This window comes from Saccopteryx leptura, chromosome 4 (genome assembly GCF_036850995.1).
Source record: "Saccopteryx leptura isolate mSacLep1 chromosome 4, mSacLep1_pri_phased_curated, whole genome shotgun sequence".
Classification (NCBI taxonomy): Eukaryota; Metazoa; Chordata; class Mammalia; order Chiroptera; family Emballonuridae; genus Saccopteryx; species Saccopteryx leptura.
Genome location: NC_089506.1, coordinates 129284882 through 129490289, shown reverse-complemented (window position 1 = coordinate 129490289; position 205408 = coordinate 129284882). Strand labels below are relative to the sequence as shown.

Here is a 205408-nt window from a genome sequence, read left to right as displayed (position 1 = left end):
ATGGCATAAGAGCTGGGATTCTAGTTGCAAAACATAGAAACCTCCTTGAGCAAGATGTATAGTAGCAGGATGGTGTGAATTCTGACTGAGAACTAGTCCTGCCCCTCATATTAGCAGAATACTGCAGGGATCACAGCAAGGCTAGTGCTATATTGAGGAACGTTATTAAATTCTCAGAGTTGAAATAAAGAGGGACCAGTTACTAACTGGAGATACCCGTATTTCCAGGGGCTGGCGAGACTAAATTAGTTCGCCAAGTTCTAACATGAAAACATCTAAGAGGACGATTTCTTTTTTTTGTAGGGGAAAAACAAGGTTTGGTAAGAAACTCTGGGCTCTGGACTGGCCTCCTTGCCAGAGCTGAGAGAGGGGAACTCCACAGAATCACTTCCAGTTGGTGAGTATCTGGGAGAAAGAAGCCTCACATCTCAGTCCCTGCTGCATGACGGCTGAGCACTGCTCCTGTCAATCTAGCTCAAGCAGCAGGGGATAGTCATTAAGGCCAAGGGTGTGTGATCAGAAGAGAGAGGCCAATGAGCACCCCCTGAAATCCCCAGTTCCTTAGAGGTAAAGAGCAACAGCCTGTTCAGCTCCTCCTAGACCCCAGAGTTAAAACCACAGAAGGCGTGTAAGTGTGGAGGCTGCAGGCCTGTCAGGACCATTGTGGCAGGAAGCGAAGAGGAATGTGGTGACTCCGGGTGCAGGCCTGGCATCACCAGATCCCTCAAAGGCCTTCTCTTGTGTTGTTTGGGCTCCAATCCCTTAACAGCTTCCACCCATGTCTTTCAGAGACAATGAGCCCCATTAGGAGTGCAGACTACAACTTCACCTCAGGAGACATCTTTTCTCTTTTCCTCCTCCCTTTACCCATGCAAGAGGGGTACAGTGTGGAGAAGGTGGGCTATTATGAGAGAAAAGCTCATCCTCCTCCATCATTTACATGCACAAAATCACACACAGTCACTGGGGCCATGAGCCTTGTATGTGGACATGAGTTGGGGAAGCTCTGGGTCAAAATGAACCAGGATGTGTGGAGAAAGAATCTGAGGAGCAGCTTGGATTAGATGTTCTCTGCAAGCCAATTGGCCATGGCTGGGGGTTAGTCACCTAATAAAATAATGGCTGCCAGGCCACCACCCTGTGAATGAGGCAGTCAGATTTAACAGACAGGCAGAGATATAGCGAATGTGGCAGAAACCCCAAAGGCTGTCCTCCATTACTAGAAACTGTGAGACATGAAAATGCAGGGCTTCTGGGCAACCAGGGGATGCTTCAGGTAGGGAAGAAAGAATGGAGAGAAAGCAACAGAGAAAGAGAAGCTAAAAGACACTATACCTATTTAAATATAGCCAGCCCTACAGCCAACTTATTCCTTCTTGGCTCAAGTTTTGTTCCTGCAACTTTCACATTTTTTCACTGAAGGTTTCACGGTTCATTGTTTACTTTATCTTTATGGCCCCATAAAAAAATCATCTTTGACTACTATATCACAAGGACAACATAGTATTGTATTAAATGCTAGGAGAGAAAAAACCATGAGGACAGTAAAATATCTAGAGGAACACTGAGAAGGTTAGAAAAACTAAAAATGATCGCGAAAACACATAAAAAGCAACAAAAAAATGTAAAAATATCTTCAGGATATAAGACAAGAAACCAGAATCTTATTTGTCACAACTTATGCCTGGAAAACAAGGGTGATACATAGCACCATTATAAAACATATGTATTATTACAGAGAAGTGTCTCCAGGTGAGGGCCTGGAGGTATTCACCTGTTGAAAACATATGACTGTCAAGATGAATCAGAGCTGTGTAAATTAACCAGTGGGTGCATTGTAGGCAGAAATATGTTTTAGAGAGGAAGACTGCAGCCTTGGATTTGTGGACAGGAGTAGGCATGCAGAGAATGAAAAACAGAGCTAGGGAAGAGAACAGAACAAATTCCTAATTATATTGTTCAACTGCTTATACAATTCAGCAGCTGGGCTGAAGTTTCCAAACAGGAATAGAGATGGCATGTACCAGTATCACCTAAAGTACTAACATACAATTTTTCTTTGTATGTGAGTGGCAGTATAAGTAGAAATAATGACATCTATAAACTTTATAAACTTTAACATTTATTTCCTCAACCTGGTGGTGGCAGAGTGAATAGAGTGCTGACCTGAGACCCTGAGGTCCCTGGCTTGAATACAGGCTCAAAAAAATAAAATAAAATAAATTATTTCCTCAAGCACACACAAGACTAGATTAATGGAACTAGGTTCAGTAATTAATTAAGAAGCCTGTCTCCAGTTTCTAGGCTTTATTTACATTTCTAAATTTTAATAACCCAATACCCTATTGAATGATTAAAAGCAGGGAGTAGGGTCCAGGTCAATGTAAAGCAATACATGTACATAGAATATGGGACTCTTACTCCCAACACTCCACCAACACACTGTCAGTGTTGTCCCTGGAGGGAGTGGTCAGAGTGAAGCAGAGGCATGGAAAGCACAGCCAGCAGGAAGGGATCCCAGGGAAAGCCCTGGAGGCCCGGAATATGAACGATTCACCTCAGAAAAGGAAAGAACTGCCCACTCAGTACCACCACACCAGCCCCCAAACTGGTACAGTGCACTTCTGAGCCTCTTAAAGACTCAGATATATACTGAGAAATGTGTTGTTAGGTGATTTTGTCACTGCAAACATCACTTACACAAACCTAGACAGTCCACTGCACACCGAGACTATCTGAGACAGCCTACTGCTCCTAGGATACAAGCCTGAACAGTGTGTCACTACACAAAACACCACGAGATAAAATCAAGCACAACAGAAAATAATGCAATCAATAGACAAATAAAAAAATGTTCAACATCACTAATCACTAGAGAAATGCAAATTAAAACCACAATGAGATATCACCTCACACCAGTCAGAATGGCGCTCATCAACAAAACAACACAGAATAAGTGCTGGTGAGGATGTGGAGAAAAGGGAACCCTCCTGCACTGCTGGTGAGAACTCAGACTGGTGCAGCCATTGTGAAAAACAGTATGGAGATTCCTCAAAAAATTAGAAATGGAACTGCCCTTTGACCCAGCTATCCCACTTTTAGGAATATATCCCAAGAACACCATATCACCGACTGAAAAAAAGAAATGCACCCCCATGTTTGTGGCAGCATTGTTCACAATAGCAAAGATCTGGAAACAGCCCAAGTGTCCGTCAGTGGACGAGTGAATTAAAAAGCTGTGGTACAGCCTGGCGTGTGGGGGACCCGGGTTCGATTCCCGGCCAGGGCACATAGGAGAAGCGCCCATCTGCTTCTCCACCTCCCCCCTCCTCCTCTCTGTCTCTCTCTTCCCCTCCCGCAGCCAAGGCTCCATTGGAGCAAAGATGGCCTGGGCGCTGGGGATGGCTCCTTGGCCTCTACCCCAGGCGCTAGAGTGGCTCTGGTCGCAGCAGAGCGACGCCCCGGAGGGGCAGAGCATTGCCCCCTGGTGGGCAGAGCGTGGCCCCTGGTGGGCGTGCCAGGTGGATCCCAGTCGGGTGCATGTGGGAGTCTGCCTGACTGTCTCTCCCTGTTTCCAGCTTCAGAAAAATACAAAAAAAAAAAAAAAAAAAAAAGCTGTGGTACATATACACTATGGAATACTATAGGGCCATGAAAAAAAAAGAAAATATTACCTTTTGCAACAATATGGAGGGACCTGGAAACTATTATGTTGAGTGAAATAAGCCAGGCAGAGAAAGAAAAATATCATATGACCTCACTCATTTGAGGAATCCAAAGAATAATGAGAATTGAGGAACAGAATTGAGACAGAGGAGGGATCAAAGGGACCTGACGAAGGGAGGACAGAGGAAAAGGGGATGACAGGATGGGATAAACCTGAAGGGAAGGGGGCAGGGCACTGTAGGGAGGGGGCAAAGGAGATGTTGAGGGGAATATGGGGGATGCATTTGGGGTTACCCTAGAATCTATGTAAACACAATTAATTAAATAAAAAAATAGAGAAGAAAAAAAAAGAGAATCAACAGATGTTTGAGGCAGTCGCCAGCATAACACATGTTGTTTTACAGCCAACTTTTTTAAAAAGAGAAAAAGTACACTCTAAAATAATGATAAAGCCTGACCAGGCAGTGGCGCAGTGGATAGAATGTAGGACTGGGATGCAGAGGACCCGGGTTCGAGACCCCGAGGTCGCCAGCTTGAGCGCGGGCTCATCTGGTTTGAGGGGAGGCTCACCAGCTTGAACCCAGGTTCCCTGGCTCCAGCAAAGGGTTACCCGGTCTGCTGAAGGCCCGCGGTCAAGGCCCATGTGAGAAAGCAATCAATGAACAACTAAAGTGTTGCAACGTGCAATGAAAAACTGATGATTGATGCTTCTCATCTCTCTCCGTTCCTGTCTGTCTGTCTCTGTCTATCCCTCTCTCTGACTCACTCTCTGTCTCTGTAAAAAATAAATAAACAAAATTTAAAAAAATTTAAAATAATGATAAAAAGTATGGTATAGTAAATACCTAAACCAGTTACATAGTCATTTATTACCATTATCAAGTAGTATGTACTGTACACAACTGTATGTGCAGTAAGCTTGTTTACACCAGCATCACCACAAATACAAGTAACATGTTCCATTATAACCTTACAACAGCTAAGGCATCACGAGGGGACAGGAATATTTCAGATCCGTTATAATCTTATGGGACCACTGACATACACGCAGTCCACCACTGACTGAAAGAAATGTCATCATGGCGCACTGTATCCTCTGTTGTCCTCTAAACTCTCATCTCAACGAGATACTATGCGTTGTGTCCCATCTCCACCAGGGAAGTCTCAAAGATGTGGAATAGTTTTCCCACTGGATTCATATCATTTCTAGGAAATATTTTTATTTCCTGGAGCTATTTTGTATAATTTAAAAAGAGCCAACAATAGCTTTCACCCCACAGACTCTGCTAAAAATAAAAAAGGGGTAACGTTTGAATACATAGAAAGCTTTTTGAAAGTTGAGATCACTTCATTGAATAGTAAAAGGGAGAAACATTTTTAAAGACAGTTATCATTAGAATGGGCTAAAGATTGTAAATAAAACTGTACTTTTGAGAATAACTTGCCCACAATGTAATTCTTTCATATACAGATGGAATGGTGTATTAAAACATTTGTAGCCTGACCAGGCGGTGGCACAGTGGATGGAGCGTCGGACTGGGATGCGGAGGACCCAGGTTTGAGACCCTGAGGTCACTGGCTTGAGCGCGGGCTCATCTGGCTTGAGAAAAAAAAGCTCACCAGCTTGGACCCAGGGTCACTGGCTCGAGCAAGGGGTCACTTGATCTGCTGAGGGCCCATGGTCAAAGCACATATGAGAGGGCAGTCAATGAACAACTAAGGTGTCGCAACAAAAAACTGATAATTGATGCTTCTCATCTCTCTCCGTTCCTGTCTGTCTGTCCCTATCTGTCCCTCTCTCTGACTCTCTGTCCCTGTAAAAAACAAAACAACAACAACAACAACAACAAAAAACATTTGTTATTTGTTGACTCAGTTGCATTTATTGAGAGTCTACCTCTCCATGCAAACACCAGGCGCTGGGGTGGAGAAAGGAATAGTAAAAATAATCACTACCATTTCCTGAGTGTTTGCTATATAACCATCTTTTTGAGCCCCACAATAACATTTGGAACTCCACATTATTATTTACATTTTCCAGAAGAGGAAATTGAGGCTTACCTAAACTAGAAGGATGGAGCAGTTAAACTGGAGGCGGATCCGCATCAGCTGCTGTTACCATGTGCATGCCTTCCTGCAGTTAAGCTCAGGTTAGAATTAATTTCAGAATCTCTAGTAGTCAGCATCTTCTTGGCACATGGTAGACTCTTAATAAATATTTGCTAAATGAATTGAAAATGAATCACCAAATTTGCATTTTATTTATTTATTTTTTTTAAATTTTTATTAATGTTAATGGGATGACATTAATAATTCAGGGTACATATATTCAAAGAAAACATGTCTAGGTTATCTTGTCATTAAATTATGTTGCATACCCCTCACCCAGAGTCAGATTGTCCTCCGTCACCCTCTATCTAGTTTTCTCTGTGCTCCTCCCCCTCCCCCTAACTCTCTCCCTCCCTCCCTCCTGCGTCCTCCCTCCCCCCACCCCTGGTAACCACCGCTCTCTTGTCCATGTCTCTTAGTCTCGTTTTTATGTTCCACCAATGTATGGAATCATGTAGTTCTTTTTTCTGATTTACTTATTTCACTCCGTATAATGTTATCAAGATCCCACCATTTTGCTGTAAATGATCTGATGTCATCATTTCTTATGGCTGAGTAGTATTCCATAGTGTATATGTGCCACATCTTCTTTATCCAGTCTTCTATTGAAGGGCTTTTTGGTTGTTTCCATGTCTTGGCCACTGTGAACAGTGCTGCAATGAACATGGAGCTACATGTGTCTTTACGTATCAATGATTCTGAGGTTTTGGGGTATATACCCAGTAGAGGGATTGCTGGGTCATAAGGTAGTTCTATTTGCAGTTTTTTGAGGAACCACCATACTTTCCTCCATAATGGTTGTACTATACATTCCCACCAACAGTGTATGAGGGTTCCTTTTTCTCCACAGCCTCTCCAACATTTGCTATTACCCGTCTTGTTGATAATAGCTAATCTAATAGGGGTGAGGTGGTATCTCATTGTAGTTTTGATTTGCATTTCTCTAATAACTAATGAAGCTGAGCATCTTTTCATATATCTGTTGGCCATTTGTATTTCTTCCTGGGAGAAGTGTCTGTTCATGTCCTCTTCCCATTTTTTTATTGGATTGTTTGTTTGTTTGTTGTTGAGTTTTATGAGTTCTTTGTAAATTTTGGATATTAGGCCCTTATCTGAGCTGTTGTTTGAAAATATCAGTTCCCATTTAGTTGGCTGTCTGTTTATTTTGATATCAGTTTCTCTTGCTGAGCAAAAACTTTTTATTCTGATGTAGTCCCATTCATTTATCTTTGCCTTCACTTCTCTTGCCATTGGAGTCAAGTTCATAAAATGTTCTTTAAAACCCAGGTCCATGAGTTTAGTACCTATGTCTTCTTCTATGTACTTTATTGTTTCAGATCTTATATTTAAGTCTTTGATCCATTTTGAATAAATTTTAGTACACGGGGACAGGCTGTAGTCGAGTTTCATTCTTTTGCATGTGGCTTTCCAGTTTTCCCAACACCATTTGTTGAAGAGGCTTTCTTTTCTCCATTTTGTGTTGTTGGCCTCTTTATCAAAGATTATTTGATCATATATATGTGGTTTTATTTCTGGACTTTCTACTCTGTTCCATTGGTCTGAGTGTCTATTTTTCTGCCAATACCATGCAGTTTTGATTATTGTGGCCCTATAATATAGTTTAAAGTCAGGTATTGTAATGCCCCCAGCTTCATTCTTTTTCCTCAGGATTGTTTTGGCTATTCGGGGTTTTTTATAGTTCCATATAAATCTTATGATTTTTTGTTCCATTTCTTTAAAAAATGGCATAGGAATTTTGATGGGAATTGCATTAAATTTATATATTACTTTGGGTAATATGGCCATTTTAATTATATTTATTCTTCCTATCCAAGAATAAGGAATATTTTTCCATCTCATTGTGTCTTTTTCTATTTCTCTTAGCAATGCCTTGTAGTTTTCTTTATATAGGTCCTTTACATTCTTTGTTACGTTTATTCCTAGGTATTTTATTTTTTTTGTTGCAATCGTGAAGGGGATTATTTTTTTGAGTTCGTTTTCTAATATTTCATTGTTGGCATATAGAAAGGCTATGGACTTTTGTATGTTAATTTTGTATCCTGCAACCTTACTGTATTGGTTTATTGTTTCTAGTAATCTTTTTGTGGAGTCCTTTGGGTTTTCGATGTATAGGATCATATCATCAGCAAAAAGTGATACCTTTACTTCTTCTTTTCCAATATGGATGCCTTTTATTTCTTTGTCTTGTCTGATTGCTCTGGCCAGAACTTCTAGCACCACGTTAAATAAGAGTGGAGAGAGTGGACAACCCTGTCGTGTTCCTGATTTAAGGTGGAAAGTCCTCAGTTTTACGCCATTTAATATGATGTTGGCTGATGGTTTATCATATATGGCCTTTATCATGTTGAGATATTTTCCTTCTATACCCATTTTATTGAGAGTCTTAAACATAAAATTGTGTTGTATTTTATCAAAAGCCTTTTCTGCTTCTATTGATAAGATCATGTGGTTTTTGTTCTTTGTTTTGTTGATATGGTGTATTACGTTAACCGTTTTACGTATGTTGAACCATCCTTGAGATTCTGGGATGAATCCCACTTGATCATGATGTATTATTTTTTTAATATGTTGTTGTATTCGATTTGCCAGTATTTTGTTTAGTATTTTAGCATCTGTATTCATTAGAGATATTGGTCTGTAGTTTTCTTTCTTTGTGCCATCCTTGCCAGGTTTTGGTATGAGGGTTATGTTGGCCTCATAAAATGTGTTTGGAAGTATTGCTTCTTCTTCAATTTTTTGGAAGACTTTGAGTAGAATAGGAACCAAGTCTTCTTTGAATGTTTGATAGAATTCACTAGTATAACCGTCTGGGCCTGGACTTTTATTTTTGGGGAGGTTTTTAATAGTTTTTTCTATTTCCTCCCTGCTGATTGGTCTGTTTAGGCTTTCTGCTTCTTCATGACTCAGTTTAGGAAGGTTATATTGTTCTAGGAATTTATCCATTTCTTCTAGATTGTTGTATTTGGTGGCATATAGTTTTTCATAGTATTCTACAATAATTCTTTGTATATCTATGATGTCTGTGGTGATCTCTCCTCTTTCATTTTGGATTTATTTGAGTCCTGTGTCTTTTTTCCTTGGTGAGTCTTGCCAAGGGTTTGTCGATTTTGTTGATCTTTTCAAAGAACCAGCTCCTTGTTTTATTGATTTTTTCTATAGTTTTTCTGTTCTCTATTTCGTTTATTTCTGCTCTGATTTTTATTATCTCCTTTCTTCGGCTGGTTTTGGGTTGTCTTTGTTCTTCTTTTTCTAGTTCCTTAAGGTGTGAAGTTAAGTGGTTTACTTCGGCTCTCTCTTGTTTGTTCATATAGGCCTGAAGTGATATGAACTTTCCTCTTATTACTGCTTTTGCTGCATCCCAGAGATTCTGATATGTTGTATTTTCATTTTCATTTGTCTGTATATATCTTTTGATCTCTGCGCTTATTTCTTCTTTGACCCATTCATTTTTTAGAAGTATGTTGTTTAGTTTCCACAATTTTGTGGGTTTTCCCCCCTCTTTTTTACAGTTGAATTCTAGTTTCAAGGCTTTATGATCAGAGAATATGCTTGGTACAATTTCAATTTTTCTAAATTTGCTGATATTGTCTTTGTGGCCCAACATATGGTCAATTCTTGAGAATGTTCCATGTACATTACTGCTTTCTTGGTGGAGCTGTTACTTGTGGTTTTGTTTTCTTTTGTTCTTTGGATCTGGTTGGAAAACCCCCTTTAGTATTTCCTGGAGTGGGGGCTTTCTGATGATAAATTCTCTCATCTTTTCTGTATTTGTGAATGTTTTTATATCTCCTTCGTACTTGAAGGATAGCTTTGATGGGTATAGTATTCTTGGCTGAAAGTTCCTCTCTTTCATGAAATGTATACTCTGTCGCTTTGGGATGAAGTGTCCTGTAGATGTCTATCATATCCAGTTGTTCTAGTATTTCGTTTAAGGCCACTATATCTTTATTGATTCTCTGTTTGGATGACCGATCTAGAGTTGTCAGTGGTGTACTGAGGTCTCCAAGTATGATTGTATTTTTGTCAGTTTTTGTTTTAAGGTCAATAAGTAGCTGTCTTATATATTTTGGTGCTCCTTGGTTTGGTGCATATATATTAAGGATTGTTATGTCTTCTTGATTCAGTGTCCCCTTAATCATTATGAAATGACCATTTTTGTCTCTGAGTACTTTTGTTGTCTTGTAGTCAGCATTATCAGATATGAGTATTGCTACACCTGCTTTTTTTTGGGCGTTGTTTGCTTGGAGTATTGTTTTCCAGCCTTTCACTTTGAATTTGTTTTTATCCTTGTTGCTTAGATGAGTTTCTTGTAGGCAGCATACAGTTGGATTTTCTTTTTTAATCCATTCTGCTACTCTGTGTCTTTTTATTGGTAAGTTTAATCCATTTACATTTAGTGTAATTATTGACACTTGTGGGTTCCCTATTGCCATTTTATAAATTGCTTTCTGTTCGTTTTGTATCTTGTTTGATTCTTCTCTTTTGTTTTTCTATCATTTGTTTTTGTTTGTTTGTATTCCATACTTCTTTCCTCTGTTGCTCCCTTTTTTAAGTCAAGTGTTTTTGTGGTGGATTTTTCAAGGGTGGTTACCCTTAAGTAATGAAAAGGGTACCTACCATTTTCATTGTAGTACCCTTTCTTATGAGTATTTCTGCACTTCATCGTCCTTTGCTACTGTTAATCTTCATATTTTCTCCCCCTTTTTTTTTCTTTTGTTGTCACAGTTTAAGTTTGGTTTTACTGCTTTCTTGGTGGAGCTGTTACTTGTGGTTTTGTTTTCTTTTGTTCTTTGGATCTGGTTGGAAAACCCCCTTTAGTATTTCCTGGAGTGGGGGCTTTCTGATGATAAATTCTCTCATCTTTTCTGTATTTGTGAATGTTTTTATATCTCCTTCATACTTGAAGGATAGCTTTGATGGGTATAGTATTCTTGGCTGAAAGTTCCTCTCTTTCAGGGCTTTAAATATTGGGGTCCACTCCCTTCTAGCTTGTAGAGTTTCTGCTGAGAAATCTGATAATCTAATAGGCCTTCCTTTATATGTTGTATTCTTCTTTTCCCTGGCTGCCTTGAGAATTTTTTCTTTGTCATTGGTTTGTATCATCTTCATTATAATGTGCCTTGGAATGGGTTTGTTGTGGTTAAGAAAACTCGGTGTTCTGTTTGCTTCTTGAATTTGAGGCTTTAGTTCTTTCCACAGGCTTGGGAAGTTCTCATCTATTATTTGTTTGAGTATATTCTCCATTCCATTTTCTTTCTCTTCTCCCTCTGATATACCTATTATTCTTATGTTATTCTTTCTGAAGGAGTCAGACAATTCCTGAAGGGCTTTCTCGTTTTTTATTATTTTTGAGTCTCTTTCTTCTTCTCTCTGTTGTGCCTCAAGTTGCTTGTCTTCTATTTCACTAATCCTATCTTCTATCTGGGCTGTTCTATTAGCTAAGCTTGTTACCTCGTTTTTCAGCTCGTGAATTGAGTTTTTCATTTCTGTTTGATTTGTTTTTATAGTTTCAATTTCCTTGGTAATATATTCTTTGTGATCGTTGAGTTGTTTTCTGATCTCCCTAAATTGCCTTTTTGTGTTTTCTTGTATATCTCTGAGTATTTTTAAGATTTCTATTTTAAATTCTCTGTCATTTGGCTCCAAGGCTTCCAATATGTTAAATCTTTTCTCCATAGATTTTTCCACTTCTATTTGTTACCTCTCTATCTTTTGTATCCATAATATTCTATTTCCTTTTTCTTATTGGCATCTGAAGGTGGTCTTGTTGATAGTGTTAATTAGAATTAATAAAGAATAAAAAGAAAAAAAAAAAAAGGAAAACACTCCACACACACAAAAAGTAATAATTTATTATTTCCCCCTTTTTTCTTTCTTCTCTTCCCCTCCTCTCACCTCCTTAGGGAAATATCGTAATGACCTGTGAATTATATATGCTAAATGGAACAAAAACTGCCTATACCGGAGGGCCTGATTTGGGGTGAAGAGTTCAAGGGGCAAAAAAGGGAGAAGGAACCTACTAAATGAAAAAAAAAAAATTTAAAGAAGAAAATAAAAATAAAAATAATAAGTAAAAATCTTTTGTAATAAGTGGAGCGAAGACTAAATACAATGGAGACTTTGGGTTTGGAGGAATGCTAGTGAGTTAAAAAGCAATGTAAAAAGTACCCAAAATGCCACAAAAACAAACAAATAAAGGAAAACCAAGAACAAAAGCAGAAAAAAAAAGAACAAAAAAAAACTTGAGTCCCAAATTAAATAATTTGTTCGTGATTGAGGATTGAATGGGAGGAAAAGTAAAAGGAGAAAAGAAGAAACGAATAGAAAGGAAAAAATAAGAAAAAGAGAGAAATGAAGGAAGAAAAAAAGGAAAGGAAAAAAACAAAAACAAACAAACAAACAAAACAAACAAACAAAAAAAACAAAAGGGGAGAGAGTGAGAGTTAAGGGTTTTGGAGTGTAACCCTAAAGGAGAGTAAAGATGAAGAAAAGAAATAAAATGTAACACTCATGGATAGTGTAGTTCAAGAAAAGGGTAGCATAAGATGGGCAGAGAATAAAAGGACTGAGGTGGAGGAAATACAAATAATAATAAAGGCAATAAGAAAGAAGAAAGAAACAACAACAACAAAGAATTAGTGGAACAAGTTATAAAGTCTGTGGATTTTTCTTGATTTTGAGAGGTTAACTTCTTCCTTTTTCTTTTCTCTCCCTCTTCCTGGTCGTTGACTCTGTAACCCAGGTTCTGCCCCTGTGTCACGCTTAGGTAGGGATTTGCAGTTGATGGGATTCTATGGCAATGTCATATAATTGGCTTTAGTCTTGCTGCTAGTCAAGGCTTGTTGGCGTTTGCAGAGTCCAACAATGAGAGAGTTTGCTTTCCTGGAGTCTCTCTCCTAGTCTCCCCTTCCTGAATTAGCAGCCTGGTGATCCAGCTATGAGGCTGCCACTGCTTCTGTCTGGGGAGTAAGAGGCTCAAAGAGCTGGGAAATCCCCACTCTATCCTCACTCAGCGCAAGGCTCTGGGTAAGGCTCTGGCAGTCAGAGCCTCCAGCGTAATCAGGTGGGGCTGGGAGTCAATTGTTGTCAAGGTGACTGTTCAGCGCTGCTCACGGCGCCATTTCCGTGACGTCACCCAGGGTTGGACAAGAAAGCTTCAGTGTGCAGACCTACGGCGGTCCCTCAATCCCAGACGAGCCCCAAAATGTTAATCCTAATTCGGAGGGACCCGAAACATTGAAGACACGAACAAAGTCCGTCGATTACACATCAAACCTTTATTGTCTAGTTTGGGCAAGCAGCAGCAACTCCAACAGTGGTCTGAGAGAGAGCACCCAAATTTGCATTTTAATGTTTATTTTTAGACAAATGTTCTGTTTGGTGGACGTGATTGTAAATAATCATAATCTTACCAATTGCTTGAGAATATTGTATTGGTCACCCTTGATACTCCTATTATCGTTGTCAAGAGTAAGGCTTCTAAATAAATAGATCTTTAGAATAAATTGTTGCTTTTAAAAGTTTCCATGGTGTAATTCCAGAAATTAACACTTCTTTTCCTCTACAAATAATTCAATTTTTGTCTGGACTGAAGTTGCTAGAGTTTTAGAAGCTAATTTAAATTGAGGATTATTTTTTAAAAGAAAAACACTACTTCCTGTAAGAGAAGAAAAAGGAAAGGTATGTGGTACAGGGTCACCTGGGTGCCATCCAGGTCTGCGAGGGACCAGTGGTATTAGTTATTAGAGAAATGCAAATCAAAACTGCAATGAGATACCACTTCACACCTGTTAGATTAGCTATTACCAACAAGACAGGTAATAGCAAATGTTGGAGAGGCTGTGGAGAAAACGGAACCCTCATACACTGTTGGTGGGAATGTAAAGTAGTGCAACCATTATGGAAGAAAGTATGGTGGTTCCTCAAAAAACTGAAAATAGAACTACCTTATGACCCAGCAATCCCTCTACTGGGTATATACCCCCAAAACTCAGAAACAATGATACGTAAAGACACATGCATTTCATTGCACATCCATGTTCATTGCAGCATTGTTCACAGTGGCCAGGACATGGAAACAACCAAAAAGCCCATCAATAGATGACTGGATAAAGAAGATGTGGCACATATACACTATGGAATACTACTCAGCCATAAAAAATGATGACATCAGATCATTTACAGCAAAATGGTGGGATCTTGATAACATTATACAAAGTCAAATAAGTAAATCAGAAAAAACCAGGAACTGCATTATTCCATACGTAGGTGGGACATAAAAGTGAAACTAAGAGACATTGATAAGAGTGTGGTGGTTACGGGGGGAGGGGGGAGAGGGAGAGGGAAAGGGGGAGGGGGCACAAAGAAAACTAGGTAGAAGGTGACAGAGGACAATCTGACTTTGGGTGATGGGTATGCAACATAAGTGAATGACAAGATAACCTGGACTTGTTATCTTTGAATATATGTATCCTGATTTATTGATGTCACCCCATTAAAAATAAAATTATTAAAAATTAAAAAAAGAAAAGAAAAGTACACCTCTGAACCTGATTCTGAAATAGTTTCAGGATGAATGGCCTTCCAACTGCAATGTGACTGCAAGACTTTCCTCTTTGGTACTCAGCCAGAGGTCCTTTAACGGAAATCAGTTTGATATCCTCAACTTGCATTTAAAAGGACTATTTCCTAGAATTAATCTGCCTGAAAACACATCTATGGTCCAGGTGTGACCATAGAAAACAGGTTCACTTTCTTACCTTTCCTTAATAATCACCACCCCCACCACCATCATTTTTTTAAAAATGTGCACCTTTCAGGTATCCTAAATATTTCTACACTGCATGATAAAACCTGAGATGTAAAAACTTCTGAGGCACCAAACACCAGAGAGATTCCTAAATACTGATGTTGAGAAAAGTGAATGACTTCAATGACTGCTTAATCTTGTTGCAAGTCAGGGTGTTCCTAATTTTTTGCTATCAATACAGTTAAAGTAGGACATGTTAGCTGATGGTGTATTAATAATTCCTGATGATATACCATTATATAATTTCTGATGCAAAACTTGGAAGGAGTTCAGAGAATTCAGTGATAGTGCTATCTATAATAAAATATTCTTCTATTCCATCTGCTTATTTATGTGAATAAGTTTTATCAGAATTTATATCTATAAAACAAGAGGCATGGATACGCTGTTTTATTCTAGCAATAAATAATATTCAAACACTGATACATAAACTAATTTAAAAAATAGTTCTACCATCTAATTAATAAATGTATTTCTAATAAAATTTGACTATTCATAATTATATATCAGAATTTGTCATAATTTAGGAATGCCCTTGTTGATCAAGCTACCCAAAAGAAAATTATTTGGAGCAACCATGACAGATCGAGCAATTCAGTCTCATACTATTCATCACCAGAACGCTGCAGCCCTGTGTAAACAGTTTCAACTTTCTCGGGAAGCAGCACGGCAGATTGGGAAATCCTGTCCAAGGGGTCCTATACTACAATCTGCCCCTTCATTTAGAGTTAACCCTCAAGGGCCCCTACCAGGACAACTTTGGCAAATGGATGTTACTTCATTTGGCAAACAATCCTATGTCCACATTACAGTGGATACATATTCTGGATTTATAGTAACCTCTGTCAGAACAGGAGAGGCTGCTAAGCATGTTATAGCTCATTGTCTGTATGCATTGTTCTATTATTGGATTTCCTAAACTGGTTAAACTGAAAATGCTCCTGCATATGGAGCAAAAGCATTTACTGTATTTTGTCATTCTTACAATCTTTAAAGTTAAGGTATTATTAAAGTGTACCCAGCAAATATTTTTAGGTCAATTTAAAAAAATTTAAAAGGGGGCAGTCATATCCTGAAACTCCTACGGGTCTACCATATCATGCTTTTTACTTAAAAAAAAAAAAATTTAAATTTCTTTTGAATGCTGATGAACAGGAGACGCCAAATCTTTTTTGCCTGCAAACTACTACCTTCTTTATTTGATCCAGCTAATAACACTGTTTTGTCTTTTTCCAAATAGCTCCAGATATATGGAAAAGATTTATATAGGCGGATGGGGATCCTCAAACCCCTCAGTGAGATCTTCTGAGCATGGCTTTTAAGATACCTAGAGGCAGAAAAAGCCCAATAGAGATCAGGGAACTACCAGCTTTTAGGACACGCCCTTAAAGGCTCCAATGCCCCAAAGGGGTCTCATAGGATGCCATCTGGGTCCTGCTTCAATAGTGGAAAGGAAGATCATTGAGCTAAAGTCTGCCAGACTTACATGCCTCTGCTGTGAGGAAACAGGGACACTGGAAGGTAGGCTTCTCCCTCGCTCCTCTAAGGGAGAGTTCAGTCTCTTCCAGCCCTGCTCCAGCCACCTATGACCTAACCTTGCCCAGAATGCTGGGGTTTGCCACTGAAGGCTAAAGGTGCCCAGGGCCGGCAGCCCCATCTACGAAACTGTGGACGAGCCTAGGGTATTTCTTCCAAGAAGCAGGTAAACTGATCTCATTTGCACAAGGGCCAATTAACTATGTCTTGCCTGAATAGTCAGGTCTTTTATTCTTCCCTCAAAGATCTCTGTTGTGGGTGTTGATAGTCCTATTTTCTGCTGCTTTGCCTAATATATAGTGTTTCCTTTATTCCTCCTACCTCAATGCCCCACTCATATTTCAGGCTGGGACCTACTCCAAATTTAGAGCTCTCTTTCCCCCTTTTGCCAACTTCTATTATGAATCTACCTTTATCACCCAGCTTAGTGTATCCCAAGGTTCTCTTTACCAAGCCACAGTCACAGAGCTCCAGGGAAAAGCAACCTGGTCTCATCTCTCCAGACAGAGGAGAACAGAAGCTCCATATCCACACATTCTGCAGATGGCTTTTCCAGTCTACCTGAATCATTACCAGCTAGAAGCAGCGGTCATTGGGACTTGGACATGAGCTGCAAAGTATAGAATTGTGACAACAATTCCAGTGCCATGCAGACTTTTCCTGGATGTGGACTTTTCCTGGACTCCTGCTCCTTGTGACAGCTCCTAACATTCTGAACTGGGGTTGGGTTGCATTTTCCAGGGATTTGGCATGGTGTTGGGGCCAACTTGGACTTGGTGAACATGTTAAGGACACTACTCTTTTATAGATTCTTGCTGCATTGGCCAAGAGTTTGCTTAAAGGCTTTAATCACTGTAAAAAAAAATAGAAGACTAGATAAAGAAGATGTAGCACATATACACCATGGTATACTATTCAGCCATAAGAAATGATGACATCGGATCACTTACAACAAAATGGTGGGATCTTGATAATATTATACGGAGTGAAATAAGTAAATCAGAAAAAAACAAGAACTGCAGGATTCCATACATTGGTGGGACATAAAAACGAGACTAAGAGACATGGACAAGAGTGTGGTGGTTATGGGGGGGGAGGGAAGGAGGGAGAGGGGAAGGGGAGGAGGAGGGTTACAAAGAAAACTAGATAGAAGGTGACGGAGGATAATCTCTCTTTGGGTGATGTGTATGCAACAGAATTGAATGAAAAGATAACCTGGACACATTTTCTTTGAATATATCTACCCTGATTTATTGATGTCACCCCATTAAAATAAAAATTTATTTATAAAAAAAAATTAAAAAAAAAAAAGAATTTGTCATAATTTATATTTTTATAATTTGCTACGTTAATAATAATTATAACCCAACACAGAAGAAACCTTTAATACTTTGACACTTACCACAAAGAACTTAACACTTTCAAATTTCAATGTGTTCACATATTTTTGTTGTAGATAAGTTTGATGGGTTATCCATGGAAGACTTCCAGGCATATAAACATATAACATTGAGAGGGGAGAAGGAATGGAATGATAATACAGATTCAAGGGAGAAAAATGAACACTATAATATTTCCAGTGGAAAACTGAAATAACAAAGAACTCATTAATGTATTTTAAAAAGGGACAAAGGCAGGAATCAAATTGATTTTATATTCTGCTTCCAATTAATACAGTTGGCTTTTTACAATGACACCCTGGCCGGACAGCTCAGCTGGTTAGAGCACCATCTGAAGCACAGAGGTGCCCATACAGTCCCTGGTCAGGGCACACACAGGAACAGATCGATGTTTCTGTCTCTCTCCCTTTCTCCCTACCTCTCTCTCTAATATTAATAAAATAAACATTTTTTAAAAATGTCAATTTCACTCAATTAGACATTACATCCTTTGCAAATATTTAAACTTATGATTTTAAAAAATTAATAACTTGAAAATGTGTGAGGGTGTCAATTGTTTTGTTCTGTTTCTCAATTCTCAAGCTAATACAAGCAAGAAAGTTTGACAGCTGCTGTATCAAAGATCTAAGGTCCATAGAAATGCTCAAGAATCTGTAGCTTGACTGTTTCAAATCTTCTAGTCAAGGAAACGAACATGTGAAATCAGATAAAAACTGCCATTTCAGAAAATTATCCTATTATTACAATTAGTGTTCATAGCACTTTATATACAATCAAGTATAATAAAAATGGGTCTTATGAAAAATCAACATTCATAATTTCTAAGAACAAATTCTAGAGATTGATACTAAATCCAATTTGACACTTAGTCACTGTTTGATAGATAATTGAGCCCCTCTCTCGGCCAGCCTGTGGAAGGCTCTGGCAGCACAGCCTGAACACAACAATGGAGGGCCCTGTTCCTTGTCAGCTTTCACTGCAGTGGAGGAACGCAGTCTGTAAATAGGCAAGTGCATAACTAAGATCATTTCAGATTGTTAAGTACTGAGGAAATACAAGCCAAGTGAAGTGATACCAAGCGATTAGGGAGTGGAGATAGAGGGCCCTTGAGTCTGAGGGTAATGAGTGTACATTTCGGAGCTCTTCATCTGCAGGCCCCTCTGAGGCTACTAAAGAGCTGGTAACACACAAAGGTGCGTATGCACACATGTGAACACACACATCCCTCACCAGACACCCCAAAACAAAAACAAAATACTTGAAATACCTTAAAGTCTTAGGGCCCATACATGAAAATACCTAATAGAGACTTCTCAAATTTTAACAACAATCTTAAAAATTTACATGATATTATTAATAATGAGGAGTGAAACCAAAGAAACTTTTCTAAGCTAATTAGAAACACATTTCAATCAATGATACTATATTAAAGACTGAATTATTTTTATATTTTCTGTAGAGAAAATATCACACCACCACTGTCATATGAAAAGGTGATCAAAGAGTACGAGGGTTCTTTTTTCTCCACAATCTCTTCAGCAAATATTATCACTTGTCCTTTTGATAACAGCCATTCTAACAGATATGAGGTGCTATCTCATTGTGGTTTTGATTTGTATTTCCCTAATAGCTATTGAAGATGAGCATTTTTTCATATACATTTTGGCCATTTGTATGTCTTCTTGAGAGAAGTGTTTGTTTAGGTCCTTTGCCCATTTTTTAATCGGATTTTTTTGTTGTTGTTGATGAGTTGTGTGAGTTCTTTATAGATTTTGGTTATTAGCCTCTTATCAGAGGTGTTGTCTGCAAATATCTTCTCTCATTCAATTAGTTGCCTTTTTGTTTTGCTGATGGTTTCTTTTATAGTGCAGGAACTTTTTAGTCTAATTGAGTCCCATTCATTTATTTTTGCTTTTACTTTGCCTTTAAGTTCAAATTTATGAAATCCTCTCTAAGGCCAACGTCTATAGATTAGTACCTATATTTTCTTCTATAGATTGGTTATTTCAGGCTTTATATTTAGGTCTTTCACATCTAACTCATATTTAAACATTACAGCATCAGTGTAAAAATATACATAATATTTAAGATAGACTAGAGTCCTGACATATATATATTGAAACATTTCCCCACTCATTAAAGATAGAAATCATTACCTTCTGTGTGAAAAGCTACTTCCCTTCAGTGGTAAGAAATATTCAGAATAACATGATTTCCAGGCGAAAATAAAACAAAAATCCACGCACTGAAATCTTTTTTCACTAAACAAAATGCCCAAATAAGCTCTCAAGCCACGAAAAGACATGAAGGAATCGTAAATTCATGTTGCTAAGTCAAAGAAGCCAGTCTGAAAAGATTGTGGTATGACTCTATGTGCATCATGAAAAAGACAAAACTAGACAGACATAAAAAGATCAGTGGTTGCCAGAGGCATGGGAGTAGACGGAATGAATAGATAAAATCTGGGAACTTTTTAGGACAGTGAAATAATTCTGTATGATACTGTAATGGTGGATACACGTCATACATTTGTCAACACCCAGAAAGCGTACAACAGAGTGAACCCACTACAGACTTTAGTCAATAACAATAATGTGTCAATATTGGTTCATCAGTTAAAACAAATATACCATACTAATGCAGATGTTAATAAAAGGAAACTGAGAGGAGAGTAGATAGAGGTGGTATGTGGGAAACCTCAGCACTTTCTTGTTCAATTTTTTGGTAAATGTAAAACTGTTCTAAAAAATAAGTCTATTAATTTTTTGAGTAATATAAAATTAGACAAATGTTAAGAATTAAATTATTCAAATAAAAATATGTGACTGATAAAAAATCTTAAATGTTATTGGCAATACAAATGATGCAAATAAAAAAAATAATAAAATAAAAAAAAACAAATGATGCAAATACAAATAACAATGAAATACTATTTCTCCTATTAATTTTGAAAAGAAATTTTAATGTATTTTAAGCACAATGAAACCTGTACTTTTGAACACTGTTGGTAGAAATGAAAAATCAAGACAGATTTTCTGGAAAGTGATTTAACAAGAATCTGAAACATGTTTATTTCCCTTGACTCAATAGTTCTATTTAGGAATCTATATTTTTTAAATGTGTGTGTGTGAGTGTGAGAGATTTTATAATGAAGAAAACAGAACAAAGGAATGATTAAATAAATTGCCACAAACTCACATAATGACATATTACGTAACCAACAGAAGTATGCCTAAAGAATATTTAATAATGGAAAAATATCCAACTTATAATTTTTAAACGGTAACATCCTTATTTATTATGTTGTTTAAAAATTAAAATAATGCCAATAAATAGATTATACCTCAATAATTTTTTGCAACATGCTTTTTTCACTTAATAATATATGATGGGATTCTTTGTATAAATTGTGTGTGTGTGTGTGTGTGTGTGAAGTATGAAGTACTTCCACACAATGAAATACTAAAACATCTGTTTAAAATCTGGCAGGTTGGCTCAGTGAATAGAGCTTCAGCTCAGCATGCGGACGTCCCAGGTTTGGTCCCTGGTCAGGTCACACATGAGAAGTGACCATCTGCTTCTCTCCTCCTCCCTCTCTCCCTTCTCTCTCTCTTCTCTTGCAGCAGTGGCTCAGCTGGTTCAAGCATCAGCCTCAGGCACTGAGGATAGCTCGGTTGATTCGAGTATTGGCCCTACATGGGGGTTGCTAGGTGGATCCCGGATGGGGAGCATGTGGGGGTCTATCTCTCTATCTCCCCTCCACTCACTTAAAAAAAATAATAAAAAAAGAAATGGTACATAAAGATTTTATACATCTATCTTTCAGGGTGGTATTTTTTTTTAATGTTTATTTTATTGGTTTTAGAAAGAGGAAGGGAGAGGGAGAAACAGGAACATCTGTTCCTGTATGTGCCCTGACGGGGAATTGAACTGACAACCTCTGCATTTTGGGACAATGCTCTATCCAACCTAGCTATCCGGCTGGGGCTACCTTTCATCTTTTAAACAGTGTCTTAGTATTTCATTGTGTGAAAGCACTTCATACTTAATAAATCAGTCAATATTTTTATTTACAGTATTCCACTGGATAAATGTAACAAAACAATCATTGCAAACTTTGTTTTCAGGGACCCGTGGGTTGATTTTGTGTATCAGTTTGTCTATCTGTATGCATACAAGATTTCCCAGAAGCATATATACCAAAATGTTAATAATAATAGTGGGATTAGGGATAATTTAAATTGTCTTATTTATACTCAGTTATATTTCCCCAAATATTCTACATAAATATTTCATTCCTTCTATATGAAAAGAAAAATTTTCATGAGCTCTCTCTACCTGTTGATTTAAGCAGTTCCAGGCATGAAGTATCAGCTTTAGCATCCAGATCATTCAGGAAGGTGCTCTTCTGGGGTAGCTCCAGCTGGCAGGCAGATTCATCTCTTTCTTGGGCTTTACCAAACTTGGCATCCTCTCAGACTGTTCTTCCTCTCAGATGTCTGCTCCTCACCCCAGTTTTGCTCCTCAAAACCCCCCTCCCTCCTTCAAACCCAAATCAACTCCTACTTCCTCCAGGCAGCCTGCTGGCATTATTCTAACCAATACAGCATTTATGTGTGTCCTAATTATTTTCTGGGTTCTTATCTCTTCATTCCAACCAGCCTATATGCACTTTGAGGATAAAGCTCTTGATGCTACCTATTTGTATTCTTCACAGGGCCTAGTACTATAGTGGACACCTTTAATAAATACCTGGGTTGTTTCTTTTTTTTTTTTTTTAAGATTTTATTTATTGATTTTACAAAGAAAGGAGAGCATGGGGGAGTGAGACATATCAGCTCATAGTTGCTTGTCGTATGTGCCTTGACCAGGCAAGCCCAGGGTTTCACACTGGTGACCTCAGTGTTCCAGGTCAATGATCCATCCACTGTGTCACTAACAAGCCAGGACCATTTTGTTGTTGTTGTTTTTTAAGATTTATTTATTTTGATTAAATTTAATGGAGTGACATTGGTTAACAGGATCATATAGGTTTCCAGTATACAACTCCATGGTACATGACTGGTATATTGCATTGTGTGCCCATCACCCAAAGTCAAACTATCATCCATCATTGTATCCCTGTTTGTTCTTAAGTAAGATAATAAAGGTTAAAACATCCAGCACAATGCCGACTACACAGTAGACAAGCAATAAATATTTGTTGTATTTAGAAGGATAATTCCTCAACTCAAAATTAACAAATCAGAGAAGAAATATTCAACCACTCGATGGCAGATAAGGCAAGACCAAGAACACTAAGGAAGAGCCATAGCTCTCCTACCTGTGATGGGATCACAGGCTACATCATGCAAGAAAGTGGGCACAGACATGGAATGAAATACTTTCAACCCACTAAACGCCAGTAAGGATGTCTGAGATTGATTCAGTCTTCACACAAAACACATCTTTAAACCAACTGAGATTGAAAAGGACATCTTTGATCATTTCAACCAGGTCTGTTTATCTGTCTGTTTGTTTTTGCCAGCACAGTTTAATTTACTGTGTGGATCTCTTCACTTTACCTGTCCTTCTCTCCATATGCACTGTCTGGCTCCTAAGTATATAGCTAAATGTTGACTTTTCCTAAAGATTTAAAAAATATTGAAAAAATATTCATAGCTCTTTGGTTAACATTTCAACAAGTCCAGCAGACTCCACCTATTTGGCATAATTTTAAGGACATTTCTGCCCAATTCATAAGTTTGTCCAGCTGCTGTGAAACATGAAAGACCTTGAGCAGAAATGAAAGTTATTTATTCTGTCCCTACACAAGACTTATAAGGCATATGCCAGAGGAAAGCAGAGCATTTATTCAAACCACTCTAAAATATTCTTTCCCAGGTGCTCTCATCTCTATTCAATTTCTTCATTACTATCTATACAGCAATGACTCACAAATTTATGTCTCCAGCCCAAGCCTCTGTCTTCTCAGACTTTAAACTCAATTATACACTGGCAACTGAGCTAGGGATTGTCAAAAGTGCTACTCCTAACCTTGTTTCTTTCCAGAGTCCCCTATCTCAGGGAACTAATCACCTCTCTCCCTCACCTCCATAGCCAAACCATCCCCCAACTCTTTAAAAAATTGTCTGTTTCCCTCTATCTTCTCCATTTTTTTTAGCCAAGCTTTACCTATTTTTGTTACTCTTACCAGTCTACATGTATCCGTTTAACACCAAACATATCCATTGCATTACAGAAAAAGCAAAAAAAAAAAAAAAAAAAAAATTAAACATATTCCTTGGCTATCTACTATTACAAAGCCTTTGCATATACTGATATACTGCTTTCTTGACTTGAATCACTCTTCCCTCCTTGATAACTTCAACTCCTTTACATTTGTGCTTAAGTATCATTTTACAGGGAAGCTTTCCTTGACTTTTATGACCAGATCAAATTGCCGTCTCCTGGCATTTTGCACATCTCCTCCACAGTGCTCCTCAAGCTGTTCTCTCACACTTATTTGGGTTATGTTGTATCCTTCACTAATATAAGCCATTAAGGCATGGATTTATCTAATTTTTTTCTCCCTATTGTATCCAAACACCTAGCATGCTGTCTGATACATAAATTAAGTAGCTAAGAAATATTTACTGGGTAAATATATACATGAAGTAAAATACAATTAACCAAAAAAAAAAATACAATTAACCAATATCAAATCCTTTCCCAAGAATAAGTTTTCATGACAGCTATAAATCATAAGAATAATAAAGCATTTCCTTGAATAAAAGCACATAAAAATATCTGGCATACAATAGGTAGACAATTTTGTTAAAAGTCACCTGTTTTAAAAGTTTCATAGTGCCAATACCTGCATTCTGTTACTCTATAAATTTATGAAGAGCAGAACTAAAGCAATGCATTTTGCTTCCAGGGTGCTAATAATGAAATGTTTTTGTCTGTCTGTTTCTGCTCCCTGAACATTCTTTGCTTTGTGTAAATTTACTGTGACTACACAAGACATAACAGGGCAAATGAAAGAAAGAGTTGCAAGGATTTCTACTTTGCAAGTTGGGCAGGATGCCTAGAAGGGACAAAATTTAGGTCTTCTCATTAAATGGACACCCAGCTGTCTTAAGGCTCAGATAATAAATATCTACTACAAAGGGAATCATCTCTAAATATGGGCCAAAGAATTCAAGATTTCAAGTTTAGTTTCCTCCATGTGAAAGACATTCAAAGGGATCAAGGGTGAAGTATTTAATCTTGTGAGTTCGGTTAAGGACACATTCCAATAAGGAAAAGCTGTGGGGCTTATGACTGTTTTATAAAACAGTGTGAAGAGAATTGTTTGGCACTCTTTTGCACATGATAGACTCACAATTCATTTCTTTAAATATGAAGCCCTAAATCACCGCATCTAAAATTATGTTTCCTACCAACACGGCTTAGTAATTACACATGGGAATGAGCACTGGCATGAAGGCAGCACCCACAGTTCTGAGATGATGACATGCTCTTCTATTTACAAGAATTCTTCTCAGACACCAAGACACTCAGATATCTTGTCCTATTTCTCTGGCACTAACTAGCTCTGTGGCTCTCACATGGTCGCAGATCTTCACGTGTAAAATGAAAGGTTGGGTGATCTCCCTCCCAGGAGCACAGCTGCACCTTTCCCTCCCCCCTCTTCTGACTAGCCCCACAAGGCATTACCTTTCCGTCTCTCTCTCCTAAGCTCCAAGGGCCCTTCTTTGGCCTCTGTAACTTGTTTCTGGAGCACGTTTCTTTTGTAGCTCACTTCTTCTACACCCACGACTTTATAAACTTTTGCTATACTTTGAGAAAAAAATCAAAGAAAGAAAGGTTGGATTTTTTTAAGTCTTTAAAGCCCCTTCCAGCCTGACCAGGGTGTCACAGAAGATAAAGCATAGACCTGGATGCTGAGGTGTCAGTTCAAAATCCCAAGGTCATCGGCTCCAGTGCAGGCTCATCTGGCTTCATGGCTCTCCAGCTTAAGCGCAGGATAATTAACATGATCCCAAGGTTGCTGGCTTGAGCCCAAAAGTTGTTGGCTCGAAACCCAAGGTCACTGTCTTGAGCAAGGGGTCGCTGGCTCAGCTTGAACCCCACATCAAGGCATATATGACAAACAATCAATAAACTAAAAAGTAACGCAACTACAATTTGATGCTTCTCATCTCTTTCTTCCCTCTCTCTCCCTTCCTGTCTCTCTCTCTCTCAAAAAATAAATAAATAAAGCCCCTTCCAGTTCTAAATCCTTTCATTTGTGCCTGAATCACTACTGTATTGCCAGGGACTGGATTGTCACAGGAGTCGCAGAAGCGTTTGGTGCAAAGGTCCCTGCTCTTTGCCAAAGTTGGTGCCTAGCAGAAATTTATGTAAGGTGACCAACTTTTTTACAATGAAAAGGAGGACAAAAATAAATTGAAGAAAACAGTATCTTAAATAAAAGAAACACTTTATTCATTGCAACAATAATACACTATAATATGATAAATGCACAATAAAAACACTTGGAATATTTTATATTGTAATTATGCTTACATGCCTATTAATTTTTAATAATAACTGTAAGAAAAAAGTACTCATTTAGATACAAATACATCACATCACACACAATGGACTGACTCTGCATTGATCGAATACAGACATTTATAGATTAGTCTTCCAATATCAAAAAGGAGGACATATAGTATGACACTTTTCGAGGGAGGACGGAACTTAGAAAGAAGGACTGACCTCCCTACAGGAGGACGACTGGTCACCTTCATTTATACCACTCTAGCAAAGTGAACAGAGGAGAAACATCTTCTTTCTTCAGAGGGACATAAGCAGTCTCCAAGCTGGGCTGACTAAAGGGCTGTGGTGCGAGAAAGGAGTCACAGGGCAATCCCGCCATGTGATGAGGCAGCTTTACACCCACAAAGGGCACTGGCCTGACTTCCCTTCGCTCCTGCCAGGGTCTTGGCGGGCAGGCCACCGCCCTCGCCTGCAGCCGTGGTTCACAGGACTCAGCCTAATACTATGAAGACCTCCATGCCATACTTGTCATGGAGCAGTCACCCTGAATTCTTTTAATTGCTGGCTTATTATTTTTTTATTGTATTTTTCAATTACAGTTTGCATTCAGTATTAGTTTTTATTGGTTTCAGGTGTACAGCACAGTGGTTAGACAATCGTATATTTTACAAAGTGTTCCTCATGATATTTCCAGTGCCCACCTGGCATCATACATAGTTACTACAATATTATTGCCTCTATTCCCTATGCTGTACTTCACATCCCTGGAACTATTTTATAATTACCAAATTGCACTTCTTAATTCCTTCACTATTTTCACGCCAGCCTCCCAAACCCCTCTGCAACCATCAGTCTATTCTCTGTGTCTATGAATCTGTTTCAATTTTGTTTTTTCCTTTTTGCTCCTGCCCTCTTCCCCGGTCTTGGGGACCAACTACTACCCAGCTCTGATCAGCCTCCACACAGGAAAACCACCCCCTAAGGAGTATGGATGAGGGAGGAAGGGGCCAGGACCAGCTGGCCTTGGAGGGAAACCAATCTCCGGTCCCCTCCACCAAGAGCAAGGGCCATGTTGGGAGGCTCCCAGGCCCCACAGGTCCTCCTGTTCATTTCCAGCCCTTTTCCCCACGGCTAACAGAAGACCAGCCCTCCCACTGCCCTTCCTGCATGCCACTCCTGTGCCTGCTGTACGTCGTTGTTGTTGGACTGTCCGTTTGACGGCCCAATCAGAGACGTGAGAAGGAAGAGAAAGGACTGGGCTCTTTGTGTAGAGGGCCAGGGAGGGTGGAAGGTTACAAAGCAAAAAGACAGAAGTGCCACAGCATGAACCAGCTGTACCTCCTGAGGCAAGGCAGGGGTGGGGGGTAGTGAAGTCTTCTATCTGGGGGCCACTCCCCAGGCCCCCCAGCAGTGAAGAAGACATAGAGTGCCCTGGTGTGAGGGAGAAGACTGTCTACTATTTGTAAGTCTTCTGAGTAGATGTCAGGGTTCTGGGATGAGGCCTGGAGGGGCTGGGGTGGCCTAGAATTTCCCCAAGACATCCCCTACAAGCTCTCTTGGGAGTTTTTGATTATTGCTTAGATTTCATAAGTTGTAAATAGTCTGTTTAGATTTTCTTGATTCAGATCTGAAAGATTTTATTTTTCTAGGAATTTAGTCATTTCTTCCACATTGTCCAGCTTGTTGGCATACAGCTTTTCATAAGCTCTGCCTACATTTTTTTTTTTTTTTGTATTTTTCTGAAGTTGGAGACAGGGAGGTAGTCAGACAGACTCCCGCATGCGCCCGACCGGGATCCACCCGGCACGCCCACCAGGGGGCAATGCTCTGCCCACCAGGGGGCGGTGCTCTGCCCATCTGGGGTGTTGCTCTGCCGCAACCAGAGCCATTTTAGCGCCTGAGGCAGAGGCCATGGAGCCATCCTCAGAACTGGGGCAAACTTTGCTCCAATGGAGCCTCGGCTGCGGGAGGGGAAGAGAGAGACAGAGAGGAAGGAGAAGGGGAGGGGTGGAGAAGCAGATGGGCGCTTCTCCTGTGTGCCCTGGCAGGGAATTGAACTCGGGAATCCTGCATGCCAGGCTGACGTTCTACCACTGAGCAAACCGGCCAGGGCCTGCATTTTTAAAAAAATGTATTCCTGCAAGTAACCATCAGGCTGTTATTCCTTGACAGGTGTCAAAAGCAAGGAGAAATATGTGTACAAGAAGGACTTTTCACATAGGAGGTGTAAACTCAAGCTGTCTCACTTTGTGTTTCCTTCCCCGGCAAAGAGAGACACTCTCTACACCCAGCTCGGTGCCTTGACCCCCCCCCCCCCCCCCCGTGCCGCTTTCCCAAGCGCAGAAGGCCACAGCTGCTCAGCTTATAGGAAAGTTTTCTTTGTTCAACAAATATACCAGATGAAGATTCTAAATTCAATTTCTTTGCCTTGTTTCATAAATGATAAATATACTGCTTTGCTCAGATTACTATTTTCAAAATGTTACAAAATAGAATATGTCAAAATAATTTTCAAATTTCATACTTACAACTATACAACCTTCGAAAATGTAGCAAGATGTTGTCAAAGTACAATTTCCATGATAGTAATATTGTAAATTGAGATTTGTACTTGGCTATCACATACATTTGTCATTTCTTAGACAAAAATTTTTGTCAACTGCTGATTTTCTTAATTCTCTTGCTTTTTTTATTCTGTATTTTATTACTGAAATACATTGTCCTACCCATTGCCACAATAAAAGTCTCACACATCTTTCATCCCTGCCCCTCAATCCCCAGGCAGCCCTGACCAAGTGCTCCAGAATTCACTTCCCAGTGGGCATTGTGGAGTGTACTGGGCAGCCAAGTAGAAACTGACTGGGGGCCTTTGTGGAGAAAAATGGATAGGGGTGAGGGAGCCCCAGGAGGAGCTTACCTGAGAGCCTTGGCCACTTGGTCATAGACCAGCTCCATCTCCTTATTATCTGTACAGGTGCGGTGAACTTGCCCATGCATACGCATTGAGCAAGTCCCAACCCTCCCCCTGCCAGAAGACCTCAGGGATGGAGAATCCGAGGTACTTCTTACATATCACCTGTACTGCGTGGAGCTGTGGTGACAGGCTGCAATCAGGGATGGAGAATCCGAGGTACTTCTTACATACCACCTGTACTATGTGGAGCTGTGGTGACAGGCTGCAATCAGCCAAAGTGAGCTCATCGCTATCCAGAAACCTCCTCTGAGATGCCCTGGTCTCACCAACTTCTTCTGCGGGGGAGGATGTCAAACAACTGTCTAAAACTCAGGGCTTTCAGAAGCTCCTTCTCCAGAGTACAATTGAGTGCTGTATTTGAATTCTTGATGTAGACAGAAAATCTGGCAAATATGTCTAGGCCAGCTGTTGGATTCAGGGTTCAAAGCTGCCAACTTGGGGTACCTGGGAGGGCATAGCACGGCCACCAGAAAGTCCTCAATCTTATTGATGTCTGTATGTCATACATACTTTAGGGCCATACAGTCAAAATGGGAGCTGCCCTCCTGAGCACAAGCTGCTGCACCATCTCGGTTCGCCTCGTGGGTCAACGGTGGTGACTTTGAAGGTGACTCAAGAAGGCGACTCTGAGAGAAGGGACAGTTCCCAAACTTGGTCTCATCACGGCCAGCCTTTATGAACAACTTGACCTATGGCTGTTCTTCAGCCATGGTTGCAATGGGGCCCAGGAAGCTGCGGTCACTGGGGAAATGTGGAGGGGCCCAGGCCAGGGAAGGCAGGTCTCATAAGCAGAAGTTCTGTCCCCCAGAGCCAGGACTGTCCCCTCAATGCAACACTAGCCTGATCAGACCTGCTCACTCCAGACTGAGCCCCTGCAAGCCCAGTGGACTCTACATTCAGTTCCTTAAGCTCGATCCCCTCAGAGACTTGGATAAGGGAGCTCTTCTGTTTTATTTAAATAAAAAAATTGATTTCCATCTTAAATAGACATGATAAGAAAAATATTCTGTCCAAGACCACAATATGAGCTCATTCTTTTACTATCTAGTCCTGCAACATTACCTTGGGTATTTTTAGCCTAAGTCAATCTTCAATATTTACTTTATGCATGTAAATAACACATTTCTTCTAGAAATGCTCCTTACATTCCAAAAGAGCAGTAGTAGCTGATTGCCCACTGCTGTCATTCCAGTCTTAAGGGTTCTAATCCAAGTTTGTGGATGACTGAAGACACCACCCTCGTTCTACTGAATTCATTATGAATAAACACAAGGATAATGACACTTGTAATTATTGTCAGACAGCTTGCCACCCTCTTTGAAGTTCCCAAAAGCAAAATGCCCCAACTGTGTGCTCATAATTATAATTGTTTATAGTTGGTCAGATTACAAAACAAACCTTAGCTTGCTCAATATAAAGTGGCATTTTTCCATTTTTTAAGTGTGAGTTATAGTATTTCTAAGTTAAACACAGAGTATAAATACTCATATGTATAATATAAATACATGAACTATTTGCATGAAAGTACCATTATAAGTAAAAGTCAACCTATAAACACTTTTGTTTCAGGAAGGTTAACTGGAAATAATTCAATGTTGGAAGTAGTCAAATCCCACTAAATAGATTATTTTCTTTATAAGGCAAATTGTATGTTTCAGTGATGATTCAAAAAGGATCATTTCAAATAGTTTATCTTAAGATTTTGGAGAACCTAATGTCTAAAGTCCTATCTGCTCTCTGGTTTTCTCATTCCTCTCCAAATTACAGATTAAATCTCATAATATTTATATTTTGAAAATTGTCCTCCTTCCTTCTGACTCCACATCCTATTTTTATCTAGTAAGTTTGTTGACAATTTGATACCCAAAACTCTATGCCTATTTTCATTTATCTCCATAGTAACTAGGATATATTCAGCACAACACAAAACATTAAATGAAAGACAAAAACATATAACTAAGAAGAAATTTTTTTTCTAAGTACTCTGAGCCAGTCCAATACATTTGCTATGAATTCCATCAACAATATCTTTGTATACCCTTTAAGTTATCCTATTGAGAGAAATGACGTTTCTGTTGACATACAAAATTGTGAATTATCCTGAAGGATTGCTTAAGATATAATGGTAAAGACAAAATAATTTTCAAGGCTGATATCCAAAGGGAAGGCAAATCATGAGGTCAGATGTGGCTTCCCCATGACTTAAGTAAAACTATTACAGTATTTCCCTCAAGGAGCAATTCCCCTTCCCAGCAAGAAACCCATTAGAACACCCCTGAGTCACTTGCAAATTATGTCATAGATGTGACATCAATTCACTTCCACAAGCATAGTCCCATAATTTTTCAATGTAAACAGTTAAAGCCACAAATGATGATTTCATAGGCCTACCTGTTCTCTTGATAGCTAAAGATGACAGATTCCAAAAGAGATTTAGCCAAGTGACAGTAACCCTGTGGATGCCTGCTAGGCGGGGTGACTACTACAACATAGTGACTTACAGGTTTATATGTTATATGTTTCCCCAGCACCCATCATTACAATGTTCCAGTGTTGTAACACATCAAACATCGCAACACAATAGACTGCTAAAGGCTTACACAAACTACAAAGCCATGCTCTGCTTGGAGAATGATTCAGATAATTAGAATGAAAATCTCATCAACAAAGTTCATAAACTGAAACTAATATTAAAGAAAACATATGAAGCTTTAGTGTATGGGAAAAACCCATAAGATTCTGACCTAAAATCATAGAATCCTATTAGTTGGAAAGAGCCTTAGCAGTCATCTAGTTCAGCCACCCACCCAATGCAGAAAATTATTATCCACTATTCTTGACAAGTGGCCATTCAGCCTCTCCTTGTTAAAATTCAGTGCCCAAGACTTTACTATGGCTATTGAGTGAAAACCTGCCTTGCTGAAATTTCTACTCATGACTGTTTTCTAGAACTTTTAAATTAATTCTTCCAGTCTCTGTACTAGCTCAGTTGTTTTAAAAAATACATAATAATAATAATAATAGTAAGCACTTATCGAGTACATACTATGTGCCAGGCATTGGACTCGGTATCTCTAAGAACCATCTTATTTATTTAGTGGTTCTAAGAGTAAACTTTGGAGCCAGATGTCCGAGTTAGATTCTAGCTCTGCCATTTACTAGCTACATGACATTAGAAAAGTCATTTAATCTTTGTGCTTTAGTTCCTCAACTATAAAATAGGAATAAAATCAACATAACAGGGTTGTTATGAAAATTAAATGCTAGTATATGTAAAGTGTTTAGAATAGTGATCAGCACATGATAAAGACTGTAAAAATGTTGTGCTACCCATTATTATTATAGTAAAGCTTATAATCCCATTTTACAAGGCGAGAAGACTGAAGTTTAGTACAATAAAGAGTTTAGTTAACATAAGTTTGAGATTTTCAATTATCATTGTTAAATCACATCTGGAATTGATTTATTTTCTGGTGTATTTACTATTTCTTGTGTATTTGCTATTTATATAGCTTTGCATATTAGTCTATTTAAATGGACTCAACTCTGGCCCTGACAGATAGCTTGGTTGATAGGTTACGGGTTCAATGCCTGGCGAGGGCACATCCAAGAATAGACTGATGTTTCTGTCTCTTTCCTTCTCTCTCTCCCTTCCTCTAAGAAATCAATATAAATAATATAAATGGATTCAATTCTGGGAAGTTTGTTCAGTGTTTATTTTGTAAGAGTTTGGAACTAAGAATATGGCTTCTCCAAAAAAAAAAAGCATTCCGAATATTATATTCTCTAATGTAACAAAATCACCCACTGTTAAACCAGAAATGGTAAATGTGTGTTGGGAAAACTATATTACAAAATGTATCAAGAATCATAAAATCATTCAAAGCCTTTGATTCAAGGATCCCTCTCATAGAAAGTTATTCCATAGAAATAACTGAATAAAATAAGCTATATATACCCCCCAAATCTTCCTTATAACATTACTGTCTCCATTCTCCGAAATATTTTAAGGGGATAGTTAGGGAAATTACGTAGTTAATTAAATAATCATTATGACATATGAATCATGATAAAAAGTTTATAATTAAAAAAAAGACTGAAAACTCAGTTATAATAGAATTATCGCTATTAACATATGTATGCTTAAATACAAACTGGGAGAAAATACCCCAAAATATAAATAGTCTGTTAAAATGGTATAATCACTGGCTCACCTCAAAAAAAATTTTAAAGTCTGACCAGGCAGTGGTACAGTGGATACAGCATGGGTCTGGGATGTTGAGGACCCAGGTTCAAAACCCCAAGGTCACCAGCTCGTGCGTGGGTTCATTCGGCTTGAGCACAGGTTCATCAGCCTGAGCGCGGAGTCACTGGCTTGAGTGTGGGATCATAGACATGACTCCATGGTCACTGGCTTGAGCCCAAAGGTCGCTGGCTTGAGCCCAAGGTCTCTGGCTTGAACAAGAGATCACTGCCTTGGCTGGAATTCCCTGGTCAAGGCACATGTGAGAAAGCAATCAATAAACAACTAAGGTGCTGCAGCTATGAGTTGATGCTTCTTATCTCCCTTCCTGTCTGTCCCTATCTGTTCCCCTCTCTCTCTCACTAAAAAAAAAGTATAAAAAGGGTTTAATATTTTGTATACAATTTAACAAATATTCATATAATAGAATACTATGCAATAGTGAAAATAAGCTAAAACTACATGTATCAAATAAATCTTTTATCTTTTTATTTTTATTATTTTTCTTTTTAACACTTTGTCACACCACCAGTTGAAGCAAAACAACACAGCATACTGCCGCTCACCCAGAAGCAGTGTTCTTCCCCTCTTGACAGCTCAGCGAGGCACTAGCAAAAGGCTCAATGAGTGCTTTTTAATTATTTTTTAAAATTCCTTTTAAGTGAAAGGAGGGAAGACAGCAAGATACACTCCTACATGTGCCCCAACTGGGATCCACCCAGCAACACTCATCTGTGGCTGATGCTTGAATCAATAGAGCTATTTTTAATGCCTCAGGCTGACACACTTGGACCAACCTCCATTCTCAGTGCCCAGGGCCAACGCTTGAGCCAGTTGAGCCACAGCTGTGAGAGGAGAAGAGGGAGAGAAGGGAGAGGGGAGGGGAAGAGAAGCAGATGGTCACTTCTCTCATGTGCCCTGAGTGGGAATCAAACCCAGGATATCCATATGCCTGGCCAACACTACCACTGCGCCAACCAGCCAGGGCCAAGTGCTTTTAAAAGGGATATGAGTAAATCTTGAGCAACAAAAATTTCCAGCCTAATCTGTAGTGGCACAGTGGATAAAGTGCTGATCTCAGTGGGTCGCCGGTTCAAATCCCTGGCCTTGCCTTTTCAAGGAATATATGGGAGTTGATGCTTCCTGCTCTACCCTCCACCCCCAAAATAAATAAATAAAGTCTTAATTTTTTTCCCCCCGTAAGATATATATGACCACATTTCATTTATACAAAGTTGTTAAAATTGATAATTGCCATACCATTAGTGTTACAAACATATATAAACAATAGTAAAAGTTTAAATATTTGGATGCGAACAATAAACACCAAATTTAGGCAAGTGATCACCTCTGGGGCTAGGGAGAAAAATTGTCGAGGGAGAGATTCACCAAAGAGAGTATTTCCTCAGCTGCTTAGAGAGTAAACAGGTTATTTACTAATATTATCTTCTACCAGTGGTTCTCAACCCAGTGGAGTTTATTTAAAATACAAATGTTGCCTCACCGGTGGTGCTGCAATGGATAGAGCTAACACTTGGGATGCTGAGCTCCCACGTTGGCCACCGGCTTAAATGCAGGCTCACCAGTTTGAGCACAGGATCATCAACATGATCCCAAGGTCCTGACTTGAGCCCAAAGGTTGCTGGTTTGAAGCCCAAGTTCGCTGGCTTGAGCCCAAGGTCGCTATCTTGAACAAGGTGTCGCTGGAGCCCTGCAGTCAAGGCACATATAAGAATCAATCACTGAATACTTAAAGTGATATTACTAGTTGATTGCTTCTCATCTCTCTCTCTTCCTCTCTCTCTTTCTCAAAAAAAAAAAAAAAATACAGATGTCTGGCTTGGCTGGTAGCTAGTTGATAGAGCACTGTCTCATACATCAAGGTTGAGGATTCAATCCCTGGTCAAGGCACATACAAGGATCAGCCAATGAATACATAATTAAATGGAACAACAAATATAAATCTTTCTCTTTCTCTCTTTCCCTTTCTCTCCCTCCAAAATCAATAACAGATGGCCCGGACAGATAGCTCATTTGGTTAGAGAGCCCTCCTGGTGCACACAGATTGCTGGTTTGATCCGGGGTCAGGTCACATACAGGAACAGATTGATGTTTCTGTCTCTCTGTCACTCTCTCTCTTCCTCTCTCTCTAAAATCAATAAATAAATTTTTAAAAATACAGATGCCTGAGCCCCACCACTCTATATTCAATTCAACTGGTTTAGAGTAAGACCCGTGTATTAGTAATTTGAAAAGCTCCCAGTTGATTCTAATGAGTACCCAGAGTTGAGAACTAATATATTTTTGATAAAGCTAAAATATATAATAATGATTAAAACTGGCCTTTAATGTTGCTATATTGTTTTGGCAATAAAAATGTGAGGTTTTAAATTTATACATACATACATACATAGATTGTGCTTAACTCTTAAAATTAGAGAACACTGCAGCTCTCAAAGCCCATATATTCAACTATCCACAGTACAAAGAACTCAGAATGTGTATTATGCAAGAGTGGAAACCAAGGCCAAACAGATCAGGGAAACAGTACTGCTTAACTTGTTATGCCAGCAACAGCACAGCTGAAAATGACCCCCCTCAGTACTGTTTTCCCTGCCGAGTGAGTTTCACAAGAGCTCCCTTATAGAGAGCAACCTCTAGGTCTGCAGCTTCCTTCTCTCCTGGGCCTCTCTCTGACTGTGATAAAGGAGAGGAGAGAAAGAAGCCCATCTGTTATGTCTCTGTAAGGCAGGCTTGTCAGATTTCCATGATGCCAGGCCAGCAGCTACAGTGACAGAATCACTCTGTGGGCCAACAAGAAAGATAAACAATTGCCTTCTGAGGCAATTGAGGATGGTCTTGAAGTCATGAGCAGATACCAAAGGAAGCTGCAATGCCATGTCTTGGCCTCAGGTTAGCTAGATGAAGAAGAGGAGCCCACAAGTGTTAATGACAGGTCTAGTCTATCACTCACCAGCTGTGCACCCTGCTAAGCCTCTCCCTCTCCTCTATTCCTTTCCTTCAGACTCTGCATAGACTTCTGTCCTTATTCTTTTCCAGGTTTCTTTAGAAGCCGGAGTGGAAAGTATGAAGAAAAGGATAACAGACAGAGACGAAGGTGTAACTTTTTGTAGCAAAAAGCAATAGTAATAATATAAATAAGCAAATTAAATGTAGACACAGTAGGGAAAAGCCAAATTAATAGAATAACCTTTTAGACTGAAACATGGTTCCTTAGCAACTTCAAATTAGGTACTCTTAAAGAGAAAAAAATGCCATCTTTTGGTAAAAATAACTACAAAAATAGTAACTCACTCTTGCACTACTTTTGTGCAATCTGTAATCAATGGAACCTGAGTTCTAACAGGAAAACTGATACTTGAGGTCCTGTTAGTCCAAGGTTCCAGCAAACCAAACCGTAGGAATATTTTTACTAAAGGACTTGAAAATCCCATTCAGTTACAAAGGGTGAAGCATTGAATTACAAAGGAAGAAGAGACATATGGAATGAAAACACCATTGCTGAAATTAACTTTTATTAAATATCCCAAGATTTTTAAATGAGGATATTTAAATATAATACAAAATATCCTGGCTAAGAGAAGCCGAGGAGTACTCTGTTAAAAATAGTGACTTCTTCTTCTTAGAAAAGGAAATTTGTGTCACAAGTGGTTCTTATGGTCCATTTGTAGGAAAAGTTCATTTGTAATGGCTCAGAAAAGAAACCTGTCAATTTTCTCTAGACTGAAGGAATAGTGATTAATCTTGAGATGTTACAGATGAGTGAGCATATAAACCAAACATGGGCAGAAGCCAGAAGGGAAGAAATGCTAGCTACCACTGTAATTATATCTGGGATACAATTAAAAAAAAAAAATTTATTTCTCCAGAGTGAATCATTCTAGCATCAGAAACAAAACCTGAGGGATTAAGCTCTATTCCAAGAAATCTTTTTTTTGTTTGTTTGTTTATTAAGTGAAAGGAGGAGAGATAGAGAGACAGACTCCTGCATGCTTCCCAACCAGGATCCACCCAGCGACCCCTGTCTGGGGCTGATGCTCTTCCCATTTTGGGTCATGCTCACAACTGAGCTATTTTTAGCACCTGAGGAGGAGGTGTGGGGTGGGGGCTGTAGGTGGAGGGGAATGTGCTCAAATCAATCAAGCCATGGCTGCAGGAGGGCAAGAGAGAGAAAAAGAGAGAATGGGGAGGAGGTGGGAGGAAGAAGCAGATGGTCACCTCTCCTGCATGCCCTGACTATGAATCGAACCCAGGACTTCCAATGCCAGGTTGACACTCTACCACTAAGCCAAACAGCCAGAGCCTCAAGAACAGTTTTGATAGTATTAATTATATTGGTAAACCAACTCAGACACAATAAAAACATATCAAGCCATGTTTCAGCTCCAGAGAAATGCAGTGTTTGTCAAAAAGGCCCTAATAAAACAAGGCAAAAATTATGTTCAAAACACTAGATGAAGTCTAGCTACAAAGACTAAAGAAAACTGAAACCTCTAAGAAGGAAAGTGAATAAAGCAATTTGCTATTTTAATAAATATTGTAGTCATTTTAAAAGAAACAAGCCCTGGCCGGTTGGCTCAGTGGTAGAGTGTCGGCCTAGCGTGAGGAGGACCCGGGTTCGATTCCCAGCCAGGGCACACAGGAGAAGCGCCCATTTGCTTCTCCACCCCTCCGCCGCGCCTTCCTCTCTGTCTCTCTCTTCCCCTCCCGCAGCCGAGGCTCCATCGGAGCAAAGATGGCCCGGGCGCTGGGGATGGCTCCTTGGCCTCTGCCCCAGGCGCTAGAGTGGCTCTGGTCGCAACATGGCGACGCCCAGGATGGGCAGAGCATCGCCCCCTGGTGGGCAGAGCGTAGCCCCTGGTGGGCGTGCCGGGTGGATCCCGGTAGGGCGCATGCGGGAGTCTGTCTGACTGTCTCTCCCTGTTTCCAGCTTCAGAAAAATGCAAAAGGAAAAAAAAAAAAAAAAAAGAAACAAAATGCTTAAATGACCAATGGGTCCTAGGGAGTCTCTGGAATATGTAATAAAGTTATCTAACAAAAATATGCCTAGTATGTAAGTACTCATTTATGCAGTCATCAAGCAAGGAATGCCAAGACTTTCATATAACCTGATGTCTTCAGAAGCAAAGACCAGTCAGACAAGTTACAAACAAAGAATAAAATAAAAGCAAAAAAGGTAGAGATTGAAATTACATGGAAAAGATGAAGCTTGTCACCATAGAAAAGACATAATTCTTGGTCCCACGTGAATTACAAAATCACAATCTAATTTAAAATTCAACAAATCAGTCAGATGAATTAAAAACTCAGCATAAACTCTTCATTATCCTTTAGGTATCATTATTCTGGATTATAAACATGACAATAGTAGCTTATACATATGAGTTGCTTTCACATCAAGAAATAAAACGATTATTTCATTAATCTCATACCACTGTGACGAGAATTGAAAAAGTGATGAGAATATTGACAGTAAGTATACCAACTCTAGAACACTGTTTTAAAATCTTAGAGCACAACTCTCAGGTCAAAGGCCATGTTCAAGTTGTTTGTCTTCCTGCAATGGCATTGAATGCATCTTTTGTATAATTATTATAATGCAGACTTCTCCTGCCTAGGGGTATTGACAGGTAGAGATGATACATTAATACCCAATTTATATCAGAGTAGTCAATCTCAGGTTCCATTTTGAGATTCAACCCCCCCCCCCTTGGTACTGCTTAGAGGTTGTATCTCAGTGGTGGTCTCTGCTGAAACAGCTCTTAGCTCTACTATATACATTCATTCTTTCATTCCTTTATGCACTCATTCACATCATCATTCATTGGTAATTTCTAGGGCTATCATGAGGGGACATTAGCCACACCCCTTTAATCAACATCATTTCCTATAGCAAATACAATTTCAATTCATGCTCCCTAATCTCCAACCCAACCAGATGGTCATCCCTAAACCCTTTCTATATTAAAATTCTGGAGATACTACTGCAATCATCCTTCATAAACATTTTAAAAAATTACTTTATTCTTTTTTAAAATTTAAATTTATTTGGGTAATATTGGTTAATAAAATTATATAGGTTTTATCCTGGCCTGTTAGCTCAGTTGATTAGAAAATCGTCCCGTAACACCAAGGTTATGAGTTCAATACCTGGTTGGCACATACAGGAAGTGACAAATGAATGCACAACTAAGTGGAATAGAAAATGAATGCTCTCTCTTCTTCTGTCTCTCTAAAATGAATCAGTAAAAAAAGAAATTATTTAAGTTTCAAGTGTACAATTCTGTAATATAGTACATTATCTGTACATTGCATTCTGTGATCACCACCCAAAGTCAAGTCTCCTTCCATCACCATATATTTGGCCCTCTTTCCCTTTTACTATCTCCCTACCTTCCATTTGGTACCCACCATACTGTTGCCTGTGTCTTTAAGGTTTAGTGCCTGACCTGTGGCTGTGCAGTGTTGATAAAGTGTTGACCTGGAATGCTGAGGCTGCTGGTTTGAGACCCTGGGCTTGCCTGGTCAAGGCACATACAAGAAGCAACTACTACAAGTTGCTGCTTCCCATCCCTCTCTCCCTTTCTTTCTCTATCCTCTCTCTAAAATCAATACATAAAATATTTTTAAAAAAATTTTTTGTCTGTATTGTTTGTTCATTTGTTATTTTTAATTTTTTAAATGAGTTCGTTGGGGTGACATTGGTTAATAAACCATACAAGTTTCAAGTGTACAACTCTATCTGCACACTGCATCACATACTCATCATCCAAAGTCAAATCTCTTTCTGCCTCCATTTATGTCCTCTTTGCCCTCTTCCATCTCTCCCACCCCCTTTCCCTCTAGCTATCACCATACTGTGGTCTGTGTCTGTTTTTCTGTCTGTTTGCTTGTTTTAATTTAATCCCTTCACCGTTTTCACCTATTCCTCCAACCCCCTCAAACATTTCTTTTTCAGGCATTGGTCTTGACCCTGGGGATATGGTTCAGATCAAGCTCTGCCCAGGTTTTTATTCTCAGGATTGTAGAATTGGGGGAGTTTCTGCTTGGGGACAGGATGGAATTAGGAAGAGAATTTTAATTTTTCCTGACTCTTAAACTGAGAAAGACCTGGAAAAGGAACCAGGATATAGACATTCCTAAATAGTCTCAATTTAGCAAAATTAGAAGCTATAATTGAAGTAGATACTCACAGTTTCTTTCAGAAATAATAACCATTATTAAGCATGTAAATACATAAATGATTCATGATTTACATGCATCTAATATTGATTCTGTCTCTAATATAGAGCAAAATACTCTACAAGCAGATTGAAACACTTTCTATCATGTTAACTGTGGTTCTCCTTAGAGTGGAACAGCATGCTGAAGACCACACTGCTAGTAACAGAGCACGGCAGGATTCTATTTCTGCCAGTCTGGCCCCAGGCCCCGAGCCCTTAACCACCATTCTGCATGAGCTATTGATGCCATTAGTTTACATGTCCTACATTCAGGAACCCTTTATAATGCAATGACAAAAATTACTTTGGAAGAGGAATCCTCTGTGATATAAGGAAAAAAATTTTTGCTGAAAATTCTGTTCTTGTCCTGACTCCATGAACAAAGACAAGAGTATTCACCTCACCATCTCTCAGTTCCCTCATCTAAAAACATGCTAACATGGAACTTAATGATATCAAAAGTCTCTTTCATTCCTAAAATTTAAAGCTTTAAGAAAAAAATTGGCCCAGGCCAGGTGGCTCAGTGGATAAAGTGTCAACCCAGTGTACTAGAGATCATGGGTTTGACCTTAATCAGGGCATGTACAAGAAGCAATCAATGAGTGCACAACTAAATGGAAAAGCTAAGTGAAACAAGTTGATGCTTCTCTCTCTCCCTCCCCCGGCTTCCTCCCTCTCTCTCTTTCTCTCAAATCAATAGAAATTTTTTTAAAAAAATTAAAATATATTCTAAGCATCCTTTTCTTTGAGTTGCCTTACTGTCCAATGGGCATGTAGTGAGGGCACTATTGCTAACGCCTAAACAACACACTTGTGTTAACTAGAGCTCTGCTTTACCTTGATGCAATTTTGGAAAAAAAAATTATATACACACACACACACACACACACACACACACACACACACATACACATATTATATATATTCTAAATTAAGAAGTATATATTTTAAATTGAGCTCTATGTCATAATTTATAAGTCTTGGTCTATAATGACGTTTCAACTTGAGTATACCTTAAAAAAAAACCTCATGACTTTTGTTTGTTTCATCGAGGGCTTTAATACATTGAAGTGTGAATAATTTCAAATTTAAAATTATCTCATTTCATTCACCCTTTTCAAGAAGAGAAATCCAGCTCTGGCAAAGCCTTGGACTCATGAAGCTTCTCTCTTGAGGCTGAGCCGAGCTACAGACTATTTTTTTTCTTTTTCTTCTTGTTTTTTTCCTTTTTTTTTTTTCCTGAAGTGAGAAGCAGGGAGGCAGGCAGGCAGGCAGGCAGACTCCCGCATGCGCCCGGCCAGGATTCACCCGGCATGCCCACCAGGGGGTGTCGTTCCACTGCAACCTGTCCGAGCCATCCTCAGCTCCTGAGGCAGAGGCCATGGAGCCATCCCCAGCGCCCGGGCCAACTTTGCTCCAGTGAAGCCTTGGCTGCGGGAGGGGAAGAGAGAGACAGAGAGGAAGGAGGGGGAGGGGTGGAGAAGCAGATGGGTGCTTCTCCTGTGTGCCCTGGCCAGGAATCGAACCCGGGACTTCTGCACGCCAGGCTGATGCTCTACCACTGAGCCAACAGGCCAGGGCCAAACTACATACTTTTTGAGTGGCATTGGACACCTCCCTTGACATTATGATATGTAGGTAGTGGTGGCAGCCAGTGTTGACGGGAAGGGGAAAAGTAGCAGAATGTAGGAAGGTAGGAGTGAAACAGGTGGTGGCAGAGGAGAGGGTGGGACCTGCCTGACAGAATGACACCTCCAGCAGCCCAAGCTCATTATCAGTTGTTGACTTTGCATAAAGAAAACAAACTTTACACATAAATGTAAGTGGTTACAGATTTTTACAAAATGTGTACTAACTCACTCAGTCCTTCATCTGTTCCTCTTTCTTCATCTCTTGCTCCTACTCTTGATTATACCTGCTTGAACCCCTGCCTAGACAGTAGATTAGCATTAGGGAATTCCTGCTTGGGAATGAGTGGAGAAGGATGCAGCTACAAAGAGAATTCTGATTTCTTGAGTTTCTTAAGCTCGGAAAGACCAAAGAAATAAAGAAAAAAAAAAAGGATCCAGGAGGATGCCATCTCCAACTATTCTCAGTTGTGTAAAGTTGAACCCTGAAATAGTACTAGACGCCATGTTAATAGCTAACATTTATTGAGAGCTTACTGCTTACTAAGTGCCAAGCACTGTTTTAAAGAATGTAATAACCTTTTGTTTCCCACAACAATCCCATGAAATAGATATAATTATTCTAAATTATAGATGAATAATGTAGGCCCTGAAAAATTAAATAAGAACTGGGTTACAAACTCAGGTGGTATGGCTCCAGTCATTGCTCCCAAATGCCACCTTATGCTGTCCTGGTGCATAACCTGTTTCTGGGAAACCCAGAGTGCATCTTGTAGACAGGGAAACCAGGGCCAGTATGTACAGAGACTTGCCCACCTCCACATAGCTGGTTAAAGGAATAACCAAGAAAACCCTAACTCCCAATTTCTAGAACAGTAATTCTCCTACCTTTTGCTTCCTGTAGAACCTATTCCTTGTTTTAACCGGTCTGCTGCTCTTCTTTGAAAGTTCTGCTTTCCTGAGATGTGACCCCAGAACATACTCTGACTGAACAGCTCCATCAGCAGGGCCCAGGGAGGGGCCTACTGCCCTTCCTAAGACGTTTTGCCTACTTTTTTTTCAAAGAACCAAAAAAATCAACTGCCACCGTGAGCAGAACTTGTCTCAACTCTGATGAACTTTTCTTTTTTCAGTCTCCCCCTCCCCCTTCTCTCTCTCATACATGCCTCCCTGAACTCCTGGGGCTAAGCTTCCAGCAATCTACTTTCCTGTCTAATCCTTCCTGGGACTTGGGCCTCAGAGTTGAGGCAGCCATTGGCCTAGCCCAGCTCACAGGTCTAGGGCATCAGGGGAGAAGGGCTGGAGTCTTGGGGGGCCTTATCTTCCTCAGCTGGCAAACTGTTACATATTAAAACTATTTATCCAATTAAAAACAAAAGCGTGCAGGCTCTTGAATCTGACTGAGAAGGGCCCAGTCGCAGCTCTACCATTTACTACAGAGGGGCAAGGAAAGTTAGTTAGCATTTCTGTGTCCCTGCTTCTTCCTCTGAAAAATTAAGATAATAAGCCTCACAGGGTTATTGTGAGGACCTATTGTGAATTAATGCCTACCACTTACTGAATGTTAACTATTGTTATAGGTAACATTCGTCCTGCAAAGTTAACCCACTCTGAGAGATGATTTATAGGTGGCTTGCTAATAAAACTTAAAAAATCTCTCAAGTCCAATCAATATTTCTGAGATAGTCCAGAACAGTTCAGCATGAGCTTCGGTGTTCCAACATCAAGACCTGCCAAGTTTTTCTCTCTGTGTAACCCGAAGATGTGTCCTTCATTCTTCTAGAGCATTCTGGAGGTGAGTATTAAATGAAACACACACATTGCTTCTTAGCCTTTTGACTAAGACCAAGCATAGGTAAATGAAACAGACACACAGGATACCTTCTAAAGGTAAACAATAATGGTCAAAGGAAGTACAATTATGGCAAAGTATATTAAGAGAACAAAATGTCTCCCTCTATATAAAATGATCAGCACAGAGACCCAGATCCACAGTGGCGATGGCATGGCACATTACTGTTGTACTACTATCTGTTGAGCTAATTCCAAACAATACATCTAGCTCATTGCCCTGTATACATACCAGGTGAAACTTTGAAATTGCAGACTCCTTCTTCTCCTTCTTCAAGCAAGATTAGGTATTGCAGCAAGAACTCTTATCCCCTGTGTTAATTTCTGCAAAGGAAGAATGGCAAATGTGAGTTTGCAGTAACTCCTCGTGCTCTAACAAGTCAGGGGGTGGGGTTGCAAGATTTCTTCTCTAAATTAATTTCAACATTTTTGTGTGTCTTTAGAAAAAATTCAGCATGTTTGTTTTAGGCATATATAACATTTATGTACATGTACATTATTTTCTGTGTTTTGGCTGATATAGTAACATACCATAAAATATCCCAAACAAAATCATGATAAACATTGACTTAGAGGTGGTTAGCCCTCTCAATAAATTCACATCTCTGTTTCAAATGCTTCATCTTCCTGATTAGACAACAAAAATAATTTGAGAAATTATTAAAATCAATCACTATTTGAACTATATATAGCATGGGCCTTCTAAAAATGAAACTATATCTAGTTACAAGTTAAGAACCATATTGTGGTTCAATCAAGTAAGAGATAAAAAGTTGCAGTCAAAGGCCTTATATTCTATCTTCCTGAGAAGTAATTTAAATGTAAATAAATTTTATTTAAATCAATGGCATCCTAAATTATATGCATAAATGCAATCATTATGAATAGCAGATGGAGCAGCTTCAGACAAATGCATTCAAAGATTAGCCGGATGAGTAAAAAAGAAACTGTCATCTTGTTCTGATTAGTCAAAGAAAACATCAGGAATAAGTAACCATTTGGGGAAGGCTGTGATAAGAAAAGTGACTTTGTAGCTGCTCTGCCTGTGGAGTAGCCACTCTTTGCCTCAGTGCCTCACTAATAAACTCTTTCACTTTAAACTCTTTTAAAAAGCTGACCTAGGCCACTGAGTTGCCTGTTAAAAACCCTGGGTTTGCCTAGCTAGTTAAGGCACATATGGGAGTTGATGCTTCCTGCTCTTCCCCTTTCTCTCTCTCCTCTCTAAAATGAACAAATTAAAAAGAAAATTTAGAGAGTGACTTTGTGACCTTATAGAAGGGGCATAAGAAGAAGAATGCCTTCAAATTAATTTTTGTCAAATTAATCCAACCAGATTTTCTAGACTCTGTATCAATTCATTTTACTTGGTGCTAATCAACTTAAATTTTTATAATGAGGGTAGCCCTGGCTGGTTTGCTCAATGGTAGAGCATCAGCCTGGTGTGTGGACGTACTGGGTTCGATTCCCAGTCAGGGTACACAGAAGCGACCATCTGCTTCTCCACCCTTTCCCCTCTCCCTACTTTCTATCTCCCCCCCCCCCCGAAGCAAAGGCTCCACTGGAGCAAACTGGCCCAAGAGCTGAGGATGGATGGCACCATGGCCTCATTTCAGGTGCTGAAATGGCTCCTGTTGCAATGGAGCAGCAGCCCCAGCCCCAGATGGGCAGAGCATGCCCCCAAGTGGGCTTGCCCAAGGGATCCCAGTAGGGCACATGCGAGGGTCTGTCTCTCTGCCTCCCTGCTTCTCACTTAAGAAAAACACCCCCCCAAAAATAAATAAATAAAATAAAATGAGGGTAGATAAGAAGAAATAAAAATATAAATTCTTAAGAAGCTAAATGAATTATTAATCAACATTGTGAAATTTCAGTTTCTTTCTACCTTATCAAGCCTATATTTCAAATTCATATTTATCTTATAATATGCTTCAGGTTTTTATTCTAAGAATGATCAAAATCAATAATGAATCCATATGAAATAGTCATGTGAAATTCTAACTCATAGAAAACATTCAGAGAGAAAATATTTTATCATAAAGAAGCCATTCATTGGAGATAACAGAAATTCAGGTTTCCCCTCTGCTGCAGTTACAGACTGAGTATGGATATTTATAAAATGAGAATATAATGGCATCTTTATCATCAGCACCAGAATCTTATTGTATTGAATTTACTACCATTCTCTTTTCCTGCCTGTGACCTTATGTGACCCGATAGCAGAAACAGACCATGTTGTATTTATTCTGGGTGGTCTCATCCATGTTGGGGAGAATAGCAGAGCAAAGCAGGATGCACATGTATGATCAAAACAGAGGAATGCTAGCAATTTTATGGATTTTATACTCAATGGTGCTTCATATTAATTTCCTGTGGTTATTGTCTTAATCCTTACATGCTTCATTTTGCAATCAGCCACCAGCTTTAGATAGCGCAGGTCAGAGTCACCAGATTGGTCAGTCTCCCATTTCCAAGACTACTCTGCACATCTGCCAACAGCATTAGAACAGCAGGCACCAAAGGTCACGATGGATAGATGACTGGGTAAAGAGAGCTAGTTTGGAGCCATGGTTCTCAAAGTGTGATCTTGCACTAGCAGCAGCAGCAGCACTTAGAAATTTGTTAGAAACTAATTTTTTTATTTACTGATGTTACAAAGAGAGGAGAGATGTGGGGGGAGCGAGAAGTATCAACTCATAGTGCCTCACTTTAGTTGTTCGTTGATTGTTTCTCCTATGTGCCTTGACCAGGCAAGCCCAGGGTTTCAAACTGGCGACCTCAGCATTCCAAGTCAATGTTTTATTCACTGGGCCACCACAGGCCAAGCCCTGGAGAAATGCAAATTCTTAAGTCCCATCCCAGACTTAATGAATTAGAAAGTGAGGCCCACCAACCTGTTTCCACAGGCCCTCCAGGTGATTCTGATACACACTAAAGTTTGAGAGTTAGTGGATTAGAATGATTTCTCAACGTTATGATTCCTTTAAAATGTATGATACGTGCCTGACCAGGTGGTGGCCCAGTGGATAGAGTGTTGGACTGGGACATGGAGGGCCCAGGTTCGAAACCCCGAGGTCGCCAGCTTGAGTGTGGGCTCATCGGGTTTGAGCAAGGCTCACCAGCTTGAGCCCAAGGTCACTGGTTGACAAGGGGTCACTTGCTCTGCTGTAGACCCACGGTCAAGGCACATAAGAGAAAATAATCAATGAACAACTAAGGTGCCGCAATGAAGAATTGATGCTTTTCATCTCTCTCCCTTCCTGTCTTGTCTGTCCCTATCTGTCCCTCTCTCTCTGTCACAAAAAAAAAAGATGTTTAAAATGTATGATAAGTTGGTTCTTATCACAAAGCTTCAAAGGACCCAAGAAAATGTTCATATTACACTGTCTTATATACAGCTATGAAAAACTAGGGAAAATGAGTGTTGGAGATTTATGGGTATTCTAAAGAGCATATTTTAAAACACAGACAACTTTATATTTGTGGACAGGAGTCTGAGTGGGGAAAGAATGTGAATGTCTTTTCCAGGACCTATGCCCACTGAGACAGAGGAAACAGCTTCCCAGAGACCCCAGAAATGGGCCACCAGCTCAGGCTAAGAGAAGCACGAAGACAAGGGCACTGGGACACTTGGATCACCATCACCAAATATATTAATAGAAAAGCTGAGTTCATTAATGCCTGGTAAAATTCCTTACCTGCATTGCTGAGCTGGGCCCCAAAGAGTCAGAATCGACCACCGACACAGGTTAAAGTGGTGTGCGCATGTGTTTAATGAATGGAAGACACCCACTCCCTTCCCTTTCCCTACCCTCTTCCCAACTCCAGTCCTTTCCTGAAATCTCTCAAAGGTATAGATGCAGCCTTCCATGCGGCACATATGCATGCATTTAGAGAATCGATGACTTTATCTAACATTTAACTGTTATGAATGAATTCAACAATTAATGACTGAAATAGAAAAAAAGAAATAGGCCTGACCCGTAGTGGTGCAATGGAGGAAGCACTGACCTGGAATGCTGAGGTGGCTGGTTCGAAACAACAGGCTTGCCTGGTCAAGGCCCGTACGAGAAGCAACTACTACCTTCCTGCTCCTTAGCTCCCTTTCTCTCGCTCGAAAATCAACAACAACAACAACAAAAATCTAAAAAAAAAAAAGAAAATTCAAAAGAGAAAAGAGAAATAAACAAAAAAAATCAAAAAAGAAGAAAAAACCCCAAAATATAACAAAACAATAAAAAGAAAACAGAATTAATCAATGAATCAAAACAAATCTTGGGTGCTTTATCTGTATTGTATTTTTTTTATTTTGAAATCTTGTTCCTTGACTGGGTACAGTCTGCTGTTGTTGGATATTTTTTTCTTTCTTGTAGTAGTTTTATTTTTCAAAATAATGTAATGTTTTTATTAAAGTATTTTATGATAATATAAATTCATAGCCTTGTTGGTTAGAGCATTGTCCAGAAGCACAGTAGTTGCCAGTTTGATCCCCAGTCAGGGCACATATAGGAACAGATCAATGTTCCTGTCTCTAAAAAGAAAAAAAAAGAAAAAAGAAAAAAAATCAATAGCTTTACTTTTTCTAAAATTATATGTCGGACATAACATGGCTTCCAATAAGAGACATGTGAAGACACATTTATTGAGACAGAAGTATAATACCAAAGTCATAAAATAGAGGAGGAATAATATACTCTAGCTGCAAAGGCTACATGGTAACTGTGCATGACTATTACTTCTGTTTCTGCCACCAGAAAAAGAAGAGCAATATGGGCCTGACCTGTGGTGGCGCAGTGGATAAAGCTTCAACCTGGAACGCTAAGGTTGCTGGTTCGAAACCCCGAGCTTGCCCAGTCAAGGCACATACGGGAGTTGATGCTTTCTGCTCTTCCCCCTTCTCTCTCTCTGTCTCTCTGTCTGTCTCTGTCTCTCTCTCTCTCTCTCTGTGTCTCTTTCTCTCTCTCCTCTCTAAAATGAATTTTTAAAAAAGAAAGAAAAATAGCAATACAATGTGTTGTTCTTAGAATGGGAAATAAGGAAACCAGTTTTTCAGAGGGGATTTCCCCTAATTCTCTAAAATAAAGTAAACCCATCATGTGATGCCTTATGAGTGAGACATTGTAAGAGATTTTAGTCAGTAAATTCAACAGTTTTGTAACAAATTTGGCCCTTGTACTCTCTAAAAGATAAATTCAGTAATGGGGATTCTGGAAAAGACTAAGTTAATGTTGTGTAAATGATCTAATGCAGGGGTCGGGAACCTATGGCTCATGAGCCAGATGTGGCTCTTTTGATGGCTGCATCTGGCTCACAGACAAATCTTTAATAAAAAAAAAAAATAGGCCCTGGCCGGTTAGCTCAGTGGTAGAGCGTCAGCCTGGCGTGCAGAAGTCCTGGGTTCGATTCCCGGCTAGGGCACACAGGAGAAGCGCCCATCTGCTTCTCCACCCCTCCCCCTCTCCTTCCTCTCTGTCTCTCTCTTCCCCTCCCGCAGCCAAGGCTCCATTGGAGCAAAGATGGCCCTGGTGCTGGGGATGGCTCCTTGGCCTCTGCCCCAGGCACTAGAGTGGCCTGGTCGCAACAGAGCGACGCCCCGGAGGGGCAGAGCATCGCCCCCTGGTGGGTGTGCCGGGTGGATCCCGGTTGGGCGCATGCGGGAGTCTGTCTGACTGTCTCTCCCCATTTCCAGCTTTGGAAAAATACAAAAAAAAATAACAACATTAAAAACATAAAGCAGGCCCTGGCCGGTTGGCTCAGTGGTAGAGTGTCGGCCTGGCGTGCAGGAGTCCCAGGTTTGATTCCTGGCCAGGGCACACAGGAGAAGCGCCCATCTGCTTCTCCACCCCTCCCCCTCTCCTTCCTCTCTGTCTCTCTCTTCCCCTCCTGCAGCCAAGGCTCCATGGGAGCAAAGTTGGCCCGGGTGCTGAGGATGGCTCCATGGCCTCTGCCTCAGGCGCTAGAATGTTCCTGGTTGCAACAGAGCGACGCCCCAGATGGGCAGAGCATCGCCCCCTGGTGGGCATGCTGGGTGGATCCCGGTCGGGCGCATGCGGGAGTCTGTCTGACTGCCTCCCTGTTTCCAACTTCAGAAAAATACCAAAAAAAAAAAAAAAAAAAAAAAAAAAGTGCCAAAGCACGACCAGCTGAAACTTTTTCTGGGTGTTTCTTTTCAATGAGACTTGAAAGCTTCTCCCACATTGCCAGCATGTCTTTAATTTCACTTGTAGAAATCATTTCCTCTGACTCTACCTCCTCCTCACTACTTTTTTCATGCCGAGTTCAAGGTTCTTCTTGTAACCTCTTGCCATGCCAAGTCAATAATGTGTAAACATATCATGATGTTGTAGTGATCTTTCCAAAACTCTCTAAGAGTTAGAATTGTATTCTCAGTCACCTCAAAGCAGCGGTGGAACAAGTGCTTTGTGTAAAGCTTTTTAAAGTTGGAAATGACCTGCTGATCCATAGGTTGCAAGATTGAAGTCGTGTTGGGTGGATGGTAGAGGACTTTCACAAAATTTTTTTTAATTCTGTTTTCTTTTTTATTTATTTATTCATTTTAGAGAGGAGAGGGAGAGACAGAGAGACAGAGAGAGGAGAGACAGAGAGAGAGAAGGGGGGGGAGGAGCTGGAAGCATCAACTCCCATATGTGCCTTGACCAGGCAAGCCCAGGGTTTCGAACTGGCGACCTCAGCATTTCCAGGTCAATGCTTTATCCACTGTGCCACCACAGGTCAGGCCGACTTTCACGAATTTGAACTCATCGAGAATGTCATCTTCAAGACCAGGTGGGGCCCTGGCCGGCTGCCTCAGCGGTAGAGCGTCAGCCTGGCGTGCGGGGGATCCGGGTTTGATTCCCGGCCAGGGCACATAGGAGAAGCGCCCATTTGCTTCTCCAACCCCCCTCCTTCCTCTCTGTCTCTCTCTTCCCCTCCCGCAGCCAAGGCTCCATTGGAGCAAAGATGGCCCGAGCGCTGGGGATGGCTCCTTGGCCTCTGCCCCAGGAGCTAGAGTGGCTCTGGTCGCAGCAGAGCGACGCCCCGGAGGGGCAGAACATCGCCCCCTGGAGGGCAGAGCATCGCCCCTGGTGGGCGTGCCGGGTGGATCCCAGTCGGGTGCATGCGGGAGTCTGTCTGACTATCTCTCCCCATTTCCAGCTTCAGAAAAAAAAAAAAAAAAAAAGACCAGGTGGGTGGGCTGGAGCATTTTCAAGGATTAGTAATGCTTTCATCAGTTTATTTTCTTGAAGATATTTCTTCACTGCAGGACCAAAGATGAGATTTGCCCATTCAATAAAAAACTGCCACATAACCCATGGCCTAGCCTTGGCATGCCACATAACCTGCAGTTTTTCTTTAAAAATCTTGTCTTAAAGATTTTCGGAATGATACACTAGCAGCGGCTTTACTTTACAGTCACCGCTGGCATTTAGGGTCAGACAGTCCTTCATGGGTTTATGGCCTGGCAGCTTCTTCTCCTCTGCGGTGATGAAAGTCCTCCGGGGCATTTTTTCCCAAAACAATCCTGTTTCATCAGTTGAACACTTGTTGGAGGATGTAGCCTTCTTTTGTGATAAGCGCAGCAAAATGTGCAATGTACTCCTCAGCTGCCTTAACGTCAGCACTCACAGCTTCACCATGCCTCACCACCGAGTGGATGCCAGATCTCTTCTTGAAATTTTCAAACCAGCCATGACTTGCCTTAAATGTATCTTCTGCTGCCTCTTTTGAGGTTGATGGTTCTTTCTTCTTCAAGTTGCCATAAATAATAAGTGCCTTTTCGCATATTACAGTCTCCGTCACTGTATGTCCTGCCAGCTTTTTCTCTTTCACCCACGCCAGCAGAAGCTTCTCCATTTCTTCATGGATATTTGTCCTTAATTGGGACAGAATTGTAGTTCCTTTTGCTGGATTTGTGCTTTTGATGGCATCCTTTTGTTTAAGGATGGTACAAATTGTAGATGTATTGCGGTCGTACAGCCTTGTCAGTTCAATCACTTGTACACCACACTCATGTTTTTCTATTATTTCTTGCTTTACTTCTATCGACATCATTCTCTTCTTCTTCTCCTCACCACTGTCCTTTACGCTCACTTTCTTCAGCCCCATGATAGCACACAAAAAAAGTTAGTAAAAAATGCAAAAACGATGCAAGAACGAGTATAGCGCACGAGATTCTACTTGATTCTGCGGGTAACACGTGAGAAAGAACGAGATGCTGGTGGTGTGCTGCTGATACTGGACCCGTGCACCAACGCACCAACTAGCAGTAGCTTCCTGAATCATGACTCGTATCTCGGAATTTTCCTCGGATCTCGAACAAAAATAATGTACAGACCAAGTCGCAGCTTGTATCTTAAAAAAAAAAAAAAAAAATTCGTATGTTGGTCTGCTCGTATCTCAATGTACCACTGTATGTAAATAAAAGAGTATAGTTTTTAGGAAGTTGAGAGCTATATAGTCTATCATTCTGAGATCTTGGTTTAGTATTTGGGTTAATCTAACCACAAAGACAAGCTTAAATGAAACCTAAACAAACTGAGTCTGAATCAGTGGAAAGCTAAGTGATTAAATATTGCAAGTTCATTCAGAGCTAAAACAAAAGGAGAGAGAATTTCCTGGCATCAGGCCACAAAAATTTGATTCAGCATTAAAAAATTAATCCTCACATCCCTATTATTTCTATCAACTATAAAATATGTTTTAAAACATAAAAAAATGTTATTTTTGTTCAAGGTATTTTCTTAAAAAATTTTAGTGCTCAAAAAAAATGTTAGTGCCTATTATGTCATGTATGTTTTACCCCAATATCAGAGATCAGAAAAGAGGCTAGCTATATACAGAGATTGCTGGTGCCCACCAAAACAAACAAACAAAAAGATATATCTCAGTTATCAGTGTGTTGAAAGAAGATTTGGTTTTAATAAAGCTTACCTTATTATAGGATTTTTTTTATTGGTCAATATCATGCTCAGTTTGGTATACCACATTTTCAAAACAATACCAATAAAGAAAAATGTATCTAGAGCAGTGTTCACCAAAGTGAATACTGGCAAACATAATTCTACAAAACCTTCCCTCAAAAAAGTCCCAGGATCAAGTAGGATTGGAAAACTCTGAACACTTTATACTTCTTCTAGAGTTTCACAATCATTTTGCATACTAAATATTCTGAGAAGTCCTCAAATATTGAAACTTCTTTCATTTTGTTTATCACACTATTCTGCAAATGCACTTTCCCTTTTTCTTTTATCATCACCATGATTATCCTGCTCAACCAGACATTGAAAAACATCGCTTTGGGAAGCACTAACCTAGGGAATAACCAGGATGCTGAGATGTCTGGAAAATGAAGAAACTAGGACTGCAGAAAGAAGGTGGAGCTTGGATGCACACAGACCTGCTTTTGAATCCCAGCTCTGCCAGTTAGAACCTTCATGACCTTTCCCACATGTAAAATAGTTATAAAATAAATACTGACCTCAGCAGCTGATTTCTCAACAGAAATTTTGCAGACCAGAGGAATTGGCCTGAAATACTCCAAGTGATAAAAAGCAAAGACTGACAATCAAAACTACTCTACCCAACAAAGCTATCATTTAGAATTGAAGGACAGATTAAGAGCTTCCCAAACAAGAAAAAATTAAAGGAGTTTCTCACCACCAAACCAGTATTATAAGAAACATTAAAGGGACTTTTTTAAGAAAAAGAAGAAAAATAAAGAGCAAAAATATAAATAATAAAATGGCAATAACTATATATCTATCAATTACTTTAATTGTAAATGAATTAGGCCTGGCCTGTGGTGGTACAGTAGCTAAAGAATTGACCTGGAACGCTGAGGGTGCCAGTTCAAAACCCTGAGCTTGCCCAGTCAAGGCACATACAACAAGCAATCAATAAACAACTAAAGTGAAGCAACTATGAGTTGATACTTCCTGCTCCCCCATCTGTAAAAATCAATAAATAAAATCTTTAAATGTAAAGGGATTAAATGCTCCAATCAAAGACATATGGAGGCTGAATGGATAAGAAAACAAGACCCTTACATGTACTGTCTATAAGGGACTTAATTCAGATGGAAAGACACACACAGACTGAAAGTAAAGGGATGGAAAAAGATATTTCATGAAAATGGAAACAAACAAAAAATTGGAGTAGCAAGACAAAACAGACTTTAAAATAAGTCTTTGTTTCTTGTTCTACTTTTGAGTATTTCTGGATATTTATCTGAAGAAGCCCAAAACACTTATTTGAAAAGTCACATGCATCCATATGTTCATTGAAGCATTTACAATAGCCAAGATATGGAAGTAACCTAAGTGTCCATCAATAGATGCGTGGATAAAGAAATGGTCCATGTATACAATGGAATATGACTCAGCCATAAAAATGAACAAAACCCTGACATCTGCAACAATATGGTTAGACTTAGAGGGTATTGTTCTAAATGAAATATCAGACAGAGAAAAACAAAGGCTATATGATTTCACTTATATGTAGGATCTAAGAAACAAAATAAATGAACAAACTAAAGAGAAACAGACCCATAGATAGAGAGAAGATTTTAATGGTTGGAAGCTGGGGGGTTTAGACAGGTGAATAAGGGGAAAGGGTTAAGTACAAATTGGTAGTTACACAATAGTCATGGGGGTGTAAAGTACAGCTCAGGAAATATAGTCAATAATATAATAACTATGTTTGGTGTCAGACTAGATTTATCAGGGTGATCACTTTCTAAGTTATATAATTATTATAAATATGTAACCACTATGTTACACACCTGAAACTAATATACTGCTCACAAAAATTAGGGGATTTTTTTTTATAAAATAAGAACATCAGAAAAGCAAACGACAAGTCAAAGAAAGTTGTTCCATTATGCAAATGAGATGCAAAACCAACTTTTATTTCATTGGTGAAAATACACTATACAAAATACTGAAAGTATTGTGAGCAGTGTATATATTGTTAATCATAAATAAAATATAAAAATCATTAAAAAAAATACTGATCTCAGGAGAAGTGTCTGTTCAGGTGCTCTCCCCAGTTTTTAATTGGATTGCTTGCTTGTTGCTGAGCTTTGTAAGTTCTTTATATATTTTGGATATTAACCCTTATCGGAGCTATTGTTTGCAAATATCTCCCATTTAGTTGGCTGTGTATTTGTTTTGTTGTCAGTTTCTTTTGCTGTGCAGAAGCGTTTTAGGATGATATAGTCCTATTCATTTATTTTTGCCTTTATTTCCCTTGCCTTTGGGGTCAAATTCATAAATTGTTCTCTATGGCCAAGATCCATGAGTTTAATATCTATATTTTCTTCTATGTAATTTATTGTTTCAGATCTTATATTTAGGTCTTTGATCCATTTCGAATTAATTTTTGTGCAGGGGGACAAACTGTAGTCAAGTTTCATTCTTTTGCATGTGGTTTTCCAATTTTCTCAGCACCATTTACAAATATTGATTGACTTATGACCTATGCAACTTACGACCATTCGACTTTATGATCACAATCACTAGCCACGACTGCTCCGCGTCTGGCAGCGCAAACGTTGCCCAGCTGGGCGTAGGGCAGTGCAGACCAGCTTTCGGCAGCACTACCATCTCCGCGTGCACCATTTCAACTGTTATCCCAGACTCGGTACAACAATTTGTGTTTTGTGTCTTGGATATTTTTCATCAAACCCCTCCCAAGATGTCTACCAAGAGGAAATTGTCTTTGCAAATATTAAACCAGTTGTACTGGTAATGCAGTGTTTTACTTAAAACTGATGAATGTAAAAATAAAAAACAAAATGGTGTAGAGATGATACAAATGGCATAAAATGAACAAAGAAAATTATGATATATAACAATAATGAAAGAAAATTATGATAAAATATGATAAAGATTTTTATAACATCATTTCACAGTACTTGTAAATATAGGCTACTCAGCATACGACCAAATCGTGTTCCGGCCGGTCTATCAGAACCAATCGTGGTCGTAAGTCAAGCACTAGCTGTATTGAAGAGGCTTTCTTTTCTGTCGTGTGTTTTTGGCTCCTTTGTTGAATATGATTTGTCCATATATATGTGGTTTTATTTCTGGGCTCTCGAATCTGTTCCATTGGTCTGTATGTCCTTTTTTCTGCCAATACCATGCTATTTTGATTATCATGGCTCTGTAGTATAATTTGAAGTCAGGTATTTTTCAGGTATCTGGCTTTGTTCTTTTTTCTCAGGATTGCTTTAGCTATTTGGGGTTTTTTATAGTTCCATAAAAACCTAAATTTTTGTTCCTTATCTTTAAAGAGATGACATTGGAATTTTGATGGGAATAGCATTAAATCTGCATATTGTTTTGGGTAAAATGGCCATTTTAAATATGTTGATCCTCCCAATCCAGGAACATGAAATATTTTTCCAAAGAAGACATATAAATGGCCAACAGATGTCTGAGAAGATGCTCATCTTCACTAGTAAGTCAAGAAACGCAAATCAAAACTACAATGAGATACCACTTCACACCTGTTAGGTTAGCTATTATCAACAAGATAGGTAATAACAAGTGTTGGAGAGGCTGTGGAGAAAAAGGAACCCTCATTCACTGCTGGTGGGAATGCAAATTAGTACAACCATTATGGAAGAAAGTATGGTGGTTCCTCAAAAAATTAGGAATAGAATTACATATGACCCAGCAATCCCTTTACTGGGTATATACCCCCCTAACTCAAAAACATTGATATGTAACAACACATTCACCCCCATGTTCATTGCAGCATTGTTCACAGTGGCCATGACATGGAAACAACCAAAGTGTCCCTTGATAGAGGATTGGGTAAAGAAGATGTGGTACATATATACAATGGAATACTACTCAGCCATAAGAAATGATGACATCGGATCATTTACAACAACATGGAATGGACATTGAGAACATTATACTGAGTTCAATAAGTAAGTCAGAAAAAACTAAAAACTATGATTTCACACATAGATGGGATACAAAACTGAGACTCATGGACATGGATAAAAGTGCAGTGGTTACCAGGCGGAGGGGGATGTGGGGGAGAGGGCAGGGGGAAGGAATGAAGGGCATAAAGAGAGACAAATATAAGGTGAGAGAAAATATTTTGACTCTGGGTGATGGGTATACAACACAATCAACTGTTCAAATACTATAGAAATGTTTACCTGAAACCTGTGTACTCTTGTGGATCAATGTCACCCTGTTAAATTTAATTTTCTAAATAAAAAAAAAATACTGATCTCATAATGTTTTTGTAAAGATTAGCAATAGAGTACACAAAACATATAGCCCAGTGTCTGGTTAATAGTGCATAAAATATTACACATTTCTCTTTATTATTGCTGTTAATCACTTCACCAGGATAAAAGAAATATGGAAGAAAGGGGAAAAATAATTCCTGAACAGTTTTTTCATATAGAAGAGGTAACAGACTATTATAAGCCTGGCCAGAGAGCAGAAAAAGAATCAATGGGCAGAAATTGTAAGAAAGCACATCTATCTATCTATCTATCTATCTATCTATCTATCTATCTATCTATCTATCTATCTACCTATCTATCTATCTCTCTATCTCTCTCTCTTTCTCTGTCTTTTTGGCAATAACAATTTTTATTATTCTTTAATTTATTAGAAAATCTTTTAAACGAGTCTTGGCAAATGGTTGTTTGCTTTTTGCTTAAAAAGCACACAACTGTTAGATACATTTACATTGTGTTCTGTCTTCCCTCCCCAATCCTTACATATTTAAGGCCAGGTTTTATCAGTCAAGTTAAAGATATTCTTCAGAGTCCCAATGAATCTGTTAAGAGATGATTTTGACTGGGATGACATTCTGGAAGATGCGAATTATTCTTAACAGAACCTGATGGTTCATTTTTCCTGAGGAGCACTTTCCTTCTTTATTATGAGAACTGACTGAGGCCCGCTATAAAAGAGTACTTAGATGAATTAGACTAACAAAGTATCTGATACTACAACTGCCCACCAGGGTTTTAGTAAGCCCTATCAGCACCCTAAGATGTTGACATTTACAGGGAAGCTCACCTAATTTTCCAATAGGCCCATATCATCCTCTTCCCCTACATGCTCTTGGTTTCTACCCTTTTTCTTTTTAAAAAAAATTTTTATTGAATTTATTGAAGTGGCTTTGCTTAACAAAATTATATATGTTTCAGGTGTACAACTCCATAACACATCACCTGTATATTGCATTGTGTGTTCACCATGCTAAGTCTCCTTCTATCACCATTTATTCCCCTCTGCCCTCTCCTGCCTCCCCAACCCTTTCCCCCTTTTGTAATTCCCATACTCTTGTCTGTGTCTATGAGTTTTGTTTGTTTTTTTTTTTTTTTGCTTAAACACCTTCACCTTATTCACCCAGCACCCTAACCACCATCCCCTCTGTTACTTGTCAGTCTGTTCTCTGTATCTATGTCTGTCTCTATTTTGTTAGCTTATTTTGTTTATCAGATTCCACACATAAGTGAAATTATATGGTACTTGTCTAAGAAAGCATATCTCTGCCCCTAGTAAAAAGTGCTCTAATTGAGCAAGCAGAGTGGAAAGTGTTTAATAAGACAGTGAGCTTTTATCACTGGCCACCTTCAAATGACTGGAAAGTCAAATAGTAAGAATGTTGTAAATTGGATTCTTAGTGGTGGAAGATCTCTTTCAAATCCCATATTTTATTAATCTAATTTCACAGAGGTATCTCCCTCTCTACCTGTACCATATGTATTTCAAATGCTTAAAGCCCATAAAAGTGAAAACTACTGGGTACTGAACTTTTGCCCATAAAGCCCCTGCCTACTTCCCAAACTGAGGAAGATCTTTAGAGCGTACTTGCCAACTACAAAGATTTTGTTGAGTCAATCTAATCATGTGTTTCTTGTGTTCAAAAACATTCAGACGTGTACCTAGAATTGTTTAACCTCCTCTCCTCCTGGCCCATTCTTTCCTTCCAGTCACATCAGGTCTCTGTGCTCAAGGACCACTTACTCTAGGTGTCCACTCCACCTCTGAATCTTCTCCAACATTCTACTGTCTGTCTAGAACTCTTTCATCTTCCCCTAACTTTTTTTTAAGTGAGAGGAGGGGAGACAGACAGACTCCTGCATGCACCCTGACTGGGATCCACCCAGCAACACCCTTCTGGGGCCAGCACTTGAATCAACCAAGCTATCCTCAGCATCTGGGGCCAACACTCAAACCAATTAAGCCACTGGCTTAATTGTGAGAGGGGACAGGGGAGAGAAGGGAGAAAGGGAGGGGAAGAGAAGCAGATGGTGCTTCTCATGTGTGCCCTGACCGGGGATGAAACCTAGTACATTTGCACGCCGGGCCAACACTCTAACCTGCGCCAACTGGCCAGGGCCATCTTCCTCTAACTTTGTCATTTAATAACATGTAACTTCCAATAGTCCATTTCCTTTAGTATTTTTAATTAAAACCATCAAGAAGATAGGGTCACATATTAATAAAATAAAAATGTTAAATTAAATTGAGGAATAGGAAGGCTGAAAGGAACTGACTGCAATGCTTGCTATCATGAACATGTGAACAAAGCAAAAAGCATACGTCAAATTCTTTATTTTTAAATAAGCTGTGTCTCACTGAATTTAAAGTAGTTCATTTTAGGTCTAAAAAATTCTCAGGATAGTTATATGCAAGGATGGACAGAAGATTGTGCTAATTATCGTCCATTTCTCCCCACTCCCCCTTATTCCCAGACTCACTCTCCCTCTTCTCTAGGAGGCTGACCTCTATGAAGTGTGTCTATAGACTCTCTTGACCTCTGGCTTCCTGCTGAGTTTGGCCAATGGAGAACACTGGCAAGAGATAAGAGCGAGGATAGTGTGGTTGGGGTATTCTTTTCCTGCTCCCTCTACGTGGGGGTCATTAAAGGTTGGACACCTCCCTCCATCAAAGATCTCAGCTCTTGTTAGCTGGTCCTCTCCACACAGCTCTCTCTGTCTCCAGTTCCAAGAACCAACCCCTTCCCTTGCCGTCAGGGGAGGCTCTGCTAGTAGCCTGATGCTGCATTATACAAGCCTTGTTGTTTTCCTAAATCCATCTTACACATTTATTCTTACTCCATTACTCTCCTTGACTACTCACAATTTGAATGTGCAGCCTTTCTCATGTCAGAATCCTAACTAATAAAACAACCATCTCTGATACTGAGTATCATTAAGACTTTGGGATATGGCCTGACCAGGCGGTGGCGCAGTGGATAGAGCGTCGGACTGGGATGTGGAGGACCCAGGTTCGAGACCCCGAGGTCACCAGCTTGAGCACAGGGTTTGAGCAAAGCTCACCAGCTTGGACCCAAGGTCGCTGGCTAAAACAAGGGGTTACTCGGTCTGCTGAAGGCCCGTGGTCAAGGTTCATGAGAAAGCAATCAATGAACAACTAAGGCGTCGCAACGCGCAACGAAAAACTAATGCTTGATGCTTCTCATCTCTCCGTTCCTGTCTGTCCCTATCTATCCCTCTCTCTGACTCTGTCTCTGTAAAAAAAAAAAAAGAAAAAAGAAAAGAGTTTGGGATATGGCTCTAGATCAGTTTGATTCTTGTAACAGTAAGACATTGAACTGAGGTGGACATGTGATAGGGCATAGAAAGGAGTGCAAAAATAAGCTTGATCTACTATTGCTGAAATATGGGGAAAATTGGCCTCTTGAGTTAATGAGTGAGCACACACAGAGCAATAAATTGTGATTCTCAAACAGCAGCACAGGGCTGAAGGGTGACCAAGGGAGCAGCATATTTAGTACAGATGCTTTTATACTGGAGCAGTAATTGGTTATAACCATCTTTGGCTTTATTAGTGTTCATTCAGTCTTTTGACTGCTTTAAACATACCACCAAATACTACTTGAAATAGTGTCTTGAATTCAAAAACATCAAAAATCTCTACACTTAGTGTTTAAGTCTTGGAAATTATTTATTGCTTCAAGTCTTAATATTATGGCTAAAATGCAAAATTATTGGAAAGAAGTAATATTGTTGGACTAAATGCATAATGCAGTGGTTCTCAAATTTAAGAGTACATAAGAACCACCTCAGAAGCCTGTTAAAAATATATGCCCTGGCCCTGGCCGGTTGGCTCAGCGGTAGAGCGTCGGCCTGGCGTGCGGGGGACCCAGGTTCGATCCCCGGCCAGGGCACATAGGAGAAGCGCCCATTTGCTTCTCCACCCCCCCCCCCCTTTCTCTCTGTCTCTCTCTTCCCCTCCCGCAGCCAAGGCTCCATTGGAGGAAAGATGGCCCGGGCGCTGGGGATGGCTCCTTGGCCGCTGCCTCAGGCGCTAGAGTGGCTCTGGTCGTGGCAGAGCGACGCCCCAGAGGGGCAGAGCATCACCCCCTGGTGGGTGTGCCAGGTGGATCCCGGTCGGGCGCATGCGGGAGTCTGTCTGACTGTCTCTCCCCGTTTCCAGCTTCAGAAAAATACAAAAAAAAAAAAAAAAGAAAAAAGAAAAAAAAATATATGCCCTGGCCAGATAGATTGGTTGGTCAGAGCATTGTCCTAAAGCACAGAGATTGCCGGAGCAATCCCTGGTCAGGCCACATACAGGAAGAGATTGATGTTCCCGTCTCTCTTTCCCGCTCCTCTCCTCTCTATTTGCTAAAATCAAAAACTAAAAATTTAAAAAATATATAGATTGCCCTGGCCAACGTGGTAAAGCATTGGCCTGGTGTGTGGAAGTCCCAGGCTCGATTCCCAGCCAGGACACACAAGAGAAGTGCCCATCTGCTTCTCCACCCCTCCCCCTCTCCTTTCTCTCTGTCTCTCTCTTCCCCTCCCGCAGCCAAGGCTCCATTGGAGGAAAGTTGGCCTGGGCATTGGGGATGGCTCCTTGGCCTCCACCTCAGGTGCTAGAGTGGTTCCGGTTGCAACAGAGCAATGCCCCAGATGGTCAGAGTATCACCCACTAGTGGGCATGCTGGGTGGATCCCGGTCAGGCGCATGAGGGAGTCTGTCTCTCTGCCTCCCTGCCTCTCATTTCACAAAAATATTAAAATAAATAAATAAAGTAAATAATATATAGATTGTTGGCTCCTACTTCAAAGATGCTTTTTTTTTTCATTCAGATGTGACCAGGAACTGTACGTTAAATAAGCTTTCCAGAGAATTCTGATACAGGCCACATGCATTGGGTATCTATTGCTGTGTAACAAATTGCCCAAGCTTAACAACTTAACACACATTTATCATCTCATAGTTTCTGACAGTCAAGAACTCTGAAGTGATTTAGTTGAATGATACTGCTCGAGGGTCTCTTGTGAGATTGCAGTTAATCTGTTAGCAGAGGCTATAGTCATCTCAAGACTCCGTGAGGCTGGAGAATCTGACCTCCAAGTTCTCTCACATGTTGTTGGCCAGAGGCTTCAGTTCCCCACCATTGGGGCCTCTCCATAAGGCCACTCACAACTTATTTCCCCCAGAGTGAGTGACCAGAGATAGAGAAGGGGGGGGGGGGCAAGATGGAACCTTCAGCTTTTTAATTAGATAATTTTGGAAGGGACATACTGTGATTTTTGACATATTCTTCAGGTCACACAGACCAATCCTCATACAATGTGGGAGAAGTCTAGACAAGGCCGTTGAATAACGGGAAGTGAAGATCATTGCAAGGCAATCTCTGATGCCGGCTACCACATATTTTGAGTAATTCTGGTAAAAATGATTAATATCAGCTCATACTAAGAGCTGCTTTTCTTTGCAAATTTATATAGAACAGATATTCCAGTAAGGAAATAGAAAAGAGATCCTGCCCCACAAAGACCAGACCAGCTACTGCAGGCCCGGACCGGACCGGCTACTGCAGGCCCAGACCGGCTACTGCAGACCAGGCTCCAGGCCCTACCCAGCCATGCAGAATGTCCAGGTCAAGTACTACACTTGATGCTGATGGCCAGTATCTTGTCTCCTACTGACTTGAACCCATTTTTTGTTTCTTATGTTCCTGTCCTGGGTTTCTGGTTCTGAGGTCTGACCTTGCTGACCAGAACGTATTGCCCTGATCTGCAGAACCTCCATCATTTCTCGTTCCTGTCTTGCTTTGCATTCCCAGAGCTGACCTCTGTCATGCCTGCCGTAGGAACCTCCTTCTGTGGATAGTTCTTTCTGGTCTAGCTGAAATGTCCCTGTCTCTCACCTCACACATTCTGGTCTGGACTGACACAATCTGTCTTGATGCAGAATATACATTGCTTCTCTCAACCTCTCTTTCAGTACAAAATTGATGTAGTCAGTCTCTACTGTTAACCATTCCATTTTTTTTTCTTCCAGAGACAGAGAGAGGGATAGACAGGAACAGACAGGAACGGAGAGATGAGAAGCATCAATCATTAGTTTTTTGTTGCACTTTGGGACACCTTAGTTGTTCATTGATTGCTTTCTCATGTGCCTTGACTGGGGGTTTACAGCAGAGCCAGTGATCGCTTGCTGGAGCCAGCGACTCTGGGCTCAAGCTGGTGAGCTTTTGCTCAAACCAGATGAGCCTGCGCTCAAGCTTGGGGTCTCGAACCTGGTACTTCCGCATCCCAGTCCGATGCACTATCCACTGCGCCACCACCTGGTCAGGCTAACCATTCCCTTTAAAGAGAAGATTTTGGCCCTGGCTGGTTAGCTCATTTGGTTAAGAGCGTCATCATGAAACAACAAGGTTGTGGGTTTGATCCCCAGATAGGGCACACACAGGAAGCAATCAAAGAATGCACAACTGAGTGGAACAACAAATGAATGCTTTCCTTCCCTCTCCTCCTCTCCTCTTCTCCCTTCCTCTGTCTCTCTCTAAAATAAATAAATAAATAAATAAATAAATAAATAAATAAATAAATAAATAAATCAGCCCTGGCCAGATAGCTTGGTTGATTGGAACGTTGTCCTGGAGCACAGAGGTTGCTGGTTCAATCCCTGTTCAGGACACATACGGAGCAGCTCAATGTTCCTGTCTCTCTCTACCTGCCTCTAAAAAAAAATATTTAAACATTTTATTTTCTACGTACTGTCTTTATATTTAAAAAATTTTTTTTCTGCCTTTATTATTATTTTATTCATTTTTTCCTTCACTCAATGATTCCCACTGATATATTTGTCTACCATGTGCCCAGCATATGTTCCTTGCTTGAAACCTGTTTACATATGCCATTCCTCTTCACCTACAGCAGAGTCTATTTCCTCTCTCCTTGAATCTGGCTAGCTCGGACCAATTCAATGCAGCAAAAGTGGCATCCTGCCAGTTGCAGGCCTGGGCAGCTTTGGCTTTTGCTTTCGTGAGATTTCTAAGCCACTACGTAAAAAAAGCCAACCTCCCTGTTGGAGCAAAAAGAGGCAACTGAGGCATCAGACATGTGAGCGAAGCATCTTGGATCCTCCAGCCCAATCAAGTTGTCCCAGTCAATACCACATGAGCAGAGAGGAGCAGTCCCCACCCATTCCTGCCCTCATACAGAATTGAAACAAAATGTCACTTATTTATTTACTTACTTATTTACTTTTGAAAGAGAGAGAAAGGGATGGAGAGATAGAGATAGAGAGAAGCATTAACTAATTTTTCCTCTTAATTGTGCATCCACTGATTGCTTCTCAAATGTGCCCTGAACAGGGCTCAAACTGGCGACCTCAGGGGTCAAGCCAGTGCCCTTGGGATCAAGCCACCGTCCCTGGGATCGAGCCTGCAACCCCAGAATCCAACTAGTGACCTTGGTGCTCCAGGATGACACTCTATCTACTGCACCACTAGCCAGGACTGGCTTTTGTTGTTTTAAATTAAGTTTTCAGGTAGTTTGCAATATAGCAATTGATAACATACATTAACAAATATAAATCTTCAAAACAAATTTGAAACTTGTAAAGTAACACGAAAAGTATACTGGGGGCAGAAAAGCCAACTTCTAGACGTATATTACCTGTTCTCAGGACTGAATGGCATTGAATTTGATAAAAAGTAACTTATTTGCTTCAGTAAAGCAGAAGATTCAGAGTCCAGTTTAAAGGAAATTAAGGAGAAGTGATTAATGAAAATATAAAAACATACAGATATACAACAGTCATTCAGAGATGAGTGGAACAGATTTCCAATCCTCCTATATCTTAGAATAGCACTTCAAACAGATACCTGGGGCTCTTGTAAAAATGTAGATTTCTGGGTCCCATCCTTTAGGATTCTGATGTAAAGAGTTTACATTTTTTAAAATTTTATTTATTGATTTGAGAGAGAGAGAGAGAGAGAGAGAGAGAGAGACTGATTTATTGTCCCACTTATTTATGCATTCATTGGTTGATTATTGTATGTGCCTTGACCAGGGGTCAAACCCACAACTTGGATGCACACCAATGATGCTCTAACTAACTGAGCTACGCTTCCACGGCTTACATATCTTGGGAGGGGTTAAGAATACTGTTCTGAGATGCTACTAAGGTTTGGAACCACAGATTGTGAAGAATAAAAGTAAGCCTCAAAGGTCCAGTGGTGGCAAATAAAGATTTGGGGAGACTGGATTATATTGGAACTTTCAGGGAAAAGAGCTGGTGAAGAGAGTAAGGCTGTAGATTTGGAGAGACAGGAAATAATAATAATAATAATCAACAGCAAAGTCAAGAGAGCAAAAAATGTACCAAACACACAGGATGTGTTGATTGAGTGGGTTTCTAAAAAACTTCCAAATGTTGCCTAAGTTTCAAGAATGAAACTACTACAAATAATGCAAATGAATGCAAGCCAAATTGGAACGTGGACTGACTCTTTTGGGGGTAGAGGAGAGAAGGCACTCTTACTTACTTTTTTTCCCCCCACAGTGAGAAGGGTGTTACTTTTAATAACTGGACAAAAAATATATATACCTGAAAGAATTTTTAACTAACTTTTAATAATCATTACATTCCTATTAAATTTAAAAATATACTAAAACATGTAAATCCAATACTGTTGGGTCTAAGATAAATTGATATAACATTAGAATATGAATTTAAAGTCATAAAACTATTCACACCCTTTGGCCTAATTCCACTTTAGGATTATACCTCAAGGAAATGACCAGAAAGAAAAAAAGTGGTTTGTACAAAGATGGTCATAGAAATTATAAATGCTATTTATAATACTGGAAAGTTGGAAAAATCTCAAAAGTTCAACAATGCAGTAAGGCTAAGCAAACTGCAATGTATAATGAAGATGGAAAACTGGAACACTGACAAGTATGGGGACTAGGTAGACACATGAAAATGTTAACTAAATTCAATAAAAAGACAACAGCAAAATCTGTATTGTGTGGGGATGGCAACCATGCGAAACCGATATATGAAATAACAAAGATCAGAGAGTAATATGGAAGGTGTAAATAGTTATAACTTAATATCTTTTCTCCATTAAACTGGTTAAAGTATAGATTATTTAAATTGGGGATGGGGGAGTAGGATTTAGGGTTTGCCTTAGCAGAATTAACTACTCACTGTGCTTCTTTTAACTTCCTGTGCCTGAAGACACCAGTGTTCTCCCACTACAGCAACATCATTTAACACCCACAAAAATAACTGGGCACATAAACCGTGGAGGACGGGATTTTAATCAGTGACATCAAGTCAGTGTTTTGAAATAATGGGTGCAGCAAAGGATATACCAGAAAATACAACAATTGCAGATTAATAGAAGAAATCCTTTCCCCTTCCTTTTCATGCTAACTAACCAAGTGATAACATACACTTATGTGATTACTTTATAACCACAGGGAATGCAATGTTTAAATTGTTTAAAAATATAAACTATTGCACTGGCTGGCTGCCTCAGCAGTAGAGGGTCAGCCCGGCATGTGGAAGTCCTGGGTTTAATTCCTGGTCAGAGCACACAAGATAAGTGCCCATCTGCTTTCTCCACCTTTCCCCCTCTCCTTCCTCCTCTCTATCTCTCTCTTCCCTTCCTTCAGCAAAGGCTCCACTGGAGCAAAGCTGGCCCGGGCGCTAAGGATGGCTCCATGGCCTCTGCCTCAGGAGCTAGAATGGCTCCAGCCACAATGTAGCAACGCCCCAAATGGGCAGAGCTGGTGTGCATGCCAGGTGAATCCCAGTCGGGCACATGCGGGAGTGTGACTGCCTCCCCTATGTCAATATGTTAGCTATAATTACATATTTTTAAATACCTCTCAAACATATCAAGAAGCAGAAAAAGTAATGTAATAAACACCACAAACTCAATACCCTGATTTAGCCAATGTGAATATCTGGAAATCCTTTAAGTATCTCTCCCCAATCCTATTCATTTCCCTATCTCCTCAAAGGTAAAACTATTTGGATCTTGGTGTGTGTCCTGCCCTTGTATTTTAAAATATCTTTATCACATAAGTATAACTCTGTAAGTAATACAGAATGTTATTTTGCTTACTTACAAATCAAAATGGTGGTATCTCGTAGTTTTGGGGTTTTTTTTGTATTTTTCCGAAGCTGGAAATGGGGAGGCAGTCAGACAGACTCCCGCATGCGCCCGACCGGGATCCACCCGGCATGCCCACCAGGGGGCGATGCTCTGCCCATCTGGGGCGTCGGTCTGTTGCGACCAGAGCCACTCTAGTGCCTGAGTCAGAGGCCATGGAGCCATCCCCAGCGCCCGGGCCAACTTTGCTCCAATGGAGCCTCGGCTGCGGGAGGGGAAGAGAGAGACAGAGAGGAAGGAGAGGGGGAGAGGTGGAGAAGCAGATGGGCGCTTCTCCTGTGCGCCCTGGCCGGGAATTGAACCCGGGACTTCCGCATGCCAGGCCGACGCTCTACCACTGAGCCAACTGGCCAGGGCCTCATAGTTTTGATTTGTATTTCTTGAAAGCTAGTGAAGATAAGCATCTTTTCATGTATCTGTTAGCTATTTGTATGTCTTGTTGAGAGAAGTGTCTGTTCAGGTCCTCTCCCCATGTTTTAATTGGATTGTTTGCTTGTTTGTTACAAGACAGGAAATAGCAAGTGTTGGAGAAGCTGTGGAGAAAAAGGAACCCTCATTCGCTGTTGGTGGGAATGTAAAGTAGTACAACCACTATGGAAGAAAGTATGGTGGTTCCTCAAAAAATTAAGAATAGAATTACCATATGACCCAGCAATCCCTCTACTGGGTATATACTCAAAAAAACTCTAAAACACTGGCATGTAAAGACACATGTAGCCCATGTTCATTGCAACATTATTCACAGTGGCCAAGACATGGAAACAATCAGTGTCCTTCAATAGATGATTGGATAAAGAAGATGTAGTATATATACTTCTTCTTTTAATGTAGGATTTTCAGATAATCACATAAAATGGAATACTACTCAGCCATAAGAAATGATGACATAGTGCCATTTACGACAACATAGATGGACCATGAAAACATTATACTGAGCAAAATAAGTAAATCAGAAGAAGTTAAGAACTGTATGATTTCACACATAGGTGGGTTATAAAACTGAGAGTCACAGACATAGATAAAAGTGAAGTGGTTTCCAGTGGGAGGGGGTTGCAGAAGAGGGGGTGTAAAGAGGATCAAATATAAGGTGATTGAAAATGAGTTGACTTTGGGTGATGGGTACAACATAATCAACAGTTCAAATGCTATAGAAATGTTTACCTGAAACCGATGTACTCTTACTGATCAATGTCACCCCATTAAATTCAATTTTCTATTAAAAAAAAGGAATCATACTGCACATACCCTATTGCAACTTCCTGTTTTCATTGACATTGCTTTTGAAATATATCCATGTCAATATGTTAGCTATAATTAATTTTGTTTTAATGACACAGTATTTTTAAAAAGTATTAATTTTATATTTTTAAATACCAAAAAATACATAGCATTCATGTACTCAAGACAAAATTTCATCATATATTATTAGCATTGTGCTATAAAGCATATTAGTTCAGACCTTTTATTTTTAAAGAAAAACAAAATTTATGGGCCCTGGCCGGTTAGCTCAGTTGGTTAGAGCATTGTCCTAACATGCTAGGGTTATGAATCCAAGCCCCAGTCAGGACACATACAAGAATCAACCTATGATAGCATGTATGACTTGAACAACAAATTGATGTCTCTCTCCTTTCCTCTCTCTCTAAAAATCAATTTAAAAATTTAAAAGTATAAAAAGACAAAATATTTATGGATACATTGGTAGCACCTGAATCTCATTTCCTGATTTCAGTGCCTACCTTCCCTTTATAAACATGATGAATTTACTGATTATAATTCTTATGAATGCCTTTTTTTACATATTTGTAAAACATAAAAAATAAAGTTGTGTTTTGAATGTTCTTAAATTTTATAGAATACACATGCTTTTTTCTATGTGATATTTTTCACTTAGCATTATGTTTCTGAAATTTAACCACACTGACAGATGGTAACTCTAGCTCTTAACAGATGTGGTGTTAGTTCATTCATTTTCACTACTGTATATTTTTTCACCACATGACTATACTGTATACGTTTACTGATTACTGTATGATGGAGATTTAGGTGGTTTCCAGTTCTTACTATTATAAATACTACTGTAGCTGACCCTTGGACAACACAGGGGTTAGGTGTACAGAACCCTCACAAAGTCAAAACCAATCTATAACTTTTGATTCCCCCAAAACTTCACTATAACTATAGTCATCCCTTGGATCCAAGGGACCTGGTTCCAGGACCCCTGAAGATACTCAAATCTGCAGATCCTCAAGTCCTTTAAATAAAATGGTATATAAGAGTACATGAAGTCAGTTCTCTGCATCTGCTGATTCCCAGCCATGAAGAGAAAATACTATTTCTCTCCACAGTGGTTTAATCTGTGGCTGTGAAACCTAGGAGGGTCAACTGTATATTTATTGAAAAAAATCCATGTGTAAGTAAACAGTGCAATTCAAACATGTGTTCAAGAGTCAACTTACTATGAATCTTGTGGCACAGACATGGAGGGGCAGATCCCAAAAGCTCCTTCAAAAAAGGGTGATGCTTCAGCTCTTGAGAGTGCTATCCAGTAGTCTCTCCTTATGTGCAGTTTCAGTTACAGCCAACTGTGGTCTGAAAATATTAAATGGAAATTTTCAGAAATAAACAATTCAAAATGCCATTGTGAACAGTGTGAAATCTCCCTGCCCTGCTCCATCCTGCCTACATGTGAACTCTCCCTCTGCCCTATACATCCACTCTGTATGCACTCACCACCATGTACAGTCATTTACTACCCATCTGGGATATCAGAGCTTATCATGGTGTCTATCACGGCTTGTGTTTAAGTAACCTTTAATTTACTTAATAATGGCCCCAAAGCACAAGAGTAGTGGTGCTGGCAATTCGGATACACCAAAGAGAAGCTATAAAGAATTTCCTTTAAGTGAAAAGCTATGTGTGTATAGGAAAAACAGTGTACATAGGGCTTAATACTATCCACAGTTTCAGGCTTCCATAGTGGCCTTAGAATGCATCTACAACTTGAAGATACTAAATTCATGTTGTTTTAAGTCATGAAGTTTGTGGTAATTTGTTATATTACCCAGAGAGAACTAATACACAACATATATAAAATAAGGGATACGGGGATAAGAAGGTAAAGAAAAATATATATCTGGGGATGTGTATATTGTTTTCACTCTCAAAAACAGTTTTTAGAAATGCAGGTTATTGTTTTACATTCTAAATTTTAACTTACATAAAACTCATTAAGATTTTCTGCATTAGGTTAAAATAAATACAGGAATGAGTGTTATTGAGAGAGGAAGAACCCAAACTCCATCCTTAGATCTTAGAATCTGAAAGATCATTTCAAACCTAATAATGAAGTGATAGTCTGAAGGTCTGCCTCTGATTTTAGAAATCAGTCTATATCTGTTTCTAATTTATGAAACATTATTCATTACAATCCAAACTGAAGCCAACTACTAGAATGTAAGCACCACACTATATTCATATTTTGCCCTCGATGTGTAATGAATCAATGAATGGTGGCAAGTTTCTTTTTCCAAAGCAAAGATGGTGTTTGTGGCAGCCAGGCAGCCATGAGACTGCCTCTCAGGTCTCTGAGCATAACACTGACGCCTTGGCTGCTGCACTATGAATCTACCACTTTTTCCACAGGCTGCTCCTAACCAGTAACTGAGCTGTGGCAGGAAACTCAGGCAGGTCTGCTGCTGTGAGAAACAAAACTCCTCTGACGGGTGACTTTGGCTCTCCACTGGCTTATTAACAACTTTCTTATACCGCATTACATCCTAAAATGTATTCAGTCTTCCTCCTCTCCTTCACAATGTACCAGGGCTCTGCTTTCCTATGCCTTCCTCCCCATTTTCCCTCAGAGGGGTTTTTCCAAAAAAAGCTCTTGCACATCTAATCCCATCTTGGTATCTGCTTCTTGGAGAATCTTAAGACAGTGATTAACTGTATGAGTTTCAAAGGATTCCCTAGATAGGACATTAAAAATAAAAAGAAAAATAATTAAAATTTAGGACATAAGATTCCTTTAAAATATTAAACACTTGAAACCACATCAACACAACAGATTAAAAAATAAAAAAATAAAAGTGATATTAAAGATGCATGTTTATTAACATCTTTGAGACATTATTGAGAGAAAAGGACAGTTTACAAAACTATAGTGGGATCTTAATTTTGTAAATAAGCATAGGAAAAGGTATGAAAAGATATACAAGGTTTTAGAATTGGCATCTCAGTCAATGGAATACTATGGGGCCATGAAAAAGAAGGAAACCTTACCTTTTGCGACAACATGGATGGACCTAAAACTACAGTGTGTCCGTCAAGTCATGCTACATTTTTAACCGGTCACAGGAAAGCAACAAAAGACCATAGAAATGTGAAATCTGCACCAAATAAAAGGAAAACCCTCCCAGTTTCTGTAGGATGATGTGGCAGCATGTGCACATGCGCAGATGATGACATAACATCGTGCATACAGCAGAGCAGCCCACGGCCATGCCAGTCGAGATGTGGACGGTACAGAGGAAAGTTCAGTGTGTTCCATGGCTCGCTAAATTTGAATCCGTGACCAAAGTGCAACGTGAATATCAGCGTATTTATAACGAAGCGCCACCACATAGGAATAATATTACTCGGTGGGATAAGCAGTTGAAGGAAACCGCAGTTTGGTGGAGAAACCCCGTTCTGGTAGGCCATCAGTCAGTGACGAGTCTGTAGAGGCTATACAGGATAGCTACCTAAGGAGCCTTAAAAAAATCTGTGCGTGAGCCCACATCGAACTGCACTGAATAGGTATGAAACAGGGAGAGTTTTCCTTTTATTTGGGGCAGATTTCACATTTCTATCATCTTTTGTTGCTTTCCTGTGACCGGTCAAAAGTGCACCATGACTTGACGAACACACTGTATTATGTTAAGTGAAATAAGCCAGGCAAAAGAAGAAAAATATCATATGACCTCACTCTTTTGAGGAATCCAATGAACAATGTGAACTGAGGAACGGAATTGAGACAGAGGAGAGATCAAAGGAACCTGATGAAGGGAGGACAGAGGGAAGGAGGATGATAGGATGGGATAAACCTGAAGGGAAGGGGGTAGGGCATTATGAGGACGGGAGCATGGGAGATGTTGAGGGGAATTCCGGGGGGAGGGGATGCATTCGGGACGACACTACAATCTATGTAAATACAATAAATTAAAATAAATAAAAATAAGCCTGACCAGGTGGTGACGCAGTGGATAGAGCATCGGATTGGGATGCGGAGGACCCAGGTTCGAGACCCCAAGGTCACCAGCTTAAGCACGGGCTCATCTTGTTTGAGCAAAGCTCACCAGCTTGGACCCAAGGTCACTGGTTCGAGCAAAGGGTTACTCGGTCTGCTGAAGGCCCGTGGTCAAGGCACATATGAGAAAACAATCAATGCACAACTAAGGTGTTGCAATGAAAAACTAATGATTGATGCTTCTCATCTCTCTCTGTTCCTGCTGTCTGTCCCTATCTATCCCTCTCTCTGACTCTCTCTCTCTCTGTAAATTAAAAAAAAATTTTTTTTTAATCAATAAAAATAATAAAATTGGTATCTTGGTGATATTTAAAGTTTGTTTCAGTTTATCTGTAGTTTCAAATATGTCTACAATGAACACATGAAGCTTTTATAATACTTAGATGTTTTATACTCAAAAACACTGGTACACAAAGATACATGCACCTCTTTGTTTATTGCAGCATTATTCATGGAGGCCAAGATGTGAAAACAAACAAAATATTCTTTGATAGGTGACTGGATAAGGGAGATGTGGTACATATATACTATGGAATACTACTCAGCCATAAGAAATGATGACACATTGCCATTTATGACACATGAATGGACCTTGAGATCATTATACTAAGTGAAATAAGTTAATCAGGAAAGCTAATCACTGTATGATTTCACACATAGGAGGGATGTAAAACTGAGACTCATGGACAAAGGTAAAAGCGAAGCCGCTACCAGGGAGAAAAAGTGGTGGGGGAGGGAGTTAAGAGGGATAAATCTATGGTGACAGAAAATGATTTGTACTTTGGGTGATGGGCACAAAACACAATCAACAGTTCAAATGCTATAGACATGTTTATGTTTACCTGAAAAAAAAAAAAAGGTTTTTCTGAAACTTATGAACACATTGAGCACATTAAATTTAATTTAAAAAAAAGTTTTTTCAAGTTTTAAAGAGATATTGAATTAAGCATGCTACTCTTCAGTATAGTCCAACATAAAAGCTAGATTTTTTTATCAGATATAAACATAGTTCACCTTCTCAGCTCTATTCTTTCTTTCTGTTTTTTATTTTATAATTTATTGATTGATTTTAGAGAGAGAGGAAGGGGGAGAGAAAGAAATATTGATCCAGTCATGTATGTGCCCTGACCAGAGATCAAACCTGCAAACTCAGCATAGTGGCATGATGCTCATGCCAACCAAGCTCTCAGGCCAGGGTAGCCTTTCTGAAGGCAGTGTCTGTACCCCAGACCACCCACTGCTGCTGTCTTTACAGAGCTGCACCCTCCTTCCTGCCTGTGGGTGGTTTTGGAAGTATGTGCTGAGCTGCCCTCTATTTCCATGCGTGGCTGAAATGCTCGAGTGCAGAGCCCATACCCCGGTTTCCTGAAGGGACGGGTGATGCAACCTGGAAGTGTGAGCTCCCCACGGGGTGGAACTTGATGTTTTGGAAATCACAAATTAGAAGGAGCCAGGCAGACACATTCCCCCTTCTTTCTACATTCCTGTGACTTTACTGAACATGGTGTTCTGGGGTTTTCTTCTGGAGAAACCGTCTTGCTGAGGAAGAACACGAGCAGAGTGGCCTACCGTGCCTTATAAAGTGATGCCAGGCATCATGGTGCAGAGCTTCACATCTTTTTTTCTTTTGCCTCAGTTTTCCTTTTTCTCACTTTTACCACTTGGGAGTTATAAAATAAGAATACATGGCCATAACAGATGTAATATAAAATACTAAAAATACTTGTCACGGCCCTGGCTGGGTAGCTCAGTTAATTAGGAGCATCATCCCAATATGCCAAGGTTGTGGGTTGGATCCCACAGTCAGGGCATGTGCAGGAATCAACCAATGAACGCATAAATAGCGAAACAGCAAATCAATGTATCTCCCTTTGTCTCTCTCCCTCGCTTTCTTAAAAAAAAAAAGGTAGTCATGAACTACTCAGATCCCCTCTCAAGAAAGTCCCTGCTCAAAAAGTAGACTTAGACAGCTCCCAGCTGATTAGCACCTTTAGGATCACCTTAGCTTATGAGCATAGGTCAGAAACCTCTCCAGGGGGCCACAGCCTATGATGAATTGTGACAATGGTAGCTGAGGTACAGTTCTTCTGGGCAGACTCTTACCAATGACTGCACAAGGCCATATGTAGTACCAAGATCTAGCCATTTCCATCCAGCTTATACCTCACTTAGCAATCACTGTTCCAGGTTCCCCATTGGGTTGGCAGAGATTCTAAGCTGATGGTCCTCTACCTATCCCGCCTCCTCCCTTTTTCTTTCATGGGTGTTCGTCTCTGTAAACCTTTTACACTCCTCACTCCTTCAGTGTCTGCTTCCCAGAGAGCCCAGCTGGTACAGTTGGTACTAGAAGTAGTCTGAGAAAACAGGAAGTTTGGAGACTAGATCACTCCCCACCTGACTAGCAATAAGCACCCCATTCTGAGTGATGAGTAGAGTGCAGAGAGCTCCTAGCAAAAGGTGAAAGTCCTATTTCCAAAATTTTTACTTGTTGGTAAGTTAGGACAATGTGCCAGTGGAAAGGAATGCATGGGCTGGTGCAATGATTTAGCCTTTTAAAATGTATGGGGAATGATAAAGATGGAATTGCAGGATTGTTAGACAGTTTCATTGTTACTCTACAGACTGAAAATGAAAAGCTGTGAGTCACTAACATTGTCTATTGACACTGAGGTCACTCTCTCAGGACAAGAGACTTTAATATTTAAGCTAGGACCCACAGAATGTTGTGACTTGCAGCTAGCGTGACTCCTAGAAAACTGGAAAAAGCAATGGCCTTCACAGAGCCTGAATTGAAATACTTGAATTGCTGGGGTATACAGAAGAGGAAGGGAGTAAAAGACTTAGGGCAGTGGGAATGCTGGAATGGATATTTTACATGAAGCCAGGACTGTTTCCCAGGAAGGCCCAAATAATATACCATTCACCAAGAGTGTTAGAAATGTGCTGGTTAGAGGGGCTTTCCTCTGCAGGCCAGGGTTAATGGCAGAAGAAGCAGCCACAGAATTTATCTCACTGAAATGAGGATGAGAGGGACCTGGAGCAACAGATGTTGATGCTAGCATTTTTTTTACCATCAGAAGCCTGAGGGTCACAGTGTCCACAGTTAGGATTAATACAACAGTATCTGCTTATATTTTACATAATCAACATAGAGTAAGAGTGGATGAGTGGGAGGTTGAGGGAAGTCGCCCACCCATCACACAAATCTTTTGCCTAGTTTCTGGACCTGAACCAGTTTTCAGACCTGGTGCTCACTGACTAAACAGATGACTGGGTGCCACTATGAAGAACCCTTAAATACAGATTTCCCCAGTGCTTTCCCAAAGGGATCTAGGCCATGCACTTGAGTGACTGTTCACTGGGGAAAGGGGAATACTCAGACATTTCAAGGACTGCTGAAGACAGAGTCCAAGTTAACACTGATACCTAACAGCCAGAAATTTCATAATGGGCTCTGTATTAGAGTAAGGGCATACAGGGGCCAGGTAATATATGGAGTCTTAGTCAAGACTCCATATATTGTTGTTGTTGTTGTTTTGTTTTGTTTTGTTTTGTTTTGTTTTGTTTTACTTTAGTGAGAGGAGTGGAGGCAGACAGACTCCCGCATGCGCCCGACCGGGATCCACTCGGCATGCCCACCAGGGGGCGATGCTCTGCCCATCTGGGGCCTTGCTTCATTGCAACTGGAGCCAGTCTAGCGCCTGAGGCAGAGGCCGTGGAGCCATCCGTACCTGGGGCCAACTCACTCTAATTGAGCCTTGGCTATAAGAGGGGAGGAGAAGAGAGAGGGAGAGAAAAGTAAGAAAGGGAGAGGTAGTGAAGCAGATAGGCACTTCTTCTGCGTGCCCTTACTGGGAATCAAAACCAAGACATTTACACACTGGGCTGATGATCCACCACTGAGCCAACCAGCCAGGGCCTCCCTGGTTTTTAAATGTGTAATTGAGATGAACATATGTGGCAGTTGGAGTAACCCACACATTGGGCCTGTTGGTGAGAGGTATCATACATAGTGGGAAAGGTCGAGTAGAAGGCTGAGAAACTACACCTTTTTGACCTATATAGTAAATAAAAAATATAACCCTAGAAAAAATGGCAGATATTAATGCTACTCTTAAAGATGCAGGCAGGCGGTCCCTAGAATGTCTGTTTTATTTGCTGGTGTGGTTCTTGCAGAACCAAATGGATCCTGGAGACTACTGCTAACTCAACCAAGAATAGCCCTGATCACAGGTGCCCATTTCTTTGCTAGAGTAGATAACACTGTCTCTGGTACACAATATGCAGCACTGATTTGGCTAATGTGTACTTTTCTATCCCAATCAGGAAAGATCACAAACAGTTTGTTCCAGGGTCATGTTAACTCTTCCACCATCTGTCATAATTTAGCTCAAAGACATCTAGACCAGGGGTCCCCAAACTTTTTACACAGGAGGCCAGTTCACTGTCCCTCAGACCACTGTAGGGCTGGACTATAAAAAAAACTATGAACAAATCCCTATGCACACTGCACATATCTTATTTTAAAGTAAAAAAACAAAATGGGAACAAATACAATATTTAAAATAAAGAACAAGTAAATTTAAATTAACAAACTGACCAGTATTTCAATGGGAACTATGCTCCTCTCACTGACCACCAATGAAAGAGGTGCCCCTTTTGGAAGTGCGGCAGGGGCCGGATAAATGGCCTCAGGGGGCCGCATGCGGCCCACGGGCCATAGTTTGGGGTCGCCTGATCTAGACCATCTCAACCCATTACAAAACATCATATTGATTCATTACATTGGTGACATGCTGACCTGGCAGCATGAGTAAGAGGGTGTTAGCATGCTAGAAATTTTGGTAAGACACATGCACTCCAGAGGAAGGAAGATAAACTATATAAAAATTGAAGTACTTGCCAACTCAGTAAGGTTTCTATATAGCCCTTGGTCAGATGCAAGTCAGGACATTCCCTCCAAAGTAAAGGACAGATTGCTGTATCATGCATCCACAGCTACAATGAAGGAAGCACAGTGACTGTTAAGCCTCCTTGGGCTTAGGAGGCAACACATTCCACATCTAGGAAAACTGTTACAGCCCATATGGAAGGTGCCAGTTTAGACAGAGTAGGGCCCAGAGTAGATGATGGTTCTGCAGCAGCTCCTGGCTGCAGGGCAAGCAGCAAGCCCTGCTGCTTAGAACAAAAATCCCAGCATGCTCTATAACATTTAAGGTTTCAGTAGTAAAAAAAGATATGGTATGAAGTTTATGGCAAGTCCCAGTAGAAGAATAAGAAGCCAGGCACGTGGGGTTATAGAGCAAGGTCACTCCATCTGCATCACAGGATTAGCCATCTGTTGTAAAGCAGCTCCTAGCATGCTAACGGGCCCTGACAGAGTTGGAATGCTTGACCTCGGGATACCAAGTACCCAACATGAGCTGGGAAGAAGTCATAAAATAAGATGGGCCTAGTAGCAATCCATCATAAAATGAACAGGATACATCTGACACTGATCATGAGCAGGAAGCGATGACACAGCCAGGGGCATGAGCAGTGGGTCCAGAATCCCATGACACCCACTGCGTCCCATCATGACATCCATTATGTAGCAGTGTCCCTCCTCAGCTCACGTATATGACCAGACGGCTCCCATTTAACCAGCTCACAGCGGAGGAAGAGCTCCTAGCTCGGTTTATGGATGGGCTGACTTGGTCTGTGGGTGCAAAACCAAAAGCAGACGCAGTCTGAATCACAGCCTTCATCAGGGCTGCGAGAGACAGCAACAAGGTGCCGGGTGGAAGTTGTATCTTTCCAGCAGGCAGAGCTTCAGAAGGTCCACCTGGTCACCCATTCTGTGAGAAGTGGTCCAAAGTAAAAATGTCCATGAACTCAAGGACAATGATGAATAATCAGGGACCAGGAAGGAGAAAAATTAAAATATGAGACAAAGAGGTCTGGGGAAGAGATATGCAGATGGACGTATGAAAGTGCGCACAAGGTGGGAAGATTTTTAAAATCATATATTAATGCCCAATGAAAGCATCGACATGGTATGTACACCAAATAACCAAGTGAATAAATTAACTTGACCAGGTGATATTCACTGGCATTACAGGCAGACAGATGACACAGCCACAGTGGCAGAGATGGAGGCTATGCATGGGTCAAAAACATGAACTCATGCTTATGAAGACTAATCTAGTAATATACTACTTTGAATGTTCAATTTGCCAGCAACAGACAGCAACACCGAGCCCCCAGTATGGCACTATTCCTTAAAAAGACTAACTTAAGTCACTTGGTAGCAAATGGTCTACATAAGAATTATCCTGGAAGAGCCACTGATTTTTCTCACAAGAATAAATAGATACTTACTCTGGTATGGGTTTGCCTTTCCTGTATACAGGGCCTCAGCCAGCACCACCATCAGGCCACTTACTGATCTAAGACATGAGACAACTTATTATCCAACTAGGGAACCCATTTCACAGTTCCAGTGGTCAGATCATACACTGGATCAGGGGTCCCCAGACTTTTACACAGGGGGCCAGTTCACTGTCCCTCAGACCGTTGGAGGGCCGTCACATACAGTGCTCCTCTCACTGACCACCAATGAAAGAGGTGCCCCTTCTGGAAGTGCGGCAGGGGGCCGGATAAATGGCCTCAGTGGGGCCGCATGTGGCCCGTAGGCTGTAGTTTGGGGACGCCTGCACTGGATCATCTAGAAACTGCTGGCTAAATTGAATGTGCTGAATGAACAGCTGAAGCACCAGCCCAGAGGTAACATCCTACAAGGATGGGGGCACCATCCTCCAGGACATGAGTAAATGTTGAATTATAGTCCTTTATGTAGCACTGTGTCTCCAAGAGGAAGAATGTATAGATGTAGAAACCTAGCGGTGAAAGGAGTGGCCTCACTTACCATCACTTTCAGAGACACACTGGAGATCCCCACAGCTTTGGGTTTTGAAGAATTAAGAGGTCCTGGTTCCTGGGTATGCAACATAACTGAATGACAAGATAACCTGGACATGTTTTCTTTTAATATATGTACCCCGATTTATTGACGTCACCCCATTAAAATTAATAAAAATTTATGTATATATATATAAAAAAAAGAGGTCCTGGTTCACAAAGTGGATGTATTCTTGCCAGGGGATAGCAAAGATCCCATGGAACCATAAGCTACAGCTTCCACTTGGACATTTTGGGATCTGTGTGTCCAGGAACCAGTGGGCAAGAAGAATCACCATCTCATCAGGGCAATTGATGCTGATCAGCAGGAGGTGGCAGGGCTATTGTTACATGACGGGAACAAGGGGAAACATGTATGAGACCCAAGTGACCCACTGGGTGACTCTGGGTAGTGCCTGCCTAATTGTGTGGTAAATATAGAGATATAATAATGGAGGCTATACACAGGTAAGATTACCAGGAGTTCATACACCACATGAGCCACTGAGACCAGCAGAGAATGAAAGATCTTAGAATAGATGGTGGAGGGGGTAGGATGATGAGCATCAGTTGTGGCCATGAGACCAACTGTAGCCATGGAAGCTATAATTCACCTCTCTAAACTCCCTCTTCTAAGTTTCCCCTCAGGAAGAGAAGCCCGCCAGACTCCTGCAGGAACTGCTCCCCAAATATGCTATGATGTGGATCCATGCGGTACACAAAGTAAACTGTGGAGGATTGGAGATGTGTCAATCAGATCGTCCTTCAAGGAAGGACTCAATCCTCAGCTGTGGTCAGCCGACTGTCCCAGCTGTTTGTGACTTCAGAGTTAGCTTCAGGTTTTCCTCCTATGCTTTTCTCAGAGTGATCCCCAGTCAATGACTGAGCAAGGCCTAACCATTTCCACTCAGTGGGGGAACTTCTTTGAGAAATAATCTTTGCATCAGAGAAATGCAAATTAAAACCATAATGAGAGTCCTGGTTGGGTAGCCCAGTCAGTTAGAGCATTATCCCGATATTCCAAGGTTGTGGGTTCAATCCCCAGTCAGGGCACATACAAGAATCAACCAATGAATGCATAAGTGGAACAACAAATCAATGTTTCTTTCTCTTTAAAAATCAATCAATCAATTTTAAAAATTTAAAAAAAACCCACAATAAAATATCACCTCACATCTGTCAGAATGGCTATCATCAATAAATCAACAAACAAGTGTTGGTGAGAATGTGGAGAAAAGGGGAATCCTCTGTACTGTTAGTGGGAATGCGTATCAGTGCAACCACTACAGAAAACAGTATGGACTGGGGTGGTAAACACACAACACAATATACAGAAATGATGTATTATAGTATTGCACACCTGAAACCTATATAATTTTATTAACCAATGTCATACCAATAAAGTCAATTAAAAAAACAACATGGAGGTTCTCAAAAAATTAAAAATGAAACTGCATCATGACCCAGCAATTCCACTTCTGGGTATATTTACAATAGCCAAGATATGGAAGTAACTCAAGTGGCCATCAATAGATAAGTGGATAAAAATGATGTACTTCTCTATATACAATGGAATATTACTTGGCCATAAAAAAGAATGAAATCTTTCCATTTGCAACAACATGGATGGACCTAGAAGGTATTATGCTACATGAAATAAGACAGAGAAAGACAAGCACCATATGATTTCACTTATAAGTGAAATCTAAAATAAACAAAATTAAAACAGACTCATTAATAAAGAAAACACACTGATGGTTGCTGGAGGGTAGGGGGTTTGTGGGATGGGTGAAAAAGTGGAAGGATTAAGAAGTTTAAATTGGCAGTTACAAAAATAGTCACAGGTAAACATAGCACAGTAAATATAGTCAATAATATTGTAATAACAATGTATAGTTCCAGGTGAGTGCTGGAAATAGTGGGCTGAACACTTTGTGAAGTACTGTATATGATTGTCTAACCACGACACTGTACACCTGAAACAAATACAAAATGACACTGAATGTAAACTGTAATTGAAAAATAAAATTTTAAAAAACAACAACAATCTTTGCTCTGGAGCACCACCAATCCTGCTGCAGTTCTTTTTCTTTCACAGGTGTTACACCACCCCTACAAGACCTAAAGAGTTAAAGTATTTCCCAGATCACCTAACAATTCACAATAGTTAAAAAAAAAAAATTCAAACAGATAATCATTTTCCAGCCCTTTCAAAGCTAGTAGGTGTATGCAGTTTTTCTGTAGCTTTACTTATTCCCAGGGAGTAATTTACACACTCAGAGATCTTGTTTGACAAACAGCTACAGACCTAAATAAAGAACTGTAGAGTATTACAGTAGCCTGCCATGGGAATTTTGGTTTGTTTCTTTTCATTTTTAGTCTAACATTACTAAGATAGATGAAACAATAACCATCTTTTTTTTTTTTTTTTTTTTTTTTCATTTTTCTGAAGCTGGAAACAGGGAGAGACAGTCAGACAGACTCCCGCATGCGCCCGACCTGGATCCACCCAGCACGCCCACCAGGGGCGACGCTCTGCCCACCAGGGGGCGATGCTCTGCCCATCCTGGGCGTCGCCATGTTGCGACCAGAGCCACTCTAGCGCCTGAGGCAGTGGCCACAGAGCCATCCCCAGCGCCCGGGCCATCTTTGCTCCAATGGAGCCTTGGCTGCGGGAGGGGAAGAGAGAGACAGAGAGGAAAGCGCGGCGGAGGGGTGGAGAAGCAAATGGGCGCTTCTCCTGTGTGCCCTGGCCGGGAACAATAACCATCTTAACAACCTCTAAGACAAAACACAGTGAGGGAAAATATTAACATCCACATGACCACCACCTAATATTCTTTAGTACTGTGGTAAGACAAGTTTATATCTGTGAATAAATACTGCAATACATGTAAATAAAAAATATTTCCTATAAACATATTCTTTCATTGTTTATTCTTATTCATACTTATCTATAATGTATTACAAGAAGAGACCTAATGATCATGTCATCAGTTTTTATCAGAAAAACTTTTAGGAGTAACTTTCCAGCAGAAAACATGGAAAATTTTTCTATAATGTTCTGTTGTTTTCTTAGATGGTGATACAGATTTGTGACAGGTTTTCTTTCTTCCTACCTTTGGATAAGTATATCTTTGATTTGCATTTAAGAGTTAAAACAAGTTCAGTTACAAGCTTTGAAAATGTGTGGTTCCACATAAAGAACTGCAAAAGGGTTAAAAAACCAGTTTTGTTCCCTTTTTGCTCATTCTGTCCAAAGTGCCCCCCCTGTTTGTCAAAGCAGATCTATATAAGTCTAAAATATACTTTGAGTGACAGGGCTAAAACTTTTGGCTGACAGTGCACTTAATTAAAGTGGGTTTGCATATATTTGAGGAACACATATAAAAGCAAAAGAACAAATTATCATTATACTTTACTGTGAATGTAGAATACTTGCTACACGATATGAACTGGACACGAATAGGAAAAAGAATGCCAATAACATAAATTGGATTATAAGATCCACTAGGCAATTTTAAGAACGTGTTTGATCACAGTTCAAAATGAATAGCAGAATTCTTCAAATTTACTGTACATGATTTTTTTTCTATATGTATTCTGGGAACTCTGATAATTGAATACAATTTCAAAAGGGCTCAAGCTAGTCATCTCAAAATGAGGTTCAAAAACTGCACAATGATGAAACCGGAAGTAAAACACTGATGAACTTAAATGTAAACATCCATATTAGGACGACTAGAATTCCGTTTAATTTTATTTTGCTTTGAGTGTTACTAGGTTGCCTCTATAGACATTATCCTTTCATATATTAAGTTGTGCCTCAAGAGTTTCAGTGTAGAATCCAATAGTCTGGGGGGAGGAACCCAAAGAGTTCTGTTACTTAGTATCCTACTTGTTTCCGAATACTATAGGACTTCATCCCAATTCTCCCCGGAGGACGGAGGCGAACTTACATTCAAGGGCCCCTTTGAATGACGGGAGTTCGAAGTCTCAGTACTTCAGCCTTTGTTTCTTTATCCCCGGGGTTCGGAGGCCACCTGGCCCGTAAGGCACACCTGTCACGCTGACACCTCCGACCAGCCTGCCTCCGAGTGGCAGCTCCAGCTTCCGGGAGGCGCAGACGGTGAGGACTGAAGAAGAGTCAGGAGAGCGGCTGCTCGCGGGGAGGGCGGGGGACGCCGAGGGGCGGGGCCGGCGCGCGGGCGGGGTGTGCGCGCCGCCGCCGCGTCACCAGCGTGCGGCACGTGCCGGTGTTTACGTCCCTCGTGGAGTCGCCGACGTCAGCAGCCGAATGGTAACATTGTGGCGATACTGAAGCTCAGAGTTTAGGAAACGCGTCTATCCGTCGGGCGGCTCCGGGAGGTCGGGAAGAGGAGGAGGGCGGGGAGGTCGGCCCGGGTGAGCGGCGGAGACGCACACAGCGCTGGCCCCAGCCGCCCACCGGCCTGCGGGGCCCGCGGGACTGCGTCTTACCTACGGAGCGCCGCGGAAGCAACCCCGGGGCCTCGCGCGCGGGGACCGGCCGGAGCGGGTGAGGGGCGCTGCCGCGGCACGGGGCTTGTAAACAGATCTGGCCACACGTGACCATGTGAACTACCTGCTCCGGGGACGCGTATTGTCTGTCTTTCGTGCGAGCCGCGCCACAAAGGAGCGCGGCGCGGTGGGTCCGAGTGCGGAGAGACGGGCGAGCGAGCCGGGAGAGCCGCTGGGACGCTAAGATGGCTGAAGGCGCCCAGCGCGGGTGAGCGGGGGGCGCGGTGCGGCCGGCCGGTGAGTCCTCGGGCGAGCGGGACCAACGTCGCCTCCCCCGCGGCCTGGCGCCGGAGCCACCATGGCGTTCGCGCTGGAGGAGACGCTCGAGTCGGACTGGGTGGCTGTGCGGCCCCATGTGTTCGACGAGCGCGAGAAGCACAAGTTCGTGTTCATCGTGGCCTGGAACGAGATCGAAGGCAAGTTTGCCATAACCTGCCACAACCGGACGGCCCAGAGGCAGAGGAGCGGCTCCCGGGAGCCGGCGGGGGCCCAAGCGGGCGCCGAGTCCGACGGAGCCCGCGGCCCGCGCAGTCCGGTGGGTAAGGGGAGGCCGGAGGCCACTGCTGCGACTCCGGGGAGGCTTCCTGGGACCCGGAGGAGCCCGGCCGGAGCGGAGGGCGGCTCTCCGCGGAGCGCGCGCAACCTTCGGGGGGACCCGCAGCTGTGGAGTTCAGCCGGCAGAGGGGCAGAGAGTCCTCTCCGGAGCCCGGTGCGGGCCAGGACCAGCCCTGTCCGAAAGGGACCTGAAGGCAGAGATGTGGCGGGGGCCGCTGCTGCAGCCCCGCCGGCGTCGAAGGAGGCCCCGGTGTCCTCGGTGCGGGTGGTGAGCGCCTGCGGGGCTGTCTCCGAGGAGATCGAGGTGCTGGAAGTGGTGAGGGAGGACAAGGCGGCTCCGGCGTCCCTGGAGCAACAGCTGCCCGCCGCCGAGCCGGAGCCCACGGCCGAGGAGTGCAGTTGGGCCGGGCTCTTCTCCTTCCAGGACCTGCGCGCTGTGCACCAGCAGCTGTGCTCCGTGAACTCGCAGCTGGAGCCATGCCTGCCTGTTTTCCCCGAGGAGCCCTCGGGTATGTGGACCGTGCTGTTCGGGGGCGCCCCGGAGATGACCGAACAGGAGATCGACACTCTGTGTTACCAGCTCCAGGTCTACCTGGGCCACGGCCTGGACACCTGCGGCTGGAAGATCCTCTCCCAGGTCCTCTTCACCGAGACCGACGACCCGGAGGAGTATTACGAAAGCCTTAGCGAGCTGCGGCAGAAGGGCTACGAAGAGGTGCTTCAGCGGGCCAGGAAGCGCATCCAGGAGGTAGGTTTGCTTGTCCGTCACAGCTTTTAGTGACTGTTTACCAGAGGCTGGAGCGTGGGTCCAGGCTGTGCACGTTGGCGACCACTGTTTTTCTAGACAAGGGAAAAGGAAGACGGTGGGTTCCTGTGACCCATCTCCCGCATCATTCCTTTCAGTTATAGGGAAACTGGCTATCTTTAATTGGCCTTCAGGAAGAACTTTGATAAGTTTTTAGATTTCCTCCCCCATTTATTAAATAGGTTCTGTATAGTAAATGCTCTATTTACATATTGCCACTGTGAGTAAAGCCACTTTGAGAAAAGGTGGCCTGTAAACGTAAGCTAAATAAGGGTTTCCCTTTCCTCCTAAACTAGCTCCTTCTAGCAATAACTGCCCAGGTATTAATCATGGTGTCATGCTCCTTTACTAAATATAGTTTGTTTTATGGAGTAAAATTGGGCTGCTTTTATCTCCAATGTAGTTTGGCAACTTTAGCAAATTTTAAATCCATTGTCCTCCAAATAAGTGACCTGTCCAAATGAAAAAGCACCAAGTGACAGTTGAATGCAAATGTATTTTTAAAAGTTTTATACACACTTTAGGAATATCTCAAGTCTTTACAGATGGTGCAAGTTTCACTCCTGTTTTAGGGAGAAAAAAATGCCCTGGGCAGGAATGTTTAGTATACTTTTGTACCTAAAAGTAGTGCAGTCTATTGTTTTATGGGGAAAAGGTTGGAATGGGTATACATAGAGAGCTCAACAGTGTTTAAGATATGTATTATTTAAGGGCATGCTTACTTAACAGCTTCTGAAAGAACTTGACTGAAAAATTTATTTTCAGATATAGTCTGTTTCTTCTAATGGATACTAAAAGATACTTCCTCAGAGCAATTTATTATTTTTAGTATTGGTACCAATTGAGGTTGGAGTTGGGGAGAGGAAATGTACCTTCTTATGATGTTTATATCCTGACATTGTGTTGTCATCTGTTAACCTTTCCCTGTATTTATATACTTCCCAGCCTTATATATTTATATTTATTTATACTTATATATATATAAGGCTGGGAAGCTGGAGCCTCCTGGTTTCTTAGAATATTGTTTTTCTTTGTTTGATTGGAGGATTTGAGAAATAACTTTTTCACTTATTCCACAGTGCTCTCTCACAACTTCCTGAATCCAGGTTTTCACTCCTTCCTATTAGTTTATTTTATGCTAAACATCACCCACTTATAATACGATCTAGAGTTCCAGGGATCTGTTTTTATTTCTTTTTGTATCATCTCTTTCTGGAGCATGTTCTACCTTAGATTATTTTTGGAAGGACGTGACAAATCTTAAATGGCCACATATACTCTCTTCAGAGTTTTGCTAATATTGATCGTATTTCATTGAAATTGCAAGGATGAAGTTAGTGCTTCCTTCTTTTACTCTATTTACATAAATATATATATTATACCATTTATAAGAAAAGACTATTTTTTTAATCACAAAGTCATATAGGCATGTCTGGTTTTGGTTTTATTGATCCTCAGAAAAAGTTATTTTGCCTGTTTTTTTAATTCGAATTGGGTAAAATGAGAGCTGCTGAAAGTATAATTAGTTTTCTAAAACTTTTACATGGGGAAGGGAGGGGAGAGGGGTTGTTTGGTTTATTTTTCATTGATTTCCCTGGGGACCTGGGAGGTGTGTGTAGGGGAGGAGAGAGGAGTGACAGAGAAGTATCAACCTGATGTTCCAGTTCCCTTTAATTGTGCTTTCACTGGTTGCTTCTCATATGTGCCCAGGATGGAACTCATGACCTGGGCACACCAGGATGACATTCTATCCACTGATCCACCCAGCCTGGGCTGAGGGTGTTAAGGTTATATTGACCAGAATATTTTATTTTCTTTAACAGAAAAAAATTTAAACTTTTAAAAAGGATTTTGTGATATCAAAATAAATAAAATGTATTATAAATTTATTGAACATTAAATACATAAACTTTTGGTACTTCATTTAGTTGACTTAAATAGCTTTTTAAAAAATAAGTGTCAAGCCTTGGTTGGTTGGTTCAGTGGATAGAGCAGTGGCCTGGCATATGGACATCCCAGGTTTGATTCTGGTCAGGGCACACAGGAGAAGCAACCATCTGCTTCTCTCCTCCTCCTCTCCCTCTTCCCCTCTCATAGCCAGAGGCTCGATTGGTTTGAGCATGTGCCCTGGGTGCTGAGGATAGCTCAGTTGGTGCCAGCATCTGCCCCAGACTGGGGTTGGGGGTTGCATCCCAATTTGGGCTCATGCAGGAGTCTTTCTCACTATCTTTCCTCCTCTCGCTTAAAAAAAAAAATAGGTGTCAATGAAATAAACAGGTTCAGTTATAATGCCCACCATGATTTCTACTGGAAGGTTCTGTTGGAATGATGAGGTTCTGTAGGGGGAAGGTTGGTGTGATTAATTAATTAATTTTTTTGCTCCCCAGCTGCTTAAATTCTTTGCTATCTAATAGGCTGCAGAAACATTTCTTTTAGGTAAAATCTTTACAGAACTTGGGTCATTTTTTAACTTATTTTTTATTTTATTTTTTTACTGATGTTAGAGAGAGGAGAGAGATAAAGGCAGGGGAGAATAGTGGGAAGGATCAGCTCATAGTTGCTTCCCGCATGTGCCTTGACCAGGCAAGCCCAGGGTTTCGAACCGATGACTTCAGCATTCCAGGTTGACGCTTTATCCACTGCGCCACCCACCACAGGTCAGGCCCATTTTTTTATTATTGATTCTATTGAGTTTATATAGTAATTACATCTAATTCAGTGTTTTGTATTCTGATTTTTGAATTGATTTAACTAGGGGAATTGGCTACATAGTGTTTCAAGTTAGGTGTATTTGGTATATCAAACACATTCTTAAGTATCATATACTATAGTGTGTTGTTTAGAAAATTTAGTCATTGGATCATTTTTTCCTTTAATTTTTGTGAATATTTTCTGGTCTCTTTCCTACAGAATTCCTTTTCCTCCATTTAAAGATTTCAGCTTAAAGACCACACCTGTTTTTTGTTCAAAGTGGTCAGTAAATTGTTGAAAAGAATTTTGTGTTTTGTTTTTTTTTTATAAAACAGACTGCAAATAGATTGTAGACTTCTGAAGGTCACTTGCCTTGACAATATCTTGGAATTCTCTTCTTTGCCACCTCTACTTCAGGGCCACACATCTTGTGAGCACTCTTAATATTAGTAGACAAAGGACACGAGTTTGTTTTTAGTATTGCAAGAATTGAAAGCATTTGGAAGAAGTGTCCTTTTTAAAAAAATTTATTAATTGATTTTAGAGAGAGAAGAAGGGAGAGAGAGAAAAAAATACCAGTTTGTTGTTCTACTTATTTATGCATTCATTGGTTGATTCTTGTATGTGCTCCAACCTAGGATCGAACCTATCATCTTGGTGTATTGGGAGGACACTCTAACTGAGATACCCAACCAAGGCAGAGTGTCCTTTTAATGTAACAGTGTGGGCAAATACATTTTTTTTAAAGATTTTTTTTATCCATCTTTATTGGAGGGGGAGAGAGAAAGGAAAGAGATAGAACAGGGAGAGGAGCAGGAAGCATCAACTCCCATATGTGCCTTGACCAGGCAAGCCCAGGGTTTTGAACCGGCGACCTCAGCATTCCAGGTAGGCACTTTATCCACTGCGCCACCACAGGTCAGGCGGTAAATAAATTTTTATAAAATGATGCATGTAAATTACTCAAGGGACCATGCTATTGAAAAACTAGGAGAAAAATCTCTTAAAACTATAAACGACTTCCTAAATAAGGGATCTTTATCTGCGATTGTCGAATTCCCTATAAATTGAGGGGAGTTATATACGGACTTAAATGGACATGTAAATTTTTTCTTTTCTTTTTTTAATTTTTTATTGATTGATTAGAGAGAAAGAGAGAGACATTGATTTGTTGTTCCGCTTATTTATGTATTCACTGGTTGATTCTTGTATATGCCCTGACCAGGGGGATAGAGCCCACAACCTTGGCATATCATGATGATGCTCTAACCCAGGGGTTTTAAACCACTGGTCTGCCAGAAATTTCTTGCCAGTCCATGAAAGAGTTAAGCACCCTGATGTTGTATGAAGATTGTAGACCCCAATCACAGAAATTGCGAATTCACAGAATTTCTGGTGAATTGGCACTGGTCTGCAGACCAGTGGCTGAAAAATACTGTTCTAACCAACTGAGCTACCCGGCCAGGCCAGTATGTAAAGTTTTATATGTAAAGGCATAGTTGCATTTTTGGAGAGAAGGGCTTTTATCAAGGTATTTTTCAAAAAGAGCTTTAAAAACACAATTGTAAATTATGTGCTTTGTAAATTAGCACCCATGGCTGGTGTGCTTTGTAAATGCAATTGGAGTTTAATTTTTGGAATACACTTATGATGAAATATGGGTTATAAAAAATAACCCTTTATCCTTGTCTTGTGAAATACTGAAGAATTAAACCTTAAGTTTTCTGCTAAAAGTTTGTTACTGATTCACAGATTTGGTTATCTGATTGGAAATAATTGTGATACGCTACAGTTTATACAATATTAATGCATTCATATGTTTTTTAGAATACATAGGAATTGCATTCTATTTAGGATCTCAATCTTCCAATACAAAAGAAGTGTGAAATTTATTATAGGGTAGGTTTGTCTTGGACTTTAACAAAGGGTTTACTGAAAGTAGTGCACTTTATACAGCAGGTACTCAATCCCTAAATGAGTCAGGTGCCACCAAGGCTTCTGGGAGTGGTTTCAGCAGTAGCCCTGGTTGTTGGTCATAGCTGAGGATGGTTATTGTACTGTGTGTGCTTGGGTGGCCCATACTGTGACTTACTTTTGATGACTTAGGTTTTGTAAAGAATGTTTTCTGTATAAGGACAATTATTCTTCAAATTATTATTTGTGGTCCGTTAGATAATAAACCTTAATAACTATGATGGCAAGCTTGATCAAGATCTATAAATCAGTGTTCACTTTGGAATTTATTATGTTTGTGAAACTGTTCTCCGTTCTTTTTTCTAGTTGAAACCACTGTTTGAGAGCATGTTTTCAAAAGTAGCCATCCATGCCAAGCACAGAGAAACCAGAGCCTGCTTAGGGTTAGGAGTCAGAAAGACCTAGATTTGGACATGGAGCCACCTGCTTAGTTATTTAAACACTTTAAAACAGTAATAGGGAAAATACTTAAGGACATCTTAAGATTTAATTAAGATGATATGAAAAAGTATCTGGCACTTATAAAGGAAATTTCCAAGAACTGTTAATAGTCTCTTTCTTCATGTAATAAGAATTCTCCAGTTTTCAATTCATTATTTCTTTCAGAGAATGTAACTAATTTATGACTACTTAGGTGTTGGGTGCTTCACATTAACTATCTCTTTACATACTCTTTTGAGCTAAGTGGTTTTTTTCCCCCAAACCTATTTTTTTGGAGCAGAAGTTAAAACTTAAAGATGTTACACAGATTTATTTGGTCATTAAACAGCGAAAGAGTGACCAAACTCAGATTCAAACCTAGATTCATTCCTTAATCCAAAGGTGTGCCTTTTTTTGCCATGCCTATTTTTCCTGAAGACATTCTAAGAATAGAAGAGTGCCAATATTTAAAATTTCTAGTGAGTTCAATAATGACTTTTAAATTAAGAGACCTCATTTGTTTTATTTCAAATAATTATGATAGGGGCATGACGTGGGGCAAAGTCTTCATGTTGTATTTTAGAAGAAAGTTTGCCTAGGGGTGTGAGAATGTATTTATGTTAAGACAAGAGTGCCCGATCACTGTTTTCCTTTGTACCTTAAAATGATTCAGCTATAAATAACTCCTGACTTCTGAGGTTATTTAACAGAAGGGATAAGGAACTCTAAGAAGACTATTTAGCACCTCTCTTCCCAATTATAACTTTCCCAAGTTTACTGGGAGCTAAGATTAGTTATAAAACTCTGGAGCCTTTCCAAAATCTCAAGTAGATATGATATATGTTAGAGAAATGACAGTCTTTCAGGAGACCTAGGGTGCTGGTCTTTTACTGGGCCAGTGAGCCATGACCCATGATTAGGTAGGTATAAATACAGTAGTAGAATCAGGCAGGGAAGGACATAATGTAGGTGCAATGGAGAGAGTTGTTCTGCCTGTATATTCCCATAAAAATAGTGAAAATTGCTATTTAACTGTAAAATACAGTTAAGGAATAATAAAGCTAAGTGAATTTTGTGGGATTCTTGAGAGTTACGATGAAAGGCTTGAAATCTGGAAGCTATTAAAATAATGACTTAGATACTAATCATAAACTTTATTTCTGTGATCAAAAGAACTTTTGGCCATTTTTTGTATCACCAGAAAAATGTTAAGTATAGAAATAAGATGAATATATGCCTCTAGGTTAGCACTTCTATAGAGCAGGAGCCTGGTGGCAGGATGGCAGCTTTCCTGATAACTAATTTATGTGATGGTTTCTCTACTTGCCATTTAACATCACATGATGCTCAGTTCACCAGATATTTCAGAGACATGAAATTGGGTGCGTTTCATCCTAACTAAAACAAGGTCAATTTGGACAACACTTGAGTTAATGTGAGTACAAGAGGGGGGTGTGTGTGTGTGTGTGTGTGTGTGTTTTGAAGGTTGAAGCTGAGTGAGAGGTTCGGTTTGTCAACATAACAGCTATATGTTTGAATTAGCAGTCTTCACTCCCCAAATGTTCGTGTAACTTTAATCAGCTTCTCACTGTTCTCCATTGTTGCTTTAGTTGACCTATCATTTGCTGTAGAATATTATTGGAAGTGGGACTCCAAAGCCTGGCAGGGTGGCCTTCCATAGATGGTTTAACGTATGTCTGCTCTTTTAAAAAAAATTTTATTGATTGATTTTAGTGAGAGAAGAAGGGGGAGAGAGACACACACAGGCAGACAGGGGAACATAGATCTGTTCCTGTATGTGCCCTAACCAGGGATCAAACTGGCAAACTCTGCAAGTCAGGATGATGCTCTAAGCAATCTAGCTATTCGGCTTCTTTTACTCTTTAATAAGCCAGAATCCACTCCCTCTGATTCTGACCTATCCCCTCAGTTGTTGATAGGAGAAAAATTAAATTGCAAGGGAAAGAAGCATGGACAGTGAAGACTAAATAATACCATAATTCTGGGTGCTTTTTTGGGGGGTGGGGTAGATGTGGTGAAGTTCATTTGGCTTTTCAAGATTTTTGTAGGAGTCTGTAAATACCAAGAAACCTTAACACAGTGTCTAAGTTACTAAAACCAGAGAGGAATTTGTTCAGCAAAAAGCTGCAATATTTTATGAATTTTCTTAGATGTGGGGAATTGTCTTTTTAAACTTGTCCTTGAATTTAAAATTTTATATGGTCATAATTGCATATAGTTGACTCTTCAGACTAGTGAGGCTTTTGTAGAATAAACTATGAAATAAAGAGGTCTGATGAACTAGACATATTATAGAGGAGAATGGTCTTAATTAATATAGGCCCTGGCTGGTTGGCTCCGCGGTAGGTAGAGTATCAGCGGGGCCTGTGGAAGTCCCGGGTTGGATTCCCGATCAGGGCACACAGGTGAAGCGACCATCTGCTCTCCATCCTCCACTCCCCTTCTCTCTCTCTCCCTCTCTCTTTTTCTGCCTCCCTCCACCCTATTCCTGCAGCCATGGTTTGGATGAGTAAGTTGGCCCAATGAGCAAGTTGGCCCCCGGCAATGAGGATTGCTCCGTGGCCTTGCCTCCCGGCAGGTGCTAAAATAATTCAAATAGTTTGGTTGCTGAGCAGAGGAGCAGAGGCCCCAGATGAGGATTGCCAGGTGGATCCTGGTCAGGGTGCATGCGGGAGTCTGTCTCTCTGCCTCCCTGTCTCTCGCTTGATAAGAAAAATAAATATATGAAGTTTCTTTAATGATTTGGGATTTTACTTGTAACTTTAAGGTTTGAGGGTGATATCTTGGGGCTTAGTTTAATCAACAAATAATGCCTTCAAGTAATGCAGGCAATGGGAAAAGACAGTGATAAACAAGAATGGTCATTTTCTTTGTGAAAGTAAAATTGGTTACCAGGTCATCCTGATGATAGGAATTAGCTGAGGTAGAGTACTTTTTCAGAAGTGTCTAACTACACTGTCTTTAATTGATGCTTAGTGGAAAGAAAGTTTATTGGGCTTGGTTCAGGAAAATCCGTGGTTTTGTTCTAATTCTGATGCTAGTTTCTTCATTTTAGGTTACTTACCATCCTTTGGCTTTAGTTGTCCTGTTTGTAAAATGAAGTTACAGTGTCCTTTTTAAGGATTTTAGGGTAGTTTAAAGGCACAATGTGGCAATAGTAGGGACTTGAGCCACTTGTTTTATGTGCTTGTGTCCAGATTTAGGTGACCTGATGTTACTGTCCAAGTCAATCATAGCTTTTCTAATGTTACTAGAGTTTGTAGGCTTTGAAAAAGCCCTAATTCATTTTTGGATGCAGAGGGCATTAGAAGAGGGAGGAGGAGGAGTGTTTCTTCCTATTTTTGTGTTTGTTTTCTTGTTCTCATTTTGTTCCTTAGCTGTGCTTAAAATTTGTGTGTGTTTCCTTATGGTTTCAATATTAAAATTGCTTTTCCCATCAGTTTTTGGTAATTTATTGAAGTTACACTAACAAAATGAATGTTTACTTATTAAAATTATTTCTCTAAGCCTTTCTTCCTCTTTCACCTTCTTATCTAGGTAAGTCTCTGTCTTTTATGGACACTAACAAGGTCATTACTGGAGCTACCTATGTGTAGAGAATTATATGAGATTCTTGTTTACAATAATCCCAGTAACTAACCTTTATTGAGTGCTTCCTGTGGGTAAGCACTGTGGGGAGGTCTTTAAGTATATTATCTCAGTTTTCATGTAGATAGAGGTTAAGGGGTAGGGTTCAAGTAAATTTGAGTCCTGGCTCCTCTAACAGCTTTGTGAATTTGCACCTAACTCAGTCTCTCAGAGCCTTAGTTTCCTCATATGTAAAGTGAGAATAATGCTGCCTCATAAAGTGATTTAAAAATAGGTTTTATGTAAAACACTAAGAACAGTCAATACTTGGGGTAAATGTTAACTCTTGTTTATATTAATCTTCATATCAAACCTAAGAGGTAGGGATTTTGCACTAGAGGAAATAGTAGGTTCAAAGAGATTAGATAAATTTCCCCAAGATAACATCTAGTAGTAGAACCTGATTCAGATCCAAGCCTGACAGATTCGCACCTGCTTTCTTTACCATTGGGCTATTTTCATCCCTGTACAAAGAGAGGGAGGCTGATAAACTCAACCATTGTCAAATTGAAGTGCATAGTCAATGTCAGAACTGGACAAAAACACTAATAGTGGCTGTCTGATGACTTTTTTGATAAACCTTGATTATATACATGTACTATAATCAACAATGTTATCTGTGACTAGAAAACCTTGTAATCCCAAAGCAGACTAGTTTAAATTTGTACCTGCATGTGTGATACATAAGGTTCTAGTGTGAGACAAAATGCACGTCTTTCTTATACAGACTCATAAAAACTTTTTCTGGCCTGACCTGCGGTGGCTCAGGGGGGTAAAAGCATTGACCTGGAATACTGAGGTCACCGGTTCGAAATCCCGGGCTTGCTGGTCAAGGCACATATGAGAGTGGATGCTTCCTGCTCCTCCCCCGTGCGTGTTCTCTCTCTCTCTCTCTCTCTCTCTCTCTCTTTCTCGTCTCCTCTCTCTAAAAAATGAATAAATAAAAAGATTTTTTTTTTCTGTAACCACAGGAAGAATAAATGTTATACTGATGTTTAAATATTCTGTTACAAATTCTATTTTATATTAAGCTTATGACAGGTGAATTGGTTTGGACTATGTGATATTTTTTCATTAAAAGTGTTCACAGATATATCTTTAAAGAAAATTTATTTTCTTTCCAAAACATTTCTGAATACATTTTCCTCCTACAGTAAAACTCGAGGACATTTGGTATACTCTAAACCAGGGGTCTCAAACTCGCGGCCCGTGGGCCCCGCCCAACAATTTTGTGCGGCCCGCAGACTAATCAAACTTCGTGGATTAGTCTGCGGGCCAGTCTTCGGGCCGCCCAAAATTGTTGGGTGGGCCGCGAGTTTGAGACCCCTGCAAACTAAGAACTAAATTCTACCTCTTCCCTGTCACTGTTTGTTCCCATTTCAAGTAATTAGTTCATTAACATCAAATAGTTCATATTATCATCCTCTTTCCGTTATAACGTTACTAAATAATTGCCTTACTTATTGGCTAAATTTTTCTGGCTAGGTGGGAGAGGAAAGTAGTTAAGGACATTAACTTCTCTTGTTTTATTTTCATTTGGGAATCTGCCTTTTTATTTTCTTTTGTTTTAGGTCATATGAATTTTGGTATTGGGGTTGCTAAATGAAAATGAAAAGGTTATGACAAGTAGGGTTAAAGAAATGAAGTATTAAGAGAAAGGGAGCTAGAATTAACTTTAGAGTAGCAATATTTAAACTTGAAAAATCTGTGAGGATGGCTTGACCTGTGGTGGTGCAGTGGATAAAGCGTCAACCTGGAACGTTGAGGTTGCTGGTTCAAAGCCCTGGGCTTCAGGCGCTGGGGATGGCTCCTTGGCCTCAGTCCCAGGCTCTAGAGTGGCTCTGGTCACAACGAGCAACGCCCGGAGGGGCAGAGCATTGCCCCCTGGTGGGCAGAGCGTCGCCCCCTGGTGGGCGTGCAGGGTGGATCCCGGTCGGGCGCATGTGGGAGTCTGTCTGACTGTCTCTCCCCGTTTCCAGCTTCAGAAAAATACAAAAAACAACAACAACAACAAAGCCCTGGGCTTGCCTGGTCAAGGCACATATGGGAGTTGATACTTCCTGCTCCTCCCCCTTCTCTATCAAATGAATAAATAAAGTCTTTAAAAAACATTTGTGGGAATGAATAACATCCATTATTTTAGTAAGAGGAAATTATATGCCAGTTCACAGTGAAGTCTGTCTAGATCAGTGGTAGTCAACCTGGTCCCTACCGCCCACTAGTGGGCATTCCAGCTTTCATGGTGGGCAGTAGCGGAGCAACCAAAGTATAAATAAAAAGATAGATTTAACTATAGTAAGTTGTTTTATAAAGATTTATTCTGCCAAACTTAGCAAAAATCTGACATAAAGTACTTGGTAAGTAATTATTATTATATGCTTTAACTTGCTGTAACTCTGCTTTATAAATTTTATAAAGTAAAGTTACTTCCCTACTTTATAAATCAACATGACTGTGGAACCGGTGGGTGGTTAGAAAATTTTACTATTAACAGAGATACAAAAGTGGGCAGTAAGTATAAAAAGGTTGACTAGCCCTGGTCTAGATGCTTGTAAATAGTGTGTTCTAAAGTGTCTGGCTCCCTAGAGGACCTTGGAGTTGGCTCTTGAGCAGGTTTTACTCTATGCATTTAGCCTTGTGGAACCTAAAACTTGAAGTAAGACTATTTTATTGTTCTTTTTAATTGAACTTGCCTTTTTTTTTATGTGCTGTCTATTTTTGACCAGTATTTTATTATTGATTGGTAGGTGTTAGAGAGAGGAATGAGGAGAGAGGGAGAAAAACATCGTTCTACTTATGAATTCACTGGTTGATTTCTTTGTGTACCTTGACTGGGGATATAACATGCAGCCTTGGCATATTGGGATGACACCCTAACTAGCAGAGCTGCCCTGCCAGGGATTATTGTGTTTTGTTTTTTTCCTGATAAGTAATTTATTGCTTGCTCTTGCAAAATGTTGTATTCTAATATTTTTCATTGCATGTGTACAAATTTACCTCTATTTTGAACAGTTATTTTTAAATTGTGTGGTTAAGAATCCCAACTACCATTTAAAATATTGTCATCAACTACAAGCATCAATTTGTAGTTGCCTCACTTTAGTTGTTCATTGATTGCTTCCCAGATGTGCCTTGCCGGGGGTGGGGGGGGTGGGGGAGGTGGGGGGGCAGCCAAGCCAAGCCAAGCCAAAGATTCTTTGCTTCAGCCAGTGACCTTTGGGCTTAAGCCAGCTACCATGGGGTATTTCGATGACCCCATGCTGAAGTCAGCAACCCCATACTCAAGCTGGTGAGCCTGTGCTCAAGCTGGCAATCTTCTGGCTTTGAGCCTGGGACCTCAGCGACCCAGGTTGATGCTCTGTCCACTGCGCCACCACTGGTCAGGTTATTTAGTTTTTCAAGGATTCAAAATTTTATTTTTTATGAAGAGAATTAGGTATTTGCAAATGCTGATATATATATATTTTTACAAGTCAGTTTATTTGAAAATTGCCATTTGTATTTGGTTCAGAGAGTGGAAAATTAATCTGGTTTAAAACAATTGGGCATTCCTTTAGTGTTTTCTTAATTATTATAAACAATGTAATTAATTTTTCTATAGATGTAATATTGGATTTTGTAAGTTTTCTTCTTACAGGGAAGGTCAAGCACTTTAGGGTACAAAGTCTAGATGATTAGATGTAGATTTTGCTTTAAACTCACCTCTGACTTGTGTATATAAATAGAGGTAAGCTGGCTAATTGAACTAGTCTCATAATGTTCACTTTCTGAAATGTGAAGCCATTTATATAAAATATGTTCCAAGCTTACCCCAATCATTTTGTATTTTTCCGAAGTTAGAAGCAGGGAGGCAGTCAGACTCCTGCATGCACCTGACCGGGATCCACCCGGCATGCCCACCAGGGGGCTATGCTCTGCCCATCTGGGGCGTTGCTCCGTTGCCATCAGGGCCATTCTAGTGCCTGAGGCAGAGGCCATAGAGCCATCCTCAGCGCCCAGGCCAGTGGAGCCTTAGCTGTGGGAGGATAAGAGAGACAGAGAGGAAGGAGAGGGGAAGGGGTGGAGAAGCAGATGGGCGCTTCTCCTATGTGCCCTGACTGGGAATTGAACCCAGGACTTTCACACTCTGGGCCGACACTCTACCGCTGAGCCAACTAGCCAGGGCAGCTTACCCCAATCTTTACCAAAGAACAACACTGTAAATGCAAACAGTTTTTTTCCTGTATATAATCATAAACCCCTTTTCTAGAATAACGACCTGAAAAGTATAGCAGGGCTGGATATACTGAAATACCTTTAGGTTCGAGTAGCCATCTTGGAAAGTACAATGAAAAAATTGGTAGAGGGGAGGGTACAGCACATTACTGTTGTTCTGTAGGTCATGGTTTTTGGAGATACAGTTTTTGACTTTTTAAAAGTTATTGATTTTTACTCATTTTCTATGTAATATATGAATAGGTTGTTTTTAATTCTGTATATGTTTGTGTGTGTGCCCCTGGCATGTTAAGATACTAAATTGTACTCTCCTTCAGCCCTGTGGTCATCCTTAATCCCAAAGCTCTAAGTCCTGCACTTCCCACTTTCCTTTGCACCCGGATGTCCTGATGTTCTCCTATTCATGTTATTTATCCAGAACGCATCCTCCACCTGCGATCCCTCAGTTGGTCTGTTGCTCTGTCTGTGCAGTGCTTTTAATCTGAGTCTTTGCTGTTTCCCTGGCCATGCTTCTCTTCCATCCATTCTCAGAACTGTTCAGTTCTTTCAAATCTGCTGTGTATTGGTTCTCATTATTTATGACACATGATCAATTTTGCAGCTGTTCATTGTGGCCAAAGCAGCACTGTGTTTTATGTACATGTTGATTTGTAAATGCATAATGATTCAGAAATGTTAAATACAAATTTTAGAACTGAAGACCTTTGGAATCATACTTATTCAGCATTAGTTTCTGCTTTCCTGTGTTGCTTCTGCAGCCATTTTAGTGTGGTACCTCACTCTTTCATCCCTAGACTGGTTTTGCTTTCTTCCTGTATCTTCCTTTCAATGTCGACTTTCTATACTTTGTCCGTCCCCCCCCCCCGTCCCCCCCCCATGAACTCTTCCATTCCTATATAACGAATCCAAATACCTAACATTCAGGGTCATTTGGCTTAGCCTGCCAGTCTTGCTTTTTCTCTTCTCTATATGAACCTTTCATTATTCTAGCCAAGCTCTTTTAACCATTGTTCACTGAATTCACCATATACAATGCCCTCCCTTCAATATCTTGCTTTTTTGGCTTGTCTTCAACCTTTCTTTTCAAGGCCAGATCAGATGCCTCTCCTTTAGAAAGTTGTTTCTGACCACTGTCAGAAACCAGAGGAGATTCTGTTAGAAATTCAGAGATTAGAGCGATTTTATGTTACATACAGCTGATATCATCCATAACTGCTGCCCTGTGTTTTTCTCTTTATGGGCCCCTCCTGCCCTTTAAAATCCACTATACGTCCCTAAGAAACAAAGATGGATGATGTTTCTTCCTAATGGCTCAAATTCCCCAGTGCTTCTTTACACAGTTAGGTACTCAGTATATATTCTTTGATCTGTTTTAAAATTGTTTTTTGTACATGACATGTTTGCATGTAGCTAACTTTTTAAATAAAAGCATGTTTTTTTTTTCCAAGAGTTAAATGAAGTCGTATTTGACACAAAGAATCTGAAAATCAGTTTTTATAATTATCAGTATAAGTCATTAATGTCACTAGCTCTTTACACTTTCTAAAACTGGATTTCAGCATTAACAGTTATTAGCAAATAATCAGTAATTAATACAGAAATAGAATTGAGCAGTGCGCTTTGTTAATGTGGAAAATTTGTGTGGTATTGATTCTTACTAGTCAGTTGAAGAAACAGACCTGGTAGATCTAAGGTTCGAGTTCCCAGGGATGTAGGTCCAGTTTCATTGCTATGATAGTATCTGTGTATTATGTTGTTTCTTAAACATTTTCCTAATTAAGAAAAAAATATATAAGGCATTCAGTTTTGGATTTGACATCTTAGAGATGAGAAATTTATGAAACTATGCACAGGAGACTTTAGCTTCTGATTTTTAATCTGGGACTTCAAAAATTATTCCAAGATCTTCAAGCATAGTAGCAGTCCTATAATCATGAAGTCAGAGAGATGACCCTTGAATTGTAATTGGCAAGGTATACAGGATAAGGACTCGGGACTCCATAATTAAGCACAGTAGGTCTTCCTCTCCTTCTATATTTGTAATTGGTTACTGGGTTAGAAATCAGGTTGAATAGCACTGGAGAAAGCAGTAAGTGGCACAGGGTGTTTTTGCTGCTTCTCTTGCAGTGATAATAGAATCATGAAAAAAAAAAAGGATTTTAACTTGTCACTGACTCCTTTAAGAACCAGATAAAAGTTGTGGGTTCTTGCCATAAAGAAATTTTGCAACAAGTAGAGCTTTGTTTCAAGAATCAATAATTGAGACCTCATAGGCTAAAAGCCTAGTCTTATCAGGATTAAATCAGACAAATGAATGAATGAGGGAATAAATGAATCTAAAGAGTAAAATAACTTTATAAAATTTCTTTTATTTTATTTTATTAAGAAAATTAAATTTAACAGTGACATTGATCAAATAAGAGTACATAGGTTTCAGGTAAACATTTCTGTAGTGTTTGAACTGTTGATTATGTTGTTGTACCCATCACCCAAAGATCATTTTCTGTCACCTTATATTTGTCCCTTTACACCTTTTCCCCCTCCCCATGGTAACCACTTCACTTTTATCTGTGTCCATGAGTCTCAGTTTTATATCCTACCTATGTCTGAAGTCATACAGCTCTTAGCTTTTTCTGATTTACTTATTTCACACACTATAGTGTTCTCAATGTCCATCCATGTTGTTGTAAATGATCCGATGTCATCATTTCTTATGGCTGAGTAGTATTCCACTGTATATATGTACCGCATCTCCTTTATCCACTCCTCTATTGAAGGGCATTTCTGTTGTTTCCATGTCTTCGCCACTGTGAACAATGCTGCAATGAACATGGGGCTGCATGTGTCTTTATGTACCAGTGTTTTTTTCTGTTTTTTTTTTTGTTTTTTTTTTAATAATTGTTATTTATTTATTTATTTTTTACAGGGACAGAGAGAGGGATAGATAGGGACAGACAGACAGGAACGGAGAGAGATTAGAAGCATCAATCATTAGTTTTTTGTTGCGACACCTTAGTTGCTCATTGATTGCTCTCTCATATGTGCCTTGACCGCAGGCCTTCAGCAGACCAAGTAACTAACCCCTTGCTCGAGCCAGCGACCTTGGGTCCAAGCTGGCGAGGTTTTTTGTTTTGTTTTGTTTTGGTTTTTGCTCAAGCCAGATGAGCCCGCGCTCAAGCTGGTGACCTCCGGGTCTCAAACCTGGGTCTTCCGCATCCTAGTCCAATGCTCTATCCACTGCACCACCACCTGGTCAGGCCATACCAGTGTTTTTGAGTTATGGGTGTATATACCCAGCAGAGGGATTTCTGGGTCATATAGTAATTCTATTCTTAATTTTTTAAGGAACCACCATACTTTCTTCCATAATGGTTGTACTAATTTGCTTGCCCACCAGCAGTGGATGACGGTTCCTTTTTCTCCACAGCCTCTCCAACACTTGTTATTACCTGTCTTGTTGATAATAGCTCATCTAACAGGTGTGAGGTAGTATCTCATTGTAGTTTTTATTTCATTTCTCGAATAGCTAGTGAAGATGAGCATCTTTTCATATATCTGTTGGCCATTTATATGTCCTTTTGGGGAAGTGTCTGTTCAGGTCCTCTCTCTGTTTTTTAATTGGATTTTTTCCTTGTTTGTTGCTGAGCTTTGTGAGTTCTTTGTATATTTTGGATATTAACCCCTTATCAGAGCTGTTTGCAAATATATATCATCTCCGATTTAGTTGGCTGCGTATTTGTTTTGTTAGTTTCTTTTGCTGTGCAGAAGCTTTTTAGTTTGATACAGTCCCTGTCATTTATTTTTGCCCTTATTCCCTTGCCTTTGGGGCAAATTCATAAATAGTTCTCTACGGCCAAGGTCCATGAATTTAGTACCTATGTAATTTATTGTTTCAGATCTTATATTTAGGTCTTTGATCCATTTTGAATTAATTTTAGTGCAAAGAGACAAACTGTAGTCAAGTTTCATTCTTTTGCATGTGGCTCCCAATTTTCCCAGCACCATTTATTGAAGAGGCTTTCTTTTCTCCACTGTTTTTGGCTCCTTTGTCAAAGATGATTTGTCCATATATATGTGGTTTTATTTCTGGGCTCTCTCCCTGGTCTGTTGGCTCACTGGTAAAGCGTCAGCCCAGTGTGTAGGTATCCCGTGTTCAATTCCTGGTTAGGGCACACAGGAGACTCAACCATCTACTTCTCCACCTCTCCTCCTCTTCCTTCTCTCTCTATTTCTTTCTTCTGCTCCCACAGCCATGGCTCAGTTAGAGCAAGTTGACCCTAGGGGCTGAGGGAAGGTCCCATGGCCTCGCCTAAGGCACTAAAATAGCTCAATTGCCAAGCAACAGAGCAACAGCCTCAGATGGGCAGCACATCTCCTGTAGGGGGCTTGCTGGGTGGGTCCTGGTTAGGGCGCATGAGTGAGTCTTTCTACCTCCCCATTTCTCAATTAAGGAAAATTTTAAAAATGTATTTCTGGGCTCTTGATTCTGTTCCATTGGTCTGTATGTTTGTTTTTCTGCCAATACCATGTTGTTTTGATTATCCTGGCTCTGTAATTTCAAGTCAGGTAATGTGATTCTTCCAGCTTCATTCTTTTTCCTCAGGATTCCTTTGGCTATTTGGGGTTTTTTATGGTTCTGTACAAACCTGGTAATTTTTTGTTCTATTTCTTTAAAAATTGACATTGGGATTTTGATGGAAATTGCATTAAATTTGTATGTTGCTTTGGGTAATATGGCCATTTTTAAATATGTTGATTCTTTCAATCCATGAACATGGAATGTTTTTCCATTTCATTGTCTTTTCAATTTAACTTTCTAAAATTCGATGACAGATATGTCAGCTTATTTAAAAAAAATTTTATTTATTTATTTTTTTTTTTAGAGAGAGAAAGGGGAAGAGACAGAGAGAAACATCAATTTGGTGTTCCACTTATTCATGCTATCATTGGTTGGTCTTGTATGTGCCCTGACTATGTATTGAATCCACAAACCTCAGCATATTGGGATAAACAACACTAACCAACTGAGGTACTCGGCTGGCGCCGGCTGAGAGGTCAACTTTTGAAGCAGAATAATTTCAGTCTACTTTCTGGGCCTCTGTCCCCTGCCTGTCTTTTCTTTCCTCTGCATCTGTATTGTGCATCTTTCTATTGTGTTGGTTGTACTTGAGCCCTTGTGAAATCATCCTTTGTGAGCATGTATTCTCATTTGATCCATCTACATTCTGATGCAGTCTGTGTCCATCATTGACGTCTTAAATTTAGCAAACCTGCATTTCCACACTTTACATCCAGGCTTTCTCTATACACTCAAATAGCCTTAATCCTAAATAATCCAACTCTCTTTCCAATTTCTTTTTTTACTTCATTTGAGGGGGGGGGGGGGTAATGATAGATACCTATTTGTTATTCTACTTACTTATACATTTATTGGTTGATTCTTATATGTGTTCTGCTAGGGTTTGAACCTTTAATTTTGGCATGTCGGGACGATGCTCTAACCAGCTGAGCTACCCAGCCAGGCCTCTTTCCAGTTTCTTTCTACTCTTTTTTTTTTGGTGTGTATTAGTTATAACACATTTTACAGTTTATATGACCTGCAAATATCAGCAGCTCAAATTTATTACCTGAATTTCATCAGTTTGGGTAAGCAAAATAGAAAATTAAATTATGTTAGTATAACTGGTTAGTGGTTATGTTCTTTTACCAGTTCTTTTATCACGAATTATAGGAGATGGTTCAGACTAAAACGTCTAATGCAGGGGTCCCCAAATGTTTTACACAGGGGGCCAGTTCACTGTCCCTCAGACCGTTGGAGGGCCGCCACATACAGTACTCCTCTCACTGACCACCAATGAAAGAGGTGCCCCTTCCAGAAGTGCGGCCAGGGGGAGGGGGGGCATAAATGGCCTCAGGGGGCCACATGCGACCCACAGGCTATAGTTTGGGGACTAGTAATGCTTAGTAAACTGTATCTTTTAAAGTTTTAAAATGTGTTTCCTTTAAGATTATTTGCAGATAAACTTAGATTAAAATAGATTGGCAATGGAAGCTATAATTGCTTTTAAGGTATTGTAATGTTGGAAAAACATGAAACTTTATAGCAAAGAAGACAAATTAATAAATTAGCAAAGTTAAGTGAGATGCCTTCGGCTTCTCTGCAAGAGTATTAAGTTTAGTTGCTGCATAATAGCTTTGTAAAGTACTGTTCTGTTTAAGGATAAAACGTATGTGGGAAATAATATATAATATAAATGTGTTAATATTTGAATAGAATAACTGATTTGTTGATTGCACATAGTGGTGTAGAGTGGAATTATGACTTAATAAACATATAGTGACTTGTTTTTGTGTGCAGAAAATAGTATCAACTGTTTGGTGCATTACATTTACTTCAGTTGTCTCTGTTAGAAGAGCTCAAAAAAACCTAGTGTATGAGGATTATAGTTGAATAATGGCATTTGATCACTTGTAAGTGACTGGGAACTTTATTATTGAAAAATATTGCTACTGTTTTGGGTTCTTTTCTCATTCTTTTAACAATTCTGCTGTTCCTAAAACTTTGTAGAAAATCATCTCAAAGAAAGTGTTCCATTTTCAAGTGGAAAAAGGGCTTCTGTGAATGTACATTTTCTTGTAAGGAGGGAATTGTTTCCTTTAAAACTGTAAAAGGATAGTTTATACTTCATCATAAGGACTATCATTGTGGCTTTTTTGTTTATTTTCTTGTTCCATTTGTCCTTAATCTCATTATTATCTTTCTGATAGCTACAGTCTTTTCTTTTTCCTGGAGAAAGAGACACACAGAAAGACAGGAAGGATAGAGAGATTAGAAGCATCAACTCAACTCGTAGGTGTGTCACTAGTTGCTCATTGATTGCTTCTCATATGTGCCTTGACTGAGGGGCTCAAGCCAAACCTGGGACCTCTTGTTCAAGCCAGTGACCTTGGAATCATATTGATGATCTTTCTGGTGCTCAAGCCAGCGACCTCACACTCAAGCTGGATGAGTCCGTGCTCAAGCTGGGGACCTCAGGATTTTGAACCTAGGATCTCAGTGACCCAGGTCGACACTGTCCACTGGGCCACCACCAGTCAGGCTAATTTTGTTCTTAATGTGGATGGGAGCGATGACTTCCAGGATTCTTACCTGATAAACTAGAAATTGTCCTATGCATTTTGATAGGTTTATTTTAATTATTAATCAGTTCAAGATATTTTCTTAATACCTCCTGTGAATCATTCTTTTGATGGGTAGGTTTTTTATAAGTAATATGATGACGGCCTAGCGTGCGGAGGACCCAGGTTCGATTCCCGGCCAGGGCACACAGGAGAAGCGCCCATTTGCTTCTCCACCCCTCCGCCGCACTTTCCTCTCTGTCTCTCTCTTCCCCTCCCGCAGCCAAGGCTCCATTGGAGCAAAGATGGCCCGGGCGCTGGGGATGGCTCTGTGGCCTCTGCCCCAGGCGCTAGAGTGGCTCTGGTCGCAATATGGCGACGCCCAGGATGGGCAGAGCATCGCCCCCTGGTGGGCAGAGCGTCGCCCCATGGTGGGCGTGCCGGGTGGATCCCGGTCGGGCGCATGCGGGAGTCTGTCTGACTGTCTCTCCCCGTTTCCAGCTTCAGAAAAAAGAAAAAAAAAAAAAATAAAAAAAAAAAATAAAATAAGTAATATGATGTTTAATTTCCAAGTGTTTGAGGATTTTTCAGATATTTTAATTCCATTGTGATCAGAAAACATGCACTCTGTATCAGTCCTTTAAACTTTTTGAAATTTGTTTTATGGCCTAGCATATGGTTTGTCTGGATATTATATAACATATGCACTCAAAAAGAATATATTTTACATTTGCTGAGTGTTAATTTTTCATAAATGTCAATTAGGTTAGGATGGTTCATGTAAACATTATTCACATCTTTGTTTTTACCCAATTTTTTTCAGTTCTGTCAGTTGCTGAAAGAGGAGTGCTAATCTCTCCAATTCTCTGACTGCTTTTTCCTTTATTAAATTTTGTCCATTTTGCTTCATGTACTTTGAAGCTCTTTTGTTAGGTATGTACACATTTATGATTGACATTTTCTTCATGAACTGACCTTTTGCTATTATGGAGTATTGTACATTGTCTGTGGTAGTACTCTATACCTTGAAATCTACTTTATGTGGAATTAATAATGTCCCTCCGGCCTTATGCTTTACTGTTTGCTTCCTACTATTTATTTCTGACACCTCTAGCTTTAAATTAATGTTTTAGTCAATTTACATTTAATGTAATTTTTGACAAGGTTATCTTTAGGATTATTTTGTTTGTATTTGGTTTTTATTTCTAACTTGTTTCTTGCCTTCTTTTAGGTACATTTACTATATTTTATAATCAACTTTAATTTGTAGCGTTTTACCTATACTTCCCAGCATTATTATATTTTTAGTGGTTGTCATAGAGATTATACTGTACTTATTTAAAATTAATATTGTACCACATTATGTTAAATGTTAGAATCTATGTGTGCCTGCATAGCTCCATTTCTGCCCTTCTAAACTCTAGGTGTCGTATGGATTATAGTCACATACATTATTAATTCCACAGTATAGCATTAAAATGTTTTGTTTTAAATACTCATGCATTTTATAGACATTAAGAGAAGAAAAATAATCTTTTATATTTCATTTATCTATCATTTCCAATATTATTCTTTTTCTGAAAATCCAAGTTTTCATCTGTATCATCCCCTCAATCTGAACAACTTAAAAAAACTCTTAAAATATCAGTGTGCTAATTTAGGTCTCTTAGTTTTTATTTATTTGGAAATGTGTCTATTTTGTCTTTATTCTTGAGGAGTATTTTGGGGGGGATGGAATTCTGGATTGACTGGTGTTTTTTTCTTTTTTTTCCTCTCAGCTCAAGATGTCACACCACTGCCATATGTTCTCATTGTTTCTGATTCGAAGTCAGCATTCATATGGATGCTTGCTCTTTATGTGTTATTTTTCTCTGACTGTTTTTAAGATTTTCTCTTTCATCTTTGATTTTCAGTAGTTCGACTATAGTCCTAGTTTTGGGTTACTGCTTGGGATTCTCAGATCTTCTTGAATATGTAAATACAGTGTGTCCGTAAAGTCATGGTGCACTTTTGACCAGTCGCAGGAATCCAACAAAAGACGATAGAAATATGAAATCTGCACCAAATAAAAGGAAAACTCTTCCAGTTTCATACCTATTCAGTGCAGTTCGATGTGGGCTCACGCACAGATATTTTAGGGCTCCTTAGGTAGCTATCCTGTATAGCCTCTACAGACTCGTCACTGACTGATGGCCTACCAGAACGGGGTTTCTCCACCAAACTGCCGATTTCCTTCAACTGCTTATCCCACTGAGTAATGTTATTCCTATGTGGTGGCGCTTCGTTATAAATGCGCTGATATTCACGTTGCACTTTGGTCATGGATTCAAATTTAGTGAGCCACAGAACACACTGAACTTTCTCTGTACTGTACACATCTCGACTGGCATGGTCATGGGCTGCTCCGCTGTATGCACGATGTTATGTCATCATCTGAACATGCTGCCACAACATCCTACAGAAACTGGGAAGAGTTTTTTCTTTATTTGGTGCAGATTTCACATTTCTATCGTCTTTTGTTGCTTTTCTGTGACCGGTCAAAAGTGCACCATGACTTTACGGACACACTTTAGATGTCTTTCAACAACCTTGGGTTTTTTACGCCATTTCTTCATGAAATTTTTTTTGTCCCATTTTCTCCTCTTCTGGAACTCCAACTAAATGTATCTTAGACCTTTTAGTATTATTGACCCATAGCTCCCTGAGGCTTTGTTCATTTTTTTTTTGTTCTTTTTTAGATTGGATACTTTCTCTTAGTCTGTCTTCAAGTTCACTTACTCTTTTTCTCTCTATTGCTAGACTCTATATCAAGAAAATTTTTAGTTCAGATATTCTATTTTTCAGTTCTAGAATGTCCTTCGTTAAAAGTTTCTTTTTCTCTTTCATGATTTTTCTATGTTTTCTTATGAGCATATATTCTTTGTATCTATTAGCATCGTTATAGTAACTTTTTAAAAATCTTTGCTAAATCCAGATGTTTCATCTTGCAGTTGGTCTCCATTGATTGCCTTTGGAGTATTAAGTTTTGTTTTCCCATTTCTTTATAGATCTTCACATTTGGATTGTATTCTGGACATTATAAATGATACCTAGTAGAGCCTCTGGATTGTGTTATATTCCTCCAGAAAGTGTTGATCTATACCAGTGGTAGTCAGCCTGGTCCCTACTACCCGCTAGTGGGTGTTCCAGCTTTCATGGTGGGTGGTAGCAGAGCAACCAAAGTATAAATAAAAAGATAGATTTAACTATATATAGTAGGTTGTTTTATAAAGATTTATTCTGCCAAACAGTGAAAATCCGACATAAAGTACTTGGTAATTATTATTATATATTTTAACTTGCTGTAACTCTGCTTTATAAATTTTATAAAGTTACTTCCCTCCTTTATAAATCACCATTACTGTGGAACCGGTGGGTGGTTAGAAGATTTTACTACTAACAGAGGTACAAAAGTGGGCGGTAGGTATGAAAAGGTTAACTACCCCTCATCTATACAGTTTTGTTTTCACACAGTTAATTTAATTAGTTCAAAACTGCAAATTCTGCCTTCCTTGTAGAGGACAGCAGCTGATATTAAGTTTTTATACTTAGCTATAGTGCTTAGAGCCTATCCCAGGGGTCTCAAACTTGCAGGCCGCATGCGGCCCGCCAAACAATTTTGTGCGGCCCGCAGACTAATCCACGAAGTTCAAAATATTTTTGATAAAATTAAGTAAGCCTAGGGGCCTACTTGTATTTTTCATTTCTCTAGCATCCTAGCTAGATATTAGCTTAGTTAACAGCAGTTGTGATGCGAACTACAGTTTCTGGTCGTTTTGTGACACTGTAAACTGCATGTACGATTGTGCTTGTTGTACTGATTTGTTTTCAACTGCAGTGAGAAAAGTGTTGTGTAACAGGTGCCTTTTGTAGACCTAGTGCGGCCCGCCGAACGGCTGTGATCTTGCTCTGTGGCCCACATGCTGAGTTGAGTTGAGACCCCTGGCCTATCCTATGCATCCTAGTTTCAGTAATCAGCCTGAGACTTTATTTATATACACACTTGGGATTTCTTCCTTTGGTTTTTTCCTTTCAGTATTCTCCCCTTACTTTGTACCTGCCATGATTGTTCCCAACTCTGTTCTCTGATTCTTTATGCCGCCACGACTGTGGGCATCTGTCTGTGTTTTAGCCACACTCCTTTCCTCCTCTGGCAGCCACTCCCCCAGGCTAAAAGCCGTAAATTAAATCTCACTTAGAGTTTTCCCTTCTTCCAAGTATTGATACCTTCTCTCATATTTACTTATTTTGGGCCACTCTACAGTGCCTTGAGGTACTTGTTTTATAATATTTTGCCTAGGTTTTATAGTTATTATCAGGGGGAGAGTTTGTCTAATAGGATACTAGAAGTAGAAATTATCCATATTAGCAGTGAAAGTTGGAATTATAATAGCCTTGAAACAGTAGTATGATAACAAATATTTATAAGGTACTCTTATTGTTACAAATGCACTTTAATGTAAATGATCTGACTTACTATCTGATTTACCATGACTATTAATGATATAGTAGGCAGAACACTAAATGCCCAGATGCTGCTGCACTTTGGTCCAAGAACCTGGGCATGAAGTAAATCTGAAGTATAAATTCATTGTAATGATTTGTATAACAAAATGTGATAGCTAAAGGAAGAAGTTGGGAAAGGAAGATAATAGTGGAAACTTTAGGTATGAGAAAGAATTACAGAATTTTGAACCTCTGGGCAGATGTGTTACTTTTATCCTTTAAAACAAAAAAAAATCTTCACAACATTTGTTACTGTGACCTCCATGAGGAAAGAGACAATGTTTTTGTATGCCTAGCTCCTAGCCCAGTGCTCAGTCCATATTTGTTGAGGAGTGATGAATAAATATATATTGGTGCACATACAGGCATAGATATAATACATACATGAGTACCAGTGAATGCAAAGTAAGGGTTATATAGACATCTGTTAAAGTCAGTCCAACTTTTCAGTAGAGTTGAGGGTTGTTGTTTTTTTTTAACCTAGATTTTGAAGGAAGTGAAAGGCATGGATTTGAAGGAAGCTACTGTGTTTAAAATTGGGAGAAGAGTGGCAAGAAGATTTTGGGGAAATTTCTAAAATAATATTGGCAAGAGTTAATACCTACTCTGTAGATCAGCAATAAAATTTTTTTTTATAAATATGGAGAAAGGTACTAGATCGTGAAAAAAATTTTAAAGAGTTAATTAGGCAAATAAATAGTATTGAGTCCTAAAAAATACAGAGGACAGGAATGATATGGTTGAAACAGTTTGAAAAGGATAATTCAGACAGTAATCTTGAATAAGAGATCTGAGGCATGGAGATGCGTGATAAAAAGCAGTCGGTGTTTTTCATTCCTTCTTGCTTCATTGTTTAAGGCTTCCCAGTTCTTCTTGATAGGGAGCAGAAAGAAAGTATTTCTATGCTGTTATAATTGGGTTTCTTTGTACTGAAACTCTCTTGCCCCACAGCTCTTGGACAAGCACAGGAATACAGAAAGCATGGTGGAGCTTCTGGGCTTGTATCAGATGGAGGATGAAGCCTACAGCAGCCTTGCAGAAGCCACAACTGAACTCTATCAGTATTTACTACAGCCATTCCGAGACATGAGAGAACTTGCCATGCTACGGAGACAGCAGATCAAGGTATTTTTTAAAAAAACTAAATAGTAGCCTACCTCTTTCATAGTTCTCAACCTGGCTGGCCATGCATTTTAATTACTAGAGGAACTTTTTAAAAAAGTACATAACTGGTTTCTTATTCCCAAAATTCTAGTTTGGTAGGTTTGGATTATATAATATATAGCCTGAACCCCTGATTTTAAAGTATCTCAAAATGCAATTCTGCTGAGTAGCCAGAGAGAACAAACAGCCTAGAAAGTACAGTTGTAAATACAGTAAGAGATCCCTGTCCCCCTTTCCTCACTTCTCTCTCTACTCCTGTCTCCCTTTTAATGTTTAGGGTACCTGCAAGTCCTAGACTCCTTTACCAGAAGTTTTGGAACATTTGTTTTGGGAAGACCTTGTTTTGAAAGTTACAAGAATTTAATGGTAGAGCTTTAAAATTTATGACATTGAATTTTCATGTGTAAAGTAGATATTACATATTTTGAGGCCAGTGTTTAAGGATTTGGTTTTATAGCTGACCTCGAATAATTTACTCTAAATTCACATGGAAATGTTGCTGAACTATAAAATGAAAACTATGTTTTTGCATAATAGGTTAAATTGGAACAAATTATAAGAAATGTGTATTTGAGAAATTAGCAATTAATCTGGGAACTTTATGATTTTGAGCAGGAATGAGTAGTATATTTGAAAAATTATGATAAAGCATGTCTGTATTTTTTCCCCTTTACTAATGAATCAGGAAATACTGAGCGGCACAGACTCTCTCATACAATTGACACTCTCCTTTATTATTACTTTTGAAAAATACTGGTTTGTCGGTCAGTTTATCATCAACTTGGCATTTTGGTTAAAGTAGTTAAGTTGTTAATAAGCACTAATTTTTAGAAACTAGCATATCCTCCACATTCTTAAATGAACTATAGATGTTTGTCCATTGAGAACTTGACTGGAAGGCCAGGAATAAACTGAGTGACATGGAGGCTCCACTCACTCCTAAACTAAGCTACAGTGTTTAGCAGGCATAATTTATACAGCTCAGCTATCAGAATCTGCATTTTTACTTTCATATTATATCAATATTTGTATTGAGTATTAACATTAGCAAATGATTGAAACTACTTGTCATGTTGTGTTGTCCGCTAACATCACTTATTTTCCTTGGGAAGGCAGGGTATAGGTGAGGAGGAATGGACAACAAAATATTTAAATTTGTAAGTTTTTTAAAGGTAAGTGTGGTATTTTACTGTTTTTCTATTTTTATAATATTGCTCCTGATTGCCCAGTCAACTGTGACTACGCTTTTGTTCTTTACTCTTCTTGTGAATTTTTAAATCAAAGTATTAGATTTAGTTTGTGAGGTCATACAGTATCAGACAAGGGTGTTAAATGGTGTTGTTAATGTAAAATAGCTCGTTTAATTCTTACAGTAGCTGTATAATGTAGGTGCTCTTACTGTCCCTGCTTTGTAGATAAGAAAACTAATATTGGATTAGGATGATTTATTTCATGTGTTCATAGCCAGTCAGTAAGTGGCAGACCTGGTACATACTCAATTCAATCTTTCTGATCCCAAAGAATTGGTTTGTTTGTTTTGTTTTTGTTGCATTACTGGTTACTTGTTATCTATAATTTAGAAAATTTATACTCAGTAAAAAGCAATTATAATTGACTTGGTAAAGTATTTGTTATAAGTAGTTTTAAAAACTATTTTTTATCTTATACTACTGTGTATTACTGTGTGGATGATTGCCATAGAAATATTTACCATATCTCCCATTGTATAAGATGCACCTTAATTTTGGGGTCCAAAATTTGAAAAAATACATATTACATGAAGTTACTGAATTCAAGTTTTATTCATCATAAAATTTGTACAACTCCTCATCATTGTCAATACTCCCATCCATTAGCTTGCCCTCATCTGTGTCTGATGATGAATCACTGTCTTTGTATATTGCCTCCGTTCCATCTATAACATTTGAAATGCCACATTTCTTAAATGACTTGACAGTGATCTCAGTCTGGATATTATCCCAGGATCTTTTCACCCCAGTAAAACTTCTCCTATAGTTGTTTATTTACTCTTCCTGCTGGTGTCAAATTGTCCCCAGAAGACTTCATCTGTTCGTTCCATTTTTCTTTCATGGCAGCTTTGAAGGGTTTGTTAATACTGAAATCAGGTGGTTGGAGCTGGGATATCAGGCCTCCAGGTATGATGGCAAGTTTTGGTTTTTGCTCTGCAGCAATCTTCTTTGTGTCTTTTGTTATGTGTGCCCTGAACTGATCAAGCACCAATAGGGCAGGTTTCTGTAAGAGCCCATTTGGTCTCCTGCACATTTTCTCAAACCAGATCTTCATCCCATCCTGATCCATCTAATCCTTGTCATGAACGTAGACAATCACTCTTTGAGGAATGTCTTCTTTTGGCATTGTTTTACATTTGAAAATCAGCATAGGAGGCGGCTTGGTTCCGTCAGCACAACAAGCTAGAACAGCTGTATAATGGCTCTTTCATGTCCACTTGTCTTCACAGTTACAGTTTTCACCCCCTTTTATCAACAGTTCTGTTAATGTGGGACATCAAATGGAAGGGGGACTTCATCCATATTTGTAATTTTTCTCAACTCAAACTGATGTGTCTTTTGACATTGAATGACAAAATGATGATATTCAAGGACCTTCTGTTCATAGCTTTCAGGCATCTTTTCGGCAAGTCTGGTGCATGTACACATGCTTAGTCCATTCTGTTTCATGAGCCTGAAGCACTCATTGTGTTGTTCTTTGAAATCAGTAACTTCCATCAGCAATTCTTCTTGCCTCATGCTGAACCATCTTTGTGAACAGAGGAATTCCAATGCCCTTTGCTCTTCAATCCATTTCTTCAATTCCCTCTAAATCAGGCCATTTTGCTGACTTGCCTCTCATGGCCTTCTTCTGTCATGAGGTTTTCAGTAGAGTTTCTTCTTCCCATAGCCAGTCTCGGATTGAGTTCTCAGTTGGAGGAGGACAAACTTACATTCAGCAGCACAATTTCCATTCACATTTGCAAACTGGGTTGACTTTAACTTGAATTCAGCGCTGTATGAAATCTTCTCTGAGCCATTTCTGGGCAGAACATGGCAAAATGTAACCTATCCTAATATACTGGGAACAAGTGTGAAACAATGAGTGCAAAGACAAGTGTGAAAAAGCAGGAAATGCAAGTAAAAAAAGTCTACAAGCACTGTATAAGATCAGGGGTCAGGAACCTATGGCTTGCGAGCCAAATGTGGCTCTTTTGATGGCTGCATCTGGCTCGCAGACAAATCTTTAATAAAAAATATAATGTTAAAAATATAAAACATTCTCATGTATTACAATCCATTCATTTCCTACCGCTCATGTTCATTGTGGCTGGATCCAACCACAGCTGTCCTCTGGGACAACACTAAATTTTTATTGGATAATGCGTAACGTACACGGGTCGTTGTATGGCTCTCACAGAATTACATTTTAAAATACGTGGCATTCATGGCTTTCTCAGCCAAAAAGGTTCCTGACCCCTGGTATAAGATGAACCCAATTTTTAGACCCCAAATTTTTCGAAAAAGGGCACATCTTATACATGGGTAAATATGGTAGTTCTTATGAAGATAATTTACAGCCAACTAACATATAATTGGAGCATTTGTTTCTGTGTTTCGAAGTGTTTTTGTGTGTTATAAATTAGGCTAGGGTTATTAATAAAAATATCCTTCTGGCACACACTTGCAAATCTTTGAATCTTAATTTAGTAAGATCTGTTTAGTAAGCTTTGTGTTATCAAGGTATAGAATTTGTGCCTAAAATAGAAGAAAATTTCATCCTGACATTAGTGCCATTAGTATGGTGTATGTTGTGTGCCCTGAGCTAAACAATTACCTTTTGTTTAAAAAAAAAAAAAAAACAAACAAAACCACAAAGTAAAGTAGGGAAAGCAACTGAATGTATATTTGCATCAAGTTTAGTATTATTAATATTTGGACTTTCTGTGGTGGAATATTGCTTTCTTATGTGCCAGAAGAAAGGATGTTTGTTGACTTGGCATATTACAAATGCTTTTTTTTTTTTACTAGCCTAAAGTGCTCCCATGTATATAAACAACTGCCCTGTCTGAAGCCTAATACAATCTGGCAGGGCTAATTAGCATTTCTGGAAGGACTTCTTTTTTTCTGAGGTTTTCCTTTCCGTGACTGTTTTTGGCTATTCATATTCTATCTTTGTCTTTCTGGGAAATGAATAGCCTTAGGCTCATAAAATTTCAATCTGAACCTTTGACAAGACATCGAGGGATGAAGCTAAAGTTGTGCTTACAGAGAAATTTATACTTGTATTTCTTTTTTTATTCATAGAGAGAGAGGGAGAGAGAGACAGAGACAGAAGGTGGGGATGAGCAGGAAGTATCGACTTCCATATGTGCCTTGATTGGGCAAGGCCCGGGGTTACTAACCTCAGTGTTCCAGGTCAACATTTTATCCCCTGTGCCACCATAGGTCAGGCCCAAGCTTCCACTTTTAAGAAGCTAGTATAGCCTGATCTGTGGCGATACAGAGGATAAAATGTCGACCTGGAATGCTGAGGTCGCCAGTTCAAAACCATGGGCTTGCCTGGTCAAGGTATATATGAAGCAACTGTGAGTTGATGGTTCTTGTTTTTTCTCTCTCTCTCTCCACTCTTCTTCCTCCTCTCTCTGCCTCTTCCTCTCAACCCCTCCTCCCCCTTTCCCCTTCTCTCCTCCTCTCTCTTCCTCTATTGTCCTCTCTCCTCTCTCCCCCTCTCTCCCCCCTTTCCTCATCCCTCCCCCTCTCAACTCCTCTCTCCCCCTCTCCTCTCTTTCTCCTCCTCTCTCTTCTTTTCTCTTCCTGTCTTCTCCTCCCCCTCTCTCGCCTTCCTACCCCTTTCTGCTCCTCTCTCCCCCTCTTCCCCTTTCCTCTTTTCTCCTCCTCACTCCTTTCTTTTTTTATTAATTTATTGTGTTTACGTAGATTCTAATGTCACCCGTGATCCCCAGTACATCCACCCTGTCCCCCTCTCTGTAACTCCCTCCCCCCTTCCCCCCAGGATTAGTTTTTCTGCTCTTGTCCCATCCTATCAGCCTATCATCCCCTTTCCCTCTGTCCGCTTTCCTCTTGGACCCTTTGATCCCACCTCTGTCTCTATTCCCCTCCTCAGTTCACATTGTTTGTCAGATTCCTCAGATGAATGAGGTCATATAATATTTTTCTTTCTCTGCCTGGCTTATTTCACTTAACATAATAGACTCCAGGTCCATCCATGTTGTCACAAAGAGTAAGATTTCCTTCTTTTTCACGACCGTGTAGTATTTCATTGTGTATATGTACCACTACTTTTTAATCCATTCGTCCACTGACGGACACTTGGGCTGTTTCCAGATCTTCGCTATTGTGAACAATGCTGCCATAAACATGGGGGTGCATTTCTCCTTTTCAAACTGTGCTATGGTGTTTTGGGGGTATATTCCTAAAAGTGGGATAGCTGGGTCAAAAGGCAGTTCGATTTTTAATTTCTTGAGGAATCTCCATACTGTTTTCCACAGTGGCTGCACCAGTCTGCATTCCCACCAGCAGTGCAGGAGGGTTCCCTTTTCTCCACATCCTCACCAGCACTTATTCTGTGTTGTTTTGTTGATGAGCGCCATTCTGACTGGTGTGAGGTGATACCTCATTGTGGTTTTAATTTGCATTTCTCTAATGATTAGTGATGTTGAGCATTTTTTCATATGCCTATTGGCCATCTGTATGTCCTCTTTGGAGAAGTGTCTATTCATTTCTTTTGCCCATTTTTGAATTGGATTGTTTGTCTTCCTGGTGTTGAGATTTACAAGTTCTTTATAAATTTTGGTTATTAACCCCTTATCAGACGTATTGTTGAATATGTTCTCCCATTGTGTAGTTTGTCTTTTTATTCTGTTCTTATTGTCTTTAGCTGTGCAAAAGCTTTTTAGTTTGATATAGTCCCATTTGTTTATCCTGTCTTTTATTTCACTTGCCTGTGGAGATAAATCGGCAAATGTATTGGTGAGAGATGTCGGAGAGCTTATGGCCTATGTCTTCCTCTAGGATGCTTATGGTTTCATGACTTACATTTAAGTCTTTTATCCATTTTGAAAAGTTTATTTTTTTGAATGGTGTGAGTTGGTGGTCTACTTTCATTTTTTTGCAGGTAGCTGTCCAATTTTCCCAACACCATTTGTTAAAGTGACTGTCTTTACTCCATTGTATGCTAACACCACCCTTGTCAAATATCAGCTGTCCATAGAGCTGTGGGTTTATTTCTGGGTTCTCTGTTCTGTTCCATTGATCTATATGTCTATTCTTATGCCAGTGTCAGGCTGTTTTGAGTACAGTGGCCTTGTAGTAGTATAACTTGATGTCAGGAAGTGTGATACCACCCACTTTATTCTTCTTTTTCAAGATTGCTGAGGCTATTTGTGTTCTTTTTTGGTTCCATATGAATTTTTGAAATATTTGTTCTATATCTTTGAAGTATGTCCTTATTATTTTAATAGGAATTGCATTGAATTTATCAATTGCTTTGGGTAATATGGACATTTTAATGATGTTTATTCTTCCTAGCCATGAGCACAGTATATGCTTCCACTTGTTTGTATCTTTCTTGATTTCTTTTATCAATATTTTGTAATTTTCCGAGTACAAGTCTTTAATCTCCTTGGTTAAATTTACTCCTAGGTATTTTATTTTTTTGTTGCAATAGTAAAGGGGATTGTTTCCTTAATTTCTCTTTCAGACAGATCATTGTTTGATGTAAAAAAATGCCTCTGATTTCTGAATATTAATTTTATATACTGCCATCTTGCTGAATTCATTTATCTGGTCCAGTAGTTTTTTGACTGCAACTTTAGGGTTTTCTAGGTATAGTATCATATCAGCAAATAATGATACTTTTACTTCTTCTTTTCCAATTTGGATGCCTTTCATTTCTTATTCTTGTCTCATTGCTGTGGCTAGGACTTCCAGGACTATGTTGAATAAGAGTGGTGAAAGGGGGCACCCCTGCCTTGTTCTTGATCTTAAGGGGATTGCTTTTAACTTTTTTTTTTTTTTTTTTTACAGAGAGTGAGTCAGAGAGAGGGATAGATAGGGACAGACAGACAGGAACGGAGAGAGAAGAGAAGCATCTATCATTAGTTTTTCGTTGCACAGCTTAGTTGTTCATTGATTGCTCTCTTATATGTGCTTTGACTGTGGGGCTACAGCAGACCGCCTAACCCCTTGCTCAAGCCAGCGACCTTGGGTACTGGTGAGCTTTGCTCAAACCAGATGAGCCTGCGCTCAAGCTGGCGACCTCAGGGTCTCAAACCTGGGTCCTCCACATCCCATTTTGACGCTCTATCCACTCGCCACCACGTGGTCAGTCTCCTTTTAACTTTTGCCCATTGAGTATGATGTTGGCTGTGGGCCTGTCATAGATGACCTTTATCATGTTGTCCTCTTTCCTCTTTTCTTCCCTTCCTCCCCCTCTCTCCTCCTCTGCAAAGCCAGTACCTGAAGCCACCATCACAGCCGCCTGGCCCGTGCAGGTTTGCATTTGATTAGGACAGACGATAATGAAACAACAGAGCCAAGAAGTGGAGGGCCATTAGCTTTACTCCTAGCTTGCACACGGCAGGCAAGAAATACACACAGTGGGAAAACACTTCCCTTTCCATTCAGGGCTCCCAAAGTCACTGACTTATCCCAGTTTCCTAGAATCAAAGGTTCTATCTACCTCACCAGCCTTATTCACCTCTGTTCCCCATCTCCTTCTCTCTGCACAAACTGGCTTCTCCTTCAGCACTCCACCATCTTGGCTGCTTCTCCTCTCCTCCACGTGACCTTTCTCTGCTCTCCTCCAGCATGGGCTCTCCTGCCCCATTTTATAGTATAGAAATCAAAACCTTTAATCTAATATACAAACAAGGAAGTCTCTGATACAAAGTCACTTATCTGGATGTGAGGGTGATCTGGCTGCGACATCTGTCACCCCACTGATCGCCAGGGTTGATTCGGCTGATCTGGCTGGCTAGGCGGGTGTCCCCTTCCTCCCTCACCGCTCCATGTGCGTCCCTCCTGAAGCTGCGCACTTGGTCGAAGAGGACGATCTTCCCCGCTAGAGGAGAGGACCGTTCTTCGGTCAAGGGTATATGAGTAGCTGTACTCCCCTGCTAGAACCTCCAAACAAATCTCAAAGTCACTTATCTGAGGCATAAAGGGATTCCTCATGAGAGTGCACCACCCCCTATCATGCAACAGTCAAGGGTGTGGGGAAAAGCTTAGTTTTGAAAAGATCTTAGTATTAAAAGGGTGGGAAAGGCTTAGTCTTAAAACTAAGCCTTAGGTTATAATGGCCCTGCCTGCTTACAGCCTGTCCCTCACGCCCAATGCAAACTATTATATACGCGAGCAAACATATATACCGTATTTACAAACTTTTTTGACCAACATTCTCTCTCCCCCTCTCCTCCTCTCTCTCCCTCTGTCCTCTTCTCTCCTCCTCTTTCCCCCACCTCTCCTCCTCTCTATCCTCTTCTCTCCCCCTCTCTCTTCTCTCCCCTCTCCCCCCTCTCCCCTTCTCTCCTCTCTCCTCCTCTTTCCCTCTCCTCCCCTCTCTCTTCCTCTTCTTCTCTCCCCTTCTCTCTTCCTCTCTCCTCCTCTCTCTCTCTTCCCCCCTCCTCCCCTCTCTCCTCCCCTCTCTCTTCCTCTCTCCTCCCCTCTCCTCCCCTCTCTCTTCTTCCTTCCTCCCCTCTCTCTTCCTCTCTCCTCCCCTCTCTCTTCCTCTCCTCCCCTCTCTCCTCTCCTCTCCTCCCGTCTCTCCTCTCCTCCCCTCTCTCTTCCTCTCTCCTCCCCTCTCTCTTCCTCTCCTCCCCTCTCTCCTCTCCTCCCCTCTCTCCTCTCCTCTCCTCCCCTCTCTCTTCCTCTCCTCCCCTCTCTCCTCTCCTCTCCTCCCCTCTCTCTTCCTCTCTCCTCCTCTCTCTCTCCTCCCCTCTTTTTCTCCTCCCCCCTCTCTTTCTCCTCCCCTCTCTCTTCCCCTCTCCTCCCCTCTCTCTTCCTCTCTCCTCCCCTCTCTCTTCCTCTCTCTCTTCCTCTCTCCTCCTCTCTCCTCCCCTCTCCTCCCCTCTTTCTTCCTCCTTCCTCCCCTCTCTCTTCCTCTCTCCTCCCCTCTCTCTTCCTCTCTCCTCCCCTCTCTCTTCCTCTCTCCTCCCCTCTCTCTTCCTCTCTCCTCCTCTCTCTCTTCCTCTCTCCTCCCCTCTCTCTTCCTCTCTCCTCCCCTCTCTCTTCCTCTCTCCTCCTCTCTCTCTCCTCCCCTCTCCTCCCCTCTCTTCCTCTCTCCTCCCCTCTCTTCCTCTCTCCTCCCCTCTCTCCTCCCCTCTCCTCCCCTCTCCTCCTCTATCCCCCTCTCTCCTCTTTTCTCCCACATCTTCCTTCTCACTTCCCTCTCCCTGAAATGTATAAAAAATTGTTTTTAAAAGTAGCTGGTATAAAGAAGAATAAGTTAAACCCAAGGTTAAATAAAAGTAAAAAAAAAAAATTAAATTAGAGAATCAATGAAAAAGAAAACTAATAATAAATAAAAATCATGAAGCCAAAATATGATTATCTTGTAAAAAACTGTTTTATAGCCTGACCAGGTGGTGGCGCAGGGGTTAGAGCATCAGACTGGGATGCAGAGGACCCAGGTTCGAGACCCCGAGGTCACCAGCTTGAGCGTGGGCTCATCTGGTTTGAGTAAAAGCTCACCAGCTTGTACCCAAGGTCACTGTCTCCAGTAAGGGGTTACTCGGTCTGCTGAAGACCCTCGGTCAAGGCACATATGAGAAAGCAGTCAATGATCAACTAAGGTATTATAACACGCAACGAAAAACTAATGATTGATGCTTCTCATCTCTCTCCGTTCCTGTCTGTCTGTCCCTGTCTATCCCTCTCTCTGACTCACTGTCTCTGTAAAAAATAAATAAATAAAATTAAAAATAAAACTGTTTTATAAACCTAGCTAAAAAATTTTTTTTAAAGAGAGAACCACATATCAATATTATAACTATCACTACAGAGTCTACAGATTTTAAATGGCTAATACGAGAATATGAACAAATTTATGCCAATAAATTCTGCAACTTAGACAAAATGAAAACCTTCCTTTGAAAAAAATACAAACTATCAAAATGGGTTCAAGGAGTAATAGAAAAATTATGATAGCCCTATATTAACAAAGTTGAATTTATAACTTAAAGACTTCCATCAAAGAAAACTCCAATTCCAGAAGACATCATTGGAGGATTTATCAAACATTCAAGGAAGATATCATACCAGTCTGCACAAACTCTTTCAGAAAGCAAAGCTCTGATAAGAGAAAAGGTCGTTAATGTGTAGTGGTGGCACTATATAATTCAGAGTGTGCATACCCTAGAAACCAGTGGTCCATTGCTTCCCAACTTATGTTTGAGGCCAGCATTATCTTGATACCAAAACCAAGTGATATGTACAGAAAAAAGAGAACTACAGATAAACATCCCTCATAATGTACATGTAGTATTCTTTAACATAATATTAAGAATAGAATCCAGTAACCTATAAAAAGGATGATAATACTGTGAATAGTTTTTATCTCAGAAATAATATGTTTGGCTTAATATTTAAAAAATAATGTAACTTATGTAATCAGAATAAAGAAAAAATAATATATTATTTTATAGCTTCAGAAAATCATTTGATAAATTTCAGTCTGTGTTCATCATAAAAACTCAGACTAGGAGAGAAGAACTTCTTTAACCTGATTAAGCAAATGTATGAAAAGTCTGTGACATACATGACTTCTTTGCCCTGAAGATTGGGAACAAAGCAAGATTGTCACACTTGCCAGTTCAATAAGGCAAGGGGAAAAAAAGGCATATAAATTGGAAAAGACAAAGTAAAGCTCTAAGTGTAAATCACATGGTCATGGTCATGCTCATAAAAAATCTTAAGGATTCTAAAAACTACTAGAAATAAGAATTACAAGGTCAATATTAAAAATTCATTTGCGCCCTGGCCGGTTGGCTCAGCGGTAGGGCGTCGGCCTAGCGTGCGGAGGACCCGGGTTCGATTCCCGGCCAGGGCACACAGGAGAAGCGCCCATTTGCTTCTCCACCCCTCCGCCGCGCTTTCCTCTCTGTCTCTCTCTTCCCCTCCCGCAGCCAAGGCTCCATTGGAGCAAAGATGGCCCGGGCGCTGGGGATGGCTCCTTGGCCTCTGCCCCAGGCGCTAGAGTGGCTCTGGTCGCGGCAGAGCGACGCCCCGGAGGGGCAGAGCATCGCCCCCTGGTGGGCAGAGCGTCGCCCCATGGTGGGCGTGCCGGGTGGATCTCGGTCGGGCGCATGCGGGAGTCTGTCTGACTGTCTCTCCCTGTTTCCAGCTTCAGAAAAATGCAAAAAAAAAAAAAAAAAATGCAAAAAAAAAAATTCATTTGCATTTTCTATCTTCTAGGAATGCAAGTGTTACCAATCCTTTAGATAATTCTCACCTTTTAATAAATGCATTATTTTATTCTCTAATATTCGTTTTGAATATAAAAATATATGAATAGATGCTGCTGAAGCTAATTATGTCATTTCTATTAATAGTCACTTTCAGGTGATTCCTTACCTGGGACATTTTCATTAAAGGGTACTGCTACATCAATATAGTCACAAATTTATCTTGGCATTTGTTTCACATAGGAGTTGGGAGTTTAGGGGGGTTTTTTGTTTTGTTTTGTTTTGTTTTCGCTCTCCCAGTAATAGACAGAAATAGTACTTGTTACTTATGTAAAACCCAGTATCCAAGCAAGTGATGTACTTTATAATAAGTAATTCCATGCCAAGAAATTTGAACTTATAAACTAGTCTCACTGTCCTAGCTACCTAAACTAACATATACTTTTTTCCATGTTAAACACAGGCACTGTTTTCTAACCCTGAAATTGAAAACAGAGGTGTCATTGTATTTAGCACATGATCCAGCTGACCAATGCTATACATCTTCAAATTTGCCAAGTTAGGAAAAGATCTCAGTATACATCCTAGCTTAATGTCTTAGGTACAGTAAACTGTAATTACATTTTTAAACAGTTGGCTAAACCATTAGCTACTAAGTTTCAGAACTCAGTTAAAAAGCAGCATTACAAAAGCATAATATGAACAAAAAATAAGCACAGTATGTGCTCTGTATACTTGACTATCCATGAAAATAATCCAAGAAAAAAGTACAAGTTCTCTTTAAATAATTACCACTGGATTTTTTTTTTTTTTACTTTTTCTCTTCAAAATGCAAATTTTCTCATTTTTCTATACAGTGTTTAGTTAATTATGCAAGTGGAAAGAATTTTTGCCTTAGTAATCTGAGTTACGATTTTTGAATTTTGAACACTGCTTGTTCTGTTTATTAAATTTCTATTCCATAGAGTATCTGTTGGGGTCTGACTGGATAATCAAACCAGTTACTTCAACAGAAGGATTTTAATATAATAATTGTTAATAAATTATAAAGTTGTTAGACAGATTGTTAAGAAGGCAAGTTGTAACTGAAGATATCAGAGTTAACAATCGCCAAAACAGCCACCAGTCTGAGGATTGGGGGGTGCAAAGGAAAGATGGTAATTCTTAAATTTTTAGTGAAGAGGACGGGCCCAGATCTGGTGAAACTGGTCTTTGAGGAAGAAAGCATTGCTTATCTATTGCTGCTGTGTTTGAGCTACACTGGTGGGAGACCCTGATCTCTGGGGATAGGGCACTGATGGACTGCTGCTGGTTTGCCTTTGGGGGTGGGAGGGCACACAACACAGCTGGTTTTGCAAAGGTGGAAAAACTGCAGAGTGGATTCTGTTATTTGCTTCCAGAGGATCTGAAGATGCCAGGTTGAAGAAGTGGGTCTGGGATTATGCTCATAAGAACAGCTAACAGTAAAATCAAGTGATGCAGATGGGAAGAAGCAAGTCTCTTTTCCTCCTCCAAAACCTTCCTACTGGTAAAGCCTAAATGTTTTCAGAGCTTGAACACTAGCATCAGAAGGCAGAAGATTGAACTTGGAGCTGATAGGCAAGAATTTACACACATCAGAGTTTCAAAGTAGGGAAAACCTAGTTACCTAACTTAAGGTCTTAGATATAATAAACATACAAGTTTTTTAAAGGGTACAAAGTTTAGTCATGTCATCGAGGACTTCTATTCATATTGTGCTGTGTAAGAGTTTAAAACTGTGGCTCAGTATTCAGTTCATTAAATTTCTATTCATACTTGTGAATTCTAATCTTGAGCTTTTTAACTTGAGAGTTTTAAAATTAGAAGTAATCACAACAAAAAGCACAAGCCTTGATGGTGCTACTGCAAACCAGTCTTCTAGAATTCTTAAATCTAAGTGGTAATCTAAATATGCCACATACTACTAAGAATCCTGCAATGGGGTTTCCTGTTGCCTGTCAAATTAAGTACAAACTCCTCAGGCTGACATTTAAAGGCCTCCTTATAGTGACTACAACCTCCTTTTCTAGTCCTGTCTCCCATTACCTTTATCTGTGTTACTTAAACTCCACCAGCTGGACTGCTGTCTCTCCCTTATGCATTGAACTTACCCTGCCTCTAGGCTTTTGCTCAGGTTAATTCTTGCCTCCAGCATGCTTTTAGAAGGTGGTTCTCTTTCCCCGTGTACTCCACATGTATCTGTCAACATCCTGTTCCTCAATCCAAAGCTTCTGCAGTTAGGAATCTCAATAAGTTGTCCAAATCTAATCAACTAAGTTCTCTGTCACTAAACCTTTCATTTTTCTTAAAGGTCTTAAAATAGCTTTATTCCTTTTTATACAGAGACACTGTCACAATCTAAAATACCTGGCCAAAATTCCACTTATTATTCGCTTTAAAAAAGAAAGTCTGCCCAGACTTTGCATCCCAAACTCCACAGATGGTGCTCCTCGTGGGATTTTAGGCATACTTTATCATGACATTTTTCATATTCTATTGTAATTCCTTATTTGGATATCCTTGCCCTCCACTAAGCTGATTATCTTGCTCTCTAGTGTCTCATATAATACTGGCGCTGAGCAGATACTGTACATGAGCATTTAGAATGAATAATAGAATGTTAAGTGATTTGTCAAAGGTTTCACAGCATAGTCAGTAGTTCTCCTAATTTCAAGACAGATTTCTTCATCACAGTCTCTCTGCCCCCCCCCCATTAAAGTATAAGTTTCTTGGGAAAATATGCATCTTACTCATATATTTCCTCTAAAGCACCTAAAACAGTAGTCTCTTTATTCAAATTATATAGTTGAGATGATTTCCAAATATTAGCCATGGGGAAAATCTAAAAGGGAAAAAAATCAACCATATCCAGTAGCATCATTTAATTTTGACTCCTGTAATATGAAACTAGAGATACACTAATCATCTTCTGATAATTAAAAAATACATACATATCCAGTCCAGAGGAGTAGAGAATTGGATATCATGAATCCAGGTTGCTGCTACTAGCTTAACTTTATTTGCTTTCACTATTTTTTAGAGTCTCAGAGTGGAGTTTACATAGTTCTGCTTCACAATTAATAAGGAAGACATTTAGGATCTGATCACATAATTTTGTCTTTTCTTGGGCAGCATATATGAAAACATGAGCTCATTGTTTGCTTGACTAGAAACAGGAAACCTCTGGGATAATGTGTCTTCAGCTGTTTTGGTGGTATATGGTTTGTGAAATCAAGAGGAGATAAAAGCATTTTTTCTTGTTCGTGCTTATAAAAGATATATATGATTTGGAAGTCTAGATTTTAAATAGGAAGAAAAATGTTACCCATAATTCACTACTAAAGATGACATCAATAATAATACACTTTATGTATTTTGTCTTTTTTTCCTGGACATTCTTTTATGTCATTGAAATTATACTTATGATTTTTACCTGTGTTCACTAAGTACTAGTATAAACATTTTTCTGTTATTAACTTTATAAACGTTTTTGCATAGAATTTTTTGGGTGTATTATACATAAGCGTCTCTATTATTAGATATCTGGGATCCAGTTTTTTTCATTTTAAATAACATTGCAGTAAACATCTTTAGTTAGTAATCTTTAAAAGTAGCATCTTAAATACCTTCAAAAAGTATGGTATCAAAAAATACTTCCCAGAAAATGTTTTAAACAATTTGTAGTTCCACTAGCCTTATATGAATATGTCTTTCACCATTACCACACTAAGCTGGTTAGTTTCATTCTTAATATTTACTCAGTGTGTCTTTCTAAGTGGTTTGTCATCCTGCTATCTAAAAACAGCTATTTTGTGTCTTTCCTCCTCCCTTCTTCTGCACCAACTTATTATCTGGGCTCTTCTCAAGGGAAAGCAGAAATCTTCAAACAGGAGTTCCCCTAATTCTTCCTTTATCAAACCCAAAATCTGCCTTTCTTTGTGCCATAGAAAAACTGTGTCTCCATTTACCAAGAGCAAATCTGTGCACTGGTACTCTGACCCAGTCCCTTCTTATCTTTCAAGAACCTTCCTACTCTCTCCCAATAGCCCCATCTCTTTCCTGCATCTTTGGGTTCTCTCTGCTGGATATTTCTTTTCACCACTCAACCTGCTCCATGATCTGCCATTAAAATAAAACAAAAAGCAAAGGGCCTACCCTTAAGCCTTATCCTTTTCTAATTTCACCTTGATTCATTCGCACATCTCTCAAAAGGGTTTTTATGTTTACACGTGTCTACATTTCTCTCCTGATTAAAAATGTGTATGGAAGTGAACCAGTAATTCAGCTGAGATCTGATGATGTGATGTAAGTTAATGTGCAAAGGGATTTCGCTTATTTTCCAGAACTATTATTGCTAAGTTCAATGATTTTTATGCTCTTAGGCCCATGGATACTAGTTGTCTTCCTACTTGGCAGGGTGTTTGACAGGGTTGGTTTTTCCTCATTTGAATCCTGCTCCTTACATGATTCCATACCTTTTCTGGTATATCCCCTACCTCTGGCTCAGTTTCTGTAGGCTCTTTTTCACTCAAGCTGAGTGCTGGAATTACGTAGGGCTTAGTCATGAATCTTTTTCTCATGACTTCCTTAGATGATTTCCTTTGCTCTCATGGCTTTAAATGCTTTCTGTGTGTCAGGGTGACCCCAGATTTATATTTTGGCCATGACTTTTGCAAAGTCAAACTTAACATGCAAAATGAAATCCTGGGCCTTCTCTTTTTTGAAATGAGCTATTCCTCTACTGTTTACTTTTATGAATGGCAATTCCATATACATATGTATTCCCAGTAACCTTGGCATTATTCTTGTCCTCTTCCTCTGCCTGGCATTGTTTTAACACTGCAAATAAATTGTTCCCTGTGTGCTGGGCACTGTACTGAGTGTTGTTTTGTATACATTTTCCTCTATCTAGAAGACCCTTCATTTGCTTAGGAACAAGTATATTGTTGCTAACAATAAATGTTACCTTCCTTTGGGTGTTACATTTCCAGGTGATTAAAATTTTACTTTGGTTTTAGACTTTTAATTTTTATTTATTGCACCATTTAGAGAATATAGCCTACCTGATTTCTTTCTTTTTTTTTTTTTTCTTTTTGTATTTTTCTGAAGTTGGAAAAGGGGGGCAGTCAGACAGACTCCCGCATGCGCCTGACCAGGATCCACCCAGCATGCCCAGCAGGGAGCGATGCTAGGCCCCTCTGGGGTGTGGCTCTGCTGCAACCAGAGCCATTCTAGCGCCTGAGGCAGAGGCCACAGAGCCATCCTCAGCGCCCGGGCAAACCTTGCTCCAGTGGAGCCTTGGCTGCGGGAGGGGAAGAGAGAGACAGAGAGGAAGGAGAGAGGGGAGGGGTGGAGAAGCAGATGGGCGCTTCTCCTGTGTGCCCTGGCCAGGAATTGAACCTGGGACTCCCGCACGCCAGGCCAATGCTCTACCACTGAGCCAACCAGCCAGGGCCCTGATTTCTATTTTTGAAACTCATTATAAATATTTTAGTTGCTTATAACACTTGGTAAGTGCCAGGATTGTATTAACATTTTTCTGTATTTTTTTCATATTCCTAATATGGTATTAATAACTTATCATTTCATTTAAAACAGTCTTTTCTCAATACATGATGAAGCAGGGCAGAGTCTGTGGAGTCCATTGCTGTTCTTGCTGAATTGTACTTTTCTTTCATGTTACAACTATCTGTGTAGTGATTTTATATACTTTTAAATTGTTGCTTTAGTGAATTTATTTTAGCATTCACCTTGTATATTTCTGTCATTTGATTTTCAACTTTCCTTAGTGCTTTTGTTTTAATTGTGACTCCTGTAAATAATACAAAGCTAAATTTTCTGTTATTTTTATCCAGAATTCTTCAGTCTTAAAACATGAGTTTTTATTTTATTTATTATTTACTAGTTACTAAATAAGTATTTTATTGGCACAAATAATTCTTAAACCGCCCTGGCACGGTAGTTCAGTTGGTTGGAACATTGACCTGATGCGCCAAGGTTGCAGGTTCGGTCTCTGTTTTGGGTACACACAGGAAGCAACCAGTGAATGCATGGTGTGCCAAATGGGTGTCTCTCTTTCTTTCTCCCTCCTCCTCCCCTCCAAAATTAGTAAAAAATAAAAATAAAAAATAAAAAGATTTTTAAGTAAAAAAAATAATTCTTAACATGAAAATGTAATTATCACAAAGAAGAAAATAAACTTTTCATTATCTCATCACCCCAAAATAATGAATTATAGTATTTTTCTGCACATCTTTTATTTGTATATGGAGGAAGAAAGGATGAAAAAGAAGATAGATAAGGATGAAGAGGGAACAAAGTTTTATGTCAGTATCGTCAACATTGTTAATTTACTTGTTTTGTGAATTCTTTGTACTCTGGATCAGGAAAAAACTGGTATTCTTTATTTTAGCACCAAGCACAATGCCTGATATGTAAATAGTCAATAAATGTTTAAGAAATGACTAAAATAAATTAATTTCTTAATTTTTCTTTCTTTCTCTCGAGATTTCCATGGAGAATGATTATCTGGGTCCCCGTAGAATTGAAAGTCTACAAAAAGAAGATGCTGATTGGCAGCGGAAAGCTCACATGGCTGTGCTGTCTATTCAAGATCTTACTGTCAAATATTTTGAAATAACAGCTAAAGCTCAAAAAGGTGAGTTTCCCAGTAAAATCATCCTTACTTATTTTTGAGAATGAGTAGTTTAAGTATTTTATGTTCACAATAACTTTATTGAAAAGTATATAAAGACCATTCATAATCCTAGCAGTTAGGGAAGATCACTTTAACAAACTTCTATCCTTTAAACTTTTTCTAGGCATATGTGTTTACATATCCCCCTATAAAAAGAATAATAGTAATGGGGATTATTATGGTATGATTCAATTTTGACACCATTCACAGTTAACAAACCCCATGGTTTAAAAGCACATCCTCCAACAAGACCATCCTCACCTCAGATAACTACTTACTAATTTGGTGGGGTCCTCAGGCCATCTGCACTTATAACCAACTGGCTATAAATTTGGGGGATCCCACAGCCCTTTTAGGTTTAGTAATTCACTAGAGTGACTCATAAAACTTGGTAAAGCACATACTTAAGAGTTTATAAAGGGTACAAATCAGGACAAGCCAAGGGCAAGGTCTGTGAAGGTTTGTTTTTTTCAACTCCCTTCCATAGATGGCCATAGAAATCCTTCAGTGGCTCCTTAATATGCAGTTCAAAAATGACTGCTAAGCATTATTTTAATCATTTGTTTTATCTCTTTACCTGGCATTAATATAGGTTGGCACTCAGGTTATTCTTTCAGCAAATCCACATTTTCTTAAAAGTTTCATTTAAAACAATTTCTTTCAAAATGCCAATGCTAAATGTTAACTTTCCTTGATTCCTTAGCATCCTTTGGCATTGTCATTTATTTAAAAAATAAAACCAACAATTAGATAGGTATCGTGTTTTTTAATTTTACGTTTCTTTGGTTATTGAGAATTGAGCTCTTTGGTTTTCATGTAATACTTAGTATTTGCATTTTTTCTTTGTTAACATTTTTTGCCTATTTTTATGGTATTTTTTTGTGTTGATCTATAAGAGCTCCATATATTCATTGATATTTTTATTATATTTATATTATAGTTGTATTTTAACTTTTTGACATCTGTTGCAAATATTTTCTCCTACTTTTTCTTTTAACATCTTTTGTTACACAAATTTTATTTGTAAAAACCATCAGTTTTTAAGAATGACTTTTTAAAAAAATCTTTAAATTGCTATTTAATATGTTGTATATTCTAAAGTAAGTTGCTGTGTTCGTTCAAATAGTTAAAGCTCTACTAAAAATCCTTTTATATACGGGTCCTCGGGTTACAACAGTCTTGACAAACTTTTCGAATTTACAACACTCACTCCCATAAAAACTTAAAAAATTGAGACGTGTTTCGGCTTATGCTGTTCGTGTCCTACTGACAGGCTACGTGAGTGAACTAGTGTGGTTGCATGTGGCAGAAGAATACACAGTAACACTGCATATGAGTGAGGGAGGTGGTGTCCCCAAGCACGCTAATCTACACATTTTGGACTGTTAAAAGCGCAAGTGTTCTGTTTGTGTTAGGCTAGGGTGTGTTTTTACTTACACCAAAATTCGGTTACAACACTATTGTAGGAATGGAACTATGTTGTAACCCAAGGACCCCCTGTACTTGGATTTCTTCCTAGACTCACTTTTCTGTTGATAATATTGTTACCTTGTCTGTTCTTATGTTGTAATTGTAACTTTATAATGAAATTTATTACCTATTTCATTATCAGCCCTTGTCATTAGTTTGCAAAATATCTTGGTTATACTCAATTATTCTTCCCTAAAATAGTATTATAACCTTTTTTAAAAATTAGAATACTTTCCAAATGAATGTAATTTTGACCAAAACTACAGTGTTTTAGAATTTGAAAAAGGTTTTCTTCTTCATGGAGAAGAGTAAATGCTTTGTTTACTCTTCTTATTGTTAAAAAGACAAATGTTATAGGATAATTTGGGAAAAAATTTGTGTGATTGGTCTACCTTGTCATTTATTCAGGTTTGTCTCTTCAGGAAAGTTTTGTAGGGTTTTTGTTATTTAATCTGGTTTCTATGCATTTCTTGTTTAGTTCACCTCTGGGTGCTTTATGTTTTATTTTTGTTATTATGAAAGGGCATTATTCCACTAAATAGGTTTTGAGCTTTATATTTTAATCTTCAAATCTTTGGTCCTCTTTTGGTGTTTTATATGGTATAGAATGTGTTAAGGTGCTTAATCAGATGTTTCACTTCTATACAGTGTGAAATTTTATAGCTATGATAAAAACTGTCAATAATTATTCATGATTTCTATTTGTTGAGTAAAGTAAATGATATTTGTTTCTTAGATTTAACTACATGCTTCAGATAGAATTATAGTCAACATTTAGTATTTCATTTTAAAGTGCTTTCATTCTTTTAAGGTTTATTTTAGTCAACAATAACCTTTTTGTTTTAATGTTGATGTGTGAGTGATTTTGTGCATAGATGCTGGCAGAGATATCTGAGATTGATGCTCATTTCTACTTTTTAAACTCATAGATTCAGTCACCAAGTTTATTCTGTCCCATCTTTCCTGTTCGTCTTATTGCCTAAGCAGGTAGTAAGTAGTATTAGCTTAGAAAGTTTGAGTAAACTATATATATTGTCTCTTCCCATCCTCATTCTTCTTAGAAAAATAGTATAAGGCCCTGGCCGGTTGGCTCAGTGGTAGAGCATAAGCCTGGCATGCGGGAGTCCCGTGTTCGATTCCCGGCCAGGGCACACAGGAGAAGCACCCATCTGCTTATCCACCCCTCCTCCTTCCTCTCTGTCTCTCTCTTCCCCTCCTGCAGCCGAGGCTCCATTGGAGCAAAAAGATGGCCTGGGCGCTGGGGATGGCTCCTTGGCCTCTGCCTCAGGCGCTAGAGTGGCTCTGGTCGCGACAGAGCGACGCCCCGGATGGGCAGAGCATCGCCCTGTGGTGGGCGTGCCGGGTGGATCCCAGTCGTGCGCATGCGGGAGTCTGTCTGACTGCCTCCCCATTTCCAGCTTCAGAAAATTTTTAAAAAAGAAAAAAAAAAGAAAAATAGTATAAAATGGTATAATATGATTAAAGAATTTTGAAAATGATATATACTCTATTACTCTGCCACCATTCTTTATCTCGTGTTGTTTTATGTACATTTCAAATATATATGAAAATACTTTGCATTTAAAAATATATTGTCTTAAGATGAGCTATACTATAGAACTTGCAGGCATCAAAAGGATAATAAAGGAAAACTACAAACAGCTCTTTGCTTACAAATTTTACAAAGGTGAAATGGAACAAATCCTGAAACACAAACTATCACAATTCATACAAGATGAAATAAATAACCTGAATATTTTTATAACTATTCAAGATATTGGATTTGTAGTGTAAAATCTTCCAAAAAAGATTTCTCTAGGCCTAAATGAATTCACTGACAAATTTTACCAAACATTTGAATAGTAATTCACTTTTACACAATCTCTTCCAAAAAATAGAAGAGGAACACTTCCAATTTATATTAAATGAGACCAATAATGCCCTAAATCCAAAACTACACAAAAACAGTACAAAGAAAGAAAAAGTGAGAGAGAGAGAGAGAAAAGGAAAGGAAAGGGAGGAAGGGAGAAAAAGAGGGAATGAGGGAGGGAGGGAGGAAGGAAGGAATGAAAACTACAGATTCTACATAGATAGATGCAGAAATTCTCAACAAAATATTGAAAAGAACCCTGAACATTTGGCTCAGCGGTAGAGTGTCGGCCCAGCATGTGGAAGTCCTGGGTTCGATTCCTGGTCCAGGCACACAGGAGAAGTGCCCATCTGCTTCTCCACCCTTCCCCCTCTCCTTTCTCTCTGTCTCTCTCTTCCCCTCCCGCAGCCAAGGCTTTACTGCAGGGGTCGAGAACCTATGGCTCGCGAGCCAGATGTGGCTCTTTGATGGCTGCTTCTGGCTTGCAGACAAATCTTTAATAAAAAAAAAATGTTAAAAATAGAAAACATTCTCATGTATTACAATTCATTCATTTCCTACCGCTCATGTTTATGGTTGCGGGTGGCTGGAGCCGATCACAGCTGTCCTCCGTGACACCACCAAATTTTTATTGGATAATGCTTAACGTACATGGGTCGTTGTATGGCTCTCACAGAATAACATTTTAAAATAGTGGTGTTCATGGCTCTCTCAGCCAAAAAGGTTCCCGACCCCTGCTCTACTGGAACAAAGTTGACCTGGGCACTGATGATGGCTCCATGGCCTCTGCCTCAGGCGCTAGAATGGCTCTGATTTCAGTGGAGCAATGTGCCCCTGATGGGCAGAGCATCGCCCCCTGGTGGGCATACCGGTGGATCCTGGTTAGGCGCATGCAGAAGTCTGAGTGCCTCCCCGCTTCTAACTTCAGAAAAATACAAAAAGATAGATATATATATTAAAATATTGAAAAGAAAAAAAAACTTTTTAAAATTTAACAACCGTGACTAAATGGGGTTTATCTTCCTTTACTCAGTATGTGAACAGCAATCAGTATAATCTATCATATTGAAGATCTAAAGCATTGGTAACTGAGGGTGATGGTACCCCACACCAAAGGACACTTAGTATCTGGAGACATTTTTGGTTGTCACAATTACAGAGGGTGTTACTAGCATCTAGTAGATAGGGCCAGAAATTATGTTAAATATATGTTACCCAGGACCATCCACCCTAGTGGCAAAACATTTCCTAGCTTATAATGTCAAAAGTGCTGAGGTTGATAAATCCTGGTCTAAAAAATAAAATCATGATCAACATATCAATAGATTGCTAAAAGCGTTAGGCAAACTATAACATCAGGTGTGCTAAAAACACTCAGCAAACTAGGAATAGAAAGGAACTTCCTTAACTTAAAGGGCATCTACAAAAACCCTAAAACCATTATCTTATTTAGTGATGAAAGACTGAATGCTTGCCCCATAAAATAGGTAAAGGAGTCAAGGATGTTCACGCTTCCCACTGCTATTCAACATATAATAATATAGTAAATCTTAGCTAGTTGTAATAAGGTGAGAAAAATAAATAAAAGATATATAGTTTGGAAAAGAAGAAAAAAATAGTCCCCACTCACAGATGATAACATTGTTTATGTTGAAAATTGCATGGAATCTACTTTTTTTGTTTTGTTTTGTTTTGTTTGGTATTTTTCTGAAGTTGGAAACGGGGAGGCAGTCAGACGGACTCTCACATGTGCCCAACCGGGATCCACCCGGTATGCCCACAGGGGGCGATGCTCTGCCCATCTGGGGCATTGCTCTTTTGCAACCAGAGCCATTCTAGTGCCTGAGGCAGAGGCCATGGAGCCATCCTCAGTGCCTGGGCCAACTTTGCTCCAGTGGAGCCTTGGCTGCAGGAGGGGAAGAGAGATACAGAGAGGAAGGAGAGGGGGAAGGGTGGAGAAGCAGATGGGAGCTTCCCCTGTGTGCCCTGGCCGGGAATCGAACCCGGGACTCCTGCACGCCAGGCTGACGCTCTACCACTGAGCCAACCGGCCAGGGTCACATGGAATCTACTTTTAAAAATGATAGTATTTATGCCTGACCTGTGGTGGCGCAGTGGATAAAGCATTGACCTGGAATGCTGAGGATGCCGGTTTAAAACCCTGGGCTCGTCTGGTCAAGGCACATATAAGAAGCAACAACTATGAGTTGATACTTCCTGCTCTCAACCCTCCTTCTCTCTGTCTCTCTCCTCTCTCTAAAATCAATAAATAAAAATCTCTTTTAAAAAATGATAACATTTATAATAGCTCTTTTCAAAATGAAATATTTAGATATAAATATAACAAAGTATACAAGATTTGTATGTTGACAGTTAGCAAAGCATTGATGAAGAAAATTAAATATAAGTAAATGGGTTGGCATGTTGTGTTCATGGATTGGAACATCAACATAGTAACAATATCAATTCATCACAAAGTGATCTAGAGATTTAACTCTATGCCTATCAATACCAGCAGAGGGTTTTGTTGTTGTAGATTTAAATGGGCTGGTTTTAATTTATATGTAAGGACAAAGGAACCTAAAATAGCTAAATCTAAATCAGTTTGGGGGGGGGGGAGCACACATAGGTAGAATCACACTACCTGACTATAAATTTTTGTAGAGCTATTGTAGCATGGTATTATGGAAGAGATATAGACTTGTAAAGCAATGGAAGAGAATGGAGAATACAGAAATAAGTTCATAATACACAACCATTTACTCTTTCATAAAGCAAATCAGTAGAAAACAACAAATGGTATTAGAACATATTGGCTGTCCATATGCAGAAAAATGAACCTTAACCCAAAGCCCTCATACCTTATATATATAAACTCAAAATGGATCTAAGTGTAAAATGTCTAGAAGAAAACATAAGAGAAAAATATTTGTAACCTAGAGTTCGAGTTACTAGCAATGATACCACAAATACAAACTCTAAGAGATATAAGTGATGATGAATATGAACCATAAAAGAGAGAATTGATAAAATGAATTTCATCAAAGTTGAAAACTTTGACTCTGCAGACAGGATGCAGAGTAATGAGAACCCTTCCTGCCTGCTGGTAGGAATGCAAAATTGTACAGTCTCTCTAGAAGTTACTTTGTAGTTTCTTACGAAGTTAAAGATAGTTACCATTTGACCCGGCAATCCCACTCCTGGGTATTTGCCCTAGAGCAGTGTGGTAATTTTTTAAATTTAAATTAAAAAACACCACCACAATATGCTATATTAATAATAGGTCCTTTGAACTTTTAAAGATGTCTTTCCCTACTGTAAACTATTTTTATGAGAACTGTATGCTTGGTTTAGACTGCCTTTAAGATGCACTCTTCTCTGTTTTTTTTTAAAAAGTCTGCATTGCGGTTAAAAATATATAACCATTACAGAAAACTTAGAACATTAGAGGGAAAAGAAATTTTACATCTGTAATCCTACCAGCCTTATGTGACTACCTTATGTCTGTCAATTTTTTTTGGTTTATTACCTAATTGCAGTGATGTTGTATATATTCTCGTGTATAGTTCATACGTTATTGGTTCTCGTTATATACAATTTTGATTACTACTCTTATAATTTGCTTCTCTAGTTTTAGGCAGAACATTTTTGTATGGGATGTGCATCATTCTAGCGTTCCAAATGCTTCATCAAAGTCATTGTAGACTAGAACTCAATTCTGGTGACTTTACTCAAACAGGAAGAGATATTTCGTTTGCTTGACATTACAATTCTCCTTTCTGAATGTGTTTTCCTCCTCCCGTTTTAATGTAAATGGTCATTATATAAAAGAAACAATAAGGATTTCTGTGTGACTTTTTGCTTTTGTGAATAATAGTTCTCCTTTGTGTCTGTAATCAGAAGGTAACCTCTTTTTAGAAGAGGAGTATAAAATGCCCTTCTTTTATTTCCTTCCTTATACAAAGCCAGGTGTAATCCAGTTTTGATATATTACTGCTTAGCTTTTAAAAACATCTTAAATGAACCTGACCAGTGGTGGTGCAGTGGATAGAGCATGGACCTGGGATGTTGAGGACCCAGGTTCTAAACTCTGAGGTTGCTAACTTGAGTGCAGGGCCACCAGGTTGAGCGTGTGATATAAACATGACAAGATGTTGTGGTAGGTAACTCCCTGAGACTGAGTTAGAACAGAGAGTTGCTTCCAGACATCGTCCCTGGATAGAGAGCAAGAGAAAAGGCTCCTGACTGTGAGTAGGTGGACTGACTGTATCTCTGTTTACAAGTTCAGGTAAAAATGGTATTGATGATAGATGAAGCAGGCTGAAACAACGTGGGTACTAGTGTTAATTTTACTACAGTAGGTATGTAACCTTGCTTTAAGTTAGCCAAACTCCTCAGTTACACATGTCTATAGAGAAGGTATCAAGGCATACCTGACCTGTTATATAGGATTGCTGGGCATTTAAATAGAGATAACATAGGGGAAAAGTACTTTGAAAATAACGTAACCTCATATAAATGTGAAATGTGAACAATTGTGGTTTTTGCATGAGAGAAAAGAAGAGAAACAAAACGGACCATGTGTTTGATTAATGTTGCCATGGGAAGTAGGAGAGACATTTGACTATCGTTCTCATTTAATTCCCATAAAAGCTGCCTGACTAGGTCCTATATTTTTTTTTTTACTCAAGGGAATTGAGCCCAAGAACAGTTAACACCTGAGTGAGGAAGTAGAAAAATCTTGCGAGGTAATAATTGTGAATTGCTTGCTACGAGTGCCAAGGGGACAGAGTGACATGGTGATGCATGGTCTCCTGGATGAGCCTCATGAGACGTGCTGGTCTGGTTCCCCTCAAGTGCACCACAACTAACCTATTATGGAGAGGAAGAATTTTCAAACCAGTTGAGAACAAGCAGGAATAAACGGGCTGCTTTCCTCCCGGTCCTCCCTGGCCTTACCCTTGCCACCTCTATAGTGGCTGTAGGGATAGGTGGGGCTGGCTTAGGCCAAGAAGACCCAGCGATCTTGTCCCCTTACTATGTGAGGGGTGAAAAGACTGAGAAGCATTAAGAGGTGAATGCTATTCATTATCCTAGTTCCTCAGGGATACGGGAGAGCTTTAGGGTTAGGGGACCTGTAGGGATTGAAAGATAGGATTTAGGAGGTTTGCTGATATAGGATTTGATGTGAGAGAGGTGAGTCCAATGGGTATCTCCCTCTATTTTTACAGCTGTTGGAGTACTCAGGATGACTGTGTGGGGTCCCGTCCAAACTGGCTGAAGAGGTGTCTTTCCTCGGGTCTTCTTGTACACCTGGTCTCTGGGTAGGAGGGAAAAATGTGTCTTAGTTGTTGGAAAAGGTTGGGGTAGCAGCTTGTTGACCTCCGCATGTAGGTTGGCTCGCATGTGGGCCAGAGCAGGAAAGTAGGACCCCATGGTGGGATCCGAGGGTGCAAGGGGACTGGAGTCCAGAACAAAGGGCTTACCATACATAATTTCAAAGGGGCTTAAATTTAAGGGTTTCCTGGGCATAACTCGAATTCTCATGAGGGCTAAGGGAAGAAGCTGGGGCCATGGTAGGTGTAGGTCTAGGATGAGTTTTGTGAGATGATTTTTGAGAACCTGGTTTGCTCGTTCGACCTTCGCTGAGGACTGAGGATGGTATGGAATGTGTAACTGCCATTTGAGTCCTAGGTAGGAGGAGAGAGATTGGGTGATGTGAGAAATGAAGGCAGGGCCATTGTCAGATTGAAGCACGGAAGGGAGACCAAATCGAGGAATAACGTGTTCAGTTAGGATGGTGGCAACAGTGCCAGCATCTTCCCGTTTTGTGGGGAATGCCTCAATCCATCCTGAAAAGGTATCTACTATGGTGAGGAGGTATTTGAATCCCTTATATTTAGGCATATGCGTAAAGTCTATTTGTCAATTTTGGGCTGGTAGTTGTCCCCGAGCCTGGTGGGCGGGGAAAGATTTGGGGTATATTCCTCCCTGTGAGGAGCAAGAGGTACAGGTATGGCAAGATGAGGTTATGCGTTTAAGAATTGTAGAAATACTATTACCCGTGAGGAAGGAGGAGATATAGATTAGAAGAGGTTGGTAGCCTAAGTGGAAAGACTCGTGTATGGACTGCAAGATGGTCTCAGTCTGGGATTGTGGAAGGAGGAGTTTACCGTCCTTGAGAAACCATTCCTCCTTTTGTGGGAGAGAGGAGTGGATAGTTTTCTCCTTAGTGGAATATTGAGGAGTAAGTGAGGTGAGGAAGTAAATTTGTGAGTCAGGAGGCTTGGTTGCAACTTTCTTGGCTACCTGATCGGCTAAATTATTTCCAATGGATATAGGAGAGATGCTTCTTTGATGTCCCTTGCAATGAATAATGGCTGCTTGCTTGGGAAGTAGGGCTGCATTTAAAAGACTTTGTATGTGAGTGTGGTTTTGGAGGGGATTGCCTTTGGTAGTAAGGAATTCACGCTCTCTCCAAATGGCTGCAGCTGAGTGAAGAATATGATAGCAATATTTTGAATCTGTGTAAATATTAGCCATTTTTCCCGAGCTGAGAGTTAGTGCTCTTGAAAGAGCTCAGCCTGTTGTGAGGTAGTACCTGTGGTAGGGGCTGAGCCTCGAGGATGAGGTGTTGGTCAGTGATGATTGCATAGCCTGCCTGAGTGGACTGTTCTCTGGTCTTAAGTGCACTCCCGTCAATGAAGAGGGTGAGGTCTGGAGAGGAAAGGGGTGTAGAAGAGAGGTGAGGGAAGGAGGTAGCGAAACGTGTGAGAGTTTCAATACCACAGTGGGCTGGAGGTAAAGAGGAGGTAGGAAGAAGTGTGGCTGGATTTAGACTTGAACAGGGCTAGAAGGAAAACTCAGGATTTTCAAGAAAGATGATATGAACTTGTAATCGAGAGGGCGATAAATGGGCTAAGGCCTTATGAGTAACCAGGTCCTGTAGGTTGTGGGGAGACCTGATGATGACCTTTTGTCCTAGTGAGAGCTTTTTGCTTTCAAGGGCTAGCAGGGCGGCTGCTGCCAGAGCTCTGAGGCAGGGTGCCCATCCCTTACAAGTGGGGTCAAGCTGTTTAGAGAGATAGGAACTGGTGCAAAGGAGGGGCCCTTTTGATGTCCAAGGACTCCATGGGCAAGCCCTTGTTTTTCTTTAACATAGAGTATGAATTCTGAGTTTTAAGTCTGGAAGCTGTAGGGCAGGTGCTTGAAGGAGAGCCTGTTTGAATTTGGTGAAGGGTGTTTGTATTGGAAATTTAGGATCTAGGGGTTCGGTGAGGACCCCTTTAGTGGCCTCATAGAGAGGGTTTTGCTAACAGACTGAAGTTAGGGATCCATGATCTGAGGAAACCTGCAATTCCCAGGAAGGAGAGAAGCTCCTCTTTGGTAGAGGGTGTTGGTATGGAGGATATTAAATGTTTTCTATCAGTGGTGATGGCCTTCTGTCCTGGGGTCAACTGTAGCCCCAAATATATGACCTGTGATAGGGAGAGCTGTGCCTTAGCAGGAGCTACCCGGTAGCCTAGGTGAGCTCAGAAATTGAGTAGTTGAATGGTGTCTGATTTAGAAGTTTCTAAGGATGGACTGCAGAGAAGGAGATCATCCACATACTGTAAGATGGTGCTCTGGGACAAAGTTAGTGATTTGAGGTCATTAGCTAATGCCTGTCCAAAAAAGTGGGGGCTATCCCGGAATTCCTGAGGTAGGATGGTCCAGGTTAGCTGTTGTGAATGTAAAGTGTCAGGATTGGTCCAAGTAAATGCAAAGAGGTTTTGACAGTCGGGATGTATGGGAACAGTAAAGAAGGCATCCTTAAGATCCAGCACAGTAAAGTGTGTAGTATTGGCGGGTATGGTAGATAGGATAGTGTAGGGGTTAGGAACTACAGGAGTAATGGGAAGAACTGCTGAGTTAATGGCTCGCAGGTCCTGCACTAGCCTATAAGTGCCGTTGGGTTTGACTACTGAAAGGAGAGGAGTGTTGTATGGCGAACTGGTGGGGATAAGAAGTCCTGCATTAAGGAATTTAGTGATAAGTGGTTTCAGTCCTCAGAGGTGTTTGTGGGAAATGGGATACTGGGGTACGTTAGGAAAGAGGGAGGGATCCTGGAGGGAAATTTGGACAGGGGTATGATGTCTAGCTATGGATGGATGTTGAATGTCCCAAACCGATGCGTCTACTAGAGAGGAAGGAAGGGGAGGGGAGGGGAGGGGAGAGAAGTTAGGAGTCGGCATGTTGGGGTGATGAACCACTGGCCAACAAAAGGAGAATATTGGAAGTTTGTTGTTGTAGTGTTTGAGTAGAGCTAAATGGAAATAATTGGAGTGTAGTATTGAGTTTAGTTAGGATGTCCCGTCCTAGTAATGGAGTGGGACATTGTGGAATAACTAGAAATTGATGTGTGACTGATGTCTGTCCTAGTATGCAAGTAAGTGGTGGAGTTATAAGAGGGATAGTGCGTAGACCTGAGACCCCACCTATAAAGGTATTAGAGGGACTCAGAGGTCCTCCGAATTCAGGGAGGGTGGAGTAGGTGGCCCTGGTGTCAATGAGGAAGGAGATTTCCTTACCCGCTACACGAAGTTTTACCCTGGGCTCACTGTAGGTGATGCGTACCGGGGCCGGTGTCCCAGGGCCTCCTCAGTCCTCCGTTGCCAGGCCTAGGAAATCAGTCACTGACTGGGTATTAGTGGGGAGGTTTGACCCAATCCCTCTCTGGTGACTGGGGCAATTGACTCCCCAATGACCTTCCTGGTGACAATGCGGGCAAGGCCCTGGCGGTGGATGAGGGTTAGGGCATTCCTTAGCCCAGTGGCCTGGCTGCTTGCAACGGTAACAAGGACCTGGAGGATCCCGTGGCCCGGATTTAAAAGACTGACCCTGGAAGGGTTTGGTCTTTGAGCCCATAGCAGGGTTCCCTTTTAGGGCCTTCACTAGCATTAGGTAATTCTCCTGATTCCTCTTTTGTTGTTCCTCCTTCTCTGTGTCCTCCCGATTATTGAAGACCTTAAAGGCTAGATTTAAGAGGTCTCTCTGGGAAGTCTCAGGCCCGTTCTCAAGTTTCTTAAGCTTGTGCCTGATGTCTGGAGCAGATTGGGAGATAAAGAGTGAGTGTAAGGTGGTAGTCCCTGCTGGAGTTGTTGGGTCTAGGTGAGTGTATCTTTGAAAAGCCTGTGAAAGGCGTTCCAGAAATTCCCCAGGGTTCTGTTGGGGCCCTTGAATGATTTCCTTAATTTTGTCATAATTGACAGCCTTATTGGCAAGTTTGCTGAGGGCCTGTTGTAGGTAATCAATCATTTGATCTCTTGAGTTTTCGATCAGCATGATTGAGCTGGTAATTCCAATAAGGATCGTCTGAGGGAACTGCTAGACAACCTATAGGGAGGTTGTTGTTCCTGTTGTTTGCCTCATCTGCAATTTGTTGGGCAGTGGTCCATATTTGGTCCTTGTCACTGGCCGGCAGAGAGGAGGTGAGAATAATACTTAAATTGTGCCAGGTTAAGTCATAGGAGTGGGTAAGGTATTTGAATTCTTTCATGTAAGTGTCTGGGTCTGAGGAGAATGACCCTAGGTGGCGCTCAATTTGGGCAAGGTCAGAGAGGGAGAAAGGGATAGCTACCCTAACAATTCCCTCAGCTCCCGCAACTTCCCGGAGAGAGTACATGCCTGGCTGGGGTGGCTTACGTGGGCGTAGGTGAGGGGGAGAAATTGGAGGAGAGGAATTAGGAGAAGGAGGTAATGGAGTGTGTTCAGGTGATTGTGATTGATGAGGAGGTGGAGCAGTAGAAGGAGATGGAGGAGCAGGTGCGGAAGGGACAGCAGAGTGGTCTTGAGGGTCAAAAGTATCAGCTGGAGGGTCAGAGAGAGGAGAGTGGGTAGAATGTAAGGTAGAAGTTCTGGCCAGAAGAACTTGATAGGTAGAGCATGAAGAGCGAAGAGAAGGTCTAGACCAGAGATAGAAGAAGGCCTGCACGTAAGGGATTTCTGTTGCCTTCCCCGTCGGTGGCAGAAGTTGTCGAGATCTCTTAGAATATTGTAATCGAATGTCCCATTTTCAGGCCAATGGGAGTCATTGTCTAATTTGTACTGAGGCCACGCCGTGTTACAGAAGAAAATGAGTTTTTTTTTACTTAAGGGCAGAGAGGCCTAACATAGGTTTTTTTATGAGACATCCTAGAGGGGTCTGGTTGGAAGGCTTAGACCCTGAAGAGCCCATAGTGGAGACAGGTGAGCAAGAGGGGGCGTCCCCACCTTTTGTCACTGTCCCAAGAGGAGAGAATCTCCGTGTGGGGGAGTCGTCCCTGATAAAGGTCGTCACCACCTGTCAGGGAGCTCCGAGGACGAGAAGTCCAAGAGAGTGGACAGGTTTGGCTAGGCACCTAGTCTTCCGTGCACTCCACTGAGACTGAAAGTCAAACCCCTCAAAACATGAGGCGTTTCAGAGAAAACTGTCCGACCAGAAAGGGGTGTTTTTAGAGAGAAATTTGGAGGCCAACCGGGGAAGGAGAAGGGAGAAACTCCTTACCTTCTGGTCCAGCAGGAGTTCAGGACAGGGTTAGACTGCTGGCCAATCGACCTACAATTACATGTCCAAACAGAATCAGGGCGTAAGCCCGGGACGAGCTGCCGCTGCCCATTGCTTCCCTGGTTGTAAGTTTGGACGGCAAAGAGGGATCGTCCAGGCAGTTAGTACCCTGTCCCCGGTTTTGGCACCAGATGTAAGAATGAGATGGCACTTGATCACCAGATGTGCAGGCTTTATTAGATGGGAAAGACCTGCCGGGGCACTCCTCCAGAAGTGCACTGGGTTACAGACTAGGGGCGAGTTATATAGTGTTTGGGAGAGCCTGAGGGGATACTGAGGCAAAAGTCCTGGTATGTCTGGAACATTCCTCCTTGAGGGGCTTCGAGCATGTGGGTGTTGAATCAAAAGTCCTGGTGTGTCCGGAGCCCCTCCTTGGGGCGGTTTGTCAGCTTTTTGGAATTTTCTCTGTCTCAGGGGCGATAGTCCAGTAAGGGTAAGGTCTGACAGATAAGTGGAACATCAAGAGGGCAGTTTGGAATACACATATCTATCAGTAACTACCAGAAGCAATGAAAAGTTGGTTGCATTTGGGCATTGGGATTAAGTGTTGGGGAGAGCCAATTGTGAGAAACTGTTTTTCATTACAAGGCTGTCTACAATTTTAATTTTTAATTATATATATTATTTTTAAAAAATTAAGATTTCATAAAATTCTGAGGCAAAGGTTATTAAGATTTACTTCTTTGCAAAAGATGGTTAGGACATAGTAGCAGTACAAATTTATTTATCACTTATATCTGAACATATAAAAGAAACTACTATTGAATGTGTATGTACTGACTTAAAGATGACATTTGGAACTAATAGATTGTGGTTGGGCATAAGTGGTTAGGTTAATTGTCTAACAACCCACGATGAGCCACTACTATATATACTACTATCAGTGGTAAATTTCTTGAACTAGAAGATATTAGCTGTTGGAGTGTCAAATATCTCTTGAACTAGGCCTCTGTTGTGGCAAACTAAAAAGTGTTTCCTTTCTTTCTTTCTTTTTTGCTGGGGTGGAAGGTAGGGTGTATTTCTTGGGACTTGGTTATACACTCCATTCTGACCTTTTCAAAATAAGCTCTATGCCAACACCTAGAATTTCTTTTTATATCAGATCATCACAGTATTCTTGAAAAAATCAAAATGATAACATTTAGCGTATGGATTTAAATAATTTTAAATAATACTGAATGTTTTAACTAAATGTACCCAGGATAAAGTATATATAAACCTTCACAGAATAAAGTTATTATAGAAACTCGGAAATTTATGAACACTGGAGAGATGAAAGAGTATTTTTTTGAAGACATTAGGATCTAAGATATTGTTGAATTATATTTTAGAGCCATTATAGGTAATTTACTATGGGGCTAGGATTTGTGTGTTTCTCTGGATATGTGGTCCGTGAAAGCTAAGCCTTTCAAATTATTTAATATCAAATTGATCAAGTTGTTTTATTAATGTCTTTTTAAAAATTATTATTAATAGCTGTGTACGATCGAATGCGAGCAGATCAGAAGAAATTTGGTAAAGCATCTTGGGCCGCAGCTGCTGAACGGATGGAAAAACTCCAGTATGCAGTTTCTAAGGAGACTCTGCAGATGATGAGAGCAAAAGAGATCTGTTTGGAACAGAGGAAGCATGCACTAAAAGAAGAGGTAACAAGAAATTGGAAAAACATAAGTTTTTAAAAATTAAGATTTGATTTTTATCTTTGTACAAGAGTGACATTTTTCGCCCTGGCCGGTTGGCTCAGCAGTAGAGCGTCGGCCTAGCGTGCGGAGGACCCGGGTTCGATTCCTGGCCAGGGCACACAGGAGAAGCGCCCATTTGCTTCTCCACCCCTCCGCCGCGCTTTCCTCTCTGTCTCTCTCTTCCCCTTCCGCAGCCAAGGCTCCATTGGAGCAAAGATGGCCCGGGCGCTGGGGATGGCTCTGTGGCCTCTGCCTCAGGCGCTAGAGTGGCTCTGGTCGCAACATGGCGACGCCCAGGATGGGCAGAGCATCGCCCCCTGGTGGGCAGAGCGTCGCCCCATGGTGGGCGTGCCGGGTGGAGCCCGGTCGGGCGCATGCGGGAGTCTGTCTGACTGTCTCTCCCCGTTTCCAGCTTCAGAAAAATGAAAAAAAAAAAAAAAATGAAAAAAAAAAAAGAGTGACATTTTTCTGATTCTACAGGCAACTGTTAATTTTGTACTTCTCCATGAGATGATAACACTCGTTATGGGGCCTGTGATTTGAGTTGCCACTGATAGGGTATTTTCTCAACATGACGGTGTGAGTGGATGCAGCGACTCACTGTTAGAACAGAAAGGGAGTGCTATCAGGATTTCTTTGCTATCCTTAAAATTTTTATACTGTAACTTTCAAAGCTTTCTGACAATTATTAAGGTTTCACTGCCCAAAGAAATTTAGCAAAAATTGTAAGACCTGATTATAATATTATGCTGAAGCTGTTACTGTTGGAACTTCTATTTTATTCCTTCTGGAACAAAACAGGGTTAATCGTGCTCTGGTTCTCTTGACTACACTTCACTAGGACTTCCTCATGGATTAAAAAAAAAACGTCATAAAAATCCTTGAAAAGGGATGCTAATATATGTATTTAAAACATGTCCATTTTTTTTTAAGAAATCTAAAATAAACTTTTAAAAATTAATCACTTTATTTTATTGTCTAGGGTCGTAGTCATCAATGGGTTTACTACTCCTATTAGTTCCCAATACAGCACTGAATATACCACTGATGCCCAGGCCTGGTTTGAAAATATTGGTACCATTAAGTGTATGCTAAATACATATACCTTCTAGGTGATTAGTTTTGAAATACTATTATATATATCATGTTGCATTAGACTGGGTCAGAACAAATTGCTTTTAAGGGTACTTAAATAACTGCATTGGTATTTGCTGATAGTTTTTCTAAGTATTAGAAGAAATAAATGTTAGGGTCTAGGAGTACAATATTTTTTAAATAGAGGAAGTATATAGTTTTAATAACAAATGAAGATTAAAGCTAGTGTTTAGGGATGAATCTAAGATTCATAGAGGGCAGGTAGTAACACTTGATAGTTTAGGCAAAACTATTCATGTTGTGCCCAGAGTTAAAACTCAAAATATTTCAATGATGAGAGCAAATTATTAAATACAATTTGGGTTGTTTTTCCTTTCATTTATTTTCTACGTTGTTGAGATATTTATTGTATCATACATTATTTTATTAACTCATTTTTGGGAAAAAAGATAAAATCACTTTTTTGGACCAATGTGTCATACATAAAATATATATTTCAAAAACCAAACTCCTTCATTTCCCCATAGCAGGTCTTTCTCAGATCTCTCTTTTCTGTCAAGGGCCCATGGTTCTTCAAGATATTCCAGGCCTAGAACCTTAGGGTCACCCTTAACTCTTTTCATTTCTTTGCCTTCTTTTTCTACTTTATAGAATTCTACACAACTCAAATGTCCCTACTCAGTGTATTCATTCAACAAATATTAAGTGTTTTTAGTATTTTAACTAGGAATTATAATGGGTAATGGGGATAAAGGCATAATTAATAATCTATACCAGGGGTCCCCAAACTACGGCCCGCGGGCCACATGTGGCCCCCTGAGGCCATTTATCTGGCCCCTGCTGCACTTCCTGAAGGGGCACCTCTTTCCTTGGTGGTCAGTGAAAAGAGCATAGTTCCCATTGAAATACTGGTCAGTTTGATGATTTAAATTTACTTGTTCTTTATTTTAAATATTGTATTTGTTCCCATTTTGGTTTTTTTTACTTTAAAATAACGTATGTGCAGTGTGCATAGGGATTTGTTCATAGTTTTTTTTATAGTCCGGCCCTTCAATGGTCTGAGGGACAGTGAACTGGCCCCCTGCATAAAAAGTTTGGGGACCCCTGATATACCCCTCCTTTTATCACCATGCAGTCATGGTGTTTTGAGTTCTTAGATTATGGTGGGGCAAGACATGGGCAGTGTGAAAATGAGCTTTGAGATTGACAAGTACTATATGCAAAGGAGACCACTGGAGGAAGTATTCAGCTTTGACACAAAGGTCATAGGTGAAGAGAACTGCCTATTCCAGGAGTCACAGTAGGGACAGAAAGAGTCAACCTAGTTACCTGGAGTAGTGAGAGAGGAGGTTCAAAAAGTAAGCAAAGTTTAGAGTTGGCCTTCTATCTCCTGCCAAGGAATTTGAATTTACCTGTAAACAGTGTAGAGCCATTGTAAGATCAGATTTATTTTTATGAAATATTCTGGCCAATTTATACAGAATTGATTCAAGGGCCAGTCTTAAATCCTTAGCCCATTTCCTTTAAATGAGAACCTCCGTTTTCAAATTTTGTTTCACTGCTGATCACTGAAAGCAAAGCATTTCTTGTGAATGACTAAATACCTGGAACTTTCAGTAATGGAAGAGGTTTGAGTTAAAGGAAATAGGGAATCGGAAAGGTTAAAGCTAGATTATGTTTTGGCAACCTTGAATTGCTGCTTTTATTTTTTATTTTATTTTATTTTTTTTACAGAGACAGAGTGAGTCAGAGAGAGGGATAGACAGGGACAGACAGACAGGAACGGAGAGAGATGAGAAGCATCAGTCATTAGTTTTTCATTGTGTGTTGCAACACCTTAGTTGTTCATTGATTGCTTTCTCATATGTGCCTTGACTGCGGGCCTTCAGCAGACTGAGTAACCCCTTGCTGGAGCCAGCGACCTTGGGTCCAAGCTGGTGGGCTTTTGCTCAACTCAGATGAGCCCGCACTCAAGCTGGCGACCTCAGGGTCTCGAACCTGGGTCCTCTGCATCCCAGTCCGATGCTCTATCCACTGCGCCACCGCCTGGTCAGGCTTGAATTGCTGCTTTTAAAGTGACTCAGGATTGCAGGCTGTTGAGAACTGTGTGGGTCAGAACCAGCTCACACATGCCTGGGCCTCTCGAATGTCCATGAACTGTGCCTTTCTTCAGATAATACTGCTGCCATCTTGAATAGGCTTGTATGGAGCAAGAAGTATGGAATTTTTGTTGGGCAGAGGAGAATGAACTAGGCGAGGCAACTGAATTTATTTTAGTTAAAGAGAGCTATTATACTTCAGAAGGATTAGATAAGGATAAAATTATTTGATTCATTAGATTTGTAGTACTTTGTAGTCCAAATGACTTTTAAACTATTTTTAGACATAATTTGCATATCATGCAATTTTTTCATTTAAAGTATACAATTCAGTGGTTTTTAGTATACTAACAGAATTGAGCAACTATTAACATAGTAAAATGTAGAACATTTTCATGACCCACAAAAATAAAATTTATGCCCATTAGTAGTCATTCCTCCTCTCCCTGTCAAACTTCCCCCAGCCCAAGGCAACAGTTAATCTTTCTATCTCTGTAAATTTGCTATTCTGAACACTTTACTATGGTGGAATCATAAAATATTTGGGGTTTTGATTTATGATAATGTTTTCAAAGTGTATCCACATTGTAGTATGCATCAGTACTTTTGTGTGTATGTACTGAATGATACTTTATTTCATGGTTATACCACATTTTGTGCATTTCTCAGTCGAAAATTTGGGTTCTACTTTTGGAGCTATTAATAATGGTGCTGTGAACTTTCATGTGCTAGTTTTTTTATTTATCGTGTATGTATTTCTTGAGGAAGTGCTAGACTGTTTTCCAACAGTACCATTTACATTCCCACCAGCAGTGTAGGAGGGTTAAAATTTGTACATATCTTTTTTTACGTTATTACTAATACTTCTTACAATTTGTCTTTTTATTATAGCCATCCTTATGGGTGTGAAGTGGTGTATTTGTGGTTTGGATTTGTATTCCCTGATGGCATTGACATTGAATATCTTTTCATGGACTTATTGGCCACTTACATATCTTGTTTGATTAGACTTTCAAATCTTTTGCCCATTTATAAATTGGTTTCTTTTAGTTATTAATTTGAAAGCGTTCTTTGTATAATCTAGATACAAGTCTTTTATCAAATACATATAATTTATAAATATTTGCTCCCATTGTGGATTGACTATATTGGTTTTTTAAAACATTGACTCTATTTGTGAAAGTTGTTCATTTTTGTTTGTAAAGAACAAAATGTCTCTGTTTTTATTAATACACCTTTATGAAACTTTTTGGGTTTAGGAGGTATAACAAGATAGTTCTGATTGATTGACATTTAAAAATGCATGCTTATCTCTTGGTTAAAAATTAACGTATGAGGTAACCTGGAATGTGTCATGGCTGTGATCTAGAAAGAAATCTTTTTGTTAATGGATTTTAAATTGTGGTTTTATTTTTCCTTCATTTTCTTATTGCTGCTATTGTTAAAGGTAAAATGGGAACTTGTTTGTCTTGAAACAACTTCACATTTTGTATGCAAAATGTCTTTGCAGGGATTTCAGCCCCATCTCCTGTTCCCCTGAGGCATTGTTAGTGCAGTTTTCTTTCTATTTAGTTTTTCTTTATGTTTCTAGCTGTCTGGAATTTTCTTAAGTTTCAAAACTTTTAAAACTTAAAATCCCAGTACTTTATTGCCTGCAAAGTAAAGTATGACTCTTTGTCTTCATCGTATTGACTAGCTTTGTTCTAACTAGGCTGACATTATGTTGTACTGACCACATAGGGGTGCCTAAAAGAGCTGCTGAGGGTAAGATTTCTGACGACTTGCTGTTGCAGGAACATTGTTCTTACTGGTATTGGTCTAAGGTGGTAGAGGAAGGGTGAGGCTGAAATGGGCCCTGAGAATCTGGGGTGATGATTATCTGTGGGGTCCTTTCCCTGGGGCCATACTGTTACCTTAGTAGTCTGTTCTTTAATGTTCTGGATTGTGTTTGAATTCTTTAAAGGTCTTGGTAATACTGTCAGTTAGTCATTCTTGCCAGATTTATGCTTGTTGTGTGTATATAATATATGCATTGTGCTTTTTATATGTATCTGTGATGATGTACTGTACTAGTTTTATTAGTATAAATTTAAGGTGACCACATTACTCATGCGAAATAGAACAATGTCAGTCATTAAGCCCATCCCAAGCAAATGCTTTGCAGTGAAGGCTTTATAATACAGAACTACCCTATGATTTAAGTTATGAGGAAACTGTTGTTCTTTTTAAAAATATCACTATGTTGTGTTTCCCTGTAATGTCTGAAAGACAAAAACTTTCCTGATGTCACAAAACACTTTAAAAATTAAAAGCTACTGAAATAGAAAATATTAGTAATATTGGCCATGAGTATAATGCTGAACTTGAAACAAAATTTCTAAATTAACACTGAAATATTAAATGTCACCTGGGCAAGCAAAATTCTGTTTGAATTTTAATTTTCTTTAACGACACTGTTACTTAGGCAAAAGTTCAGTGCCTTTTAATCTGTTTTCTTTTGAACTGTTTCTGAGTCTTGATTATTGCCATTCTTACCCTTTTTAGGTCGCAGACTATTTGCCTCTAATAATTTGAAAATTAGGAACCCTGTACTCAGAGAAATACACATATACACAACTTTGCACACAAATTTAGTTTCCAGGTCACCTGTACCTGAACCTCTGACCCAGATTGTACACTGGTGCTCAGATTTTCCCATCAAAAACTCTTGAAAATACCAATGTCCTTTTGGCGTGATACTTTTGAAAGGTGAGTTTAATTAGTTGTGACTACCTTATTTTACTCTTTAATAGTATACTCCCACCAATCTAGATAGTACAACCTGACTATCCAAATACACCTTTACTTTAAGATCTCTTATTTACAGATCACATCATATATATTTTAAACTGCTGGACTAGATTAAACTATACATAATCACAGAGTTAGGAGTAGGATATATTTTAAAAGTATTAAAATAGGGGTTATTAATAAAATAAGGCAGTGGTCCCCAATCCCCGGGCCGCGGACCGGTACCGGTCCACAGAGAAAGAATAAATAACTTACATTATTTCTATTTTATTTATATTTAAGTCTGAACGATGACCAGATTCCTGATAGATACATGAATTGCAAACTGCCCTCTTGATGTTCCGCTTATCTGTCAGACCTCATCCTTACTGGATGGACTATTGCCCCTGAGACAGAGGAATTCCAAGAAGCTGGCAAGCCCCCTAAGGAGGAGCATTCTGGACATACCAGAACTTTTGCCTCAGTATCCTCTCAGGTTCTCCCAAACACTATACAACTTGCCCCTAGTCTGTAACTGGTGCTCTTCTCCCCAGGAAAAGGGCCCGGCAGGGTTCCTTTTTTCCTTTCAATAAAGCCTGTTACTCTGGTCTTCTCGGACTCCCATGGATTCCAGCAATTCCCTCTGTTACATCCGTCTAAGACTCACTCTTGACGCTTGTCTCGGTCACATGATACGTTTATCCGTCCCACCCTAAAGGCCGGTCCGTGAAAATATTTTTTGACATTAAACCGGTCCATGGCCCAAAAAAGGTTGGGGACCACTGAAATAAGGGATTCTCTTTATAGTTAATTACTAAAATAGGAGATACTAAAATTAAGATGCCATCATGAAACAAATGATAGAAAATACAGTTATATCTCAATTAACTTGTGGACTGTTATTGTCGGTTAACCATGTTCTCTGGTTAATGGGGAATTAACCAGAAAGCTCTTTGGATTCCAGTCCCTATGGTTGAAAATTCTAAAAATATATCAATGTGCTTTCCTGCCTTCTCAGAGTATTTTAACCATTCCCATTCATTTTTTAAAAACTGATTCTTTGAGGTCATCTCTGTGAATATACATAAAATTCTAGAATATTGAGCCTACTATATATACCAACCCTGAGGCTAGTTCCTTCTATTATTTTGTCTTTCTCCTAATCGCATATAGCTAAATTATGATTAAGGTATAGCCCTCTATGTCAGTTTATTTAAGTCATCAAGCATTTATTGAGCATTTACAGTATACTCTCGTAGATATGAACTCATGATATAAACAGAGAAAGTTCAGCAGAACTTCCTTCACTGATGGAAATGTTCTGTATACCTGCATTTTCCAAAAAGGTTAGCTACTAGCCACATGTGTATTGAGCTCCTGAAATGTGACTTATGTGACAGTAACAGAATTTATTTTATTTAAATAGTCACATGTTACTTGTGGCTACTATATTGGACAGTTATAGATTCAACCTTGAATGAATTATTAACCTCTCTGTAAAATATAAATAATGTATATTTTCTAGGAGAGTTATAAGTTAATGTGTATAGATCATTTAGTAAAGTGCCTGGCATAGAGTAAGAACTCACAAATAAATATTAGATAGTATTCTGGTCTGTTAGCTATTGTGCAAGTATCATGGAAGGGAATACAAAGGTAGGAGATATGTAATTCCCATGCTTAAAATGTTTATTTGTACTTCATATGGGCCTTTCAAAAAACTTTGACCTCAGGAAACATAGGTGGGAAAACTGAGTACTAGAGAGCCTGGGTTTGTGGTCTTTCCTTTTCTCTTTCTTTTCTTTCTCTTAATTTTTTTATTGATGTAAGGGAGCGAGGTAGAGAGAAAGAGATCAATTTGTTGTTCTTGATTCTTGTATGTGCCCTGACCAAGTATTGAACCCTCAACCTTGTTGTATTGGGATAACGCTCTAACCAGCTGAGCTGCCCAACCAGGGCTTTTGTGTTTTTAATTTATTTATCAGTAAGCAAAAAGGCAGTGTCTCTTTCATATCTGCACACTAAAAATTTCAACACATCTAAATAGAAAAGGCTAGGTTCCACTCTAAAAATTATAATATTACTTAATTATGAAATTCCAATTTTAGTGGTTACAAAAAAAGTAAATATAAAATATTTACATGCTTCGGGCCCTGTCCTTAGTACTTTATGTATATTATCTCATTTAATTCTCAAATATAACCTTTAATGATATAAGCCCTTAAGCCATTATCTGAAACCCCCAAGGCCAGATGTGTTTCAGAATTCCTAATAGTTCAGATTTTTTTTTAAATTATTTTTTTAGTCTGTATGTCATTGATTTCTGCTCTGATCTTTTTTTTCTTTATTTATTTATTCATTTAAGGGGAGAGAGAGAGAAAGGGAGGGTAGGAGCAGGAAGCATCAACTCCCATATGTGCCTTGACCAGGCAAGCCCAGGGTTTTGAACTGGCGACCTCAGCGTTCCAGGTCGATGCTTGATCCACTGCGCCACCACAGGTCAGGCCTTAATAGTTCAGATTTTAGAAAGTCAACTGAGGGCATATAACTACCAGACAAGTGTTAATATTCCAGTAATGAAACATAAGTATTTATATTAAATGGAATTAATAGGGACTCACATCAATTCAAATCATATTTTCATACAAATGTATTGTGAAATTGGGGTTTTACATCAAAGAAATTATGGATATTTTCAGTTTTCAAAGATTTGTGAAATGTGGACTTTTAGATAATTCCATCAGCCTGTATGTATTATCCATATTTGTGCAGCTGTTATTGGTGGAAACCCATGTTTGTCTGGTTCTAAGTCTCATGTTCTTTCCATCCTTTCCACATAAAAGGGCTAGTCTTGAATAAGTGTTTGCCAAGCTTGCCTTTAATGTTATTTCTTCGATGCTTCACATGGTTTTTATGACTACTCTTTGAATCCTTGCTCCATTTCTTATTTACTGCTACTATATTCTCTGTAACTCACACGAGTGGTGAGTGCTCAAAGAGTATTTGTTGGCTGTGTTGGCTCCACCCATAGATATTCTGAAAGCTCTGTTTTTCACAGCCCCTCACATGTCATTGGGTTTTCTAGCACAGTAGGGTGAAAGGCAGAACAGGGGCATCATTAGTTTGTATTATAAATTGCTTTATATTTGCTTTTATGATATAATACAGTCAATAAAATAGGTATACATGGAAACTATATCATTATTGTGCATGAGGGGAATGATCACCTGTAGGGGCAGTAGTGTATGATGTACCCATGGATATCAGCTAGTACTCATGCTCTTTTTCCTTGCTAAATTTACTGCAAAAGCATTTTTTCTTTGTTTCCTTTTTCATATTTATTAGAATGGTGCTCCCTAACTTTGTCTAGTGGTAAGATCATCCTTGTAGGAATTGGGAGAAGTGGGTCTCGTTCCAGCATTGCTGGTACTACCTGGGTTACATGGGGAAGTCACAGTTTGGTTTGCGGTCTTGATAATCCTGATGTCAAAAGTTGATTGAGAAGGGTGAAAGTTGAGCTGAGTAAAATTTCAAGGTAGCAGACTTATTGACACCGACTGTCTTTTTTCTCTTTTGAGCACGTAACCTATTCTTTAGGTTTCGTTCTTGTCCAGGGAGGCGCTGTCCTCAGGTGTAGCAAAGATGTCCTGCCTGTGGCACCTGCCTTCTCTGCGCAGCTCCTTGCCTGGGATTGGTGCTCCTCCCACTCTGGGTTCCCATTCCCTTAGCTCTGTGCTGTCAGCTGAGTTAGGCACCAGGAAAACCCAGTCTGGAAATGTCAGATGTTCTAGGGGAGAGATTTGGAGAAATGTAGCCCTCACACATCTCTCCATGTCTTTCACTGAGGATTTCATCTCCATGTTGAAGTTTAGATAACCCTCAGAGCACTATCTCCCCCCCACCCCGATTTTCCTAGTCTTTAATCCCCTTCTTAGCTTTATCCCATGAAAGTCCTGTCTACAACCTTTAGCTTTTCCTGAGGCATACCACTGCTGTATTGGTTGTTCTCTCAGAGGTTGGTATTTGACTGATTCCTTGTCTGCACTTCAGTCTTTGATGAGGTTTTGTCCTCCTTTTGAACCCAGCCATGAAATACACCTCTGGACTCCCTGGCTCTGAATAGGACTCACTGAACCTAAAAATTGGGGGGGAGGTCACTTACTGTAAGAGGGTACCCCCTTCCTTTCTCAGTCTATTTGATATTTTCTGTATACTGGTATCTCTATGCACCTCAAGTGTTTTTAAGGTATTCTTACATTTGCAGCAGCTGACAATGTAAAGGTATGTCACCAGGGGACTTTGAACTTCCTTTCTTAGCCAAAGAATTGGACAGGAGAGTGGTAGTTAGCACAGTGTCATGAACGTAGTGGGTAAATGGTTGCCTCTAGCTGGCAAGAACTGAAGGTAGAAAGATGGAACTAACAGCCTAGACTGGACCTGAATAGCATCACAGGAGAACTGATCATAGGTGAAGGTGTTTAGACTGATTCATACGATGGCTTTACTAAATATAATTTCCCACTTAGAGAATAAAGCTTTATAACATTACATAAATAAATATTTATTTTTTAACCTGTTTGTATGCTGTGTTTACAGAGAATGTGAGTGAAGATAACAGAGGAAGATGCTTCCTGGGGCTCTGGTCTCCAGAACTGGAAAAGCCCCAAGATAGTATGTGAAGGGATGTTTATAATTTAAAGTAAGACTGAAGTCTCAGGAAAGAAATCACTCCTAGATTCCTCCTTTCTGACTTAGGACAAAAGCAGCAGGATTTCATTTTGTCAGCATTCTCCTCCATGAGCCACTATAATTAAACCCATTTGAAGTTTATTCTATATTGTTTGTTACTCATAACATATTTCCTAATGTAGCAGGATCACTGAGTTACAACTTTGATAACTTATTAAATATAACATTTATTAAATAGCACTGTATTTAACTTATCTAGTTATTTTTAAGTGTATCCTATTGCACATTTAAACTACAGCCCTAATGGTTACTTTGCAGTTGAATATTTTTATTAAAGGAATTTGAAATTATATTCTAAAATGAACATTACAGTCATTGGGTAGAACTGTATGGATAGCTAGAATGTAAAGGAAGGCTGTAATCTTGTTTAAAACTTACTCTTTTTATGTGCTAACATGTTTCACCAACCCCCAGCCAGAAGGGATTATTTTGTAGCAATAAAAATTCACTGTCTTTGCTGCTCTAGCTGTCCCAGGACTACCAGATAAATATGTTCCTGATATTCTGGAAGCCTCTGGTGATGTCTCACATGAGCTCATAAACATTTCTCTCATTGTCCTCACTGTTCTTCCCCACTTCCTTTGTTAGTCGCTCTCTGGCATTGCCACTTGAACCCAGGACCTCTTCACCAATGCTGCTAGTTCCCAGCAGACTGATACCTGTGCTAAGAGTCTCCTGGAACTTCTAAGCATGAAGCCGAAACTGCCAAAGTGATGGTGCCATATTCTTAGAAGAATGCTTACTCTGTCACACCAGAAAATTGTGCTTGAACTTCTCCTCTTACAAACTCATGGAAAGCTTCCTCTTGCACCTTTCTCCAGACAGCCAAATAGGAATCCATGGAATCACCCTTCCTGACTTATGCTTTCCGTCATGGTAGAAAAATGTCTTTTCCCTCTCATGTCAGGACTAGAACCAATAAACAAATCTTATGCAAGACCACCTACCACTTTCTGAGACATGTGCAGAAATTTCCGAATCCCATCTTAGGTTCATTGTAGGACCCTGAGTGCATTTTCTTAGATACTAGTGGTGATCATTATTGGTAGATTGCAAGGATTTCCATGGAAAATAGTTGTCATGCTGCCCCAACTCATACCCCTCACTTCTTCAGTCAACAGATCCTAGAAGCTAGCCAGGCTGTGACCTTGGAGCAAAACAAAGCCCTGGATGCATGGGGTTGACCAAACTTACCCCTCTGGTGTAACTATCCAAGTATGGCCGAATCTGATTCATAGATCTCATATGAAAGGGATCATTGCAGAACTAGCAACTACTTCTGAGAGTGAAGAGGGGACACCATTGATATTTATGTCAGGACAGTTAGAATAATATATTATCCTAAAGGTGGATGAGCTGTAATATAAACAAACTTTAAAAACCTTATTTATACCATTTTTTCTAGTTATGTTTAAAACTATATGGTTTAATTATTAACTGTTTTTATGTCCTTTTTTAAAATCTTCATTCTGGCCCTGGCCGGTTGGCTCAGTGGTAGAGCATCAGCCTGGTGTGCAGAAGTCCCAGGTTCGATTCCCAGCCAGGGCACACAGGAGAAGCACCCATCTGCTTCTCCACCCCTCCCCCTCTCTTCCTCTCTGTCTCTCTCTTCCCCTCCCACAGCCGAGGCTCCATTGGAGCAAAGATGGCCTGGGCGCTGGGGATGGCTCCTTGGCCTCTGCCCCAGGCGCTAGAGTGGCTCCGGTCGCGACAGAGCGACGTCCTGGAGGGGCAGAGCATCGCCCCCTGGTGGGTATGCCGGGTGGATCCCAGTCGGGCGCATGCGGGAGTCTGCCTATCTCTCCCCGTTTCCAGCTTCAGAAAAATAAAAAATAATAATAATAAAAAGTGTAAAATCTTCATTCTGTCCTGTTTTTTAATACAGTTGCTTTATGGATTTATCCTATCTGATTAGTTTTAATTTTTATTTATAACTTACAACATGATTTTTTTTCTTGTCCCCACCAACTAGAAATGTTCTTATTTTTGTTTTCAATGCAGATGCAGAGTCTGCAGGGCGGCACAGAGGCCCTAGCCCGATTGGATCAGTTAGAAGCTGATTATTATGACCTACAGCTTCAGTTGTATGAAGTGCAGTTTGAGATCTTGAAATGTGAAGAGTTACTGTTGACAGCACAACTGGAAAGCATCAGAAGACTTATATCAGGTATGGTGTACAATTAACCACGTAAGTCTACAAAAGACTGAATACTTTACAATAGAGAATGGCTTTGCCTGAGCTTACAGAGCCAGTAAATGGATTAGAACTCTGTTCTGTCTCTACAGTCCATGCTCCTAACCATCACCCTTTGCTGCTCTTTGGAACAGAAAAGAGAGATGAAGTTGTGTACTATGACACTTACGAAAGTATGGAGGCCATGCTGGAGAAGGAGGAGCTGGCTGTGTCGGTGCATTTACAGAGAGAGGAGCTGCAGAAGCTCCAGCAGAAAGCACGCCAGCTGGAAGCGAGACGTGGACGGGTCTCAGCCAAGAAAGCCTACCTCAGAAATAAAAAGGTATATAGGTTACACGGTTTTCAAATATATAGCCTTAATTTTTCAGTCTTGCTTTTTTTCATTACCTGGTCTTTGATCTATAACTAATTATTCTAACCTAGTTTGTCATTAATTCTTATATGGATATATCTTTTAAAATGAAGTAAGTTATTATGGGGTATTGCTTCAGCTGCTACTGGAGTTACTTGGTAATATATGATATTTATAACCTGTCACCTTTTTAAAATCTGAAAAAAAATTTAATTTCAAAACACATCGGACCTCTGTTTGGATAAGGGATTGTGGACCTGTATTCTCATTTCATAACCAAGGGAATCAAGATGTTTAGTAGTTAAACAAACGGCCCAAGGAAAAGTGGTTAGTATGGGCCAAGGTAGGATTCTGTCTTAGGTCTGTGTGACACAGAAGCTGGAGTCATTATATCACTGTCATGTCACTATATAATACTACCTTTATTTTCTCATGGAGACTGCCCTGGACAAGTTCATTTCATGATTAGTACTTGCTAGGCAAGACTTAACCCAGTGTGAATAAAGAATATAATATAAACAGTTGCTTTAAAAAATAGTTTACTGGCTTAAATGGTCATTCCTTAGATGCCTTTCTCTTGTTAGAAGAGTAATCTATTGGTTGGTATAGCCTTGAGAGTGTTGCAAACTAATGTGAAGACTTTTATCTATAGTACTTTTCCAGAAGGACTCAGGGAAAATGAAGACATAGCATGATGCCCCTGAAAAGTTGCCAGTTGATAGTGCATTATTTTGTAAAGAAGCCCATTTATCCCATTTTATTATTGTTTATATTTTCATGTGATTAGAAAAAGCATACCTATATTTTCCTTATAATGCTGACTTTCTGGTCTTTAAGATGTCTTTTAGTTCTGAAGTCTATGACCAGAATTTTCAAATTTCATGATACGGTTTAAATCAGCTCTGGCAAAATCATGTTCTTTGACTCATCAGAGAGAGCTTAAGAGTACAGACTTTAAGCTGAGAGTGGTACATCCTTTTGCCGAGACAGTTAAAAGAGTACACTAAGACTTAGGATCTTCTGGCCACAGACTTCAGAGCTGAAAGACACTTTTGAGATTAGTACATAAAAACACTCCCTTCCATTCCAGTCTTCCTTGCCCCATCCTCCCCCTCCAAAAAAAGAGAAATCCAGAATGCTAGAGAAGTTTTAATAGTTTGATACAAGAATCTTTTTAAGATCATAATTATTGAGTTTATGCTGTTTTAGCATTCCAAATGAGAAACCGGAGATTGTGTATTTAGTATTTTGCTGTGTAGGTATATATTAAGATTAAAATTTAACTTCTCAAGTAAACCCTGGTATGGTTTTTAAAATCTTTTAAGTTTCGTTTATATTAAAACATACTTGATGTAATTATAGGAAATTTGTATTGCAAAACACAACGAAAAATTTCAGCAGCGCCTTCGGAGTGAAGAGGAGTATAGAACTCATCACACAGCACAGCTGGTAAGTGTGGATTCTTGGAGACAGAACAAAATTTCGATTTTTACATGTATCAAAGTGAATAAAGTCTATAGAGAAGAAAAACTGTTATAAGTACAGATGTTAGCTTTAGTTCACTATATATATGCTTATACTGTATAATTTAAAGTAGCTTTAGTCAGATAGCACATACATATGCACAGCTTCCCTACTAGCCAAATCCCACACAAGAGTGGTACATTTGTTATAATTGGTGAACCAACATTAACATCATTATCACTCAAAGTCCATAGTTTACATTAGAATTAATTCTTGGTGTACACATTCTATTGGTTTAGACAAATGTATAATGACATAGATTCACCATTAATAGTATCATACAGAATATTTTCACTGCCCTAAAAATCCTCTGTGCATCCCCCTGTCCCCAAACTTCTGGCAATTATTGATGTTTTTACTCTCCATAGTTTTTCCTTTTCCAGAATGTTTACTTGGAATCATGCAGTAGGTTCCTTTTATTTTTCAGATTGGCTTATTTAACTTAGTAATATGCACTTAAGGTTCTATTGTGTTTTCATGGCCTGATGGCTTATTTGTTTCAGCACTCAATATTTCATTGCTTGGATATACCACAGTTCATACATTCATCTACTGAAGGATATGTTGGTTGCCTCCAAGTTTTGGCAATTATGAATAAAGCTGCTGTAAACACCATACAGGTTTTTGTTTAGACATATTTTTCAACTCTTGGGTAAATACCAAGGATTGCTGGATTGAATGGTAAGAGTGTTTAACTTTGTAGGAAATTGCCAAAGTGTCTTCCAAAGTGGCTGTACCATTTTGCATTCTTACTAGCGTTTGGTGCTGTCATTGTTTTGGATTTTAGCCGTTGTAATAGGTGTGTGGTTATTTTCAGTTTGCAATTTCCTAATGGCATATGATGAGCATCTTTTCATAATCCTTATTTGTCATTAGTATATCTTCTTTGGAGAGTTTTAAGAATTTATTGTATATGTTTTGTAACAGTCCTTTATCAGATACATCTTTTGCAAATGTATTCTCCAAGTCTGTGCCTGTTCTTTCATTCCCTTGAATATCTTTCACAGGGCAAAAGCTTTTAATTTTTTTTTTTTTTGTATTTTTCTGAAGCTGGAAATGGGGAGAGACAGTCAGACAGACTCCCGCATGCGCCCGACCGGGATCCACCCGGCACGCCCACCAGGGGCAACGCTCTACCCACCAGGGGGAGATGCTCTGCCCCTCCGGGGGGTCACTCTGCCGCGACCAGAGCCACTCTAGCGCCTGAGGCAGAGGCCAAGGAGCCATCCCCAGCGCTTGGGTCATCTTTGCTCCAATGGAACCTTGGCTGCGGGAGGGGAAGAGAGAGACAGAGAGGAAGGAGGGGGGGGTGGAGAAGCAAATGGGCGCTTCTCCTATGTGCCCTGGCCGGGAATCGAACCCGGGTCCCCCGCACGCCAGGCCGATGCTCTACCGCTGAGCCAACCGGCCAGGGCCCAAAAGCTTTTAATTTTAATGAAGTCCAACTTCCAAGCTTTCTTTCATGGGCCGTATATTTTATGTTATATCTGAGAAGTCATCATTAAACCCAGAGTCATCTATATTTTTTCTATCTTATATTTTAGAAGCTTTATGGTTTTGTATTTAGGTCTGTGATCCATTTTGAGTTACTATTTGAGTTATTTTGAGGGTAATTATCTATGGCTAACCTTTTTTTTTTTTTTTTTTTTTTTTTTGGCATACAGATGTCTGGTTTCCAGCACCATTTGCTGAAAAAATTATCTATTCTCCATTTAATTGCCTTTGATCCTTTGTTAAATCAGTTAGTATACTTAATGTGGGTCTCTTTCTGAGTTCTCTATTCTGTTACATTGAGTAAGTCTTTTGCCTCTTTCAGGAAACTTTAGAATCTGCTTGTCAGCACCATAAAATAAGCAGCTGGGGTGTTGATTAAAATTGCATTGACTCTATAGATCAAATAGGGAATAATTGACACTTTAACAATACTGAGTCGCCTGACCAGGCAGTGGCACAGTGGATAGAGCGTCAGACTGGGGTGCGGAGGACCCAGGTTCGAGACCCTGAGGTCGCCAGCTTGAGCAAGGGCTCATCTGGTTTGAGCAAAGCTCACCAGCTTGGACCCAAGGTCGCTGGCTTCAGCAAGGGGTTACTGGGTCTGCTGAAGGCCCGCGGTCAGGGCGCATATGAGAAAGCAATCAATGAACAACTAAAGGTGTCACAACGAAAAACTGATGATTGATGCTTCTCATCTCTCTCCGTTTCTGTCTGTCTGTCCCTGTCTATCTCTCTCTCTGACTCTGTCTCTGTAAAAAAAAACAATACTGAGTCTTCCTATCCACGGACAAGGAATATATCTCCATTTGTTTAGTTCTTTTAATTTTTTATATTTTGTTGTTTGTTTCATACAGATCTTATACATATTTTATTAAATTTGTACCTAAATTTACCTTTATTTGTTGTTGTTATAATATAGTTTTTTATTTCAAATTCTAGTTCTTTGCTGGTACATTAGAAAGCAGTTGACTTTTTGATATGTCAATCTGGTATCCTACAACTTTGCTGTAATCACATATTAGTTCTAGTTTTTTCTTTCCTTGGTCTGTTCTTTCTAATTTTCCACATAGACAGTGATGTCATCTGCAAGTAAAAACAGTTTTATTCCTTCTGTCCCAGTCTGTATACCTTATTATTTGCTTTTCTTGTTGCATTAGCTAGGACTTCCTATACAATGTTGAAAAGGAGTGATCAGAGGGGACATTATACATTTGTCTTTTCTTGATCTTAATAAGAATGTTTCTAGTTTCTAATCATTAAGTATAATATTAGCTGTAAGGTTTTTTGTAAGTATTGTTTATCAAGTTGAGGAAGTTCTCCTCTATTCATAGTATGTTAAGATCATTAGTTCACTTTTCTCAAAACCTTCCACTGCCAGTATCGCTGTACCTCGTCATGCCTGCAGTAGATTTTTCTGGAGTAGTCTTTTCAGACACATGTCTTAGGTTAGTCAACACGAGTGATTTATATATCATTAAACAGCAGAAATGCTAACATAACCATATCATTATATATGCTTGCTTAAGTTTTTTCTTTAACATGCAAGGCCAAAGGGCTTCATTTGTCTATTTTATCACTTAAGCATATTTTGGCAATGTTAGCTAAAGCTGAAGCCCCTTACTCTTTGGTCTTAAACACATAAAATTAGCCAAAATTACCCATTAACTATATGATTCAATTTTTTTTTAGAAGCTAGAAATAGATAAGTTAATTGGTACCCTTCTGTTTTTTATTACTATTTTCCTGGTCAGAAACTGGTTTATAAGAAAGGTTAGACAGTGGGTCGGCAGAACAGGTGTATGAGAATGGCCCTATCACCATCAGTACCTGCACTGTCAGCTTGTTACTGAAATTCCTTAGAATTTGTTCTTTATTACAATAAGATTTTGACTTCTGATAAAATGCTAATACCTTGTTGGAGTAACTAATTACTTTTAGAATGAATATGAAATCCTTTCTCAAAGAGTTTAATAGGGCAAAGAGGAGTAAAAATAAGGAAATGGATATTTGAGGGACTCTCAAAGATAAATGGTGAAATACCTCATTGTGGCAGATTGAATTCTTTATCTAGTCATCTCTAACATATATACATAAAGGAAAATGAAAGTTTGCTTATCTAGATCAGGATATATCAATGTTTTTCAAAGCTAGTTTTAAACCACCTTTATCAAAATGTTTTGGGTGTAGAGATTTAGAATGCGATCCCTAGATTTTAGCCTTTTGCAAATTAAATATGTGAGACAAAGGAAGTTTTCTATTTGATAGTAAGCTCTAAAACAATAGTTAAAAATGTAAAATTGCTTTTTTTTTTTAACTCAAAGACAGATTGGGTAAGGGAAGGAAGTAGTGGTCAGGAAATAAATCAGTGCTTCCCACTAAAAAATGCATGCTTGTTTTATGTAACCACACTCATAACTCATGAGTTTCATTTCAAGAGAGTACACATGGAATACTTTTAAGCTGTAGTTTATGGAAATTGATCAGAACTTTTTTAGTTATTTTGTTCATGATGGCTTCTTTTAATACTACCTACTTCCTCCATGCTCGGATATGAGCCCTGGCTAATTATTGTCTTAAAAAATACTTTGTTGTGAAAACCTTTTATTGCTTTTTTGAAGCATAATGTATACATGAAATACATACAGAAAAGTGTACAACTCATAAGTATGTAACTTGAAGAATTTTCACACGGTGAACATACCTATATAACCAGCACCAAGATTAATAAACAGAATATTAACAGGAATCCACTCTGGGTTACCCTCTGTTACCATCCAGTAAGTACTCCCTGCCATAATTTTCTATCCCTGAGTTTAATTTGATTAATCTTAAAGATGGTTAGATTTTATTAACCCTTTGAGTAGTACGAATATTTATAAATGTATGTCCTCGTGCCTCCTGACCATCCAGAGTACAATTTAATTTAAAAACATGTAAGGTAACATTAAAAAAAGGCAAATGTGTGTTCTTCTTGTTTCCATAAATTGGTTATCAAACAAGCATGATTTTAAATTAATAAAACTGGAACTGGAACTAATTTTATTTTTTGAAAAAAAAAAACACCTCACTCCTGGGGTCAGCAAGCATGAATAAAACTCACTACTCAAAGGGTTAAGATAGTATTTCAGGAAAGATTGATGGTTGCGGTATTTTCTGAGTTCTGGCATGTTTGGGAATGCTAGTCTGTTTCCTTTATATGTAAAGGACAATTTGGCTGGATGATAACTGTCATATTTCCTCTTCATCAAAGACATTAGGAGACATTGCTACACTGCCTTATAGCCTGGAAAGGCCTGAAGGAACCTCTCCCAACCCATACCCCCTTTCAAGACTTAACTTTTCTGCCTGGATGCCCATGAAGAATCTTTCTTTTCTGTAGAAGTCTGGTAACTTGACCAGTTGATCACTGTGCAGGAGGGTTTCCTAAAACTTCATGTACACTTTCAGTCTGAAGATCCAAATCATCCTTTATATTTTGATATAACCATCCAAGGCAAATGTTAGAAATTATATTGTCCAGGACAAAGCTGGTTGGAAAGAAGAGAGAGGCAATAGACTAAATAGTAGAAGAATGAATTTGAAAAGGAAGAAAGACAGATATAATGACATACTGGGAACCACAAGTATGTCCATGCGAAATTATCTGGTCTTGGGGGAGGTATCTCCAATTTTTTTTTTTAATGTTTATTTATTGGTTTTAGTGAGAGAGGAAGGGTGGGGGGAGAGAGAGACAGGAACATCCATCTGCTCTTTTTTTTTTTTCTTTTTTCTTTTCTTTTTTTCTTTTGTATTTTTCTGAAGCTGGAAACGGGGAGAGACAGACAGACTCCCGCATGCGCCCGACCGGGATCCACCCGGCACGCCCACCAGGGGACGATGCTCTGCCCCTCCGGGGCGTCGCTCTGCCTCGACCAGAGCCACTCTAGCGCCTGGGGCAGAGGCCAAGGAGCCATCCCCAGCGTCCAGGTCATCTTTGCTCCAATGGAGCCTTGGCTGCGGGAGGGGAAGAGAGAGACAGAGAGGAAGGAGGGGGGGGGAGAAGCAAATGGGCGCTTCTCCTGTGTGCCCTGGCCGGGAATCGAACCCGGGTCCCCCGCACGCCAGGTCGACGCTCTACTGCTGAGCCAACCGGCCATGGCCCCATCTGTTCTTGTGTGTGCCCTGACTGGGGATCGAACCAGCAACATCTGTGCTTCAGGATGCTGCTCTAATTAACTGAGCTCTCTGGGCAGGGCGATATTTCCAATTAAAACAAACAAACAAAGCAAAGCAGCCTGACCTGTGGTAGCACAGTGGATAGAGCATCGACCTGGAATGCTGAATGAGTTCCCTGGTTCGAGGCCCTGGGCTTGCTCGGTCAAGGCACATATGAGAAGTGGTTTTGAGTTGATGTTTCCCACTCCTCCCCCTTCTTTCACTGTTTCTCTCCCTCCTTTCTAAAAAAAAAAATTTATAAAAAGGAATAAATAAAAAATTTTAAAAACCATTAAGAGAAATCATAAAAATAAATAAAATAAAGCCATATCCCATTTACCTATCTAGAAAGCCTTTTCATTTATTTAATATTTGTTTGCCTAAAGAGATTTAATTAGACAGCTTTTAGGTGATTCAACAACACAGGAAAAATTTTTGTACAGGTAACTGCCAACATTAAGTTGTGTTAGTAAATCAAACAGTTCATGTATAATTCTGAAAGCACTTTTTTTCTAACTGCTGATTTTATTGGTTGACATAATATATAATATCTAAATCGCTGACTAAATGTTTGGTGATTTTATTTTTAATGCCCACTATTTGAGTTGGCAGAATATAGCAGCCATAAGTTATTTCATACTAAAATTGTTTAAGCCAGAACCCCAAAGATGAAACTTTTTTTTTAGTTCAGAGATTTTATTCTGTTTAACATAGTAAAACCATCTTTAATGGAGAGTAAATACAAAATATGAAACGGTATTATTTTGTCATTGTGAATTTTAAAATAAATTCTGTTAAAAATTAGTCCTTTGTGCCATAAAACCAAAAGAAATGGGAAACAATCATAATGCAATTATTATTAATTTTTTACCAGAAGAGAGAAAAATTACATGATGAAGAAGAAAGAAAAAGTGCTTGGGTTAGCCAAGAAAGACAGAGAACACTGGATAGACTTCGAACTTTTAAACAGGTACTAAAAATACACACTCCTATTGTAAGATTTCTTTATTTGATAATAACTTAGTTTTTCCTTTGTTATTTAGAAAATATTTACATCAGACCTTTGTTTTTAAACTAATGTTTTCATTACATAGCTACCTCTTCTCCAGTTGTTTCCAGAATAGTCTTGTGACCCTTGGCCTACTACTTCAGTGTAGTATGAGAGGGATAGTCAAGGCCTCTGGGAAGCCTGGATTCCTTTTGAGTTTTATAAAATTAATTAATTTACTGCCAACTCTCCATTTTAGGCATAAACCTGTTATTGGTTCCACTTCTATCAGTCTATGATAGTGATTTATGGAAATGACTTAGTGGCAGAAGTGGACGGTGGATCAGCATACATGAGAAATGCTTCCGAGTTTTCTTACCAGACTAACCCAGGACTTCTGGACACTGATAGCACAGCAGCTCATTATTTTCTTTGAACTGTGCTTAAGCTGAATAATTTGTTGTTAAAGTGCTCAGGAGTCTTAACTTCTGCTGTCTGTGATGAGGGATCATCTTACACGTGAAGAAAGCTTTTGATAAAGTACTCTTAGCATTATGGTGAAGAGGGGGTGGAAAGACAAGGTCTTTAATACAAGGATAAACCTTGAGTTAAGTAAATGCATTAATGCTACATTTTACTCTAGTAAAACTATAAAATAAGAGTTCCTGTGTGTCTGTCAGTACTCTAAAAAATTTTATCTGTAAGCATTTAAAAATATGTATAAGAAATGAGTAATAGTTCCTTAGCTTTCTGTATATATTTCTTTGACACCATTTATGTTGTATAATTTACATTGCTGTTATTTTTTTTTTGTTTAAATTTGTTTTTTCAGTAAAGACCTTTTTTTTTAAATCATGTGGCAGTTTTCAATACTTGCTTAAGTTGATGAAAGGATATAAGACCTTGATAAAGGGTTTGATGATAAGCAGCTAATGCGGAGTTTGGTGATGACGAGGGTAGTACACTTCCGTACTGTGGTCTTTTGTGTAACTTTATTAAAGAATTTTTTCTGAAAATCACAAAAGCTCCCAAATAACATCTTTCATTTGAGGGAGAAAATAACCATTTATTCATAACTCATTTTAATGTAATTTAATCAGTTATGATAACTTCTCATTTTTTAGAGGTACCCTGGCCAAGTTATACTGAAGTCAACTAGACTGCGGCTGGCTCACGCGAGGAGGAGGAGTGCCCCCAGCCCTGTGCCGGGCGAGGACCAGTGCGGCGCTGCGGCAGGGGCGCTCCAGGGGGAGGAGGACAGTGAGGAGGTGGAGGACGGCAGAGTCAGGCTTGGGTCCCCGCAGACAGCAGAAGCCCAAAGCCTCGGACAGCTTGAGGAGACTTCATTACTACAACTTGAAGCCACTTCATTACCTCTCAGTGATGTTACCTCGCAACTGCCTCCCACTGTTTCTCTTTCACTTTTGAATAATACTGACCTTGAACCAGGTTCTGTTACCACAGATCCACTCCCACCACCTCTTCCTCCAACACCCCCTCCCCCCCCACCCCTTCCCCCCCCTCCCCCCCCACCACCTTTGCCTGTTGCTAAGGACAACAGCCCAGAGACACTGGAGAAAGGTCTGGCTGGAACGGAGGGGAGCGAGAAGCGGATCCCAGAGTCGGCCAGCGCCCCCTCAGCACGCCTCTTTGACAGTAGCCAGCTGGTCAGTGCCAGGAAGAAGCTCAAAAAGACTGCTGAAGGTTTGCAGAGGAGGAGAGGTAAGTTACAAAGGAATTGTCATGTTCCTTTGTTGAATAAAGTGAGGCATAATCAAAGGACTTATTTCATAAGATGTTGCATAGCTTTAAAACATTATTTTATTTTTAAACATTATTTGATAGCAAACAGGTTTTCAAGGTCAGAGCAGGGCAGAGTTCTTACCAACCCACATTGACAAATGTGTACAGACACAGAAATGTGCACCTTCTTTAGTTGGTAAGCATGTTTTTAAAAATATATTTTCTGAAACGACCCTTGATCTTTTTGCATAAGAAAGTCTGATTAGACCTGGGAAACACAAGAAAGATACTCACATTAGAAAGCGTAAGCCATCTGGTTAGAACTCACACTAGGATGACTTTGGCAAGACAGTATAATATTTGGTCAGATGTTTATTGAGGACTTTAGTATACACTCTGTTTAAAGAAGCAAAAAGGAGGCCTGACCTGTGGTGGTGCAGTGGATAAAGTGTTGACCTGGAATGCTGAGGTCACCAGTTTGAGACCCTGGACTTGCCTGGTCAAGGCACATATGGGAGTTAAGGAACAGGAAGTAATCTGTGCAATTTATTGCATGTTATATATGCCTTAAAGCTGTTTTTGAAAAGAACAGAAAAGAATCCTGGCTCTTAAGGAGCTTCAGCTGCCATAAAACATTCTGCATATTTTCAGCGGTAGAGCGTAGGCCTAGCGTGCGGAGGACCCGGGTTCGATTCCCAGCCAGGGCACACAGGAGAAGCGCCCATTTGCTTCTCCACCCCTCCGCTGCGCTTTCCTCTCTGTCTCTCTCTTCCCCTTCCGCAGCCAAGGCTCCATTGGAGCAAAGATGGCCCGGGCGCTGGGCATGGCTCTGTGGCCTCTGCCTCAGACGCTAGAGTGGCTCTGGTCGCAACATGGCGACGCCCAGGATGGGCAGAGCGTCGCCCCTGGTGGGCGTGCCGGGTGGATCCCGGTCAGGCACATGCGGGAGTCTGTCTGTCTCTCCCTGTTTCCAGCTTCAGAAAAATGAAAAAAAAAAAAAAAAAAAAAAACATTCTGCATATTTTATTTTTATCTGAGACCATCCTTAAAATATATTTTACCATGTCCCAAGTAGAATTTTATATGAAAAACAAATACAATCACTATAATGAACCAAAATTTAATTTAAATTTTTTTTTAAATCAGTCTGAATTTAGATTGGACTGCTGCATTATGGAAATCCTTTGTAGCCTCACCTGTGATACTCTTAAAGACCACCTCTTGCTCACACTCTGTTCCTTTCTCTCACATGGGAAATTTTAGAAATAACTAATAGCTGACTTAGAACTTGAGTCTTGGGATTTCTTTTAGCATAATTAGGATCTCGTGTGCTTTATGGCCCATTTTGTTAATGACGTTTTCGGTGTCATGGGCTAACACAGTCCTGAAGTCTAGAGGTTATACTGTAGTAATAGTTTGACTCTTAAGTGCAATCCTAACTGTAATGTTCTTTCATTTTTTAAGTGAGCTCACCCATGGATGAGGTGCTAGCTTCCTTGAAACGTGGTAGTTTTCACCTGAAAAAGGTTGAACAGCGAACTTTGCCTCCTTTTCCTGATGAAGATGATAGTAATAATATCTTGGCACAAATAAGGAAGGGGGTAAAATTGAAGAAAGTACAGAAGGAAGTTTTGAGAGAATCCTTCACGCTTCTGCCTGACACAGACCCTCTAACAAGGAGTATCCATGAAGCTCTTAGAAGAATCAAAGAAGCATCCCCTGAATCAGAAGATGAAGAAGAGGCTTTGCCTTGCACAGAATGGGAAAACTAACAAGTAAATGGTCTTACTTTCTTCAGTAGCTTTTGGTAACACAGCTTTTATATTGGGTAATGAGGTCTGTTACAGTTTATTGAGTCTGAGGTTTATTATTTATTGTACAGCTCAATTGTAGTTGGGTCATACATTTGTAAACTTCAAGTTTTACTTCTGTAGTTTCTAGAAACAATAGAAAAGCAGTTTTCAAAGATACTGCTTGTATATGCTGTTTTTCTATTCAGCTCATTATAGTACATATCACAAGAAGATATATTCCAATCACAGGACACTCTTATTCTAGCTTTAAAAAAACAGAAAAGTCTTCCTCTAACTGAAATATTTTGATTACAAACTGTTATGCATATTGAATTTTGATGTTCTGCCTGCAAAGAAATTTTTAAAGATCAGTCTAGAAAAATAATTTTATTAGCTGATTATTTAGCTTCTAAACCTTTAAAATTGAGGTTTATCAGTCTTATTATAATTACTGCATTGTTTAGTTAAAATTGCAGTTAACATAATACAAAAATTATAAACACATATCTTATTGAGTAGCCCTGTGGGTATTGGTTACATATTTGGCATTTTCCTAGGGTAATAAGAGAGTTATACTCCAGTACATTTTAATAAGTAATTAACTATAAAGGAATGTGGCACAAATTATGCTAAATACATAGAATCAGTAAAGATAATATATACTCCGAGTTATATAGTATGTAGCATCACAACATTTCACCAAAAGGGGGAATACTCATAGGCCTAGAAGAAGTAAAGAAAGAGTAATAAACTTCTTTATTAGCAGTTATTCTTAAATGTAATTGATTATAAGAATTACCTGGAAAGCTTATTAAAAAATTCCTGGCCCCAGCAGAGTGGCTTAGTGGATAAAGCAATAAAGCATCAACCCAGCATACCAGAGCTCATGGGTTTTCAACCCCTGGTCAGGGCACATAGTGTGAGTACACAACTAGATGGAGCAACTAAGTGAAACTACAAACTGATGCTCTTCTCTCTCTCTCTCTCTCTCTCTCTCTCTCTCTCTCTCTCTCTCTCTTTCTCTCTCTCAAAAGAAAAAGAGGGGGGTACAGATTCCTGACCTTCACTCCCCAGGATACTGACGAAATAGATCTGGTGTATATGCAGGAATACATTTGAATTTTGGAGGCTTAATACAAATTTTCATATTGATTACATGTGCAAAGATACTATTTTGGATATCAGATGTTACTAAAAGCAATTTTACCTATTCATTTTGGGCATGGGTCCATCAGGATAATCTTTTTATTCACTCCCAATCCCACCTCTCTCCAGCAGCATCTGCACAGATCAGTAGCTTAACAAAATGGGGCAAACCACATTCCTCTTGATAAGTGGTTGTGTGTTACCTTTAAAGTGCTTGAGATAACATTACAGAGCACCACGGTCCTGCCATGGGTCTTGGGCTTTTGTTGTCCTTTCCAAGGGCCGCCTTGTAGAGGCCCTGATTAACGGTCACTCTTGCATGGTTTACTGTTTTTGGATCCCAAAATAATTTCAAATCATTTGTGCTTGTACATATGTACACAGTGCTTTGTAGAGGGATGTAAATCTATCAGTTTGTCTACTTGGTGTACGAATGTGCCTGACTGGAAATCTTTTCCACAACTGGATGTTTATACATTGCCTCCCATATTTCAGTGCTGGCTACTTACTGCCTTGTCTCCTGCTCATAGTTTCTCAGTGAGCTGCTAAGGCTGTGCCTGAAACCACTATCTTATTACTGATTGGTTAATCCCACAGCCGGGCCTTCACATAAATGAGTGTGCTTAGTCCTTTCATTATAGTGCCTGAAGTGGCCCAGTCAGGGTACATGGCAGTTGCTCATTTCAGTTTTTCTTCTTCTATCCCACCAGACCCTGCCTAAACTCAGAGACACTGCAACAGTACTGCCTATATTCAAGTGGCTGCACAGTTATTTACAGCTCCAGATGTTAAGAATATGTGTATGATAAATACCACTTTAAAAATTGCCTAAAACTTTTCTCTTTTTGACTGATTTTTTTGTGGCTGGTGTATGATGTAGTATAATGTTAAGAGAAACAATGAAATACTTCCAGAAAATGGATGAGCTCAGATATCTGCAAAGCCAGTTTTAAAAAACAGTGAGCATAGGCCTGACCAGGCAGTGGCACAATGGATAGAGCATTGGACTGGGATGTAGAGGACCCAGGTTTGAGACCCTGAGGTCACCAGCTTGAGCGCGGGCTCATCTTGTTTGAGCAAGGCTCACCAGCTTGAGCCCAAGGTTGCTGGCTCGAGCAAGGGGTCACTCAGTCTTCTGTAGCCCCTCGGTCAAGGCACATATGAGAAAGCAATCAATGAACAACTAAGGAGCTGCAACGAGAAATTGATGTTTCTCATCTCTCTCCTTTTCTGTCTATCTGTCCCTCTCTCTGACTCTCTCTGCCACAAAATAAATAAATAAAATAAACACTTCCAAAACTAAGAAAATTGAAATCTTAAAAAAAAAAAGTGAGTGTATCCCATACCAGAAGCGAGCCATACACTAGTTGTCCTTCTCACTGACTGAGCAGGCATTGGTTAGGAGTTGTTTGACTGCCTGTGTGCAGTCGAGGGAAATCATTTTTAAAGGCCCTGAACTTTTAGATACTTCTCTACAGAAAGCTAAAAGGCTATAATTTTTATTTCCCATTATTAATTGGCTTTATTCTTAGAGACTTTATATCATTAATGTAATTACTTTTTTTGAGAAGATAATTTCTCAAAACTCCATGAAGTAAAAAGGAAAGGTCCCTGTTCTACCTGTCCTCCTCTAGAAGCTCTGCCCAGAGATTGCTGTAGGGGATAGTGTCCTTGAAGAGTATTTCTTATTTATTTATTTATTTTACTAGAAGAGGGCAGAGAGACAGACTTTCTCATGTGCCCCAGCTGGGATCCACCTGGCAACCCCAGTCTGGGGCCATGCTCGCAACCAAGCTATTTCCAGCACCTGAGGTGGAGGCTCCATGGAGCCATCCTCAGTGCCCGGGGCTGATGTGCTTGAACCAATTGAGCCATGGCTGCGAGAGGAGAAGAAGGGGGGAGAAGCAGATGGTCAACTCCCCTGCCTGTCCTGACCAGGAATCGAACCCGGGACTTCTACACGCCGGTTGACGCTCTACCACTGAGCCAACCGGCAGGGCCACAAGCATTTCTAAACATAAGGAAATATGTAATTATATAAACTTTCTTACTGTGTTTCTAATTTTACTGTGAGGTGCTTCTGAAACTTATGAAGTAACTAAAATGACGCTGTCCAATAGAAATACAATGTCAACCACAAATAGGATTTTTAAAGTTCTGATAGTCATATTTTAAAAAGTAATAAGGAATAGGTGAAATTGATGTTACTAACTTTATTTTACATGATGTATCCAAGATAGTATCTTCCAACGTAAAAAAATTTATGATGTAATTTTACATTTTTTTGTACTGAGTCTTCAAAATTCACTGTGTATTCTATACTTACTAGTATGAATTACAGTGTAGCACATCTCAATTTGGATGCTAAATATTCAAGGTTAAAGTGAAATGATCTATCAAAACAATAAAATTATATTTACTGAACAAATATTTTATACTACCTAATTTAAATCAAATTAAAAATTCAGTTTCTCAGTCACACTTTCACATGTAATAAATAAATATATTTATTACAGTATTAAATATAACAGAACTCTAATAAAATAAGTTGACATTTTATTCGTGTCCATGTCAGCTTTTATCTGATAAATAGGTCCTTTATATAAATACTCCTGTGCCATAGGTTAGCTCATACATCTCAAACACAACTATTTGGAATTTTAAAAAGTCCTGATAAAGCATCCATTTAAAGACTAATATTAATCCTATTCTCTAAATGTCAGTATAACAAAAATTGCTCCCTAGTGAATTTTAAAGATGTCATTTAATAATGGTTCTTACTATTCTGGCAGTTTATGAGGCAGACATTTTAAGATCATATTTTCCTTTTTGTATATAGTTTGACATAATGAAAGGAGTAACAAGGAGTAACAATGAAAGTGAATCTAACATACAACCTTTTAACCCTGATCAAAATCCATATGTAAGTTATTTTTATTGCTTTTTGAGTATAAGCATATCATTTTTTGTAAGTGTCTTGTAAACCATTTGTAGAAATGGCCATTTATATAAGAAAAGACCATCAGTGTTCATTCTGGATATTGCAAAAGGTATGAGGGAACATATCTACACACTACCTTTAATAGGGCATCCTTTTAAAATATACTTTATTTTGTTTGTAAACAGGTGACTCAACAGAAAGAAAAAAATACCTGCAGTTGAAGATTGATTCATATTCTTTTGGAAAACAAATGTTAAGCACTTGGTTCAGTTGGATTCCATTAAATCAGAGTGTATTGGCTCAGTGGTATGAAAAAAAAGGAAGCACAATTGGCAAATTACCACTTTTCCAGTCATTCCAATAGATGGCGGTTAGCATGAGTTTTAGATGTGCAGTTTTCCTGGCTGCAGTGAAGAAAAGGCCTTCAAGGAGATCCCTGTTTTCTACCACCTTCTCCTCCTGTCTGTCCACTTACACACTTGTAATGGCCAGTAAAGCTAGGGGTCACTCTGAGTTGGAAGAACACCGGGTTGACTGAATAGTCAACCAGTGCACTGAATAGTCATCTGCTTGAAAATTATAGAACTTCTTCCATATCAGCTTATATAAATAGTGTAACACTCTGAATAAGTTTTATCATGATAGCTGTAGGACAGGAATTGAAAGAAAATCAAATGGAAATGCATCTGATGAAAATTTCCACATTACTCATCTCCAGAGGAATTTTCATAAAGATGTTCAACAACATCTGGAAAGATACTAACAATGGAGATACATCTATTACCGTGTTTACCTCCGCATGATACATTTAACATGGCATATTTTTAGAAGACCACACACTCTTATCTACACTTTGTAACTTTTCAAAGTAAAAATTTCCAATAGCTCTTCATAATTGTGAATTTATAATAGTTTGAATTTTATGTGCAGTTTTGTTTATGAGAAGCAATACTAATTTGATAATATATCAAATTATGTTTAGTCTTTTTGTTTGAACTATTGCTTAATTACTATAACTCAACATGACTTTCCTATTGCAAATCATAAGTCAGGATTCTATAATAGGGATGCAGTTCTTAAGTCTTTTTATCATACACCATTTAAGTTTTTGTTTTTAAGTTCCACAGTGAAAAAAATGTGTGCTCTACAGATATGCAGAAGAAAGCAGACAGGCAGAACAGCCTCCTTAGCTGGCATTTCATTATCTTCACATGCTTTGAGTGGAATTTTGGGAGAGAGCCTGTTATTGTCACTGAATATTTAAACATATATGTAGCTCTCGATGCTGGTTTTGTTGTAATGGAGCCCTAAAGCCATTATGAACTCTCAGCTGGACTGTTGTGGACTTGAATGAAGGTAGATATGTTGGACTCAGTTTACAGTACTCTCTAGACCAGGGGTCCCCAAACTTTTTACACAGGGGGCCAGTTCACTGTCCCTCAGACCATTGGAGGGCCGGACTTTAAAAAAAAACGCAAATTACGAACAAATCCCTATGCACACTGCACATATCTTATTTTAAAGTAAAAAAAAAGAAAACAGGAACAAATACAATATTTAAAATAAAGAACAAGTAAATTTAAATCAACAAACTGACCAGTATTTCTGAGTCTAGGCCAGAGAATCTCTTGTAAGAAACAAAAGTTCTGGCCCTGGCCGGTTGGCTCAGTGGTAGAGCGTCGGCCTGGCGTGCAGGAGTCCTGGGTTCGATTCCCGGCCAGGGCACACAGGAGAAGCGCCCATCTGCTTCTCCACCCCTCCCCCTCTCCTTCCTCTCTCTCTTCCACTCCCGCAGCTAAGGCTCTATTGGAGCAAAGTTGGCCTGGGTGCTGAGGATGGCTCTGTGGCCTCTGCCTCAGGTGCTAGAATGGCTCTGGGAACTATGGGCCTGCTTTTGGCTAATGAGATGGCCAATGTGCTCCTCTCACTGACCACCAATGAAAGAGGTGCCCCTTCTGGAAGTGCGGCGGGGGCCGGATAAATGGCTTTGGGGAACGCATGCGGCCCGCGGGCCGTAGTTTGGGGACCCCTGCTCTAGACTGTAATTCTGATAAGACAGATCTTGGCCTTTATATGAAGGGAGGTAAGGACTGAAGTACCAAAAAGAACTTTTATTTCTTTTTTTTTTTTTTTTTCTATGAAGTTGGAAATGGGGAGGCAGTCAGACAGACTCCCGCATGCGCCCGACTGGGATCCACCCGGCATGCCCACCAGGGGGCGATGCTTTGTCCCTCTGGGGGGTCGCTCTGTTGCATCCAGAGCCATTCTAGCACCTGAGGCAGAGGCCACAGAGCCATCCTCAGCACCCAGGCCAACTTTGCTCCAATAGAGCCTTAGCTGCGGGAGTGGAAGAGAGAGAGGAAGGAGAGGGGGAGGGGTGGAGAAGCAGATGGGCGCTTCTCCTGTGTGCCCTGGCCGGGAATCGAACCCAGGACTCCTGCACGCCAGGCCGACGCTCTACCACTGAGCCAACCGGCCAGGGCCAGAACTTTTGTTTCTTACAAGGGATTCTCTGGCCTAGACTCAGAAAGCAGCTCATTGTAAAAGCCCTCCAATGAATTGGTGTGCTGGAGAAAAAAGAAATGCTTACACCTTCATCATTTAAAAATGTTACTTACTTAAAATAATTATGGAGAAAATTTTCTGGCTACAGGTTATACAAAACAAAATGTTTAAATGTGGGTAATACATTGAGAAGATGAGCTTTTGCACAGAATTTTCACAATACATTGGTTTATTCGAGCACTATTTTCACATCTTGTCTGGGAAGATTAAAAATTTAGATCTAATATATAAACTAATTTTCATCCCATGATGGTGATTGAGGGTAGATTTTTTTTTTCTTTTACCATCAATAAAGTATTGAAGCATGCATTTTACCCAAAGAATGATCAGGTTTGATTGTTAATGTAATTGAAAAGAATTTAGTGAATTTGCAAACCTTAAAAAAATCATGGATCAATTTTATGCCTGTGGATGCTTGTTCACAACATGTTTTTTACTCATTGACATTTAGGAAAATACAGGAGGATAGTGTTAAATTAACAGCAAAAACACTAGAATTCTCATATATCTAGAGGGAATTGCTAACCATTTAGTGTTAACAGCAGGGATCCCTTTAAAGGAGAGGCAGGTTCATTTATAAAGGGTACTATATTCTACTGCGTGAAGGTCATCTCACACTTAAAACATGAGTAGTTTAATGCAGCCAGCTATGCTCATTCTCTGGTAAGTAACTTTCTCCAGCACATTACCCTTTGAGATACAGATTCCTTCTACAGAATTGCATGTTACTGCAGGTCATCACCCTTTTATTAGAGTTCTCACAAATATTATAATTTAAGATGACTATGGTCCACCTGGTCTGTCAAGATGAGATGACCAGTTGAATCCTCATTTTAAGTTTAAAGCAGTTCCAGAGCTCAACGGGGATTATGTAGGCATGGTTAAATTCTTTCATTTTCCTTGCCCCCTAATAAGATGGCCTGAGTATTATATTTATATAGTTATGATGGTACTTAGAGATGATCATGTTTCCAGTTCCAAACTTGCCTGTACTATTTATGTGGTTTTAAATATTTGACAGTTATAATTCAGTTAATGTATCATTTCCATATTAGGGTCCACAAACAGCTGCTTGCTTATGCTGAATCAGTTTAGACGCTAATTACCAATCTAGTCTCAACTGCAGTATACAATATTTAAAATAGGGAAACAAGTAGATGATGATTTGGGGAATGTTTTCAGGTTAACGTTACCGTTCACTTGAATGTCAATTTTAAATGTTTCTCCTAATGCAACTAAAACTGTATATATAATCTGTGTGGCCTGTATAAAGGTATTCCTAATGGTTTAAAATCCTAATGGTACTGTAGTATAGCAGTATGAGGCAATGCCTGGCTCAAGAGGATTTTTAAAAGACGAGCAACTGTCTTGCTTCCTTAATGTATATTTTATAGACTTACTGAGTTTGTGAGCAGCATAAAAACAATCATTCCTTAATTCTTCATTGTGGAACTGAAACACTTCTATAAAATGCATTTTTCAAATCCATTTTCAAATAAACTCTTAGACGTAGCTGTGATAGTTGATCGGGTATAGTATTTCCACAGTGGGATTGTGGGGCTTTTTTTTACATGAAACCATAGAAAATTCTCAGCACTTTTATGTATAATGAGAGGGGGGGAAATCCTTATTTCTACAAAGCTGAACTGTGTAGCAATATTTGGTAACATATAGCGTGACCACTTTCATAATCATACTTTGGCCATAGCAGACACTAAGAATTAAAACTCTTATGTCAGTGGAACAAAAATGAATGGGGAGCATCCTCTCTGTTTGGAATGGGACCCCAGTATACAATTAATAACAACTTAAATTTATACATTCCCTAAGACTCCATTTTTTAATTACATTCACTGAGTATGTTTATATATTTAAGTCAATGCTTTTAGTCTAAGAAAAGTATTTTTCTTTTACTAAATACTAGTAGTTGTTTTTTGTTTGTTTTTTATTTCATTTTTATGCACTTAACATCAGATACCAACCTGGAAGGTACTAATAGGTCCTTAAAGGCCTTATCAGGGAGCTGAAATTTCATATACTTTACCAGGTTATTTGTAAAAAAAAATCTTTTTGAACAGCTGTAAAACATTTTAAAACTGTGGCAGACTCATTATTAGTGTGCAACCATTTGATAGTGAAAGCAGAAATTTTAATAAGTTTTGCCTAATTTTGCACTGAATTTAAATAATGTAAAGTTAAATGTGCATTTTAAACAGATCTTATTCCCCATTTATTGCTTAGCATAGAAGAACTATGCTTAGTGTTAGAGGGTTGACCAGCAAAATGTATTTCAGATGGGAGAGGTAAGAAAGTAGGAGCACCTTACTGTTGGAGCATGTTGCATTTATTTAGTGCTACTGAACAATTCAGTAGTTATTTCTGAACTTTGCTGCAAAGTGCTCTTTAGTTAAAGCACATTAAACATATCTCTGCTTAATTGCTTTGTAAAAATGAAGCAGTGGTATTTTTTATCCTATAAATATAGTCTAATTTAAAAGTTTTTCTTACAAAATGAGTTTATATTGCTGCCTAAACTATCGTGTATGTAAACAGGTTTTTTTAAAGGTGAGAGAGAGTCTGGATTGTGTGTGTGTGGTTGTGCACGTGTGCGCACTCACGGCTATGTGTTAAATGTTTGCCCATTGAGTTACTTCAGAGATGTGTTGCTTCTGAAATTTTCTCTTTTGCCCACAGTAAATGTACAGCTGGTATTTGATGAATTTAGTTGAATTCCAAATTTATAAATGTTTCTCCCATTCTCCATACATTTATTATGACACTATAAGGTGCATGTACAGAAAATACCTCTGAGATTGACATATTAAATATTTTATCAATGTTATTTCACACTGAATCTCAAAGCAATCGTTTGTTTTAAGGGTTAGGGGAAAGATTTTGTGTGCTTTTTTTTTAAAGTCAGATATAACTAAGAGTGGCTCATTTGGGGGAGTTAAGGAATGATCATGGAAAGTGATATTTAGACATGTACAAAAGGTATAATAAGTGTTGGTTATAGAGTTCAATTTTAAAATGGGAAGTTTTGGGTTTTGTTTTGTTTTTTTAACTTGCATGTTCTATGCTTAACTATCAAAGAGTGTAACAAGTTATTCTAGCTTTTCCCAATACTAATTATATTGGTTTTCAGAAGTCTCCATAATCACAAGATGGCATTTTCCCTTCGTTTGTGAACCAAAAGGAATAGACAATACAACCCATACAGTGACCTGACTTCTTCAGCTTGGACAGAATCCTCACTGTCTCGTTGAATTTCTCATTGTACTGTATGTATTGCCAAGGTTAAAACCATAATACATATATAGTTTATGAAAAATTGAAGGCCACAAGGGCTCATGAAACTGATGTGTTTTTTAGCCTTTCTGGTCAAATGAAAATTTTAATGGCAGACTGATCCACCATTTACTAGCTTTGTGCAATATTATAATGGTAGAAGCAAAACACTAGCACGTTGTGCTTGGCTTTTAAGGGTGGCTTTAACACAGTTACATTACATGGGCAATGTGCACAGTGTATTGTAAATGCCAACTCTTGCAAATTTACAATACTTAAATATGCTCATTTTAAAGTATTAAAAAGTACAAACAAAATTAAGCAAGCATTTATAGCAATACTCTGAAATTTCTAATAATTATTTTGACTTGCCTTTTGCTCTTTATTGAACTTTTCTGCATCGTAATTATTGTATTGCTTGTATTGCTTTGTATTTCATGTTTTTACACTCATGACTTCAGAGTTAAGTCCTTGTACACCAAGTATTGCAATCACCTTTCTCTTCTTGTACATGCAGTATACCAATATACAGTTTTGGTGCTTAACAATATTCCAGTTTTTCTTTAATAAAAGATATTTATTGAGTTAACCTCATTTTGTTTATTAACATTGGTAGGAGATACTGTCCCTTCATTTCCCATAGAAGGAGCATAGCAAGTTGTTGTGCACTTGGTGTTTAACAGGATTCAGAGACTATTCACCTCAACGCTTCTTAATAGTTTGTTACTAAAATATAATAAAATATTGCCTGATCTGTGGAAGTGCAGTGGATAAAGCGTCAACCTGAAACACTGAGGCCACTGGTTCAAAGCCCTGGGTTTGCCCAGTCCAGGCACATATGAGAAACAACTACTGCAGGTGGATGCCTGCTGCTCCTCCCCTTCTCTCTCTCATTCCCTCTCTCTTCCCCCCCAACATAATCAAAACATTTTTAAAAATAAACTCTAAAATATTTTAATGGCAGCATTATACTAGTAATAGTCTTATCTATGTCATCTATATAACTATCTACATAATCTGGAAATACTTCCAAAATTTGAAGATCTTTGTCTTTCATTTTCATAGTCAGTTTGTGATGATCTAATAGGGGAAATTACTAGATCATGCTTAAACATAGGGCTAGCTTAACTGGGTCCCAGCAGATATACTTAGCCTGTGCTAACTTGATCCCAACACGTAAGAGGTACAATGTCTAAGGGAGGCATCCTTTAGTGGAATTAGGTTCCAGGTGCTGCCAGGCCCCCTTTTTCCCCAAGTCCTTATTTATAAAATGATGGGCTGAACAGGTTGAACTTTGGGACTGCCTTCAATTAAATTTGGATAAATTAATAAAACTCTCAACAGTGCTTCAGCAGACTCCTAGTACCTAGTTCACCCTCGTGAAAATCGTGCTCTTGGCTTGAGGCTGGTAGTTTACTGGGTAGCCGCCTCTGTAGGGTTAGCCTTTTTACTAAGGTGAAAAACTGAAGGCCCGACCAAAATTCCTTACTCCCTTGTGACTGACTGTGTCTATCCTGACCTTGCTGAGTTCTATAAGCTGGTTGGATACCATGAATTATTTGCTATAAGAAGCCCTTTATGAGAGTCTTAAAATTCTTTGGTGCAAAAAATCCTACATTCCATCACTTTCTGACAGCTCCTGATTGGTAGTGAGTGATAAGTAACCATATTTCCCAAGCACTCTGTCCCTCTGCCAAGTTCCCCTTTTCACTGAGACCCCACAACTTTGTTGCATACCAGAAACTTTGTTCTCCTTCATGTTCATATTTTCTCCAGATCTCTCCACTGATAATCTTGCTCATTCACAAACAAGTCTTCTTACCAGTTGTGTACCCTCATCTTTCTCTAAACCTATCTGTCAACTACTTAACCTCTAATAGACTGATGACTTGTAAATTCTCCTACGGAGGGCTTATGGGTGCATCCTCTAATAACAGCAGCCTCCTACTTCTTTCTCCTCTGTCTCCTCCATTTGCTCTTGGCAATGCTGTGACTGACTCCATATACTTGGGCCATTGAGCATCTTTCTAATCTCAGATTCTTTTCTCCTATCACTGATTTCAGTGGCCAGGCTCTGCAGTACATTGAATAGAGGCTAGGATTTCCTGCCTCCATGCTCGCTAAAGAAAACATGCCCCAAGCTACAAGGCTTTCTATGGGAAGACAGATCTCCTTTCCAAGCCTTTACCCCTACTGTCTCCATTCTGCTTACTCATCTCATGCCTTTCCCCCAACACATGTATCTGTCTAAAATGTCTCTAACCTCAGCATCTAAAGTCCATCCATTGACTTTGGAAGGCAGATGGGCAATATGATAGGCAGTCCCTACTTGTAAAAATTCTTAATCAGAACACTGAAAGGGGAATAAGTGAAGATATAAAAGGGAGAATTACAGAATGTGATTTAATCTTCACAGTTCTACAAGAATTAGTAACCGTTTGATGTACAAGAAAAGGGGTTGGATATTAAATTGTCCAAGGTGACAACTACTGAGTGGCAGAGAGCTTTGTTTTAAACCCTCCACCCCCCTTGCATCTTCACCTTCACGCTTCAGCCCTGTCAGGTCCAGCTGGTGCTCAGCTGTCAGGTCAGACTGTCTTGAGAGAGCTCTTGCTAATTAGTCTCACTCTCGTGTCTCTAAATGACATCTGTGTCGTGATGGTTCCCAACCTTTTCTCAGAACACTGGAGATGACGTACTCCGTTGCCTGGTGGTCTCTTCAGTTGGATGCCTCATACCTATCTCAAATGGAACATGTCCAAAATGGTTCCCCTGAGCCAACTCTTCCCAGCTTGACTCGGCTTTCACAATTCATCCAGTTCTGCAGTTTAGAGCAGGAAGTGATCATTGCTGCCCTTCTCACCCTCACTCTCCACACCATCTTCAATAAGTCCTATTCAAGCCTAATTCCAATTTCCATGTGGCATACATTCACTACTTTTTCTGTCGCTTACCACGTCTGGTCCTGACCATCTTCATCTCATCTAGACTACTGCACTAGCCACTTAACTGTCCCTTCACTGCCACTCTTCCCTCCTTGCAGCTTTACTCTCCACCCACAGTCAAAGTGAGAACAAGTCTTTTTCTCCTACCTAAAACCCTCCAGTTTCCCATTGCACTTAGAATAAAATCCCAAACCTTGAGTAGGCAATTCATAAAAAGTTCAAATGACCAGTGTGCATACAGGAAAAAAAAAGTTTACCTCATTAGTAACAAGAACATAAACCAAATTGAGATACCATTACACTCTAAAAAATGGTTAAAATTGAGGCCCTAGCCAGCTGGCTCAGTGGTAGAGCATCAGCCTGATGTGTGGAAGTCCCGGGTTTGATTCCCAGTCAGGGCACATAGGAGAAGTGCTCATCTGTTTCTCCACCCTTCTTCCCCACCCCCCCACCCCACCCCCACCCCCCGTCAAGGCTCCATTGGAGCAAAGTTGGCCCGGGCGCTGGAAGATGGCTCCATGGCCTCCGCCTCAGGCACTAAGAATGACTCCGTTTGCAACAGAGCAACGCCCCAGAGGGGCCAAGCATTGCCCCCTGGTGGGCATGCTGGCTGGATCCCGGCCAGATGCATGCAGGAGTCTCTACCTCCCCGCTTCTCACTTTGGAAATATAAAAAAGGTTGAAATGGAAAAGATTGATGGTTTTGACTATCTTCAAGGATTTAGAAGAAGAACCTCAGACACTACTAGTGGTAGTACATATGGTACAACTATTTTGGAAAACTGCTAGACATTAGCTACGGAAGTTGGACACATGCTGACCCTGTGATCTAGCTGAAATATGCATACATTTGTGTCAGGAGACATCTGCAAAAATGCTTAAAGTTCTTCACAATAGCAAAATAACCAAATGTCCATCTACTGAGGAACAGGCAATTGTGGTATATTCCCCAAATACAGTACAGTCATACAATGGAATGCTAGATAACAATAAAAATGAATGCAGCTACACAATTTGAATGAGTCTCAATGACAAAGCTGAGCAAAAGAAGCCAAAAAGAATAATCCATGATTCCAGTCATACAACGTTAAAAACAGGCAGAACTAAACTATGGTGTTTAGTATATTATTTAAGCAGTAAAACTTTTTAAAAAGCAGAGATGATTACCATAAATATAATGGTTTGGTCAAATCTGGGGGAAAGGTGAATCTGGAAAGCTCCCTGTTGACCAGTGTGGTGGTTAGATGGGGGTTCACTTTACAATAACTCAGTAAGCTTTACATTTATGTTTCTGTAATTTTTCTGAGCGATACATTTCACAATTTAAAAAGGTTTTTTTAAAATCCTAATACAGAGTTGCTTTATTATAATTCCAGAAATTATTCTAAACTCAAGTTACCAAAAACCGTTTCTCCACAAGATACTCGCATGCTTGCTCTACAAAACAATGGATACGGTGGAAAATCTGGACTACACACTACAAAGTTCTCTCCTCCTTTTCATTGGCTATGTGTGTATTTGTAAAACTCCTAGGTGTTTTACTATTTCAGTTTCTTGTGGGGAAGTAGGTAGAAATTTTAAAATTTCATCAAATAAAAAGATGTTGCAACATAGCATGGCACAGTAGTTAAGAACAAGGACTCTTGAGATATCTACTAGCCCTGTGAATGTGGACAAATTTGATTTGCCTCCGTTTGTTCATGTGTAATATGGAGAATAAGTTCTTCATATGGTGGTTGTATGGTTTAAGTGCATAAATAACTATTAGTTATTATTCTGAAGATAGAATACTAAAATTCAGCCCTGTCACAAAGACTTGAGTAATTTAGAATCATGCTCCTGAACAATCTGAGAAGGCAGCAATAATGTATACATTCCCTTCTTTAATAGAATCATTTCATTCACATGTCACAAAATGAAGATTCTGCAATTAGCAACATTTTAAATGAACAGAAAACCTTACCTTCACATTTGCTCTTTGTAGGAGGAATAAGGTCCAACTGAAAAACAGGATTTCTATTTGCTGACTGTGGAAATTCAATCCTAAACAATAACCAAAAAAACCCCAAAAATATGTCAATGAACTTTCAGTTAAATATGGTGGCTTGAAACATCGATATTCCTTCCTGAAGTCCTAACAAGGAAGTAAAGGAACAAAAAACAAAAGAGAAGAAAATTACAGAAATATCAATAAGTTCAAAATATGCATGGAGGTAAATGACCAGAGAGTCTGTAGGTTGATACTGAGAAGCCAGCCAAGTCCCAAGGGACCTAGCACTTGGAGGCACTCTTATTATTTAAAAAGTGATGATGTCTAGGTGACAAAAGGAGAAAGGTAGACAGTCTCAAACAGAAATAGACCCCTCCCCCATTTCCCAGGCCCTCCTTTTCCACTGCAAGATACTAGAGGCTCATTCTCCAAAGAAAATGAGCCAGAGAACACCTGGACTCAATAGCAGGAGAAAGTAGAGGGCAGAGTTAATTGCTGAACGCCTGAGGGTTAAGTTAAAGTTCTTCTGAACCATGAGGAACCTTAGCTGGGTATCTGCACACCCCAGATGAGTCTGGAAGATCCTCTGGAGAAACTAATAACCCCACAGAAAAGTCCATCATGAGTTTATATTTGTGTGTGAGGAGAGATGGAGATTTACCAAATGTCACAGCTGGTCTCCCATCCAATCAACCTACCTCCAGAGACATTCACTCCCCTTTCTGCTCCCAAATATGAATAGATGTCTTAGACTCACCGAGACCTTTTCAGAAAGTCTCCAACCAATGGCCTGAGACAAAAACCAACTAAAGAAAGTAACACTTAGTGAACAAGGCAATTCAGAGAGTAGGAGAAAAAAGATTACTTTTATCAGAAAAATAAGGTGAAATACTGCATCCATGAAACAAGAATATGTGCAACAAAAAAATATTTTGAGAACAAGGAATGACACTTAGAAATGAAAACCATGATGGTGGACATTAAACTTGGAGCTGAACACCACTGAGGAGATGAGCAATAGAAAAAAAATGTTGATTTGGCTAATCCAGTAGCTGATTAATGCAGGAAGAGAGAAGTGGAGGGGAGAAAATTATTAAACAATACAAGAAACTTACTCTTTTCTTTGCCACAATTTGAGTTGGGTTTTCTATCATGTGCAATAGAAGGATTCTCAGATGGGCCTCTGAGGAGTGTTCCAGTCAGAACAGAACTCAGAAATGCTCTCTGAAATGCGGCACAGAGGTACTGGGTACCTTGGAGAGAGCACTTTTGGTGGGAAGGAGGTGGGTGGTAGAAGCCAGAGTGGAGTTCTGCAAAGCAAATGGGAAATTAGGAAGTGGAGATAATTCATGCGCACACAATACTTTCAGTGCAAAAGAAGATTATGGTGGGTATTTTTTAAAGATAAGAGACACTAGAACAGGGATCCCCAAACTTTTTTTTTTTTTTTTTTGTATTTTTCTGAAGCTGGAAACGGGGAGAGACAGTCAGACAGACTCCCGCATGCGCCCGACCAGGATCCACCCGGCATGCCCACCAGGGGCGGCACTCTGCCCACCAGGGGGCATCGCTCTGCCGAGACCAGAGCCACTCTAGCGCCTGGGGCAGCGGCCAAGGTGCCATCCCCAGTGCCCGGGCCATCTTTGCTCCAATGGAGCCTCGCTGCGGGAGGGGAAGAGAGAGACAGAGAGGAAGGAGGGGGGGTGTGGAGAAGCAAATGGGCGCTTCTCCTATGTGCCCTGGCCGGGAATCAAACCCAGGTCCCCCGCACGCCAGGCCGATGCTCTACCGCTGAGCCAACCGGCCAGGGCCCCCAAACTTTTTACACGGGGCCAGTTCACTATCCCTCAGACCGTTGGAGGGTCGGACTATTAAAAAAAAGCTATGAACAAATCCCCATGCACACTGCACATATCTTATTTTAAAGTAAAAAAACAAAACGGGAACAAATACAATATTTAAAATAAAGAACAAGTAAATTTAAATCAACAAACTGACCAGTATTTCAATGGGAACTATGGGCCTGCTTTTGGCTAATGAGATGGTCAATGTGCTCCTCTCACTGACCACCAATGAAAGAGGTGCCGCTTCCGGAAGTGCGGCGGGGGCGGATAAATGGCCCCAGGGGGGCGCATGTGGCCCACAGGCCATAGTTTGGGGACCCCTGCACTAGAGCATGCTTGTTTGCTGATATACTGATTAAAAAAAAGTAAAAGTGACTTGAAATAATTGCATTATTGTTTCTTAGGTAAACAAAAAACTACATTTATAATTTTAAAATAAAGGGAAAAGAAAATTATCCAATTCAGGCATCCCAATCATCTGTGACCTCAATAATGGGAATGATTTAAATTCAAAGGATTAGAGGTGAGGAGCATATGATTTTTTATTTATGGTTTTAATTTGTGTTTACATAGATTCAAGTGTCCCACCAAATATATCTCCCCCATCCTCTTATTCCCCCCCATGCTCCCTCCCCTGGAGCATATGATTTTTTTTTTCAAGTACCCATGGTACATAATGCACATGAAAATAGCCATAGATCTATTATGGTCATTAATGGATTTTCTAGAAAAGGTTTCTCCCACAGTGTTTTCACTGATTTCTTGTGTCACTAGTACACTGATTTGATTAGTCCACATTTAAGGTCAGTATTTTTATAATCCACTTGCACAAGACAAGTTTTTTTAACAGAGACAGAGAGAGGGATAGATAGGGACAGACAGGAACGGAGAGAGATGAGAAGCATCAATCAGTTTTTCGTTGCGACACCTTAGTTGTTCAGTGATTGCTTTCTCATATGTGCCTTGACTGTGGGCCTTCAGCAGACCAGCGACCTCGGGTCCAAGCTGGTGAGCTTTGCTCAAACCAGATGAGCCCACGCTCAAGCTGGCGACCTCGGGGAAACCTGGGTCCTCCACATCCCAGTCCGACGCTCTATCCACTGCGCCACTGCCTGGTTAGGCATGCACAAGTAATTTAACCATTCAGCAGGATTTACTAGACTGGCTGCATGCCCTTATGGATACACAGCTATCTGCGATTCTAGGACATGGAAACAGATTGCAAAATAAAAACCAAATCTTTGCACTCACAGTACTCAGCGGTGGACACCAGCGTTAGACCCGCCCACTGTGTCCATCTTGTCTGAAACAAAAGGCTTTTGCTGCATGGGCAACACATTGCCATTAGGACAAGACCAAGTGGCACAAAACAATCCCAGTGAGAAGGGTGTGGCCTCACCACAGTCCACACTTCCAGGAAGTGCCATCACTTGGTAATCTAAGCATCCTCTCACAACAGAAAAGCTGCTTCAGTTTGGGATGATTTTAGCAACCTGAAGTCATCTTCCTTAAATTGCCATCCCAATTATTCTGCCAAGCTCTGCAGCTGATATTCTGGAAAATCTGCATGAAAAGCAAAGCATGTTGCCAGTAGAGCAGGCAATCCAGAGGTAAGACCACTGCTACATTACACAGCTGTCATCTCTGTCTCCCCAGAACAGCACCAGCACTGTGGTGCTGCTGTCCAGATACCAGTGAAGAGAACACCACAAATCCTAGGAACCCTCTCCTGCCCAGGTTCTAAGGGGCCAGATGTGAGTGGAGGAGGCTGCAGATGCTGCTGAGACCTGGGCCAACATGTCATTTGAAATTTAAGAGCCATATTGGTCTGAGTGTTAGTGGTGCTTCCAGAATACCTAATTTACTCCCTGGCAGTGGCTGCTGCTCTGGAATATTCCAATTCAACTTCAGTCAGGAACCTGCTGTTATGAATGTTCTCTCCATATAAAGTACCTGCTGTTTTGACGGCCACCAAGGGAACATATATGAAGAGTGGAAGGAACAGGATCAACCAGGATGCACTTCCTAATGGTCCTAAGAAATCATTTTATTTTTGCAAATGCAAATAAGAATGGAAATTAGCCCTGGCCGGTTGGCTCAGTGGTAGAGCGTCGGCCTGGCGTGCAGAAGTCCCAGGTTCGATTCCCGGCCAGGGCACACAGGAGAGGCACCCATCTGCTTCTCCACCCCTCCCCCTCTCCTTCCTCTCTGTCTCTCTCTTCCCCTCCCGCAGCTAAGGCTCCATTGGAGCAAAGTTGGCCTGGGCGCTGAGGATGGCTCCATGGCCTCTGCCTCAGGCACTAGAATGGCTCTGGTCGCGACAGAGCGATGCCCTGGATGGGCAGAGCATTGCCCCCTGGTGGGCGTGCCGGGTGGATTCCGGTCGGGCGCATGCGGGAGTCTGTCTGACTACCTCCCTTTTCCAACTTCAGAAAAATACAAAAAAAAAAAAAGAATGGAAATTTAATATGGTCATTTTTACCATAGAACAGGCTTTTGTCATTGCTGCCAAGTTGTACAATAATTATAAATAGCTCTCATTCATTCCCATGCTGAGGTTTGGTCCTCACATTTCCTCTCATTTGGTCAGAACTGAGCATTGCTGCCTTTGTCTCACTTTATAGTTTTGATTAAAATAAAAAAGTGCAGTAGGCTAAAAGCTTAGAGTTAGGATCTGGCATTAGGCAGCAAGAGATCTTAGGCTGCGTTTTTTTCAGAGAATTTTTTTTTTTCTGTGGCAGAGACAGAGTCAGAGAGAGGGACTGATAGGGACAGACAGACAGGAAGGGAGAGAGATGAGAAACATCAATTCTTCATTGCAGCACCTTAGTTGTTCATTGATTGATTTCTCATATGTGCTTTGACCAGAGGGCTACATCAGACCGAGTGACCACTTGTTCAAGCCAGCGACCTTGGGTCCAAGCTGGTGAGCTTTGCTCAAACCAGATGAGCCCGCACTCAAGCTGAAGACCTCTTGAGCCTGGGTTCTCTGCATCCCAGTTAGACACTCTATCCACTGTGCCACTGCCTGGTCAGGCTAGAGAATTAAGAGTGAATGTAGTGAAGTGGAGAGACTCCCGGAGTGCAGGGTGTTTTAGTCCTGCCCTGGCTGGGCTCACGTAGGCCTAATGTACCATCTCTGGGCCTCAGTTTCCTCCTCTGAGAACATGGATAGGAGAATATCTGAGGTCCCTTCCAATTCTTTGTGGTTCCATAAGTGGTGTCAACTAAAATAGATCACTCCAGGTGGCCTGTAGAGGAAGAATATGCCCTACAGCTTTCTAGTTTCTGAACAGATCATTCAGAAAGTAGAATGAAATCTGCCCCAAGTAGACACTACCACCTCAGGCTGAGTGAAGGAAGAAATCTCTTTTAAGGAGCCCGCCGTGCTGAAAAGAGAGGAGGCTGCCTGCTACTATGCACTTTGTCGCTGACCCAGCTGGCTCCTGGGAACTCACCGAGGCTGGAAGGAAAGAATAAGGAAAGTCCAACCAACCTGCTGCCCTACTTGTCCCACGGTGGTTCTTTTGTTCCGAGGTTTAGCTGAAACCAGAAGATAGATTCTTTTCCTGCAAATTCATATATGCCGCCCAGAAACTAAAGGGCTTTCTAGAATGTGTAAGATTGTTCTCTGGTTCACCAACCCCACCACACCCCCCACCTTTTTTTATATCACGGCCTCACAAAACTTATCTGTTGCCCATTATGTATTTTTCTTTAAGCTTCAAATTATTTTACAGTCAAGAGCTTACAAAAATATTTCCCTAGTAGCTTTAAGAAATAATTACATATAAGTTTTACCCATATAAAGTGTACAATTTGACGAAAGTTGCACACACTGTGAAACTACCATCACAATCAATATACAGAACACTTTCATCACCACTAAAGCTCCCTTGTACCCTTTTGTAGCCCATAGGCAACCATTGACCTTTTTGTCATCGTAATAGGTTAGTTTGCATTCTCTAGAATTTTACAGAAATGGCATCACATATCAGGTGCTCTTGTCTGACTCCTTTCATTCAGCATAAGGAATCCACGTTTCAAGGATGTGATTTGTACCTTTCTACTGCTAACTCGTAGTCCAGTGTATGGATGGTAATACGTTTTATTTATTTGTTCACTTGTTAATGGGCATTTGGGTTATTTCCAGTTTGAGACTTTTGTGAGGACGTTTTTTTTTCTTTTGCATAATGGAGTAGAATGTCTGGATCATATAGTAGGTGTATGTTTAAAGAAAGTTCACAAAATGTCAAGACAACAATAAATGACTGATTGACAGGCATACCTTTGCCCTCAGATGAGAGAAACCTTAGTTGCTTTAGAAGCATTGGTTCTTTACCCTGTCCTCTTAATGTATAGAACATTCTAGAGATGGGAGAAATTGGAACAAGTTACAGACCATTTCTCTCATTTGCAGAGGAGGAAAAGTCCTTCCATAGAAGAGTTTCAGGGCACGTTCAGAGACTTGGGCAGGTTGCGTGTGTGTGAAGAGCATGCGTGGCCAGCCGGGGCGCCCAGTGCTCCGTGGGAGGACTCAGAAGAGCGCACAGCTCAGGGGCCTGGCTCACACTGGACTTGCAAACGGTCATGCTTAGAAAGGGTCTAATCCTCTGTACATTTGATGACATACCTTCTCTACCTAGAAACTGATGAGAAAAATATATTTTTTAAATTTTTATTGAATGTATTAGGGTGACATTAATTATACAGGTTTCAGGTGTACAATTCTTTTTTTTTTCCTTTTTTAAAATTATTTTATTTTATTCATTTTTAGAGAGGAGAGAGAGAGGGAGCGAGAGAGACAGAGAGGGAGAGAGAGAAGAGAGAGACAGAGAGAGAGAAGGGGGGAGGAGCTGGAAGCATCAACTCCCATATGTGCCTTGACCAGGGAAGCCCAGGGTTTCGAACCAGCAACCTCAGCATTTCTAGGTCGACACTTTATCCACTGCGCCACCACATGTCAGGCTCAGGTGTACAATTCTCTAACATATCATTTGTGTATCACCTTGTGTGTTCACTACCCCAAGACTTCCCCCACCACCATTTATCCCCCTCTATCCTCCTGTGCCCCCCACTCCGCTACCCTCCTGCAGTCCACTGACCATCGATAAGCTTTTTGCTTCACCCCCAGAAGCCCCTGGGACTTACCAGATGCACAGACATTGGCACTTCTCCCAAGGGCAGCCTTGCCCACTCAGAAGAGCTGGGTACACCTCAGCGGGCACACTTTACACGCTTGCCAAATACACAACCACTGTAATAAACTGAGTGTGAATTCATTCAGAAGGCATACAGTGTAGAAATACTTGTTTCTGTTTTCATTCTTGTTTGCAATCAAAATGGAATAAAATCATTGTCCACATCTTTTCCTTAATCCAAAACACAAGCCTAGCAAAATTCTAATGAAACAAAAATAAATTCAGTTCTCCTTTTTCAATGCTATGCATAATTCTTGGCGGGATATTTGTAAAGTCATCTTTAGGAATAACAAAATCTTATTTTAGATGGGATGGCATTTTAAGTGTTGCAATCAGATAAACCAGAAAATGCATATTTAAATGAAAAAACGTGCCACTTGAAGGCCCAACAACAAATAAAATGAGTTATTTCTCCCAGAAAAAAAACAACTTCGAGAATTTGTGATGTGAAAAGAATATATTGTTTAAATCTTTCTCTGTCTTTTCCTTGACACACAAGTAAAAAGAATTGGAACGAAATTCAAAAATTCTTTGAATCAAATAATACAGAGAAAGAAATGGCAGCTTACTGAAAAGTGTTATGTTTACAAATTTGTCAGTTTTCTCAAAGGAAGCCCAAGCTCTGCAGAGAAAACAAAAGCCCCATCACTGTTGCAACTGATTTTACAGCCTAAGATTAGTTGAATCTCAAAAGCATTTCTGTGGTTTTCATGCTTGAAACTTGCTGCATGTTTTTCAGGAATCCATAAGCATTCTGGTTCCGAAGAGACACTGCCAATGCTCGGCTGCAGCCAGTGTCCGGTCTCAGACAAGGTGGGACCTACATCTTGGGCATCCCAAGAATGCCAAAGTGGAAGGGAGTTCTTAACTGGAGAATGGGTCTGAAGGGCTGAGAAGGTTCTCTAGGTGGGGACATGGGTGTGTCATCACCTTTATCACTACTGACCCCTCTTTATTTGATCCCAACGCCAGCAACCCTGGAATCCTGCCAGAGAGACACGGGAACAGGAGTGGAGCGCTCCAGAGCAGGAGTGCTAACTGCTCTTAGCATGACTGACAGCGTTTCCAGTGTCCAGAAGTGTCCCCAGGGTTCCTCTGAGGCCCTGTGAATTAACCTAACCAAGTGGGAGATTGTATTTAGAGCACAGTCCAGAACTTCTCGCTCAAAGTACCCATTACGTATGAAGTGGGCATCTTGGGAATCAGGCATTAGATGGGAGGTGTGAGTACTGCATAGACTCCTAGCTATTTTTTTTTTTTTTAACTAAAACAGTATAACAGTTGGGATCAGATAACCCAGGCAACAGAGACAGTTGAATGAATTATGGGCAGCAATTCAGGAACCTTCCCAAGCACCTTGACTAGAGCTTCCACCCAGCAGCAGCCACCTAGCTCCGATTTTGTTCCAGCCTCTTAAATAAGCAGTCAGCCCATTTATTTCCCATTACCCTCGTCTCTTTGTCTTTGCTGAGTTGGCAAGGAAAACATGCCTTAGAGAAAAATAGAAGCTTTCTTTTTATTTCTTTTTTAGAAAGAGACAGAGAAAGAAAGAGAAAGAGAGGGGAGAAGTACTAACTCGTAGTTGTGGCACCTTAGTTGTTCATTAAGCTTCTTATGTGCCTTGATTGGGGGCTCCAGTGAACCAGTGACTCCTTGCTGAAGCCAGCAACCTTGGCCTTCAAGCTAGTGACCTTTGGACTCACGCCAGTGACCATGGAATCATGTTGATGACCCCAAACTCAAGCTGAATGAGCCCACGCTCAAGCTGGCAACCCTGGGGTTTCAAACCTGAGACCTCAACGTCCCAGGTCAATGCTCTATCACAGGGGTCGGGAACCTTTTTGGCTGAGAGAGCCATGAATGCCACATATTTTAAAATGTAATTCCGTGAGAGCCATACAATATGTTTAACAAGTAAATGTGTGCATTTTATGTAAGACCAACACTTTTAAAGTACAGTAAGTCTCTGAATTCTTGTTAATAACGTTATGCTGTTGCTAACCAATGATGAATAAAGTACTTCTTACCATTAATGCGACTTCTGGTGATGCATGGTTTTGCTGATGGCTTTGTAGTCTGGTTGATACGTGGTGAGGTTAAACTTCATGCAGGCGTGGAGATTTCCATCTGTTAAACGTGATCGTAGGTTGGTCTTAACGTTCTTTCGATGTGAGAAAGACTGCTCACATACATACGTAGAGCCAAACATGGTCAGTACAGCAACACTCACACGCTGCAGTGTGTGGTATGTGACGGGAAGCGCGTTCCAAGTTTTGACAATCAGCTGGCCCACGGGTTGAAGTTTTTCATTTCTCCCCACTTGTGTTTGCTCACCAACTCTGCTTGCTGTCATGCAAGTCTTTCCAAATCTTCATTCAGTGACTTGAACTTATTCACCCACATGTCTGAGGCCTTCAGGTCAGCAGCTTGTAGCTCAAAATCTCTGACGGAGACACCGGGGATGTAACTCAGGTTGGCACTGTCCACTGCACACTCGTGTGGATGGGTGATGAACTTAAAAAGACAAGTGCACTCACAAAATTCTCCAAAGCGTGCTTTGAATGACTGCAGGAGATTAGATGTGAAGCCCGCTAGCTGCTGGAGATCAAGATGTTGAGCAGGGTCACTTGCTGTGCATGCATCTTTAAACTCTCCCAGTTTTTCAAAGTGTAGTAAACAACCTGTTTCAATGTTGGAAATCAAGAGTTCCAGCTTGTTTTCAAATGCAAACACTGCTTGTTGAAGGGATAAGACTGTATTTCCAACGCTTTGCATTTTCACATTGAGCTGGTTCAGATGTTCAGTCATGTCCACAAGATAGTAGAACTTCAGGAGCCACTCAGTGTTAGCTAACTCAGGATGCTCGACGTTTTTCATTTCAAGAAAAGTCTGGATTTCACTCAGACAAGCCATGAAATGGCTGAGCACCTTCCCTCTTGACAACCAACACACATTGCTGTGCAGAAGCAGACCAGGATAATTATTCCCAACTTCATCCAGCAGTGTTTTAAACTGGTGATCATTTAAAGCTTGGGCAACAATAAAGTTGACCACCCGAATGACCAGCGACATCATCTCACCAAGCTGCTTGCCACACATCTGAGCACAAAGCGCCTCCTGATGTAGGATGCAGTGAAAACTTAGGATGGGTCTCTTTTCATGTTCACGAAGAAGGGCTACGAATCCTGTTTTTCCCCACCATGCATGGAGCACCATCAGTACACACTGAAATAAGTTTATCCATCGGTAGATTTTTTTCTTTAGTGAACTCAGTGAAAGTCTTGAATAAATCCTCCCCTCTTGTTGTCTCTTTCATAGGCAAAACAGCAAGACTTTCCTCACGTAGTGTGTCACCGACAGCATACCTTGCAATCACGCTGAACGGGGATAAATGGCTTACATCTGTTGACTCATCCAAAGCGAGAGAAAAGAATGGTGCTGCATTTATGTCCTTCATTTGTGTTGCCTCAATTTGATTTGCCATCATGATGGTACGATTGTGAACAGTTCTTGCCGACAAAGGCATGTCTTTTATTCGTTTGATTATCTTGTCTTTATCTGAAAAGTTGTCAAAAAGTTCACTGGCAACATTAAGCATGAATGTTTTGGCATACTCCCATCTGTGAATAGCTTTCCATTTCTCACAATTGCTAAAGCATCAGCAAAGCTAGCTGAATTCCAGTCACCTTGTTGGGTCCAAACACGGAGTTGCTGCTGACTAGCGTGCACTCTGCACAGTAGCTCTTGACATGCTTTCTTCCTGCTGTCCCCCGCTGGATATTTCGATGCAAATGTAGTATGGCGTGTGTTGAAGTGCCGCTTTATATTTGACTATTTCATCGATGCAATTTTATCATTGCATATTAGACACACTGCATAACCTGCTCTCTCCACAAAGGCGAATTCCTCTGTGCATTCCTGCTGAAAAGTATGATACTCCTCATCTTTTTTTCTTTTAGCCATCTTCTTCGTCAAAAAGGTTTCTGCAATTAGGTAGCTGACTACTTGATTAAAAGGAGGGAAGTTTACTTCCTGACCTTACAACGACCCTTGTACATTACACATTATCCAATAAAAATTTGGTGTTGTCCCGGAGGACAGCTATGATTGACTTCAGCCACCTGCAACCATGAACATGAGCAGTAGGAAATGAATGGATTATAATACATGAGAATGTTTTATATTTTTAACATTTTTTTTCTTAAAGATTTGTCTGTGAGCCAGATGCAGCCATCAAAAGAGCCACATCTGGCTCACGAGCGATAGGTTCCCGACCCTTGCTCTATCCACTGTGCCACCATTGGGTCAGGCAAAAATAGGAGCTTTCTGAGTCCAAACGGATTCCATCCTTTGCCAGTCATATGGCATTTGGTGACCACTAGTCTTTTAGTAACGGGTCTCATCTGTGAAGGAGAGCGACTTGTTGTCTTCTCGGGGCTGTTGTAAGGACCCAACGACATAACACGGAGAGTGCCTAACATGATATATAGTTAATAATTGTTAACTCTCTCCCATCTTACAGCTATTGTTCTTCCAAATGAAATGATTAAAACTAGAACTATAGCCTGACCTGTGGTCGCACAGTGGATAAATCGTCAACCTGGAACACTGAGGTCGCCAGTTTGAAACCCTGGCTTGCCTGGACAAGGCACATATGGGAGTTGATGCTTCCTGCTCCTCCTCCTCTCTCTCTCTCTCTCTCCTCTCTGAAAATTGAATAAATAAAGTCATAAAACAAAAACAAAAAAATTAGGCCCTGGCCGGTTGGCTCAGCGGTAGAGCGTCGGCCTAGCGTGCGGAGGACCCGGGTTCGATTCCCGGCCAGGGCACACAGGAGAAGCGCCCATTTGCTTCTCCACCCCTCCGCCGCACTTTCCTCTCTGTCTCTCTCTTCCCCTCCCGCAGCCAAGGCTCCATTGGAGCAAAGATGGCCCGGGCGCTGGGGATGGCTCTGTGGCCTCTGCCCCAGGCGCTAGAGTGGCTCTGGTCGCAATATGGCGACGCCCAGGATGGGCAGAGCATCGCCCCCTGGTGGGCAGAGCGTCGCCCCATGGTGGGCGTGCCGGGTGGATCCCGGTCGGGCGCATGCGGGAGTCTGTCTGACTGTCTCTCCCCGTTTCCAGCTTCAGAAAAATGAAAGAAAAAAAAAACAAAAACAAAAACAAAAACAAAAAAATTAGAACTATAGGTTTGAGATGTCTTGGTTTGAGGTTAGAACTATAGGTTTGAGATGTCTTGGTTTGAGGTTAGAACTATAAGTTTGAGATGTCTTGGTTTGAGGAACAAATCAGCTAAAAGGGAAATTTGGACCTTTCCTCTTTGTTGAGACCCAAGCAGGCAGTGGGTGGCTAAGGACCTAGGCTGCATTCAGTCCTGTGATAAACATTAATCATATGAAAGTTTCACCTAACTTTTAGTTCAGGTGGCTCTCGGCCAACTTAGGTGTAATTAAAGCAATGATCATTGCACATTTTCTTCTAGCCTGCACATGTGACTTACTATTATGTAGCCGATTCAGGAAAGGGGTCTCAGGGGGCGTTCTGTACTCACTGAAGGAGGCTGCATCTAGCTGCGGGAGCAATCTTTGGCAGGGCCCTTGGGGAAACACTTGGTCTTGATAAAGTGTCTATCAATAGCTCAGTCTTTACTTTGGAGGGAAGCCTTGTATCTTCCTGGTGGCTGATGGTAATAGTAAATCTTAGCACCTAAAAAGATCTGATAGTCCAAAAGATGTGAGAAATGAAATTATGCCCTATGTCATCAACCAAGCACAGCACTGGGGGAATGTATGTTATTTTTGTTGCATTCTTGCTCATGATAATTCAACAGTCCAAGCAAGAAGCTTGTTATCAGTTCTAACATGGGATTTGGAGAAAGAAAAAATTATACTACAATAATAACTTATAAGATTAGTAACCATACCGCTGACACACATGGCCATAGTCAATAAGCAGAGCTAATACACTAGAGGAACACTTTCTGATGTCACTGCACTGGGCCTCCCTTGTTTCCTTAAAAGCAATCAAGTGTTTAGTTTTTGCTACTGTTATTGATACACAGATCGACTACTGAGAAAAACTTCTCTGAAATACTCATCAGAATGAACTTTGCACTACTAAATGAAGGGAGCAGCTACTACGTAGACCAGTGGTCAAGCTTAGAGATGTGGTTAAAAACAGCCTGTAAAATTATGACGATATAGCCTTTATTTTTTAAATTAGCTATTCTTTTTGCCAAACTCAAAATATATTTGAAATAGTTTATTATAAAAATACCATCAGACCAGTATAACAAGACCAAACTACTGATTAAAAAAAATAGAAGAAACAAATTAGGGCCAAAAGGAAGAAAAAAAGAGTTAAAAGAACTCGTCTCTGAGGAACACTATAGACATTAAGCCTCAAGCCTGGTCTTAGCTTCCTAACCACCAGAGTGCTGAGGGGACGATGTCTATGTAGTTCTCGTAGCTGCTCTGGCCCACAAGAACAAATTTATTTAGTCTTAATCTTTGAAAATAATTTGTAATACAAACCTTTTCTTAAAAGAGATACTGGGGTAATATGATAAAAAGAAAATCCCGGTAGCACATTAACATGCAGAAGAAAACACCCCATGTGTGTGAACTATGATTTAGCTTGCAGGAACATTCAGAGATAATGAAAGCTACACCAGGTCAACAGAAGTTAGGTCCCAGGACTCAGAATCCCATCATTCCCAGGCAACCAGAATGTGGCCTCAAATTTGGATGTGAAGTGGATAATTTCCTAGTCCAACAAGTAATGTCACAAAGAATTTCAGTTTGTAACCCTCCCTGAACTATCCTTGGTCTGGGTCCTACTGATTTAGTATACAGTGATAGTTCCCAACTTGATTAAAATCTGGCCTAACCAGGCAGTGGCGCAGTGGATGTGGAAGACCCAGGTTCGAGACCCCGAGGTCACCAGCTTGAGTGCGGGCTCATCTGGTTTGAGCAAAAGCCTACCAGCTTGGACCCAAGGTCGCTGGCTCCAGCAAGGGGTTGCCCGGTCTGCTGAAGGCCCGCAGTCAAGGCACATATGAAAAAGCAATCAATGAACAACTAAGGTGTTACAACACGCAACAAAAAAACTAATGATTGATACTTCTCATCTCTCCGTTCCTGTCTGTCTGTCCCTGTCTATCCCTCTCTCTGACTCTCTCTCTCTCTCTGTCTCTGTAAAAAATAAAATTAAAAATTAAAAAATAAGGAAAATTAAAAAAAAAATCTGATGTCACCTGCTACCTCCTTTATAGGTCATTTTGGACTTATCCTCAAGGCTCTTTTTCTCTACACAGCCCTTTAAAACGGGGCTTTCCAGGGCTCTGGTCCTGTTGTCTTCACCCTCTGATTTCATCCACTCGTGGCTTTACCAACAGCCTGTTTTCTTATAACTTCCAAATCATATTTCCAGCCTTCAGATTCTTCTTCCCCAATCTTCAGACCCATAAGACTTCTGGAGCAGAACCTGAAACTCAACAAACAAAACTTGTCTTTCTTCAAGCCTACTGTGGAAGCCTAGAAGTCCTCCAGTTACCAAGGCCTACAGCATCTATTGGTGGTGGGTACATTTTCACCGGCAACAGTTAGGGTGTGGAAAGAATATAATGTTGTCTTTCTCATTTTTTTTCTAAAATTCATTCTGCTTGGCATCAGATATACTGTTTTTGTCAATTCAAGATAAACTCAGTCAATTAGGGTTTCCCACCTCCTTCCTTGGGTTACAAGGAGGTTCTGTGTTCTGTCAATGTACATGGGGACCTAGGGGAGTGATGGGTTCTGGTTCCTGATCCATCTCTATCAACTCTATCAATGCTGGCACTTGCTCACAGAGCGGGTTCCCTCTGACCCTGATCACTGGCAGCCTTCTGCACCAACATCCAGAGCTGTCTGTCCATCTGATCTGGTCTTTGGCCCCGGATGACTCTGTCCTAATTCACTGGCTCCTTTGTTGATTACTTCTGACCTGCTGGAGAGGGCACTTTGCAGATGTTTTGCTCTGCCACTCTGGGGTCCCAAAAGACTTGGGGACCATCTTAGCTTACACACACCATGTCATCATTTTTTTCTCAGCAGCTGTGGTATCATCCTGGCCCAGGGGAACTCTTACAAGCACTCCTGGAAACTAAGGCATGGATGTTTTCTACTTTTCAATTCTCAGTCATGTCTGGGGGTTCACTTATTTATCCTTGATCTAAGGATGTTGTGTTAGAAGGAAGAGGCAGTACTCAGGGCCCCTTCTTTTTTTTTTACAGTGACAGAGAGAGTCAGAGAGGGATAGACGGGGACAGACAGGCAGGAACGAAGAGAGATGAGAAGCATCAACCATCAGTTTTTTGTTGCGACATGTTAGTTGTTCATTGATTGCTTTCTCATATGTGCCTTGACCACGGCTTTCAGTAGACAGAGTAACCCCTTGCCCGAGTCAGCGACCTTGGGTCCAAGCTGGTGCGCCTTGTTCAAACCAGATGAGCCCGTGCTCAAGCTGGTGACTTTGGGGTCTTGAACCTGGGTCCTCTGCGTCCCAGTCCGACACTCTATCCACTGTGCCACCGCCTGGTTAGGCCCTCAGGGCCCCTTCTTAATGATACTTGCTATGCTTTCATTATCTTGTTTCCATTCAATTCCTCTTTCTTATCATATGAGTTTGTATTTTTTCAATCAGAGGAGAAATTAAAAAGTAAAGAATAGACTCTATCATTACAGCAATAACAACCCAGTCCTGAGGGCCAGGCAGCAGAAGGCTCTGGCTGTTGTCTGAAATGGGGATGAGAGGAAGGGAAAGGAGCAACAAATGCCCGGAAAGAAGCAGAGATGAAAACTTTTGAAATATCATTATATCATGTACCTCTTGAACATCTCTCTTACTTAGTTCTGCTGTTTCTGCATCATTTTCAGTTTTTGGGTTTTTTGTCTCTTACCTGAACTGCTACAATTAAAAAAAAAAGTCATCCTGCATTCTGAATCTGGTCTTGCAGAACCTTTCTTTGATCCATTCTTTGTTCCTCAGCTTTGAGATATAATTGGTACAAAACATTGTGCAAGTTTAAGGTGTACAATGTGTTGATTTGATATACATATATATGTTGCAAAATTATTACCATAATAAAGTTAGTCATCACCTCCATTAGTCAAATTCATTCTTGATACTATAGTCAGTGACTTGCTTTTTCTAAAATGTAAATCTGATCATGGTACTTCCCTCCTCAAAGGTTTCAGTGGCTTTCCACTGCCTTCAGGAAGTCTGAACAGCCAAGGTCCGAAACAAGGTTTCAGCCTGGAATCCCGTCACCTCATTTGCTCTGGTGCCCCAAGCTAAGCCACTGATGGGTCCATCAGGAGTCAGGCTGAATTTGAATGTATGACTTTTTGTTTTTGTGATGTTCCCTTCTCCCTAGGTTCTCTAGTGATCATCAGATGTCTTTAAATAGACATCTATCCATCTTTTATATTTAAACTCAAATGTCACCTCCTCAATGACCTGACTCCCTCCTCTGAATATCCACCAGAAGCGATGACTCGCTATGTAATAACACTGTCTTACTGCACATATTTTAACACATATGCTTTCTTCACTAGATTACAAGGTTCTTGAAAGTAGGGACTGTGTCTTAGATTTCTGCATTCCTTGTGCCTAGTGACATGGTAGTTGTTCACAAAATGTTCAGATGAAAAGCCAACTGGCCAGGGATGCCAGTAGATGCAAAAAAAGGGAGACATCATTTGGATATACCATAGTTTTAGAATCTCCCTAGTTCTCTTCCCCTTTTTCATCCTATCCTCTTCTTTCGTATTTTGAAGACTGTAAAGCACAACAATTTGGGTTTGTCCTGCATACTTCTGGTCCCCTAGTCATCTCGATGGTGGCATTGTATACAGGTGAGCCAAGTCACTAAGTAAGGTTAAAATTTACATTGGGCATCCTCTCTTTTCTGTTTTGTATTGTTATCCTCTCTTTTCTAAGGCAGTAAGCATATTTAGTTGTTCAACTCATTTATTGAGCAACTACTTTATCCAAAGCATGTGCTAGGTGTTGCTTGTAGTATAACTTAGAAATATTTTCATCAAACTTAGTTAAAAAAATTTTAATTTTTCAGGAAAACTTATTCAAAAGTTTATCCTAATTTGGGATATAAGAGGCAGTGTGGGACATTTAGTAACTGAGCACTAACCAACCCTGAATAGCCCTAATATTTAACAAAGTAGCCTCAAGGGTAGGGAGGATGAGGTGGTATAAAAAAGGAAGTAAAAATTTGCAAACACTTACTTTGTGATATATCCATAAAATGCAATACTCTGAAGGAGTTCAAAAGGGTGAAGTATTTCTATCTATACCGACTTGGACATATCTTCCAAAGAAATTAAGTAAGAAATAGCAAGCATAGAACAAGACATGCCATATGAAATTTACATACTCCCTGTCCCCCAACCAACCACATATATGTGTCAACAACTAGATAGTGTATAAAAATGAATAGAAAAATGCTGAAAGGACATACATTAAATAGATTATAGTAGCAATTTCTATGGATGAAACTGAGAGGTTAAGGGTGACTTTTGCTTTGTCACTACTGTTAAAAACATCTGCAAAAAGAAATCACATAAGAACCATTTGTATAACATTTTTTTCTAAAAAAGAAGAGAAGTAGGGCGATAAATATTCAAAGACACAATACTATTGTAAAGTGGAAACAGTTTTCTCATTAAGTGATAAGCTGTCAAACATTGTGACTCTTTAAATTTCTGTATCTGTGCCTGCCTTCTTCGAGAGGCCTGCGCTCCTAGCTGAGGCACGACTGAGTGGGAAGGGCACAGGGTTGGCAGGCAGAGGACCGTGTTCTGCTCTTATGTGGCCAATCACTTAGTCTTGCTAAGTCTCAGACTCTATGAAACCTACAAAATGGGGATAACAAATACAGTTAAGTCATGACGTGGTTGTGAACTGTTGTGAGATGGCCATAAATGCCATCGACTGTGACGTTCTATGTTTTACACTATTATAAATAACATGGGATTTTAATGTACAAAATATACTCTGAGTAAAGGCTCTTCTAAAGGAGACCAAGATTAATCACTAATAGAAAAATATGAACAAAAGTGGTTTAAAAGTTAGTTTATTTGACAATTCACAAGTGATCTGTAATTTTTATGGATTATTTGGAGCCAGACTTCAAAACCAGTAGCTCCTTTTCTTCCTGGAATGTCCCACATGCTCTAGTTTGCCCAAGTAGTACAAGTCATAGCTACTTGAGGAGTCCAAGCTAATTTTAACTTAAACTAGAAATAAAAATCAAACAACATACAGCAGTGAGAAACCAAATACATGGAGTATTCTGTTGTTCTTTGAGCTCATTTCTACCAGAAATAATTTGTATAGTTACCTGTTTATGGATCAATATAAAAAGAAGAGTAAGATAACAGAAATGTTAACTTTCTATGGCAATGCAAACACAAAATCCCTGGTCCTGGTGGTGAATTCAGTATCAAAGTAACACACTTAAAAAGAGGCATGCAATACACTTAAGCCTCTAGAACTTGACTTTGAGGAGAGGCAGGGGAGCCACAGAAAGATAATAAGCCAAGTTCTACTAGGAAAGTATCAACTTCTTTTTGTCTGTAGCCCCCAAATCCCACAAACTTTTAGAAATGACAGCTACATGTAAGTCCAATATAGTAACAGTAAAAATTGCCGGTAACACTTCAATTAATCAACAAGTCACTAAGAAAAGTAAAGTCACTTTCATAAACAAGCATTTGAAACTGGTTTTATAGAAGACAGCAGTCATCTCGTGTAGACCCCTATCTCTAGTGTTTCAGCTGCACAGTGTTGGGAAAGCCCTGATTCACACTACGAAATGGTAGCACTTCTTGAATAGCTCGCCTTGAAATACAAAGATGCTCTTCAATTTACCAGAGATGGCCTTATTCTGGAATCTGCACAAACACAGTTAACCAGGTACTGATGTTTGCTGAATTTCAATGTTACAAATGGGATGTGTTTCAGTTTGTTGGTTTTAATTTTTTAAGTTAAAATACATATTAAAATCAAACATTAATGAAGGATCTCAGCAGAATACAGTGTGAATATCAATGCCTCAAGACATGAGTTTCTTTTTATGTGAAATCTGGCTTTCTGAAATGCCAGGCTAGGCTCCCAGGAGTCCCCACACTTTGGTTCTGCTCATCCCTCTTGGCCATTCCTTATGGTTTTTCACAAGCTCTTGTACTCCCTTGCATCAGACCCACAGTGACATTTTCATCTTGTATTCCCTCCATTTCTCATGCCCTCAATTACCACTGCCTATGCTGATGACTCCCAAATATCTATCTCCCAGATATATAGCTCATATTTCTCTCCTAAACTCCATTTAGACTGATAGCTCTACTTGGAATTTTATAGCCATATTAAACTCAAAACAGAATTCATTATTCATCTTGCTTTGTCTCACATCTTCCAAAACTAAGCCCCTCTTCCACTTGAAGTCACTCTCTCAATAAATGGGATTGTTCATGAGTTACCCAATGTAAGAGATTTAGGAGTCACCTGCTTTTTTTTTCTTGTCATCTGCATTAGCCAGTTATTCCTCCTAACTCCACCTCCTAAATACTCTCTGCATCCATCCCATCTTCTCCGTTCCCACTACCACTGCCATAATGCAGCCTTTCAACAGGGGTATTGTGGCTTATGTAACTACCTAGACCTATAAAACATTTGTTACATCAATTCTTTACAAAAAAAAACACACCCTTAAATATCTCTACATCATCTCTGGAATAAAACCCAAATTTCCCACACAGCTTACAGAGTCTTTCCTGTTCTATCTTTTCGCCCACTTCTCCATCATACTCTATAATTCTCTTCCACTTCTTTTTCTACTAGTTACTTCCCACTCCTACATCAAGACTCAGTCAGCTACCATCCAGTCTGGTAAAGACTTCTCCACTTCTCTTGCCTCTGGGCTCCTTACTGTAAAGTAACTGTGTCATGCACTAACTGTGAGCTTCTCTCTTATTTCTATTACAAAATAGAGCCTGGGACATAACAGGTCCTCAATACATGTTTTCATTTCAAGAGGAAAATCCATGACTTAAGAAGGCAATGGATCACTTACAGGTCTATTAACAAAACACTAACCTCATGACTAGGATTTTCCAAGTGAGACAGTACCTTGTGCTCTATAAATCTTTCAATTAACCCAACTCAAACCCAGTCCTTTTGGTTCTTCAAAAAGATAAACACAGAATTACCATATTACTCTGCAATCTTACTCCTCAGTGGAAATGGAAACAGGGACTCACACTTGTACATGAATGTTCATTGCAGAATTATTCACAACAGCCAAAAGGTAAAAAATGACCCATCAACAGATAAA

General features: G+C 40.0%; 1 protein-coding gene, 2 non-coding genes and 1 pseudogene across 4 annotated transcripts; 2 read left to right on the top strand and 2 right to left on the bottom strand.

The window, feature by feature from the left end:
- Positions 1-28403: 28403 nt before the first annotated feature.
- LOC136403177 (chloride intracellular channel protein 1 pseudogene) lies at positions 28404-83834 on the bottom strand (annotated as a pseudogene).
- LOC136404713 (small nucleolar RNA SNORA21) lies at positions 33803-33926 on the bottom strand. The gene has a single exon (XR_010751418.1). It is a non-coding gene; the product is annotated as a small nucleolar RNA SNORA21 (small nucleolar RNA).
- On the top strand, positions 41264-41389 carry LOC136404750 (U4atac minor spliceosomal RNA). The gene has a single exon (XR_010751446.1). It is a non-coding gene; the product is annotated as a U4atac minor spliceosomal RNA (small nuclear RNA).
- A 530-nt stretch (positions 83835-84364) lies between the features above and the next one.
- JMY (junction mediating and regulatory protein, p53 cofactor) lies at positions 84365-175792 on the top strand. Of its 2 annotated transcripts, none has more exons than XM_066381693.1 (11): positions 84365-85513; positions 111134-111307; positions 129309-129459; positions 144900-145069; positions 157819-157984; positions 158146-158333; positions 159726-159812; positions 166450-166545; positions 167688-168285; positions 169771-170081; positions 174372-175792. In XM_066381693.1, the coding sequence occupies exons 1-10, from the start codon at positions 84509-84511 to the stop codon at positions 170076-170078; spliced, it is 2943 nt and encodes a 980-aa protein (XP_066237790.1). In that variant the 5' UTR covers positions 84365-84508; the 3' UTR covers positions 170079-170081; positions 174372-175792. The 2 variants fall into 2 exon arrangements, with proteins under 2 accessions (XP_066237790.1, XP_066237789.1); XM_066381692.1 differs by having other exon boundaries at positions 158104-158333.
- The last annotated feature ends 29616 nt before the right edge of the window (positions 175793-205408 follow it).

What these genes read in the sequence shown, in the direction of transcription:
- JMY (XM_066381692.1), top strand. Translation starts at nt 84,509, where the DNA reads ATGGCGTTCGCGCTGGAGGAGACGCTCGAGTCGGACTGGGTGGCTGTG. An exon ending in GACTTCGAACTTTTAAACAG is followed by an intron (nt 166,546 to 167,687) that starts GTACTAAAAATA and finishes CTCATTTTTTAG; the next exon opens with AGGTACCCTGGCCAAGTTAT. An exon ending in AGGTTTGCAGAGGAGGAGAG is followed by an intron (nt 168,286 to 169,770) that starts GTAAGTTACAAA and finishes TCATTTTTTAAG; the next exon opens with TGAGCTCACCCATGGATGAG.